Source organism: Myodes glareolus, chromosome 2 (genome assembly GCF_982192425.1).
Source record: "Myodes glareolus chromosome 2, mMyoGla1.1, whole genome shotgun sequence".
Lineage (NCBI taxonomy): Eukaryota > Metazoa > Chordata > Mammalia > Rodentia > Cricetidae > Myodes > Myodes glareolus.
The window spans coordinates 126,018,609-126,305,079 of NC_142027.1; the positions used below are offsets into that span (position 1 = coordinate 126,018,609).

A 286,471-nucleotide genomic window follows, 5' to 3' on the forward strand; every position below is an offset into this window, starting at 1 on the left:
AACCAGAGCTGCACAGAGAAACCCTGTCTCAAAAAAGAAAGAATGAAAAAGAAACCTGTCAATCACCTGCCTCTGCTTCCCCAGCATGGGGTTAAAGGTGCATTCCACCATCCATAGCCCTTCTGCTAAATTTTGACGATTTGTAGGGTATCCAGCATGCTAAGTAAGTGCTCTACTTCTGAGTTACATCCCTTATCCCAGAATGAGAGCCTTTCTGTTTTGTTTGGTTCCAGAGTTTGCCTTTTTGAAACAGAATCTCTCTATAGCCCAGTCTAGCCTTTAAACCACAGCCCTGCCTCTCCGTGCTGTGTTAAACAGTGGGAGTTAAAGGAGGGAGTTCTGCGCAGTGGTGGCACCTGTGTCCCATCAGTCACCAGCCTGCAGCTGTTTGTCCATGCCCACGAACTACATGCCTTCAAGGTTCCTGGCCAGGAGCCCTTTACCCGGATCAAAGACCATGTGGTCTCACTGGAGGACATTGCCCCAGAACATCGATTTTCTTCTGCCTGACATGCAGTGTACAGGGTAGAGGCCCTGACCATGCTGGAAGTAACTGATCACATTCTAAAAGTAAGTCCATGGTTCCCTGGCACAAGCTTGGAGAGGCAGAAGTGACTAAACAGGCAAAAGAGGCTCCAAGCCAATTGGGTGCAGTGTAACCAAGCTAAGGCAATGATGTGCCCTCCTTTGGCAAAGAGAAAGGCTAAATGCTTATTCCAAAGTCCTATATAATCCCGGATTTCTCTAATAAAGCCACTTTGTCCATGTAAAAAAAAAAAATAGGGTTGGGGGTGTGGCTCAGAGGATAGAGTGCTTCCCTAGCATCTATGAAAGTCCTGAGTTTTACCCTTAGTACATAAACCAGTGTGGTAGTCATAATTATAATTTCAGCTCTCCAGAGAAGGGGCAGGAGAACCCTATCTCAAAATAAATAAACAAGGAAGCAAACAAAAAGGTTAAACTACTGGCAATCAACAAAAATGTTACATTGGTACGTAAACAGATAAACAGGAGGTCTACTTAAGGACATTTGGCAGTAAGAAATGATAAGTGATAGAAAAGACACCCCTCTGATGGGCAGTGTTTACTGCCTTCACAAGTGTGTGTGAACACACACACACACACACACACACTCATGCATGGCTGCAAACAAAGACGATCAATCTCCTTAGAAATGCATATTAAACCAGGTGTGGTGGAGCAGGTCATTAATCCCAGCACTTGAAAGGCAGAAAAACCAAAAAACATGCATATTAAAGCGACAGAGGCTGGCTATCAGAACATATACTCACAGTGTCTGGTAATAAACAGTAGTGGAAGAGTGTAAGGGTGTGGTGGCACCTGGGCCACCAGAGATCCACCTGCCTTGCCTCTGCTCTTGGGTGTTGGGATCAAAGTCTGCCCAGGCTATAGACTTTTTGAACATGAATCTTTTCGCTGGCTAACTATAGGGTCCTCCTTCAAGATGCTCAGCAAACTGGGCTCCCAATCAACCCAAAGTCATGAGGGTTGAACATAGACACTACATAGCACAGTCTAATAGCTAAGCTGTGATGTGTTGCAGGCTAGGTGTTTTGTACTCATTTGTTTGTTTGTTTGAGATAGCATCTCTGTAGCCCAGGGTAATCTGGAACTCTTTGTGTAGCCCAGGTTGACCTTGACCTCCTGACCCCACTTCCTCAATACTGAGATTATGGGGTATCCACCACAAGAAAGTAAACTTTCAATGTATTTATGATACTTCCAACTTAAGAGAGGGTTATTTGCCACACCCCCATAAGACAAGGAGCTTATATAGAGAAATATTTGTATTTAATTCAAAAATATCCTGTGTTTAGTGGCTCTACCTCTGTGAATTTCTCAGTAAGTCAAAGATACAAAGTGTGGCATTGTTTGTAATCTCACAAGATTGGAAGTCACCTAAATGTTACAGAACATTCTTTAAATGGAAGTGTAGATGTAGTCAATGGAACACAGAGTAGCCCCCCCCCCCCAAGACAAGGTTTCTCTGTGCACCTCTGGCTGTCCTGAAGCTCAATCTGTAGGCCAGACTGGCCTGGAACTCACAGAGATCCACCTGCCTCTGCCTCCTGAGTAAAGGCCTGAGCCACCATCACGAGGCTAGAGTCATTTTGAAAACAGTGAATGGGGACACCTTCCTGTAGGAAATGGGGTCTGGATACTCAAGATCTCCCACACAATCCAAAACATTTTTTGCAAAGCAAAATTGTTTACTTCTGCAGAGCAGGTTGCCTAGCCCATGCTGAACAAGCGACCACATCCTGAGAGGCCCTGCTGGTTTTTTGAGGGTCTCACTCAGTAATCATGGCTGGCTGGAATTGTTATCTAGACCACCAGGCTGGTTCTCTCAGAGTTCTGCTTGCTTAGGCCTCCAAGGGCTGGAATTAAAGGCCAGGACCCAGTTTCCTGATGAGCATTTATTCCGAAAAACAAAGGGGTTCTGTGTCTCCCTCTGATTGGTCAGAACCGGCCTCACATTCTGACCTGATTGGCTAATACAGAACTGCGCAGTTTGCAGGGGGACATGAAATTTGAGCACTTCTTTGCTTTCTCTAAGTGCCCACCACCCTACGCCCGAGGAATCTCAATTTCTGCTAAGTAGCTCCTTTACAATTTCTCCTAACCGTGCTCTCAGTTTCCCAGATTCCTTTGCACCGAAGGTTGGTCATGTGACCGACCCAGCCTGTATGGTCCTTAAATATTTTTCGCTCCTGTTTTGCGCTAATCGTGCTGAGCCCCAGAAAAATATTGGCTGTCCTAAACATTAACAATGCTAAAATCAGAGGCACACAAAGAAACGCGCCCCGACCCCTTGTCTAGCTACTGGGATTTCTCTCTTACAGCGCCAGTGACAATATACTGCGAGTCATCAGAGTAGAGCGAAGCTCACGTGCTGCAGTCTCCTGCCTGGTGCTCCAGAAATGTTCGGGGCCTCAGCTTCCGAGGGCTCCGCCCATTTCTTGGGCTCCTGTTTCAAAACACTTCTCATTGCACAGCCCTCATCCTCTTCTTAGCCTACTGCTGCCTTCATCTGGCTGAAGATCACACGAGTGGCCAAGCGTCCGCGTCCCATTCTGGCCAGCGCCATCCTGCACCCCCAGTGCCCAGTCCCAAGTTGTCCACAGAATATCCGCATTCGTGAAATCCGGGGACGACTTTAGGAGCTGGCAGAGCTTTCTCAGGCCGCTCCCGAGTTCTGCACGACTCCATCTCTGACTTGGCTTGCAGAGCCTGGGTCGCACCCCGCAGGTCATTGGGGGTGCTGAGGCTCTCCCGCCCCGCCCTCGTGTTGCCACCGCCTATTGGCGGTTGCCGGGGGCGAGGCGAGGAAGTCGGTCTACAGGGCTGCACTCTCCCAGGCTCCTCTCCTAGGCTCCTCTCGGTTCGGCTCAGCACAGCTCAGTTCAACTCCACTCATTTCAGCTCTGCTTAGTACAGCATGTTGCGCGCCGTACTGACCACCGCCCGCCGCGGGCCGCGCCTGAGCCGCCTGTTGTCCGCCGCCGCCACCAGCGCCGTGCCGGCCCCCAACCAGCAGCCTGAGGTCTTCTGCAACCAGGTGAGACTCGCTGTCGCCTCTGCAAGCCCCTGGACGGGACCGAGCGGGCGACGCGGCCTCAGTTTACCCTCCCAGCGATCTTTGCACATGCTTTCCCCTGCCTATATGGCCGCACCGTGTACCTTCCCGGCCCGGGACAGTCGCAGGCCTCTATCCGCCAGCGGTGCAGCCGCGGTGGGTGTTGTGGAGTCGGCTCCCGGCCTGCCTGGTCCTGTGTTTACCCAGAAGGCCCAGGGGTCCCAGCTCCTCTCAAAGATACCTCCCATTCTCCCTTACCCGTCTCCCACAGACCTGGGCCAGGGTTTTAGAAGGAAAAGCTGTGTCAGGACTGCACTGTGGCCGTTCTTACCCAATCAGGACTTTGGAGTGTTGTCTTAGTTTTTTGGAATCACATAAAAAGAAACTGGTTGTGAAGTATCCTTTTGTTTTTGCAACAAGTGTTTTGCACTTGGCTGCCCTCTTCTGTAAAATGGGAAGGCATTCAGGGCAGTTCTGATGGGTTATTTTGAGACAGGATCTCATTTTGTAGCCCAGGCTGGTCTGGAATTCTTCATCTTCTTGCTTCAGCCACTCCCACCCCACTTTGTATTCGCACAAGCCATGCAAACCCTACTACCTAGCTACACACCTTCCACTCTTCAGTCCCCTCTACTTTTGAGATAGGGTCTTACCAAACGCCCCAGGCTGGCCTTAAACTTGAAGAATCGCAACATCAAAAAGAATTGAAATGACCACAAGAGGAGGCACCTGATCAATAGCTTCGTTCCTCATGTTCACCTGAAGCCACGGCAAAATCTCAGGTCCTCATAAGTGCTCAGACTGGATTCAGTTTGGAGTGTGGGTTGCAGGAGTGGAGTGGCTGGCTTTTCTTTACCACCATTTTGAAATCACAGGAATCACACGTTCACAGTAGGAATGCACGCCATTAGCCAGTTTACAACTGAGCGACTTACTTTGCACCCAGCAAGAGCACTGTTAAGGCTTGTGGCCTTGCTTAGTTCTTTGCTTTTATGAGCTTGTGTGGGAGACATTGTGCTGGCTACCTGCCACTTTGGTCCCTAAACTCTTGTCTCCTTGAACACTGTGCTTGGTTTATCTTTCTGGGCCAGTACACTCAGCTGTTTTTCAGTCTTTTTGAGAACACGAACTCTCTGCCCTGGGGAAGTACCTGGAGGGAACTCTAAAAACTGCTGAGCATTGGTGTGGCATTATTGCAAACTCTGTTGCCAGGGACACCAGGGCTCGGAAGCAGTAGCTCTGGGTTCTGTCTGTATTGTGCTCCTGGAAATCTCTATGGCAGTTACTAGGGCCACTTGCCCCAAGGAGCTGCCAGTGTGGCCTCGAGGTTGCTTCTGCAGACACTGGGCTTGCTTCCAAGGGCACCTGCAGGGCCTGGGCACCCCAGGGGGATGCTCCTCTTCAAGCTTCTTGGGTCCCATCTGGATGGGGTCATGGCCTCACCATCTTGCCTAAGCAACACTAGTTGAGTGATTGTGGTTGGGCCCATCTTCCTGGAGCTCTCTTGCCTCTTGTCCTAGGAAGGACCATAGGGTAAACTTGTTGGGTAAGTGATGAAGACTTTAGGTGACTTCAGCTTCCCCAGAACAGATCCATGGGCATGGCTTCCAAACAAGGCACATTTTTTTTTTTAAGCCGTGATTTTCAAACAAGGCACATTTTACCCACATGTTAATTTCAGATTTCGGGGACTGAAATTGACACCTTTGTCAGTGAAACTAGTTTTCACCTCTAATTGTTTCCTTGTGGACTTGGAGAACAGTTAAGGTCTAGAAACACAATTCCAACACCAAGGGTATGTGTATGGCTTCATGCTTCATCCTCACCAGTTCTATGTGCCAGTAACAGTAATGAATGTGAAAACCAGGTAGGATGTTGGCACCTTTAATCCCAACACTTGAGATGTAGAAGCAGGGGGACAGAAAAGTCTGCCTACACCCTGCCTCAGAAACAGGGAAAGAGTCTAAGACTTGGGTGGGCTCAGTTGTTAGAGGGTGAGACTGGGGGTGAGCTCAGTTGGAAGAGTGTGAGACTCGGGTGGGATCAGTTGGTAGAGTTTCTGCCAACCATGCAGGAAGCCCTGGGTCTGAACCCCAGCAATACATAACCCAGTGGTATGAGCTTTTGCAATCCCAGCATTCAGGAGGTGAAGGAGGAGCTATCAGCTGCATAGAGAAGTCAGCCTGGGTTAGAGAACCCGTCACAAAAGGAAAAACAATAACGAAGGAATATGCGAATCCACCTCAGATTTAACTGCTAGCCTTGCCTCTGTTAGTGGGATTCTTCACTCATCCAACAGATGCTCCCTGAACTCTCCAGGCCCAGCTAACAACATTCTAGATCCCCTGCCTTAGGATGCGCATGAGTAGGAAGTGGAGACAAAGACCTAAAGGAAATGAGCAACATGGAATAAAGCCGGGACGCATGTGCCGGGTCAAGTCTGGGCCTCAGTGGGTTACCGTCACACCCACATCATAGGTTGTTGTGAGGACAAAGTGGGGTGCTCCTCAGCCCTCACTGTAGCCTTGAACTTTATTACAGCTGTGTATGAGCTCGGACCCCAGCCCTGTTGATGAGCCTACAGTGCTGATAAATTCCCTTACACACTAGGGCTGTGGCTCAGTGGTAGAACACTGACATCAGCCTTTTGTTGTGTAAGTGCTGAAAACTTGGGGTTTGTGTTTAAGAGAGTGAAATAGCTCTGGTGGTGGCGGGCGTACCTTTAATCCCAGCACTTGGGAGGCAGAGACAGGCGGATCTCTGTGAGTTCAAGGCCAGCCTGGTCTACAGAGTGAGTTCCAGGAGGGCCAAGACTACACAGAGAAACCCTGTCTCAAAAAAACTCCCCCAAAAAGAGAGAGGGAAGGAGGGAGAGAGTGAATTAGTAGGGAGAGTGGGACCTTTCTGTGCATTAAATTGGGGTCTTTGTTTTTTAGCCTCTTAATCCAACACCTAGGGATCAAGGAGAACTGACAGCCAGGAAGGGAACTAGATAAGGCTTCTCTACATAAAATTTTTCTTTAGAGTCATTGTTTATTTTACGTGTATGAGTGCTTTGCCTGCATGTGTATCTTTGTACATGTGTACACCTAGTGCATGAGGTCAGAAGAGGGCATCAGGTCCGCTGGAACTGGAGTGAAGGACAGTTGTGAGCCACCACGTGGGTGCTGTGATTTGAACCTGGATCCTCTGGAAGGAGCAGCCAGTGCTCTTAACTGCTGAGCCATCTCTCCAGTTCCAGTGCTACACAGATGCACCCTCAGTATAGAATTGTAGCCAGTAGAAATTCCCTGGAAACATTCACAGGCCCTTTGTGGAAGTTGTGTGTAAGAGTTCACATAGGCAGCCAGGCGGTGGTGGCGCACACCTTTAATCCCAGCACTCGGGAGGCAGAGGCAGGCGAATCTTTGTAAGTTCGACGCCAACCTGGTCTACAAGAGCTAATTCCAGGACAGGCACCAAAGCTACAGAGAAATCCTGTCTCAAAATACCAAAAAAAAAAAAAAAAAAAGAGTTCACATAGGCAATACTTGTAAAGATGGACACCTTTGTCCCAGCTGTAGGAAAGACCAGCCCACGTGTGGTAGCTGGCAGAGTGGGCTGGGTCTCTCAATCCTGGACCATAAAGGACCATAAAGACTGCTTCAAGGGGGAAAGTGGCCTGCATTCTTCATAATACAAGATATTAAAATCCATTAAAACTGCACTAGCCAAGCCTTGCCTCTGAACAGCTCACCATGTACAATATGCACCAGTAGATGGGAGGGAACACCATCTAGGGCAGTGGTTCTCAACTTGTGGGTCGGGACCCCCTTGTCAAGCCTCTAGCTCTGAAAAGTATTCGCATTATGATTCATAACAGTAGCAAAAATTACAGTTATGAAGTAGCAATGAAATGATTTTATGGTGTGTGTGGGGCTGGGATGTCACCACAACATGAGGAACGGTTAAAGGGCAGTCAGTGCTAGGAAGGATGAGACTCGCTGTAGGGTGAGGCGAGCCTGGTGCTGTCCTGAGCGGTTAGGGAAGGTCAGGGAACACCGTGTGGATGACTGTGCAAGGCGACTTTGGCTGTATTTTATTTGTTTAAAAGTGCATTTGCTCTAAGCCGGTAGTAAAAGAGAAAGAAGTGGGAGCAGTCTCAGCACGCGGGCTGTAGAAGCAGGAGATTCGAGACTTCAAGACCAGCTGCTCTGCTGGACTCAGCCAGCCTGGACTGGTGAGAGTAGCTCAGAATGGGGTGGGGGCACTGGGGAGAGGAAGATGATGGTGCTAGTGATGATGATGGACCTCTGATAGGATAGACACTCTGCCCAAAAAGATCATCACTGTCCACAGAGTGAGAGCTGGGCTAACCTGGGATACAGAGTGAGACCCTGCCAAAACAAAACAGAACACCATAGACGATATGAACTGTCTTACCACTGATTACCTTGGTTTATTCCTGAGTCTCCAGAACCTCATAGAAAGGTCAGGGTGATTCACAGAGCCTGGAGATATCTTTGGCAACCCGTGTTTTTAAAAACTATGGACCAGAAATAGTTGCATGTAACCTGCCTGCTTGAATCCATTGAGCACGCTTGAGCTGCAAGGTGGCTGGGCTGCAGTCATGTTTGTGGTGGGCAAGCTGAGTCTAGACTGTGTGGGTGTGCGTCTGCCGCAGTGCCTGCTCTAGTAGCAATCCCGATTGCCAACCGTTACTACCTCTCTGGTCCCGGACTGAGAGCTCTTTCCCGAACCTTCCCATCTGCTGGCTTGTTTTTTTCTGAGACAGGGTTTCTTTGTGTAGCCCTGGCCGTCCTGGAACTAGCTCTGTAGACCAGACTGGCCTCAAACTCACAGAGATCCACCTGCCCCTGCCTCCTGGGTGCTGGAACTAAAGGCCGTGTGCCACCCCTGCCCGGCTGCATCTACTGTTCTTTAACAGTGTTCAGTCACTGTTGCTATCCCTACACCAAAGGTGAGAACGGGCTCGGGAGGGCCTTAGACTGTCTCCTAAGGTTGCCTCTGCCTATCTTGAACACATGTGTGCTACCTCATGATTAGACCCTCTGGGTCAGAAAAAAAGTAAACATTCAAGGAAACATTTGATCAAACCTTTGAAATCAGCAGGGAGGAGCCGCATTTGTACTTCTGGCACTGGCTCCGCACTTGGCAAGGAACTGCCCTTGAGTAAATATTGAACTTGCAAATGGTTGTTGTTTATGAAAGTAGCCATGGTTTTGTACCAAAGAAGCCTGAGATAGGATTACTTCCTGGGGACTTGATGTATCTGGGACTTGACTTGAGCAGAGTGTGAGAAGAGTCAGGTGGTGGTGGTGCACGCTTCTAATCCCAGCACTCGGGAGGCAGAGGCAGGCAGATCTCTGTGACTTCAAGGCCAGCCTGGGCTACAGAGCAATCTCCAGGACAGACCCCAAAACTACACAGAGAAACCCTGTCTCAAAACAAAACAAAACAAAAAGAGAGTGTGAGAACAGATGGGGAGGTGGTGGTGGAATGGGCCAGGGTCAGGGGTCATGGTGAGAGCATTGCCGGCTGTTAAGCACAGGGACAAATTAAAACGTTGATATCCTCATGAAAGCTCCAAAATAGAATTAACTCCCTCTCCCCCGAGTGGTCAGTATCAATATATCAAATACATCAGTATCAAAAGCACTGGTCCTGGGGCAGGCAGAATAGGGGAGGACTGGGGCCAACTGCCAGAGCAGCTCAGGGAAGTCTGCGGTGTGGGGGTGGAGTTGGCTCCTCTTAGCCTTGACCACAAGCTAACCCTAGGAAGTTCTGGATGTTAAGAGTGTGGATATGTGTGGCATTCTGTGTTTATCTGGAACTTGACCCCCTGGGATCTTGTAATATCAAAAGGTAACATGAGGTGCCCACTGGACTGGTTCCATAACTGCTATTTAAGAAGCAGATGAATGCTTGCCCAAGGCTCTGGGCCTTGGGTTTGATTATAGCTCAGAGAATGAGAGAGGGGGCAGAGTAAGGAAATGTGGGTGAGATTGGGTATGGCTGATATGTGCTGGGCATGGTGATACTCAAGAGGCTGAGACAAGAGGATTGTGAGTTTTGTGCCAGCCTAGGCTACATATAGACTATCTCAAAAAATAAAAATAAAAAGAAAGAAAGAAGAGAAAGAAAGAGCCAGGAAAATTCTCCAAACCAAACACTCTTTGGAATCACCCACATGGGAAGTGAGGCGCTCCAGGATCATGGGCTTCCTAGGAGGCCTCCTTTGAACATCAGAACCTGAAAGGGATTCCCAGGATGGCAGCTGTGTGCCGCGGGAAACCGGGCCACCATCCACCTACAGAACTATGTACCCAGGTTTCCTTGGATCTGCGTGTCTCACTGGAGTCTCCATGTGTGAGGCAGATGCGTTACTGTGGTAAGAAACACAAAGACTGCCATTGGAAGTCGACGGAAGAGCAGGCTAACACCCCTTCAACCCCTCTGTCCACCCTACAGGGACCGTGATCCACCTCCCGGGTCCTCCTTGCTGGGATACTCGTGTTTCCATTGGGAAGTCAGTCATGGGCCCTCTTCCTCTTGGGATGGTACTGATAGGGCCTACTTCTGGAATGAAACCACCCTTGGGTGACCCATATGCCAGTGAGGCCTCTTGCTTGTCCCAGCGTGGTGTTCACTGGCAGCTAAGGGTGTGGGGCTCTCGATATCCTGTTGTGTCAGCTGTTCCATCACCAAACACCATGGTGAGGAGGAAGATTCACTGTCCTTCCTATTAAAGACAATTCTAGAAGGGAGTGGGACTAGAAAGCACAAGTGTCATTTATATTGTGGAATGTGAAAATGAAATTGTTGGCTCTTTTAGTTTAAAAACAAAGCAGATTTGGAGCCAGCGAGATGGCACAGTGGGTAAATTGCAGCTGAGACTGATTCCTGAACTCAGTCCTCAGAACCGACTCCCAAGAGTTGATCCTCTGACCGTGACTCACACACTGTTAATAAAAACAACTGACAAAACCAAAGCAAGCAAACAAAACAACCCAAAAAGCTTGGTAAAACCCAGCACTCAGGAGGCAGAGGCAGGCAGATCTCTGAGTTCAAACCCAGCCTGATCTACAGGGTGAGTTCCAGGACAACCAGGACTACACAGAGAAATCCTGTCTCGAAAAACAAAACAAAACAAAACCCACCAACTTTGAATTCTTTCTAAAAGTTCCCTGCTTCCATAGGTCACAGCTACTGAGAAATATAATTAACTATTCTTTCATTGGCCCCAGGGCATATGATAGCTGCTTGTATATGTGGCTGGAATAATCTGTCCTCTGTCAGGCCTGCGATTCTAGAGTCCACTCATCTTGCTCACAGCCCTGGCAAACCTAGCCACAGCTCCTGTGTCTGCCACCCCAGGCCACTACCGTGGCTCCTTAGCCTCCATTTGCCAGGTGGAGAAGACCCATGCTGTCTCTGTCAGCTGACTTCTCAGGAACCAACCCTAACCACCCTGCCTTGGAGATGATGGGTAAAGGCTGTGACGACATTGCAGTTCGGGACCATGGCCCGGCCCTCTTATGTAAATAAACCATTTGTACCAGGAAATGCTTAAGGTGCCTCAGCTCCCTGCCTGTGGAATGAGGCCTAGGACAGAGCAGTTACCAAATAGAAAGGCTGCTGTCCCCAGGCCTATGGTGTGTGGTAATGACTCTGGCTTACTCCAGGTCCCTTGCTCCCCAGTAAGTAACTTCCAGCGATTGGAGCTTTGACCCCGCTGCCCCCACCCCGTCCTTTGCCCCCTTTAGCAGTTCTGCTGCCACACCCTCCCCGCCTTTTTCAGTCAACCTCAAGTCTCTCTCTCTTTCTCTCTCTCTCTCTCTCTCCCTCCCTATTTTTGAGATAGGGTATCACTATGTAGAACAGGCTGGTCTCAAACTCACAGAGATCCTCCTGCCTCTGCCTCCCAAGTGCTGGGATTAAAGGTGTGTACCACCACATCTAGCATAGTTTTCTTTAAGATTTACTCTTTGTGTTTGCGCTGGGATTAAAGGCATGTGCTACCAACACCTAACTCTTTGGGTCCCCCTTTAACGGTGTCCCTGATTCCCCCTTAGTTTCACCACAGCCTGTGCTTGCTCACTGGGCCCCTCCTCCTCAGGACTTCAGCTCTGAGGGGCCAAGGCTTTGCTGTTTTGCCCCATGTCTGGCACGGGTAGTGGCTCTGGCTATCACTAGAGCTTACAGGATGCCAGGGGAGTGTCTGTGAAACCCCATTGACACGGGTAGACACTGTTTTGATTTTGCTTCAAATTCAGACTGTCACCTCCCAATCTGTGTTCTAGAAGAGGAAGTGGGAGCTAGGAGAACCTCCTCTCTGCCATGATGACTGAATTCAGCATGTTATGTAAGGCAGGCCTTGGTTTGGGGCCAGGAGGGCTAGAAGCCTGGACTCTGCCCTTTTGTGGTTCTGAAGACATTCTTCTGGAAGCAGGGCTGAGTGAGAACACCCTCCCCTCTTGGCTCCCAGTGTTTGGGGTGGGATTGTAGGAGAGAGTTGGCAGGGAAGAAATGGGGACCCTGAGCTCAGGAATCTCTGATTTCATCAGCCAAGAAGAAAGGACAGGTTGTTGACAGTCATTCTAACAGACCGGAAGAATGACACAGCATATTTCAGAGTTAGCCTCAGCACAGGGACAATGCAGGGAGTGGCCTGGTGGGGCATGTATTTGGGTGTCCACTTAGTCTGACCAGCCCACCACCCTCTCCCTGTCTCCCCCTTCTCCACTCCCACCCCGCGATTTCTTGATGTTTATAAACTACTCATGAGAATCTTTTCAGGGTAAATTCATGGAGTATCTGTCATGCGGGGAGAGCTGAGAAGCTGGGTGATTCTTGGTCTGTGATCTTTAGTTGTAGATAGCTGCCCCATCTAGGGTGGCAGCAAGAGACAGCCTGTGGCCAGCTCCTGGCAAGGAACTGCACACCCATTGTCTCCGTGACTCCTCATAAAGCCCCCAGAGGTATTGGGTCAGACTTCTGAGACTCATTTGCCCATTTCCCAGTGTGAGGCGGGTAGACTCCAGTCCACAGGTGCTGGGGTTAAAACTAAACATGCTTAGTTTTTAAAGGCAATACTTTGGGAACAAGTGCTCTCGTCTTGCAGGCAGACCTGGACTAAGACTGGACACTGTAGTGGGAAGTGGGCCGGGAATGAGGCCTTGGCATCCTAAAGCTTGGGTTTAAGTCCCTGGCTCTGTGTGAATGTGAGCCCAGAGCCAAGCGTCCCCGTGCCCTGGTGGCCTCCTGTGTGTGGTGGAACAGATGGAATTCTCCTGGTGCTGATACTGTTCCTGGGAATGCAGGTTGTGGAGTGTAGACAAGGAGCAGGGGACAGTAGGAAATCAAGCAGCTTCTCCTTGCCCTGTAGCCTGGCCCTCTGGTGCCCTCCCTAACTCCTCCCTGTACCACTGTGCCATGTAGGGATCCCTGAGTCTGTGCCACCCACACCCATCCCTGAGTCCTCTTCTGCATTACCTCAGATCCTCACTTCCCCTCACATCATAGTGAACCGAGAGGAAGAGGAGAGGTCACACCATGCCCAGAGGCCCAACCTGAAACCCAGCTCTGAGGTTTTAAAGTTTTAAGTCTGAGTCTCACACCCAAGTCCCTTACTGGAAACTACACAGGTCTAGGATTAAAGTAACAAATTAATTAAGATGAGTATCAGTGGATACGAAATGACACACGCATAACTTGACAGTCTACGTCATGTTTACACATACCTGGCCAGATTCGAGCAGTGACCAACTCTGCCTTGCAGTGAGAACAAGTGGATGGCGCAGAAGGCTTGGCCTCCTGGGATTCCTCATCACCCACTGCAGTCAGCATGGGCGCCTGCCCCATGCCAGGCTGCTGCCAGGGCTTGCCACCTTAGGGAAGGGAATTGCAATGGGCTCCGCCCTGTAGGTGAGGAAGAAGGCTGGAATTACAGAAGTCCCTGACCCTGCGGACAAAGCCAGGAACAAATGTTCGAATCTTCAGTCCAAATTCTGCCTCCAGCCTATGTCTTTGATCACTGATATGGGTCACTATCCCTCTCCAGGACAGTGCCTGGCCTGGAAATTATTCATAGTGTGTGCTGCAGAGCTGAGTGGATACTCTAAGAGTTCCTCGTTTGTGCAGTCTAGAATGAAGCTGGCTAGCTGGGCCTGGTGGTGCACACCTTTAATCCCAGCTTTCAGGAGTAGAGTCAGGCGGATCTCTGTGAGTTCGAGGCCAACCTGGTCTACAGAGAGAGTTTTAGGACATCCAGGGATATACACAGAGAGACTGTCCCAAAACAACAACAGAAATAATAAAGAAGATTGCCACAAGTGTTTTCTTGTTCTTCTAAGGGAAAGTGGATGTCCCCCACCCTGTACTGGGTATGTGACACATTCTCACCTATAGACTTCAGCAACGACTGCAGTTTCTGAAGCTAGGCTCGGGGAACTCTCCCAGCCTTCTTCTGGGTTTGTGGTTTTGACCTGGAATCCGCAGCCCTTTGCTGCTGATCTTTGTCTCCTCCATGTTTGCGTAGAGTTGAGAGCTGGCCTGAGAACGTTTCTCACTCTCATTGCAGATCTTCATTAACAATGAGTGGCATGACGCCATCAGCAAGAAAACTTTCCCCACCGTCAACCCTTCCACGGGAGAGGTCATCTGCCAGGTCGCAGAAGGGAGCAAGGTGAGACCCAGTGACTTCTAGCGGCACTTCTTGGGTAGGATCTCATCCTGTAGCCCTGGCTGGCCTGGAACTGTGTCCGTCCTTCTGGCTGTGCCTCAAGTGTGGAGATTACAGGTTATGTGCTACCCACATGGCACACAGTTGTTGTTCTGTGTGTTTGTATGACTGAAATGTGACCACATACATGTTTCACATCCCTTACTTAAAAACCACCAAGCAGACATTTGAAATATGAATCTGTGGCGGTCTCCATTCCATTCGCATGCTGGATGGTGGCTGGGTGTTTTTTTTGTTTTGTTTTGTTTTTGTTTTGTTTTTCTCCCCCTTGAGATAGGGTTTCTCTGTGTAGCTTTGGAGCCTGTCCTGGAAATAGCTCTGTAGACCAGGCTGGCCTTGAGCTCACAGAGATCCTTCTGCCTTTGCCTCCCAAGTGCTGAGATTAAAAAAGGTGTGAGCCACCACCGCCCCCAGCTGAAGGTAGTGCTCTTAACCGCTGAGCCCACGGGGTCCCATCTAAGGATTGACTCATGAGGTCTCTCACTCCCAATGGCCAGAAATCTCCTTTCCAGCACACCCCCTGATGAGGCCTATGTTTGCTGCTGAGATTTGGGGCCCTGGAGGACTGTTTGGGGTGGTTTCCTGCAGCGACCCATAATGACCAGCCTGTGGTATGCTTGGGAGTGGGATGCACGGTACTGGGAAGCATTTACTGCTGAGGTCTGAGCTCCCAGGGTGGCTGTTTCACAGGAGGACGTGGACAAGGCGGTGAAGGCTGCGAGGGCAGCCTTCCAGCTGGGCTCGCCATGGCGCCGCATGGATGCATCCGACCGGGGACGGCTGCTGTACCGACTGGCTGATCTCATCGAGCGGGACCGAACCTACCTGGCGGTGAGTCCTGGGCCCTCTTTCCCTTGCTTCCCACGACCGAAGAGGCCCATAGCATCCCCTGATGGTTCAAAGGCCTTGCTGCCCCTAGGTCATAATGGCGTCTGATGGATGGACACTTTTGTAGTCTTCCTATTACCAACCAGAGGAATCTCAGTGTCTGTCCTGAATCGGTGGGTGTAGTCCAGATCTTAGATTTCCAAGGAGGGAGGGAAAGAAGAATGTTTCTCTCACACAGGCCTTCCCTAGTGATCTGCAGGGCTGGTCACCTCCCCTGGGCCCGTCTGCATGGTGGGCCCTCACCCTGGCCACCCTGTTAGGAGAACCCAAAGGGAGCCCCTTGCTCTGTGGTGGTAGCCAGAGTGAACTCTCCAGGTGCACCGTGGCATCAGCTCTTAGAACCTTGGAATAAAGTCCTCAACATGGCTGGGCTCCACTACCTAAGCCAAGCCAGGCTGTGCCCCTTCACTTTTTGACAGCCAAACTTCTTGGAGCCCTGGGACCTTTGCACACACTGTCCCCCTGCTGATATTTATCACTTCCTCCCCATGTGTCGCCTGCCCCCTCCCCAGCCTTCAGAGTTAATATTGGTTGGCATTTCCAAGATGGAGCAAGAAAGATGGGTTTTCTTCCTAGCATGAGTAGCGGATGTGATTGACAGATCCATGCCACCATGCTCTTTCTCCTGAGGCTCTCTCTGCTCTCTGCTGGATCTGGTAGAGGCCAGAACTTAGTAATGCCTGCGAAGTGAGTGAAGCTGGCTTTTCTCCTCTCCCTGCCTTGCGAGAAGCTGGGGCAGTGATCCGGAAATGTCCACGACATTCAGTGGTCCAGTGGAGACTCTCACCCTGAGCTTCCATCCGTGCTTGTCAGTTCAGGGCCCCTTGTCACTGGTCACCTTGTTTCTCTTCATTCCTGAGCTAACGTGTCTCTGCTGACCTTCCTTTCTCGTCAGGCCCTGGAGACCCTGGACAATGGCAAGCCTTATGTCATCTCCTACCTGGTGGATTTGGACATGGTCCTGAAATGCCTCCGGTATGGGTTTCCAGTTCTGGCCATTGAGAGAAGGGAGGGGTTGATGTTGGGAGGTAGACACAGAATTAGAAGGACGCAGAAGGCTCTCGGGGACCGGAACCTGTCAGCTGTGTCAACCGACCACCAGAACTGGTCCTCTTCGTGTTCTCGTCTGTCTTGAGTTGTGTTTGATAGTTTCTGTGCCCTTGGAACTGGTTGTTATCTGAGGGATCTGATATGTTGGTCTTTGGTTGTCTCTGGCTTCCAGTGGTCTTTTCTGTCCTCCACTTTACTTTCTGCTTTTCGTCTCTTGCACTGGCCAAAGGGACACCACTCATTCTCCTTTGTTCTCCTGTTTCTCTCCTGCTGCTACTTTGAGTTTAGTCTGATCATAGACATCTTACTGATCAATAAGTCAGGGATAATTTGTCTTGGGGTTTGCCCATTGTAGTCAATAGTGAGAGACAGGTCCCTTTTTTCCTTCTATCTTGTTCCATGTGGCTTCTTCAAGGCCAGCCTTCATGTTGCCATCCTTAGATGGAATGGCAGTGTCCTGGGGGAGGCTCTGCAGCCTGCACAGGCAGTGTGGACAGACTGTGGTGCCAACAGTGGCTGGCAGGTGGGAACAGTGCCCGAATGGCAGTTGTCCTCCACTGTTCCAGAGGTGGGTCTGGTCATGACTGCCAGGGAAGGCGCTGCCAGCATCTGGTGCAGAGTGGGACCCGCAGAGCAGGCCCCCACAACAAAGCGTCAGACATGCTGAGGCTGAGAAACCTGAGCTCCACCCTGGTCAGCTTTGGCAGACCCTATGCTCTTCCAGAATCTTCCTTCTACAAACCGCTCACCTCATCCTGACTCTTCCCTCTTCCTTCCCTCCCCAAGTCATGGCCATTACATGCTATGAACACACACTGGCTGTTCCCCAGCCATGATGCTTTTCTGTCACCCATGTTCCTGTGATTGTGATAATGAACTTCATGAGGTGAGGCCAGTCGGGGACGTGCTGGTCTTCGATGGGTCTGCTGTCCTCCACCAGGTCATACCCTTGATGCTCCAGTGCTGGACTGGCACAGCAGACACATGTAAATAAATCTACATGCTTGGTTAAAAGACTGCGTCCCCAGAGAGGTGGTTGAATGAGTGGGAAGTAGGCTCTGGCCATGGACCTGGTGGTGTTTGTCGGTAGCATTGCAAGTGATTCTGAGGCTCCAAAGTTTAATTAGGAGGAGAGGGGTCACCAGTCCTGGTGGTCATCCACTTCTCTCTGGGAAGAAGCCAAATGTCAGGGAGGTTATCCGTGCCATCTGGGGCAGCTCTCTTACTGCCAGGTATTGCAAGCTAGACACCAACTGACGCTTGGATTTTTTCTTTTTTTAGCTATTACGCTGGCTGGGCTGATAAGTACCATGGGAAAACCATTCCTATTGATGGCGACTTCTTCAGCTACACCCGCCACGAGCCTGTGGGCGTTTGTGGGCAGATCATTCCGGTGTGTACCAGCCCCTCTGGAAGTCAAAGTTGGAGGGGGGTGAGGCTGGGGGCCAGCCATGCTCATTGCGAAGTAGGGTTCTGCAGGTGGCTTTGGAAGGTGACTGGGTGTTGGCTGAGAAAAGGGGTTTTGGCAAGTCACCTGGGATGGGGTTAAGTCTGATCCAGCAAAATCATTAATCCCTTTTAAGGCTCCATTCTCCTTCTGAACAGTGGCAGGCTATTGATTGTGAGGAAATAATGATTAGGAACTCACAAGGTACCAATAAGTGAGAGCCACTGCTGTCAGCCACCTACCTCAACCATCATCCAAACCCTTCCTGCCGCCTGCTGTGTCTCTCTGAGGCGGACCTGTGGTTGGTGACTGTTGTTTCGTACAGTGGAACTTCCCACTCCTGATGCAAGCGTGGAAACTGGGCCCAGCCTTGGCAACTGGAAACGTGGTCGTGATGAAGGTCGCTGAGCAGACTCCCCTCACCGCGCTCTATGTGGCCAACTTGATCAAGGAGGTGTGTGGCTTGTTTCTGCTGTGACCTCTAAATATCCTAGCATGGCTTGCTCCTTAACCAGAGGGGAGCTCTGCCCTCAGTACCTTAACCAGAGGAGAACTCAGTCCTCAGTACCTTAACCAGAAGACTCGGTCCTCAGTACCTTAACCAGAGGACTCTGTCCTCAGTACCTTAACCAGAGGACTCGGTCCTCAGTACCCTAACCAGAGAGGTCCCTGCTCCTGTCCCCTCTGAAGGATGAAAGCCACTCTTCTAGAGCTGCCATCTCCACAGGCAACTCCACAGGCAACTTCCTTGTCCCTAGAGGGTGGCTCATGCCGTACAGGGTGGCTTTCTTTGTTCCAGGTCTCTGTTGGGGAATAGGGTGTTTCCTGGGAGCAGCAGGCTGACTTCAGGTCTCCTGACTTCCTCTACAGGCAGGCTTCCCTCCTGGTGTGGTCAATATTGTTCCTGGATTCGGCCCTACTGCAGGGGCTGCCATCGCTTCCCACGAGGATGTGGACAAAGTGGCATTCACTGGCTCCACTGAGGTGAGGTGTCTCAGGTCTGCAGCATGGGGGCTCAGGCTCCCCCTCCTCAGTGGCTGCTCCCTTCAGAAGAGTCAGGTTCTGTCCCAGAACATGCCTCCCAATAAAGGGCAGAACAGGATTGTGACCTCTGTGTCCTGCTGGCCTCCCTAAGTGCTTTTAGGAAGAATCAGCATCCTGTGGAATAAGGAGTCCAGAACTAGCTGGCTTCAGAAAGCCCAGGTGCTGGTCCAGGCCTTGCCAGTGTATCCCTGGGACCCACAAAGTGTCCAGAGGCTCTACTCATTTCCTTTGAGACCAGAATGGTGGCTTTAACCTCAGCACTCAGGAGGTGGGAGCAGGAAGATCCATAGCTGAAGAAACTTTAGCTACATAGTGAGTTTGAGGCTAGCCTTAGCTATGTGAGACCCTGCTTCAAAAAAATCAAAACAGAGCACACGCCTTTAGTCCCAACACTCAGGAAGCAGAAGCAGAAGGAGCTCTGTGAGTTCAAGGACTCAGACTGTCAGAGCTACACAGTGAGATCCTATAAGAAAAAGGAAAGAAAGAAAAGAAAGAAGGAAAGAAATCAAAACAGCAATAGTAACGGAAACCAGGATGGCAGCTTCTGTACGTACAGTGGAGACGCACAGGCAGGGCCTGGGCTCTGGAGCAGTGCCTCAGAGCAGTGCAGACTTGCTGGGCAGCCGTGGCGGATTAGGGCTCCCTCCTCATTTGTTTATTTATTTGTTTGTTTGCTTGCTTGCTTTGAGATAGGATCTCTACATAGCTGTGGCTATGTAGACCAGGCTGGCTTCAAACTCACAGAGATCCTTCTGCCTCTGCCTCCCAAATGTGGGGACTAAAGGCGCCACCATGGCTTGTGTTGGTTTTCTTTTTGTTGTGACCAAGAACTGACAAGAAGCAAGTTAAAGGAAGGACGGATTACAGCTCAGTTAGTGCCTGTTATGGGGAGGGTGCTTGCTCACATCTGTGCAGAGTGGGGAAACAAGACAGGAAATGTCACTCAGCTATAACCCCCTACAATGACACACACTTCCTCCATCTGGACCCAGGTTTCTAAAGGTCCCATAGCTTCCCAAAGCACTGCCACCAGCTGAGGGACATTTGACAGTCACTGACACTTGGTGAGCCCACCTCCTTGAGCCTGGTTGTGCGGCTTGGCCACTTCGAGACTCCAAGCGCCATACCTGGCACAGGCCCATGTGTGAGCCAGTTGGTTACTGTCACCGTTGTCTAGAGCCCAGTGGCAGCACTGGGAGGTGAACTCTTTGGGTCTCTTGGGATTTGGTGACTCCCTGTGTGGAGGAGCAGTTAGCTTTCGTCCCTGCTAACGGCAGACCATGTCCCCACAGGTTGGCCACCTAATCCAAGTTGCCGCAGGAAGCAGCAATCTCAAAAGAGTGACCCTGGAGCTTGGGGGAAAGAGCCCCAACATCATCATGTCAGATGCTGACAGTAGGTTATGGGGCTGCAGGGATGGGCCCAGACTCCAGCATGACTGATTTGGGGGTCCCTGTGGTCTGGCATTGACCTCTCCCTACATATTCCCTCAGCAGAGTGAGCCTGAGCCCTGTAATGACCACCCACAAGCCACTCAGCACATCCTCTCCCGCCCTCTCTGGAACACTTCCTTCCTTCTGTATCTTTCCCGGTTTTCAGTCCCCACAAAAGGAAGAAGGTTCCATTTTATTCTGGCCAGGCCCTGGCCCCCAGCAGGCACTAACCCTGACAGTGTGCTCGGGTTGTGTGGGTGAGCAGTGCTGGGGTTAGCGGCCTCTTCTCATGTCACCTTTCTCTCTACTGTCCCCTCTTCACAGTGGACTGGGCTGTAGAGCAGGCCCACTTCGCCCTATTCTTTAACCAAGGCCAGTGCTGCTGCGCTGGCTCCCGGACCTTTGTGCAGGAGGATGTGTATGAGGAATTCGTGGAGCGCAGTGTTGCGCGGGCCAAGTCTCGGGTGGTCGGAAACCCCTTTGACAGCCGGACCGAGCAGGGGCCGCAGGTAAGCCTGACAGCTCCAGCTTGGCCTGCAGCCCCAAGCTGGCAAGGTGAAGCCAAAGAGGCATGGCTCAGCATTGATGGGGCTGGGTTCATGTCTCCCCTGCTGGGTACCAGCTGTGTGTCCTGTTGGGGTAAGCATGAGAGTTCAACTGCTTTCTGAGCCCCACATTTATGCAGGGTTCATATACCTTGGAAGGAGTGCAGATGCGAAATCTGCACAGGGCACCTGCTACTGAGCCAGTCCCTAAGCCGTTATTCCCTAAGCCCCTGTGCTTTTGTGTTTCTATTTTGTTAATGTTAGAGTTTAAAGAGAGAAACATTGGCTGTGATGTGCCTTTCTCTAGCAGTAAAGGATGCAGGGTCTCTCTTGGGTATTATATTTGCTTCTTCAAGACCTTGGTCCCCTTCCCAGCTACCTCGGCTTCATGTTCTCCACCAGAGGGAGGCCTGGCTCCAGCTTCTCCACCACTTTGGTCTCTCACACAGGTGGACGAGACTCAGTTTAAGAAGATCCTTGGTTATATCAAGTCAGGACAACAAGAAGGGGCAAAGCTGCTGTGTGGTGGAGGTGCTGCCGCCGACCGTGGCTACTTCATCCAGCCCACCGTGTTCGGAGACGTGAAAGACGGCATGACCATTGCCAAGGAGGAGGTCAGTACCTCAGCTGTGTCCTGGAGGCTGCTCTTAGCAAGAAGTAGGTGATTTGGTCTAGTGTCGTGACTGTGCCCCAGACTTTGGTTTTGAGTTACCTCCTTTGCCTAGAGTAAGTTATTTGCAGTGTGATTCTGATACATCACTCTCCACTGCAGCTTGGGGCTTCCCACCATTGGAAGACCATTCTATCCCATAGCCTTCATAGCCTAGCCCACCGGCCTTTGTACTCTGGCCCCTGGGAATCATGAATCTAGGAATGGACTCATAGGGCCTTTCCATCGTCTTGACCCACGAAAGACATTGGGTGAGGTCCATGGGTGACTCCCCACTATAACTCTGATACCCTTCCTCCCACTTGTCCCAGCTGGGTTAAACCCCCAAGTCGCATGCAGGACAGCATAGTACCACCCTTTTACGTGCTAGTGAGAATGTTCTGGAGGGTCGAGAATGCCTGTGCTTGTTCTCCAGCGGCCTGTGACATGGTTTAGTCCCCATGACAACTCTGAGGCTCATGGGCATCCTCGTTACCTTCTGTCCCCTGTCCCCTCGGAATCAGCCATGTTTTTGTGGAAACCTAGTTCTTCTCAGCGGGGATTAGGACTCCATTTCCTTCCTCCCCACTCACTGTGAATGTCCTCCCTGGCTCTCAGGCTCCTCTGTTCCAGCTCCATGTATGTGCTGTTTACATGATAGTCAGATGGTCACAATGGTCAGTTCCAGCCGGTTCTCAGTGGTCTCTGGGGCAGAAAGCTTTTCACGGAGGTCTTGGTTTCTGAATTGCATTCTCTGTCAAATAGTTGGAGCTAGCTGAAGAAGTGGCCTGTTCTGGAAACTGTGGGAAGAGCAGGAGAAACCACAAGCCATTTCACAGTCGCTGCTCAGAGGCCAGTCTGTGCCTGTGCCTGGGTTAAATTCTCTATGCTGAGTTCATATGCCAACATAGCCCCTGCGCTGTGGGATTATTTAGAAATCAGATAACTGTGCACAAAGCATGGGCTGCCTAAAAGGTGGCCGGTCCGTAATCACTTCCCTCCCTTTGTGTTTCTTTTGTTTGTTTCTTAAAGACAGTATTCTGTCTGCATATATGCCTGCAGGCCAGAAGAGGGCACCAGATCTCATTACAGATGGTTGTGAGCCACCATGTGATTGCTGGGAATTAACTTAGGACCTCTGGAAGAGCAGCCATTGCTCTTAACCTCTGAGCCATCTCTCCAGCCCCTTTTGTCTTTCTTGAGCTTGGATGCAGTGTAGTTCTGGACTGGTCAGGTCTCAGGTTCAACAGCATCCACTGTTCGCCATCTGCAAACACCTGTCAGCTTCTCTGCCCCTGTCCCACACCCCAGATCTTTGGACCAGTGATGCAGATTCTCAAATTCAAGACCATAGAGGAGGTCGTGGGAAGAGCCAATGATTCCAAGTATGGGCTGGCAGCAGCTGTCTTCACGAGGGACCTGGATAATGCCAACTACCTGTCGCAAGCCCTCCAGGCTGGCACTGTGTGGTAAGAACCTCCCAGTAGCTACTCCTTAGCCTAATAAAATATCCCCCAAAGCAGCATCTTCTGGATTCCCTAGAACTGGGGCACTAGACCAGGAGCTGTCCTAGAGCAGGCACCCCCGAAGCCAGAGACTGGCCACCTTTCCTAGCTGTGGGCTGAGAGCACACACAGTTGCTCAGCAGCTTCTTCGCCATCGGCAGGATTAGGGAAAGAACAGATGCAGACTGGGCTGTGTAGAGAGCAGCACCCTCAACTTACCCGACAGAGTGTGGGTAACCTTGGTGACGTGATGGTAAGTGAAAGAAGCCAGGTGCTACAGGCCATAGACTGACTCTACAGTCCCAGAAGGGTGCTCCATTAGTGGATGCTGGGCCTGGAGGGAGGAGGTGGAAAGAGATCATTAAAGGGGTGCAGTGTTTATTTTCAGGTTATTACATATAATTGGGTGTTAGACAGTGGGAAAGGTTCACCAGGATTCTGAATGTCACACAAACCACCAAGCTGGGCCCGTCTTCAAAAAACATTTTTAAGCATGTGTATGTGCATGTGTGTGCATATGTGGATGTGTGTTTGTGTAGGGAAAGGCTTTCTGTCGTGTGGGTCCCAGGAACTGAACTTGGTTGCCAGGTTGAGTAGCAGACCCTGCACCCACATGACGGGCCATGTCACCACTCTGAGCCACATGGTTTTAAATGCTGAATTTTCATTTAAATTTTAATATTTTTTTTATATTTTTGGTTGTGAGCTTAGCCTTTAAAGGCTGAGCCATCTCTCCAGCCCTAAATTTTAATAATTTTTAACTTAGAAGAGGGGAAAAGGCCTAGGTCCTATTAGCCAAGATGACCCATTCAGATTGGAAGCTGGTACGTGGTGTGTTGATGCCCCTCTGTGACCACACCTGCACGGACGAGGCTGACATGAGTGTCTCACGTGGCCTGCCCTAGCCTCCTCCATGTCCCGTGCTCCATATGAGATTGTGGAGCCTGGAAGGGCCTGGAATGGCACGCAGCCCCTCACAGTGACCTGCGTTCTCATCTCCAATAACAGGATCAACTGCTATGACGTGTTTGGAGCCCAGTCCCCATTTGGTGGCTATAAGATGTCGGGGAGCGGCAGGGAGCTGGGCGAGTATGGCCTGCAGGCCTACACTGAAGTGAAGACGGTAAGCGTGTGTGGGCACCTGCGGCCTGGCCTCTCCTGTCATGCTTACGTTTCTCACTGAAGCCAGAGCCGTCACAGAAGAGGTTAGACAAAGTCTCTAGGGTCTTACACCACCAGGCCCACACAGTAATTTGCCATGAAGTTGATTAGCCTGAGAGAAGGCAGGACCCCAATTGGTGGAGTGAACAAGATGGCTTCCAGTAAGAGGCGTGAACAGGCACAGCTGCCAAGCCACCCTTGTCCAGTTCTCCTCAGGAACGTAACTCAGAGAGTGACAGTGCTGTGGACTCAGTGCCCCATGTGTTAGTGTCTCCAACCACAGAGTGCAGATTCTTTTTAAAGTGGCCTGTCACACACATATGGGAAAAGGAGGTGGACAAAAACTAAAATAAATGGAGGAAGAGCCAAATTTGAGAACATTGTAATACCTACAAACTGAGATACAGTTGTGCACTCTTCAGGCCTTTCTCTGCTGTGACTCCAATAGCTGTGGCCTTGGCCTCTTCCTCAGCGTTACTCTGTGGGAGGCCCCTTGTGTGGGAGTGGGGTGGGAGGGGGAGGCTGTACAGTGCTGTGCGAGTTACAGATTCCTGTCCTCGGCACACCAGAGTCTACTATACTGTGGTTGTTCCCAAAGTCCAAGAAAGGGCCTCCAGACACTGCCAGGTGGTGGGAATCTAGGAAGGGACAGGGTGTGATCTCCCACAGAGGACAGCCTGCTGCCAAGGAGATGTGAGAAAGAAGACGGGCTGTTGTCGCCAAGGGGACCTGCTGGCACTTGCAGAAGAATAACTGCTTCTCTGAACCCTTCGCAGGTCACAGTCAAAGTTCCGCAGAAGAACTCATAAGGAGCACACCAGCTTCCTCACCCAGCACCTGAAAGCCCAACGAGACCCTGAGAAAAACAACCAAACATACTCGCCTCCAAAGAGAAACCCTTTCACCAAAATGTCGGCCAAGAAAGTCGGAGCTTGATAAACAGGGCGGGCTGGTTTGTGTGGAAAATCCCTACAAACTGGGTCGGAGGATGGGGCTCACGCAGAACGCTCGCCCAGCACGTGCAAGACCCTAGGTTCCAACCCCACGCTGCAAATGAGCAATAAAAACCCACTGATCAAGGCTGCAGGGTCATGTGTCATGACTCCATTGCCGTCTAAGTTTCCCCTTTCAGAGGAGAAAAAGCCACTGTAAGAACTGCAATAGCTCTTATGGGACATTAGCACCTTGCCTCGTGTCCTGGACAAAAATTCAAAGCAGGACCACTCTCAATTCCCGGATGCCTCTTCTCCCATTACTAACCCAGGGACATGCCCAGCACCAGGCCGGAGTGTCTCCACTGTTTGCTGGGGCATCCTTACTCCCCTTAACATTCAGGAAGTTCACACTGGCCTGTTTCACGGGAGACAGAGTAGGTAGCCGACTCCTGCTTACTCCTTTCCAGGGTGGCCCAGGTCAGCCTTCTGCCAAGCACCTCATGGCTCAGCATTGCTTCTGGTGACTGCTGACCTGGGGTAGAGTCAGCAAAAAGGCAGCTTCCAGAAGTTGCTTTGATTTCTCAGGCTGCTCTGCAGCCTCCTCAGGGTAGAGTGAAGCACGACTGTGTGTGTAAGTGCAAGGGCTGCCCTCACACACGCGGAAGTGGGAGGATGTGGAGGTGTCAGTGGCTGTGACCAGATGGAGACAGCCGCTGATGGCCAAGGATGGCAGTTTTTCGGGCAGTGAGAAGAGGAATGGTGGTGAACATGGGCTAGGGCCACAATGCAGACACGGTAGCTTCTAGAAGCTCCAAATCTGTTTCTGGGAGGGGAGGATACAGTTACTGCTGATACCAGGGGGTGTGGTAGATACAGTGACATCACTGAAGGGTAGAGGGACCCATTTAGAGTGGAAGCCCAGGAAAGTTCACCCCTCCCCCAAGGCTCCATCCTCTTAGATGCCTGTGACCCCTGCCCTATGTGTAAATGGGGATGCTGTGACCATAGCTCAACTTCACCCCATCTTAAGGTATGAGTTGTAAGCCTTCAAGGGGCAATATCCTCAGCCCGTAGATTATTTCCTATATATAAATACTCATGATGATTAGCATAAAAAGTTAGCAAGCAATTAGCAATGGCAAGTGTGAGAAATGACACAACTCTTGGCATGGCTACGCTTGTGTTTCAGGGTGTCAAAGAAGTTGTACATAAGTACTGCGATACTCCAGCAAGTCTGGTAGCCAGGATGGTTACTAGCGGGCACACTGGCTGCAGGCGTGATGCTCGTCCGTGTGCAATGTGGCGGCTGGCATGGTTGCTAGTGGTATATATGCCAGTGGGCACACTGGCTGCAGGCGTGATGCTTATCCGTGTGGAATGCGGCGGGCCAGCATGGGGTTTATTCATGCAGTTAACACCAGTGTGTGTATTTCCATATGGTCCATTTTTTGACTCTTAGGCTGTGCGTGACTATTAGGTGCTTGTCACCTGCCCTGAGCAGTGAAAAGCATATCAAAGTCCAGCATCCACCTAGAAGCCTGACTGGAAGCTCTGGGGCAAAGATCAAAGATCTTGATCAGCTTCTGAATGAACAGGTATCAGGACATGGAAAACACGTAGAGGAGTCAAGTGAAGAGCGCTGTCATTAGGGTGTTAGGAAGGGAGAGAGAAGGGCTTCCTGTGTGAGCCTGATGACCGCTGGAGTTGTCCTTTGACCTCCATATGTGTGCACCCGCATGCTCACGCACACACAGAAATAAATAAGTAAATGAATAGAATTTTAAAAATTGGGTGCCTGGTGCATGCCTTTAATCCCAGCACTTGGGAGGCAGAGGCAGGTGGATCTCTGTGAGTTCGAGGCCATCATGGTCTACAGAGTGAGTTTCAAGACAGCTAGGCTACACAGAAACCCTATCTCAAAAAACAACAAAACAAAATGTTACAATTTAGGAAAAGTGGCCCAAGAGCAAAAGATGCCATGTGACAGAGCTCAGGTGGAGGATTTTTTTTTTAAAAAGATTTATTTATTTATTATGTACACAGTGTTCAGCCTCCATGTATGCCTGCAGGTCAGAAGAGGGTACCAGATCTTGTTACAGATGGTTGTGAGCCACCATGTGGTTGCTGGGAATTGAACTCAGGACCTCTGGAAGGGTAGTCAGTGCTCTTAACCTCTGAGCCATCTCTCCAGCCCGAGGATTTTTTTTTTTTTAAATTGGGGGAAAGTAAATGGGAAAAGGGGAGGGAAGAGAGGAGAGGGGCTCTGGGGACTGGAGTGGCAGAAGAGAACCTAGTGAATGTGTACAGGAGGTGCTCTGAGTGGCTACAGCTGAGGATGTAGCCTGTCAGAACCCCAAGGTCAGGCCAGTACAGATGCCAGAATGCTAACAGAGGTGGAAGAGAGGCCACCAGGCAGCCTCAGCCCTGTGTAAGCCTGCTTGGGGCTTACATCATGACCCTGAGGTAAAAACAAAAACCTTCCCCGGGGGCTGAGGATGTGGCTCCTCGGTGAAGCACTTGCCTACCACATGGAAGGCTCTGGGCTTAGTTCCAGGAAGGAAGATGGTAACAGACCCCCAACTCAGGCTGGAGGGATGATTCAGTTGGCAGTGTGCTTGGCTTGCAACTATGTGGATCCGAGTTCAGTCCCCAGAACCCACATGAAAATCCTGGTTGGTGCACATTTGTAACCCTAGCACTGGGGACCCTGGCAGAGATGGTGATCCCTGGAGCTTAGTGGCCACCAACCTAGCCTAAAGGGTGTGGTCCAGGCCAAGGAGAGACCCTGCTTCAAAGGAAGTGGGCCGTGCTCCCATGCCCATCACATGCTCCATCCTTCTCTTTGGATTCCTCCCTAAGAGGACTACACTTTTGAGTCTCTCTCATGAGGTTTCTAGGTTCTGACTTGTTTATTCTTAGTCTACAAGTATGATCCAAATAGGAATTAAGATAGAGTAAAAAATTTCTCTGGGATAAAAGAACTGGAAATGTAGGTAGTTGTTAAAATCCTTCAGGATTCAGACATCTACCATTAGGGCATTACATATCCACAGGGTTCAAGGTAAGTGCTCCAGCCGTCCTTCACAGCAACAGCACTGGAGACCGCTGGGAAGATAGGGACAGAGAGCCGGGCTCTGCTACACCAGCAGCAAACTTTATTCCAGGAAAAAATAAATAAAAAAAATAAACCTCCATGGGGCACAACAAGCTTATCAGCTAGCTGAGACCAAAGTCAGAGATGAACTTGTCAGACTGTGGCCAAGGACGGTTTCCAAACTCCTCCTTTTTATAGCAAAAAGCATGAGGCATGAACAAAAGAATTTTTACAATCTCAAGGTAAAACTTAGATACAAATTGCTTTTTCTTTTTCTTTTCCTTTCTTTCTTTTTCTTTTTTTACAATTTCCATTAACAGGGTTTTTCAGTTAAACTAGTGTTTATATTTAGCCCATGGTTTCTCTCTGGCATTCCTGATGGTGTTTACCAAAGTTCTACTCCCCTGATAGTGCCAGTTTCGCATAGCAGGGAAGGGTATAAGAAAATGCACAACCAAAAAGTCAGGTACATCCTATCATTTAAAAGTTAACTCACATCAACTGCTGGTCATGAGTGACTGGTGGGGGGAGGAGAGGGGAGAGGATATCTAAAAGCTGACCCTCAGTTTGCAGAGGGCTGATTCAGTCTTGCATTCAGAGCTATGGGTTGTAAAGCAAAGAAATAGTTAAGTTAATAGTAATAGTTAATAACTGTTAATAGTAATAGTTAAGTCTTGGGGGCTGGAGAGATGGCTCAGAGGTTAAGAGCACTGGCTGCTCTTCCAGAGGTCCTGAGTTCAATTCCCAGCAACCACATGGTGGCTCACAACCATCTGTAATGACATCTGGTGCCCCCTTCTGGCCTGCAGGCATACATGGAGGCAGAATTATATACATAATAAATAAATAAATCTAAAAAAAAAATAGTTAAGTCTTAAGCTGCTGAGAAAGCTGCTGACAGCCTGCTCTCATCCTCCTAGGCTTACAACTTTATTTTTTTATTTCTATATTCTTATTTCTGGAATCTACATTTCTATATTCTTATTCTTGGACTTTTCAGAAACCAAATGGTAAAAAGGATAACACGATGGGAACTTGCTGGGCAGTGGTGGCGCACGCCTTTAATCCCAGCACTGGAGAGGCAGAGGCAGGCCGATCTCTGTAAGTTCGAGGCCAGCCTGGTCTACAGAGTGAGTTCAGGACAGGCTCCAAAGCTACAGAGAAAGCCTGTCTAAAACAAAAGAAAAGAATAGAAAAAAAGATGGAAACTCTTAGAGCTGTCAGTATCCAGGCACACCCGCCCCTTCCCCTTGGGGACCTAGCTCACTTCTGCTTCACCCCTGTGTGCCATGGCAGGCAGCACCCTGTCCCTTTAAAAGGCAAAACTCCACCTACCTCTTCCTCTTCTTCTTCCTCTCTCTCGCTCTCTCCCTCTTTCTCTTTCTCTTCCCAGGAGGCCACACTGTATTCCCTTTCTCTCTCCCCTTTCCCATTCCTTTTCCCACTTCCTTCCCTTCCCCCAGCAAAACTCTCCACTGTAAGCTCTGTCTGCATGGGGCATCTGTCCCTCACCCACCAAGGTCCCTCTCGCGCGTCATCAGGCAGAGCTGCAGCACTTTAATTTACATAGCTACTTGAGCCTCACTGTGACCAAATACCCGACGGAAACAGTGGCGGTGGTAACTTGTACCCTCTGAGGTGGTAGTTTGTCAGTCTGCAGTAGACAGGAAGTAGAGGAAGCAGCGGGACCCAGACATGGTTCTTACTTTCAAAGGATCCACAGCTACCAAAATGGTGCCACAGGGTGGGGGCCAAGCCCTAAAAGTGTGAGACTATGGAGGGCTTTCAGACTCTGGCTACAGTGCCATTCTTTAGACACAGGGGAAAGTCAGCAGGAAGTGTTGCTGCTTGGAAGAAAAGGGATCCTGGCAGGTGGGAGCCAAGGAATACCACAAAGTCACCCTGAGTGTTCCAGCTCTGCTCAGGGGAAGGTTTCCCAGGGCAAGTGTAACAACTGGGGAGAGTTTCCCCAGCAGAGTTGTGGCAGCAGGACTCTGTTCCCTCCAGTGTCACAGCAGGCTCTCCACTCTGCACAGCAAACCTCACTCAAGAGATCTATTGGGGGGGGGGCACTGCCTCTAGGGTGAGAAGCAGCAGCCACTGAACAGAACACAGAACTTGTATAGGGCTTGGGGGTGGAAGGCTTTCCAGGGTGACTTGGGATTGATGGGGTTTTGTGACTTGATACTGGGGCAAGCTCAGGGATTGGGGGGATTTCAAGTCTTTGGCCCTGGCTTTGGGTCAAGTCAGGGTCAGGGTGTTTTTTCCTAGCCCTTTTACCCTTTACCAGGGTCACCCAGCTGTAAGGGAGATGCTAAGTGATGACACCAGTGTCCTGGCCAAAGCACGGAAAACATGCGCACTACCACTGCCCTAGTCTGCCCCTTCGAGCAGATTCTCACCCTTGTAACCCAGACAAGTCTGAGGTACAGTAAAGTGACCACAGTTGACAATGTAGCCATTGCTCCCCCTTTAGAGGCAAAGTTGCCATGGAAGAACTGCTTTCAAATGTAGATGCCTGTCAAAATGTCTTGCTACACATTCTGGATACATGATATTTGTCAGCCATGTCTTGAAAATGCTGCAGGGGGATTATAGTATGGTGTCGAAAACCAGGAACTAAGACCAAGATATTGTAAGGTAAAATTTCTTTACAGGTGGGCCAAACTTACAGTCCCTTTCTGGTGAATAGGAGAATGTAAGTGGCTCTCAGCTGCCACGGCGGGGGTGGTGGGGGGGGGGTGGGGGGTGTCCTTTATGACCTTTGCAAGCAAACAAAACTCAATACAAAAAGGCAGAACTTTGGTAAGCATTTAGCACAAGCACACTGTCAGAGCACGTTTCTCAAGTCACAACCCACCTAGTTCCCAGAAGGGTTTTGCGGTTTGTTGATTTGAAAAAGACTGAACTAGCCGGGCAGTGGTGGCACAGGCCCTTAATTCCAGCACTCGGGAGGCAGAGGCAGGTGGATCTCTGTGAGTCTGAGAGAGAGAGAGAGACAGAGACAGAGAGAGAGAGAGACAGAGACAGAGAGAGACAGAGAGAGAAAGTTTGAACAATAGACAAATAGGAATGAAATCTCATTTTACCTCAAATATATAAGTATAAATATCAAGATTCTGGGCAAAAAGAACAAGAAAAAGGAAGAATGGAGGCCCTGTTATCTTTAGCAGATGAAGTGAATTATTCAACCCATATTAAATCAGTTATGGAGGCAGAAATGAAGGAGTCAGCATCTATCAGATTACTGTACTGTCAAGCAACCAAATCCCACTCATGTGACAACAGGAGAGGGTGAAGGGGTCCCCTGCCATGAGAATCCTGGGCTGACTGACAGCGATGTCCTTTAGTTTCAAAGGGGCCTCCATCTCTTGGCTCCACCTCCATCTCAGCTTCCTTTCCAGCTGTGCACATTCTGGTTTCCTGTCTGTCTGGATCTTAGAAGAGCTGCCCAGTCTTGTGCCCACCTGAGGCCCACCCCTCTCCACTCTCCGCCCCCCCTTCATTCCCCCACCCACCCACCTGCAGAGAGAAAGCTCTGCAGCGCTGGCATCTATCCTATCAGAACAGAAGCTGTGAAATCCCCTCCACCAAGCTAGTGCTACAGAGACGGGCGAAGCTAAGTCAGGGTCATGTGACCCACCCCATGACCCTGAGAAAGGCTGGAACTTTCTCCGTGGGAACAGGTCCCCTGGCTGGAGGAGACCAATATCCATGCATTTGTCTACCACCAGCGCTGCAGACAGTGGACGGGGCAATCGGGGAAGGAGAGAAATGTAATTCTGGGCTCTGGGCGTGTGAATCTGGCTCAGTATGAGATAAGCAATTAATCCAAAGGCAGGCAGTTCTGACGAGCTGCCGGAAGCACAGGCCTCCACGCAAGGTTCTCGGATTTCGAGGATCCTGATCCCTCTGGGTACCTGGATGTGGGGTGGTCACAGGAGTATTGGTTGCAAAGTTGTTGTTTGTGGGTTTAGCCTTGTCTGACCCTCAAGAGGAAATGCTGGGGAAAGTGCGCAACAAAAGGACGTGGGTGCTAGAGTTGCGACCTAGAGGTCATCGCCACCTTCTGGCCACTGGCGGAACCACAGCGATGTCCTCGGCGGTGTGGAGGGTGATCACAGAGAGGAACTGAAAACAGGGCCTTTTACATGGCTCTGCTGTAAAGGGAGTTTGCGACCAGACGGGATGAACTGAGTTCGATTCCCAGAATCCACTTGCTGGAAGAAAGAGGTAATTGTAAGAAAAGAGGAACCCCCCCCAACAAAAACCTGTACATGGTTCCTCTCAGCAGCCAAAAGTGGAAATGTTGACTCTCAATCTCCATCAACCAACAGATGAACCAAAATGTGGTCCAGCTGCACAATGGAACTGTCCATCCCCAAGAGGAAAGGGGGCTGAGGTCGGAAAAACTGGGCAGAGCTCTGGAACCTTCTCACTAGTGTGCAGATTTGCTTTGGGTTTTAAAAAAATACGTTATATATTGTGTGTGTGTGTGTGTGTGTGTGTGTGTGTGTGTCTGCGTGTGAGTGACGCGTACATGCCATAGTACATGTGTAGAGGTCAGACCAGGGATTCTCTCATCACGTAGAACCTAGGGATTGAACTCAGGTCATCAGGCTTGAAAGCAAGCGGCTTTACCCACTAAGTTATCTGTTAGCCTTCTTCTTCTCCTTATTCTTTTGGTTTTTGAGACAGTATTGCTCTACGTAGCCTTGCTGTTCTGGAACTCACTCTAGACCAGACTGGCCTTGAACTCACAGAGATCCGCCTGCCTCTGCCTCCCGAGTACTGAGGTTAAAAATGTGTGCCACCAACTGCCTGACTTCATTCTTAACATTTTGCCCCATCTGGGCTGCCACTTCCTGCCCTCCCTGGTTTTCTTGCTGCCTTTCTCTATTTTTTCTCTTCCCTTTTAGTTTATCCTGGTGGGTTGAAAGCATCATACCCGTTCTCCCCAGCATTGTGTTTGAGTTTTGACCTAGTTTGGTCTCTTCCATGACCACAGTGCACACGCCAAATGTGGGCAGTCTGATTCCCAGGGTGTGGACAGCAACACTGGAGATGTCTGTTGGAGCAGTCTTATCCTGCTCCCCCTCTGCCTCCCCACAGCCTGGGAGTTTGAGGGACCCACCTAGCCACTCCCCACTTTGGAACTATCTTCCCCACTAGCCCTCTTGGGGCTCAGCTCCCTGCCCTGGCCTAGCCTACTGCACTAGGGCAGCATGGACACTTGGTCGGGCTGGACCCACAGAAGCTCCTGACACTGTGGACATTGACCAGGGTGAGGCAGAGGGTGTGGCCTGGAAGAACAAGGTCACCTGACAAACAGAAATCACAGAATAGCCTACAGCCATCATGCAGATGAGCTGGCAGGGAAGGAAGCTATGGGGTGTGTCCGTGGGACGACCCAGCAGTCTTTGGGGGCCACACTCCCCCTTTCCCAACTGTCCCTAGCACCCCACCTCTCCATTCCTTTCCTCAGCTCTTGTCAGAGCAGTGGTGACACCAGAGCAAGTGGGTTTGGAGAAGAGGGGCCTGCTATGTGCAGCATCAGTGCTGGAGTGGGAGGTGGGCTGGGGGCTAGGGCAAGCCAGCTGTGCTTGCCAAAGGGATGTTAGAGAGTTAGGACAACCCAACTCTCCAGACAGCAGGAGACAGTCCTGTCATAGCTATGAGCTATGCTAGAATCTGGTCTCAGGGTCTCTGTGTCTGTCTGTCTCACCCCTGCCTCTCTCTCAGAATATATTGGGGAAGGTAATGTGTTTTCTTTTTTTTTTTTTCATCCCAGAGATACTCTGAGGGACATCCTCCAAAAGATTAGCAATTATAAAGAAGAGGCAGGAGGGTGAATTGAAGGCCTCAAAAAGTAACTGAAACTCTTAAAGCAACAAGGCACGGAAGTAACAAGGAAGACAGCCCAAGATTTTGTACAAACAATAGCTCAAGTTAGCCCCTGGTTTATTATAGGAGAGGGTTTAAATGTTCCAGACTGGGAACAAGCCAAGTCAGATTAAAAGGATTATGTGTTTCTTCATCCCCAGAGACACTCTGGGGGGTGCCCTCTGGAAGACTGGCCAGCAGAGAAGTAATAAAGAGGAGGCAGGAGGGTGAATTGAAGGCCTCAGAACAATAGAATGTGTACGGATGTATGTTATTATGTTGATTGTGTTGTCTTTTGTGTTCTGGACCAAGGAAAGACCTTTGATTCTGGGAACTGCTAAGAAAGGTATTTTGACTTTAAAATATCAGCCTAAAGATTTGATGCTTTGGATAAGAGGTTCTGCTTTTGTCTCCACAGAACATGAGAACCTGTGGATTCATTGCAAATTTATGTGGTTTGATTCACCAAGATCCCCTGAAATGTTGATGTAAAATACCCCCAAGAATGCAGCACCCCCACTCAGCAGGAAGTAGCCAGACAGGTTGACGACACCCAAATTCCCTAAAAGATTGTTGAACCAACAAGTGGCTCTGGTTCTTTGGACTTTTCAATGGTTAAACATGCTATGTGAGTTACTCATGGGGCTGTACTGCATGCTTCTGCTACTGTTAGGGAACTCAACGGTCATATGAGAGGGGTTTGGAATACTGCTTTTGTTAATTTTACCACCCAGTTAGTGCATGAATGGGCTTGGATGGCTAAAGTACAGGGATGGTTGCAGCACTGGTCTGACTCGTTGGCACTGTCAGTCCTGGGGATACCTGGTTTAGGGCTATGTGTCTGAGTAGCCACAGATGGGCAATACTTTGGGGGAAGGATGCCACCTAAGACAGGGAATATTAGAGGGCTATTCCCCACAGCAGGCAAGGTATTCCACCCAAAGTAACAAGACAGGCATAAAATAAAAAAAGGGAGAGTTGTTGTGATCTAGCTGCCCTCACTCCCCCTGACGGGCAGCGGAACTTCCTTGTGGTCTGTAATTGACAAGAATGTTTGTGTTCTTTCTGGCTGGTGGTTTTCCACAAGCTTTCCAGTATAAAAGGCTTTAGCTGGGGCAAAATAAAGGTTGCTGTTCTTCCACCTGAAAAGAAGACTCCATGTCTCAATCCCCGAACCCCCCACCAGTCTTGGCATCCAGGCTGAGCTGACTCAGAAAGTGACAACTGAAGTCCCAGGACTGAAGTGGTCATGCAGAGAAGTTGAAGTTTGGTACCATGAAGAGAAGAGAATCTAAGAGAGGCTATTGGTGGAGGGAGGTGCCAATACTGTAGGATGACTGCCAAGAACAGCAGCGGTGGAGTGGAGCCATCCTGAGCCTAGGAGACAAGTTGTGTGTGCAGCAAAGGGCAAAGCTGGAGAGGTAACCCTAGCTCTCTGGAGGAGCCCAGAAGATGGTGAGTGGATCCCAGACCTGGTGGACTGAGGTATTTATTACACTACTGGAGTTCAGATTGTGACCATGCCCTGGCCCTCCCTGCATGAAATAAGAAAGAATTTAATTTACTTTGATTTTACAGAAGCTCGCAGCTGAAAGACTTTGAACTTTTAGAGAGATTTTTGAGTTTTAAAGATACTGGATTTTTGTTTTGTTTTTGTCTTTAATGAGACAAGGCTTACCATGCAGCTCTGGCTCTCCCAGAACTCATTATGTAGACCAGGCTGGCCTTGAACTCAGAGCTCCTTCTGCCCCTGCCTCATGAGTTATGGAATTAAGGATGTCTGCTTCCATGCCTAGCTGAGACTGAATTTTAAAGTGTTTGATTTTTTTTTTCAAGACAGGGTTTCTCTGTAGCTTTGGAGCCTGTCCTGGAACTAGCTCTTGTAGACCAGGCTGGCCTTGAACTCACAGAGATTCACCTGCCTCTGCCTCCTGAGTGCTGGGATTAAAGGTATGCATCACCACCGCCTGGCAAGTGTTTGATTTTGTAAAGACCGTGAGACTTTTTTTTTAATATTTATTCATTTATTATGCATACAATATCTGCCTACATGTGTGCCTGCAGGCCAGAGAGGGCACCAGATCTCATTACAGATGGTTGTGAGCCACCATATGGTTGCTGGGAATTGAACTCAAGACCTTTGGAAGAGCAGGCAATGCTCTTAACCACTGAGCCATCTCTCCAGCCCCCAAGACTTTTTTTTATACCTACCCCCTCAAAACAGGATTTCTTTGTGTAACACCCCTGGCTGTCCTGGAACTTGTTCTGTAGACCAGGATGGCTTCGAACTCACAGAGATCCACCTGCTTCTGCCTCCTGAGTGCTGTGATTAAAGGTGTGCTACTGCCTGGTACATTACATTTTTAAATGAACTACACAATCACAATACCTTAATAAAGATCAGAAATTTATATATACATATAACAAAATTGACCTTGAATTTGTATCAATAAATCAAGATTTATACCAATTCAAATTATTTATCTCTATATCATATCCCCTTTAAATGTAAAAGAACATTTATAAACATTATTTGAGAATATGGGCACAGTTTTTCCTCTCCAAACTGCTTTGTGCTATATGCGGGCGCTGTTAATCAGGTCTTTCATGGTGTATCCTGTATGCTAGGTTCATCTCAGTTGGCAGTTGAACAAAGTAAGTTTTTGAGGGTGTTCACAGCAACCTTTCAGGAGGGTGTAGTCTATTATACCATATTGGGATAGAAGCAATCCACTGGGTCTCATCTTCTGTGAAAACAAAAGAAGAACCTCTTTTCCAAAGAGGTTCATATTCTTAGACCTTCAAATTCTGAAGTCATGATACTTTTATAATATGCATCCTAGTTTAACTTAGTAGCCCATATAATTAAATATATTTCTGTACTTAGCTCCTTCACAGTCAAAAAAATTTAAAGAAAACACAATATACATAATCCAGACACTCTGTGAATTTTCCATTTTTACGTGGCTTATTTCTCTTTACTTCTTTTAATCTATGACTATCTGTACTCTGTCTCTTTAAAGACTTTACCCCCCCCTTTTTTTAAAGCATTAACTTTATTTTATGATTTTCTATAATCTTTTTCTTCTCTCTCCCAATCCAAGAATACATCAGAACCATCATCCACCATGATCAAGTCGGCTTCATCCCAGAACTGCAGGGATGGTTCAACATATGAAAATCTGCCAACGTAATCCACCATATAAACAAGCTGAAAAATAAAAACCACATGATCATCTCATTAGATGCCAAAAAACTTTTGACAAAATACAACAGCCCTTCATGATAAAGGTCTTGGAGAGGGCAGGGATACAAGAAACATACCTAAGCATAATTAAGGCAAATACAGCAAGTCAACAGCCAACATCAAACTAAATGGAGAGAAACTCCCAGCGATTCTACTGAAATCAGGAACAAGACAAGTTTGTCCACTCTCTCCATATCTATTCAATATAGTTCTTAAGGTTCTAGCTAGAGCAATAAGACAACAAAAGGAGATCAAGGGGATACAAATTGGAAAAGAAGAAATCAAACTCTCACTGATGCTGATGATATGATAGTTTACATAAGTGATCCCAAAAATTTCACCAAGGAACTTCTACAACTCATAAACACTTCCAGCAATGTAGAAAGACATAAGATTAGCTCAAAAAAATCAGTAGCCCTCCTATACACAGATGATAAAAGGGCTGGGGAAGAAATCAGAGAATCAACACCCTTCACAATAGCCACAAATAGCATAAAATATCTTGAAGTAACTCTAACCAAACAAGTGGAAGACTTGTATGGCAAGAACTTAAATCTTTGAAGAAAGACATTGAAGAAGACACCAGAAAGTGGAAAGATCTCCCATGCTCTTGGGTAGGCAGAATTAACATAGTAAAAATGGCAATCTTACCAAAAGCAATCTACAGATTCAACGCAATGCCCATCAAAATCCCCGCAAAATTCTTCAAAGACCTCAAAAGAACAGTACTCAATTTCATATGGAAAAGCAAAAAACCCAGAATAGCCAAAACAATCATGTACAATAAAAGAACTTCTGAAGGCATCACAATCCCTGACTTCAAACTCTACTACAGAGCTACAGTACTGAAAACAGCCTGGTATTAGCATAAGAACAGACAGGAGGACCAATGGAACCGAATAGACCCAGATATCAATCCACACATCTTCGAACACCTGATCTTTGATAAAGAAGCAAAAAATATCAAATGGAAAAAGAAAGCATATTTAACAAGTGGTGCTGGCATAACTGGATATCAACATGTAGAAAAATGAAAATAGACCCATATCTATCACTGTAAAACTTTAAGACAATTCTGAGTCCTCTCAGTCTCAGCAGTAGTGCTTTCGTCCCCCCCACCCCCCGGGAACCAAGGACCTAACAGCTACACATGCACATACTGAGATGTTAGGAACTTTCCAGCTCCCTGAATAGGGGCAAGACTCAGTTACTGATGTTTTGACTCAGGCCCTGGGAAAGGGGCAAAGTGACCCTCAGATGTTTTCTCTTACCTCATCTGATCTGGCAACCTCTCCCCAGCCAATTATTTGAATAAGCCAATCATAATAGTTAAAGAACAACCCCCAGACACCCCCTTCCTTTTGTGGCTTATTGCTTTAAAAGTAGCCTGTACCAGCTATTCGGGGGTCTTTCTGGCCTCTAATGCTGAAAGACCCTGTCATGACAGAATTAATAAAATCCCCATGCTTTTACATCAGCTGTGGTGTGAGAGATGGTCTCTTGGGGCGACTCCTCCTCGGTGATTGGACTCTAGGGTCCAACATCACCATGCACAAAACTCAAATCCAAATGGATCAAAGACCTCAACATAAAGCCAGCCATACTGAACCTCATAGAAGAGAAGATGGGAAGTACACTTGAATGCATTGGCACAGGGAACCATTTCCTAAATAGAACCCCAGCAGCACAGACACTGAGAGAAACAATTAATCAATGGGACCTCCCAAAACTGAAAAACTTCTGTAAAGCAAAGGACACAGTGAACAAGACAAAACGACTGCCTACAAGAATGGGAAAAGAACTTCACTAACCCACCAGACACAGGTCTGATCTCCAAAATATACAAAGAACTCAAGAAATTGAACACCAAAAGATCACATAATCAAAAAAAAAAAAAATAAAGCACAGACCTAAACAGAGAAATCTAATATGGCTGAAAGACTCTTAAGGAAATGTTCAACATCCTTAGTCATTAGAGAAATGCAAATCAAAACAACTCTGAGATTCCATCTTATACCTGTAAGAATGGCCAAGATCAAAAACACTGATGACAACTTATGCTGGAGAGGTTGTGGGGAAAAGGGAACACTTCTGCATTGCTGGTGGGAATGCAACCCCTTTGAATGTCAGTGTGGCGATTTCTCAGAAAATTATAAACAACCTTCCTTAAGATCCAGTAATACCACTTTTGGGTATATATCCAAAGGATGCTCAATCGTGCCACAAGGACATGTGCTCAACTATGTTCATAGCAGCTTTGTTTGTCATAGCCAGAACCTGGAAACAACCTAAATGTCCCTCGACTGAAGAATGGATAAGGAAAATGTGGTACATTTACACAATGAAGTACTACACAGCAGAAAAAAATGACAGCTTGAATTTTGCAGGAAAATGGATGGAGCTAGAAAACATCATTTTGAGTGAGGTAACCCAGACACAGAAAGACAATTATCATGTGTACTCACTCATAGGTGGTTTTTAAACATAAAGCAAAGAAATCCAGCCTACAAACACAATCCCAGAGAACTTAGACAACAAAGAAGACACAAAGACTTTCTTTTTTTTTAAATGATTTATTTATCTTTATTTTATATGCATTGGTATGAAGGTGTCAGATCCTCTGGAACTGGATCTTCAGACAGTTGTGAGCTGCCATGTGGGTGCTGAGAATTGAACCCAGGTCCTCTGGAAGAGCAGTCAGTGCTCTTAACCACTGAGCCATTTCTCCAGCCCCCACAAAGACTTTCTAAACTCCATTGGAGGTAGAAAGTAGAAAAAGACAAGATCTCCTGAATAAATTGGAAACATGGGGACCTTGGGAGAGGATTGAAATGGGGAGGGGAAAGGCAGGAAGAGGAGCAGAGAAAAATGTAGAGCTCAATAAATATCAATGAAATAAAAAATAAGAAAAAAAGATACTTTTTTACTTTGCTCATTACATGTGGTCAGTCTAAAGTCTGAGGGATGCCTCTGGGTGGTTCGATTTAATCTGTTTTTACCTTGGTTCCACACCTACCATGGGTTCCAAACTGTCCATTTCAAAGGACACACCCTTAACCTGCCTGCAGGTTAATACAAAAGAGCTTCATTTGGAAGACCTCAAGAGGCCAGACTTGTTGCACCTCTCTGTTCCTCAATACACAATACACACTGAACAATGGTCACTGTTGGCCCAAATTCAAAATTTCCTACTTTCTTTTCTTTTTTCTTCTTCTTTTCTTTTCTTTTTTTTTTTTTTTTCTGTTTGACAGAGGGTTTCTTTGTGTAGTCCTGGCTTGTAACACCTGTGTCTGCATTACTCTCGGTACAGTTTGCGCCACTGCACCCTACAGGAGCCTGGAGATTGAAAGAACACACAAGAGACCTGGGCCATTTGAAAGATCAGCCGAATGACTTTATTCAAACTTAGGGAAAACCTTAAATACTTAGCTGCTGTACAATGGAATACCCTCCAGGCAGGTGAGAAATTACCATGCCCAAGGTAGAGTAAACAATGCTTATATCTAACCACCAGGGGCACAGAGGGAGCACAGAACAAACAGGAAACACTGGCCAACCAGAGACTGTCCTCAGAATGAACCCCTGGAGCAGGGGTAGATCCATGGGCCCTACACTGGCTGTTCTGGAACTCACCTTGTAGACCAGGCTGGCCTCGAACTCACAGAGATCCACCTGCCTCTGCCTCCCAAGTGCTGGGATTAAAGGCATGAGTCACCACGCTCGATCTGGAGGAAACTTTTGATTTTAATATCTAAATTGATTTAGGTAACTTCATAAAATAAAACGGATGGTGGATTGAGGCTTCTTCCCCACAGTTCTGCATTCTTAAGACCCTCACTATAAAGGGTTGAAACCATCTTTTCCTCTGACAGACCATTTTCAACTTTATGGAGGAGTCTATCTGCCTGCAGCGTGAATTAATAAACACAGTCCTGACTGCTGAAGGTTAGGCTCCCATCTCTTTTCTGTCTCCTGGCTACCCTTTGAGCGGCCTCAGACATTTTTAGAACATGTACTAAACTCCTGGCATAACTCTCGTGGCTCCTGGTTTCATTTTATTAACTAATGATTTCATCCAAAGCATCTCCAGAGGCAGTTCATATGTCTTCTATCAAAAGAGGAGCGGGGTTGGCGGGGGAGACAAGCGTCTCCGTGTAACCTGGCCTGGAACTCGGAGATCCACCTGCCTCTGATGAGATTAAAGGCATTTGCCACCAGTCCCGGCTTCTAGCAACCTGAGCTCTATATCCAGAAAACCACCAAAATATTACAGTTAACAACCTTCCATGATTGCGTACTCCTTGCTTTCCCTAAGTTTACTCTTGGGAAGCTCATACTCCCATTTCTATGTCTTTTAACTCTCTCACATGTAAATAATCTTTAATAAAACTTTCCACTCCGCTTCATAAACTGTCTAGTCCTAACACTCGGTGCGTGGAAGCCACGAACTCGTTTGGCCAAAGAAATCTAGAGGAACTCCTCGGGATATTGAGGTGACAGCAGGCAGCTGCATCTCTGAGCCCTCACAGGTGACAGGACAAGCACAATCCAGTCGGTTCCCACATAGCGAGGTCTCGGTACGTTCCAAGTTCCCTAGCCAGCCTCCACGGCCGTCTCCACGAATTTTTTCCAGCGCACTCGAACAGCACGCGCCCCTGTCCTGACTGGCCACCGTACCGTCTTACGTCATTACCACAGCGCCACCGCAGCGGAAGGCCCGGGGTCCTCTGCTGCGTGCGGCGCGCCCCGGGGATGACCCGGCGGACGCCTGCACATTAGCCGCGCGTCCCCGGAGAGCCTCGGAAAGCCCAGAGGAAGCCGGCGAGGCGCACGTGGGGCTCTGGGGTCGCGGAGCTGGGCAGCAGCATGGGTGGCGTGGGACTGCAGAGGGTTCGGCGCGGCCGGGCGGCCGGCAAGGCAGCCCGGCGCGGGCGTCCTGGCGATGTGTGGCGCTGAAGCGGCAGTGGGATCGGCGGCGGCGGCGGCGGGCTTGACTTCGGCTTCGCGGCGGTGCGGGCGGCGGCGGTGGCGGCGCAGGCCCCTCCTCAGGAACTGGCGAGCCCGGGCCTAAGCGGCGGCCCTGTAAAACCCCCGCACGGCGCAACAGGCCGGGCTCCTCCTCGTTTCGCCCTGCCACGGGAGCCTGCCTCCCCGGCCGGGGATGAGGCCGGGAAGCGGCTGCGCGGGGCCCAGCACAAAGGCTTGTCCCCAGGGGCCACCGCCGCTGCCGCCGCCACCGCCCCCACCAGCCTAGAGCCGCCTGTGGAAGCCGAGCCGGCTCCCGGGCCCTCATCCCCTCCGGTCCCCAGTGGCGGGCACTACCCGTGTCCCCGAGGCCCGGTAACCCGCGCTCCAAGCCCTTTGCTTCCTCGGCTGCCAGGGGATCAGACAGCCGCGCAGCCTCCGCCGCTCCGTACTGTAGGAGCCCTGCGGAGCATGTCAGAGGATAGCGACATGGAGAAAGCCATCAAGGTAAGAGAGCGATGCCACCTACCTCTTCCCTGCTTTGTCCTGTGATTTCCCCGCAGCGCCAGCCTCGGAAAATCAAGAGAACTTGGACGAGAGTTAGAGGTTTAAGTCACTAGAATCTAGTGAATCCGGGTTTCGGCCTCCCCCATCCTTGGACTATGTTGAGTTGTGGAGAGTGGGGTGTCCGACTCTCTTCAACTTCCTTGGCTGAGATAGTTTCTGTTCAGCTAGAACGAAGGTGAGTAGAGTGGGGATACTTGATATGTGTGGAACTAAGAGGACTTCTTAGGACTCTGAGGTTTCCATCGCCCCCAAGTGCCTCCATTTGCTTCTCGGTGGTCCTCTGTGACACTTGGCAGTGGCTCTAACGGACCCTTCCTGATAGGTCCGAAACAAGCCTGTTTGAGAGCTTGAGCTTCAGGAGTTGGTTCGTCTTCATTCAAAACCTGTTCTTCGGATTTTCCCTCCTTATCTGTGTGTTCATTTCCTGCTGTTCTCTTGCCTGCTCTCTTAGAAATCAAGATTTTATTTCTGAGGAGCCAACAGAACCCTATGTGCTAAAATGACCCCAAATGGGACTGGAGTGTAGCCTAGTTGGTAGAGTACCTTACTCACCATGTATGAATTCCTGGGTTTGATCCCTAGCACCCCAGAAAACTAGCACAGTGGTGCAAGTCTTGTCATCCCAGCACACAGGAGGATCAGAACTCAGAACCAGTTCCATTTCAAAGTTTTGGTGGGTAAGGGCTCCTGAGCTCAGGCTTGATGTCCTGAGTAAGATCCGCGGACCCACATGCCTGGAGAGAATCAACTTTTCTTTCTTTCTCTTTCTTTCTTTTCTTTTTATTTTCTTTCTCTCTCCTTCTCCCTTCCTCCCTCCCTCCTTACCTCTGACTGTCCCTCCCTCCCTCCTTCCTTCCTTCCCTCCCTCTTTCCTTCCCTCTTTCCTTTCTTTCTTTTTTGAGACTGGGTTTCTCTGTGTAGCCCTGGTTGTCCTGGAACTTGCTCTGTAGACTAACAGAGATCATCTGCTTCTGCTTCCCAAGTGCTGGGATTAAAGGTGTGCACCACCTCTGCCTTTGGAGAACTGGCTCGTGTAGATTGTCTTCTGGTCTCTGAGGAAACACATGCACACACACAAAATGAAATAATAGTAAGTTTAGGGTCGTCTTTGGCCATGTAGGCTATGTAGCCTGGAGCTACAACCTCTGTGTATAAATAAATAAGTACATAAATTAGAATGACCCAAGTCAAAATGACTTTTTCTTTGGTTTTTCAAGATAGGGTTTATCTGTGTAGCTCTGGTTGTTCTAGAACTTGCTCTGTGTAGCTCTGGTTGTTCTAGAACTTGCTCTGTAGATCAGGTTGGCCTTGACTCACAGAGATTCTAACACCTCTGCCTTCTGAGTAGATATTAAAGTTCTGTGCCACCCAGGATTTATCCCTACTGCTTGTACCGGCTTTTTGGGAACCCATTCTCTTTGGATAGATACTTTGCTCAGCCTACATATAATAGGGAGGACCTTGGACCTTCCCCCAAGCAATGTTCCTTACCCCCTGAGAAACGGATGGGGTGGTGGTGGGGAGGTGGGGGGAATAGGAGGAGGGGAGGGAGTGAGAACTGAGGTTGGTATGTAAAATGAAAAAAGATAGTTTATTTTCTTTTAAAAAAATAAAATAAATTAAAAAAAAAAGGCCTGTGCCACCACTGCCCGGCCAGAATAGACTTTCATTTGTTTGTTTAGATATAATTTTTTTCTATTTAGAGCGACAGCTTTGTTATGGGTTGGTACTTTTCATGTTTTCATGTTTTTATTTGACGGTTTCATGCATTTATTCTTCATTGTTTTTGTTTCACCATTGACAGTATTTATATATGCTGGGTATGGTGGCATGACCATGGTTGGCCTAGGCAGCATAGTGAGATGTCATATTAAAAACAGAAACAAAACAAAAAAGAGATAAAAAAGTCCTTAGTTTGACTCAGTATCAATATTATTGTCTTTTAGTCTTTGATGTATCAAAAAATTTAAAAACATTTTAAATGTGTGCTTGTATATGTCAGTGTGTGTGTGTGTGTGTGTGTGTGTGTGTGTGTGTGCAAGTGTGCACATGAAATTTGGTTCTCCTATCATTTGGGTTCCAGGGATTCAGCTTTGGCTTGGTGGCAAGAGCTTTTCCTGCTGAGCCCTCTTTAGGCATATTTAAAATAAAAAATAAAACAACGTAACTTCTTCTGGGGAGGGCTGGAAAGATGGTTTAGTGATTAAGAACATGTACTACTTTTGTAGAAGACTCCAGTTTGGTTCCTAGCAGCCACACTGGGTGGCCCACAGCCACTCATAACAGTCTGTAACTCTAGTTCCAAGGGATTTGACAACCTCCTCTGGTTCCAGGGCACTTATATGCGTATGCAGGTACCCACACATTTAAAAAAAAAACAAAAACAAAAACAAAACAGGCAGGGTGTGGTGAAACATACCTTAATCTAAGTAAGCACTTGGGAGGCAGAGGCTAGTCAACTCTGAATTCGAGGTCAGCCTAGACTACACTTAGTGAGACTCTTGTCTTAAAACAGTCTCTGGAGAGATGGCTCAGCAGTTAAGAGCACTGAATGCTCTTCAGAAGGACCTGGGTACATTATTCCCAGCACCTACATGACAGCTCACAACTATCTGTAACTCCAGTTCCAGGGGATCTGACATCTATCCCCACACAGACCTGAATGCAGGCAAAATAATACATATAAAATAAAAATAATATTGATTCAAAATAAACTATTAAATCTATGCAGAGCCTATTTGTAGTAGTCAGAGATAGTTGCTATTAATTTTTTCCTCTTGCATTCAATAATAATTTCCTGGTTTTTATATATCTGGTGATTTTTGTTGAAAGTCTGACACTTGGTAACATTGTAACTCTGGACTCTGATCCCTTCCCCAGCTTGTTACATTTGAGCTGCCTAGAATTAAAGTAGAATTTCTTTTCTTTGTGCATGCTAATGTCTGCTCAGGGATGGTAGGTCTTTGTTTTTCTCAGCCTGTGTGTGGTGTCTGCTTAGCTATGTCAGCCTGATGTGGGCAGAAACTGCAGTGTTTTTGAACTCCTGAGGCCTGTGCCTCCTGCCGCTCAGCCCTGTGGTTCTGGAGTCCTTTCAGAGTGGAGCTGACTGCAAAGTCACTCAGGCTATACCGTCCCCTGGCCTCCCAGTCTCCCCGTCCATTAATCAGAGTGTTGTGGAGAGCTCACTTCAGCCTTATTCTATGGCTCTGTGTAGTGATTTGTCCTCTAAATCCACATATTCTGCATTCCTGGCCAGGACCATTGTCTTGGAGCTTAACACAGCTGTCCCTTGTCACCCACATTTTCCTGCTCTTGCCTGCACAGCCCATCATTTTCTTCCCTGTCCAGTAGAGCAGCAGCACTGCTTACTTTCCATAGCTCCATGCTGGGAGCAAGCAACACCACTGACTGCATTGGGCAGGGAGGCCAGAGACTAGGAACTGCAGGAGCCAGACTGCATGCTGCTTTGACCTCACTCTAGTGGGTTAGAAAAGACAGTTCTCTGTTTAGCTTACACTCTTCTGAAATAATTAGTTTTGACAACTGACAGGATCTGACTGTGTAGCTCTGGCTGATCTGGAACTCAATGTAGACCAGGCTGATCTGCCTCTGCCTCCGGGTGCTGGAGGTAAAAGTGAGAGCAGTTTTGTTGTTGTTTTTGCTTTGACAATTTTGTCTAGCTGTAAACATGTTTATGGAAAGCAGTTGCCTGTCTTTCATACTGTATGAGAATCTGAGCCACAGAGAGTGTTGATGGTCTACCCAAATAAAGATGAGCGGAGGATGAAACTAGAGTACGTCATCTACTCCATCCCAGACCAGTTGTACTAGAATCTCAAGTGAGGGGCCTGGGCATTAGGTTTAGAATTTAAATATACTCAGGTGGCTGTGGTGGGTGCTTACTGAGGACCAGCAGTCTGGAGTGGGTCTGTCTGCAAGTGCCTTTCTTCCTTCTGTAAAAGCAGGTGTCTGAACTCCAGGCTTTAATGTATAGTCCTTTCAGCTCTCTGTCAAGTAGACTGTCACCTTCACATGGTGGAAGATTAGACCTGAGAGTCCACTCTATTAACCGCACAAGTTGGGCAGTTTGTTCAAGTATATAAACCTCTCCAGATACCTGACACAGTTTTCTGGAATCTCAGAAGTACACTATTGTTGTAGTGAAGATGCACAAGTTACTGTGCTGTTTGTGTGATGTGCATGAGCATGGAGGTGCAGTGCTGGGAGGGATGTAGGCCACCATCGAAGGTCCTAACTTTGTAGTACTTTGACATCCTCCATAAAGCATCATTTGTCTACTTAAATAGACCATGTAGGCGGGTTGCACAGTTTCCTTTTATTCTGGAGCCTGTAAGATTAGGAGGTAGTGATTGGGAGGTACCGGCAATCACATAGGCAAGTGCGATTATAAAGCCCATGGATGGCTTAGAATGTGAGGTGCTGGACCATGACTGTCCAACATCTGCTTAATTATCTAGCTTAACAGTGGAATCATCTCTTTCCCTGCCCCCTTTTCTTCTTTTTTAATAGGAAACCTCCATTTTAGAAGAATATAGTATCAACTGGACTCAGAAGCTGGGAGCAGGAATTAGTGGTCCGGTTAGGTAAGACACCCACGTGGAAAACAGGGTGCATTGCTCTGGGAGGAGACACACAAATTGAGCCCTGAGCTACAGGCATCAGATGTACTTTGAGAATTAGCCTGAGTTTAAATAGAGTTTCTGTTTGATTTTGGATTTGTAGTGTCTTGCTTAGTGTTATAAAGAACATGGACCATTGAGCTATACCCCAGCTGCTAATAGAGGATATTTTTTTACATTTTTATGAGTGAACGTGTGTGCATGCGATGTGCACATGTGTGCCATAGCACATGTGGAGGTCGAAGGGTGACTTTCAGGAGTTGGTTCTCCTTTCTTCTATGTGGGTCCTGACCCCTTAGTAAAGGCTTCTTATTAGTTTTTTCTTGCATCTAGACACAGCTAGGTAGCAAGGTCACATGGTCTATAGTATTATAGGTTGGTTTCAAGATGTCAAGTTATTTGGGCCAGTAAGATGGGCTATTGGGTAGAGGAGCTTGCTTATAGTTCTGATGGCCTGGATTCAATCTCTATGACCAACAATAACACTGGAGGGAGAGAACTGATCCCTGCAGGTTCCCATGTTCTCCACATGTCCATACACACCCCAACACCCCCACACACTGAGAATTTAAAAATGGAATTAAAAATGTCAAAGGTGGGGCAGGAGAGACGGGTCAGAGCACTGGCAGCTCTTGCAGAGGATTTGGGTTTGATTCCTAGTATCCATGAAGTAGCTCACAGCCATCTGTAACTCCTGTTCCAGGGGATCTGAGGCCCTCTTCTGACCTTCACTGGGGCCTGGTGGTGAACAGACTTACATACAGGCAAAATATTCATACAAAACAAAAACAAAACAAAAAGCCAAAGATATGACATTTTTAACAAATGTAAAAGAAGCCTGGGCCTCTCAGAGAGGCTGTCATTTCTGTAGCTGGGCTGAGACCCAAGAGACCCTTGCCACCTGCTGCTCTAGGGCAAGTTGTCTTTTTTTGTATTTGTCTGAGATAGAGTCTATATAGGCCTTGCTATCCTGGTATTTGCTATGTAGATCCTAACTGCCACCATGATTCCCCTCTACACCTAGAGTCTGTGTGAAGAAATCTTCTCAAGAACGGTTTGCACTGAAAATCCTTCTCGATCGTCCAAAAGCTAGAAATGAGGTATGTTCCTTTATTACTTTGACTTGCTTACATACACACCACACACGCATGTGCACACACATGCACACACACACACACACACACACACACACACACGGGGAGGGAGCAAGGGAGGGGTGTGCAGATGTCTTGGAGCTATAGTTACAGGCAGTGTGAGCCACTCAGCTTGGGTACTGGGAACTAAATTTGGAAGGACAGGAAGCACTCTCAACTACTTGGCCATCTTTCCAGCCCGTTTCGATGTTTTAAGGGTCTAAGAATATGTACCTGTTTACAACTAAGGCAGGCAACTTCTTGGAAAATACAGAGATGCATAAAACATCTATATCCCTACTGAACTTCTGTTCTCTGTTCACATTGTCAAGTGTTCTTGGAATGCTAGCTAGCATACAGTCTTTTTCCCTTCCAGCCACCTCACATTCTTTTTAAAATGAGTAGCAGTAATTTTGAAATTAAGTGAGTAAAAAGATGGTGTAGACAGCAAATCATCAGTGCAGTTTTATTTGTGGAGAGAACACTGGGGAGTTCTGCGCAGGGCCGCACTGGGTGTTTTGTATTAGTCTAGGTGGTAAGGAGTTTGACAGAAGTAGACATCCTTTGGACTTAGTGTGGTTAGCTTTTGATGGACAGTTGGGGGAAATGATGGCATTTCCTTCGCACACAGACATGTCCTGTGTTCTCTTTAAGGTGCGTCTGCACATGATGTGTGCCACACACCCCAATATAGTGCAGATTATTGAAGTCTTTGCTAACAGTGTACAGTTTCCTCACGAGTCCAGTCCCAGGTAAGACTAAACAGGGCCGTCACCTCTGGCTATGTGGAGGCCATGTTGTAGCAGAATCGTCCTCGTCTGTGTCCTCTTCCCATTTCCCTCCCACTTCCTTTCTCTTTGTGTTTAAAAACTTGGAGATAGTTGTGAAAGTGGAATTATGTAATGAATGCCTAGGTTCTCATCACTGAGTTTGACCAGCTGCCGGTGGGAAATCTTGTTTCGTCTACTACCCCTCCTCCATCATTGTTTTGATTATTTTCTCTTTTAAAAAAAAACTTTTAAGGGTTGGGGATTATAGGTCAGTGGTAGAGTGTTTGCCAAACTTACCCAAGGTCCTGGGTTCAATCTCTAGCACTGGTGTGTGTGCTTATGCGTATGTGTGTGCATGTGTGTGTGGGTGTGCGCGTGTGTTAAAAGCAAAATAAAACAATATAGAGCCAGGTATAGTGGTGCATGCCTATAATCTAGCACTGAGAAGCAGGAGCATTATGGGAGGGAGGACTGTATTCTTAATTGCTTGTCACATGTGTCCCAGTCTAGCCTGGTCCACATAGTAAGGCTGCTTATAAATAAATAAATAAATAAATTGTAATTGAAATAGATTCTATTCCAAATCGGTGGGAGGGGCCCAAATGTTCTTTCAGGTTAAATCTTAGAGGCTCATACAAAGGCCCCATTGCTTGAAGGAAGAAAGCATCATTATTCTTTCAGCTGCACATTTGGGAAGTATCTTAGGTGGAGACCAGGGTGTGAACCCTGTCATTGCAGTGTGGTAGGTGTCAAGCAAGGAGCCTCTTCCTTGCATTCTAAACCTGACAAAGCAGCAGTAGTGTAAGTGCAGCCTGGGAGGCAAGCGTCTCACACAGGCTGTGGGAAGTGGGCGTTTTGGAGCTGGTGTAAGAGATGGGGTATTGAAAGCCAATGGGAAGTCGGTTGTATCTCACAAGTAGTGCTCTGTTGGTGAAAGCATTTGGATGAAAGCAGAAGCATTTATATGAAGGAATAGGAACCAAAATTCACATTTTGGTTTTTTTTTTTTTTTTGAGAGTGAGGATCATTGCACTTATTAGTGGCTAGATAACCCTGAATATAGAAAGTGATTACATATTTTGTTGATGAGTTCACTTCATGTCAATTTTTTGATGCTTCCAGGTTTTTCTTTTCCTTTCCGTTTTTTTTAATAATGTTTAAATTTTTTTTTTAACTTAACAAAATCAAATGCTTTCAAACAGGGCTCGACTCTTAATTGTAATGGAGATGATGGAAGGGGGCGAGCTATTTCACAGGATCAGCCAGCATCGGCACTTTACAGAGAAGCAAGCCAGCCAAGTAACAAAGCAGGCAAGTCAACGGGGGGGGGGGGTGGTCTGGGGCGCTGATACTCTGACTAAGCAGTCCAATTGCACCAGGGAAGAAAGCTGAAAGAAAAGCTCTGTTTGACCTCTCATTGCCTGCTTTGTTATAATCAGAAAGGACGCCTTCCCAGAGGACGCACAGCCGCTTTTCTACTTTGGGAGGGAGGACTGTATTCTTAATTGCTTGTCACATGTGTCCCAGGGCTGCTGTGAGAATTTCCTCCACTGACTGTCTGAGGACAGCTGTGCACAGGTAGACCCTTTAGTATAAACTTGTTCTCAGGATTCGTACCCGAGATGTTTCTTGCACAAATCATCGATCATTTCTGCAGATTACAATGTTATTCTTGGATTTTTATGATAGTGAATGATTCTTAGTCATAGCCTATCATTTTATTGTTTAAATTTATGGCCCATTTGATACCCTGACTCCAACTAGCACTGAATACTCATAGAGGTGACACGCTAAACCTCAGGCTTGTCTTCAGAACAAGCAAACAGACCATAGACCAGCATATGGCACAGCAGTTAGTTTTGCGAGAAAGCACTTACACATTTTCCACCCTTAGTTTTCAAGTTTTTCAATGCCTCCTTTCCTGTTGACTAGGTTGCAATCAGTATTTGAAATGCTGAGAAGAATCACTAAGTTGAGGAACCACAAAATCTCAGGTTTAACGTTCAGATTACACCATTCATTTCTCAGATACTGAGACAAAAGAATGTGATCTGATCATTCAATTGTTTTAAAAAAAACTTGCAGTCTACAGGGACAGATGCATTTTCATTAAGTAAGATGTACAAATTACAACATTAGGTAGAAAATCAAGCCAGCTGGCTGGAAGGCAGTGCCTGCCATTCAGCTCCCTAGAGTGCAGTTGTCTCCCAGGTGCAGCCCTGTCGCCCGCTGGGCAAGCTCCTGCCTACTGAAGATGCTGCCTGTGGGTTCCCCTACGGTATCTGTCACAGCACAGGTAAAGGGATGGTGGGCATCTTACAGGATGTATCCACTGCTTTATTCTGACAAAGGATCGTTTGCAGTCATGTTTGTTTAGTAAATATAGGTTATAGTTAAACTAAGGCTAATTCATTTCTGTTTCTTGGTGTCCTGAGTCTTAGCTTCTGTTTTGAAATCAACACTGGCCACAGTTGTAATTGACTTAACTCCTGAAGTTAAGAGATGTGAGAGATGGTGCTTTTCTAAGAAGTGGCTGGTCCACTGTGCCCTTTTTCAGATAGCCCTGGCTCTGCAGCACTGTCATTTGCTAAACATTGCGCACAGAGACCTCAAGCCTGAAAATCTGCTTTTCAAGGATAACTCTTTGGTGAGAAAACTTGCTTTTCCTTGTTCGATGCTGTCACTTTGGGTTTTTTGTTTGTTTGTTTTTTGTTGTTGTTGTTTATTTTGTTTTGTTTGTTTTTCTCTCTCTCTTTTTTTTTTTAAGATAGAGTCTGTGTATCCCAGGCTGGTCTTGAACTTTCTATGTAGCTGAAGATGACTTCTGATCCTCCTGCCTCTGCCTCCTGAGTGTTGGGATTCCAGGTATGCATCTCCACACTTGGTTTATGTAACTGGGGTTTGAACGCAGGACTCTGTGCATAGTAGGCAAGCACTGCCAACTGAGGTCCATCCTCTCATCTTGATACATAGATCAGGCTGCCCTGGAACTCATGGAGATTAGGTTGGCTGAAAACTCAAAGTTCTGCCTTTGCTGCACCGAGGCCACGTGCAGGAGGTTTGAGGCCACAGTGCTTCTAACACTTTAGTTTCCTCCACTTGTTTCCATGTTAGGGCTCAGAAAAGTTGCGATACCTATGGCATCGGTGATTTGATTGTGGGATTTGGGAATTTGGATGATATTTGGGGTGCCTTTGGGGAGAGGCAGGAAGGGACGTGCTTTTTTATATTACCTTGGAAGTTAAGATTGATTTGCTGTCAGCTCTGTTGTGTTTTTCCCCATGTTCCTATTCCCTGCCCTATAGTCTACGAGTCCCTTGCTCTAGTTGCTATGATGCTCATGGCTAATGTTCAGAATGAAGCAGTGCTCTGGGTTGATGAGGGAGGGCCAGTAGGGCTAAGACACTGCGAGCAAAGCTCACAGCTGTGAATCAAGGCTGACTTTCTTCTGTGTTACTTTTAGATTACTGATTGGCTGCTTTTTATATGTATGAGTGTTTTGCTGCAGGCTGATGCAGTGCCTGTGAAAGCCACACTGGCACTGGAGTTACAGGTGATTGTGAGCTACCACATGGGTGCTGGGACTCAAAGCCAGGCATTCAGCAAGAGCAGGAAGTGCTCATAAATTCTGGGCCCTCTGTAGCTCCTTTGTACTAAGATTCACATCCCCTTCATAGGCTCAAGTCTCAACTAGAAACTGACAAGAGCCTCATGTCTGAGTTGTCCTCCCTCCCTCCCTCCTTACTTCCTTCCATCCATCCATCCATCCATCCATCCATCCATCCATCCATCCATCTATCTATCTATCTATCTATCTATCTATCTATCTATCTATCTATGGTTTTATCCTGGAGACTGGCTGGCCTCAAACTCATTGTAATCCTCCTGCCTCAGTGTCCACAGTGTTGGAATTACAGGCACGAGCAACCCCACCTGGCTTCTGTAAGTGTTTACTGACAACTACGAAGAACTGACCCCAGTTTGTTTTTCTTTCAGGATGCCCCTGTGAAATTATGTGACTTTGGATTTGCTAAAGTTGACCAAGGGGATTTGATGACACCCCAGTTTACCCCTTATTATGTAGCACCTCAGGTAAGCATGTTTTCTTTCTTATGGTGTATTGCCAAATTGCCTGTAGACTCTTGTTCTACCTTTTCTTTTCTTTTTTAAGATTTAACTATATGTATGAGAGTATATTTTGTTGTTTCTTTGTTTTTTGGTTTTTTTTTTTTTTTTGTGGTTTTGAGACAGGGTTTCTTTTCTCTTCATCTTTGGCGCCTGTCCTGGAACTTGGTCTATAGATCAGGCTGGCCTTGAACTCATTGAGATCCACCTGCCTCTTCCTCCTAAGTGCAGAAATTAAAGGTGTGCGCCACTCTCACCCGGCATGAGTGTATTTTTGTATAAGAATGTTACCGTAGGTGCTCATGCAGGCCCTGAGAGGGTGTTGGACCTCCTGGAACTGGAGTTATAGGTAATTGTGGATATTGGAAATGGAATGGAATGGATCCTCTGCAAGAACGATACATACTTGTAGTTGCTGAGCCATCTCTGCAGTTCCGACTCTTGTTCCTTCTGTTCTAGGCTTGTATCAAGATGGAGAGCAGGAACTCAATTTCAGAAACCTATACATTGCTTCATTTGGCATAGAATTTTGCTTTTAAAATCAGTTTTTAGGCTCTAGGTAAAGTATTTCCCTCACAAGCCTGAGGAACTGAGTTTGAGTCTCTAGAGCCTATATAAGGCTGATGTATTTATAATCCCATGTTCTCTGTGAGGTGTGCATTTGTAGTCCCGTGCTCTGTGTGAGGCAAGAAGTGGAGACAGGAGAGTCCCTGGAAGCTCTTATGCCAGCTAACCTGGATGTATGCAGTGGAGAAGCAAGAAACTTTGCCTCAAACATGGCGAAAAGAAAGGACCTATTTCTGTGTGAGATCATCCTCTGACCTCCATGCATGTGTGTTGTAGCATGCACAAACCTATACTGACACAAAAACATGTAATTATATGTTCATACATACACACAATGGGCTGTGCCTTACTGATCCCATCATGCATCTGTAGTGCTGTTACCCGAAATCGCATTCAGTATATTCAGTCTGCTGTGCATCATAGTGCAGTGCAACATATTATGCTTAGACTAGCTTGCTTGGTTGTTTTTTTCTTTCTTTCTTTCCTTCTTTCTTTTTTTCTTTCTCTCTCTCTCTCTCTGTCTGCCTTCCTTCCTTCCTTCTTTCCTTCCTTCCTTCCTTTCTTTCTTTTTCTTATACAGCATAATCTTTATAAGGGACAGAAGACCACATTGTATTCAGTTTAATAGAGCCCAGGTTCTGGTGCTCTTGCTCACAGTCCTCAGTAGAGACACTTCAGGCTTTGCCACTTAGCACATTCTCCAGGGCCTGGCTACCTCATCAGCACTCAGAGACACATTCTTCTCTTGGCCAGAAGTGTACTGGGCTCAGAGCTTGGGCTGCACCTCTGAACATTCTTGGATTAGAAGGGGCAGGCTGAGGTGTGCCTTCTTCAGCTCCACATAATGGAGCTGGGTGAAATCCCTGACACCCTGACTGCCCAGTGAACACTGACTGGTTGAAGTGGATGTAAACCTCATGCAGCCTCAGCTTTGTGCTGATGAAGGGAAGAAGAACCACAGAGAGGAAAGGATTGTAATGCATTGTATAGCTGTTCTTCCTCTACCTTGTTCTCTCTCTCTCTCTCTCTCTCTCTCTCTCTCTCTCTCTCTGTGTGTGTGTGTGTGTGTGTGTGTTTTGTAGTTGTTGGTTGTTTTGGGATTTTGTTTGTTTGACACGGTCTCATTATGTAGCCCTGGCTGCTGGCCTAGAACTTGCTATGTAGACCAGGCTAGCCTCAATTTCAGAGAGATCTGCCCGCTTCTCTTTCCCAGGTGCTGGAATTAAAGACATACATCACCATGACTGTTGCTGCCTTCTTTCTTTCTGTCTCGCTCCTTCCTTCCTTTCTTTTTCTTTCCTTTTTTTTTTTTTTTTTTTTTTTTTTTTTTTTTGGTGTTTGGTTTTTGGTTTTTGGAGATAGGGTTTCTCTGTGTAACCTTGGCTGTCTTGGAACTCACTCTGTAGATCAGGCTGAACTCAAACTCACAGAGATCCACCTGCCTCTGCCTCCCCAGTGCTGGGATTAAAGGCATGTGCCACCACTACCCAGTTGCTGCTGCTTTTTTAAGACAAGGGTCTTGCTATCTGACACAGGGTGACCTCGAACTCTTGATCCTCCTGCCTCTCTTTCTAGTGTACTGGGATTGCAGGCATATGCACTATAATGCTCAGCTAAAAGCATTTAGGGGCTGAGGTGATGCTCAGTTTATGAAGTGTTTACTGGGCTAGAAGAAAGACCTGAGTGTGATCTCTAGTGCTCATGTAAAAGCTGGGTCCATACCAACCAGGCATTATAGCACACACTTGCAATTCCTGTACTGGGGGAGGCAGACAGGAGGGTTCTGAGTTTGCTTTTCACTGAGCTCCCCTTCTTTGAGAGAGAGCTTTGTTCATCAAATAAGGTGGAAAATAATGAAACATCCACAGTTGACTTCTCCACCTGTACACACACATGCACCTGTACACATGGACGGGGACACACACACACCCCTACGTATACACTGTTTGTGTTTTGCGACATGATTTGTGTATCCTGGACTGTCCTGAAACTGCATGTTGCTGACTGACCTTGAACTCATCCTCCTCCTGATTCTACTGCCTCTATTTCCTATGTGCCCATCTTTAAAAAAAAGTCATTACGCCAGGTGTTGGTGGTGTATGCTTTTAATCCCAGCACTTAGGAGGCAGAGGCAGCCAGATATCTGTGAGTTCAGGGCCAGCCTGGTCTACAGAGTGAGTTCTAGGACAGGCTCAAAAACTACAGAGAAACTCTGTCTCGAAAAACAAAACAAAATAAAACAAGTCATTGCAAGGATTTTATGTGGGTTTAGGTTTTATACCTATTTTATATAACCCATTTGAGTAAATTTTTACATATATATTAGCTATAGATGCCAGCTCAGCTCGTAGCATTTGAATTTATACTTGGTCCGGGACATTTGTTCTGAAGTCTTTTCTGTTTTGGAGTCAGAAGACAGCAGTTGAACATGTGTGTGTGAGTTATGGACAGGCTGGGTTCTGGTGCTTATTGTTCTGTCTTCACGCCAGTGCTCCATTGTGTTGTTCACTGTTCTTTAGAACAACTCTCAACATTGGCTGAGTGTGAGGTGCCTTAACGGGTTGAAGTTAAGCTCTCTGGCCTTGAATTGCCCTGTGGTCTCGGGACCTCTTGATTTTCTCCATCAAAGCCTGAGATCTGACTGTGATTGTTGGAGAGCTGTCATGTGGTCTGCCATCACTGACCTCTAAACAACACTGGTGATTACTATTTTTTTTTGCTTCTGAGAAAGCCTCATATATACACACACACAGCTACACACAAATATATATTTTGTATATAATTTATATAAATATATACATACATATTTGTATATTTGTATATCTCAAGGGTACCTCAACCTTGTAATCCTTCATTCTGGACTATATCCCTCTGAACATGCCTGATCTCAAATTCCATCTGCCTTCCCTAGCCACTGGGAATTATAGGCATTTTCTGTGATGCCTAGCTTCCATTTCTTTTGAATGATATTTTTGTTTGCTATTACTTGTATAGTTTTCATTGTTCATGTTTTTTTTAACATACTTTTGTAGACTTATTCTTAGCATTTAGTACTTTTATGCTGTTATAAATAGCATTTTATTTTTTAAGTTTAATTAATTTATTTACTTGCTAATTTATTTATTTGTTATTTTTGTTTTTTTTGGTTCTCTATGTATCCCTGACTGGCCTCGAACTTGCTCTGTAGCCCAGGCTGGCCTCGAACTCACAGAGATCCGCCTGCCTCTGCCTCCCGAGTGCTGAGATTGAAGGTGTGCACCACCACTGCCTGGCAACTGGACACACCTTTAATTTACATGTAAATTACTAGCTATGAGAAAGAAGCTTGGAAGTGTTTTGGTTTTGAGACAGGGTATCATTGTGTCCTGAAACTCACTATGTTGACGAGGATATTCTTGGGATTAAAGTATGCGCCAACATGCCTGGCTGAAATTTATAGTGATGTTTTTTGAAGTTTTTGTTTGTTGGTTGGTTTGGATTTTTGAGACAGGGTTTCTCTGTAGCTTTGGAGCCTGTCCTGGAACTTGCTCTTGTAGCCCAGGCTGGCCTCGATCTCACAGAGATCTGCCTGCCTCTGCCTCTTGAGTGCTGGGATTAAAGGCGTGCGCCACCACCGCCCAGCTGTTTGTCTTTTGAGACAGAGACAGGGTTTCTTTGTGTATCCCTGACTGTTCTCGAATTTACAGAGATTCACCTACTTCTGCCTCCCAAGTACTGGGAATAAAGGCGTGTGCCACCACCACCCAGCCTGATATTACTTTTGATTGTCAGTTCATTTTTAAGCCTTCTTATTGGTCCTGAGCTGTAGGACACTGGTGGTGTGATTCCAACAAGCTGTTTCATTGGTTTGCCTTTGACAGGTACTGGAAGCACAGAGGAGGCACCAGAAGGAGAAGTCTGGCATCATACCTACCTCGCCAACGCCCTACACTTATAACAAGGTAAGGGGGCAGGTGGTCTTCTTCCCACTGTGGACTTCGTGACTCTGTGGGAGGTGTTGTGATGCAGCAGCAGCTGGAACACCGGAACCCAAGTCTCTGATCTACTGAGATCATGAAGTAAGACTCTCACTTGTCTAGTGCATGCAGCAGGAGCCAGAAGCTGTAGCCCCTTACAGTCGCTGACGACAATGAGGTGGTATACTGTTAACTTTCATTTTAGGAGGATAGGCCATTTTTGAAAAACTGAAACTCAAGAGCTCTCTGGTCATTTTTGTATGGCACTATTCCTTGGTGCTTCTTAAAATAACAGCTTGATTAAAACAGTTGCCTAATTTGAACAGGGTCTTCTGTGCAGAGCAAGTGCTTGGTTCCTTGGAACTATCTTTAACTACAGCCACATACCAGACATGGCTCTGTGGAACTCACAAGGCCAGCGCTTCTTGAAATGGGTTGCTGAGTAGATTTTTAAAAGTGTGCTTTTTGGGCACTTGAAACTAGCTACGGATGACAGGGGAGTCTAGGATAACTACTGTGGATCCACACACTCCAGCTTTTTGGCTTTATATAGGCCACTAAGCTGCACTCTAAACAGGAGCTTTCAGGATTGGAGTTTGCAGTCCACTAGCCTAGCCAGAAAATGACAGGTTCAGTGAGATATCCTTCTCAAGGGAATAATGCCAAACATGATGGAAAGGACCCTGGGTATCCTCTGGTTTCACATGCATAAGGCATAGGCATGTGCATCCTCCTACAGTTGCACACAAGCATGCATTATACACAGAGTTCAGCAAAGCGCTGATGCTGAATGCTCGCTGGCAGATCCCTTGACCTCCTGTACATTTTGCCTGATGGAGCTTGCATGGTGTGTGACTGCAGGATAGGACAGGTGACTGCAGACCCAGATCCACCCGAGCCAGTGCAGAGCTGACAGTGACCCCATCCTGACTGCCTGTGCAACCTTCCACCAAGAGGCTTTCCAGAGTCATTTTAGAAATAAATTTGGCTCCTAGGATTGTTACAACTTCCATATCTCTGAAGAGTAAGTAGTGAGGAATTCAAGGAAATGTGAAACATGCCTTTAGATCTCATACCTGACTACTGAGTGTTAAGAGAGAAACTTCTCATTTGGGCTTTTTATTTGGCTGGAGAACTTTCTCTGCTCTCTCATTGCTTACCATAGTCTCTCATTTGCATAGTATTTTTTTTTCAATTCAAATAGAAATTTCTTATGAGAATAGAGTAGAACACAGTTGTCATGTGTGACTAACAGCAAATGCTTTTAGGCCTCCAAATTTTGTTACACTGCTTTGACTTTTCAAAATGGCTTATGCCTCATGTGCCTTAGCTGCTGTGGTCAGCACTCTCCTGCCCCATCTGGATTGAACACAGTACATGGTCCAGTGTGAGATGGCTTTTAACTTTCTGCTTCTCTGCTCTAGGCTGTCTCATGTGCATGTGATACATGCAATGTTGATGGCTCTCAGAGACAGCAAGAGACAGATGCTTAGTCTTCTAAAATGTCCTCAGCTGCCACTGTCCTTGGTTATATAGCTTGTATGTGTTGGGTCTGCATACAACTGGACTGTAGTTGGAGGCTCTTCTCTGATTGGAGTGATTCCTTTCTATTTTGCTTTCAGAGCTGTGACTTATGGTCCCTAGGGGTGATCATCTATGTGATGCTATGTGGATATCCTCCTTTTTATTCCAAACACCACAGTCGGACTATCCCAAAGGATATGCGGAGAAAGATCATGACAGGAAGTTTTGAGTTTCCAGAAGAAGAGTGGAGCCAGATCTCAGAGATGGCCAAAGATGTTGTGAGGAAGTGAGTCCCTGGGCTGCTAAAAGGGTGGTTAGGGAGCCCTGGGTGGGATGCAAGGCAAAGAGAAGTCCTTTGTCATTGTGTAGGCATCTTCTGTTAAGAGTTCTCCTTATAGTCGGAGGGTGGTGGCACACACCTTTAATTCCAGTACTTCAGAGGTAGAGGCAGAAGGATCTCTGTGAGTTTGAGGCCAGCCTGTTCTACAGAGTGAGGCCCAGGACAGCCAGAACTACATAGTGAGACTCTGACTTGAAAACTTCCCCCACCCCATTTTTTTTTTTTTGGGGTCCCAAGATTGTGAACCCAGGGTTGCTGTGTTAAATTCAGGACCCTAAGTGGTCAGCTCCTGCTGTGCCCTTCTACCTTCCCCCACCTTATCTTCTGTTTGTCATATTTTGTTTGCTTTTTGTTTTGTCTTGTTTTGTTTCGAAATAGGATCTTATTCTAGCTCTCGCTGGCCTAGAACTCGCTTTGTAGTTGAGGCAGGCCTGAGATCTGTGGCAATCCTCCTGCCTTAGTTTCTTGAGTGTTGGGATTACAAGTGTGCACCTCCATGCCCTGTTGTGTCTTTCTTGTATATAAGCCAGCCATCAGGGATGGATGTGATGATAGGACTTTAACTGGGATCCCAGGTGACACTGACCTTTGGCCTTTCATTTCTTTACACTGTTGAAGTGTGTGGTGTTAGGCTTAGGACCACTCCCAGCCTATTCTGCCAGGTGGTTGCTCTGAAAGTATTAAACTGAGGATTCATAAGAATTAGGGATATCAGGGACTGGAGTGATGGCTTGGTGGTTAAGAGCACTGACTGTTGTTGCAGAGATAGTTTCTTAGTACCAATATGGTGACTCCTAACTGCCTGAAACTTCAGTTCCATGGGGCTTAGTGCTCTCTCTGCCTACTCAACACTGCACACATGACATGTGTGTACAGATAACATCAGGCAGACATTCAAATATACCATAAAAATAAATATTGAAAAGAATTAGGTGGGCAGTGGTTGGTGGCTCAAGCCTTTTATTCCCAGCATTCAGGAGGCAGAGACAGGAGAATTTCTGTGAGTTAAAGGCCAGCCTAGTCTACCAATTGAGTTCCAGGACAGCCAGAGCAACATAAACGCTGTCTTGGAAAACCAAAAAGAAAAAAAGAATAGGGGTAGTGACAGTGCATGAGAAGGAGCCAGTGCAGACCGCGGGTAGCAGAGCTGAGCTGAACTTTGGAGTACTCTTCCGGCTACCCGTGTGGAAAATGCAGCTCTGCCCGTGTGATTGGTTTCTTATGGGTTAAGAGAAAGGGAAGCATGAAAGGGGACATGCTTGAGGATTGTCCTACTGACAACAGTCTCTTCCAAAAGTGACGTTGTGCCAGGCATGCTGATGCCTGCATGTAAAACCAACACTTGGACGACTGAGACAGGAGAATCATGAATTCAGTGCCAACCTCGCCTATGTAGACCATGTATCGAAAGAAAAAGTTTGAAAAGTGAGGTAGTGGTTTAGGGAGTCTGCTAAAGAGGGACTAGTTCCTAAAATGTATAAAGAAAGGACTTTTTATGATGTTGAAGGCAGGGTCTGACTCTCACCTGTCTTATACGCTGCTTTCCTGCCGTGTGCCCAGCTTTGTGGTAAACCACGGTATCTCGGCCTCTTGTGTGTATAGGTGTGCGTGCATGTAGAGGTCAGAGGTCAGTCTTTAGTGTCAGTTTTCAGGCCTTCATCCATATTTTTGACAAGGGATGTAAGCTTGTCCTGACTCAGACATGGGAATGAGGGCTGTGTAGTTAGAAGAGGCGATCACGCTGCAGAGAGCCCAGGGCTATGCTGGGATAAGCTAGGTGTTGTGTTGTATTAGCCTGGATGAGTGGGAGGTCATGAAGTATGACCAAACACAGGAGAAAGTGCTGAGTGAAGGTCTGTTGGAGTTGTTGACTATCTCTGAATAAAGAAAGGTCCAGGTCCAATGTCTACCATATGATGGGATCTCCTTTTATCTTAGATAACAGCCTGTTGTTTCAAAACTGCATGGCCCTCAGCTAATTTACAGCCACTGCCAGCCAAAAGTAGTTGAAGCATTGTCCTGGAGACCTCAGAGTGGGGATTAAATACAGCAAGATGTATAAGCATGTTGGTTTATCTACTGAGTCTTGTGATATGGACTGTCTGAAAGGTTTTTTTGTTTTGTTTTTTGGGGTTTTTTTTTCTCTTTGTTTGTTTTTTGGAGATAGGGTTTCTCTGTGTGGCTTTGGAGCCTGTCTTGGAACTCACTCTTTAGACTAGGCTGGCCTTGAACTCACAGAGATCCACCTGCCTCTGCCTCCCTAGTGCTGGGATTAAAGGCATGCACCACCACACCTGGTTTTGAAGTATTTTTGAATAAAACTTCTGGTGTTCCTTTCAGTCTGTTGCTCAGGAGAGTAAACCATAGCATACTCACAAGTCCATGGGACTAGAACCCTGTCCTGCCTTGCTGCTGGATGTCCCGGGCCTGAAGGAGTTTATAGAAAGTCAAAAGAAGACAAGGTTATTTGGAGCCCAGCCCAAGAACTTCCTTTGTTTCTTTTGAGGATATCTGTGCATGTTATGTGTTGATATGTTTTCTCTACAGGCTCCTAAAGGTCAAACCGGAGGAAAGACTCACCATTGAGGGAGTGTTGGACCATCCCTGGCTCAACTCCACAGAGGCCCTGGATAATGTCCTGCCCTCTGCTCAGCTGATGATGGATAAGGTTCTGAGTGATACTTACTTTGTTGCCTGAAAAGACAGTGTGAGAAAGGGCTGACTGAATATAGGACTTAAAGGGAAACGGGAAAGCTTGTTTTCCCCTATTTCCTGGAGATAGGAGAACAGGCCCCAAGGACTATCCTTTGCACTTGCTGTGTGGGTTTGATAGCACAGAACATAAAAGGTCCTTTCCCCCAAGGTGTTCATGTCAGGTCATTGGGAAGGCAAGCAAATGAAATGTGAGTATTTTAGAAACCAGATCTTGCATGCTGTGGGAATTCAGACATTGGCATCTCTGAGGGTGTGTGCTGCCTAGGATGAAGGCAAAGAGCCTCACATTTACTGGCTGCCTTCTAACTTGAGGAACATTAAAATTTATTGTATTTATCTGCGTGTGCCATCATGTGCATCCAGGTGCCTCTGGAGGCCAGAAGAGAGCATCAGACCTTGAGCTGGAGCCATAGGTTGTTGTGAGCCACCTGCTGTGAGTGCCGGGAACTGAAGTTGAGTCCTCTGTAAGAACAGTGTGTTTATCACTGCTGAGCCGTCTCTCTAGCACTGCTAGCACTTCTTACTGAAGAAGGCTAGCTGGTGGGCGGCCTGTGTGTGGTCTGCTGGTCCCTGCTGATCCAGGGGGAGGGAGAATCCTCTGCCTGATAAAAAAAATTGTATGGATCTCCTTTGTCTTGAATTGGCTTTTAAGTTGTCAAGTAACAAATGTGGAAACAAGTGGACAAAGCCAGGCACAGCAGCACAGCACTCCTGGCACACACTCAGGAGCTTAGGTTGGCAAATCACATGAATTCGAGAGAGTTCAAGATGAACTTGGGCAACACAGCCAAAAAAAAAAAATTTTTTTTTTTTAAATCCAGAAGGTCAGGATAACTGATGATAGCATTTACTTGCAGGCAGTGGTTGCGGGAATCCAGCAGGCTCATGCTGAGCAGCTGGCCAACATGAGGATCCAGGACCTCAAAGTTAGCCTCAAACCCCTACACTCCGTGAACAACCCCATCCTGAGAAAGAGGAAGTTACTTGGGTAAGTGAGCTTATTTCTCTGATCTTCTTTATGGTTGGCATGGTTGAGTGCTGGGAACTCAGCCAGGGGCCTGCTCTCTTTCTGCAGAGGGCAGGTAGTATAAGTGGCCTCAGAAGTTGGACATACTCTATTAGTTGCTTTTTTCTGAACGTTCTGGTATCTTGAGTTTGGAGCTGGGTTCTGAGGTCTTACCTTGCTATTATCTTTCCCCACACTTGTAAAGCACCAAGCCAAAGGATGGTATTTATATACACGACCATGAGAATGGAGCTGAGGATTCAAATGTTGCCTTGGAAAAGCTTCGAGATGTCATTGCCCAGTGTATCCTCCCCCAGGCTGGTAAAGGTCATGCCACTTACTAATGTTCTGCATGTGTGTGTTTGTGTGCCTGAGCACACATAGGTGTGCATGTGACAAGAGGAGCGAGTAATTTGTGATGGTCTGTGTCTTACATTAAGTACATTATATAAACGAGTCCACATCTACTAGGAGGTATAAACAGTGCCAGGTGCAGACACATGGTAAGTTTGTGTCTTTGGTCTTCAGTGAACTTCTTGTTTAGTCTAACTGCTAATGCCAGGTGTGGCATGTGATTTGTGTTGTCTGAGCTTCACAAGGAAGGTACAAAGTAGAGAATAAAGGATGGAAGTGTGGACTAGGTCTAGGTTAAAGGCCATCAACACCATTTCCAGAGCCTTTATACTGCAGCACTGTATCTGTGAGGATAAGGACACTGCATGGGCTCACAACCAGCCCTGCTGCAGCTTCCGTCCCCAGACTTCACTGGCCTTTTTACAGGAGAGAGCCTCCCTGTCCAGATGGCTATGATGTGAGTGGCTCTTCTCATAATGAGTGAGGCTTCATGTTCGTTGGAGTCAGAAAAAGGTGGATTAACCTGTCTTCCTAAATCTTTTGCCATTTAAGAGTCTGGGAACATGCCTGAGTATTTTGAAGTGAGGAATGAGTGTAGGAAGAAGGCGGAACACACAGACTTGTTACTTCTTCCCTCTTGGCTAGTTGTTTTTTGGGTTTTTTGGGGTTTTTTTTTCTTGTTTTTGTTTTTTTGTTTATTTGGTTTTTCAAGACAGGATTTCTCTGTAGCTTTGGAGCCTGTCCTAAAACTCACTCTGTAGACCAAACTAGCCTTGAACTCACAGAGATCCACCTGCCTCTGCCTCCAGAGGGCTGGGATTAAGGGTGTGTGCCACCCCCTCCTGACTTTTTGGAGGTGGAGGAGGGCTAGATGTTTTTGTTCAGAAACGTCTCTCACATTTCTCTGACTCCCAACACTCAGCCTTGGGAGTCAGAGCACGTGTGTGGAGATGCACACTGAGAAGAGCTCAGTGACAAGAGGTCAGCCTGGCACACCAGGACCCGCAGGAAGCCAGCAGATTATACATTTTGTGTCTTAGTTTTCTCACCTAGTTGGGCATCATGCCCTTCCATTTATGACACTAAAATCCCATGATGCTACATAAAATCGAAACTTCCTCTCCATTCTTGCCCATAGGAGAGAATGAAGATGAGAGACTGAATGAAGTAATGCAGGAAGCCTGGAAGTACAACCGGGAGTGCAAGCTCCTGAGGGACGCTCTGCAGAGCTTCAGCTGGAATGGTAAGCCAGAGCCAGGTGAGGATGATGTGTGAAGAGAAAGGGATTCTGGGGGGCAGGCTCTACTTTACCTGCCCAGGTATCTGGTGTCTGCTCTGTGCATTTGTTTTCCAAAGTGCAAGTGCATCGTGTGTTATAAAGTGAACACTGGAGAGCTGTCAAATATTGCTTGAGGAAGGGGAAAAAAAGACAGAACAAAAGCAGATTCTTACCCCACATTCCTGGGTTGTTCACTAGGTGATCATGGAACAGCAGCACACAGTTTGGGGAGTACCAGAAAGTTCTCCTAACCAGCTGTTAAGCTCAGAGTCATTTGACTGAGGAGAAAGGTTAGCAGGTCTGCCACTGGGCAGACTTCTTCCCAGTAAAACAAGGTGGAAAGGAGGGGTGCCTTTTTCCTACTAGACTCGGCTCTCAGCAACTTGGGGTGACATCACCACTCCAGTCGAGAAGACTGTCAAGAGCTGCCGCAGTGTCGTAGGAAAGGGAAGGCATGTGCTTTGACTCTGTTCCTCTGCCTGTGTCCTCATTGGGCCTGGCCGCTCCACACCTGAAGAGGGATTGGTTCTAAGACAGTGACCTGTACAGAGTGTATGCTGGGTGCCAGCAGCAGTCCAGGAGAACTGCAGTGCTCTCCATCCAGCCTCTATTCAAAGGCTGTTCCAACCCTGATGCTTAGTTCTATAGGCTGCCGGGGTAGGGTGTAGGCCTCCGCCTTTTCTGTGGATACCCACACCCGATCCAGGTGCGCGCTTTCCCGAACTCGGGCCCACGAGAATGAATGATTGTCCTGAGGGTTTAAATAGACATACACAAAAGAGACCTTGCTCACTTACCAAAGAGTAAATGGCCACTTTATTAAACTCAAGTCGGGTATTTATACCAGTGGGCACGAGGGTTTAAAAGAGCATGGCCTCCTCCCATCAGGGGCAGGAGAAGGAGATTACAGGTGCCTGGCGCCTCAGGCAGAATCAGCTGGGGGAGGCAGGTGTATGGGGCCCACTGCTAGAACCTTGATTACAGGTGGAATCACCATAACAAAAGAGAGCCAAATTCTTCCTAAGCTATCCCCTCAAGCCAGTGCTAGTGCAGAATCTCCAGGGAGCCAGAGGTCAAATGGCCCTGTGAATCGCCAAGGAAGAAAAGGGGAATAGACCTGGGTACCTACAAGTCTCCCTTTAAATATATATATTAAATATGATGACAAAACCTGCCTTAGGCGTCACCGGGAACCAGGTCAAATCCAGATCCGTCATTAGGATGACGCCTTAGGTCCAGACGTATCCCATGTCTTAGATTGGAAAAGCCTGCCCAGTGATCTAGACCCGTCTCTGGTTAAAGCCATCCTCCAACACGTTCAGCCGGTTTTATGCTGAAAGATACTCCAAGGCGAATGCCTACTAGGGCCAGGCCGTGGCGGACCTGAAGCCATTGGCCAGGTGAAGACGCTCCAGCGTACGTACACATAAGCATTCCTGGAAGAGACAGTGCTTGCACAATATCTGAAACGTTTGCTCACAATAGAGCCCCTTGAGTAGGGCTACAGCACCGGCAAATGGGACCCCTGGTATGACTAGTCAAACTAAATTAGAACCAATTAGTAATTTTGTATTTCGGGGTCCGAGAAAAAGCAGCAAAATCTTAACCTGCGACCAGCAGAGGTCAAAATCCACACCCAGTTGTAAAGATTAACTACAGCGTCCAATTGTGAATTTAAATTACTTTGAATAATTATGGTAATTCTGTCTATCTGGCAAGGTTTTAGCCTTGAGCACCCAACACTGCAAACAGGGCAGGGGAGGTAGCTGTTTTCCCCTCAGGGGGTCAAGCAGCCTTGGCTGAAACGGGCAGATCAAGGCAGAGCAAGACAGAAAGCTGGGAAAGGAGTAAAGTCAGGCGCTGGATCATCTCTCAGGAATCTGCCAACTCCGCCGCCGCCGTGTCCGTGGGATCTTTTGATCTCGCCTCGTCCTCAGGTCTCTGAGTAGAGGAATCCACGGTCCGCACCAGACGTTCAGGGACCCAGATCAGGAGCTCTGCATCCTGTGGAAATACACAAACCGCTCCTCTTCCCCAAATCAAAACCCGGTCCGGACCATGTACATTAGTACATGACCTGGACCATGGCAGACGCTAGCTGAGGCAAATCCTGCCTGCATGTGCCATTGAAACTGGCTCCCCTTGTCGGTCTCTGGGAGTAATGTGCTTAGCTGTTTAGGATCTAAACTACAACCAAGCAGGTCTTGGACACATAGAGATCTGTAGATCTCCATCTCCAAGGAGCAAATTCTATTGGCCTGTGCCACTGCAACCGGCCTAAATATTGGGCTGAATTAGCCAACCTCAAAACATTATTTTTTTATTGGCCTGCACCATCGCAGCAGGTTTTTGAACTGGGCTGAATGGTCAGCTCCAAAACATCTTTTAGGGCCAGCTCTGCCTGAAACTTTTTTAGGGGCAGAAAATAATTATCTGATCCAGTACGTGAGCACTTACACAATTGAGTAGAATTATTAAAATTGTTATCTTTATGGGGGCACATTGCCTCCCGCCAACATTTGAGAAATAATTAATAGGATCGACATATCTGGCTATAGATATGGAAATCTTTTGTCAGTCATCAATCCATATAAAAAACATAAGGACTCTATAAATAGTCCTCCAAACAGCAATTAATAAAATAAAAATATATGCAATAAACCTAAACTGAAAACTCTCAATAGACAAACTTAAAATGACTGAAAGACATTTAAAAAATCCTCAATTGTGACATCTTTAATCATAGGAGAAATGTGAATCAAAATAACTCTTGAGACTCCATCTAATTTTAATGACATGACCAAGATCAAACATTGCTCATAATTTATATTTAAGAGAAACTCCTCCACCACTGGTGGAAATGCAAACTGGCACAGTTTGGATTTTTAGAAAATTAGGCAACAAACCATGCCAAGATTTAGCTAACCTCTTTTGGGTCTGTAAAACTAAGGAATCTTTGAATCTATTACAGTTTCTAACTTAAAACTGCTGAGGCTGCGCTGCACAGCGGGGGGGCAAGACACAGACCCACTCTGCTCCGCCAAGGCCTGGCTATTGTTGCCGCCTCCCGTGTCCGCCTCTGTTGTCCAGGCAAGCCCTCCAAGCCAGCCCAGGTGCTGGAACAGCCCGCCAATAAGCCGCGGGCCCCGCGGAAAGGCCAGGCGCCGCGCCCTGTGTTGCCCTGCGCCTTCCTCCCGTAGCCCCCGCCCGGGAGGCGCCGGAATCCGCCAGGCACCTAGCGCGCCTGCCACGTCCGTGTTGCAGTTAGTCGCTGCCACGGTCACCCTTAGTAAGGCATCACCGCTTTTTTTTTCGGCCGCCTAGCACTCTCTTTATTATCTGTCTGCCCAGGCGCCGCCATAACCGGCATTGCGCCCTGCCCCAGGTTCCTGCGGCCCGCTGCTCACCGGCCGCCTTGGGCTAGGGAGCCAGCATACGTGCGACTGCCTTTTTGCGTCTGGTCAGCGCGGCCATGCCTCCCGGACGAGTTTGCACCCGCGGCTGAGTGTATCGGCACACCGCTGCCTTTTACCCTCCTTGGCCTGTCTGTAATGGCCCCGCCGGCCGCCTGTGCTCCTCCCCGCACCCACCGGCAGCCTGTTTCTCTGTTCCTAAGTGCACCTTGCAGAACCTCAGCCACAGTGAAGGGCCGAGTGTGGTCCTGTGATCCGCATTCAAACATGCATGGGAGCTTTCTAGTCTCCCTGAAAGACAAGCTCTGTGAAGCTGTTCTTTTGTTTCTCAAAAACTTTTAATGGAACTTACAAATATATCTTTTGAATCCTCTCTCAGCCCGAGGCCCGCACCTTATGGGCCCTCGGCTATTTACTTTGCTAGTCACCAGTTACATTGGCCCTGTTGCCTTGGGAACGGATTCCCGCCGGGAGCTAACTGTACCCAGCCTGTTCTCTTGGTAAAAATTAAAGTTCCCTGCATGTGAGAGCCAGGGACTGAGTTTTAAATTAGTCTAAGCAGTCTCTAATGCAGTGTCATTTAATCCTGGTGCCTAGTCTCTTTAAGAAATTTAGCAGCTGATTTGCCCACTGGCCTTCAGCTCCGGATCAGACCTATCGGCACCCATACTTCACATCAAGCTTATTCACCCCCTTATCAACGTGCACAATTGCACACTACAAAACTGGCCAGATTTCGGATTGTGGGGGGACCCTCACCTCTTTTGGGGTTGTTGTGGTGGATCCACTGACGGCAGGACACAGTTCTTCAGTTTTTCTTTAAGGCCCACCCAGGGACGCCATCTGTAGGCCCCCGCCTTTTCTGTGGATACCCACACCCAATCCAGGCACGCGCTTTCCCGAACTCAGGCCCACGAGAATGGACGACTGTCCTGAGGGTTTAAACAGACACACACAAAAGAGACCTTGCTCACTTACCAAAGAGTAAATGGCCACTTTATTAAACTCAAGTCCGGTATTTATACCAGTGGGCAAGGGGGTTCAAAAGGGCATGGCCTCCTCCCATCAGGGGCAGGAGAAGGAGATTGCAGGTGCTGGAGTTAGTGGGTGATGGTGAAGCCACATGTGGGTGCTGGAAACTGAACCTGTGTCCTCTGCCAGAACAGCAAGTGCTCTTAACCTCCTGCCCCAAGTTTTGTATTTTATGTAAACAAAATTAGACAGATCTACGTTCTTTTGTCTCTGATTTCTTTTTTGTCAGTATTGTTTTTGTGTGTTCCATTCACGTTCTCATGAATATACTGTCCACTCACCACTGAGTGGACATTTCGTTTGTTTTGAGGTTCTAATAAACAAGGAAAGAGTTGTTGGAAATACTTTTCTATGTCCTGATGAACAGCTTGGCTTTTTTGTTTGTTTTATTTTTCAAAACAGGGTTTCTCTGTGTAACAGCTCTGGCTGTCCTAGAACTTGCTCTGTAGAACTCACAGAAATCTGTCTGCCTCTGCCTTCCCAAGTGCTGGGATTAAAGGCGTGCACCACCCCACCCGGCTTGTAGGCGGATTTCTATGCTTGGATATGAGTGCCTTGTTGGATGTGTCAGTGATCTCTGGTTCTGTGGCATGTGAAACTGCTCGCTTGCTGCTTGAAAGGAGAGGCTCGGAGCTGCTTTTGAACAGTGTGGTGAACTCTGACTGGTGAGGTTGTTTGTGCATGCTGGCTCTGGCCATGTGTGGAGTTGGAAAACTGACCTCATTCTTTCTTGAGTTTCAGGTCGTGGATTCACAGATAAAGTAGACCGACTGAAGCTGGCGGAGGTTGTGAAGCAAGTGATTGAAGAGCAGACTATTCCCCATGAGCCCCAATAGTAAAACTTCAAACTGTTTTTAACAATTGGAAAAATTATTCCTTAATGTAAAAAGTAATTTTTATGTAAATTAATAAATCATAATTTCATTTCCTTGTTGCTTAATGTTGCTGTTTAGATTTAGTGTCAGAGTTTCCTAACAGCTGTTTTCCTTTAAAACAAAAAGCTCAGTTCCTATACTACTGACATAGGATAGTCGAGTCTTATAAGACAACACTGTCAAGAAAGAGGGTATAGTTTTTTTGTTTTGTTTTTGTTTTTTTTTTTTTTTGGCTGGACTTTAAAAGTGCTTTATTATGTAGTTACATTGTTAAGTCTTTAGTACTGACTTGTTACAAATTCACTAATTAAGGCTGACTTCCCCATACCAGATCCCCAACCCAGTACTAGCCTTGGAATCTCTTTTGTCACATACAGCACCATTTCTTTTTTTTTTCTTTTTCTTTTTTTTTATTCATTTATTTTAAATTTTCTACCTCCTCCCCGCTTCCCTTTTCCCTCCCACTCCCTAACTCCCCCTCCCTCTCTAGTCCTAAGAGCAGTCAGGTTTCCATGCCCCGTGGGAAGTCCAAGGTCTTCCCCCCTCCATCCAGGTCTATAAAGGAAGCATCTAAACAAACCAGGTTCCCACAAAGTCAGTCCATGCAGTAGAATCGAAACCCAGTGCCATTGTCCTTGGCTTCTCAGTCAGCCTTCATTGCCAGCCACATTCATAGTGTCCAGTTTGATCACATGCTCCTTCACTCCCAGTCCAGCTGGCCTAGGTGAGCTCCCATTACATCCGTCCCAGTGTCTCAGTGGGTGGACGCACCCCTCGTGGTCCTGACTTTCTTGCTCATGTTCTCCCTTCTTCTGCTCATCATTTGGACCTTGGGAGCTAAGTCCAGTGCTCCAATGTGGGTTTCTTTCTCTATCTCCATCCATCGCCAGATGAAGGGTCTATGGTGATATGCAAGATATTCATCAGTGTGGGTATGGGACAAGGCCAGTTCAGGCACCCTCTCCTCTGCTGCCCAGGGAACAATCTGGGGACCTCCCCTTGGACCTGGGAATCCCTCTAGAATCAAGTCTCTTGCAAACCCTTAATTGAGATATTTACTTTCCTGCTCCTATAGCCACCCTTCCTCCATCCTACCCATCCCATTCCCCCAAGCTTTCCCCAATCCTCCCCTTCTCCCCATTCTCTGCCCATCTCCCCTTACATCCCCCCCCCCCCCCCCGTGCACCCAAGTTTGGCCTGGAAATCTTGTCTACTTCCAATATCCACTAGGATAACTATATGATTTTCTTTAGGTTCACCTTCTTATTTAGCTTATCTAGGATCACAAATTATAGGCTTGAAGTTCTTTAATTATGGCTAGAATCCACTTATGAATGAGTACATACCATATTCCTTTTTGGGTCTGAGTTACCTCAGTAAAGTGTTTTCTGTTTCCATCCATTTACATGCAAAATTCAAGATGTCATTGTTTTGTACCGCTGAGTAAAACTCTAATGTGTATATGTTCCACACCTTCTTTAACCATTCTTCTATTGTTTCCAGGTTGTTTCCAGGTTCTGGCTATCACAAATAGTGCTGCTGTGAACATAGTTGAACAAATGCTTTTGTAGTATGATAGGACATCTCTTGGGTATATTCCCAAGAGTGGAATTGCTGGGTCCTGAGGTAGGTTGACTTCCAGTTTCCTGAGAAACCGCCACACCGATTTCCAAAGTGGTTGCACAAGTTTGCATTCCCACCAACAATGGATGAGTTCCCCTTACTCCACATCCTCTCCAACATAGGCTCTCATTGGTGTTTTTGATTTTAGCTATTCTGACAGGTGTAAGATGGTATCTCAAAGTTGTTTTGATTTGCATTTCCCTGATCGCTAAGGAGGTTGAGCATGACCTTAAGTGTCTTTTGGCCATTCAGAGTTCTTCTGTTGAGAATTCTCTGTTCAGTTCAGTACCCCATTTTTTAATTGGGTTAATTAGAGTTTTAGTGTCTAGTTTCTTGAGTTCTTTGTATATTTTGGAGATCAGACCTTTGTCTGATGAGGGGTCGGTGAAGATCTTCTCCCAGTCAGAAGGTAGCCTTTTTGTCTAAATGACAGTGTCCTTTGCTTTACAGAAGCTTCTTAGTTTCAGGAGGTCCCATTTATTCATTGTTTCTCTTATTGTCTGTGCTACTAGGGTTCTACCTAGGAAGTGGTCTCCTGTGCCCATGAAAGACGGGTATAGTTATAATAAAGTATTAGCAACCATTTGTCAGAGGCAGGTAGAGGAGCTGCGCCAGGCTCTGCTCAGTAACTGTTGCTTCAAGCACTGTGGAGCCTTGCTCCATTTGCTTTAACTGTTGCTCCCTGGTCTTAGGTAGATTAGTTCTAGTGCTGACCTGTTTTTATGAATCAAGTATTTCCATCGTCCTGCTATGGCTCCCAGGATGTAAACTCCTTGGCTTGGAGCAACTCACAGCAGGAAAGTGGAGTGTGGCCTTTGCTTCTCTTGTCTCAGACCCCAGAGAAAAACAGCTATTTCCTTTCTGTCACACTTGACCAGGGTGCTGGGTGCGTCTCTCCAGCTTACTGGGATTCCTCATGGTTTTAAGTAGAGTTTCCCTGCCCCTTCCCTGGCACTCATTCGTCCTCTGTCTCTGTCACAGCTTCACTGCCCTCCCCTGCTCCCCTGGCCTCTCTGGCGTGATTTTGCTGAAAAGCGTCAGAGGATCCAATTTTGTTTGGTTGTTTTTCTCTTGTGGCTTTCCATAAGTAGTTGTTCTGCCTAGGTTTACTTGCATCCTCCTGGCTGTGTTTATTTTCTTCAGAATCGTTCGGTCTCAGGCATATGTAGGCACAGCCAAACCCTCTCACAGTGGCTGGTTTTTAGAGCTGTTTCTGGTGACTGCCTTTACTGGCACCCATAGGAGCTCACAGGTAGGACAGGTCTTCTGTCTCAGTTGTTCAGTTTTGTTTCGTCCTCTTCAGTCAAAGTGGATTTCATGGAATTCGTTACTTTCTAGCTCCTGAGTGTTGTCACTGTTCTCAGGGACTATGTGATAAAATCACAGTGTCCTTGGAGCCTGCCATGGGAGGAAAGGCTCAGTGCTGTTGGGTGAGCAAAGGTGCTGTGGTGAGAAGTAGGGGCACTTGGGGCTAGGCAACAGAGAAAAGCCATTTTAAGCAAAATTTCTGGCCAGAAAGATGTAGCTGAGAATTGATGTAGGGGCCTGTTCTACAGTGAATCTGTTCTAGATCATCGGGGAGACTGCTTGCTCTCCAGCACACCTTTGCTGTGGTAGGAATCCAGTGTGCACGTGGGGGTAGAAGTTGTTGGCACACTGACTCTGCCATTCATCTTAGAAATTTATCAACTGGGTATCTTCTAAAAGCTTAGAATGTTTTTCCCCTTCAGTGTGGTGAACTGTAGACATGATTGGAAAGGACATAGATCTTGATGGTTGCTTTTGTCTGAGCATGGCTTACCAGCGTTAGCAGCTTCAGGTTGAATTCACCTCGTGCAATAATGAAATCCGTACCTATGTTTGTCCAAATGAGAACCACATTGGATGTCTATAAAAACCATGTCACTCAAAAGTAGGTCCAACCCTGGACAAAATTCTCCCAAACACTGCATCAGAGCTGAATTTTCTTTGTATATTCCTAGGCCAATAGTAAATTATGTTTTAACTTGAGTCAGTCTTGCTAATAATACAAAATCTACACCTAGCTGGAAGTTAAACTTTATCTTTCTGGTAATTTACTGCCTGCCTACTACTGATGTCTGTGGAAACAACAGCTCCTGCCAGGCGATGGGCTGTAGTCTCCACTAACCCTGCTCATTAAGGGCTTTGCTTGTCACTCAGATGGAGAGTGTCTTACCACAGTGGCTTCTGCGCACTGGACAGAAGTGTCTTTCTGGCTCACACAGTGTGGCCTTAGGAACATGCCTCTCCGAGATGTGTTCATTTACTTGTTTTGGAATTTTCAAGACAAGGTTTCTCTGTGTCCAAGCTATCCTAGAACTCGCTTTGTAGACCAGGCTGACCTAGAACTAATAGTGATCTGCCTGCCTCTGCCTCGTGAATGTTGGGTGCACGTACCACCAGTACCCAGCAGAAATTTTTTGAAACGGCTACTGGCTGAATGATGTCACCATAAAGATTCCTTTTATTTTAAAGAGTTACTTTTTTTTAAGATTTATTTATTATGTGTACAGTTTTCTGCTTGTATATATTGTATATTGTATATTCTGCCTGCAGGTCAGAAGAGGGCACCAGATCTCATTATAGATGGTTATAAGTGGTTGCTGGGAATTGAACTCAGGACCTCTGTAAGAACAGCCAGTGCCCTTAACCTCTGAGCTATCTCTCCAGCCGGAGAGTTATGTTCTTTATACATTTGAGAATGAACAAGTTGAAAGAATAGACTATCGTTGCTAAAGAAGTCAAAAGATTTTATTCAGATCTTGTGCGTCAGGATGTATGTGTATATTGAAGAAAATGTGTTACAATTTGAGAACTGGAAAATTGGATATTTGATTATAATTTCATATTTTTAAATTTAAAAAGAAGATTGTTATTCCATTATTCATCCTTGGTTTACCTTTGAGCTACCCCAACCTTTATAATGTTTGTTAGTTATGCACAGGGAAGCGGTGGAGGACTTTGGCATTTCCAAGACAGTACTCTGGAAGAGGCTTTGAGTCCCATAGTCAAGAAGACTGAGGCCACCTGACAGGAGCAGGAGCCAAGCATCCCTGGCCGATTACATGCTCAGCTGTTTGTTGTTGTTGTTGTTTTGTTCAGACAAGGTCTTGGTTTGTATTCTTGGTGCCAGCCTTTACTCCCAGCACTCAGGAGGCAGAAGCAGGCAGATCTCTGTGAGTTTGAGGCCAGCCTGGTCTACAGCCTGTTCTAGGACAGGCTCCAAAGCTACAGAGACCCCCTGCCTTGAACAACCAAAGGAAAAAAAAAAAAACTCATGCAGAGACCAGGCTGGCCTTAAACTTGCGATCTTCCTGTCTCTGCCTCCTAAGTGTTGAGATTATAGGAGTGTACCACCTTGCTGAAACAAACAGGGCATTTCTCCATTTCCAAGTGTTACATAGTTATTCCTTGTGTGTTTTATGTTGTAAATATTTGACTTATAATTTAAAATTATTTTTATGCCATGTAGAAGATGTAGTTTTATTTTAATCTTAGAATATGCAGGAGAATGAAGAAATGGGGGCAGGAATGGTAGCGTCTGTTTTCTTCTAAATGTATAGTGTTAAATATACCAAGAGCATTAACATGAAACTAAACTCTGGAACTGGCAGACAGAATAAGCCTCTGTAGTCAGAGACAAGTATGGGGATTTAAGGGTTCTTCCAGAGCCTGTTTCCATTTTCTTCTTGTTGGAACTAGTGTCAGCATTCTGTTTTACCATTGGGAGGATTAGCTCCAGGCTCTAATGTACCTCTGTGGTAAACATCTAACACTTAATACCTTAGAAGTACTCCATAGAGAAGAAGCGTGTTTGCCGTAGATATGAAATGTCAGAACTCACTGGGTACATTGATGAGGGAACAAAAGATGAGGGAAGTAGAATACCCAAATCCTGTTCCCTTGGATGAAAGGAGTAACGAGGCCCAGCCGTGAGGAAGAGAACAGACAGGACAGCAGAGAACTCTGCATTGTTCAGAGAACCCCAGAAGCTCTGTCCCCTCCCCCACAGCATTGCCAGAATGTTGGGCCCAAAAGAAGGAGCAGGTTAACAGATGTTGTATCCACAGCCTGGGAAGGAGAAAGATGATCTGACTTAGAGAACTGGCTGAGTCACTGCTCTACAGGGCTCCCCTCCATGAACGACAAAGGAACGTAAGCAACACGGAAGGAGTCCCTGTGCTGTCCAGAACCACGGAGGCCCAGGAGAGACGGCCTGAAGGCTGCAGGATTCAAGATGGACAGCACCCCATGAGGGACAAGCACAGATGTGGATTGCTAAGTCAGGGAGAAACTTGCCTGTTAGGAAGGGCTGCCGCTGATGGACATAGATCCTACACTATCAACGGTTTCTTTGGGCCATGTCAGTGGCAGCATCAGTGAGAGGGATTGCCTCCATTCTGTCTTCTCTACAGGTAACACAAGTGGTCTTAGAGACAGCTAAGATAACATCCCACATTTGGGCTGCCCACCAGCTGAACTTGGCTGTGAGACTAGTGCCAGGACACCCGTCTGTCAAAGCAGGGCTCCTGGTACTGTTAATTTTTCTTCCAAGTACGTTCTGTGACATAGGATCTGTAGATTACTCTTCCTATGAAACGGTCATCCCCAAGAGACTGACAGTCAAGGGGAGTGAAGATCCTGGAGGAAGGGTGTCCTACATGCTGTTGATGCAGGGCCGGCAGCAGCTGCTTCACCTGGAGGTAAAGGGAGACCACTCTGTGAGTAACTTCCCAGTCTACAGTTACCACAATGGCGTCCTGGGGCAAGAAATGCCTCTCCTCTCACAGGACTGCCACTATGAAGGTTACATGGAAGGGGTGCCAGGCTCCTTTGTCTCTCTCAACATCTGCTCAGGCCTCAGGGGCATCCTGATCAAGGAGAAAACATCCTACAGCATCGAGCCTATGCTCTCCTCCAAAGGGTTCGAACACATCCTGTACACTGTGGTACATCAGCCTCGAGTCTCCTGCAGTGTCACTCCCAAAGACAGCCCAGGGGACACTAGCCAGCAACAGAGGAGCAGGAAACCCGATGACCTGCGGGAGCTGTCTGACTTGTGGTCACACACCAAGTATGTGGAGATGTTTGTTGTGGTCAACCACCAGCGGTTCCAGATGTGGGGCAGCAACGTCACCGAGACAGTCCGGGCAGTAGTGGACATCATTGCTCTGGCCAACAGCTTCACTAGGGGACTAAACACAGAGGTGGTGCTGGTGGGCATGGAAGTCTGGACAGAGGGGGACCCGATAGAGGCCCCGGTGGACCTGCAGGCTACACTGAGGAATTTCAATCGCTGGAGACAGGAGGAGCTCCTGGGCCGTGTCAGGCATGATGTGGCACACTTGATCGTCGGGCATCACCCAGGAGAGAACGAGGGCCAGGCGTTTCTCGATGGCGCCTGTTCTGGTGGGTTTGCAGCGGCTGTGGAGGCCTTCCATCATGAAGATGTCCTGCTGTTTGCAGCGCTTGTGGCCCACGAGCTGGGGCACAACCTGGGAATCCAGCACGACCACCCAGCCTGCGCCTGTGACCCTAAGCACTTCTGCCTCATGCACGAGGATATCACCAAGGACAGTGGCTTCAGCAACTGCAGCTCTGACGACTTCTACCATTTCCTCCATGACCACAGAGGGGCCTGCCTGCTTGACACGCCTTGGCACCAAAGCCGCAAGCGCAGAGATGCCCGTTGTGGAAATGGTGTGGTGGAGGAGTCAGAGGAGTGTGACTGTGGTCCTGCTTGTGACAGTCACCCATGCTGTGAGCCAACGTGTACACTGAAGGATGGTGCAGAGTGCAGTGATGGGCTCTGCTGCTACAATTGTAACTTCAGAAAGAAAGGGGCCTTGTGTCGTCCTGTTGAGGATGTGTGTGACCTCCCCGAGTTCTGTGATGGCCGTTCCCAAGAATGCCCTGTAAACAGCTACAAGCAGGATGGCACGCTATGTGATAGGATTTATTACTGCTCTGGGGGTTGGTGTAGGAATCCTGATAAGCAATGCACAAAGATATATGGGTATCCTGCAAGATCCGCCCCCGACGACTGTTATATTTTAATGAACACCAAAGGGAACCGGTTTGGAAACTGTGGCTATCCCAGCACGGCTAACTCAGGATATGAAGCATGTTCTGATGAGGATATATTTTGTGGCAAACTGGTATGTACTGATGTTAGTTACTTGCCACAAGTCAGACCCCTGCACACACTCCTCCAGGTTCCTTATGGGGATGACTGGTGCTGGAGCATGGATGCCTATAACACTACCGATGTTCCGGATTTTGGAGATGTGCAGGGTGGTACTTACTGTGCCCCAAACAAAGTCTGCATGGAGTCCTTCTGCACTGATCACACGGTGCTCCAGTATGACTGTGAACCAGAGGAAATGTGTCACGGAAAAGGAGTGTGCAACAATCTCAGGCACTGTCATTGTGATGATGGTTTTGCTCCTCCCGACTGTAGCAGTCCAGGAAATGGGGGGAGTGTGGACAGTGGTCCTGTTGGTAAGCCGGATGATCGAAACTTGAGCTTATTTGTAATTGTCGGACAGGAGAGGCCTAAGATGGAAGATGAGGAAGACGTAAACATTGACGTGGTGCTGCTTGTGGTCCCTATATTTCTTGTCCTTCTACTGTGTTGTCTAATGCTGATCGCCTACCTCTGGTCTGAAGTACTAGAAGTAGTAGAGAGCTCCTCATTTACTTCAACAGAATCCTTAAGAGCACCCCAACCTCCGGGGGCTCCACCCCCTCCGAGGTATTGAAGATTTTCTCATGGATTGCTGCTACCAATGTGTTTTATCTACAGGGCAATTTTGACGGACTGGTTTTCAGGGCGTACTGCGTCTGCACTTTTAGTGTGATAATGTTATCTGTACTTGTGTTGTACATCAGTAACAACTGCGATTACATCATGAGTGCTTTCATGGGAACTGAATGGTATAACTTGCCCTGTCAGCTACTATTGATAAAGTAGAGGTGGTTTTAAATAAATATAAATAATAAGGTCTTTTCCCTCTTCAGATGATGCATCACTTCAGACTAGTCATCCTCATACTTCGGGATCTTCAGCTTTAAGGCTTTTTGGACAAGGCCAGACCTCAGGTGCCCAGTAGGTGCTTGGCATAGTAGTCGGCCTCAGCACAGTCTGAGCTCATAATAGCAACATTTAATCTTTCTATTTGATTTCTCAGTTTTTCTATTGAATTTGATTTTTAAAAGATTTATTAGCTGTGCAGTGGTGGAGCACACCTTTAATCCCAGCACTTGGGAGGAAGAGGCAGGTGGATCTCTGTGAGTTCGAGGCCAGCCTGGTCTACAGAGTGAGTTCCAGAACAGCTAGGGCTACACACAGAAACCCTGTCTCAAAAAATGAAACAAAACAAAACAATGCCTGCATATGTGTGCAAGTTGTGTGCCTAGTACCCAAGGAGGCCAGAAGAAGAAAGTGTTGTTTCCTGTGGAACTAGAGTCAGTCAGTGTGAGCTGTCATGTAAATATTAGGGTCCTCTGCAAGGGCAGCAGATTCTTTAACTACTGAGCATCTCTCCAGCTGCAGCCTGGCATCTAACGTCATGTGACATCTGATGACACTCTGCCTGGTCTTCAGTATGGAGTGGTTTCCTGTTAGACAGAGCCAGCAGAAAAGCTCAGTTCATTCCTTATGACAGTCACTACTGTTATCTCCCTAGCTCCCAGGAAACAGGCAGGAAGAGCAAGAAGTGAGTACTGCACCCCCAAGTTTAACCCAGCAGCCACATTCTATGTCCCCCGAGCCTTTCACACCAGTGAAAAGGAAAAACAATGGGTGTGTCTGTAAGTGTCCACGCCATCCCTTCTTTCTCACGCAGATGCTGAACTCTCTCAAGAACCTCGTGCACAGTGCAGTCAGTATGCGGCTTTCTAAACTCTATCTGCTATAAATCAATAGTATTCTTGCCTAGCACATGCAGTGCCCTAGGTTTAGTCCTCAATCAACTATGGTATCTCTTGCCTGTAATCTCAACTCTAGAAGGCTGAGGCAGAAGAATTGCCATAAGTGCAAGCCCAGCCTGGAATATAAAGTAAAACCCTTATAATAAAAATTTGTAATTCAGTGTTCTGTAATTTTAACTATTTGTAATAGTTCTAGAACTATATCAAGTCTTGCTTTGTTTTGTAAGTGGAAGATGCTGGCCCTCAGGATGACAGCAATTAGATGCTAGAATCTAGGTCCTCGCAGCCATTTTCAACCTGGGGGTCAAGTGACCCTATCACATGTCACATATCCTAGATATCAGATATTTACATTATTCATAACAGTAGCAAAGTTACAGTTACGAGTAGTAAAAAAAATAATTTTAAGGTGACCTTGTTCTTCCAGGTCACACCCGCTGCCTAAAGCCATCATGCAGATGAGCTGGCACGGAAGAAAGCTATGGGGTGTGTCCGTGGGACAACCCAGCAATCTTTGGGGGCCACACTCCCCCTTTCCCAACTGTCCCTAGCACCCCACCTCTCCATTCCTTTCCTCAGCTCTTGTCAGAGCAGTGGTGACACCAGAGCAAGTGGGTTTGAAGAAGAGGGGCCTGCTATGTGCAGTATCAATGCTGGAGTGGGAGGTGGACTGGGGGCTAGGGCAAGCCAGCTGTGCTTGCCAAAGGGATATTAGAGAGTTATGACAGCCCAACTCCCCAGACAGCAGGAGACAGTCCTGTCATAGCTATGAGCTATGCTAGAATCTGGTCTCAGGGTCTCTGTCTCTCCCTCTGTCTGTCTCACCCCTGCCTCTCTCTCAGAATATAAAATAATGTCTTTGCTATGATACTTTCTTGCAAACACCATTGCACAGCCCCTCACTGCCTTGCCAAGTCTCTCTGTGTGAATCCCCAAGTGCCTCCTCCGAGGTTCAGATCGGTGGCCTCTGACTAATAAATTATTTACTGCTGAGATCCAGTCCACCTGCACATGCTATCAGCTACACATCCAGAATGTGGAGTCTTTTCAGCACCCCAAACTTTCCAGTGCTGGACAGCTCAGCATCAGCACCCATGGGCAATTGCAGAAGATATGAATTGATCTCGGCTTCTGCCTTGTAGTCTGCACCCAGCAGTCAGTTTGGCTCTTAAATGGAAATGAGATCACCAATGAACTTTTAGATGTCACTGATGGATCCATAAAGAGGCCTAGATTGCTTGTGTGACCTGCCACGTGCTTGTATGCTCCAGTGGAATGATCTGACTTAGGGGGAAACCTTATAAGCCCATCAGTGAGCTTTTTTCATGACTTAAAAAAAAAATGTTAATGGGTGTTTTGCCTGCATCTGTGCATCACGTCTGCCTTATGCCTGGTGTCTGCAAAGGCCAGAAGAGGGGGTTAAATTCCTTGGAATTGGGGTTAGAAACAGTTGTGAGCCACCCTGTTGGTGCTGAGAATTGAACCTAGATCCTCTGTGAGAGCAGTCAGTGCTCTTAACCTCCCAGCCATCTTTCTAGCCCTAAATGACAACTTTTTAAATTTTTTTGTTTGTTTCTTAAAACAAGGTCTCTTATACAGCCCCAGCTGTTCTGAAACTCACCACTATATAGACCAGGCTGGCCTTGAACTCTTAGAAATCCACCTGCCTCTGGTCTCCTAAGTGCCAGGACTAAAGGTGTGCACCACCATGCTAGGCTTGCTTTTTGAGACAGTGTTTCATGTAACCTAGGATCACCTTGGACTTGGAATAGAGATGAGACTGTCCTAGAACTTCTGACCTATCTCTTGAGTGCTGAGAATACAGATGTGCACCACTGCCCAGTTAAATAAGTGTTCTTAAAGATGTCTATCTTCTGGCGCACGCCTTTAATCCCATTGCACTCAGGAGGCAAAGGCAGGCAGATCTCTGTGAGTTTGAGGCCACCTTGGTCTTTGGAGGGAGTTCCAGGACAGCCAAAAACCAACAACAAAGGGTGCCTATATTCATTAGTCTTCAGGGAGATGTAGACAAAAATCATATCTCAAAAAGTAAGGCTGATAACCAATACTGAGAATTAGAAATACCCATAATGTTTGCAGAGTATGGGGTATCATGTTGAAATAGTTTATCACATTCTAGTAAGATTTACACTTTGCCTATCTCACAAGCTAGGATTTCCCTCCCAGATATATGTATCTTCCAGAGACAATGTACATTTGTTGTGCACATCATTAGTAATATCCATAACGTTGCTTATAGTATCGCCCAGACTAGAAGGGATCGCCAGGGAGTGAGTTGTAAGGGACTACTATAGAGCGATATTAGCACGGAGAGAGGACAGAAATGAGCCAGGATTTCATGTGGTAACATGATGACAACTTAGAATGTGAATAAAAGAAGCTAAATGTAGAGTTTAATTACATGTGCTTGTATAAAATCTAGACATGCAAATGAAATGATGCTCTATTATATATCTAGAAAGCAAAATTACCAATGTGGAAAAAACACCATACAAAGAGCATGTTTTGCATAGTGGGGAAGGTTCAGACATTCAGAAGTGTGTGGGTGTGGTTCTAAAGACCTTACAATGGTAATTATTGGGTGAAGCTGGTGGCTATATAGTTCTATCTTACTCCTTCCCTCAAATCTGCACATCTTCAAAATGTGCTTACCATTTGGAAACACTAAGGCAGAAGACTGCCCAACCCAGCACCCTGCAGATTGAGGACCACTGCTGTCATTGGGTCCCACCTGCTTTCTTACTTGAACTTCTCTAACCCACAGTTGAGACCTCAGCTACTAGAGAGTGAAGCCAGGCTTCACACACTTCCATCCTTTCTCATTGGTCCCTGAGGAATTCCCAGGTACATCCTGCAGCTCTAGGGCTGTGGCTACTTGTGGTGCCAGCCTCTGGAGAACCTGTTTCACCAAGAGAACTAAGGGAATCTCTCCAACTTGACATTAGGACTGTGGCTGCTGATGCCACTTGTCATACAACATGCCCAGTGTTACCTGTGCTTGTCCTCAAGGTGGTACCAAGTACATCCTGCTACTCCAGTACCATTTGCATATAGCTTGTGTACACTAGGGAAGGGCTTCCTGAGACTAACTGCTCATGCAAAAACTTCCAGTCCCAGCCTAGCTTGTCTCTCAGGATAAGAAGGTTCCAATCTGCATTCTGTAGCCCCAGGATCAGGAATACCAATGACACAAGCCTTAGTCACATCAGTATTGTTCTGTGTAACTTAGGCACATTGCAGTCTATGTCTTATAGCTCCAAGACTTCAATTACTAAAGTTATATGTTTCAATACTACATGCACTCACAGGACAGGAGAGATTTTCACAGATTTGAGATCCAGACTTTGGTACCAAAACTCTGAGTATGTAAGATTTTTCCCTTGGGAATAGCCAGCAGCTTTAGCACTACAACCCCTCGACTGTCTGTAGTCATCCTTCAAAGGATCCAGTGGAGGTTCTCTTTGTCACACACAACCTCGAGCTTGCAATTCCTGGCACTACACCCTGTATTAATTGTGCCCATCCCAGGGGAACTTGAGAAGAGTCTCCCCTTTCTCTGGAGTAGCAGAACAGGTTTACTTCATGTGTTTTGACTTGTAGATCATGCCTACATGTGTCACAGACATTAGCCTTACCTCTGTCCTGAACAAACTGTCTCCCTCTGGTACCACTGAGGTAGCAATCACCATGAAACCAAGTGCCATCCATACTCAACTGCAGAGAGGGAAGACACCAAGCTGCATAATTCATAATTGCTAATCTCCCCAGGTCCTCACTCACTCCTGACTGTAGTGGTATTTTATTTGTGTTTTAATAAATAAAGCTTGCCAGAAGATCAGAGTGCACAGCTAAGTCACTAGAGGCTGGGAGTGGTGGCACACACCTTTAATCCCAGGATTTAAAGTCACCCTGGGCTACACGAGATTGAGTCTCTCTAAAAGAAAAATAGAATTCACACAAAGGTGCTCCCAGCACTTGGTAGTCACATGCCTTTAATACCAACAGCCCTAGGGAGGTGGAGATAGGAGGGATATGGTTGGGCAGGGAGAGGTATATAAAGCAGGAGAAGACAAGAGCTCTTTGAGTTTGAGGTTTGGTGAGGAGCATTGCAGTCTGCAGTCCAGCTGAAGACAGGACTGCCCCTTTGTTTGTCTGAACCTAGATAGAGGTAAGAACTCTCCAGGGGCTTGGCTGCTTTTTTGATCTTCAACTTGAACCCCACTATCTGTCTCTGGCTTTTTATTAGTTGTGCCATATCTGGTGCCCAACTTTTGGGATACAAACCAGCATAGGCCGAGCTACATGCAGCCGGAGTCCCCGCCCTACCAGCTAGGTCTTTCTTTATTCTCTCCTGGTGGGCTTTCCCTGAACCCGGTTCTTGGGCTTCTGCCAAATTAGGTAGCTGCCTTAAAATTCAGTCAGGCTTTTACTGTTCTGTGCAGCAGCAATAAGCTTCACATCTTCATCATCATTGGCAGCAGATTTGGGGAGAAAACGGAATTCTTTAAAGGAGGAATTTAGTTAAAATGGAGTTTTTCCCCCACATAAAATTAGGAACACAATTTGACAGAGAAAGTTATGTCTTTGAAGCTGGGCGGTGGTGGTGCACACCTTTAATCCCAGCACTTGGGAGGCAGAGGTAGGCAGATCCCTGTGAGTTCCAGGCCAGCCTGGTCTACAAGAGCCTGTTCCAGGACAGGCTCCAAAGCCACAGAGAAACCATGTCTCAAAAAAAAAAAAAGAAAGAAAGAAAAAGAAAGTAAGGTCTTTGTATGATTATATAATGTATAATTTAAAAATGGAACATCTACATGAAGAGTTAATCAAATTAACCAGGAGTGAGGTAGTGTTGATTATCATTTTGATAATCCTTGTTGTCATTTTGGTAATTCTTTGTTTATCTCTTAAAAAGTTGTTTGGTTCGACTGCCAAGATACAAGCCTTAGAAAAACTTTATAAAACAGATCATAGAGATATTCAGATCCAGACAGAGGAATTTAATGGAGAACCAGTTTCAGCATTGCATTATAAGGTTAGGGAGGAAGAGCCTAAGGTTTTCAAACAACCAACTTTAACATATCCAGTAACCTTACAGGACTTGCCAAATGAAAAAGGTTCTGTAAGAGCTGACTGGACTCTTATGGCAATGTTAGATTTAAGGAGATTCAAGGAAGCAATAGTCTCATATGATATTCATTAACCTTTTGTGAAACAAATATTAAACTCATGGTCACTTTGTAATAAAATTATCCCTAAAGACTGGATAGATTTGATTAAAGCTATTTTAGAACCTAGCCCACAATTACAAAGGAGTACCTGGTTCAGAGAAGAGGCAAAGATTATTGAACAACAGATTAAAGCTAGAGGTAGGAAAACCTCCCAAGATCAAATTCTTGGAGAAGGAAACTTTGTTACTGTAGAAAAACAATCCCTATATGATGACCACACCCTGGGTCTATGCCATTCAGCAACTTTGAATGCTTGCGACAGAATTGGAGAAAAAGGAAAGAAAATTGAGTCATTTACTAAAGTTATACAAGGCCCAAAGGAAGCCTTCATATATTTCTTAAAAAGATTGACTTCAGCAGTAAATAGAATGATATCAGATTCAAAGCAAGATAAATAATTGAAATCTCTGGCTTTTGAAAATACTAATTCTCAATGCAAAAGTATAATTTGGCCTTTAAAGACAAGGACAATATCCTTGGAGGAAAAAATCTGAGATACAATCAGTATTGAATTTCATGACCATGATTGTAACACGAGGGGCCAGCTTGTTGGGGTTTCTGTCCCGCCCAGTACCCCACAACTAGCAACTCCCAACGAAAATTAATCACAGGACTCCATAAGATTATAAACTGATTGGCCCATTAGGTCAGGCTTCTTGTTAACTCTTATAGCATATATTACCCCATTATCCTTATCTATGTTAGCCACATGGGCTCAGTACCTTTCTCAGTGTGACTGCTTACATGTTGCCTCTTTAGTGGTCTGCACGTTGGGCGCCATATGTAACAGGGAACTGCGGGCAGGCCTGCTTTTCATCCTGTCCGGTTCCTGCACAGCTAGCTTAGCCCCAGAAATAACAACACACAAATAGTATTCATTTAAACACTGCCTGGCCCATTATCTCTAGAGAGTTAGTTACTGGCTAACTCTCACATCTTGATTAACCCATTTCTAATAATCTGTGTAGCACCACGAGGTGGTGGCTTACCGGAAAAGATTCAGCATGTCTGACCTGGTGGCTGGCTCCATGGCGTCTGCCTCATAGCCCTCTTCCCAGCATTCTGTTCTGTTTACTCTGCCTACCTAATTTTCTGTCCTATCAAGGGGCCAAGGCAGTCTCTTTATTGACCAATGAAAATAACACAATAGACAGATAAACCTCCTCCATCACCATGATGATGCTTGGACAGGAGAGGGGATTTCCAGGTTTGGGGAAAAACTGAAATGTCAAGAGTCATAATTGAGACAAGAAAAGTGACCTTAAAAGGGTTTGTAGACAGGGTGTTCCTAGAAACAATATTTTTTTTTCTAAGCATAATTCAAACAGAATGCCTCTTCCCTCTAGATTATGTAGAAGGTGTGGCAAAGGCAGGCATTGGACTTATGAATGTAGGTCAACAAGGGACAGGCAAGATAGCCTTTTGCCACTGGGAAACTCTTTGAGGGGCCTCTTTTGGGCCCCATGCCAAATTTGGTTCAGTCATTTCCTGTAACCGTGGAGAAAATTCCTTCCCAGAACAATTAAGGAACCTAATGCTTATAATAAGAAACCATACTGCTCTGGATTATAGAACAGATATAGACGAGGGAACAAAAAATTCAGAAGAAACCATAAAGCAAATATTTTGGCAAACTTTTATAAATGAACAAAGACCAAAATTAAAACTATGAATAAACGACATTGTCATTGAAGATCTTGTAGACACATGTGTAGATGTAACAATAATTTCACCAGAATCTTGGCATCCAAATTGACTTCTTCAGGATGTAAATGTTCAGTTTTTAGAGACTGGAACTTAATCTCAGGTAAAACAGAGCATGAGATGGGTCTAATGTATAGGGCTGGAAGGACAGAGAGAAAAGTTAAAGCCATATGTGGCTAACATAGCAATGAGTCTGTGGGGAAGTGAGTTGTTACAGCAATGGAACACTCAGATTAATATTCCCCCAATGTTAGAAACAAAGCATACATTAATGTATGTTTCTGGGGGAAATATTAGGTATTATAAAGAACAGTCACCAACCAATCAGGCTGTACAAGAACAGGGCACAACAACTATTGATCTTCCAAAGGCACCAACAGCCCTACCTTTAAAATGGTTGAGAGACAAACCTGTATGGGTTAAGCAATGGCCTTAGAACAGCTGACACAGAAGCAACTAAATGCTCAGCATATTTAAAAATCAACCAGCCCTTGGAATTCTCCTGTATTTGTTATTAAAAAGAAATTTGGAAAATGGAGACTGGTAACAGATCTAAGAACTGTCAATAAGGTGATTCAGCCAATAGGCTCTCTACAGTCTGCCATTCCTTTGCCTTCTGTTCCTTAAAGAATGGCCTCTTCTAGTTATTTAAAAGATTATTCCTTCACTATATATTGATGGAGGCTGCACATTTGTTTCCTGGTTGCCTAGACACAAAAAAATCACACAAAGATTGTATTATTACAACAACTGCTTGACCTATTAGTTCACACTCCTTATTGGCTAGCTCCTGTATCTTAAATTAACCCATTTCTACTAATCTGTGTACCGTCATATGGTTGTGACCTACCGGTAATGTGGCATCCAGCATCTGTCTCCTGTGGCGGCTACATAGCTTCTCTTTTACTCCGCCAATTTTCTCCAAGCATTCAGCTTAGTTTTCCCCACCTAGCTCTATTCTGCCCTGCTGCAGGACAAAGCAGCTTCTTTATTAACCAATGGTAATAAAATATATTCACAGCATACTGAAGGGAATCCCACATAAACTATACCTTTACAAGAAAAAGAAAAATTTGCCTTCACAGTGCCTACTTATAATTCTCAACCTGCTAAGAGATATCAACAGAATATTCTCCCACAGGGAAGGTTAAATAGCCCCACCTTGTGCTAATATTTTGTAGCGCAGTCATTGGAAATGATACATAACAATTTCCTCAATCTATAGTTTACCATAACATGGATGACATTTTATTATCTGATTCAAACACAGATACTTTAGAAAGAATGTTTGAAGAAGTAAAGAAAATTTTGCTTTGTTGGGGATTATAAATTGCTCCTGAGAAAATACAAAGATTTTATTAATTAAGTTATAAAATAGGCTTACAAAAAGTTAGACTCCAAAAGGTAGAGTCTAGAAGAGATTGATTGAAGACTCTTAATTGTCCCGCGCTACCGTCTTGCCAGCAAGAACGACGCGGGGCACTTAGGATCCTTCTGCAGAAAAGCTTTAATGCGTCTTGAGAGAGAGAGCATAAGCTTCCAAAGCGGAGACCCAGAATGAGGGGAACCCGTCCCTTATATAGGAAACAGTCCTCACTTCGGATGTGTCACTCTTGGATTAGTCTGCTGCCCATCAACCCAGATGACGCCTCAGGAGTAGGCAGGGACGCAGCAGTGGAAAGTTACCAAGCACATGCGCATTATAGTCCCACTGTCTCTGCTTCCCCAATGCTGGGATTAAAGGCGTGTGCTACAACACCTTGAACTCACAGAGATCTGCCTGTCTCTGCCTCCCAGGCATTGGGACCAAAGGCATGTACCACCACACCTTGAGGTCACAGAGGTCAATCTCTACCTCTGTCCCTTGAAGTAATGGAGAATGTGGTTGCGGCCCTCCACACTTAATGGCTTTCAAAGATTGCTAGAAGACATTTCCCAGCTACGGTGCACTTATATGAGGCCACCAAAGAAGGACAGGACTTTTTTTTTTTTTTTGGTTTTTCAAGACAGGGTTTCTCTGTAGCTTTGGAGCCTGTCCTGGAACTAGCTCTTGTAGACCAGGCTGGCCTTGAACTCACAGAGATATGCCTGCCTCTGCCTCCCAAGTGCTGGGATTAAAGGTACACTGGTACAAATCTGTATATATAACTTCCACCCTTGTGGGACAACAAAAGGGAGGCAACTGGATCACAGGGAAAATGTGGGGAATCAGGCATTACAACAGAGGTTATTTTTCTGGATGGGCATCTGACCTAGGAGCTTTATTCACCATAATTCTGCTTGTTGGAGCCCCTAAAGCCAGCACAGCAGTGGGCCCTAATCATGCTATCAAAGTTATTAAAAAGTCACCCCAGCCAAAAGAAACTAAGAAATCCAAGCCCACCCCATCCAAAAGAACAACCCCAAGTACCACTCCCACAAGTTCAATGACAGACTTGATCCCAACAACTCCTGAGACAAGCGAGGGATATCCATTAATAGATCTCGTACAGAGATCCTTCCTAGTCCTAAACTCAACCAAGCCAGACATAACTGCCTCCTGTTGGCTATGCTATTACACTGCATTCCCTTATTATGAGGGCATTGCTGTTGTGGGGAATTAAACCTTAGTGACAGGGCACAGTCAGTACTGTTGGCAATCTAAGGCCAGCCTGGCCCTCCAGGAAGTATTGGGTCAAGGGTTTTGCACAGGTATAGTACCCAAACAGCAACAGGCACTATGTATTCAGACCCTAGTCTCTCCAACCTCTCAAGGATTCTTATACCCTCACAATGATTCTTGGTGGGCATGCTCCTCTGGATTAACACCATGTGTGCGCACTGAAGTCCTCAAATACAAATACAAAGTCCTCAAATACAAAGAATTCTGTATCATGGCACAATTAGTCTCCAGGCTGATCTATCACACTGAGGAGGAGCTATTTAACAAATTAGAAACCCCATTCTTAGAGTGAGTTAAAAGAGAGCCGATGACTTCTCTCACCTTAAATGTTTTATTGGGGGCCAGCTTGGCTGGACTGGGAATGGAGACAGCTACTCTAGTTACCCAGAATCAACATTATTCTAGCCTATGTGCCACCACAGATATAGACATAGAGCAGTTAGAAAACTCTGCTTCCCACCTGCAGCAGTCCCTGGCATCATTAGCAGAGATTATTCTGCAAAACAGAAGGGGTTCAGACCTGATTTTTCTTCAGCAAGGAGAGCTCTGCACCAACTCAGGGGAAGAATGTTGCTTTTATATAGATCATTCAGGAATGGTAAAGGAATTGACGTTCAGAGTCAAGGGAGTAGCTAGTAAAGCATAAAAGGGGACAGAAGCAAACCAAGGATGGCTCAAATCTTGGTTTAACAGCCCCCTCTGACTGACTACCCTAATCTCCACCTTACTGGGTCCTAACCTCACACTAACTCCACTCCTCTTGAACAGACTAGTACAATTTATAAAAGACAGACTTGGAGCTTTTTAGCTAATAGTTTCCAGGTCTAACTACCAACCAATGGCAACAAATGCTATGGGAAAGGCCGATTACCAGCCCTTGTCTGAGAAGACCCAGAGAGCTTGGACAGAACTAGAACAAAATCGAGACCCATGATTGGACTCTCATAGGCACAAGAAAAGAGGAGGGAATGAAGGAGCAGAACTGACTCCATATTGAGGAACAGCTCCATTTTGAGTAGCACACAAGGGGGGGCTGAATCTGGTTCCAGAAAAAAACCACAAACAGTTCCAAGAAAGACTACAAACTATCAGGGCCCTGGTCAGCCAATGAGAAACTTTGGTAAACAGCATCTGTGAGCAACTGTTGCCATTATGATTTTTCTTTTAGCCTTGATAAAACAATTCCCTAGATCCCAGCCAAAGAATTCAAATTTGCTTATCCTTACCTAATCCAGAAACACCAAGGCATGTAACTCCCTGCTTATGGTTTTTCCCTTTAAAAATCCTTTTCCCTGAAGGCTCAGGGCCATTCTCCACCTGCTGTATTGGTGGCTTGAGCTCAACCTTGTAATTAATAAATACCCCTGTATGTTTGTGTCGGATACTGGCTCTGTGTTGGTCTTGTTTGGGGGTTTCGTGACATGGGCACTACAATGGCAAAAGTAAACCACTGGGCAGAAAATGCCCTTGCCTCAACTGTCGACAGTGTGCAGTTCTAATTAGACAAGCAGGACACAAAAAAGAGTGACTATAAAACCTTGCCAAGACAAGGTAAGGCAGTCCTTCAAAAATCCTGTTTCACAGAAAAGTCTGTCAAATATTCGAGGCCTTTAGGCTGAAGATGGATGCCCCAAAGTCGCAGAGGAACGTTGGGTGATCCAGGCAACAAGCTGTTTCTGTCATTTCTCACATTTTTTTATAATCATTTCCTTGTACTTCCTGCTAATTCAGTTAATATTATTTCTTTTTTGGGTCTCTGAGGGAGTTGAAGACTAGGCAGTTATAGTTTTCCTTGTTTACAAGACTCAGAAAAAAATTCACGCACACACATACACAAACACACACACAGGAAGAGAGAGAGAATAAAAAAGATGGAGGGTGGTGGTGCAAGCCTTTAATCCCAGCAATCAGCAGGTATCTTGTGAGTTCAAGGCCAGCCTGGTCTACAGAGTGAGTTCAAGGATAGCCAGGGCTTCACAGAGAAACCCTGTCTTGAAAAACCAATTAAAAAAAGAAAAAAAGAAAAAAGAAATTCACTAAAGAAATATAAAGCATATAAAGTTGAGAGATATCAAAGCATAGGTTTGGATGGTAATGCTAGTTATGATAGAAAGTAAATTAGCTACAAGACTTTGGATTCACCAAGATAGGATAGATATGGAGTATTTTCAACTGAATTTGTCAAATGCAAATGGACTAGACTTTGTTGATTTACCTATTGCCTGAATATATTATATTGTATATAGTTATTGTACTTATTGTATATAGTTTTTCTTATATTATAGCCTTCATTTTTATTTTAGACAAAAAGGGGAAATATAGTGGTATTTTATTTATGTTTTTATAAAGCTTGCCTAAATTTCAAAATGTAGAGCTAAGACACTGGAGTCCAGGAAGTGGTGGCACACACCTTTAATCCCAGGACTCAAGGCCACCCTGGACTACACGAGATTGAGTCTCTCTAAAAGAAAAATAGAATTCACACAAAGATGCTGCCAGTACTTGGTAGTCACATGCCTTTAATACCAACAGCACTAGGGAGGTGGAGACAGGAGGGATATGGTTGGGCAGGGAGAGGTATATAAAGCAGGAGAAGACAAGAGCTCTTTGCAGTTTGAGGTTTGGTGAGGAGCATTGCAGTCTGCAGTCACACTGAAGACAGGACTGCCCCTTTGTTTGTCTGAACCTAGATAGAGGTAAGAACTCTCCAGGGGCTTGGCTGCTTTGCTTTTATGATCTTCAACTTGAACCCCAATATCTGTCTCTGGGTTTTTGTTAGTTGTGCTATACCTGACAATGACCAAATCTGAAGAAACCTCAGTCAACATTTTTGAAGTATGACAGTCAAAGCCCCTGACACCCTCTATCTCATCCACACATCAGAAGACGTCACATCACATACATGCACATCAGTGTAGGGGCATGACTACAAGAAAAAAACTACAGTACCTCTAATAGTGAGTAACACTGCTCCAGAAAAATGCCAGTTTGAAAGAGATTTAGAAAATTCATGGAGGATAATTCAAAAATAACAATACTAAGGAAACTTAGATACAGAAGAATACAGGTAGATGATACAAAGAAACAAGAAAAGCAACTGAGGATATAAACATTATTAATGATGTAACAGTCCAATGTCAAAATCATAATATAGCATCCTAAACAGTAGGGTGAAACCACACATAAGAGAGCTGCCTGCCCTGCAGTCAACTGTTCAGCAAAAACCATAGTCTAGCAAGATCTTCCAACAAAATTACCACGCTCTTAGATGGAAAGACAACTTATCCAATAAAGAGGCTTCTCCTATAGAGGACCAGGTTCAAATCCCAGTAACTACATATACATAAACACACATGTATATAAAATGAAAATGAGTCTTAAAAATTCACCACACCCTGCAAAAATACCCTTCAGAACTGTGAAAGAGGAAGGTTTTCACAGGTGAGCAGAAGCTGAGGGAACTCATTACTGCTTGGCCACTCCTATTAAAATCTGTAAAGGAATAGCCATGAAGCTCGACAAAAGATCATCAGCCACCATCAGGAAAACACACAAGCACAGAAAACTCACAAGCACTAGAGACATGACTCAGTTCGAACAGTGCTTGTCTAGGGTTCAATCCCAGCCCCATACAATTTAGACATGGTAGTGCATGCAGTCTATAATCCCAGTTTTTGCCAGGCAGTATTGGTGCTCGCCTTTAATCCCAGCAGTCGAGAAGGAGAGGCAGGCGGATCTCTGTGAGTTCGAGGCCAGCCTGGTCTACAAAAGCTAGTTCCAGGACAGACTCCAAAGCTACAGAGAAACCCTGTCCTCCCTCCCCCCCCAAAAAGAATCCCAGCTTTTTGGCTATAAAAGGGGGAGTATCAGAAATTCGAGGTTGTCCTTGGCTACATAGTTTGAGGCCAGCCTAAATTCATATAGGAAATACAGGAATTATAAATACATATATGCCTATTATGGAACCACTCAACAACAAAGAAACATCTGTTTAACTACACTGTAGGAAAAATGTCCTGGAAGACACTACAGAATAATTCCTCCAGCATCAAATGAGCACACATGACTTCTATCGGCATATGGGACATACTCTAAGATAAACGTTAGATTAAAAATCAAGTCTCAGGAGCTGCTGAGTTGGTTTAGTGGTTAAGTATGCACAACACACTCATAAAGGACCCAAGTTCACTACGCAGCACCCAAGTAAAGGCAGCCCACAACTGCTTGTAATTGCTCCTCCAGGGACGCAGACACTCTCTGGCCTCTGTGGACATGTGCACTCACAGACACATACACACACAGACATAATTAAACATTTTAAAATCAAATCTCAAGAAATCATTTTGTTTGTTTGTTTTTGGAGACAGGGTTTCTCTGTGTAGCCCTGGCTGTCCTGGTACTCACTCTGAAGACCTTGAACTCAGAGAGATGTTTCCCTCAGCTTCCCAAGTGCTAGGATTAAAGTCATGTGCAACCACCACATTCAAGTCTCAAGAAATCTTAAAAAGCCAATGAGATGGCCCAGTGAGCCTTGCCACACAAGCCTGAAGACCTGAGTCTGATCCAGAACTCACATTAGAAAGCTAGATGTATTGGCTACGTCTGTAAGACACCACTCCTCCAGCAAGATGGGCAGTGGCAACAAGAGGATCACTCAGAAGCAAAGTCAGCTGTCTTGGAGCAGTCAGCAAAATAAGAAAAATGGGGACCATGCCTTAACCAGTTGAAAGGAAAGAACCTCAAATAAAAGAAAAATACCTTTAAAAGTTTTAAAAATCTGAAATCATTGCCAGGTGATGGTGGCACACGCCTTTAATCCCTGTACTCATGAGGTAGAGGCAGGCAGATCTCTGTGAGTTCGAGGCCAGTCTGCTCTACAAAGTGAGTTCCTAGGACAGGCTCCAAAGCTACAGAGAAACCGTCTTGAAAAACAAAACAAAAAACAAAACAAAAAAGTCAAACTATACTCACCATACTCCTCTCCTCAGATGCTGAAAAGGACAAATTGCAAATCAACAAAAATGAACAGTATACGAGCACCTGGAAACAGTAAGATGCACCTAAGGGACCAGCTAAGCAAAGAAATCAAGAGAATTTATTTAAAAAAAAACCCACAAACCCACAAATGCAAGACAGCACTGTTGGACCCTGGAGTCCAACTACCAGGAGGAGTCGCCCCGGAGACCATCTCTCACACCACAGTTAATATAAAAGCATGAGGATTTTATTAATTCTGTCATGACAGGGTCTTTCAGCATTCAAGAAGCCTGAAAGACCCCAAATAGCTGGTACAGGCTACTTTTAAAGCAAAAAGCCACAGAAACAAGGAGGGGGGTGTCTGGGAGTTGTTCTTTAACTATTATGATTGGCTTATTCAAAAGGTCTATTACCAATAATTGACTGGAGAGTGGTTGCCAGATTAGATGAGGTAAGAGGAAACATCTGAGGGTCACTTTGCCCCTTTCCCAGGGGTTGAGACAAAATACCAGGAACTGAGTCAACACCTAAGGGTTATCTTGCCCCTAGTCAATAACTGAGTTCTATTTGGAGAACATTTACAAGGACTCAGGGAGATGGAAAGTTTCCAACATTTCAGTACGTGCATGTATAGTTGTTAGATTCCCGAGGTGGGGGGCACTAAGGCACTGAGACTGAGAGGGCCCAGAATTGTCCTCAGAATTGTCTTAAAGTTTTATAGCACCACATCTACAGCTAATACAAGGCAATGCTTACACCAATCGATTCCCACATAAAGAGGGTTCTAACATTAACAGCCCAGTACACTTGGATTTGGAAAAGCAAAAAGAAGCCAAACCCAAAACTGGTAGAAGGAATAATAAAGATCAGAACATAACAAGTTAAGATCAGAAGAAAACAATGTAGAAGAGAAATGGGAGGAAAGGCTGGGTTTCTGAACATGTAAAGGGCCTGACAAAACATTAGTTATTTTATAACGGACAGCACAGAACTGCCGGAGTGCATCCTGGCCTTGTGCACTGGTGTGGCCCGGCAGCAAGTGGCACTTGAACCTCTCTACTTCTGTGATTGGAAAAAAGGTGAGGGCTTCTAAAGACCTGCATGTCCGGAGAGGTAAGGGGCAAGAGCTCACAGTTATTCCTTCTGTGGAGGGTACTTGCTAAAATTTTTTGGAGCAGCCTTAAGGTAAGGCCTGATGATCACCACTGACATGGATGGAGGAAAGAGGCCCTTGAGTTTCCCACAGCCTAGCTTTGCTTGCATCTCAGCACCTAGGAACCATACTTCATTTCCATGAGCAAGTTCTCCACTGACTCCCAGGACTCTGGTGTCAGATGCTATCTAGAAGGCATAATCCATCTTCTGAGAGCAGCATTCTGTAAGGGCTCCAATACCCAGCATCAACTCTGCTTTCCACAACACACTGGTCACAGGACTCCTAGGTGTGTGCACCCACGTCCTAGACCCAGTTTAGGCCTCTTCCTTTCCACCACCACCTCCTTCTCCTCATCCTGGCTGTCCAGGTAGATCATTTGCACCCCTGGCACCACCCACCACTTCCATGTCCTTTCTGACCTTCTGATCCCATCCTTGTTCACTTCCCAAGGCAGTCACAGATCCATGTTTCATCCCCTTAACCCAAATTATCTTAAATGTTTTTCATTGCTGTGCCAGAGCCCCACATGGTGCACTGTTTCCCTGTTCTCTGGACCCCTGTGGGTCTCCTATGTACTCACACTCCTCTATGATTCATAACTTACCCTAGGTGGGAGGAAAGGACCAAAGGCAATGAGGGTCACTGTTGCTGCCCGTGAGCCTGCCACTGGGCCCATCCTGAGGCCTCCCAAGCACTGCAGCAGCCTGTGAGAAGCCAGGCGAAAGCTGGGACTTGCAGCCCTCTCTCTCTCTGCACATCTGAATCCTTCTGGTGTCAACCGCATGGCCACTTCACCCTCTTTGTTTCACAAACACTGAAGAGAAGGCTTGCTCTGCACCTGTGCCACCAGCAGTCCGGAGTGCTAAAGGAGGCATCACTCTCAGAACGGCCTGAGGACGGAGGGTCCTAATGTGGTGTACATATACATGCAGGCAAAATGCTCATCCAGATAAAACTTTAAAATCTAAAAAAAATGATCTATAAATGTAATGCAATTTCTAAAAAAAAGTCATTACCTTTCCTTTGAAAATACAAAAAATTATAAAATTCATATAGATTGGCACACACTAAGAAAAATGTGTCCCACACAAATAAACAAGCAAAAACATAGGATATCCAAAACCAATACTGAACCAAAACGACAACAGAAAAGTACATTATTCAATTGCCATAGTAATCAAAGTAGCAGACTAGGAACGTAGCTCAGTTGACAGAATGAGTTACCTAGCATGCAGGAAGCTCTGGGTTGTAGAATTGTTGAATTCTACAATAGAAAACAACTTCCCTTTAGGAATGCTGGCTACGAAGTTCCCAGAGACCCCAAACCATACAGGTCATGCCATTGCTATGGGTTACCACCAGGATCCGAGAGTAAGACCCTATAACAGAAGACACCACACGTCTTGCTTTCATGATAGAGAGAAACCATGCTCCAATTTAGCTAGAGACTTCCCTTCTAACTACAGTTCTAAGCTGCTCTGCAGGCAGCTGCAGGACTGTTGTGTCTTGGATGAAATGTCCCTGTGGTCTGGGTGTTTGAACACTTGTATTCTAGTTGATGGCTGGACTTGCTGGAGAAAGTATGCCACTGGAGGCAGGGTTTGATGTTTTATTATTATTATTATTATTATTATTATTATTATTATTATTATTATTTTGTTGTTGAGATAGACAGGGTCTCTATGTGTAACAGTCCTGGCTGTCCTGGAACTTGCTCTGTAGACCAGGCTGGTCTCAAACTCACAGAGATCCTTGTGCCTCTGACTCCTGAGAGCTAGGATTAAAGGTGTGTGCCACCACCTAGCTTGGCTTTGATGTTTTAAAAGACTCCTGCCATTTCTAATTTGCTCCCTCTCTTTTTTTCCTGCTTGCAGTTTGAGATGTGAGTCCTCAGTTTTTTATGCTGCCGTGCTGGGTGCCTGCCGCAGCATTTCCCTGCTGTCATGTGATGGCCTGTATTCCGCTAGTACTACAAACTACAAATAAACCCTTTCTTCTGTAAGTTGCCTCAATCATGGAGTTTTATCATAGTAACTAAAACAAAGAGAAAAATCAGCAGTCTGCTCTCCAGCTTCAGACCTTTCACGGTGTAGTAACAGCTCAACAAGCTCACTGGTACAATAGCGGCAGCACTCTTTGGGGGTAACCAGCTCATGTCAGATTAGATCTGATGCATGCCCTGAATGAGTAAGATCATGCCAGTTATGTGGACCTGGTCAAAAGCCACTGGATGGGGAGGTCACAGGACCTAAGGACACCTCCTACACTTCCTTTTGTTAAATGGACATGTTTAAACTGTCTGGCAAATTTGTTTACACTCATAGGTTCGTGCAGTCCTCAACCTTGATCAAAGCAGCTTCTCTCTGCAGCATGGTGTCTAGTGAGAGACACTGTCAAGGCACTGAGGATTAATGGGATACTGGTATCCCTCCCTCCAAGGGTCCTAGCATATCACAGAAGAAGGGCCTGAAAGAATGTAAAAGCCCAAATGGATGGCCATAACATGGCTGAAGTGCTCAGAACTCAAACTAGCTGCAGTTACCCAAAGAGAGTTTGACCAAGTGTGAGCTAGTTAACATTCAAGTATAGATGGCGGAGGTACTTATGTGGTCCACCCCACTCAGAGAAGCTCATGGCTCTAGGAGGAGAGGAAGCCGTTGTCTTCAGTGATGCAGCCACTGGTGAGTTACCTATGTTCCAGTGGACAGCATTTCACACGTGCTCACATGATAGGCCCTGGTTAAACCTAGTGGATCTGAGTCACAAAGCAAATACAAAACAGAAAGACATGAGCTGAGGATGAGGGCCTGATGGAGGAAGGGTGGGGACTGGTGGGGTAGGAAGAAGGAAAGAGGGTGGAGGGTGAGTGTGACCAGAACATTATATTCATACATAAAACTGTCAAAGAATTAGTTGAAAAGCTAACAAAGAAAACTTGGTGTGGTGATGTGTGTCTGATTCCAGCTCTTAGGTTGTGAAGAAAAAATAATCCTGAGCTACAAGAGACCTGGTTTCAAAAACAAGGGGGGGGGGGAAAGGCTGGAGAGATGGTTCAGAGGTTACTGACTGTTCTTCCAGAGGTTCTGAGCTCAATTCCCAGCAACCACATGGTGGCTCACACCATGTAATGAGATCTGGTGCCCTCTTCTGGCCTGAAGGTATACATGCATACAGAACACTGTATAGACAATAAACAAATCAGTTTTTTTTTTTTTTAGAAAAAAAGGCAAGGAACCAGTATAAAAATAGACTCAGAGACAAATTAAATGGAGAGAGAAGCACACACAAAGTTAACACACACGGTTATGACATCCACAAGATTCCATCTTTGAGGCTTTGTTATGGTAAGCACATTACAAAGAACAGCAGGCTGACCAGTCGTAAAAATACTGCTTTCAGGCCACCAGCATGACATCTGACAAAGGTGCCAAGAACAACCAGCAGAAAAGACAGTCCCATCAATAAACACTGCTGGCAAAATTGGATAAACTTATGTGAGAAAATTATGCTGAATTATACTTTCTAAATATATGCAGAAATCAACTCAAAATGAGCCAAAAAGACAAGACAGAACCTGATGTGCGACTCAATTGGCACAGTGCTCACCTAGCATGCATGCACGAAGCTCAAGGATTTGATCTCTGGCACCGAATAAACTGGTTGTGGTGGTGCACACCCATGACCCTAACACTTGAAAGACAGAGGTACAAAGACTACAAGCTCATAGTGGATTCCAGGCCGGTCTGGGATACAGGAGTTTCTGTGAAGAAAGAAAAGGAAAGAGAGGGAGAATGGAAGAAAAAGAGGGGCAAGCTGAAATGTAAAACCTGAAACCTGCCAGGCTACTGGTGATGCACACTTTTAATCCTACTCGGGAGGCAGAGGCAGGCAGATCTCTGTGAGTTCGAGGCCAGCCTGGTCTACAGAGTGAGTTCCAGGACAGATTCCAATGCTACAGAGAAACCCTGTCTCTAAAAACAAAAACAAAACAACAATAAAACCCCTGAAACACTGAGCAGCGGGACGGGGGAAACACTTCAAGGCATTGGTGTGGAGCCAGGTCAAATGGTCCTTTCACAGGGGTTGCGTATTAGATATCCTCAGTATCAGGTATATTTAAATTACAACTCATAACAGTAGCAAAATTACAGTTATGAAGTACCAATGAAATAATTTTATGGTTCCACAACATGAGGAACTGTATTAGGGAGGGTCACAGCATTAGGAAGGTTGAGAACCACTGTTCTAGACAATGATTTTTTTCCTAAAAATTCTTCCCAAAGACTTGGGCAAGTAAAAATAGAATAAGTGTCTATCAAACTACAGAGGCAAGACAAAGACTGTGGAACCTGAAAAAAATAGCCTGTAAACCATTCATCCGATAAGGGCTTAAATTTTGAAAACATATGATGATCATACAACACTGAACCAAATTAATCCAAATTTTACAATGGGCTAAGGAATCCAAGAAACACTTCTCCAGAGAACACACAGTTGTGTGTGTAGCTCTGAGGCAGTGTTTGCAGAGCACATACAAAACATATATTTGATTTCCATTATGAAGGATCTGGAGGAGTAAAAAAAAGGAGCTAGGGCTTATGGTAATGGGCCAGAGACTGTAGTGCCTGAAACCCATCACTTGAGGCACAAGCAGGAGGCCAGGGGGATTTTTTCCTTTTCTTTCTTTCTTTCTTTCTTTCTTTCTTTCTTTCTTCCTTCCTTCCTTCCTTCCTTCCTTCCTTCCTTCCTTCCTTCCTTCCTTCCTTTTTTTCTTCCCTCCCTCCCTCCCTTCCTTCCTTCTGCCTTTTTTTTTCTTTTTCTTTTTGCTGCTTTTCAAGACAGGGTTTCTCTGTGTAGCCCTGGCTGTCTTGGAACTCACATACTCTGTAGACCAGACTGGCTCCAACTTACAGGGATGCACCAGACTGTGCCTCCTGAGTGCTGGGATTAAAGGCATGTGCCACCACCCCTGGCTGAAGCAGGGGGATTTCTAATTGGAAGACACCCTGGGCTACAATGGTTATTTCCAGGCTAACCTGTGATTCATCCTGAGATATCTCAAAAGACAAACATTCTATCCATCAAAACCTTCAATCACCAACAAATGTATGAAACAGTGCCCAACCACAGTGGTTATAGAGGCATTAGAAATCAAATCGGGAGACCAAAACCAAATACTCACGCAATGTGAAGGGGATGTGACTAGCTCCGCCATTACAGAAAACTCTATGTAGAGTCCTCACAAAACACAAGGATAGGATCTATAAGATCTAGCAACTCCACAATTGGCTGTATTTCTGAAGATGAACCTGAGGCTAGGTGGTCACCTGAGGCTGGGTGGTGGTCACCTGAGGCTGGGTGGTCACCTGAGGCTGGGTGGAGGAAAGGGAGTAGAAAACAGTTCAGTAAGATTCACAAACACAGAGAATTGCTTCTAGGTTTAGTTTGTTTTTGGCAGCACTGTGGGTAAACTGTTAAAACAATGTAATACTCTTCAAAGTTAGTTGAGAAGCATGATATCCCCAACATATAATGGCAATTAATACTTGAAATACTAGGAATACTCCCCCACTTTAATTATTGTACATTGTTTACACATACAGAATTAATGCAATGCATCCCCTAGGGATACACAAATAAATCTTGTGAAAACTTAATTTGTATGTCTGCATTCACACCTGCATGAGTTCATGGAACCCTTGTGCATAGAGGCTTCTGAAAGGCTCATACAGGTAATCCCATTAAATGTCAGGACCAGGAGGAAGATTAAGAGTTTCAGGATAGCTGGGGCTACACAGCAAAACCCTGCCACATAAACAAAGGAACACATACAATCCACACATAACCCTAGAGGATCAATGTGTCAGGTGACTATCAGGAGGGTGACGCTTTAGAGATGCCAGTCACTGTGGACAGGAACACACATACGGTGAGGGTACCATGTCATCGTCCACAGCCTCTGACAAGCCAAATCTAGAGACAGGAAGGGTGACTACTGTCTTCTCACACAGTTAAGGGAGTCAGCTCACTGGCCTGATCTAACAGCCTGGTCTCCCCTCTCGGAGTGTGTTAGGATGCTCCTGTCTATTGAACAAGGGCTTTAGAGGTCAGGACACAAATAACAGAGTGTGTGCACCTAAGGTATCTGCAGGATACCTGATCTGGAACATCTGGGGTTAGCTGAGCAACTGACAACAGGAAGGGTGGGAGAGCCGTGGGGGAGGGGAGTTCCGTATGGCCCTGCTGAGTGAGCCGTGGAGATGTTATATCCTCTTTCAAGGTAGTCTCACACTATAGAGTTCACAGTCTGTACGGTACATCTCTCTATCTTGTCAAAGGAACTGATCGATGGAGCACTAGAGCTGATTTTGAAAGAAGCCACCAATAATGGAAGCGATCTGAAAGGACACAGAGGTCAGAGACACCAGGACAAGACCCAGTTAGCAAGCTAAGTTCACAGAGGTGGGAAGTAACCACTACTTAACTACCCAGTATAGCTGGGGGGATAATACCAGGGGCACAGTGTCGGGGAGAGTGGCTGCCACCACTGCTGCTTAATACACAGGCCCATAGCATCAACCGATTCAGGACAGCCATGGTAGACAGGGTCACAGTGATACACTCAGCCTCCTCTTTCACTTCCAAGTAAACCCTATGTGGCTTTGTATAAAGGTTGCAGGAGCACTTTAGACTTGGGCTCCCCAGATGGAGAGACTAAGGCTGGGGCAAATGTCAGAACATTTGTGTGTCAGGCTGGTGGCCACGTTGCTCCTGGTGCTGTTAATTTTTCTTCCAAGTACGTTCTGTGACATAGGATCTGTAGATTACTCTTCCTATGAAACGGTCATCCCCAAGAGACTGACAGTCAAGGGGAGTGAAGATCCCGGAGGAAGGGTGTCCTACATGCTGTTGATGCAGGGCCGGCAGCAGCTGCTTCACCTGGAGGTAAAGGGAGACCACTCTGTGAGTAACTTCCCAGTCTACAGTTACCACAATGGCGTCCTGGGGCAAGAAATGCCTCTCCTCTCACAGGACTGCCACTATGAAGGTTACATGGAAGGGGTGCCAGGCTCCTTTGTCTCTCTCAACATCTGCTCAGGCCTCAGGGGCATCCTGATCAAGGAGAAAACATCCTACAGCATCGAGCCTATGCTCTCCTCCAAAGGGTTCGAACACATCCTGTACACTGTGGTACATCAGCCTCGAGTCTCCTGCAGTGTCACTCCCAAAGACAGCCCAGGGGACACTAGCCAGCAACAGAGGAGCAGGAAACCCGATGACCTGCGGGAGCTGTCTGACTTGTGGTCACACACCAAGTATGTGGAGATGTTTGTTGTGGTCAACCACCAGCGGTTCCAGATGTGGGGCAGCAACGTCACCGAGACAGTCCGGGCAGTAGTGGACATCATTGCTCTGGCCAACAGCTTCACTAGGGGACTAAACACAGAGGTGGTGCTGGTGGGCATGGAAGTCTGGACAGAGGGGGACCCGATAGAGGCCCCGGTGGACCTGCAGGCTACACTGAGGAATTTCAATCGCTGGAGACAGGAGGAGCTCCTGGGCCGTGTCAGGCATGATGTGGCACACTTGATCGTCGGGCATCACCCAGGAGAGAACGAGGGCCAGGCGTTTCTCGATGGTGCCTGTTCTGGTGGGTTTGCAGCGGCTGTGGAGGCCTTCCATCATGAAGATGTCCTGCTGTTTGCGGCGCTTGTGGCCCACGAGCTGGGGCACAACCTGGGAATCCAGCACGACCACCCAGCCTGCGCCTGTGACCCTAAGCACTTCTGCCTCATGCACAAGGATATCACCAAGGACAGTGGCTTCAGCAACTGCAGCTCTGACGACTTCTACCATTTCCTCCATGACCACAGAGGGGCCTGCCTGCTTGACACGCCTTGGCACCAAAGCCGCAAGCGCAGAGAAGTCAGTTGTGGAAACGGTGTGGTGGAGGAGTCAGAGGAGTGTGACTGTGGTAATAGCTGTGCCGGTAACCAATGCTGTGATGAAAACTGTAAATTTAAGGAGGGTGCAGAGTGTAATAATGGGCTTTGCTGTTTTCAATGTAAATTTAAAAAGAAGGGACAGGTTTGTCGTCCTGCTGATGGAATTTGTGACCTGGAAGAATACTGTAATGGGACCTCTGCAATATGTCCTGAGAACAGGATAGTGAAAGATGGCTCTGTATGTCATGAAGATTACTTCTGCTTTGAGGGTCAGTGCTTGAACCCTAGCTCTCAGTGCTCACGTGTCTTTGGGCTCGGTGCAAAATCTGCCTCTGATGAATGCTACAGTGCCCTGAACAGCAGAGGGAACCGGTTTGGAAATTGTGGGCCTTCTTCTAAGTCTCCAGGAACGTATGTCACTTGTACAGATCAAAACAGTCTGTGTGGGAAACTTATATGTACAGAATTACGCTTCTTACCACCAATCAAACACAATCATACACTGATCCAAGTCCCTCACAAAGTGAACTGGTGTTGGAGCATGGACGCTTCTGGTGATGAAGGCTATGTGAAGAACCTGACCAGCTGTGGCTCATATAAGGTGTGTCAGAATTTCATCTGTGAAGACAACACCACATTCTCCACCGATCCTTCCTGCAGTAGGGAACTGTGTAGTGAACATGGAGTTTGCAATGATTTAGGGCACTGCCATTGTTCATATGGCTTTGCACCCCCTGACTGCACACATAAAGGAACTGGAGGCAGTGTGGACAGTGGTCCCACTCCTGAACTATCAGATGAAAACCCTTCAGAAGATGAGAATAAAAACCCTGAAGATGAAGGTAAAGAATTGATACTTAACTTAAAACTGATAGTTCTTTCTTCTATTTTGATACTCACAATACTCTTTATAATTGTATGCATCATGATTGCGTACAGTAAGTCAGAGACTCCTCTTGAAATACAGCCTTCAGAGTTAGAGAAGGTTCCAGAAAGGGCTGTGGAGGAAGCCAGACCAGAAGAGAAGGAAGAGGAAGAAAAGGAAGAGGAAGAGAAGGAAGAGGAAGAAAAGGAAGAGGAAGAGAAGGAAGAGGAAGAAAAGGAAGAGGAAGAGAAGGAAGAGGAAGAAAAGGAAGAGGAAGAGAAGGAAGAGGAAGAAAAGGAAGAGGAAGAGAAGGAAGAGGAAGAAAAGGAAGAGGAAGAAAAGGAAGAGGAAGAGAAGGAAGAGGAGGAAGAAGAAGAGGAAGAGGAGGAGGAAGAAACAGAAGAGGAAGAAACAGAAGAGGAAGAAGAGGATGAGGGAGAGGAATAAGTAGGGGGGATATAAAGCCAACAGCCAAGCCTCTTGCAGCCCTGAGAATGAGAGGCTCAGTGAAGCAAAGGCTGTGCAAACTGTCAGCTGTGATCCTCCCGGGCCTCCAGGGCCTATGGATACACTTGCGAGGGAGGCAGGAGGCTCTGTTCTTACCATTTAGTTGATGGGTTTTCCATAGTCAGTATTTCAGTACTCTAGTTTTCATGTTTCATCTGAACTTGTCACATGTATCTTTGGACATTCAGGTTCTTGTATCTTTGGGCTAATTCTTTCGGTCACCAGAAACTGCATTTTAGGACATGCTTTCTTCCACATCAATTGTCTGGTGCTCCTGAATTTATCACTATCTCAAGGATTTTTATTCCAAGTAACAACTACCTATTATATAAGGGAAATTTCCATAAGATTCAGTGTTCTGACTTGCCCAAAAATATATTCAAGGGATGAGTCTTTAAATAAAACTCTTAACATTAGATATGCCTTTGGGTTCCATGTAATGTATTTATTGAGTACGTTCAGTTCTGTAGCTGTGTGGTAAAGGCTGTACCTCATAAGGAAGAAGGCCTAACTTTGAATCTTGAGTTAAGAAGTCAGCATTACAGACATCAGCCACATCTCCAGGACAAGGAGTGCTTGCTGTACAGTCATGAAGCCTGGCGTTCAGATTCTCGCACTCACCTGACAAGAGACAAAACAGGTATCTTGTACATGCCTATAATCCAAACTGGCAAGATCAGGAGGTTCACTGGGGTTTGCTGGTTTCTAGCCCAGAGAATGTAAGCTCTAGGTTTCCTGATTCAAAGGAAAGACCAAGAATCATAGAGGAGGACACTAAACACCTCTTCTACCCTGTATGCAGATGCACAGGCACCTCCATCTGCACATACATGAGCGAGCACTACACAATAAACAAACAACCACATATTGAAGAGGAAGCAGCAGCAGCCAGCACTAAGTATTGATGGTGGTGTTTGCCATATTGCCAGCTTTCTTCAGAAGGCTTAGCAAGGAGACTGAAAGTGTAAGGCCAGCCTGGGTTACTTAGCAAGACTTATTCTAAAAACAAAATGAAGCTGACCAGAATTACTTTGTGCTCTGACTGTAGAAAGGACAGCCTTTCTCATAAGTCATCCTGCCGTGTGCTTGCAGCATCACGAGAAAGAAGTGCAGTAATTGACGTGTTGATGCCCTACAGAGTCTGGCCATGTCCTTCTCCCTGCCTTCTCTGGGCGCCTCAGGCCAGCCAAGACCCCAGCACTTTCCTTAGTTTCCTAAAGCCAATTCCAGATTCTAGATTTGTCTTCAGACTTGAGAGAAAAAAAAGGGAAGTTACAGTGTGGAACAGATGCTGCAGATATTGATGCTCTCAAGCCCAGGGGTCATGTTGTCCTTGGGGGGCCAGGAGCAGACCCCTCTCTCCTTGGGCCTGACCTCACATCTTTTCTCATCCCATTAGTCAAACTGAACTCCCTTGTTCGGAGTTCAGTTGAAAAAATAAATAAAAGGTAACCCCAAATGGATACAATTCTGTACTTGATGAAAACAAAGTGTTACTTTTGTTTGTTTTTGATATAGTGTTTCACACATGTAGCCAAGGGACTGACTTCCAACTACATAGCCCAGGTCAGCCTCAACCTCAAGGTAATCTTTCTGACTCAGCCTCTGGAGTCCTGAGACTACAGGTGTAAGATATCACGGGGAGATAAAAGAGTGACTTTTATTTGAAAAGGAAAACGGCTTTCTGTTTCTCCAGATTTCTTCTCAAATAGAATTTTGTCATTATGATTGAGTGGGGAACAGCTCAGTTAAGTGTTTTTTCAAAGGGGAAAAACCGTTTTTTTTTTTTCTATCAATAGAAAAGAAGTAAAAAAAGCTTTCACCCTGCTTTGAGATCCAGTTTCAAAATTCCCCATATCATATCAATCATGCCTTCCCTGTGTGTGGGGAGAGGAGTCACATGCCCTGCACCATCTAGTGTGTTATTCTAGAAGATGTCACCACTTCTGCAGTGTTGGAAGCACTCCAACACCAGCCTTGAATCTGGGTCTTTGAAGGTTATGGGCATATTGAAAGGATGGACTGTAATACAGGCATTTAAAAGGCTTATTTGTTTAATCAGAGCTACAGGCAAAAATTGTCTTTAAATATGAGAAAATCTTTTTGTGATTTCACTTCATATGAAGGCAAATCTCAAACACTTCACTTTCCTAGAATGGTGAAGACAGGATTTATAGACTTGACTCAGATTACAGCTGAACTGTTTTTTAATCTGGGTGAGGTAAAATCCACACTTAAGGTTGTTATGATGTTTACCATCATAAAAAAAAAAAGGATTTTAAACTGGGTGGTGGTAGTGCACACCTTTAATCCCAGCATTTGGAAGGCAGACACAGGCAGATCTCAGTGAGTTCAAGGCCATCCTGGTTTCCAAAGTGAGTTCTAGGACAACCAAGGCTACACAAAGAAACCCTGTCTTGAAAAAAAAAAAAAAAGAAAGGAAGGAAGGAAAGAAAAGAAAGGATTTTAATGTCACAAAAGTTGGGAAGACGATGAGGGAAAAAGAATGTGGTTTAAGAATGCTGAAGGCAACCTCACTGGGTCTCACCTCTGTGTTCCTTGGATTCTGGATGCTCCTCCCTTTAACTAAAGATGTCTTCATTTCTCTTGCTCACCATGCCCTGTCTTCCCTTCTGTATTGGCTATAGGTCTCTGAACCCTTGTTCTGCAAATCTCTGTGAACCTATTTCCACATTTTACAAATCCTTTCCATATTCATATAAATATATATCTGAGGACCATCTTTTATAAATAAGCCTATTATTTTTTCTAAAGTGGGCAGCTCACTAAGCCTTACATATCAATGATTTTTTTCTTGTTTTATTTTTTTGAGATAGGGTTTCTCTGTAGCTTTGGAGCCTGTTCTGAAACTAGCTCTTGTAGATCAGGCTGGCCTCAAACTCAGAGAGACCTGCCTGCCTCTGCCTCCCGAGTGCTGGATTAAAGGCATGAGCCACCACTGCCCAGATGATTTTTTTCTTAAATTATTCTTTATTACTAGAGTTCCAAGGCATATTAGTATATCCATAGTTATTTACACCATGTTCTTATAAATAGAAATGCATTTTGTTTTGACTTTAGCTATTATAGACTGAATGCAGACAAAACCCACAAGTCAAGGCAAAGGGCTTTCTTTTGGGTTCTGTTCCATGCTGTCGGCTGGTACATTTCCCACCACTTCCTGTGGCAGAATTCTTGACCTGCAAGGCAATGACTGATGGGTGTGCTCAGGAAACTCACTTTAGGTTACTTCTGTTCACTATATAAGGCTGTTTCTTCTGACCTAATCCTGGAGACCTGCTGGTCTCACTGTTACCCAGTGCTGGATTGACAGTCAGTGTTGTAGAGAAAGTAGAAAGCTGCCTTGAGCTTGGTAGGGCTCAAGGAATAATGACATTGAGAACACTAAGAATCCTAGGGCTTCCTGAGCTGTGGTGACTACAGCCACTGTCCTGGGAGCCATGGCTCTAATTATGAGGCCTCTGTGGTTTCTATAGCAACTGTGACCAATTCCTCTCACCATGTACAGGACATACGATTCTGCCACCATAGCTCTAATGGTCACTAAGGAAGTGCTGCTCAGTCATAAATATTTCAGATGGATACAGCCACCAAATCTACTTATATTTTTAGATAAAGTTTTAAAAAAATCGAGCCGGGTGGTGGTGGTGCATGCCTTTAATCCCAGCACTCGGGAGGCAGAGGCGAGGCCAGCCTGGTCTACAAAAGCTAGTTCTAGGTCAGGCTCCAAAGCCACAGGTCTCAAAAACCAAAAAAGTATTAAAAATTCTATATAAAATAAATAATAAAATAATAAACAACTTGAAAAACACTAAAACACTACAAATGAGGTATACGGTAGAGCATTTTGGCTGTGTGAGCATTCTCAGGTCTCCATGCAACCTCACTGCAATAGCCCCAACTGCACACCTGCAAGTTGTTGCATGGCTTCCTACTTCCCTTGTTTTCATGGAGTTTGAAAAAGACACACATATATGTAAACCTGAAATTTATTTTTTCTTGAAGAGATGTAAATAAATCTAGTATTTGAAAAAGTAATGAATCTCTTAGATGGAAAGTAGCTATATCTCCCTGAATGAGCAACTGGAGAGATCCTTCCTAATTCACCCAGAATTGTTACTGACCACAGCCCTACATTCCCTTTTAGTTCTTCAATCTGGGGTATGCCAGAAAAGATGAGGGTGTCCCCTGTAGACCTGCAGAATCCACTCACATGAAACATTCACTTCCAGGATGTTCCAGTTCCATAGTTTCAAAGAATGGTGGAAGAGCTGGAAGCAAAAGCAAGAGAAAACTCTGGTGGATCTAGGCTCCTGCTATAGATTCTTTTCTGTGAGCATAGCAATGGGGTCTGAGTATCTGCATCATGGCGAGGCTCACGCTTTAGCTGCCGGAACTTGCACTGTGTCCAGCCATATATGGCACAGTTGATGAGACCCCGGGATGCTGCTGTGAGAGCCTGGAAGAGATGAAGAACGCAGTGTCGTCACTGGAGCTGCTGAGCTGTACATGCTCATCTAAACTCTTCACATTACAGCTTGTTGCGGACAGCTGGAGGCTCTTACACTTGTTAGTGTATATATCTATATATATATAAGGACAAGAGAATGGCTTCAACTGCCAACTGTTCTAAAAAGTTTTCTTCTGATAATGGAGGAAAGAGGAAAAGCAAAATATTACCTTCCTGTTTATCACTCACTACAAACAGTAATTTGTGCCATTTGATTCACTCTGGATGGGAGAGCATCACCATCAGTGCCTCACAAGAATATATACCCTGGGAGATCTTATTCTACCAACCATATCTTCAATATGTCAAAACAAAGTTGCCCAGAGATAAATGTGCTCCAAACTAGACCCAGAAACACTTAGGCTAGCCTTTCAGGAAAGGGTTATATTCTTCATTAGTAACCACAAACATTAGATGTTCTCTTTTGCAATGCACAAATGAATATACTAAAGGGAAAAAACTGTGTGCCCTCTATATGGCAGTGTGAGAGGACCAGGCACAAAGGTGCAAAGAAAAGATTCTGGCTTTGGAAGGGGTTACCTGGAGCACAGAGAAAGCCATGTGCAGGGAGGTGTCCTGTGGCTTGGTCAGCTCTATGATCAACAGCGTGGCAGCTGCAAATACAAAATGTGTGAACTGCTGTCAGCTCTCAGTGCACATGCCTGCACATCCCGTCAACAGAAGCTACAGGGAACTGAAGATCAGCACTGAGATTAACCAATTATGTAAACCATTGAGCCTTTGGCCTTGATTTCTGGTCTGTACTGATTAAAACTTGCAGATTAATGCCAGGTGGACTCATACATGTCTTTAATCCCAGCACTTGAGGCAGAGGCTGTAGGTGTACCTCTGGTGAGTTTGAGGCCATTGCCATTGGGGTCTACATAATGAGACCTTGTCTTAAAAAATAAAGCAATAAGTAAATAAATAAAATTTACAAGCTAGATAGGAATATGCAGTCATGATTTTAGTGAGATCATTTTGTTTGATGAAACCCAAAGCCACCTTCTTCACCTCCCAATTCCTTTTACTAAGATACCAACCTGGGCCCCAGCAGCATACAAAGGCCACCGGGAAGAAGCGCACTCGCTGGCCCACAATGTAAATCACTGCCCACTGCTCACTCTCCAGAAAGCCTGTCGATTTCACAAACTTCTTATACAACAATTGGGCATGGATGAGCAAGACCTAAACATGAGTGTAGCTGTGAGTAGTAGGCCTGTGAGTTAGTCCAATTTCCCAGCACCTTAGAAGGAATTCTTCAAGGAGTTCCCGCCAGGAAAAGCCACTCTTCTTCTTTACCATGAGAGCAGACTGGAGAATTACCCAGTGGGAATTCTCCTGTAGACAAACAGATATTAACCAAACTTTTAGTTATTATTTTCAGTGTGTGAACATCATCAACCCCTGGCTTTCCCAACCTTAAACAAATCACAATATATATGGGAAGGTGTGTTGTTTTCTTGTGGAGGTGGGAATCAAATTACAGACTTGTATATAATAGGCAAGCATTGTACTAACTTGCACTCCCATCCAGGAAGTTAAAGTCTATCTCTTAAAATATCTTATTAGTGATTCTTTGAGACCATGTTTTATACTTCATGCCCTGAAGTTTAACAGTACAAAGGCTAATACTAAATTCTCAACTCTGAGTAAAAAGGAGTTTTTAAAAATCTCTTCTCACTGGGCAGTAGCAGGGCACGCCTTTAATCCCAGCACTCGGGAGGCAGAGGCAGGCGGATCTCTGTGAGTTCGAGGCCAACCTGGTCTACAAGAGCTAGTTCCAGGTCAGGCTCCAAAGCTACAGAGAAACCCTGTCTTGAAAAACCAAGAGAGAGAGAGAGAGAGAGAGAGAGAGAGAGAGAGAGAATCTCTTTTCAGTCAACCAATGGTGGAGCTCACCTTTAACCCCAGCACTTGGAGATGGAGGCAGGAGGATCTCTGAGCTTAAGGCCAGCCTGGTCTACAGAGTGAGTTCCAGGACAGCCAGGACTAAATAAATTGTCTCCTAGGTTAAAAAAGAAAGAAAGAAAGAATGAAAGAAAAGAAAGAAAAAAGAAAAACCCGTGCTTTCATTATCTGAGAAATTAAATCAAAGTACAGGTTCTATGTCACAGAATATCACTTACATAAAGGATTCATCCATGTTGTGTGATCTTTCTACTCTGGGTCCTCATGGGAATCAAAGAAACACATTAATTCTAAAGTGAACATGATTGTCACCTAACTAATATAAGCTATTTTTTCCTGCTTATCATGTGATTTTGTGAAGTCTAAAAAAACAAAGACAGTAATTACACTGTGAACAAATCCTCGTTACTTCCTTTCTTCCTTTTTTTTTTTTTTGAGAAAGAATTTTATATATAGCCCAGACTGGCTATATGTAGCTAAGGATGACTTTGAACTTCTGATTCCCATGCTCTCATGCACTCTAGGGTAGTGTTCTACCAACAGAACTACATCCTCACAGACACGGTCACTTCCCTGGTGCTGGACCATGGGAAACACCTCTTGTAGTGTTCCAGTCTTGGAACACTGCCTATCTCTCTGTGTCCATCCTTTCAGCAGTAACAAACAGGTGGTACCATACCGTGATGATGAGGAGGCTGAAGAAAAAGCTGGCCAGGAAAACAGTGACACCATAAAAATAGAGCATAGTGCAGACAGATGTGTTGGTGGAAGGCAGGGGTTCTATCATGGCTGACGGCGGCGAGTGCATTAGGATACACCTGGGAAGAGAACCAATGAGCAGCATGATACAACAATGACAGCACAAGAGAAACAAAACCAAACCTGAATGTCTCAGTGAGGTCACTACTGCTGTGATAAACACATGACCATAAGTAAGCAGGGGATGAAAGGCTTTATTTGGTCTACTCTTCCACATCTTTGTCCATCACTGAAGTAAATCAGGGCAGCAACCCGGAGACAGGAGCTGATGCAGAGGCCATGGAAAGGTGCTGCTTACTGGCTTGTTCCCCATGGCTTGCTCAGCCTGTTTTCTTATAGAACTCAGGGCCACCAGCCCAGGGGTGGCACCACTCACAACTGACTAGTCCCCCCCAACATCAATCACTAATGAAGAAAATGTTCTATAGGCTTGCCTGCAGCCCAATCTTATGGAGGCCCTTTCTCAATTGAGGCTCCCTCCAATCTGAGGCCATTAGCTGTGTCAGGTTGACAGGAAACTACCCAGCACAGTGAATAACGGGCTCTTACCTATAACTATAATACCCTGTTCCTTCCCACAGATGAAATACCTTGAGTCACTCTAGACTGTCTATTTCCTTGTGTTTCTTCAGCCTGACTACATCATATTATATCTAGAACCCATTTCCAAAACAAGTAATTTTTTTGAGACAGGGTCTGATGTAGTCCAGGCTAGCCTCAAACTAGTAAGTAGTTCAGGTTGGCCTCGAAACTCTGACCTCTAGTCTCCATCTCCTATGTGCTGAGGTCACAGGTGTGCACCAACACACACACTATATGCAGCTCTGGGGATCCAACCCAAGACTTTGTGTAAGTCCAGCAAACATTCCACTGCCTGAGCTAGCTACATTCACAAGTAAAACAAATGGTTATGGCTAAAGAAACTCCATTTTATGCTAGGTATCCATTTTGGTACCCACCAGTTGTCTGCTGTTGACTCCAGTCCCTGGAAGATAAGTTCCCAGTATAAGAAGAAACAAAACTGAAGCCATTTTGAATAAAAATTTCATCTTGAAAAGCAAAGTAAAATAAAGTTTAAGTTCCCAAGACCTCCCTGGGTAACTGACATCACTACCATCCTGGTTGACAAGGTGAGATGCTGCCCCGCCACACTAGAGTAGAACAACCAATGTAAGTGTACCACAGAACAATGCCCTAGGAAAGTCCCTAATCTTTTCATCCAGGTTGGTGGGAAATATAAGTGTAACTTGGTACAGATGTTTGTGGTTTTTCTGTTTAAATACTTGCTGATCACATAGCAGAGACAGTGCAAAAAGAAAGAAAGAAAGAAAGAAAGGAAAAAAAATCAATTGTGCCACAAGGACATGTGGTCAACTATGTTCATAGCAGCTTTGTTTGTCATAGCCAGAACCTGAAAACAACCTAAATGCCCCTCAATCAAAGAATGGATAAGAAAAATGTGGTACAGTTACACAATGGAGTACTGCACAGCAGAAAAAAATAACAACAGCTTGAATTTTGCAGGAAAATGGATGAAACTAGAAAACATCATTTTGAGTGAGGTAACCCAGACACAGAAAGACAATTATCACATGTACTCACTCATAGGTGGTTTTTCAAACATAAAGCAAAGAAAGCCAGCCTACAAACCACAATCCCAGAGAACTTAGACAACAAAGTGGACACTAAGAGAGACTTACATAGATATAATCTACAAGGGAAGTAGAAAGTAGAAAACGACAAGATCTCCTGAGTTAATTGGGAGCATGGGGACCTTGGGGGAGGATTAGAAGGGGAAGGGGAGAGCAGGGAGGGGAACAGAGAAAAATGTAGAGCTCAATAAATATCAATAAAAAAATTAAAAACAATACTTGCTGAGATGAATGCTCAGTGGACAGTCAGCTCCCAGGTCTGTACTGCTGAATCTTGCTTTGCATGAGTTCTTGTGTATTTGGGTTGTTTGGGTCTTCTTGGACCCTTCAACACCAGTACCCCTGACTCAGTGATACCTACCCAAAAATGTACAGCCATTGCTTTTTTTGTTGTTGCTTCTGTAACTTACTTATGCAGACACCCAAAGATTGTTCTGAGGTGCTTTAACCACTTAACTAGGCAGAACAGAACATTTTTATTTGATTACATGGATACTGAAGGTCTTCATGTGGTTTCCACTTTAATAATCTTCCCCATAACTCTCCTTCATAGCAATCTAAAATTTGCCTCAGAGATTGTTCACATTGCTAGCAATTAAACAATACATATTTTAATTGTAATGGGATTGAATTATGATCTTTTTCCAGGGGTCACAAACACCAAAACAAAACATCTTGGCTAGAAAGTATGTAGAACAAATAAAAGCCTGAGTTAGTCCTTCCTTACCTGTGGTTCTGGCTAAAGTTGTGGAAACATTCATTGACATTGCCCAGACAAAATACAGGTGTCATCAACAGCAGAGCTATCAGGCTAAGAGAAGAAAATGTATTATGCAATTATACAGAAATGTTCATGCCCTTCTCCCTTTTGTAAAATAGTCTTCTTCTCTGACTAGATTACCCCACCAATTCCCCACACCTGACCTACATGAAGAAAAACATCTCAAATACCATAGCTATCCTTATTTTCTATTTCCCAAAGAACTACATTGTAAAGTGGACTTTATATCTAACTTGACCTCTTAATAGTTTCTTGAGAATCTTTGGAATTATAGCCAGATAAAAATCTGCTATGTGGCAGTGGTGGCACACACTACTTGGTGGGCAGAGGCAGGTAGATCTCAGTGAGTTCAAGGCCAGTCTGAGTTAGTTCCAGGACAGCGAGGACTGTTTCACAGAGAAACCCTGTCTCCAAAACGAAAAAGAAACAAGAAAGAAAGGGAGTTGGCTCACTAAGTGTTTTCTATGCAAGCATGAGAATCTGAGTTTGGTCTCCACCACTCATGAAAAATCAGGGCATGGTAGAGCATCTGTACTCCTGGGCTAGTGATGGGGCAGGGATAGATGGATCCCCAGCGCTCACTGGCTAGCTAATTTAGTCAACTGGTGAACTACACGTTCAGTGAGAGATACTATCTCAAAAAACAAGGAGCAAAGTGAAGAATTAGATACCCAACACCTGCTTCCATGTGTGCATACTCCCCACATGCACGTGTGATAGGAACATGCAAATACACATAAAATCTAAGTGTGAGTAAAGAAAACAAATCAAAATCTAAGCGATGTTGGGTGTAGTGGTGCAGGTTTATAATCTTAGCATGCAGGAAACTGAGGCAGGAGGATCTTGATTTTGAGGCCAGTCTGAGCTACATAGCAAAACTTTGTCTCAAAAAAGCAAAACAAAACAAAATTTACATGAAAAAAATCTACATGAAAGAAAACAATGGAGCTGCCACGAGGTGGTGGTGCACACCTTCAATCCCAGCACTCAGGAGGCAAGAGGCAGGATCTCTGTGAGTTTGAGAGGTCAGCCTGGTCTACAGATTGCGTTCCAGGAGAGCCAGGGCTACACAGAAAAACCATCTTGAAAAACAAAAAACACAAAAACAAATAAACAAACAAAACTATGGAGCAGCTCTGCATGGTCTCTGTCACTCTGCAGTAGCCAGATTAATTCCTGTGCTTACTTTTCCTGTGTGCCTATTCTTAAAACAGACAATTGTTTATCCACTTAAAATAAAAATACAGCCACTGACCTAGAAGGCATTTGGGAGCAAAGTTATAACGTCTAAAACCAATGTGGCCATGTCTTTGTGTGGACTCTATATTCTCTCTGGACTAGGATTCTCAAACAATGTTATAAGGTGGACTGATCTTGAGAGTTGGGCTCAGAAGGTAAAGCTTGAGGTCTGGACTGGGGCACAGTGAGATGCCCAGGACCCACATAAAAAACTGACAGCTCTTGAGGTCAGCCTGTTGTCTGAAGAGCAGGTAGGCTGATAAGCTCTGGGTTCCGTGAGAAACTCTCTTGATGTATAAGAGAGAGTGATAAATGAAAGGAACTGACATCAAGCTTCCTTCATATCCACGCATAGAAGTATTCACCCGAAACATAAACATATATATACTCACATATATACAAATTCAAGAAAGAGGTTTGTTCAAAGCCACAAAGAATTGGTGTTATAGAGTTGGAGCTAAAACCCAGCTCTCTAATATCAAACTAGGGAAAGGAAGAAAGTACTCAATAATTATGCTTGTTGCTTCCTATCATTTAATGCTCTATAAAGACACAGGAGTGACAGTGGAAATAAAGAGTAACCTTACCAGGAAGGAAAAAATCTTACCTTGACAAAATGAACACTATGTGACTACTTTGGCAAGTATGATTTATCACCTATGAAAAGATGAGAAGTGTAAAAAATGTTAGGACCAGTGCCAAAGTCACCAGTAAACACGCACACACACTTCCAGTAGTGCCATTGCTTTGTCAGTTGTGTTGTTTAGAGAATACATCAAAGTCAGTTCCCTTAATATAGATAAAACATGACAGTGTGTTATCTATATTACTATGCTAAAAAGAAACAACAACAATAATAAACCTAGAAGACTACAGAAAATAATGTAATCCAAAGCTTGAGGGCTGAAAACAAATTCTTTTAGGAATAAAGGCACATTTGAAATCATAGGATGTTTTATTCTTTTAGCCCCAGAAAGGCAAGGATGAATGAAGCCATGCACTAGTTGGCCAGCACAAAGTATTAATAGACCACTATCGACACGAGAGAGTCAGAGGAGCCCTTGGATATAAGACTATGCTAGAGTACGGAATATTTAAAATTTGGAGACTTAGGAGACAGTTCAGTAGATAAAGTGGTTTTTGAGCAAGCATAGGAACCTAAGTTCAGATCCCTAGCACCCACACAAGAAACCAGGCATAAGCAGCACTTGTCAGCAACCCTAACACTGTAGAGGAGGCAAGGGAAGACAGACAGATCCTAGCGGCTTCACAGGCCAATCAGACTAGCACAAATGGCAAATACCAGGTTCAGTAAGAAATATCTCAAAACAAGAAAAGGTGGAGAACGCTAAGTGGTGATGGCACGCACCTTTAATCCCAGCACTAGGAGGCAGAGTCGGGCTGGATCTCTGTGAATTCAAGGCCAGCCTTGTCTACAGAGCAAGTTCCAGGACTGTTATATAGAGAAACCTTGTCTTGAAAAACAAAACAAAACAAAACAAAACAAAAATGGTGAAGATCAACAGAGGAAAGCAGCTGGTGTTGACTACTGATCACACACACACACACACATACACCACACACAGAGTATGTTGCATTACATAGGGTGGTGGAATATGCATTTATCATAGATAAGTCTTGGGTTCAAATCCGTAACACTCCCAGACAGATGAATACTCTCACTTGCATCAGAGACTAAACAATTTGCAGCAGCATAACTTGGTATCAGAATGCAAAGTTCATGGCCTATGTGGTTTGCTTTTCACACTTGGCCAGTGGAGCCCCAACTCAAGCCAGGCTTTGAGTGAAGTCATGGGCAAAGCTCTGGGAGCTGCTGTGCTTTGAGGCACTCATCGTCCAAAGAGAAGAAAACAAACTCCCAGCTCTTTGCTTCCCTACAAACAAGCATAGAAAGGGATAAGTAGCCACAGGCCCTTCCTAACTGGAGAGATCATGCAAGGTTAAGGTGCAGAAGACGCCCATGCCTGAGGAATGCCCAGAGTGGGCAAGATAAAATGGCAGCAGAGTGTTTTTGTTTACGCAGCAGCTACTATCTGCACATAGCAACTTACACTAAAACTAAATAAAATGAAAATGTCAACTCCTGCCAGGCATGATAGCATATGCCTCCAAGACCAGAATTTGAAAGGCAGAGGCAGTAGGATGGCTGCAAGTTAGAAGCCAGCCTAAAGTACATGGCAAGTTCTAATACTGCCCCAGCCAGGGCTACAGAGTAAGAGACTCTGGTTCAAAGCCTGAGTTCCCCCACTTCAGTTCCTTCATTTTGCAGTTACATTACAAGCGCTCAGTGGCCACTGTGGCTAGTAGCTATGGATACAAACACACTTGCTACCAGGTGTGGTGGCTACTGCTTTAGTCCCAGCACTTGGAGGGCAGAAGCAAGCAGTTCCCTGTGAGTTCAAGGCCAGTCTGGTCTATATAGTAAAATCCTGCCTCCAAGAAGTTTCATTGAATGCTTTTGTAAAGACTGTAGTATCTTGTTTATGATGCTGCTTATGGGTACTTTTCATGTTTCATTTATTTTTTTTTACCCTGTTTTCTGGGAAGTGGGGACCAGAGAAAAAAGAGAGAAACATTCGTTCCTACCCTTTCTTACCAGTGACTGTCTTGAACAAAGCTAAAAAAAAAAAAAAAAAAAGGAAAAGCCGGGTGGTAGTGGTGCATACCTTCAATCCCAACTGAGGCAGGTAGATCACTGTGAATTCAAGGCCACCCTAGTCTACAAAAGCAAGTTCTAGGACTGTCTCCAAAGCCACAAAAAAAAGAGAAAGAAAAGAAAAAGAAAACAAAAAGAAAGAAAAAGAGAGAGAGAGAGAGAAAGAAAGAAAGAAAGAAAGAAAGAAAGAAAGAAAGAAAAAAAGATGACATTTTCGCAATCACAGCATCTTGGTGTTGAAGAGGCAGCATGGATTATAGAGATTAATACTGAACTTTACAATGAAAACTTTATGCCTAACTGTCTCTACATACTGAGATGTGGGCCAGCATGGGCTACATAGCAAGAGCCTTTTCAACAAACAAAACATGAGAGATGATGTGCCCACGGTTATAAATCAGACAAGTGACCCAGTCAGGCGGTAGTGGCACACTTCTTTAATCCCAGCACTCGGGAGACAGAGGCGGGTGGATCTCTGTGAGTTCAAGGCCAGCCTGGTCTACAAGAGTGAGTTCCAGGACAGGCTCCAAAGTTACACAGAGAAACCTTGTCAAAACAAAACAAAAAAACCCGACAAGTTGTAGCTAACAAAGTTTCTTCCCTCCTCTCCTGGCGATTCGCAGGGCCGTGTGACCTCCGGCTTCCTGGAGTCTCTGCTCCAGCTCTGGCTTGAGGGGATAACTTAGCAAGAACCTGGTTCTCTTTGTTATGGTGATTCCACTTGTATTCAGGTCTTAGCAGTGGGCCCATGCCTGCCTCCCCCTAGCTGACCCTGCCCGAGGGGCCGGGAAGCTTTAATCTTCTCCTCCTGCTTCTGGTTGGGAGGAGGCCTTGCCTTTTTGATCCTGGTTGCCCACTGGTATAAATATCTGACTTGAATTTAATAAAGTGGCCATTTACTCTTGTAGATGAGCAGGGTTTCTTTGTGTCTGTGTCTCTTTTTCAACCCTCAGGAAATTGTCCCTTCTCGTGGGCCTGAGTTCAGGAAGCGCGCAGCCTGGGTCGGGCGTGGATATCCACTGGGAAACGCAGACTCCCACAACAAGTGACCCAGAACAATGCATATACATCATTTTGTGAAAACAAAATATATAGAAATTGGAAGTAACCTTCTAAAATTAATATCCACCATAAATATTGAACTCAATATTTGAATATCAGTTGATAATGAATAATGTTTGTGGAGCTAGGGAGATTGCTCAGTGAATAAAAACATTGACTACTCTTCTGGAGGATTCTGGTTCAATTTCCAGCACCCACATGGCAGCTCCCAACTGTAACTTCAGTTCCAGGGGCTCAACACCCTTGTACAGTTAGACATGCAGGCAAAACATCAATGTACATGAAATACAAAAAAGTAAAGAATGATGTTTGTTATCTGGGTAAGTTGGAGACAGTGACTTCATCCCTTGTAAAGTTCTATTAAAGATCCTGTAACGTTCCTACCCTGCCTCCTTAGGTGATACTTCTGTGCTGTTTGATAAGAACATAGCACAGAAGACATAGCAAAGCCCTAATGGAGGGACAGACAGACACAGGGACAGAGTTACAAGACAGCCTCAGGCAGACACAAATTCAGACTCAAACAACAGACAGGACAGAAGACACAGAAATCATGAAGTCGAGAATTCAAATCCGGATTCACTCTTGTTTAAATGACTCCACAGGGAAGTGCTTTTGTTTCTACCCTTAATGCAACACTGATGCGTTGCTGACGACTCTGAGTCAATCACTAACACATTTAATCCGCACGCTCTTCCACTTAAACAACAAATAGTTCCTGGGCTACTGTATTCACTGAGAAGCAATCTGCAGGTCCTAGGAAAGGATGGAGCAGCTTTCCAGATTGTTTAGCATACTCTTAGCAGAATTTTACTTAAAAAAAAATAAAGTGATAAATATTACAGAAGTTAAGGTTAGAATATTTAGTAAGATATGTAAGATGAAAATGGGCCTGTGTTTTGTAATACAGTTGGTGGAGTGTTTTCTAGCATTCTAGAGGTCCTGGGTGTAATCCCAGCACCACATAAACTGGGTTTAGTGGTCCACACCTGGAATCCCAGCAGTTAGGAAGTAGAAGAAAGAAGATCAGAAGTTCAAGATCATCGTCGATTATGTAATCTGAGGACATCCTGGGCTATATGGGACCCTTTTTCAAAAACAAATCAACAACAATAACAAAAATAAATCTAATGTGGTGGTGTACGCTTTTAACCCCAGTACTCGGGAGGCAGAGGCAGGTGGCTCTTTTGAGTTGAAAGCCAACCCGGTCTACAGAGTGAATTCCAGGCCAGTCAGGGCTACACAGAGAAACCCTGTCTCAGAAAACAAAACAAAACAAAACAAAGCAAACAAAAAATGTAAAGACATTTAGAAATAAAGACTGAGAAATCACTAATATATTACCCATCAGAATCAGTGATGTTCTCAAAGCATCAGAAACAAGAAACTCACTAGTCTATGAGCACATATACATAATCCCAGCACTGGGGAGGTACAGGCACAAGGGCCAGAAGTTGAAAGCCAGCTGCAGCTGGCCTAAGTTACATAGGACACAGTCTCAAAAAAAAAAAAAAAAAAAGTAAGACACTTGTGGACTAGAGAGATGGCTCAGAGGGTAAGAGCACTGGCTGCTCTTCCAGAGGTCCTGAGTTCAATTCTGAGCAACCACATGGTGCCTCACAACCATCTGTAATGAGATCTAGTGCCCTCTTCTGCCTGCAGGGATACATACAGACAGTACACTGTATACATAATAAATATAACAAATCTTTAAAAAAAAAAGTAAGACACTCAATTTACTACACAATGAAGTGCTACTTATTTAGCAGTAAAAGGAATGAGTGGTTTACACATGTGAAAACACTGCACTGCTCTTTGCTGTCTTCATCCTTTGGTCTCCTTCCCACTCCTAGTCATGTTCAGTCCACTGCTTTCCCTGCTCGGGACTCTTCCAGATGCCTCTGGCTGTTCTCTCCCTCATATCTATAATAAAAACTTTCCCTTCAACCATAGTAAAAATAATATAAAAATAAAAATAAAAGCACTGTTATAAATGAAAGCAAACATACATATACATGCACACACACAGACAGTATTACTGTTACATGAAGTATCCTGAAAAATAGCCAGGCAGTGGTGGCATGCACCTTTAATCACAGCACTCAGGAGGCAGAAACAGGAGGATCTCTGTGAGTTCGAGGCCTGCCTGGTCTACAGAGCTAGTTCCAAGAAAAAAAATAAGAAAGGCACATATATTTGAATGGGTAGAGCAGAGAGTGTAAAGGACTTAATGGTAAATAGCAGGAGCGATACCACTGGGGAAAGAAAACATCCTGAAATGGATATTCTGATTGCACAACTTGACAGATTACTAAAATGTGGATCCAAATACTCAGAACAGATGGACTGTGTGCTATGTGGAATACATACACACACACACACACACACACACACACACACACACACTAAAGAACCCAGAAACACCGTGGGTTTGGCATTCTCTCTTTTACTGTAATGCTGTGCAGTGAAAAGTGTTCTCTGGATGTTTCCTGGCTTCTGATTGTCACATAAGCATCCTTTTGCGCTTCTGCAAAACAATAGCTCCCACTCACACATACTGAAACACAGCAGAGAACATTCTCCCTTGACACCTGTCACTCTAAAAACTCATGTCAGCGGACATAGCACCTTCCCTAACTCTTCTTCATGACCTGTATTTTACTAACAGTGATGGGTGACAGGGAGCCAAAGTTTTCCCTTTGGCTGAATCAAGCTAAGCAAGAATGGCATCATCAACAATGTTCCTATATTAAAAACATTTTGTGTGATAGGGGCAGTGGAGGCACATGCCTTTAATTCCAGCACTCAGGAGACAGACACAGGCGGATCTCTGTGAGTTCAAGACCAGCTTGGCCTACAGAGCAAGTTCCACAACAGCCAGAGCTACACAGAGAAACTCTGAATTGAAAAACAAAACAGCAACCAACCAAACAAACCTTTTATGTGTCAAGGGAGGAGACTAAGTGATAAAAACAGATGGAAATCATGAGAACATTATTCCCATCAGCTTCCACACACTCACTCGTCAGTGTTGAGAGCTTGCATGGCTCACTGAGAACCTCCAGGAGTCCATCTCTGCTCACCTGTGCGGCTGTGCTCCATCCACTCTGGCTGTCTTTCATCCTCAGCTCTGTGTACAGATACCAGATGTAACTGACGGTGCAGAGGAGTGAGGCAATGAGTAGTATCTAGGTGAAAGTCAAGAGAGCCCATCATAAATGTCCCATTCCCATTTCCTTAAATTTACTCCATTATTCTCAAGATGAGATCTAGCTTACCTAAACCATCCATCTACATTTTACCCTTTGGACTGTTCAGAACCACAGATATCTACCTCCTCTACCTAACTGATCCACTTTTCTGGATATTTTTCTATTATATTTTCAATTTATCATCATCATCATCATTGCATGTGTGTGTGCATCACAGCTCATCTGTGGTCAGAGGACAGCTGTGGGTTATGTTCTCTCCCTTCTCCTTGACTTGAGTTCAAGGGATGGAACTACTCAGGTCATCAGGTTTATGTGGAAAATGCTTTCACCTTCTGAACCATTTCATGGGATCTGTGCTATTTTTGAAATTGAAAAGGTAGTTAGAATTTCAACTTTCAATAATAGTTAATATATTATTCCTTTTTTCATTACTGTAACAAAAGATTAGAGGCAGGTTACTTTTGAGAAAAAGGGTATTGGCTCAAAGTTCTGGAGGTACAGGGTTTAGCATCTTGTGATGCTGTCTTGATGTTAGAATCCTGGGGTGGTGTTGATTACCTCAGCAGAGGATGAAGAACATGTATGCTTATCTTTCATGATAAAGCTCCTCAGGACCAACTCATGTGCTTTTAATAGTCTTACAGTTCTCATCATCACCTGAAGATCCCCCCTACTAAACAGAAGAGTAAGTCTCCAACCTTCCAATGCCATACTTATGAATGTATGTACGTAACAAGGAAAAGTCAGTGTCTATGCGTGTGTTCACACAAACATATCTGCAAAATTTGAGTAATTAAAACTCTACACAAATTTGATGTGGACAAAATGTAGTCAAGACACAGAAATGGCCTATGTTATTTTAACAAATCTTTCATTCAAAACTTGGACTACACAGGTAAGATCATTTTAAAAAGAAAAAAGGGACCTCAGGTATCCCATGCTGGACTTGAACTTACTATGTAATCAAAAATGGTCCTTTATTTGGTTTTCTTGAGGAAGGGTATCTCTATGTAGTTCTAGACCTCACTATATAGACCAGGTAGGCCTCTTGATTTCACACAGATCCTCCTGCCTTTTCCTCTTAAGAGCTGGGATTAAAGATGTGTGCCACCACATCTTTAAAGATCTTCAAAAATGATCTTAAAACTCTTGATTCTCTTGCCTCCACCTCTCAGGTTTATGGAGTGTTGTGATTGAATCCAGGGCATCAGACATACAACTGATGCATTCCCAGCACTGATGTTTAAAAGAGCTTTCAGAGAAGCAAGTGCTAGACGTGCTCAGCAGGGAAAGTATTTACTGACAACTCTGGTACTGGAGGTGAATTTAATCCACAGGACCCGTAAAGCAGAGAGAATAGATTCTTGAAATTGTTCTATGACCTCCACACACACACACACCATGGCACATAAACCCATATAGGTAATATAAACAAATAAATACAATGCTATTTAGGAAAAAAAGAAAAGTGCTTATGGGAACTGGAGAGATGGCTTAGTAGTTAAAAGCAGTTGCTGCTTTTGTAGAGGGCTTTGTGTTTCAGGGAGCCTCTTGTTTGTCTTGGTTGCCCAGAACCGAAATAATCACACAGAAACTGTATTAATTAAATCACTGCTTGGCCCATTAGCTCTAGCTTATTTGCTAACTCTTACATATTAATTTAACCCATTTCTATTAATCTGTGTATTGCCACATGGCTGTGCTTACTGACTAAAGTTCTGACCAGCATCTGTCTCCAATGGCTCCATGTTGTCTCTGACTCCGTCATTCTTTCTCCCAGCATTCAGTCCAGTCCTCCCCACCTACCTAAGTTCTACCCTATCAACAGGCCAAGGAAGTTTCTTTATTCATTAATGGTAATCACAGCACACAGAAGGGATTACCACATCACTTCCCCTTTTCTGTTTAAATAAAAAGAAAGGCTTTAACTTTAACATAGTAAAATTACATGTAACAAAAACAGTTATCAAGCAAGAATTACAGTTACAATATTTATATCTACTTTATCTGTTGTCATTACTAAGGAAAACTATAACTATAAATTCTTCAACTCCATCAAAGACTCCAGAAGGATATAATATTACCTAAGTAAACAGGGAGTGCATTGTAAGCAACTTCCAAAACTCTAGAATTGACAGAGACATCTTGCTGCCTGGACAGTCACTCAAAGTTCTTCTGTACCATTGGGGCATCCATCTTCAGCCTACAGGCCCACAGTATCCAGCAGACTTTTTCACGAAGCAGGAAATTTCAAAGACAGTTCCATCTATACTGGCAGTTTGTTTGTCACATTTTTCTGTATCCTGCAGAATATCTAGCAGACTCTTTCATGAAGCAGGAACCCCAAAGGACCATCTCACCTTTAGGCAAGTTCAGCAGTCATTCCTCTGTGGGTCTTGCATGTACAGTTAAGCAGTCTAGGCAAGAGCAGTTTCTTGCCCAAATGGCTAAGGAGCCTCTTTGATGCCCATCTTCCTCTCGAAGTAATTCTCGAAGTAATTCTGCTCCTGGTGCTGCCAGGAGCAGATGTGTCTCATTGTCATGAAAAGTCCTAAGTTATTAAAACATTTAAAATGCCATATTCTGAAGGTCTCTGAATTATTTGAAGAATACCTATCTAACTGAAATGTATCTCTGTACATCTAGAAAATCTAACTAACATGAATATAAGCTTGACTATTATAGATGATTATCTATTAACTTATATTACTTAATTATACCTTACATTTTTAAATGAGCTACACAAACACAATACCTTATTCAAGAACAGAAATAAATATACATATAACAAAATTCACCTTAAATTCATATCAATAAACCAAGATCCATACCAATGCAAATTATTCATATCTATATCATATCCCCCTTTAAATGTAAACAAACATTTATAGAAAATATTTGGGAATATAGGCATAGTTTTTTTCTCTCCAAACTGCTTCCTGCTGTTTTTTGGGTGAAATAACTTTTTGAGGGCATTTTTGAGGTGTTCACGGCAACCTTTTAGGGCATCTTGGTCCATGAAACCATATTAATCTGGAATGAATCCACAGGTTCTTGTCCTCTGTGGAAACAAAAGAAAAACCTCTTTTCCAAAGCAACATATCCTTAGACCCAAACTCTAAAGTCAAGATACCTTTATAATATGCATGCTGGTTTAGCTTAGCAGCCCATACAATGAAATGTCTCTCTGTACTTGGCTCCTTCACAGTCAAAAAATTCAAAGAAAACACAATAATATACATAATTCAGACACTCTGTGTATAGTCCATCTTTACGTGGTATATTTTTCTTTATTCCCTTGAATCTATGACTGTCTGTACTCTGTCTCTGTCTCTCTCTCTTTTTGGTTTTTCAAGACAGGGTTTCTCTATAGCTTTGGAGCCCATCCTGGAACTAGCTCTTGTAGACCAGGCTGGTCTCAAACCCACAGAGATCTGCCTGCCTCTGCCTCCTGAGTTCTGGGATTAAAGGCATGCGTGACCACTACCTGGCTTGTTCTCTGTCTCTTTAAAGAATTTTCTTTCCTTTATGATACCTGGAGGGACAGTTGTGGGTGCTGGGAACCAAACTCTTATATTTTTGGTTGTGAATCTAGCCTTTAATGGCTGAGTCATCCCTCCAGGCCTAAAGACTTTTTTTTTTTTAAAAAAAAAAAAATTACTTCTTTTCCAACTCTATACTCTTTTTCTTCTCTCTCCCAATCCTATGTACATTTATCTAACACTGTGACCCATTTATATAGTATTTTTATCTGGATTTGTCTTTATTGCATATATATATAATTATTTACTGTCCAGGAGTGCTTTTTAAAATGCTAAGCACTTCTTAAAAACGTAAGCTGCGTCATTATTATCTTATGTATGATACTTCCTGCTTGCTCAGCACAGTCGCTCAATACAGTCTAGCATGGCGGAGCTGCTCACCATCTCTGAGAGACATGCACAGTGCCCCATATCTAGGCACACAGCCTGTCCATGTCTCTATAAGCAAGCTGTAGCAGTCTGCTCACAAGTCCCACTCAAATGCTCCATCTCCCAAAAGAGCCAGAGGTGGCACTGGCAGCATAGCCCAGAAAGCCGGCATTTTAAAATGGCTGTGGCTTTTTTCCTGCTATGGCTGAATAAGGAAAATCTCTCTTAAAGGAGCTGCAGCATGCCACCAGAAAACAACAAGAAGCTGTGTTAAACTCTGTATTTTTGTGTCTAGAATTCCTTTTCAAACTCTCTCAGGATTTAAGTGGATTTAGCTGGCCAAGTGAGCTTTGTTTCAGTTCCGAGCACCCACAGCAGACTACTCAAAACTGTCTGTAGCTCCAGCTCCAAGGAGATCTGATACCCTCTTCTGGACTGTATAAGCACCTTCATGCATGTGTACATACACACATATACATAAATAAAATAAAATGAATAGCTATCCTTTAAAGGAATCAAAGAGCTAACTCATATAATAAAAAAGAAACCACATAATATCATGTAAGGGATGAATTCCTGCTCTTACACAGCTAAGGTAACAGGATTTACTCTTTATCCTCATGTAAGCAAAAGCTGGAACTGGGCAGACAGTTCAATGGATGAAACACTTACCACACCAATGAGAGAAATTCAAATCCCCAGCACCCACAGATAAAAGCCAGGCATAGGCCAGCAAGATGGTTCAGCAGACAGAGGCACTGGTTGCCAAGCTTGAAAATCTGAGTTCAATCCTTAGATCCTTGGGATTCTCCTTCCTGCCTCCACCTCTCCTTATATAAATATATATGCATATATATGCATATATAATTATATGACAATATTTATAATTGTATAAATATAAGTATTTTATACACACGGTTATACATTACATATGAATATATATTATGTATATTCTTATAATTATATATGCATTTTATATATATATATATATATACACACACACACACACACACACAATTAAAAAAAGAAGTCAGGCTCTGCTGCATGTGTTTGTGCTTCCAACACTAAAGGGCAAGGACAGGTGAATCCTAGAACCGTATTGGCCAGTCTGCCTAGTCAAAGTGATGAGCTTCAGAGAAAATGAGAAACCCTATCTCAAGAAATATGGTATAAAGCTATAAAAAAGACAGCCATCATCTTCCTCTGGCCACTACATACATGTGCATGAATGCATGCACATACCATATGTGCATATGCACAGACACACACACACAGATGTAATTAACCTAAGTAATTTTGGGAAACAGTATTTTGTCCATATATTAAAAGGTAAAAAGGGACTGGAGAGATGGCTCAGTGGTTAAGAGCACTGACTGTTCTTCCAGAAGACCTGGATTCAATTCCCAGCACCCAGACGACAGCTCATACTTGTCTGTAATTCCAGTTCCAGGGAATCTGACACCTTCACACCAATGCACATAAAATAATTTTTTAAAAAAAAAAAAGAAGCAAAAAGAACTATAACAACACAAAAAGACAATTAGTACATATAGAGTTTAGAGAGCCAGACCTGAGTGTAGTCTAGAGCAGTGGTTGATAGGGGCAAGGGGGAAGGGAGTATCTGTCCACCAATTCACTTTGGAGAGTGATGGGACAGGCTGCACAGGATTTGGGTAAGATTGTAATGTCTAAAATTAATTGGGGTAGTGTGTACCTGGGGTCTATACCTTATAAAAAGGTTAGTTGATGACAACCAAAAGAAGGGATGAAAATAGAGCTCTAGGATGGTGCTATTTGGTGAGTCAAACTCATAGAAATAAAGGTTAAAATGTATCCCCCACCACCAAAAAAAGATAAACTTAACATAACTATAAACACGCTGTATTTCATTCTTTTCTTAGCTTCTTTAAAAACACATTATAAGTGCCACAACTTCTTTATCCATTCTTCTATTGAGGGGCACCTAGGTTGTTTCCAGGTTCTGGCTATTACAAATAGTGCTGCTATGAACATAGTTGAACAAATGCTTTTGTAGTATGATTGGGCATCTCTTGGGTATATTCCCAAGAGTGGAATTGCTGGGTCCTGAGGGAGGTTGACTCCCAGTTTCCTGAGAAACCGCCACACTGATTTCCACAGTGGCTGCACGAGTTTGCATTCCCACCAACAATGGATGAGTGTTCCCCTCACCCCACATCCTCTCCAACATAGGCTATCATTGGTGTTTTTGATTTTAGCCATTCTGACAGGTGTAAGATGGTATCTCAAAGTTGTTTTGATTTGCATTTCTCTGATCGCTAAGGAGGTTGAGCATGACCTTAAGTGTCTTTTGGCCATTTGAACTTCTGTTGAGAATTCTCTGTTCAGTTCAGTACCTCATTTTTTACTTGGGTTAATTAGAATCTAGTTTCTTGAGTTCTTTGTATATTTTGGAGATCAGACCTTTGTCTGATGTGGGGTTGGTGAAGATCTTCTCCCATTCAGTAGGTTGCCTTTTTGTCTTAATGACAGTGTCCTTTGCATTACAGAAGCTTCTCAGTTTCAGGAGGTCCCATTTATTCATTGTTGCTCTTATTGTCTGTGCTACTGGGGTTATATGTAGGAAGTGGTCTCCTGGGCCCATGTGTTGCAGACTACTTCCCACTTTCTCTTCTATCAGGTTCAGTGTGGTCACATTAATGTTGAAGTCTTTAATCCATTTGTACTTGAGTTTTGTTAATGGCGATAGATATGGATCTATTTTCATTCTTCTACAGGTTGACATCCAGTTATGCCAGCACCATTTGTTATGGATGCTTTTTTTCTTTCATTGTATAATTTTAGCTCCTTTGGTGAAAATCAGGTGTTCATAGGTTTGTGGATTAATATCCGAGCCTTCAATTCGATTTCATTGTTCAACATACGAAGGTGTGGCACATATACACTTAGAGTTCTACTCAGTGGTAAAAAAACAATGACATCTTGAATTTTGCATGCAAATGGATAGAAATAGAAAACACTTTACTGAGTGAGATAACCCAGACCCAAAAAGATGAATATGGTATGTACTCACTCATAAGTGGATTCTAGCCATTAAAAAAAAGGACATTGAGCCTATAATTCGTGATCCTAGAGAAGCTAAATAAGAAGGTGAACCCAAAGAAAAACATATATTTATCCTCCTGGATATTGGAAGTAGACAAGATCATCAGGCAAAAGTTGGGAGCACAGGGGTGGGAGTGGAGTGGGGGGGGAAGGGGAGATTGGGAGAGAGAAGGGAGAAGGGGAGGATTGGGGAGAGCTTGGGGGAATGGGATGGTTGAGATGGAAGGGTGGATATGGGATGAGAGAAGAAGATATCTTAATTAAGGGGGCCAGTTTAGGGTTGGCAAGAGACTAGAGGGGTTCCCAGGTGTCCAAGGAGATGTCCCTAGCTAGGTCCCTGGGCAGCAGAGGAGAGGGTGCCTGAACTGGCCTTATCCCATAGCCACATTGATGAATATCTTGCATATCGCCATAGAACCTTCATCCGGCGATGGATGGAGATAGAGACAGAGACCCACATTGGAGCATCGAACTGAGCTCCCAAGGTCCAAATGAAGAGCAGAAGGAGGGAGTGAATAAGCAAGGAAGTCAGGACCGTGAGGGGTGCATCCACCCACGGAGACAGTGTGACTGATCTAATGGGAGTTCACCAAGGCCAGCTGGACTGGGACTGAACAAGCATGTGATCAAACCGGACTCTCTGAATGTGGCTGACAATGAGGGCTGACTGAGAAGCCAATGATAATGGCACTGGGTTTTGATTCTAGTGAATATACTGGCTTTTTGGGAGCCTAGTCTGTTTGAATGCTCACCTTCCTAGATCTGGATGGAGTGAGGAGGGCCTTGGTCTTCCCACAAGGCAGGGCACCCTGACTTCTCTTAGGACTGGAGAGCGAGGTGGGAGAGGAAGTAGGGTGAGTGGGAGGGAAATGGGAGGAGGGGAGGAGGTAGAAATTTTTAATAAATAAATAAATTAAAAAAAACATTATAAGCCGGGTTGTGGTGGCACAAACCTTTAATTCCAGCACTTGGGAGCCAGAACTCACTCTGTAGACCAGGCTGACTTCAAACTCACAGAGATCTACCTACCTCTGCCCAGTTACCACTTTTTTTTAAATGTCTGTGGTTATATTTTGTTTGTGTTATAACAAATAAAGCTTGCCTGAAGATCAAAGTGAAGAACTAAGCCACTAGTTAGTCATAGGGGCCAGGCAGTGATGGCACACACCTTTAATCCCAGCACTCGGGAGTCAGAGGCAGAGGATCTCTGTGAGTTCGAGGCTACCCTGGGCTACATGAGATTGATCCAGTCTAAAAGAGAAACAGAGCCAGGTGGTGTTGGCTCACACCTTTAATCCCAGCACTACAGCGGTTATGGCTGGGAGGAGAGAGGAGCACATACAGCATTCAGTCTGAGGATTCGTGGAGACAAGATCTTGTTCACTTTGGTCTGAGGATTCAGTAGAGATAAAGGTCTCTCCTTTACTTCTCTGATCTTTTAGCATCTACCCCAATATCTGACTCAGGGTTTTTATTATTTATAACAATTGGAATTCATGCTACACATGTCTATAGTAAAATGTGCAATATGATCTAGTCAACTGTTTTTCCCTTTTGCTGACCTAGAGAATGATCTTCTGTGATAACAATAAATAAATAAACAAACAAACAAACAACAAAGCAGACTGCCAAAGGTTACCAGGTGTCATGCCTGTCACCCCAGCACTTGGAAAGACAGGACAATCATGAGTTTAAGGTCATCTTAGGCTGTACCGTGAGGAAACACTGCACATACTTAGAGATTAACAAAGGAAACAGCCTTTCACAATAGCACATGACCACTGTTCTGCTGGAACCTCCAGCTCATTCCTGTTAGATCCTTCCCTTCTCTTTTTCTCTCCCTCTCTCTCTCTCTCTCTCTCTCTCTTCAAATCCCACCCTCTCAGAGAAACTGCAAGAAAAAAAGGTGCCAAAAACACAGTTCCACATTCTTGATGGTTAGGGCAGCTCCTCCCCTAAAGTTGCCAGCAGTCCAAGTTCCCGCCCAAGCTGGAGCTTTTGACCAGACTTGGGCACAAACCTAACTTGTGACAAACACTTTATCACCTCTCACCTACAGGCTATATAAGCTCCCTGCTTTAGTTCTGGCATGTAACTTCTGCCTTGATTTCCGGAGTTGTTTTGCTCAAATAAACCTGTTCTTTTACTTTTTCAGTTCGGCTTGGTCTGGTTTACTGCGTGAGTGGAGAAACCTTTATCAGGGTATGGAAAACCTATTAACTACTAGTTTTGGCTAACACACAAGGAGAAACAGTCTCAGACAGAGAACTGTGCCATCCTACACAGGCCCAAGTCTCATAGTTCCACACACACCTTACCCTTAAATCTCTTTCACACTTTGAACAATTTAAACAAAGACAGTAGACTCCAAGTCAGGTCACTTAAGCAGATGTGAGACTTACACAGCAAAGATATTGTCAGGGTTACTTAAGTACACCAAGAAGTGTTGTTCTTTTCAAATAGTTATTACCCAGGGTCATCCTGCCTGCAGGAATTATGCTTCTCCTGTTAAAGACTTAATGACAATAATAACCTTACACTGACTCTCTGAGCTGCCTATTGGAAGCCTGTTCTTTGATATGTGGAAGGGCCTAAATCAGGGTTGTAAATCAGGGCTATCTCCTTTTGTTATAGAAATGGTACCTACTCAGAGGTCAATCTTGGTAAATAAGCATTAGCAGAAACTTTCTCAAGTTCAGTGAGAGAACTAGTCTCAAAAGCATGGAGTGGAGAAGACGTGAAGACACTGGATGTCCTTTTCTATACATACACACTCTCCCAATAGTACAAACACACACATGCAAACATGAGCATGCATGCATACACCACACACACACTCACACACGCCATAAGTGTTTGTGCACACACATAAACTTACACGCATGCATGCACACTTGTGCAAACACACACAATGCACACATAGGCAAACACACATCCAAAAGTAGGAAGAGGATGAGGAGGAAAATAAACAGAATGAAGAGGAAGAGAAACAGGTAAGCCACTGTGGTGGTGCCTGTAATCCCAGCACTTGAGGTTGAGGCAGGAGAATTGCTGTGAGTGCAAAAAACTACCTGGGATAAATGTTGAGTTTCATTCTAACCTGTGTTAGAGTGAGAAAATATAAAGAGTAGGTAATTTAACTTAAGGCCAGTAGAGGAAGCCAGGATATCACGAAATAGATTCCTGAATGGACTCAGGCACAATAAACCATCTTCTTTCATGTTCTTATAAGTAAAAAGAGAGGAATCTGATCAGGCTTAGGGGAAAAAATAACTGATTAATTTTAAAAAATTAAAAACTTGGCTGGGTGGCGGTGATGCATACCTTTAATCCCAGCACTTGGGAGGCAGTGGCAAGCAGATCCCTGAGTTCGAGGCCAGTCTGGTCTACATAGGGACAGCCAGGAGAAACCCTACTTTGAAAAAAATAAAAATAAAAAAGTTAAAAACCTAAAAAAAAAATCTTCTAAAAGTCTGAAAGGCAGTGTCATAATCACTGATTATTGTAGTTAATCTTTTTCTTGTTTTTGTTGTTGCTGTTGTTGTTGTTTGTTTATTTGAAACAGGGCTTCTTGGTCTCAAGAGAGATTCTCCTGACTCTACCTCAGAGTGCTGAGATTAAAGGCATGTGACACCCCTCCCACCCCCAGCAATGTTTACATTTTCGACATCAAAGAGAAGTAATACAAGTCTATTATTCTACTTTGTCTTTTCTTAAGAGACTCAGAAATCATCAAAACCATCATCTCTATTCTTCTGAATCAGGCAAGTGCCCATTTAATTACTATCACTTGGGGAAGGAACGCAGGAGAGTCTCCTGCTTAAATCTGCATTTGGACTTTCGGTCCTTCATGTTAAACAGAGTGTAGGCTAACATTTCTCTGGATCTTATACAAAGAGTAAAGCTTTTTTATTTATTTATTTTTATTTTATGTGCATTGGTGTTTTGCCCGCATTCATGTCTATATCACTTTGAGCTGGATCAACAGACAATTGTGAGCTGACATTTAGGTGCTGGGAACAGAACCTGGGTCCCCTGAAAGAACAGGTCCCAACCGCTGAGCCATTTCTACAGGCCCAGTACAGCTTTTTAAATGGCTTTTAAAAAGGCTCATTAAGCGGCAAACACTTCTTTTCACTTAGTATTAAATAAAATGCTAGACTAAGGTGATGAGGGATGAGCTATTACCCAAATCTTCTCCCACACCCAATACAGTATTCCAAACAGCAAATTCCAGAGTCTTGGTGTTCTTTATTTTTTGTTGCTTTTGTTTCTGAGGCAGGGTCTCCTGTCACCTAGGCTGGCCTTAAGATATGGGTGAGCAGGACCCCGAACTACTCCTCCTCATGCCTCTACCTCCACAATGCTGGCTACAGATAGGAACCATAAAACCCAGTTCATAACCCTGATATTCAGTCAGAACTAAAAGATCTGAAACGACATGTTGGTGACACAGACCTGAAATCCTCACCCCTGAAAGTTGAGACAGGAGGACTGCCGCAGCTTTGAGGCTAGCCTGGGTCTCACAGTAAGTTTCATGTCAGCAAGATAATGAGATCCTGTCAAACAAATCTTGATATTCTTACTAGCTTATTTACAAGATGAATGCATCTAAAATTGATTCTTAGTAAAAATAAATAAATAAATAAATAAATAGGTCAAGGTTATTACAGGGAATCGTTTCCAATTAAGAATACATTCTTAATTTTTTGTTAGTTATTTCAATAATCTGACTATCATGTTTTCAATATTGAAAAGATTATTTGTAATCCTTGATATTTAAACAATTGGAGGATCAAACAATCACCCAATAATCATGTTACCTAACCCCTCACAGGTAGAGGGCACAAGGTCCTTATATTCACAATCACTGGAGAAATTAGGAATGTTAAACACACAGGGTTATCTTCTCAATAGAGGCAATGGATACCTGATTTCCACCCTGAAGGCTGGATCTGGATGTAGTTCATAGCTTGGTGACCCCTGCTGACTGTATGGCCAGGTCACATCTGAATCCCCCCAGACTATTACTTTTATCCCAGACTCTTCTTAGACCTTTATCTTGAGCATTGTTTCAAGTCAATAAAACCAATCTATATGGGAGATGTCACTTATACTTTATAACAACTTAGGTAACATCTATGTTATCTGTAGGACCAGGCCCTCCCAACTCCCAGTCTTTCTCCTAAACCCTTATCTTGAGCATTGTTGTGGTAGTTTGAACGTATCTGGCCTCCATAATCTCATAAAAAATGGCACTCTAAGGAGGTGTGGATTTGTTGGAATGGGTATGCCCTTGTTAGAGGAAGTGTGTCACTCTGAGGGTGGGCTTTGGGTTTCCTATGCTCAGGATACTGCCCAGTGTCTCAGTTGACTTCCTGTTGCCCGCAAGATGTAGGGCTCTCAGCTACTAACACCATGTCTGCCTGCACACTGTCACACCCCACCATGGTGATAACGGACTGAACCTCTGAAACTGAGTAAATCACCCAAATTAAATGCATCCCTTTATAAAAATTGCCATGGTCAAAAGGAAAGATGGCTCAGCAGCTGAAAGCATTGGCTGCTCTTCCAGAGGACTGAGGTTCAATTGCCTGTACATACATGGCAGCTCAGAAGTATCTCTAACACCAGGATACAACACCCTGACATAGACATACATGCAGGCAAAACATTAACAAAATAAAATAAAAACATATAAATAAAAAAAAAAGAGTTGCCATAGTCATGGTGTTTCTTCACAACAATAAAAACCCTAAATTTCTGAGTCAAAGAACCTGTCTTTTAAGGAACAGGTCATATGGACTTTGTAAAAAAATTTCAATGTAAATATGTTTTAACCTTAGTTGAACACATAGGATTGAGCTAATTATCATTATAAAACTCTTTTTCAAGATGGTGCCATGCTTAAACATGGCTAAAATAAACTGCCTGAGATCAGGCTGTAGAAGTTTGAAGCAGCACCTGTTACCGAGGCATGTTGAACAGGATCACCTTATTTGCCTGTCAAGGATCAGCACTCTGCTGGCCCTGCTATTTGCAGAGACCTGCACTCAAACTATTCTAAATTGTAGGGCTTAGAGTTAGGAGAGGTGAGCCCAAGGGGTCAGACAGGTGCTAGAACAGCAAAGATCATTAACTCTTCAGCTTTTGTCTAACGTTAACCTAAGCTACCCTAAGAATCTATCATTTCTCATCATGGAAGAAAATTATGACTCAGAAATGGTGCTGGAGAATTATCTGTATTCTGTCAATCATATTTTAATAAAACGCTGATTGGCCAGGCAGGCAGTATAGGCAGGAAAGCCAGACAGGAAGTAGGGGTGGAGCAAAGAGACTGGGAGTATTCTGGAAGCAGAAGCTCTCTCTCAGCCATTCCTGTACAGACCACCGAAGAGGCAACATGTAAGCTGTCACACCGAGAAAGGTACTGAGCCCATGTGGCTAACATAGATGAGAATAATGGGTTAATATAAGTTATAAGAGTTAACAAGAAGCCTGACCTAATGGACCAATCAGTTTATAACCTTATGGAGTCTTGTGTGTGATTTTTCTCTTTGGGACTTGCCGGCTTGTTGGGGTACTGGGCGGGACAGAAACCCCAACAAGCCAGCCCTCATACTACACAGAAATTTTAGGATGACTAGAAAGTGCATGGCTTCTTGTCATCATGAAGGCTTTTTTTTAAAAAAAAAAAAAAAACAACTTAATTTCTGCTGTTTTGAGATGGGGCTTCTCCATGTAGCCATAGCTGTCCTGGGACTCACTCTGTAGACTAGGGTGGCCTCGACCTCAGAGATCTGCCTGCCTCTGCCTCTCCAGGATATGTAGCTGAAGACTCTAAACCTTAACTCTAACCAACAAACATCACGTCATTTGCAACCCAAACTGACATCTCTACAGTATGTGACAGGCATGCTCTTTCAGGAAATAGAAACTGGACATTTCAGTCCAGTATACCCAAGAATAAAGACACACTGGAAAGCATTTCTGACGTTATCACTGTTCCCTGCTCTTGTTTCTAAAGGCAGCTGTTTCTGCTAAACAGAAGTCTGAGCAGAGCGGTACTCTGAGGCCCTTTGGGGAAAGGCACAGAATTTGTTCCTGACTCCAGCTTGAACAAGCAAGCAGCTATCTAGTGAGAAGTCTTCAATCACAGACCATGCAACAGAGGAGATGCTGCAGGTAAGGACAAGGACTCACTCATATATGACTTTGGCACGATAAACCTGTTTACTGATTGGCTAGGCTGTCAAAAGAAATGACCCTTTAAAAACCCCAAATATTCTATTAAGCAAAAACAAAGATTATTCCTAATGGCTTGGTTATCTGAGCCACTTTGCTTCCTAGTAAGATCTGGAACGGAAGCCCAGGTCTGAGTAAATGTCAACTTCTTCTATTCCAGCTCGGGTGAAGTGGCCTCAGGTACTCCAGCTTGGCCAAGCATGTTTCCTCACAGCTCTGAGCTCCATTAAAGCCTTCCACTACGGGAATCAAGTTTAGGAACAGCAATCACATGATTGAACTATGCAAACACAAGATGAATAAGTCTATTTATTTTTCTTTTTTCATTCCTTTTATTTATTTTTTTTAAAAAAGAAAACAAACTATCTTTTTTCATTATACATACCAATCCAAGTTCCCACCCCCTCTCCTCTTCCCATTTCCTCCACATACCCTCCCACCCTAACCCCATCCAATCACAAAGAGGGTAAGGCACATTGCTTTGTGGAAGGCCCAAGGCCCTCCCTACTATATCTAGGCTGAGCAAGGTATCCATCCAAAGAGAATAGGTTCTCGAAAAGCCAGTACATGCAGTAGGGATAAATCCTGCTGCTGCTGCCAGTGGCCCCTCAGTCTGCCCCAGCCAAGCAACTGACAACCACATTCAGAGGGACTAGTTTGTTCCTATGCTTGTTCCTTCCCTGTTTGGCTGGTATTGATGAGCTCCCATTAGCTCAGGCAAACTGTTTCAGTGCGTGTACACATCGTGGTCTTGACCTCTTTGCTCATATTTTCACTCCTCCCACTCTTCAGTTGGACTTTGGGAGCTTAGCCCAGTGCTCCGATGCAGGTCTCAACCCCTGTTAATCCAGGCAGAGAAGGAAAATCAAGGAAGAAACTTCTTGTAGCTTCAGCAGCCTAGCCACAGAACAACATTCATTGGCTGATAATGAAGCCAGTCTAAGAACACACAAAAAGGCATCCACAATAATAATGGGTTTCTGATGGGGCTAAGTTTACTATTTATTTTTTAGAGATTTATTTTTATTTTATGTGTATGTGTGTTTTTTGCCTTCACTCTGTATGCACCACATTTGTGCTTGATCCCTGAGACGCCAAAACAGAGTGCCAAACCCCCTGGAGCAGAAGTTACAGGCTGAGAGCCACTGTGTGTTGAGAATAGAACCTGGTCCTCTGCAAGAATAAGTGCTCTCCCCACTGAGCTGTCTCTCTAGCACTAAGAACCACTATCTTTTTTTAAGGGTTTATTTATTCATTATGCATACAATGTATTGCCCAGAAGAGGGCCCCAGATCTTATTATTATTATTTTTTTTTACCAAGTTTCTCTCTATCTTTTCTTTTTTTTTTTCCCTTCCTTTTTTTCGAGACAGGGTTTCCTGTAGTTTTGGAGCCTGTCCTGGAACTAGCTCTTGTAGACCAGACTGGCCTCGAACTCCCAAGTGCTGGGATTAAAGGCATGCGCCACCACTGCCTGGCAAGTTTCTCTTTTTCTTTTCTTTTTTTTTTTTTTAAGATTTATTTATTAATTATGTATACAGCATTCTGCTTGCATGTGTCCCTGCAGGCCAGAAGAGGGCACCAGATCTCATTACAGATGGTTGTGAGCCACCATGTGGTTGCTGGGAATTGAACTCAGAACCTCTGGGAGAACAGTCAGTGCTCTTAACCTCTGAGCCATCTCTCCAGCCCAGGTTTCTCTTTTTCAAATGACATTTATCTTATAAATAATAATTTTTTCCCTTTTTGGCATAGGTTTCTCTATGCAATGGCCCTGGCTGTCCTGAAACTCACTTTGTAGACTAGGCTGGCCTTAAATTCACAGAAATCCACCTGCCTCTGCCTTTCTAGTGCTGGGATTAAAGATATGCATCACTGCCCAGCTTTTAAAAATATTCTTAATTCACCAAAACAAGAAGTAGGGGCCATCACTTCCAAGGGATTTTATTTTTATTTGTGTGGGTTGTTTTTTTTTTTTTTTTTGGTTTTTCGAGACATGGTTTCTCTGTAGCTTTAAGCCTGTTCTGAAATCCTCCTGCCTCTGCCTCCCTAGTGCTGGGATTAAAGGTGTATGCCACCATTGCCTGGAGGGATTTTATTGTTATTCATTTGCAAAATTATAAGTTTAGGAACCACTGAGCTCTTTGGCATGTCACATGGCTTTCCTAGAAAAGCAACACTTTCACACAGTGGAAATAAAGTGTACATTTGGTATGCAGATCTCTGTGAGTGGGAGGTCAGCCTGGCCTACAAAGCAAGTTCTAGGACAGCCAGAGCAGCTACACAGAGAAAACCTGAAAAAGAAAATAACAAGCAAACAAACAAATGGCTCCCATAGGCCCGTAAGTAGTGGTACTATTAGGAGGTGTGGCCTTGTTGCAGCAGGTGTGGCCTTGTTGGTGGAAGTGTGACACTGGGGATGGGCTTTGAGGTTTCAAATGTTCAAGTCTTTAATCCCAGCATTTGGTAAGCAGAGGCAGGTGGATCTGAGTTCCAGGGAGGTTTGATCTACAGAGGAAATTCAAGGATGGCCAGAGCAACATAGAGAAACCATTTTGAAACAAAACAAAACAAAACAAAACAAAACAAACAAAAAATGCTCAAGCCAGGTCCAGTATCTCTCTCTTCCTGCTGCCTATGAATCTGGATGTAGAACTCTCAGCTACTTCTCCAGCACCATGTCTGCCTGCACACCACTATGTCCTGCCATGTTGATAATGGACTGAACCTCTAAACTGTAAGCCACTCCAATTGAACACTTTGTTTTAGAGGTGTTCTTGTCTCTTCACAGCAACAGAACACTAAGACAATGGGCAAGGATGGAAGGAGGAAGGAAAGGAAGAAATTCAGGTAAATGTCAACATTCTATCTTCCTGGCATTATGAGAACAAGCTGTCTTCAAGCTCACACTGCTGCTACAACCATGTTCTTTTAAGAAACCCATCAAGGTAGAAAAGACTCAACTCCTGAATATTGTTCTCTGACTTGTACATATGCACCACTGCATATGCACATGAGAGCACGTGCACACATGTGCACACATGCACACACACATAGAACATGATCTAGAAATATTATAAAACAATGAAGACCAGAAGGTGGATTGTGGATGGAAGTCAGAGATGGAGAAGTGAACTGTCCAGAAGTTAGTCTCTCAACCTACACTGTCTTATCAAGTGTGTGCCTTGATGTAATAGGTAATGTTGTTAACTTGTTGGATGTAGAATCATATAGGAGCTGGTGAGGTGTACTTATCTGAGTGGGGAAAAGTCATCCTGCATGTGTGTCACTATCTCATGGGCAGGGATGGAAGAAGTAGGGGGAGGGAGAAATCCAGGTGAGTAGCAGCATTGTCCCACCCTGACATGGTGTCATCTAGATCATGTTCCGGCTGCCATTACATTCTGCGTAAATGTATGGAGCCAATGTTGCACATCAGGACTGTTTATCATGAGTTACTGTGGGCCACGACACAATTATAACTTATAGCAATGAATAATTCAGATGTCAATCCACCTGAGAAATTACTCTCACATGGAGGAACCCTCCATAGCAAAGTCAGCAGGGCCACTGACTCAGAAAACTGTTGCTTTAATCTGTAATTTTGCTTTTGCAATAATAGCTGTGATATCTCCCCATTACCATGTATTTTCATATAATATGTACATGTAGACCTAGGACAGAGAGGGCCTGAGGAAACAAGCTCCACCAGGAGCAGAAGAAATAAGCAAATCCAGTCCTAAGAACCAACCTAGTTCCAGAACACTGGCATATCAGGACTGAACCAGCGACCAGACCCAGAGTCAGTGATCTCCATCAGAACAGGTCCAACTCCAAGCCAGGGACTTCCGCGGGAGGGGATCCAGACCAGGATTTACAGAAACAGATCAAAGTCAGAGGCCTAGGCCAAAGTAGGCCAGAGATAGCAAACTCCAAGGGAGCAGAGCAAGTACAGGAGCACTGAGCTATCTCCAGGAACAGAAGTAACCAATGTGGTAACTAGAACTGTGACACTGACTGTACCACGAGTAACAATCATCTGAGCTTTGGATTCACTGGCACCTAGAAGATTATCCAACAGAATCTCAGATTGCCCCAACCACACCTATTAGAGGAAAAGATGAGTAGAAAAGGTAAGACCACATGCTACACCACAAAAAGCAACACAACCCCAGTAAAACCTAAAGACCCTACAACAGCAAGACCTGAACAACCAAATATGGATGAACCAGAAGAAAATGACCTAAAAAATAACTTCAAAAAATGTTTAAAATTCTTAAAGATGAAATGAGAAATTCCCTTAAAGAAATTGAGGAAAAGACATACAAAAAATTGGAAGATATCAGCAAATCACTTAAAGAAAACCAAGAAAAAGAAATCAAACATATAAAAGAAACTATTCAGGACTTGAAAGCTGAGATAGAAACAATAAAGAAAACACAAGTCAAAGGAATTACAGAAACAGAAAACATGAAAAAAATGATCAGGAACCACAAACGGAAGCATGAGCAGCAGAATACAGGAAATAGAAGAGAGAATCTGTGCTGAAGATACAATAGAGGAAATAGACTTATCAGTTAAAGAAAACATTAAATCTAACAAAAGCTTAACCCAAAACATCCATGAAATATGGGACATCATGAAAAGGCCAAATCTTAGAATAATAGGTATAGAAGAAGGAGAAGTTCAACTCAAAGGCACAGAAAATTTATTTAACAAAATCATAGGAGAAAACTTTCCCTACCTAAAGATATGTCTATGAAGATACAAGAAGCTTACAGAACACCAAATAGATTAGATCCAAAAAAAAGTACTCTCACCACATAATAATGAAAACACTAAACATACAGAGTAAGGAAAGACTATTAAGAGCTCCAAAGGAAAAAGGCCAAGTAACATATAAAGGTAGACCTATCAAAATTATACCTGATTCTCATTGGAGACAATGAAAGCTAAAAGATCGTGGTCAAGCATTATGCAGGCATTAAGAGACCACTGATGCCAGTCCAGACTACTATACCAGCAAAACTGTCAATCACCATAGATGGACAAAACAAGATATTCTATGACCAATCTAGATTTCACTAATACCTAGCAACAAACCCAGTCCTATATAAAATACTAGAAGGAAAACTCCAACCCAAGGAAGATGGCTACACCAACAAAAGCACAGACAATTGATGATCTCATAACAGCAAATCCAGAAGAAGAAAAAATGCACAAATTAACATCACCAACGATGAAAGCTAAATTAACAGGAGAGAGCAATCAATGGTCATTAATATCCCTTAATGTAAATGGACTCAACTCACCTATAAAAAGGTACAGGCTAACAGAATGGATATGAAAACAGAATCCATCCTTCTTCTACAAACAAAAAATGCATCTTAACCTCAAAGACAGACATCGTTTCAGAGTAAAAAGTTGGGGAAAAATTTACCAATCAAATGAACTCAAGAAACAAGCTGGTGTAACTATCCTAATATCTAACAAAATAGACTTCAAGCTGAAATCAGTCAAAAGAGACAAAGAAGGTAATTTCATATTAGTTACAGGAAAAATACATCAAGAGGAAATTTCAATACTAAACATCTATGCCCCAAATACAAGGGCACCCTCATATGTCAAAGAAACACTTCTAAAGCTTGAATCATACATTAAACCCCACACACTAATAGTGGGAGACTTCAATATTCCACTCTCACCACTGGACAGGTCAATCAGACAAAAAGATAAACAGAGAAATAAGAGAACTAACAGATGTTGTAACTCAAATGGATTTAACAGACATCTATAGAATATTCCATCCAAACAGCAAAGAATATACCTTCTTCTCAGCACGTCATGGAACCTTCTCAAAAATTGACCACATACTCAGTAACAAAACAAACCTCAACAAATACAAAAAAGTTGGAATAACTCAATGTACCTTATCAGATCACCATGCTTTAAAACTAGACGTCAACAGCAATACTAATTCCAGAAAACCCACAAACACATGGAAATTAAACAATGATCACCTGAATCATCAGTGGGTGAAGGAAGAAATAAAGGGGGAAATTAAAGACTTCCTAAAATTCAATGAAAATGACCACACAACATACCCAAATTTATGGGACACAATGAAAGCAGTGTTAAGAGGAAAGTTCATAGCACTAAGTGCCTACATAAAGAAGCTGGAAAAATCCCACACAAGTGAATTAAGAGAACATTTGAAAACTTTAGAACAAAAAGAATCAAACTCAGGAATCAAACTCAAAAAAAAGAATCAAACTCAAGAAATAAATTGAAAGCTGAAATCAATAAAATAGAAACAAAGAAAACAATATATAGAATCAATGAGACAAAGATTGGTTCTTCAAGAAAATCAACAAAATAGACAAATGGTTATACAAATTAATCAAAAGACAGAGAGAGAATATCCAAATTAACAAAATCAGAAATGAAAAGGACACAGACACGGAGGAAATACAGAGGATCATCAGCTCATGTTTTGAAAACCTGTCCTCCACAAAATTGGAAAACTTAAAGGAAATGAACAACTTTCTGGATAAATATCACTTACCAAAATCAAATCAAGACCAGATAAGCAAATTAAACAGACCTATAACTGCTGAAGAAATAGAAACAGTCATCAAAAGTCTCCCAACCAAAAAAAAAAGCCAAGGACCAGATGGCTTCAGATCAGAATTCTACAAGACTTCCAAAAAAGAACTAATACCAATACTCCTCAAATTATTCCACACAATAGAAACAGAAGGAACATTGCCAAACTCTTTTTATGAGGCTTCAATTACACTGATACCCAAACCACAGAAAGACATTACTAAGAAAGAGAATTACAGATCAATCTCACTCATGAACATTTGTAGGGCCCTGTCTTCCCTGTTCCTTGAGGCCTAAGCACAGGATGCAAGAATTGTTTACGCTAACCAGCTTAGCTTCCCCTGCTCATTCTGGCAGGGATTTAGTTCAAAGCCTTGTTTCTGTCATTGCTATGATAATTTCACCTGCTAAGAAGGTCCTCACAGGCACTCTAAATCTCCTCCCGTCTGTCTGTCAGGGTTCCCAGCTCGATACCCCCTGCATGGAGGCTCAGGCCACTGGCACCAAGCGGTCAACACCCTCTTCGCACTCCCAGGTGGGAGGGGGCTCTCGTCCTCTTGCCTCCAAGTATATAAGCCTGCGTGTGCTGAATAAAGATTGACATTTACCCTTTGGGCAAATGATCCGATCTCTCTGTGTGTGTGTGTCTGTTCAACTCCTAGGATATTGATCCAGACTCATGGCCTGGTACAGGAAACGCGCCCTGTGCCAGGAGAGTGAGGTTTCACAGAAAAGCGCAGGATAAACATTGATGCAAAAATACTAAATAAAATACTGGCAAATCCAAGAATACATCAAAACCATCATCCACTATTATCAAGTCAACTTCATCCCAGAACTGCAGAGATGGTTCAATATATGAAAATCTGTCAACATAATCCACCATACAAACAAGCTGAAAAATAAAACCACATGATCATTTCATTAAATCCCAAAAAAGCATTTGACAAAATACAACATCCCTTCATGATAAAGGTCTTGGAGAGAGCAGGGATACAAGGAACATACCTAAACATAATTAAGGCAATATACAGCAAGCCAACATCAAACTAAATGGAGAGAAATTCCCAGTGATTCCACTGAAATCAGGATCAAGACAAGTTTGTCCACTCTCTCTATATCTATTCAATATAGTTCTTGAGGTCCTAGCTAGAGCAATAAGACACCAAAGAGAGATCAAGGGAATACAAATTGGAAAAGAAGAAATCAAACTCTCACTGTTTGCTGATGATATGATAGTTTACATAAGTGATCCCAAAAATTCTATCAAGAAAATTCTACAACTCATAAACACTTTCAGAAATGTAGCAGGATATAAGTTTAACTCAAAAAAAATCAGTAGCCCTCCTGTACACAGATGATAAAAGGGCTGGGAAAGCTGGGCAGTGGTGGTGCACGCCTTTAATCCTAGCAATAGGAAGGCAGAGGCAGGCAGGTCTTTGTGAGTTCAAGGCCAGCCTGGTCTACAAGAGCTAGTTCCAGGACAGGCTCCTAAACTACACAAAAACCCTGTCTCAAAAAGGGGGGGGGGGGGGCTGGGGAAGAAATCAGAGAATCAACACCCTTCACAATAGCCACAAATAGCATAAAATTCTTGGAGTAACTCTAACCAAACACGTAGAAGACTTGAATGACAAGAACTTTAAGTCTTTGAAGAAAGAAATTGAAGAAGACATCAGAAATTAGAAAGGTATCCCATGCCTTTGGGTAGACAAAATTAACATAGTAAAAATGGCAATCTTACCAAAAGCAATCTACAGATTCAACACAATGCCCATGAAAATCCCAGCAAAATTCTTCAAACTCTCGAACTCATACTCAACTTCATATGAAAAAGCAAAAAAAGCCAGGATAGCCAAAAAAAATCCTGTACAATAAAAGAACTTCTGGAGGCATCACAATCCCCGACTTCAAACTCTACAACAGAGTTACAATTCATAAATTAATACAATTAATAAATGGGACTCCTGAAACTGAAAATCTTCTATAAAGCAAAGGATATGATCAACAAGACAAAATGACAGCCTACAGAATGGAAAAATATCTTCACTAACCCCACATCAGACAGAGATCTGATCTCCAAAATATACAAAGAACTCAAGAAATTGATCCCAGAGAACTCTCAACAGAGGAATCTAAAATGTCTAAAAGACACTTAAGGAAATGTTCAACATCCTTAGTTATCAGAGAAATGCAAATAAAAACAACTCTGAGATTCCATCTTACACCTGTAAAAATGGCCAAGATCAAAAACACTGATGACAACTTATGCTGGAGAGGTTGTGGGGAAAAGGGAACACTTCTGCAATGCTGATGGGAATATAAGCTCGTACAACCCCTTTGGATGTCAGTGTGGAGATTTCTCAGAAATTAGAAAACAAACTTCCTCAAGACCCAGTAATACCACTTTTGGATATATATCCAAAGGATGTTCAATCGTGCCACAAGGACATGTGCTCAACTATGTTCATCACAGCAGCTTTGTCTGTCATAGCCAGAACCTGGAAACAACCTAAATGCCCCTCGATCGAAGAATGGATAAGGAAAATGTGGAACATTTACATAATGGAGTACTACACAGCAGAAAAAAATTACGATAGCTTGAATTTTGCAGGAAAACGGATGGAGCTAGAAAACATCATTTTGAGTGAGGGAACCCAGATACAGAAAGACAATTATCATATGTACTCACTCATAGGTGGTTTTTAAACATAAAGCAAAGAAATCCAGCCTACAAACCACAATCCCAGAGAATTTAGACAACAATGAGGACACTAAGAGAGACTCACATAGACCTAATCTACATGGGAAGTAGAAAGTAGAAAAAGACAAGATCTCCTGAGTAAATTGGGAGCATGGGAACCTTGGGGGAAGATTGAAGAGGGAAGGAGGTAGGGAGGGGAGCAGAGAAAAATGTAGAGCTCAATAAATATCAACAAAAATGTATTAAAAAGAATTTAAAAAAATGGTTGACAGACAAACCTCTATGGGTTAAGCAATGACCTTTAACAATAGAGAAAATGTAGGCTTTAAAATAGCTGGTGGAGGAGCAACTAGATGCTCAGCATGTTGAAGAATCAACTAGCCCTTGGAATTATCCTGTATTTGGTATTAAAAAGAAATCTAGAAAATGGAGAATGATGACAGATATAAGAGCTGTTAATAAGGTGATTCAGCCAATGGGCTCTCTGCAGTCTGGCATTCCTTTGCCTTCTCTATTGCCTACAGGATGGCCCTTATATTAACTGATTTAAAAGACTGCTTCTCCACTATACCTTTACAAGAAAAAGACAAAAATTTGCCTTCACAGTGCCTACTTGTAATAATTTTCAGCCTGCTAAATGATATCAATGGGACATTCTCCCACAGGGAATGTTAAATAGCCCCACCCTGTACCAATATTTTGTAAGTCAGTCATTTGAAATGATACGTAAGCAATTTCCTGAATCTATAGTTTACATGAATGCCATTTTGATATCTGATTTAAATGTAAATACTACAGAAAGAATATTTGAAGAAGTAAAGAAAATTTTGCATTGCTGGGGATTACAAATTGCTCTTGAAAAATACAAAGAAGAGATTCTATTCAATATGTAGACTAAAAAACAGGTTTACAAAAAGTTAGACCCTGAAAAGGTGAAAATTAGGAGAGATCGACTGCAGACTCTTAATGACTTCCAAACATTGCTAAGAGACATTTCCCATCTACAGTGGGATAGATCCTGATGACCTGATTAATTTAAACAAAACTTTAGATGGTGACAATGACTTAAAGAGACCCAGAAAATTATCACCTGAAGTTCAGAGAGAGAACTGATTTTGATTGAAGAGAAATTACAGAAGGCACATGTGGATCATGTGAAACTGAATCTTAACTGCATTCTGGTCATATTAGCCTCCAAATGTTCTCGTATATGAATTTTAATGCAGAGGAAAGATATTATCTTAGAAGGATCCTTTTACCACATATACCAAGTGAAACTTATAAACATATGTGGGAAATGTCTCTGAGTTAAATATAAAAGGAAAATTGAGACTTTGTCAATTAGCAGGAATAGACCTAGCAGAAATTATAGTACCTTTTACTAGTGATGAAATTGACAAATTATGGGAAGAAAGTGAACACTGTCAGAGAGTTTGTAGTAACTTTTTGGGAGACACTGACAACAACTATATCAAAAGCGAGAGAAATTGACTTATTAAGAGAACTAATTGGACCCTTTCTCACATTTTACAGGACACACCAATAACCGGAGACCCTACATTCTATACTAATGCAAATAAATCAGGAAAGGCAGATTATAAATCAGAAAATATAAGTAAAGTAGGAAAAGGCCCTTATGATTCTATCCAAAAGTCAGAATTATATGCTATTCTCATGGTACTAAGGGATTTTAAAGAATCTCTCAACATAGTTATGAAGAAAGAGTTGTTTATCATATTGAGACTGCTGATTTTATACCAGAATTGTACTTCATTATTCATTCAGGTACAAGATATAATCAGGAATAGGCATCAACCCATATATGAAACACACATCCAATCCCATATAGGTCTGCTAGGTCCTCTAGCACAAGGTAATGCAGAAATTAATCAATTATTGATTGGAAATGTGCTGAAGGCTTCAGAATTTCATAAAAACATCATGTCAATAGCAAAGGTTTTTTTTTTTTTTTTTAAAAAAAAGACTTCTCCATCACATGGCAACAAGACAAGGAAATTATAATGAAATGTCCTACTTGTTCTTTATACAACAAAACGCCACAACCTGCAGGAAGTAACCCAATGGGTATTCAGAGAAATAAAATCTGACAGATGGATGCATTCCATTTTGTAGAATTTGGAAAACTAAAATATGTACACTACACCATTGATACCAATTTAGGTTTTCAATGGGCAACTGCTTTGAGTTTGGAAAAGACTGATTCGGTAATCACATATTTGCTAGAAGTTATGGTCATCATGAGTATACCTGCACAAATAAAGACAGACAATGCTCCAGCATATGTCTTTAAGAAAATGAAACCGTTTTTTCTCATTATAATATAAAGCATATTACAGCTATAGCACACAATGCTACAGGGTAGGCAGTTTTAGAAAGACCAAATCAAACTCTAAAGGATATGTCAAACAGAAAGGGATGATAAAGACCCCAGAAATGGATTGCATAATGCTTTTTTACCTTTGAATTTTCTAACTGCTAATGAGAAAGGAACAATAGCTGTGGAGAGACATTGGATAGTAGTTAAAACTACGGAATTAAGTCATCCAATAAACTAGAAAGATGTATTGACTTCAGAATGGAAACCAGGACATGTGTATGTTGGCGAAGGGGTTTTATTTTAGTTTCTATAGGAGAAAAAAAGTTATGGATACCACCAAACATAAGCATTTGATTTGAACAATAGTTCATCAAACATCTTGGCCTTTTAATCTGTACTATCCTATAAAACTAACAAATGGTTTTCATTTTATTAGATATAACTTGCTGAAAGAGAATCTCCCCAAAGTTAGGGTTGGGGAAGGGTTTTGTTTCTGTCTTTTCAGGAGAATAAAGGTATCCAGCTAAGGAATCTGAAGACTACTGGACAAATCAGACATCTGAAGAAAAGGGACAAATCATAGAGAAAAAAAAATGTTTCAAGAAAAAGAGTAAATTGGCCTATTGGTATATCACATTATCAACAGGAGAAAACTTTGTAAATCTTCCCAAATGTTTGTTTCTGCTGTTCTCTACAGACATATAATACAAATGGTCTTTTTGTAGTCCCAGTCTAGTTAAAGATTAAAGCTGGCTTTGGAGTTGGAGTGTGGCTCTCTCCTTCTCTAAAACCAAGTATGCTTATTAAAGTGAAATCCAAAATCTCTATCTCATATCAGAAGAGCCACCTGATATGGGACAGAAGAAAACCAAATTATTTTTAAAGATTTATTTATTTATTTATTATGTATACAACAATCCTTCCATGTATGCTTGCATGCCAGAAGAGGGCACCAGATCTCATTATAGATGGCTGTGAGCCACCATGTGGTTGCTGGGAATTGAACTCAGGACCTCTGGAAGAGCAGTCAGAGCTCTTAACCTCTTAAGCCATCTCTCCAGCCCCCAAAACCAAAATTTTAAGAACTATTTTATTGCTACTAATCTCATAATCCTTTGGTTTTATATTGACTCTTTAACAGCTTTTCTTAAGGTATAAGATTATATATACATATATATATTATATAAGATTATATGTACATATATATATATTTCTTATGACATTAATGGTCATAAAGAATACTACCTAATTCTAGAAAAAGATTTCATCTACCTTCCTGTACATGATTATTTTGGGTTTCAGTCTCTATCAGTTTTCTACAGTGAACCATGAGCATGCCTAACCATGACCTTTGACTCCTCTAGGAGTATGTTAACACCACTAACATGAAAAACACCACCTAAAGATCAGCTTTTGGAATACAAACTGGTAAGAACAATTTCAAGGTGGGTAGCTAAGATGATCCAGATTAACTACTCTAGCCAGGACTAGGCAAACCCTGAACTTTCCCATTATGCAGAGACTGGAAAACAAACAATAAAGTTACCACTCTTAGAATTTTACAATTAACCAAAAATTTTCAGGATCCCCTAAAGATGCTGTCATTCCTAGACAGCAGGAAGTAAATTTAAGAATATGGCACCCATATTCTCAAGAGGTGGGGTGGGTGGTTTTTGGTCATTCATTGGGTTATGAATATTTGTCATTGTTTAGGAGGGTTGGTTACCAGTTGTTATTGTTATTATTGTTTATTATCAGGAGGAAATTTGAACAAAGAAGATTAGATGCAGAGTTCTTGTTTTGAAAAGAAAAACAGGATACAGATATGATAGAATAAAAGGGTAGAATCTACTTTGAAAAGAAAAAATGGGTAATATAGATAAGATAAAAAGATGGATTATTGAATCTACTTTTAGAAAGCAACTACTAGTTTTAAATATTTTATATTGGATTGAACTTGATATACTGTATACTAATTTTGTATATTGATAGAAATTTGAAATTAATTTTGTTAAAACAGACTGCACATATGTTTCTAATTCAAGGTATTGTACCTATACAGCTCATTTAACAATGTAATGCAATTTTCTAGTCCTTGGAAGTTATTATTACCAACTATTTAGGATAATAAGAAATGTAGGTTAGTAATTAGTCACCTGTTACAATCAAACTTGTAGTCATATTAAGTATGCTTTCAAGGTCAAACGAAGATATATATTGAATAGACAGGTCATCTTCAAGCACTTCACAGATCTACAGAATATGGCATTTAAGATATTTTAATAACATTGATTATTTTTTCTTTTTTTAAGACAATGAGACATGTCTGCTCCTGGCAGCACCAATCTACTTCAGAGAAGATGATGGACATCGAAGAAACTCCACATGGAATCTACTTTCTTTGTGGCAAAAGTAAGCCACTGGGCAAGAAAATGTCCTTTCCTGAATTGTTGACAGTATGCTGTCCTAATGGGACAAGCAGAACACAAAAGAGAGTGACTGCCAAACCTTGCCCAGACAAGCTGGTCCTTCAAAAACCCTGCTTCATAGAAAAGTCTGTCAGATATTTTAGATCTGTAAGCCGAAGATGGATGCCCCAACATTGCAGAGGAACACTGGGTGACTATCCAGGCAGCCAGATGTTTCTATCATATCTCACATTTTTTGGAAGTCACTTCCTTACACTTCCTGCTTACTCAGTTAATATTATTTCCTTCTTGGGTCTCTGAGGGAGTTTTTAGTTTTAATTGTTAGTATAGTTTAATTGTTAGTATAGTTATAGTTTTAATTGTTTACGAGTCTCAGAAAAGAAATTCACTAAAGAAATATAAAGTATATAAAATTGAGAGATATCAATAGATAATTTTGGATGGTAGTTCAAGTTATGATACAAAGTAAATTAGGTACAAGATTTTGTACTCACCAAGATAGAATAGATATGGAGTATTTTCTCTAAATTTGTCAAATGCCATTGTTAATGTATTCATTGCCTGTATATATTGTATACAATTATTGTACTTACTGTATATAGTTTTTCTTATATTAGTTATAGCCTTTTTATTTTAGAGAAAAAGTGGAAATATGGTGATATTTTATTTATGTTTTATAAATAAAGCTTGCCTGAAGACCAGACATAAAACTAAGGCACTAGAGGCCAGGCAGTGGTGGCACACACATTTAATCACAGGATTTGAGAGACAGAGGCAGATGGATCTCTGTGATTTCAAAGCTAATCTGAGCTATACAAGATCAATGCAGAAACAGATCCAGGTGGTGGTGACTCACACCTTTAATCCCAGTACTAGGGAGTCACATGCCTTTAATTCCAGCACTAGAGAGGAATATAAGGCAGAATGAGGCAGAAACTCGCTCTCTTTTCAGTTAGAGCACTTCTTAGAGGTAGGAGCTATCTACCTCTCCTTGACTTGGCTGCTTTGCCTTTTCTGATCTTTGGGTTGAACCCCAATCATCTTTCTCTGTGTTTTTATTATTTGTGCTACATATCAAAGTGTAACAGTGGATGCTGTGTCTGTATTTCCATAATAGATCATCTCTGATTGGAATGGTACTTATCTGAATCCACCATCCTTGCACAGCGTTGGTGGAGTCTAAGAATGCTCACCTCCTCGACTGTTTGTAGGTTATAGCAGATGCTGTCTTTGTGGGGTGCTGAAGTTCCATAGAGAAGTGCTTTTATAAGCCAGCAAATTCCCAGGAGCAGGTCAGAAAAGCTCAGATAAAAGAGTGGTTTTATCTGTCAAAAATCACAAAATCTTAATTCAGTAAGTGATGTAGCTAGAAAAAAAAACATATAAGTTACCTTTACATTTTATGCTTTGAGTTGAAAATTGGTGTCATTCTGCCAGGGCCTCTGCAACTGTTTGATTATTGATAATGTAAAGGAAGATTCCCAACAGGAAGGGATCTCTAACCAGATCTTCTTCAAAGTCCTGGAGTAAGAGAGCTTGTGAATAGCTCAGCACTCTCACTCAGAGGGACACTCACTCCTTCCTCAGCCATCGGGGCCAAAGTTAGAATGGAGAGATGAAAAGTTTACAGTAGAGCTGTAACAAAAGCACTATCGATGCACAGCTGACATATTCTAAAGTTAGATAATGATGTCATGAGCTACATGTTTACACATGTAGTTGAGGACTTAAAGGTGAGAGAAATCCAGTATGATAGATGTGCTTTCTTCCGCCTTCTGACTGTACTGATGAAGTCTCCATATTTTCTTGGTTTTGTACATATCTGTGTGAGTGTGGCATGTATTACATGTGCTCCTGCACATAGACATGAAGACAGAAGAGGAGGGCTGCTCTACCACTCTCCATGTTGTTCCTCTGAGACAAGGTCTTCCACTGAATCCATGAGAGACTGGTAGTCAGCAACTCCAGTGGTCCTCTTGTCTCCACCTACACAGCATTGTGCACATGGCTAAGCACACCCTTTACCTGAGTGCTAGGATCTGAACTCAGGGCTTCATTCTTGCATTTGCTCTTATTCACTGAGTCCCTGATTGCTTATGTTTTGGTATCTTTGTGCCCCCATGTTCCCAATTAGTTTTTTTTTTAACCACTCTATTTTATTATTTAGTTAATTCTTAAGACAGGGTCTCACTCTGTAGACCAGGCTGGCTTCCACCTGCCTCTGCCTCCTGAGTGTGGGGATTAAAGGCGTGCACCACCACACCCAGTTCTTTTCTGATTATTCTACAGAAGAAATATGTTTATTGAGATTAACCAAGAAAATCTAAGAAATGTGTAGTAATCATGAATGTAAGATACTATAAAATGGCAGTTCTCTCTAAATGGATGTATAAATTAAATGCATCTTATTCTCTACAGATTTCCCCGTGGAACTTAACAAGCTGACTTAAAATCTGAAAAATATATTAACCAGGTATGGCAGAACAGGCTGGTGACCATGGTGCTCAGCAGATAGAGGCAGAGAACCAAGAATTTGAAGCTACCTGGACTACAGCAGGACTACCTGGGATTCATAACAAGATTGTCAAAGAAATATTTAGGGTTTAAAGCACTGAGAGAATATACCTAGACTATAATAAATATTGTATTTGCTTACTTCAGAGAGACTTGGTCTTCTGAAAAGCCTGGCTCTGCTACTTGGTGTGTAACTTAATCTTGGGCCTCTGCAGTTTCCTCAAATGTGAAATGTGCCAAACCACAATCTTCATACTTCTCCAGATCCAACAGCTCTCCAGCATACACATTAAACCACACTGTGGCTAATTCTGAGCCATTCTGTCTGATTATAGCAATAATTTCTCCCTGTCTTTTAAAGTCTTTACTGAGATGGTAAGTAGACCACTCTTGCTAGCACTTCATGAGTGCAGGTGAGGGGGGGGGGCACCAGCGCACATGTGGGCATGTATGTGTCTTATTCTAAGATGGAGTCTCACTGTGCCCAACAGGAAGGTCTTAAACTTGAACATTTTGGTGTGATTATTTTTATAATGGATGTATTTTTTTTCAAGATGAAACTATAATTGCTGAGGAGGATGGGACCAGCAAACAGGTATGTTTCAAGCAGACAAAACTTGGAACTGCCTCTTGGCCACCCCAGGGATCTCACAAGTCATGATCAGAAAGCTCACCTAACCTGGCTGTGGTGGTACACACTGGGGAGGCAGAGGCAGGTGGTTCTCTGAGTTTGAGGACAGCCTGGTTTATAGAGTGAGTTCCAGGACATGTAGGACTATATAGTGAGACCCTATCTTGAAAAAAAATAAGAAAAGAAAAAAAAAAGAACCATAAAAAAGGAAAAGAGAAATAAAGCTGCTCGCCTGGAGGGAGGGCCTTACCACACTTAGCATCAAGACAGGCCCCAGGCTTCAGACAGCAGCTTCCTTAACCTTAACAATTCACAGTACAAGAGGGTCACACTTAATAGCTAACCTCTAGAAACTGAAGATTACAGCTTGCAGTCCTGCCCAGAGGACTGCCCATCTATTACAATTAGGAACGTATTAGTAAATCATAGAATTCTCCTGTGTGCACAGTTGGTGCTTTCCTGGCACTTACTTTAGAGGTTAAATCACCAGCAGTTCAAACTTAATGGAATGACACTCTCACCTCTGCAGACATCTGTGGGTTCTGGGACACAGCATACGTGATAAGCGAACTTGAACCTATAACACTGAGAGACACAGACAATTGGCTATTACAATACAGTGATAAGACAATGGTTTTATTATTTATTTGCATAACTGATATAAAATATATCACACATATTTTTAAATTTAGAGTATTTCATGAATTTTCATGCCCTTCTTGTCTAGAGGCATGCCAATCTTTTCATTATCATTCCAATTTCTCTCACTATGTATGTAGCCTCTGATGGCCTGGAACCCACTCTGTACACCAGGCTGGCCTCAAACTCACAGTGAGCCTACTGCCTCAGTTCCCTAAGTGCTGGGATTAGATGCGAGCAGCCATGTTCACTTTCCTCCCAGCATTTAACACATGCAGTGCTGAGGTGTGTGCTGATGCTGGTCTGCACCAGTCCTGCTGACAGGCTGCCCACTCATTTCAGATGAGTGCCTCCCTCTTTCTTGTTACTCGAATTCTTGCTTCCACTGGGAAGAGGGGTAGGTGTGGTGACCCACCAGAGGAGGGAGGCCAGAGGTCAATGTCAGTGTCTTCCTCTATCACTCTCCACCTTATTTTCTGAGACATGCTTTCTCACTGAGCCTGGAGCTCCCAGATTCTGCTGGACTAGCTAGCCAGCAGCTCCCCAAGATCTTCTGCCTCTGTCTCTCAAGTCTGAGACAACAGGAAGGTTACAACAGCTGGCTTTTCATGAGAGTGCTGGGGATTCCAACTCAGCTTCTCATGCTTAGGAAACAAGAACTTTATCTACTAAGCCATCTTCCCAGCCCCTGGACCAGTGAGAAAATATCAACATAGGAAAGAATTTCTAACTAAAAAGTCAAATGGAACCCTCAGGAGCTAGACATAGAAAGCTGCACTGCTCTCTAGTCTGCCAATGGAATTTCAAGTCATGTGATATGAGACTCAAAAAACATACCTCAGAGTAGCTGTGACAAACTGTATCCACTGTATTGCAGGAAAAATCTAAACGAGAGAGAGAGAGAGAGAGAGAGGTCAATATCCTACATTTAATGTTCAACCTGACTTCCGTTCCAGTGTTTATTAACCATCTCTCTTCAGCACAGACCCTCAAATCCACTTCAGGTCTGGGAACGAGTGAAATCTGAGCAGACCTGTGGGGAAGGCAGGACCTTGTTGCTCCTTATAAAACAGTAAAATTTTAAAGGAAACAGAGCAATGAACGAGAAGTGACTGACTGTGAAAGCAAAGTTGAGAAAACTACAAGAACAAGATGACAGAGAGAGAGGAAAGGCTAACGTCTAAGGGAAGACAAACAGATGGCCGGAAGAGAATGCTAACTGAAGCTGACTGACAAAGTTAAAGAGAGACAAGGAGGAAATAATGACGAGGGAAAAGGTTGTTAGTATGGAGAGAGCCACTATGAAAAAGACATGGAACAGACTGGAAGAAATGAGCGGAAAGAGGGGGAGGACGACCAGGTTTGACCTTACAGGGCCCCATCCGCCTTCCAGACGGCCAGTCTCCAGTGGGAGGTCCATAAGGACTTCAGTACCAGCAACTCTCCAGTCCAGGCCCTTCTCAGCCAGGCTCCGAACAAGTAGCTCCACCCCTGTCTAGGCTGGGCTCCACCCCACCTGATCCTGCCCTGAACCTTAAGGGCAGGAGGTGGAAGAGCCAAGGAGAAGGACAAAGACAGAAAAAGCAGGTAACAGAAGAAACCAGGTTGTAAGAAACATTAGAAATTTTAAGAAGGAGCAAGAAGCAGGAGCAATAAAAAGCAGAGAGAGTATATTTCATAGTAAAAAGATAAAATTTCAAAAAAGAAAAAGAATAGGAAAAAAGGAAAAGGAAAAAATGGAGTAAAAGAGAGGCCTGTTAAAACTTACCCATTTGGAGACAGAATAATGAAAAGGTGGCACACTTGATTAACAAAGTTTTAGTAATAGTAAAAATCAAGAAGAGAATAGGTTTTTTTTCCCTTGGAAGCAGGGTTTCTCTATATAGACCTGGATGTCACTGACTCACTCTGAAGAGTAGGCTAGCTTCGGACTCACAGAGATCCTCCTGCCTGTGCCTCTTGAGTGCTGGGGTTAAAGGCATGCGCCACCGCCACCACCACTGTCCAGTGAGAGAAGAGATTATATTTGTTATATTCAATATTAACATATTAAATACTATTTTATTTACTTAGCACATTTAAGTGTAATTAATTTTGTATAAATCGATGTGTTACAGAAGACACAAAGATAAAAAAAAAATCTAGATAGAGCTTTCCAGGAGCTCATAACACAGTGGGGAAATGTTTGCGCACCAAGAAACAATCTGAAAAGGGCAACGGTGTATAGAACAGCATGTGGACAGTATTTGGGAGAATTCTGACAGAGCCTGGGGAAGAGAAATCGCAAGAACTCTCACTGCTTTAACTATACTTTCATGTGCTCGGCAAACATCTCTTGTGTCTAAGGGCTGGGGACTGAGCCTAAAGCCTGCCAAATATCACACAAGCATGCTGACCACTGAGCTACATTTTAGCTCTTGCATATTGTAACAAACACTTGCATGGCTGAAACTATTTAAATATATGGTGTTCATATTAGAGTGAGAGTATAGTCTAGCATGCAAAAACAGACATTTTAAGTGGAAGAGTTCACAGAATAACTTGTCTTAAACAAGTAAAGATCGGTAGTGAAGAGTCTTGGGAACATTTGGAGGTCTTTGATCATGTCTCCCTACTGAAGGTGAAGAGACTAATGACAGTGTCACTGAGTGATAAGAAAATGCTCTTGGACAAAAGACTGTTCTGTTCCTAAAGACAAATCTCAGATTGTTCAGAGAACTTTTCCCTTTGGCATACTGCTAAAGTATCTATGCCACCTTCCTGCACACAAGCCTATGTGCCTGTGTGTGCTTCTATGTGTGCATGTACACTTTCTCCTTGGAGTTCCTTTGTAAATAGAACTATGCCTTCTTTTGCTACAAGGCTAACCCAAACTCAATGATATCAGTCATATTCAGTTTTTGCCTCTGTATTTAAGTTCTGCTGTTGATTTGTGTTTATCTTCGTGTGTGGTTCTGAGATTGAACCCAGGAGTTTGTACATGACAGACAACTGCCCCACCCAAGCCCCATTCCTTTTTCTAAAAAGCTCTATCACAAGTTCAGGTGAATGTATATTCAATGACCATGATGGGTACAGCATGTTACATATCGATCTACATAACAGGAAGTCTCTAAACTAACAAGTGTCCATGATGTTTGGTGTTTTTGTCCTTGCTTTGAAATAGGATCTCATTGTGACTGCAGTCCTGCCTTGCCTGAATTTGCTATGTAGCCTATGATGACCTTGAATTTGTAACAATCCTGTCTCCAGAGTGCTGAAATTACAGATCTGAGCCACAATACCTAGCCTGAAAGCTTTACAGTGGTAATGATGGCCAACTTTTAAGTGATTTCTATGTATAAACATCTACGCTATGGTAATTTGAATGTAACTGGTTCCCATGTGGATGCAGAATGTGGTGGTTTGAAAGAAAATGGTCCCCAAAGGTAGTAGTACTATTAGGAGGCGTGGCCTTGCTGAAGTAGCTGTGGCCTTGTTTGAGAAAGTGTATCACTGTGGGGGTGGGCTTTGAGTTCTCCTATGCTCAAGCTACTCCTAGTGTCACAGACTACTTCCTGATGCCCTCTGATCAAGATGTAGCTAGCACCATGTCTGCCTGCATGCTCCCATGTCCTGCCACAATCATAACAGACGAAACCTCTGAACTGTAAGTCGCCATCTCAATTAAATGTTTCCTTTATAGGAGTTGCTGTGGTCATGTTGTCTCTTCACAGCAACAGAAACCCTAACAAAGACATATGTTAACATTCTAGTCCTTTCCACACTTTCTTGTTTTTGTTTTTCAAGACAGTGTTTCTCTGTATAGTTCTGGCTATCCTGAAACTCACTCTGTAAACTAGGCTGGCCTTGAACTTACAGAGATCCACCTGCTTCTTTCTTCTGAGTACTGGTATTAAAGGTGTGTGTTACCACTGCCCAGGGAGGTATTTTTTTTTTTTAAAAAAAAAAGTCATACCAGGCTAACTTGTTCTCTTTGGACAGAATAACTATACTGAGTGTATCTTGGGCAGAGTAGCCTGTGAGAAATTTCATGATATAAAAATAACAGCCTTTGCCAGGCATGGTGACATACACCTTAAACCCAGCACTCTGGAGGCAGAGGCAGGCAAGTATCTGTGAGTTCAAAGCTAGCCTGGTCTACACAGTGAGTTCCAGGACAGCCAAGGCTACCTATAAAGACCCTGGCTCAAAAAACAACACTTTAGACTAAATTATATTACAATTAAAGTCATTTCTTGCACAAATAAACTCTGGCCAGCATCTACATTCATGTTCATCAGTAACAGTGGTGAAAAGTCGGATTCTTCAGCCACCTCCTTTCTACAGGCTAAAGCAGGCTTGTTTCCAAGAGCTTCTGCCACAAGTGAAAATGGTGTGATCTGTTTGTGTCCTTGACACAGTGCACAGACAAGTCTGTCTCCAGGCCTGGCTATAGCTCAGTGCTCTCCTAGGAGCCATCAGCCTAACCAGGACCCATACAATTTGGTCAGCACATGATTTGTGATTCTTATATAATTCACTGGGGTCACATGAATCTTTACAGTTTGGGGATTCTGGGTACACCTGACCTGTGGGCAAAACTAAAGTATCTATCTGTGTGCATTTTCACTTTGTGGTTCTGAATCAGCATAAATGAGGCCCAGGCAGTGAACATGACTCTCATCCTCGCCAGTGGATATGTTATTCTGCATCAGGACCCTTCCCAAAGTCACTGTCAGCACTTCAATAGAATCCTTCAAAAGACAAAACAAACCACCACTGTCTGAGTTAGGCTTCTAGTGTCTTTTTTTTCCGAGACAGGATTTCTCTGTGGCTTTGGAGCTTGTCCTGGAACTAGCTCTTGTAGACCAGGCTAGCCTTGAACTCACAGAGATCTGCCTGCCTCTGCCTCCTGAGTTGTGGAATTAAAGGCATGTGCCACCACCGCCTGGCTAGGTTTCTATTGTCATAATGGTGGGAAGCATGGCGGCACTCAGGCATATACGGTGGTTGAGAGGGAGCTTAGAGTTCTGCATCTGGATCCCAAGGCATCAGAAAAAAACTAAGACACACACCCTCCAACAGTGCCACAACAGCTAATAGTGCTATTCCCTATGAGCCTATGGGGTCTATTTTTTTCAATCCACCACCAATAAAAACCCAAACATTAGCAATAACTGCAATTATTCCCATTTCAAACTCACCTGTTTCCATAGTCACATAGCTACTAAGAAAATCCAAGAAAAAAAAATACTGCAAAACGCAAACTTCAGTAGAACCACAAAACTACATCCACAACCTCCCCAGAAGATAAAACCTTATACGATTATGGCACTCCACCATCTGCATTTGGACTTAGTATTACAGCATCCATTAGCATGCCCCCTCTTTTTAACCTCCACAGAATAGCCAGGGTGAGCCTTTAGGTTTTCCATATCACGGCAACACTCAAAGCAGTTACAGCAATTACTTTTGCAATGCAATTCATAGTAAAGGTGTCAATATACCACCTCCAACCAATCTACCTCCTTCCCTTCTTCCAAAATCTAATTCTATCAGAGTATAGAGGTGCATGTCATTAATTTCAGAACTTGGGAGATAGAGGCAGGCAGATCTCTGGGTTCTCTGTGAGTCTGAGTCAGCCTGGTCTACATAATGAATTCTAAGGATATCCAGAGCTACACAATGAGACTCTGTCCTACGGGCGGCGGGGGGGGGATCTGCTTCTATAGCTGAGGAGGCTCAGAAAGTGAAGAACTCACTGCACAAGTCTTAATAACCAATATTCAGACTCCTAGAACCCACCTAAATGCCAGGTGTGCATGTCAGCCTACCTATAGTTCCAGCAGATGGACACAGGGAATCCTCAGAGCAAACTGGTTAACAAAATTGGCCTTATCAGCGAGCTCTAGGTTAGAGTGAGAGACCCTGCTTCAGTGAATAGGAAAGAGATGGAAAATAACTGCTGACATCAACATCAGGCCTCTGCATGCACACCCACATGTGCCCACATAAATATGAATACACTTCTCTCTCTCTCTCTCTCTCTCTCTCTCTCTCTCTCTCTCTCTCACACACACACACACACACACACACACTTATGAAAACGGAAAAAATGTTAAACCTTCCATACTAACCACAACCAGAAAAGCACTTTTGGATAGCCATTCTAATGGGGCATATCCAGAGTATTCATATACTCAGAAATGAGCAATGAATGTCAAAAATGTCAATGTTTTGCTGGGCAGTGGTAGTGCACATCATTAATCCCAGCACTTGGGAGGCAGAGGCAGGTGGATCTCTGTAGTAGGAGACTGTTCATTTCCCAGCCACCCTGATTCCAAATAATCACACCGAAATTATATTAATTATAACACCATTTGGCAAACAGCTTAGACATATTTCTAGCTAGTCCTTACATTTTAAATTAACCCATTTGTGGGGGCTGGAGAGATGGCTCAGTGGTTAAGAGCATTGCCTGCTCTTCCAAAGGTCCTGAGTTCAATTCCCAGCAACCACATGGTGGCTCACAACCATCTGTAATGAGGTCTGGTGCCCTCTTCTGGCCTGTAGGCACACACGCAGACAGAACATATAATAAATAAATAAATATTTTTAAAAAATTAACCCATTTGTATTATTTTATATTTTACCAAGAGGCTTGTGGTTTGTTACCTCTTGCTTCTTGGGAAGCTACATGGCATCTGTCTCCTTAGGCAGCTACATGGCATCTCTTTGATTCCACCTACTCTCTCTATATATATCTCTGTTCAAATTTCCTGCCTGGCTTTACTCTGCTAACCCATTGACTAAAACAGTTTCTTTATTAACCACTGGTAATAAAACTTATTCATAGCATAGCATCCCACATCATCTCACTTTTTCTGTCTAAATGTTTTAACTTTAACATAGTAAAATTACATATAACAAAATAGGTATCAAGCAAGAATTAAAGTTACAATATTTGTTTGTGAATTCAAAGTTTTATATCCAATTTATCTTTTATCATAACTAAAGAAAATTATAACTGTCTTCACTCTTCAAAGACTCCAGAAGGATATAATATTACCTAAGTAAATAGGAAGTGCATTGTAAGCAACTTCCAAAACTCAAGAATTGACAGAGATGTAACATGAGGGGCCGGCTTGTTGGGGTTTCCGTCCTGCCCGGTACCCCACAACCGGCAAATCCCAAAGAGAAATCACACACAGGACTCCATAAGGTTATAAACTGATTGGCCCATTAGGTAAGGCTTCTTGTTAACTCTGATAACTTATGTTACCCCATTATCCTTATCTACATTAGCCACATGTCTCAGTACCTTTCTTAGCTGGGCAAGTTACATGCTGCCTCTTTGGTGGTCTGCGCAGGAATGGCGGAGGGAGCTTCTACTTCCAGAATATTCCCAATCTCTTTTCTCCACCCCTACTTCCTGTCTGGCTTTCCCGCCTACACTGCCTACCTAGCCAATCAACGTTTTATTAAAATATGATTGACAGAATACAGACAATTCTCCCACACCACAGAGACATCTTGCTGCCTGGACAGTCACTCAAAGTTCTTCTGTAACACTGGGGCATCCATCTTCAACCTGCAGGCCTATAATACCTGGTAGATTTTCCAGTGAAGAAGAAAATTTGAAGGATCATCACGTCTTTGGAAAATTCAGTAGTCACTTTTCTGTAGGTCCTGCATGTCTAATTCATACAGCATACCATCAAGTAGTTCAGGCAAGAGCAATTTCTTGCCCAATTATCTAGCCTTGTCATATTGAAGGCAAATTCCAAAACAAGTGTTTTCAATATCCATCAACCTCTCTGAATTGGTTGTGCCAGAAGCAGATATGTCTCACTACTGAGAAAAGTCTAAGTTCTTAAAACATTTTAAATGCCATATTTGTAGGTATTTGAAGTGCTGAAGATTATCTAACTTAAATATATCTCCATGTATCTAGAAAAATCTAACTATCATGACTAAAAGTTTGGTTATTATAGGATGACCACCTATTAATCTGTATTTCTTAACTATACATTCCATTTTTTAAATGAGCTGCAAAAACACAATACCTTAAACAAAAGCAGAAATGTATATATACAGAGCATAACAAAATCAACCTTAAATTTCTATCAATAGATCAAGATCTATACCAATGCAAAGTATTCATATCTATATCATATCCTCCTTTAAATGAAAACATTTATAAACAATAATTTTTGGAATTTGGGGATAGTCTTCTACAAACATAGCTTTCTCCTGTTGTTTGTTGAACAAAGTATTTTTAGGGCTCACGGGGACCTTTTGGGGAGATTGCTTCATTAAACCACATTAGTCTGGAAGGAATCTATAGGTTCTAATTCGTAGAAACAAAAGCAGAACCTCTTTTCCAAAGCAACATATCCTTAGACCCAAATTCTGAAGTCAAGATACCTTTATGTTGGTTTCACGTAGCAGCCCCAAGAATCAAATGTCTCTCTGCAGTCAAAAAATCCAAAGTAAACACAATAATATACATAACCCAGACTATCTGTGTATATTCCATCTTTATGTGGCTTATTTCTTTACTCCTTTAATCTATGACTGCCTGTACTCTTTTTATATTACTTTTACTGTCTCTTTAAAGACTTTCTTTTTTTAAAAACTGTTTCTTTTTATAACAGTTTATACTCTTTTTCTTCTCTCTTCCAAGCCTATGTACATTTTTAAAACACACTATGACCCATTAAGAGGTTTATTTCTGTCTGAATCTGTCTTTATTGTGTGTAATCATTTTCTGACCAAGAGCACCTTTTTTTTTCTAAACGCTAAGTGGGCATGACTAGGACCAACTCCATGCCTCTGCCTGTTGCCTCTGCCCTGTCCAACATGGCAGAGGTATATTCACCTCCTCTGTGGGCCATGCTTACCGTACCAGCTCCAGGGACATAGCAGGTCTATATTGCCATTAAGCAACTAGTAGCATGCTCCTTACAACCCCACTTAAGTGCAGGACCTCCTGAAAGAGCCAGAGTTCATGTTGTCAGCATGAGCAAGGAATCCGGCTCTTAAAGAAGCCGCACAAGTTTTGCTGCTAATGTTGAATCAGGAAGCCTTTTCTTAAAGGAATTGTGCCTCTGCTTGCTTCTAGCAAACAGAGCCCACCCAAGAAAATGCCACACTTAGCTCCTGTTTTTTATGGGTCTAAAAGTCCTCTTTTTTTTTTTCTCTTAAGTTTCTTTTAGGTCTTATGTGGATCCATGCCCGAGATGGCGGGTGACATTTTGTAATAAAACTTATTCATAGCATACAGAAGGGAATCCCATATCAGATCTCTGAGTTCGAGCTCAGCCTGGTCTACAGAGTGAGTTCCAGGACAGTCAGCACTGTTACATGGAGAAACCCTATCTCGAACCATCCCGCCCCCACAGCCCAAAAGAAAGAAAACCGAAAAAGGTAAATGTTTCATAAAGAGTTTTCATTTTTTTTTCTTTCTTCCTCACAGAGATAGGGTTTCTCTGTGTAGCTGTAGCTGACTTAGAGAGCCATGGCGTCGAACTTACAGAGATCTACTTCCCTCTGCCTTCCGAGTGCTGGGACTAAAGGCATGGGCCGCCACACTCAGACCAAGAGTTTTCAGTTTTCTTAACAGGTCCTTATTGATTGTAAGACAGAACAGAAATTTTCAAGTTGGTTTCAAGATACTCCTAACTTCAAACTTTCTCACCATTTTGAGAACTCCCTTACACCAAGGCACTCAACCCCTAAAATTTAGGGCCTAAAGCAACCATTACTCTGCCCTTTCAGTAACTTCCCAGCTGTGCTGAGTTTTCCGCTGAGGACCCACAGGAAGCCTGCAATTCACTGCAGTCCTCCACACCCTGCTCCACACCCAGGTATCACTCATCTACTCAGAGCATACTTGAACCAATGTATTCAACTGTTCCCTCTTAAATTAAAAACAAAATTAAGTTTTTCGAAACAGGGTTTCTCTGTATAGCCCCAGCTATTCTAGAACTCATTCTATAGACTAGGCTGGCCTTGTTTAAAATTATTTTTAAGGCAGGGTTTCATGTGTCATATCCAAGGCTGATCTTAAAACTAGCTATGCAGTCAAGAATAACTTCTGACCCTCTGCCTCTACTTCCCCAGTGCTCTGATTACAGGTACATGCCACATCATGCTTATGCAGTGCCATAGATGGAGCCCAGGGCTCTGTGCAACCTGGGAAAGCCCTATACCAACTGAACTATGTCCCCAGACCCACATTTACACTCTATCAATTTGTGTAGTTCATTTTCTTTTATAAAGGTAAACTCAAATTTTTTTTTTCTGAGCGCGTGCACTCTCTCTCTCTCTCTCTCTCTCTCTCTCTCTCTCTCTCTTCCCCTCTCTCCCTCCCTCCCTCCCTCCCTTCCTCCCTCCAGAATTCTCATCCTGGGTGTTAGGGGAGTCTAAATAATGTCCTACACCTTCCCTATAAGGTCCAAATGACAAAGCTTGATTCCATCAAAGTCTACCCTGGCTAACTAAGGAGTTTATTGGGGTTACTTACAAAGCATGAATGAAGAGTTAAAAGCAGGAGCCTTGGTGACCCTAAAACATCCACATTGGGAGGTCTGTACCCAGCATGGATGAAAACGAGCCCACAGCTGCATGGATAGTGCTTCCTTCCTAGTCCTTCACAGCCTGAATACTCTACCTCCTCCCTAAATCATGCACAATTAGGGCAGAATTGCATATAGTCAGTTGGGAGGAGTGACTGGATTCTCAGGTGAGGGTCCTTTAGCCCTCTCATCCCTCCTAGCAGGGAATGTTAACAGTCAACAAGCTTAGTTGTGATGATCTTTTGGAACTGAGAACATCTGATCTGAAGATGGTGGCAGTTAGGCTTGGAAGATAACCCTATATAATATACACATTGAGTTCTTTTTCTCAAATTTACCAAAGATTAGATCCTGCTATCTTTGATGACATACACTTACTGGATATATATAATAACTAATAACTAATTGTAGTGCTAAATTCTTTTATTTTGTTTTTTGAGACAGGCTTTCTCTGTGTAGCTTTAGAGCCTGTCCTGGCTCTGTAGACCAGGCTGGTGTCAAACTCACAGAGATCCACCTGTCTCTGCCTCCTGAGTACTGGGATTTAATGGTGTGAGCCACCACCTCCGGGCTCCAAATTCTCTTAATGATAGGTATATGTCTTTTTTTTTTCACTATCACGAGCTTATTATGCCAGAAACAAACATATCCGTGTCTTTTCACGTCAGAATTTATTGACTAACAATCCATTCACAAAATTATTTGCTAGATGTGTTTCAATTTACCAAGTAATCTTGAATTTAAGTGTGTGGATCCTAGCAGTCATATGTCCTTTTATTCCAGAATTAGTTACTGGCATTAGCTCTTAGCTCATACATTACCCTGTCATATATTTACACAGATTACGGAATGGCCATAAGAGAGTAACAGATGCTGCAGAGTTCTAAGAGGCTGTCCTGAAGTTTAACTGATACAATCTTAATTGAAATCCTGCAGGGGCCATAAAAAGAGTCATACTAGGCACAGGTTCAGAGTTGTCAGCACAGGCCCAGGCGTCTGGCCATTTCAAATGCTGAAGTGGGGAGAGTATCATAAGATGAAGAAGCTGGAGGCTTGGAATGGAGGAAAAAGTCTTTCACTTTAGCCAGTGTCTTACATGAGGCTCACGACAAGTGATGGTCAAAATGGAGGAACTCTATACAGTTCCTGGTGTGGGTGTATCTGGTACAACATATGTAGAGTTCATACGTAGAGTCTCTGCTTTGATTTGGTATAGCATAGGCAGTGTTGTTTATTCGTACAAATCAAATGATTTGTCAGATGGTACAAGCTGGTACCCTGACAGACAACAGTTATTGACTTGTGTGAACACGACATAGAGTCATTTCTCCTTGGCACTTAGCTTCAAAATATGGTCTATGTGTTGCATGGCCTGAAATCAGCAATGGTACACAGCAGAGTAAGCCAGGGCAGGCTCAGATGGTTCTTATTTACACTTGAGTCTATTGGTTTAATCAAAGTCTTACAAATTCTTTTTCCTGCCTGAAACAGGGTTTCTCTGTGTAGCCCTAGCTGTCCTGAAATTCACTCTGTAGACCAGGCTGGCCTCGAACTCACAGAGATCTGCCTGCCACAGCCTCCTGAGTGCTGGGATTAAAGTTGCATGCCACCACAGCAGCCACCACTCAGAATTCGATCCTACAAAAGAATCTTTTTGTTTGGGACAGGATCTCTCACAGTGTGGCCCTGGCTGGCCTAGAACTTGCTTTAGAGACCAGGTTGATCTTGAACTCACAGAGATTTGTCTGCTTCTGCCTTCTAAATACTAGGAGATTAAAGGGGTGTGCCACCATGCCCAGGCTTTCCACAAAAGCTTCTTGATTTCACTTTTCTTCAAGCACACACTTGGGAGAGGGTGGAACATTAAAGTATGCACATGCCCTACTACTCAGCTACCATCCAGACCCAACTTATTCTGTTTTTCTAAAAAAAGTATTATTAGTTGTTTGAGAATTTCATATAACATGTTTTGATGATATTTACCCTCCTCCTCCAACTCTTCCTAGATTCATACCCCAACTTTGTAAAACTAAGTAAACCAGGCTAGTTTCCCATTCAAAGAGATCCACCTGTCCCAGGCAGAGCACTGTAGCTATTAAGCTTGTCCTGGAACTAGCTCTTGTAGACCAGGCCTGCCTCTGCCTCCCATGTGCCTCCACTGCCCGGTTTGCAATCTCTTTTTTCTTAAAGGAACATCAAGCCCCATGGATTGGGGCCCACCTGTATGATTTCATTTAGCTTTAAATACTTCTGTAATTATTATAATAACTATTCTCCAAATGCAATCAGAGTGCACATGAGGCACACAACTTAATCCATGACTAAGACATTGTTTAGTCCAAACTCTTCCTGAGGTTTTCTCCAGTCTCCATTGCTCTCCTTCCCAGGAAGATTAAGCCAGAAGATTAGGATTAAAGGTGTGCCCTTCCATGCCCAGTTTTCCCTCCACGATTGGGTGATATTTTCACACACAAATCTGACAACATTCCAGTTAAAATCTCTGGTGGCTCTAAACCCTTTAGGTTTTGCTCCCTAGTTTGCCGTTTCATAGATTCCTGGCCACTGACTAGTCACTGCTTACCCAATGCTTCCTCCCTTTCAAGGTCATGGTCTAAATCATCTCCTAGAGACAATTCTGACACTTCTGAGCAGGACTGATTTTTAATACAAGATCTTTTAAGGTGTAGAAATACCCTTGCAGTGATTAGGAAAGAGATGAAATAGGAGTAAAGATTTTAATATGGACTGGGGAGATGGCAGCCCTGGAGACCTCACATAGAATTCAAGACGTGTAAGCGAGGAAACATAGGTCTTTCTTAGGACATAGTAATGTCCAAATATGTTTTCTGGGGAGAGTTTTCATTGGTAGGTTTAGAGTAAGTAGGCATGAATCCCAGCAAGTCACACTGTGACTGAGCGTTTAGTATGTATTACCTGCACTGCCTGTGCTAGATGTGAAGGTTAGCATGGCCAGTCAAATGGAGGGCAGCTAGCTATTAGAAGGGTGGGTATTGTGCAGCAAGTGTAGAACCACCATACTGAAAACCAGAACTATAACGTACAAAGTGTTAAGAGACTACTGAGTGGCTGGAGATATGGTTTAGGGGGATAAGAGCACTGGTTGCTCTTCCAGAGGACCTGGGTTCAATTACCAGCACCCACATAACAGCTCACAATTGTCTGTAACTCCAGTCCCAGGGGATATGATGGCCTCTTCTGGCGTCCTCGGTATATACATGGTACATACATACATATATACACAAACAAAACATCCATACACATAAAAATAAATAACAGGAGATTGAGAGTGGGAGAGGAAGATGGACTACTGAAGGAGGGCTGCAGAACTGGCTCAGTGGTTAAGAGCACTTGGCTGGTGTGGGACCATGGTCTGTATTCTGTCAATTATATTTTAAATAAACACTAATTGGCCAGTAGCCAGGCAGGAAGTTTAGACGAGACAACCAGACAGGAAGTAGAGGCAGGTCAAGGAGAACAGGAGAATGCTGGGAAGAAGGAAGCCTATTCCTCTGCAGTCCTGACCGGATCACAGAAGAAGCAAGATGTGACTGCCTCGCTGAATAAGGTACTGAGCCACATGGCTAAGACAGATAAGAATAATGGGCTAATAATGGGCTATATAAGTTAAGAGTTAATAAGAAGCCTGAGCTAATGGGCCAGTTTATAACTAATGTAAACCTCTGTGTGATTTCTTTAGGACTTAACGATAGTGGGAACTGGGCACGAATGAAACCCCTACAACACTTGTCTGCTCTTCTAGAGGACCAGGGCTTAATTCCCAGCATCCACATGGAGGCTTAAAACCATACCTAACTGTGGTTTCACAGCCAACACACCCTTTTGGCCTTATCTGGCACCAGGCACATACAAGGTACATATATATACAGTCAGATATAACATTCATGTACACAAAATAAATAAAACTTTTTAGTAGTGACTACTGAACCTTATTTCTAGCATGAGAAAGTACAATTTATGGTCAACATAGATGCCAAGCAACACACAATTGTAAAGACTTACTACATTAGCTAGGTGTGGTGATGCACACAGTACATGGGAGGCCACGGTAGGAGGGTTCTCAACTGATATGCAGCCCAGGCTACACAGAGACCTTGCCTCAAAAAGGGGGTGTGGCTGGTAATATGGTTCATTCCCCATACCCAAGCACTTGCTGAGCTGAATTTCCAGGAATATATGGGGTGTGTGTGTGAATGTCCATGTATGTATGTATGTAGAGGTCAGTGGCCAACCTCACTATCTTCCTCAATGATACAACCATCTTTATTGAAAAGCTCTCTTAATCTGGAACTCACTGATTCAGATTTGGCTTGATTTGAGAACCTTCCTGTCTCCGCCTACCCAGTACTGCTAAGTGTGCTACAGCTTTTTTGTTTTGTTTTGTTTTGTTTTTTAAAACAGGATCTCACTAGGTTTACTCTGGATGGCCTAGAACTCATCACGTGGACCAGGCTGGCCTTGAATTCAGGTTCACCAGCCTTGGTCTCTGAAGTGGTGTGATTGAAGATGCAGGCCAACACACCAGGCACAGATCCGGCTTTTTCCTTGAGTGCTGAGGATGGAACTTTGGGAATGGGGCATAAGATAGTCACTCAAAATGGATGCTTGTTTTCTTACTATACATCCAAGCCCGCTCTTGCCACCCTCCTGCCTTGTTGTTTGAGATTACAGCCATGTGCCACCTACCACACCTGACCACAAGCAGGATACCAAACAGGCCTTTCCCCGAGCTTCCGGGGTAGGGAAGGCCACAGAACCTAAGTACCCCATGGGCCTGACCAGGGCTGCAGCCTAAGGGGCCTGAGGCCTACACGGGAAGGAAGACGACTACCAGTGACAGACAGCTGACTAACCAAGGGAGACGGTGGGTCCCAACAGACAGCATGACGCCCCAGCGCAGGCAAGGTGGGGACAGCCGCCTCATCTTCTTCCAAGGCGAGAGAAGACAGCACGGGAATTGTTGAAGCTTCGCTTCGCGCCTCTCCTCACCCGAGTAGAGCCAGGCCAGACAGTCTCACGCAAGCTTCTCGCCGTCACGTGACCGCGTCCCTGTGCTTCGCGGACCACGCATGCGCAGCCGTCTCTCGTTGCCCCGCCCCTCAAGCGGCCCATCCCTTCCACCCTAGGAGAGCCCTAGCTGCCTGGAGTGGCCACGTGTGCGCCTGCGCGCTCAGAGACCGCCCTCCAAGTGACGTTGGAGCCCACTCGGTGCGCTCCGGCCGCGTCTCTCGTCTCCGGCTCCGTAATCTGCTGTGATGGCTGCCGCGGTCCCTGGCGCCGTTTCCCTCTCCCGACTGCTGTCTATTCTCCTGGGCCTGTTGCTCCTCTCTCCTCCTCATGGCGGCAGCGGCCTGCACACAAAGGGCGCCCTTCCCTTGGACACAGTCACTTTCTACAAGGTAATGAGGACTGGGGGAGTCGTGCGCAGGTGCAGCTAGACTACCGTGGGCGCGTGCGCTCATGAGGACGTTGGGCCCCGAGGGGTGGCAAGCAGGCACACTATAGGGACCATCCCTAGATATCCCACCATCCTATAAGCCCAATATTGGCAGAATAGGGGCGCACGCTAATCATCTGGCACCCTTGTCTTTGCTTTGCAAGCCGGCTACTCGCTACCTCTTTTTACAAAAGAGCTATGCAGTCAAGGGAACTAAATGTTCCTTCCCTTTATCTATAGGGAAAAGACAATGCCGGGAAAGATCCAATCCACGAGTCCCAAGTGGAAGATCGAAGGGCGGGGCGAGGTCGACGCTCTTCAGCTCCTTGATGGGTGGGGGTGGCGAAGAAAATTAAGCAAGTGTGCTCCCCCTCTTCTCTGACTGAGGATGGATGCCTGCTTGACCATGTGCAAACCACATGATAGAACGCGGACCCCTACAAAGTGCAAGGGTTAAAAAGGTGCCGTTTCTGACACCTGTAGAAAGCATGTTCGGGCAGAGATAGAAATGAACAAAAACTAGGTCAAAGCACGGAAAAAGCGCCACTAGCCCTAGGTTTTTTTGTTTTTGTTTTTTTTTCAAAATGTGGTATCCAGGTCTGGATAAATGGATGGTGGCAATGTTGGAGGCTGAATGCAGTGAACTGTGTGGACCCAACCTTTTCCTCACGCATCTGTCCCAGCCCCCAGCAGTTCTCACTTCCTCTATTGGACAGTCATAGTGAGGAACTGATATTAAAAGGGAACTAAATGAGCCTGTCTCGAGTGGTTGGATACCGTCCGATTTGGACAGGGTTGCTGTTTGAAAAGGATCCTGCACATGTAGCCCATTCAATGTTGTCCTTAGGAATTAAAAGAAAAAATGTCTGCCATATTATTAATCACCTATTCAACCCTATATAGCAATCTACTCTCGATACAGCAGTCCAAGTGTGAACAAGGCATTTAGCACCCTAAGTTTAACTGGTCAGTGTTTACCATCTTTACCAACTGCCTCCCTGCTCTCATCACTGGAACCCCAATGGCCCCTGAATGCACCTTGAGATTCCACAATAGAATGGAATTCCACTTCCTAGCCATTTGCCCCCTTGTCCAATCTCTCCAGCCAGTACAAGCCTGACTTCCTAGCTCACAGCTGTTAGGACTTCGGCACTGTTCCTTGTGACTAGAACACTTCTTGCCCAGTCTTTAAAATAAGTTACTTCACATTATTCTGTCTTAGGTTAAATATTACCCCCTTGGGGCCTTGTCTTGCTTTCTCAGGCCCCCAGGCTTACATTCAGTCCTGTTACTCTGTCACTATTTTTTTTTAAACTTGTCAGTTTCAAATCTCCCATAGAATATTAAAATCATATGAAGTAACTGATCTGTTTCTCTGACTCTCTACCCGGCACACCAGATTATTCATTGAGCATCTGATATGACAGTGGATCTGGTATGCTGTGTTCATGTCAATGAACAGGTGCCTCCTCTACTTGCTTCCATATTTTTGCCAGGAATCTTGTTACATGTTTTGTCTTTCAGTGATTTCCAACTAGAATGGGTTTTCTTCAGTGTTATTTTTGACCATCACTAAAAGGCTTCATTAGATGAGAGCCCCTATGCTATTCATTACTGTGTTCATTTAGAATGATCTCTGGGACATGATGGGCTTTTAACAGCTTCTTACATAGTGAACAAATAAAGTCAGCCAGACAAAGGTGTCAACACACAGAATTGGTGAGGCAGAGGCAGAAAGGTCATGAGTTCAAGGCCAGTATAGGTAACTTGATGAGATCTTGTTTTAAAAATTTCATAAGATAGCTGGGCGGTGGTGGCGCACGCCTTTAATCCCAGCACTCGGGGAGGCAGAGGCAGGCGAATCCCTGTGAGTTCAAGGCCAGCCTGGTCTACAAGAGCTAGTTCCAGGACAGGCACCAAAAACTACAGAGAAACCCTGTCTCAAAAAATCAAAAAAAAAAAAAAAATTTCGTAAGATGACTCAGCTGGAAGGCACTTCCACCAAGCCTGACCACTAGAGTTCAGTACTCTGGCACCACATGGTAAAGAAGAGAACTGACTCCCGCACACATAACAGCAACAGCACTACTGCATCCTGTTAGCTAAATCTCCTTTTTACTCCAGTGTTCAGCCACCCTATGATTACTGGTATTCCATATTATAAATGAGGTCCCCTATCCCGCTTCTACTCACCTTGACTCACAGCCACGCAGCATCAGCTCCCCAGGACTGTTAGAGCTCTCTTCAGAACATTTTTCAGAGTGTCTGCCATAAGGTCCAAGTGGGAAGGACAGAAAATGAGCAAATAATAAGGTTTCAGAGTGAGATGGGAGAGGGTTAAAGAAATGAATAGGTGATTGGATCTCCCTTTTCACTAGAAGGGGACATTTAAACTGAACCTGAATGACAGAGGCAGCAGAGTGGGACTAGTGTTGAGCAGAAACAAGGGCAGCTGGGTCATGGGGATATGAGCTGATTTATATTTTCAGTCTTCCCTGCTGCTGGGCCCTTGGACCTCTGACTTTTTAGTGTCAGTGACCTGCTCCTGATGGCTTCTGTCTTTGATGTCCCTAGGAAGTTTTAATATCCTTAAATAGGTAAAACAAAATGAATGTTAAAAATAATAAAGCCTTTTCACCACTGTGATGAAAATATGACAGTTTGGGACTGCATGAAAGGTTGGTGGAGGAGGCTGGAGAGAGGGCTTAGTGTTGAGAACAAAACTGCTCTTGCGCCCATGTCAGGCAGCCCATAGCCGTCATTCTCTAGCTCAAGGTTGCTCAGGCATCCTCTTCTGGCCTCCTTGGGGACCTGTCCTCACATGCACATAGCCACACATGCATAACTAGCAATAATAAAAATAAGGTGTTTTTTAAATTTGAAGATGGGTAGGCAGTATTATTGACCAATGGTAATTAGATAAAATGTATATATTGAAAGAAGCCACCAAAAGGAAGTCTTGGGCTCATCAGTAAGTTAAATGTAGACTGGCCATTATGATTCCTTGAAGCTCCATTCCCAGTAAACCAAAGGAATTGAATTTGTGTGCTCAAACATAACATATTTGAACATTTAGGGCAGTACTGTTTACGGTGACCAAAAGTGAGCAACAACTTGTCTATCAGCTGATGTGTGGTTTACTTGGGGGAAAAATGTCCAAAGCTAGGTATGGTGATGTATGTATGCATGTACCCTCAGCATTTGGGAAGCTAAGACAGGAGGATCAGTGTGAGCCAGCCTAGGCTACATAGACCCTGTCTCCAAAATAAGGGGAAAAATAAAAGGCATGACATACTGGCATGTGCTAGAACAAATTTTAAAAACATGGTAGGCAGCCAGGCTTTTATTCCCAGCACTCAGGAGACAGAGACAGACAGGTTTTTGAGTTTGAGGTCCAGGACAGCCAGGTGTAAACAAACAAAACAAACAAAAAAAAAGAGACCCCCTGAGATGTCAGAGAACAGCAGTGGATGCTAAGGTTTCCTTGGCATTGTTCAGACACTGGAAGGGAAGGCCTCCGCTGTTTATGCACTATCCTATCTTCTGTGGGTGCGAACACATGCACACCTAGTGTAATACCCACAAAGGAATCATATTCTAAGCTTTAGGGGAATCAGTGAATTCACACAGCTTGTCTCCTGTGTAGGCTCGTTTCCACTCTGTTTCTTAACAGAGGTCCCTTAGGAAGGGGAATTAGCCCTAAAAGTCCCTGAACACCCGACTTGCTCAGCTCTATGCGCCCTCAGGTCATCCCCAAAAGCAAGTTTGTCTTGGTGAAGTTCGACACCCAGTACCCCTACGGTGAGAAGCAGGACGAATTCAAACGGCTGGCTGAGAATTCGGCCTCCAGCGATGATCTTTTGGTGGCAGAGGTGGGGATCTCAGGTATGGACAAGTCCAGGATGACTGGGGAGGGGCCTGGGATGAAGGAAGGTGGGGCTCATTTCCCTGGTGGGTGGGGGAGTACTGCCCCTGAGCCATTCACTTGGAGAAATTGGTTGTGCAGTCTGTCAGGACCTAGTGCCTGCTACAAGCTTAAGCGGAGCAGGTGCTGTCCATGGAACCAGAGATGATCCTATAGCTGCCTGAAGGAATAACCCCTCTTCCCAAACCTTCACCTCTCTGATTTCCCTTAAGAACTGAGCACCTCCTGAAATGAGCCAGTGCCAGCACTAATCAATGGGCAGTTTCTACGGCCATGGTCACAGGCATCTAGTGGTTATAGTCCAGAGGTCTGCAGGCACTGAATCTCAGCCCTATCTTAAATGTAGCATCATCACCTTAGTTGGGAAGATCCGCACTTCCACCTGGGAGACCCCTGGGAATTTCCTGCAGTCTGGTAGCAGGAGAGCTGGCTAGAACACTTCTCCAGGGCAATTAGTGATGAGTTTACTCAATTTCCAGTTCCCTTAGAGCTTGTTGAATAATAACTTCTGCATAGCCAGCTTTCATCCTGTATCTACTATGTGCCAGGCCACTGTGCTGCTTTCCACGAGTTCTGTCCCGATACCTCTCTGAAAGAAGTACTATGGAACTATCACCTGTGTCTCAGACCAGTGAACTGATGCGCAAGACTTAATAGAGCAGTTAAATGCCAGACCTAGGGGGCTGGAGAGGTGGCTCAGCAGTTAAGAGCACTGACTGCTCATCCAGAGGACCTGAATTCAAGTTCAGGCATCCACATGGCAGCTCCCAACTGTCTGTAATTCAACTCCAAGTGATTTGACACCAATGCACATAAAGTCAAAATAAATCATTTTTTAAAAAGAATAGGAGGAGCCCCTGGCAGCCATCACCACCTTTTAGCCTTGGAGACCACTATGCTCATTGGGGGCAGTGTCAGAGCTACCACATTGTGAGCACTTGATTCCTCTACATGAAGTGCTTCCTCACTAGTCTTCCTCCAGTCTTGGTGAGGCAGGGTCTGCATTCACTAAATGCTCTCCTTTTCTTTAATGCTGAGTCTGGGTGGCTGTATGTAGCTCATGAACTCCCAAGTTCAATCCCTGCCCAGATCTTTGTCCACTACCCCCAGATCTTCATGTGGCTGATCCCAGTTGTGTTCATAGCATGGATCATGGGCTTCCTCACCTCCAAACTGTGTTATCATCACCCTATTTGTTAAGATACAAGTTATTTTATTAAGATACTTGTTAAGATACTGTGCCCTGCGTAGTATCTCTTCTGTTCTGTAGAATGCAGCGTCAGAGCTTGACATCCGACTAGGCCCTCACACACATAACAGGTTCTAGCACATAGTGGATACAATATTCAGAAAATCAATGTTTCCCCAAAAACAAAAATAAAGCCCCCCAAAATAAGAGTCAGTGAATGACACAGTAAAGCTACAAAGCTTAGGCATGTTGGGAAAAAAATTTAGACACAGGACTCTGGTGAAACTTCACATTAGACTACGTACAGCTAATCTTTCAATTTCTTCATCTGCTCAGCAGGCCCAGTAGCAATGTTCTGCTAGTTCCTCATGTTTGGTTTCTATTCACAGACTATGGTGATAAGCTGAACATGGAGCTAAGTGAGAAATACAAGCTGGACAAAGAGAATTTCCCAGTCTTCTACCTCTTTCGGGATGGGGACTTTGAGAACCCTGTCCCATACAGTGGGGCAATTAAGGTTGGCGCTATCCAGCGCTGGCTAAAGGGTCAGGGGATCTACCTGGGCATGCCTGGTTGTCTGCCTTCCTATGATGCCCTGGCGGGCGAGTTCATCAAGGCTTCCAGCATAGAGGCCCGCCAGGCCATCTTGAAAAAGGGGCAGGATGGCCTCTCAGGTGTGAAGGAGACAGAGAAGAAGTGGGCTAGCCAGTATCTGAAGATCATGGGGAAAATCTTGGACCAAGGTGAAGACTTCCCAGCCTCAGAAATGACACGGATCACCAAGCTGATTGAGAACAAGATGAGCGACAGCAAAAAAGAAGAGCTGCACAAGAGCTTAAACATCCTGACTGCCTTCCGGAAGAAGGGGGCTGACAAGGAGGAGCTGTGACAGGGCACAAGGGTTTCCAGGGCTCACTGGGGTTGGGAAAGAGAGAGCCACCTGCTGGCTGCGAGGCCCTTGTGGAGTACAAGGTTGTAGAACAAAGCAGTCCTGAGCCAGAAACCTGAACCCTGAGTATGCCTGGACATTCATGTTGCTGAGATGATACTTAGGACATCCTTAGAAGCCAGTGTGTGGAGAGCCTGTCAAGGCTGGTGAGCTGCCCCTGCAGAGGAATTGGTGCTACAGAGGAGTTAATGTTGAACAAATAAAAGTCTTGTTTTGGTTAGATGGTTTTCTTTTCAGATTGTACTTTTTTGGCCTATAATTTGAGTCTCAGCCATTGTGGATTTCTTTCTATTGGGAACTCTTCCCTGCACAAGGCACCACCCTCTAGAGAATCATGTATGGTGAGGTAGAGGATGCTGTCTGCCCTCTGACTTTATGCCCTCTATAATCTATCATGCTTTCTTTCTATAGAGCAAGTCCTTAGTTGTACTAATGCATTCTTTTTAGAATTTATACAATCAAAACCCCATGTGGTGACACACATCTGTAATCTGAGCACTGGACAAATAGACGTACAAGGATCAGGTGTCCAAGGCCACCTTCAGCTACATAATGAATTTAAGGACCAGCCTGGGGTACATGAGACTAAAAAAAGTATGCAACCAGATGAACAATCACTCCAATTCAAAGAATTACTTTCCAACAATATCACTTGCTGTAAGTTACTCAGTCAACACTAAATTTTTATGGTTTTGGCTTTTGAGTCAGGGTTTTTTTGTCTTACAGCTCTGGCTGTCCTGGAACTCAGATCTGCCTGCCCCTGCCTCCTGAGTGCTGGGATTACAGGTGTGCACCACCATTGCCTGGCAAAACCAACTTTTAATAAACTAAGTGGCAACAAACTGACTCCACTCCACCCAGTGTTCAGCTGCTTTAGACTTGGGTGTGACCCAGCCCCACACCCTAACTGCCCTTGCTCACAGCGCATGGCTGACATTCTCAGCAATGAACTTGAGGTCTAAAGGATCTAGTATTTTTTATTTTCAATGATCTTTCTAATTTTATATTTCTGAGTGCTTGCCTGCATGTATATATGAACACAATGTGCATGTAATGACCATAAAGGCCAGAAGAGGGTGTTGGGTTTTCTGGAACTAAAGTGGTAGATGGTTGTGAGCCACTTTATAGATTCTGGGAACCAAGCACAGGTCTCTGAGGGCTCTTAACTAACAAGCAAGACATCTCTCTAACTGCTAATATTATCATTTTTATCAAAATTCTTTCTAATCTCCTTGGGTGCTTCTGAAATACACACTTGCCTGAGGTGTTCTAGTTTATGCCCCTATCTAGGCCAGGCCAACTCCAAAGGACAAAATATTGGCTGTTTTATAGAAAGCAGAGCACCCAGTCTCTTCAGTCTTTGTGAAAGAAGTGGGACAGTGGCAGTCTACCCTGGGTCCTCCCAGGATGGACTCAGGTTGGTTGCTATGGTTTCTAACATTAGGAGCTCTGGAGGGGGACTAAATTACCATGTCTATTTCAAGTTGAATCTGCTTAAGAGGTAATGCCACAGAAATGCAGTTTCCCCTCATACTGCCAGATGATTCCTTCCAGCAACACTGGCCCAGGTTAGTAAGCATGCTCTCTAATGATGGTTACCTAGAGTCTGGCGTCTTAGGGTTCGTCACATAGCTGCATTCTGTTTCTGGTTTGTTTTTTTTTATATTTATTTATTATGTATACAATATTCTGTCTGTGTGTCTGCCTGCAGGCCAGAAGAGGGCATCAGATCTCATTACAGATGGTTGTGAGCCACCATGTGGTTGCTGGGAATTGAACTCAGGACCTTTGGAAGAGCAGGCAATGCTCTTAGCCGCTGAGCCATCTCTCCAGCCCCTGTTTCTGTTTAAGGGAAATAATTCTTCAATAATCTGATGCAGTAAACAATAGATCCAACATAACAAACTTTATTCTAAAGAACCTGCACATTTTCTCAAATAGTGTCAAGAGGAACTTTTTAATTAAGGAGCATTTCTTAGTAATGAATGCTATTAAAAAGGGTAGAGTGAGACAAGACAGGGAAGTCCATGGGTGTATAGAGAAGCACTGTCTCACAAAGAATCTTAGCTTTTAACTCTTTTTTAAAAAATTTTTTATTTATTTATTATGTATACAATATTCTGTCTGTGTGTATGTCTGCAGGCCAGAAGAGGGCACCAGACCTCATTACAGATGGTTGTGAGCCACCGTGTGGTTGCTGGGATTTGAACTCAGGACCTTTGGAAGAGCAGGCAATGCTCTTAACCACTGAGCCATCTCTCCAGCCCCCTAGCTTTTAATTCTTATGTGGGGCTCATGCATGTCCCTGGCATCTACAGAATCTACATGTTGCATAAAGTTGTGCCCCTAAAGCATGAACTGCAATGGCAAGTCCAAAATAACGTTGTTGATTACAGGACTCGCTCCATACTCAGCACTGCAAGGTTGACATCAAGCAGTAATAGCATCTGCAAAGTTGAATCATGTTGGAAAAGAGGTTCAGGCAAGCATTCTTTTTGTTAAAGAAAAAAATATTCAGATAAAGTTAATTCCTCCCTGAAGAAACAGGCAAGACCTGCTAAGGGCATGCGCTATCAGGATAAAAAGGAATCAGGAAAACAGCTCCTGCTTACACTGCCTTTGAGCAAGCAGCATCTCCAGAGAGCCTGAAGCACCCTGACGTCTTCCAGTGACTGTCCTAGGTGGGTGGGGCCTTTGTATTCTGACTCATAACAACTTCCATCACACACAATGGATCTTCTACACCACATATAGCCTCCAACTAGGACTCGGGGTCTCAGTGACTAGCAGATGTAGCACAACAGCTCAAGACGCACCTGTTAGCTAATAAATGGAATTGTGTAAGGCACTATTGTTAAGCCACAAAGATTAGTTTTGACTTTTAGTCTTTTGGTTTTTGTTTATTTTCATTTGTTTGTTTTTAAGACAGTGTCTTGTAGCTGCACAAAGTTTTAACCTGGTCCTCCTGCCTTCAGCCCGGGCTAGCCCATAGTCGGGATAACATTCAGTACTAAATCGAGATGAGGTACACTGCTTAGGAATCTCTAACCTTTTTAAGACTGAACAAAAATGAACCAGGCAAAAGTGCCAACTAAAAATAAAAACATTTATGTAAATTAACCTGTACAGTTAAAGCCAATTTGCTGCCTTCACTTAATTCTCAAGAGCAGATTTCCCACACCAATAAATCACATCAAAAAGTAGGAAGAGTATCAACAAGCCTGCAGATAAGTTGAACCCCTTTTTATATTGAAAAAGTCGAAATGAAAGACAAATACAGATTGAACTTGGTGATTGCAAAATATAATGCAATTTTGAACAATTAAAATTATGAAAATATACAAAATCGATGGCAGCACACCTAGGTTTGTGTACACTCTCCATTATGTGGAGACACTGTAGGACTCTAAGTCCACATCAGAGAAGTAACTCGAACCCAACGCCTGCTTTGGAAAGTCTTGAGTTAGGATCTCAGTAGTATAAAAAGCAGTGATTTTTCAGTCTGTAAACAGTAGTCGTGGTTATTTTTTGTTGTTGTTTTGTTTTTTAAATATCAATTTACCACACAAAAACAAAACAGAACAAAACCCATATAAACCAGAAAGCAGCAGCAACGGGTCACTGAGCATTCTCCTCAGATATTAAGACATACAACTGTGGGGAGAGGGTGCTTTTTACTCAGTAAGAATATATATACTTCAACTGTACACAATTTATAGGCATGACAGCTTCGAAAAGAACAAACTGATAAAGATATTGGCCATTTCTTCATAATTTCATTCTTTTTACAATTATCTCCAAATGTAAGAATTTGATCTAATTGAAATGCTACATTTAGTAGGAAAATCAGCAAGTAACAAAGGAAGCACAGCTCCAACTTGACATTATTGTCAGTAAAACCAGTGGAGATCCCAGGTGTCCAGGGCAGGAGACTGCATAGACCACTAGAGGGAAGAGCTATGTCCTGAGAACCAGAGCCAGTGTGCAGTCCATACCTAACTGATCATGGTCAGCTGACAGAGCTGTTTTAAAGGGCATCCATATCTACAGACATACAACAATTTGAATATCCCAAGAAACATTATTCCAGGAGCAACACTACAGGCAAAAGCCCACAAGACACAGGCCATAGCTACAGAAAATGACCACATGTTGATGTTCAAGGAGTTGGAATCAGAGTCTTCATCTTACTCAGCAGGCCCTTTCTTTTGGGATGGAGCATGTGATATTACAGCAAGTTATAAAAATGTTCTGGTGTAATTATGTGGTCTAGGCTTTCCAGCACATCTTACAAGTAAGAAAGTGGTTTCTACAGATTCCCTTAGACGTTTAAACTATTATTACCCACTATGCTGATTTGTGAACCTAAGAATGTCAAGATAAATGATAAAATACAAACCTCACACCCAAGATTTTGCCAGCTCTCCTTAGCTGGTGTCACCTTTTGCTGGAGCAGTGGGGGGTAAAGACCAATACTCAGCAGATCCATTTTTTCACCTTAGAGTTAACTGACAAGTCAAGTGATAGGCAATGAGAACAGAGAAGGTGATTCAAACACCAACAGTTACTAAAGAATCTTTAAGAGCTCAGCACGACATACAAGAGCAGTCTTCATACTCTCAGAGCAGCCTCTCAAGCTGCAGGCTTGGGGACCAGATCTCCAACCTCTAGGTGAACAAAGGAAATAAATCCTGGTACATTTATGTGTCAAAAAAGTAGACTGGCATCAGGCCCATGGAAACACGTATCTTTTGTCAAACTAAAACTTAAAACCTAGACTAAATCCATAGCATACAACTCCTTCTGTCCCAAACTCCCCACTTGCAAACACTAAAGTAGTAAATCTTTGTTTCGTAGCACCTTTATGCCTATGTATGTGTGTAACTCATGAATCGGCTGCAGAATGGGACTCCAAACAATGGAAACAAGTATCAGACAGCTTGACCCGCACAAGTCCTGAACACCACTCTTTAAAAACAGCTCTTCCCACTTTTCCCAGAGATCCAGTGGACAAGACTCAGCAGCTGAGGAAGTGCGAGGTGGACTGTACTCAGAGTCTTCCTTGCTGACCCGAGGCTAAGCTCTCCCAGGAGCGGGACTAGGGACATTTTGGCTCTCGGGACTATGAAGCCAAAACTGAGCACCTGTGGTCATGTGTGGTGCCCTGCAGCAGCATGTTCTCCCATGGCATCTCACTTGACCCTCTGTGAACCCACCCTGGTTCTGTGGGAGCCTCATAAGGAACCTGCTGCCATGGAAAGAGTCCTGCTCCTATGTCTGCTCCTGCATCTGCTTTTTGCCTTCTGTGACTCAGGACCAAATCCAAACTCCCACTGCATAACAGAGAGAAATCACCTGCTTTGAGGTCAATGCTTTGTACTTACTTCTATTGCTGCTTGTATAGAAACCCCACCAAAAACATTTCTGGTGATGGGAAGGAAGTGGGGTTCTCTTGTAGATGTCCTGTATACATGAACAGGTATAAAGAGTGATAAACCCAGATGTGGGTCCTGCTTCTGGTTTATATACAATAATTTATAATCAGTTGTATATATTTAATACCTCAAAAATTAATTCACGATCAAAGTCCTTCATGCATGTGAGGAAGATCTGGATGAAAACAATGGCCAGCAGATGTTGCTGTTGCCAGGGAAGGTGGTGTGTCATCTTCTACTGTAGCGTCTTCAGTGCCCGTGGTTCATTTTTTAGTTTCTTAAATTTTTAGTTTCTTTGTGGTCTCAAGTCTTTTTCTCAGCAGCTCCCCAATTTCCAGAAGTGAGTGAAGGTAACTGCTCTGCACTTTCCCTTGCACAGTCTTTGAAAATTTTCTTTCTTCCTACAACAGAAACAATAACTCATGTTACTCGAAAATCATTCACTTGGTTTCTAGTGACCTCACCCAGAACACCAGGTCATTTTCAGTTCACAAAATGTAAGGAAGGGGAAAGCCATTTCAGGCATTGGGTGACTCATATGGACATGTGACCCAGGTTGGTATGACAAGTGTATGTCCCATGCCAACAAACAGTAGAACTGTATCACTAATTTGACATCACAGTCACTTTGAACAGCACCTACTTTATACCAACTCTATCTTTCCCTATTAGAATACTGGCAAGGCCATCCCTGTCCCATCCATTGTGCTCCATCTCATCTCCCCAACTCCCCTAATGAATCTCATCCTGGATGGCAGTCCACAGTTCGTGACAGTCCACAGGTTCGAGAGACAAAAACGTACTGCAGTAGGGAGCACCAAAAAGTGGGTTTGCTCCAACACAAAAAGGGCCAGGAAGTTGGGAGGGCTATATGAGGGTGAAGCTAAGAGTCTCAACAAAAATCAGATACAAACCTCCTGATGAACAATGCTATATATAATGTTTTTTATACAAGACAATGCATGCAAATGTTTTATTTTGTTTTTTGAGATAGGTTCTCCCTATATAGCCCTGGCCATCCTGGAACTCCTAATATTCATCCACCCGACTCTCCCTCCCAAGTGCTGGAAGTAAAAATGTGTGTCAACAACTACATCTACAAATACATTTTATTCAGTCATATACGTAAAAAGTAAGTACAGCTGTACCTAGCCATAGGTTACACATCAAAACTAATCTCAAGAACAAACTGTGTTGAACATAAGACTTTTTTGTTTGTTTTAGTTTTTCAAGACAGGGTTTTGAGGGCTGGAGAGATGGTTCTGCAGTTAAGAGCACTGGCTGCTTTTATAGAGGACCTATGTTCAGTTCCCAGCACCATCGATAGTGGCTCACAACCACCTCTAACTCCAGTTCCAGAGCATACAGAATGACTCAGGCACCAGGTCCACAAATGTACATACAGGCAAAATACCCAAACATTAAATGGAGATATATTTTTAAAAGGTAAACAAACAAACAAATAAAACACTAAAAGACCATCCCAGGCATGGCATTTCATGCCTATGACCCTCACACTAGGAATGCTGGAGCAGGACAGTACACAGTAAGGCTGTGCTCTGCAAAGGGAAAACTAGACACATGCTGGTGTCCATGTAGACTAGCCCAGTAAACTGTTAAAACAGGCCATAACTGGCCAACTACTGCTGTGCTCCATCCCATCAGGCAGGTGTTCCTCTCTATTTAGGTAAAGAGTAAACAGTAAGGGCAGTATCTAGCCTGTGACTCTCTGTGACCAGGCTAAGCTACAAGAGGAAAAGGAAAAAGGGGATTCCACAACACTGATCCAGACACTGTTCCTTATTTGGAGGCAAGCGAATTAGCAGCCAATTGTGCCACACCACCCCTTCCCACAGCTTGTTTCCTATCTCTCTCCCTGCTTAGTAAAAAATTGCTAATCTTCAAATGTCTCCATAAGACTTTCCAAATTTCATTTCAATGTGAAGGATTCTAGGATTTTGTGAGACACCCTTACTCCCCTTGACAGAGTCTTAAAACCCTTCCTGGCCTGGAATGTACTGTAGGTAATAGTGGACTGTAGTAATCCTCCTGCTCCAGAGTCCTGAGTGCCAGGAGAACATATGTGCGTCACTATGCCCAGCCTCCCTGAATGCTACGTAAGTGCTCTCTACCAACTAAGCCACATCCTCAGCCATCAGCATTAGTCCTCTTAGGAAAGGAACAGCCACAGAAAATTGGGTTGAGGGACGGAAGAGGAGAAAATATCTATCACCTTAATGTAATTTCTCAACAATGTAATTTTAAAAACCACCACCACCACCACCACAAAGTGACATCCAAAGTATCTTGTTGTTCTGTCTTACAAAGAGATGAGGAACTGAACATTAATTAGTCCTCCTGCTAACGTTTCAAAATGTACAGAAACCATGTTGCTTTCCTATTATCTCTTACCGGAGAGATAAAAGTATCTTCTAATGTGAGTTCCTCAAGTTTAAGTGCAATTAGATTTGTTTCAAGTCCTTTAATATGATCCACAACATTGGAAATTAAAGTCTGAAGTCCAGTAACATAGTCTTGGAAACTGGTGAAGACCGGAGGCTAGGGTGAAAAAGATTAAAAAGTGTTACAATCTCTCTGAGCAATTGTGTTTCCAGCACAAGTTACGCTACCTTCCCACCCGCCCAGTGTTTGATGCTGTGACCACAGGTATGGAACAATGGAATAGTAAGACAGTCTGAAGTAACCAATTAGCTGCTAAAACACAGCCTTTGAACAGGAAAGAAAATACTAGTGATTAACTTAGGAGCACTATTTATCCATGGTTTAGGCTTTTTTCTTTTTAAAATGAATTTTTATTTCCTATTCTCCCGTATAGCTGAAGAAGAAGTAGTAGAAAGTATGTTAGTTGTTTATGACTTCTGAGGGTGGGAAATGTGAAAGAACAGTATAAGATGGAGAGGGAAACAAGGATTTATTTTCAGGACTCAGTGGGTAAAAAACTTACAAAGGTAGGATCCAGCAACCACATAAATGCTGGCTGTAATCCTAGCACTGTAGAGGCAGAGACAGGCACAAACTGGCTATCTAGACTAACCAAACTGTTGTGCTCTGGGTTCAAGTGAAAGACCCTGCCTAAATATGTAATGTGGAGGAGAGCAACCAAGGATGACATCTGACTCAACGCCTACCTCTTGCTTATATACTGGCATACTCACATGTACATATGCCACATATACATATGAATGGAAAACCAAAGCAAAACATTTTATTTTCCTTTCCCTCTTTATATATGAGATTTCCAATATTAATGGAAGATAGAAGAATAATATTCTGGATTTCTATTTTGTTTCTCTCTATCCCTCCCTTTTTTTTTTTCTTTTTTAAATAAGATCTCACTATGTAGCCCTGGCAGCTCTAGAGTGAGTAAAAGAAAGGAGAAAAAGAAAGCCAGGCATGGTGGCTCATACCTGTAATCTTAGCACCCCTGAGGTGGCGACAGAAAAATCAGGAGTTCAAATTGTCTAAATTACATATACAATTCAAAGCCAGATCCTGATGCAACAAAAATAAGTACCAGAAGAAAGCTTAAGTAGCAATTTGTTTAAGCATGAAAAGGCCTTTCTAAACATGACACATAACTAGAAACCATTAAAAAGACTATCCTCTCCACTCTCCCAAAACAGAAACCATTCAGTGAATAAAAGAGACTGAGGGCTGGGGAGATGACTCATAAACTAAGAGCATAAGGTGCTCTTGCAGAGGACCCAGGTTAGAGATTTCTAGTGGCTCACAACTCTAGTTAAAGGAGATCTGATGTCCTCTTCTAGATTCTGTGGGAACCAGGTATCAAGTGGTGTACAGATAATACATGCAGATAAAACAACCACACATTGAAAAAATAACAAACTAGAAAACTTGTGTCCCTATAATAAAGTTGACACTAACAGTGTTATGAAGAAAGAACTGTTCTCTAAAGGCTCAGCACCATACAGACTTGAGAACACACAAACCATATGACCAGTGCTGGGGGCAGGGTTATAAGGACATACTCAGTTCACTTCAGATCTAAGTCTTAGATTCTAATAATAGCTCTACTTATAGTCAAGATATTATAAACCAACTACATATTCATCAAAAAAATAAACTTTAGTTTATTAAATTTGATGGAGATATGACCAAAAAAGAGATAAATCTATTTATTGACATAAAGATAACCTAATATCCTAATCAAATACAAAAACAAAACAGTGAAGTTACAGATTTTTATTTTTAAAAAAGTCTCATATAGCACAGCCTCTAACTCTCTATGTAGCCAAGGATGGCCTTGAATTCTTTCTTGTCCTCTCTGCCTCTACCTGCTGAGTGCTATGCTCAATCCCGAACCTTCTGCAGATCACGATCCTGACATGCATTATCACTAACTTGTCAGTCGTGTTGTCACACAACTGAGAATATGGGTGAACTCTAATCACATCTTCATGGGTTACTGTAATAACCAGAAAAACAACAATCCAAGTTTAGTGGCTCACACCTTTAATCCCAATACTTGGGAGGTGGAGACAGACAAATCTCTTTGAGTTTGAGGCCAGCCTGACCCATATAGTGAATTCAAGAAAAGCCAGGGCTATGGAGAAACCCTGCCACAAACAAACAAACGAGTATGTGAACAAATACACAAATAAAAACAACACACCTCAAAAGTCATAAGGCTACTGGGTGTATTCTAGGATGTACACGATTATGGGGCTTACTTTATGTGGGGTTTGTTTGGGGTCTGCTATGTAGCTTTGGCTGCTAGTAACTCTATGTAAACTAAAAAGACCTCAGATTTGCTGGGGGATTTCAAGCATGTGTTGGTACAACAGTTCTGTAGGATGACTGTGTGTGTACGCACATGCGTATGTGAGCTACATGTCTGGGTGTGCATGGACACCAGAAGATGCTGTCTGATGCCCTAGAGCTAGACATAAAGAGGTTGTAAGTCATTTGGCATAGGTGCTGAGAATCAAATTCAGGTTCTGTGGAAGCGCAGCAAGCTCTCTCCTAACCACTGAGCCGGCTCCCAAGCCACATGTCTATTTTTTAATCACAGAAAGAACCACCTCTGCAATGAACCCGGGAGACATTTCCTTCATCCAATACTAAAATCTCAAGAATAGGACATAAACATTTAATTATTTAATGAACTAAAAAGGCAGTGCTCATGTCTAACATAAATTTCTGCATGTATCTAAGGAAATAGTGTCAATAGTGTGAATGTTGCCACACACATGCCTCGACTCTTCAGAACACGCATAGGTTTGCTTTGAGCACCCTGGGTACACAGCTCAGTGTCCTGAGCATGTAGTATTCTTTCAGATGGATCAAATGACAAGACAGCAAATGTGGTCAAGGATCAGGAAGTGGTGACCTAGGGAAGGACCTCCATGGAGCCATTAGCCTGTCCCTGTTACTGTGAGGATGTAAGCCTCTCAGGAGGCTGAGGCAGAAGAGACTGTCCCAAGTACTGGGAAGACTGATAATCCAAAGTCAAGACAAGGCTAGGCAACAGAGTGAGGTCCTTTCAGAAAAGGCTATGGGAAAAAAGGTGCCTCCAGAGCTCTGAACTCACACAGCATGCAGACAAAGGGGAAGGAAAGGCAGCTGAGTTATTACCATGATGATGCTGGTCTCTTTTTTCTTCTTTTTCTTTTTCTGTATATTTAATTTGTATGGTCGCAGGACACTCTCACAGTAACTTGATACCCAAAGGATGATAGAGATTGTCTGAAAGAGGAAATGTGCAAATTAGTCAGTATGGATTACATTAATGTATGGAAACAGCAGCTAGAGACAGACATGGCAACTGACAATTCTACAGAAGATCACCAGACACCATGGAGATGAGAAAAGCCAACCAGGACTGAAAACTGTGCCTGTGAGCCAGAGTGAAGACGTGCCCTCATGCTGCCTAACCTCCTTATCCTTCCTGCCAGTTCTCATCTGCTAGACTCCATTGCACTTCACCTCTACATGTTCCTTTGCTAAGTATACATACTCCCCAGAGGATGGGACCCAAGGATTGTTGGTACCCGGGTTTTTCCCCCTTTGTTCGAGGTGCTATGCAGGGCCATTTTTCCTCTGACTTCCTGGCTTCTCTGCTTGCTGCACAGGCCTGGGGATTAGCTTAGAGAGAGCTTGGCCCTCTTTTGTTATGGTAATTCCACCTGCAAGCAAGGTTCCCACCGTGGTGCCTAATATGGAGCTGCTCTCTGGCCTGTGGCGCAAGGCGCCTGGCACCCTCTTTCCCTGTTCTGGGTGGAAGGGGGCTCTCGTCCTTCTGCCCCCTAATATATATACCCGACTTGTGTGTAATAAAGCTGCCATTTACTCCTTTGGTAAATGAGCCTGGTCTCTGTGTGTGTGTGTCTGTTCAACCCCTAGGATATTTATCCATTCTCGTGGGCTTGATTCGGGAGGCGCACAACTGAATCGGAACATGGGCTTCGCAGATTGGGCGGTACATCTGGAGGCACCGCTGGGATATTAAAGAAAAACAGCTGCATTCTGCCATCTGTGAACTCACCACGAAAACCCCGGGAGGTAAGAGCCACTAGTAGGGATCACCCCACGAGAAAACTGGCCAGTTTCGTAATAAGCAATTGTACAAATACGATAAAGGGGGTGAATAAGCTTGATTTTTAGGAAAATGGGTGCCAAAATGTCCGCTCCAGAGTTAGAAGGGCAGTTAGCTAGACACCAGGATCAATGGTGACACAGCACAAGGGACCATTAAGATAATTTCAGAGGGGGCTGGAGAGATGGCTCAGTGGTTAAGAGCATTGCCTGCTCTTCCAAGGTCCTAAGTTTAATTCCCAGCAACCACATGGTGGCTCACAACCATCTGTAATGAGGTCTGGTGCCCTCTTCCGGCCTGCAGGCATACACACAGACAGAATATTGTATACATAATAAAGATATATAAAAGTGCTGGCTGTTCTTCCAGAAGACCAGGGATCAATGCCCAGCACACCACAAGGCAGCTCATCACTGCCTGTGACTCCAGCTCCAAGGTATTCAATGCCCTCTAGCCTTCTGCAGGTAAATGTGTGCAAGGTACATATAAACTCATGCAGGCACACACATATACACATAAATAAAACAACAACAACAACAAAAAAAGAATCTGGTTAAAAGTAAGAGTTTTGCTTCCAGGTATGTTGGCATGTGACTATGACTCCAGCATTTGGGAAGCGACGTAGGAGGACTCAGAGTTTGAGATCAAGGTCAGTCTTGAACTAATACCCGGTTTCAAAAAAACAAAATGGGAAGAAAGTTATATTTTATCATCCTCCAGACTCCAGAATGTTAGGTAATTAGTAAAACAGCTGGAGGAATGAACTAAAGTAAAGAGCCAGAGGAAATGGGACAAAACTGACTTTGGGGGAGTCTCAGAGAAGAAGACTGCCATTCAGAAGCTGTCCCTAAGCACAAGGAATGAACCAGTTTAGAAAATAATGTGAAACTGCTTTTAGTGTCCCAAACAATCAGGTGAGAAAGGGTAAACGGCAGGTCTAAGGCCCTGCTTATGCTGCTCAGGAAGATGGAGACACACCTCGACAAAGAAGACCAGATTCTCTAGGACAGCAGGCTGTGTCTTCACATTGCCATCTTTAACTTCTAAGAGTTCGCCTTTACACGTGCTGAAGACACCTGAGGGAGGAAAAGGTTTTCTGCTTTTATTCTCCTTCACTTGCCATACATTTAGACACATAATGCAGAATCTGAAAATAAGTGGTATAACAACCAAAGCTAGACATGATGCCACACCTTTAATCTCAGCATGGGAGGAAGAGGCAGCAAGGCAGATCTCTGAGTTCAAAGCCATACTTGTACATACTAAGTTCCAAGCTGCCCTATCCCAACTGCCCAGAGCTAGAAAGTGAGACCCTCTCTCAAAAAAACAAAAACAAAAAAAAAACAAAACAAACAAAAACATAAATAAAAAATAAAAGCTACAGTGGAATGGGAGTGTAGCCAGCTTACCTGTTCAGCTCAAGGTCCCAGAATCCATCCCTAGTACCACCACCACCATAAAAACTCCCCCACCCCAAAAAACAAAAACAAGTAAAGCACCCAAACAAAAAGTCCCAATACATATGAAAAAATGTCTTAACAATGACTTGTTCTGGGCTGGAGAGATGGCTCAGTGGTTGAGAGCACGGGCTGCAGAAACCACACGGTGGCTCACAACCATCTGTAATGGGATCTGGCACCCTCCTCTGGCGTGTGGGCATACATGGAGGCAGAATGTTGCATACATAATAAATAAATAAATAAATCTTTAAAAAGAAAAAAAAAAGACTTGTTCTGTAGTCTCCAAAATATAAAAAGTAGTCTTAAAAATGATACACGCTAGGGATCTAGCCATCAGCTAAAAGATGTGGAATATAGGTTACCATAAGTGAGTGGTTTGGAAGAACACCCTGACTTGAAAGGGTAAGGCCACTGTAGGAGAGCATCTACATGGAGCTGGAGAGATGTCCTGATTAATAAAGTGCTTGGATCACCCAGCAACCATATGAAAGTGAGGCACAGTAGTGCACACACATAGAAGAGTCTCTGGGGCTCACTGGCAGCTACTCTAGCCAAATTCGTAAGCTCAAGTAAGTGGCCTTGCCTCAGAGAGCAAGGTAGAGCATGGTAAGATGGATACTCAACTTTAACCCCCACACACCCAGACACCATTAACATGCATAAGTCACCCATGGCAACTGAGTATTAAATCTATACCATTAATAGTCTGGTCAACTGGGCCTAGGAAAGACCATATCCACTTGCATCCCAACTTCTAACAGTTTTCAAGTACTTCTGCTGTAAACTTAACTTTAAGGCATGGTACTGTTGCATGCCTGTAATCCCAGCACTCACAAGGAGGATCACAAAGCCAAAACCACCCTGGACTGCACAGTGAGTGAGTCAAGCCTGGAATATATATGATGACCATCTCAAACACTTAAAAACAAACAAGTCTTAGTTTTAAATAGTGAAAATTTAGTTTTTAAGGTTTGAAAAATATGAGCCAGGCACACCTTTAATCCCAGCACTTGGGAGGCAGAGGCAGGCGGATCTCCGTGAGTACGGGGCCAGCCTGATCTACAAGAGCTAGTTCCAGAACAGCTAGGACTGTTACACAGAAAAACCCTGTCTCTAAAACAAAAAAAACAAAAAAAACACAACTAAATAAACAAACAAACAAAAAAAGATTCCAAAAATATGCCAGGCAGTGGTGGTGCATGCCTTTAATCCCAGCAGAGGCAGGTGAATCTCTGTGAGTTCAGTCTGGTCTCAGAGTGAGTTCCAGGACAGCCAGGGCTACACGGAGAAACCTCAACTCAAAAAAAAATTTTTAAAAAAAAGCTTATTATTTCCAAATCCTTCCATATGTTTATATTATTTATAAACACTGAGCTACTTTCAGACATTCAGGCCCAATTCAGGAATCTGCAGTCAGAACTTACCTTTCAATAGTTCTAGTAAAGCTGCAAGACTATTTTCTATTCGTTCCTGTATATCCAGTGTACCCTCTAAAATTGAAAAACAAACAATCAACATTCGTTTTTGTAGAAAGATAAAGAAGCAGATTGGGCATGACTGCACATAGCTGTGATCTCAGCACCCAAGACACTGAGGCAGCAGAACTGAGTTCAAGGCCAACCCACAAGCCATGCTGAAAACACCAGTGGGCTAGAAAAGGTATCTGTTATCAAGATCCATATATACACACTCCCACACAATAAACACAGAAAACTGCAATAGCAGGTCTGGCTGAGAGTAGTGCAATCTCTCTCTTAGAGAGAACCTGAGTTCAATTCCTGGCACTCATTTCAGGATGCTCATAACAGCTGTAACTCCAACTCCAGGGAAACTGTTAACTCTGGTTTCTACAGGCACCTGCCATAATGTATATACTCCAACACACATAATTAAAAGCTGCGGCTGGAAATATAATTCAGTAGTCAAGAGTACCAGCTGCTCTTGTAGAACCAGATTCAATCCCCAGCACGTACTTCTGGTGTCTGAGGGCACCAGGCACACACATGATGCATAGAAGTGTACACAAGCAAAACACCCATATGCATAAAATAATAAAATAAAAAAATTTAAAGTAATAAGAATTCTAAAAAAGCAACAGTAAACTCAGTATCAACAACCAAGTCATGGTAAGGGCCTTTTCCTCCTGAAAACAACATGCATGTAAATCCCACTATTCAAAGACAGACATGGCTGAGAGGTTGGCAGAACAGTGAAGGGAAGAGGGACAATGATTGCCACTCTAAGAACTATCTCAGGCTGTCTAGCAGGACTGGTCAGTTGTGTCCCAAACGCTGCAGATCTATCAGCTCTGAAGGAAGCCTAAGGGTGGGGCTCAGGCTATGGTTATTTTTGATTCCCCCATAAATTTAGAATCTCAATAACATTTCGATATTTATTCACTTATTGTAATTTTTAATGATAAAAGTCTAATAAACACATGTCTGTGCACACTTACCTAAACCACTGGTATCAAGCTCATAGACATCATTGACAAGATGAAAGGAGCGGACCAGGCACTGACAGCAGCCAGAACTGAAGAACCTGCTCATCCTGGTGGGGACAGGCCCAAGGAAAGGATACTGGAAAAAGAGGGAAAATCATACCCTTAATTCGCAAAAAGTGTGAAAACGGGACTTGTTTGGATAAAACATAATAAAAATTCACTAATAAGAAAACTAGTAACCAACTCCCACAATTAACAGCAAAAGGGCCATGTATATTAGTGGAGCATGGTGGTGTGTGCCTGTGTTCCCAACACTGAGGCAGGAAGACTTGAAATTCAAGGCCACCCAGAACTATACACCAAAACCCCATCTCAAAAAAAGAAAAACAAAAAAACCCTCAAAATGCTATTTTGCTTTTCCTGACTGAGTCTAGACAGAGCAAAACCCTGAAATGGTTCAAGACCATCAAATCCTTCTTTCTCACAGTACCACAAATTGGAACAAAATGTGCTCTTCATTACACATTAAAAGACAGTTGCCAAAATAATTATTGAGCCTCTGACAGCAAATACTTGTTGATACCTGAATTTCCTTCTTAATAAACTGCTTCCCCGTCTCCACGGCCACTTCTAGCTGTTGGAGGAGCAAACGAAGAATGTCAATCCGGGAGGATACACCGTTCTCCGAGGTCTTCTCTGAGTTCTTTGGCTCCACAGGGTGGGTAAGATTTGGAAGTCCACTGATCAGTCTCAACGTTAAGGTGCGAATTCTTAACCACATGGTCTCCTCCTCCAAGGAGAGTTTCTTATGCTCTTCAGAAACATTCCTTAAACAAAAACATCCCCAGACCATCCATTTTACTCAGCCTGTTGCCTTCAAAGTTTTGAGCATTTGCTTTCACCCATCAAGAAACCTCAGTATAGTTTCTGCTTCAGGCCAAACATCTGATTGCTGCCTGCTTCACCAGGAAAGCTGGCCATGGCAACCTTACCAACAGGCCATCTCCCCACTCAGAGTATCTGCTCTGATGACTAAAACACGAGTGACACAAAAAAGTTGAAATGTCAGAAAAACAAGTTGGTAATGAGCCCAGCTACCCAAACACTCAGGAGTCCACAAACTCACACAAACCCCTTCAGACTTCTCTATACAAAAGTTATATAAGTATATAAACTATACTGGGGCTCAATTTGTTGGCACAGAATATCCTTACCACTGCAAGCTGCATTCCAAATAGCACCAAAAAATTACATATATGCAAACATATATACTATACATGTATTGGGTACATATTTTAAATATATATATGAGGCAGGGTCTCACTATATAAATCCACCTGTTTGTCTTCCTAAGTGTTGGGATTAAAGGCATAGACGGCCAACCCAACTGATCTGTACTACTTTTGTGCTCTATTTATTTAATGACAGAGGACCTATTTGCAAGGATAACCTTCAGCTGATGCCTGACGGCTTGTACTCCAATCTTCACTTAACGAGCAGCTCCTGTGGCCAGACTATAAGAATACACCACTTGTGTACGGTGAACATCTTTTCTGCTGAAAGCCTGGAACCTTGGAGCATGCCTAACAGAGTATGATGTAGCCAGCTGCTAAAAACCTTGGACACTGAGCATCCAGCTGCCCTAAGCAGAAACAGCACAAACTGTGTGATGGCACCGTTTTTTCTCCTAGATGATGACCCCCCAGTAGAGGGAGGAGAAATCAGTGTCCCAGACTGGGCCTATCCTACCATGTAGCTTTTGCTGGGATGAACCCTAGTGCTGTAGTACAGCAACTGTACAGTCTTTCTGCCAGTTTTACTCGATGAGTCGTGGCTACCTACACATCAGTATTCAAAGCCCTCTCACACAGGGCTTACATGCCTATGCACTAGCTTCCTAGTGTAGACCCTAAAGTAAATATGCTACATTTTAGGTACTGAAATAGATTACCAATTCCGTATAAATTTTACATGTCAATTAAAAACAAGACAAATAACCATGTTCCCATACAGTCATGCTGACCACAGATGTTCATCCCTAGAAAACACGTCCTAGCTGTAGTAAGGCTCACCGAAGTAGTTCCTAATTACTGATTTTGCTCACCATGAACCCATAAAGGAGGTAACTACAAATGAAGAAATTTGCATTTAATATTTAATTTTTTTTTGAGTGAGGGTCTCTTACAGCCAAAGAAGTCCCAAACTTGCTATATATTCAAAGATAAACTTGCACTTCTGATCCTTCTATATCCCTGCCTCTCAAGCGCTGGGATTCAGCAGTATGCTACCACATCAGGATCTATGCCTTGCTATCGTCTAGTGAATCCCATTCCAACCCCTTCAGAACTTTTGTGGGCACAACTCCTTACACTTCTTTAAAGAAACAAACAAACAACAACAACAACAAAAAACCTTAATTTCCATGCCTATACTGGAGAGGGCAGTGTGTTCCCTATACTACTACCACCCTTTATACCATGTCTCCTTGGATGTCACCCTTTGGGCTGCCTTGCTTATCTTTATGCCCCAGCTCCAATTCTAGGGCATAATGTGAATGTGGTAGGCACATTGTGTTTGTGGAATTGAGAGCATTGCCTGTGGTTTCTGTCACTATTTACCCTTCCTCTTTATGTACATGCATGCACATAGAGGCCAGAAAATGGTTTTCTTCTTCCACCAGGAAGGTCCCAAGAATTGAACTCAGGTTGATGGTAAGTCCCTTTAACCACCAAGCTATCTTGCTGGCTCCCCTGGCTCCTCTGAAGACAGGACATAAAAGGCTAACAATCTGAAGTATGCTCAAGAGTATGGCAAATGCAGCTCTTCTGGTGGCTGAGAAGTTGCTTTTCAAAGAATCACAGGATGGTCTTGTGATTATCTCACTGATATAGGGCTTCGTGTAGCACAGGTCTTGAACATGCTGTGTAGCTGGGGATGACCTTGAACTCCTGATTTGCCTGCCTCTTAAGAGCTGGAATCACAGGTGTACACCAGCAAGCCAGGCTCTCAGAGAGATTTTAAACCAAACTGTTGGTTATTCAAGCAGATAAACTGGATCCAGTTTATTGTCCAGGTCACAATTAGTCACAAAGGGAGCACAGTTCTCACCTCACTGCTCTGGACTACCAACAATTTTTTCAGCACCCAAAAACACAGGACGTTCATTTGACCTCTTCACAGGGGTATGACCAGAGAGATACTGAGAAGCCATCTGAGAGAGGTAATAGGACATAAAGCTTGGCAGAATTAAGTTAGGGACAGCAAAGGTGACAGTAAATAGACACTGGTACATTCACTAATCCTTCTCTGTCTGGGGTTCTCACCAGTGAGAAACTCGAGTGCCCAAGTACACACCAGAAGTCTGCATCTTCACCTTCACCTCCGTAGCCACAAGTACAGAGTAAGCTGTCAGCTCTAAAACGCACATGGGAAATAGGCAGAGCAGAGCGGCTGACTCAACTACATGTTGCTAAGTGGGCAGAGGGCAGCACATGACTTGTCCTTCAGTTTTTTGCCAGGGCTATTCATGTTTGCATGTGGTTTAGAAAAGAACACCAATTAAGTATTTTTAACTTATTTTTTCCCCTGAAACAAAATCATACTGTGCAGCCCTGGCTGGCCTCAGAGTTCTGTCTACCTCTGCCTCCAGGTGTGAACAACCTCACCTGGCTAATAAACACTGATATCATTACAACCTTTTGTACTGTTAAAAAGAAATAAGTAATTCTGTATACAAACACCACATACATGCACAAACACATGCACATGTGCATGCGCGCGCGCACACCCCCTACAAGTATCTATAAAGTGCTAGGAAAAGCCAGTATCACATAAAAATGTTTTCTACCTTCCTCTCAGATGACTAGGGAACTGCATCCTGTACCTTGAATCGCCTGGAAGTCATACATGCCATGGACAGACTTAAACTTAGCAGGCCCAGCACTGGGGTAGGATGTGCTGTGCACTTGTGCTCTATGGTTCCAACAATGAACATGTATATTTGTGTAAAAGAGAAATTTTTAAAAATTTTAGATGCACGCTGACTCTTCAGAGCTGAGCTCCTCATACCTGTCCTTTGGATCCCAGCTAAAGAAAACATCCAAGTCTCTGTTGTCTCGCAAATCTTCCCATGGAACGTCATCTTCCTCTGGCCTCAGGTTCATTGATTTGATACTTTCTGCCAAGCTAGTTGATCTGTAATACAGAAGGTTTGCTTTGACTGTACCTGTGGCGTATGCGCACACATATGTTACATGTTGCACATGCAAGAAGACTGCGTGACTGTATATGCTTGGGGAGGCCAGAGGTTTACATCAGATGTCCTGCTCTGTTTGTCTCTATTTTGTTTTTGAAGATAGATATCTCACCAAACCTGGACCTCACCGATTACCTGGCTGGCCAGTGAATATCAAGGATCCTTCTGCCAGCACTGGGCCTCCTGGCTGGGATTACAGGCATGCACGGCCATGCTAGACTTTTTACTTGGGTGTTGGGGATTGGAACTCCAGAGCTATCTATCTCCCCAGCCCTAAGGTCTTATTTCTATAACAATATAATTATGACAACATTAGCTAGGACTTTCTTTTACTGGAAAGAGAGAAAGGTTTTACATTAGAAAACAAGGTCTCATATAAGGTCAAATAGAACTGAGACAAGTTATGACAGCAAGCAAAAGCTTTTTGGAGTTCAGCAGAATACAGTGGACAAGCACCTGTCCTGTTCCTGAAGCCTATCTAGAGAAGGGGCCTCGAAAGCATGATAGAGAGGAAGAGGGGACAGCTCTACTGGATCTGAGATAGTCTCAGCCCTCCAGCATTCTCCATAACAGGGTCAAGGTTCTGTGTCTCCATTTGCAGCTTCTTCTCTTCTCATCCTCCATTTACCCTTTACTCAGCTACTGACAACTAAGACCATCTGATCTGGCCCCTTGGTCCCACTTGGCCTCTCATCACATACTTACATGTTTGCTTCAAGAAGAAGGTCTAAGAGCATCCGTTCAGTGCGCACTTGTGCAAAGTGGAGAGAATTATTCAGCCTGTTCCTAAAAGCGATAAACTCTGGAATCTTCTCAAACGCACCATATTTGTAAGCTTGAATAATGTATTCTGAGGTCTGAGAAGGAAAGACACCACCTTGGTATAAATACTCCACAGGTCAGGCAATGTAAGCAAAGCTTGCCAGCCAACTAAATATTCAAACTACAACCAAAGTTCTGGTCCAGTCTCAGGTCTGGCCACACTGCACAGTCCCAGCCATGAATGAATAACACTACTTTTATTTCATTCTGCAGAAGAGTCAAATGTCTCCTCCACTACATTGCTAGCCTGAGGCGGCTACAGCCATCTCCAGCCATGTCTTAGCACTCATGTCATTCATGACAGCAGGACTTAGAGGATGTTCTATCACAACAAACAAAAATTTGGCAAATGCCATTCTAGAATGGAGCTTATATATCCTACAATCCTAACACAAACTATGCTCTGTAGAAAACATTCAAAGGTGCCATAACTACACAGGCAAACCCCATGGGCCCCAAATGAAACCCTCTCCTTCAGAAAGAGACTGCTCCTTGGGTGGTTCTTCCTCAATACGGTACCAGACACAAGGCGGATAAGCTTCTCAGAAGGACAGAAGACACCAAACAACGAGACTCATCAACAGGAATGCCATCTACTCTGAGGAAGATGTCAAGAACCAAGTTTCCTGAGCACACAAAACTGCTAGAAATCACCCTAGACAACTAAGGGAAGGCAGCGCTCACGCATGTATTTTAGTTATAGATTAAAATCATCCGATGAAATGCTGCAGAACAGAGGCAAGTCAAAGAATTCTTCATGAAGTACTGGTGCAACAGAAGCAAATCTCAGGGAAGAACATTTCACAAAGTGGGCCGAAGCCACCAGGATCAGAAAAGAGATCAGCCCTGTGGGCCAAGGAAGTGCTTAGCTCAATGCTGATGTCTGCCTCAAGACACTTTCTGGAAAGCCAGTCCTTTGCCTAGCCTTAGTTTGCTTGCTCTGCCCCCATTTCCACTATGCCTGAGTAATTTGCCCAGTAGGAAAATAGGCCAATAGTCAACAACATACCCTCTGATACACAGCCTCGCAGGGTTCATTTCAGGCCGTGGGGTTGCACCACGGGCGCTAAGTCAACTGCTTTCGATGCGGCTTTTAAACCCCCAGGGGACACCTCGGCCAGCTGTTTGCCTGCAGTATCTGGAGAGATTAAAGACGGACGGACACAAGAAAATTAAAAAGATTACGTGTGATCCTGTGGGTTTAGGACTACCTGCCAGCTTGACTGAGGACAACGGCATGCCCCATCAAGAGGCCCACACTTATCACATCCTTCTCTCCTACAGTTCCCAACTTAGAAGACACAGCAGAGTTGGCTGCTGATCCTTGAAATGGGAACCTACAGCTTGACAACACTTCCAACTATTCAGGATAGAAATAGGACTTGGGGTGGTTCTAGACTGAATGTAGTTCCAACATGAGACCCAGCCTTCCCTCAGTGGGAGCCTCAGTGTCTAAGTGGCCCATGGAACTTCACTTGTGAAAACAAGACAACAGCTTTTCAAAGAGAGAAACAAGGGGCAACCAGGAGATAAATATAGTATATAACAAGCCAGGAACAGCTGCAGTCTGTCCATCTGCCTGAGATAGTCCTTAAATGCCACAGTAAAGTGACTCTGCAGAGCTAGCCAAGGGCCCAGGGAGTAGTACCAGGAGGTTGAGAACATCACTGATGAGGCCTTGTGCCTTGTGGAAGGTACCCAAACCAGACGCCAAAGGCACACTAAAGACTACTGACCAAAGTGTGCACCCACACTTACTCCCATTCATTTGTGCACCAATGAGGATAATTAGATGCCAAAAGGACCCCTGAAATGAACCCAGGTCGCTGTGAAAATTAGTAAAATACATAGGTATCAGACCTTAAAAAAATGACCTTTATTAATACCTAAATCAGAGATTTCAAAAAGAACTTTTTAAAGATTTTTATTATTTTTATTTCTGTGATGTGTGTCTGGGCTGATCCCCTGAATCTAGAGTCACAAATGGTCGCGATCTGCCTGATGTAGACTCAGGCCCTCTGCAAGTCCAGCAAGTTCTTCTCCACTGTGCCATGTCTCTGTCACCAAAAAGCAAGCTTTTAAAACCACGAACATTTAAGTGACTTCTGACAATGAGGAAACCTAATACTGATTCCCAAGTAAGATGACAACAGACAGATATCCAAAGATAATTTTCATCCCACAGCACAAAGCCCCTGTACAACAGTGGGTTTGCTATTGAAGAAGTGCTAAGTTGAAGAACGAATTAGAAATGAAATACCTTAGCTGCCCAAGAGAAAAAGCACTTGGGACATCTCCAAAACCAAAGAATGAAAGTTGCAAAACATGGCGTTTGGATTTTGCAGAGAGATAACAGGTGCAGGGTTCCATTTCCTTACTGGGGACACAGGCACTGCTGCCGCAAGTCTTTAGAATGATTAAAAGTGGCACTGGTATAAACTCAAAGAGGGAACAGTTACTACCTGATTAATAAGATGCTAACAATTTATCAGGCTCAATATCATGCACATTTAGCTGCATAAATCAGCTATTCAATGATTCATAATCAACTATTAGCAAAACACTGACCCCTCTGAGGACAGGCAAGAAAATAGAGAGGGAGTTTAAAGCCAGCCTCACCTACACTGCAAGAACCTGTCTCAAATTTTAAGTCTTCAGTAAATGAAATGTCTTTAACCTCTTCCTTATAAATATAGAAAGAAGAGACAAAATAATGAGACTTGAGGAAACAGTTTTCACAAACTGTAAATTCCTCAAAAAAAAAGAGGAGGGCAATCACAGATTCACTCAACTGATAATTACCGCGGAAGTTTAACCCGGTGTCTGAGACAAGATTTTTGCTTCTATGCCAAGCTGGCACCTTGCAAGCAACAGGCTTAGATGCAAATACCCTCTTCTCTCTCATCAGGAAAAAAGTCTCCACAGATACCAATCCCTTCCATTGATGGTGAGGGCTGAGACAAAGGGGTTAGCCTTCTCCGTGATTAGAGTTGTCCTCTGCTACAGCACACCCACAACTCAAAGCACACACTACTCAGAAGCGCCACTACTCTGCTTCTCTAGTCTCCATACACCTCTCAAGAAACAAGTGGAAGACAGGAGTGACTGTAAAGCAAAAGACTCAAGAGTATTTGCCAAGATAAATCTCAGATGGTGACTTCCTCAAAAAACTCAGTATCAAGAGACCAGCAAAATGGAAAGTTACAGGATGAGGCTGGCATGGCCAAACTTAAGGAAGTAAGGCTTAGCCACCACACAGGAAAGATAGCAGCAGAGGCCATTCTAACAACACACCTTCTCTGAACACAAGCTCCCGGACAGTTTTGCAAACCATCAACTGAGAGCACCTGGATGCCCTGAGACCTTCTTTAACCCAATGAGCACAAGTGAGCAGCAGAGTGAGTGCTCGCAGTCCACCCTCACCTCCAGGGCAGCTTTAACTCAATGCTCCTTAAATGTAGTAGGGGTGGCTGTTGGTACCAACTTGGCAGCCTCTTGCTTCTAATCTTGAAAAGTCTCTGAATAGCATTTAAAACAAAGCTGGCAGACAAAAGACTTCTTAGTCTGTTAATACCCAGTTAGAAATGTAAATTTCCAAGGATTCAATTATATACATGCACACTGAACAAATGCAAATAGCTCTACATACGGTCTAGGATGATTAAATTCAGCCTAAGGGCACCTGCCAGCAACAGAGCAAAGTGTCATGTGATATGCATACTGTGACCCTAGGGAGTGCACTCTGAACCATGTCGGTCAGCAGTAAATCACAATGGGTTTCACTTACATCTTTTTGGTTGGAGTGGAAAAACCTGAGTGCGAAGTTACAGGACTGGGAGGCAGCAGCGTACTGACCCAAGGATGCAGCGTATCGGGTCAGAAGATAGCTAGGTAGGAAGGAAAGAAAAAACATGTCAGTTACCTCATTCTACTGTCAAATATCAAGTGCCAAGAAAGAGCAGGGCATAAAAGAAATCAAACAAAAAACACTGCCAGTAGAATGATCTAGTTCACAGGATCAAATTAAAAGAAAATGAACAGAGTTCTTTCTTTACACCTGACAATAAGAGAAACATAAAGCTGGTAAGAGAACATGATGTTCTCTTCCTAAATGTGAACAGAAAATGCCCATTAGTAATTGCACAGCATAGCCAAAACTCAAACTCAAAGGGATACTTTGGGTCAGTGGCAACAGCAGGGAGAAGGAACAACTTCAAAATACAGTGTGCATGATTGAAGCTGTAAACTCTGTAATGCTTGGAGATATAAGTCCCTCGTGCTTTGCAGAAGGTCACAGTAGTGACTGGTGTCTAGAGTGCTGTTTTGTTATCACCTACAAGTGAGCTTCCTAGGCTGTCTGCACAGTATTCAGAGTATATACTACCAACCCAATGGTGTCGTGCTGGATATGCTTAGCATCAAGGCTGGAGTAAAGATCCACCACTGGCTCAAATGCACCCAGCATGCAGTAGATTCGAACAAGCAGCAATTTGAACTGAGCATTGGATGGGCTATGGGTTAAGCCTTCTTCTAGCAGAGTCAGGGCCTGCCACACAGCAGTCTCCTCACCTAGAATCAAAACACATCATTATCCACTCATCTTTAGGGAACCTGCTGAAATCAATCACCTGCCTTGACTAGTCTTTGAATGATTTTGGATGTACACAAATTTTAAATGCAGACCTGCAATCAAAACAGAGAATTCCCTTGATTACAAAGCCCTTCAATAGTTATATCAGTAATTAAATACAGCTGTGCAAGAAGCACGACGTGTAGATCTAGGGAGGGAAATCATGGAACCTCACAGAATCTTAGATTCTAAGAGAAGGACTTTGAAGAACTAGAATCTGCTAGTTGCCCCCACCCCTGCAGCGTTGTCCCCACAAAACCCTACAAGATGTCATTTTTATTTCATACACAATCCTACTAAAAATATTACATTTGAGGGTGCTGGAGAAAGATGGCTCAGTGGTTAAGAGCATTGCCTGCTCTTTCCAAAGGACCTGAGTTCAATTCCCAGCAACCATATGATGGCTCACAACCATCTGTAATGAGGTCTGGTGCCCTCTTCTGGCCTGCAGGCATACATGCAGACAGAACACGGTATACATAATAAACAAACAAACAAAACAAAACAAAACAAAACAAAAAACTGCTATTAGGACCAGAGAGATGGCTCAGCAAATAAAAGTGCTTGCTGCCAAAGCCTGTATCTGAGATCATTCCTTGGGCCCCGCAGGGTAGAAAGAGAGAAAGGACTCTGGAAAGTTGTCTTCTGACACATGACCCATGGAACATTTGTGTCCATATGTCACACATAAACACATAGAATTTTATTTAAAAAAATAAAGAAGCTTATGTGGTGGTGCACACCTTTAATCCTAGCACATGAGAGGCAGAAGCAGGCGGGTTGCAATTCTAGGTACAGTCTGGTCTATATATTGAGTTCCAGACCAAGCAGGACTACAAAGTGAGACCCTGTCTCCCACCCCCTTCTGAGAGAGAGAGAGAGAGAGAGAGAGAGAGAGAGAGAGAGAATATCTTTTTTGTGTGTGGTTTTTGAAGACAGGCTTTCTCTGGTGTAGCCCTGGCTGTCCTAGAACTGTCCTCGAACTCACTTGCCTCTGCCTCACAAATGCTGGGATTAAAAGCATACACTGCTGTCACTATCACCATCTGGCATAAAAATCATTTTTTAATCATTAGTAAATAAAAAGGGTTTTGTGTTCTGTGCGTTTGCTCATCTGCCTTTAAATCAGTGTGGTTATATCTTAACTCTAGTTTTAAATCAGAGTGATCGTTCATTATGCAGACAAATTTAGAAAACAATGAGATAGCTGCTAAGTTGGGCCCAAGGTTCAGTGGTAAGAGTTTCCAGTGTGGCCTCCATCCCCAGCAAACCCCTGTGGAGGTGATCCCAGTGTCCTCACCTGCTTCTCTCCATATGTCAGTGAGCACATGGACAGCGAGGAGGCAGTAATAATCAGAGAACTGCAACTCTGTCTTCAAACAAGAGCGCCCTAGGGAAGGATTGAAAAACACACGCCTATTTTTAATAATTACTCATCAAGTGCTGCGACAGGAGACTTTTGTTTACTTTTTAAGGAAGAAAAATGATAGGCAGAAAAAGAGGAAACTAAAAAAGAAAGTAAGAATAGGATGAGTAAGCTGGGCGGTGGTGCACGTCTTTAATTCCACTCAGGAGGCAGAGGCAGACGATCTCTGGAGTTTGAGGCTGACCTGGTCTGGTCTACAGACTAAGTTACAGGACAGCTAGGGCTAGACAGAGAAACCCTGTCTCAAAAAACAAAACAAAAACAAATAAATAAAAAAGAATAGGGCCTGTACCGAAGATAAATACAAGTCATAAAAACGGGATGTAGCTTATAGCACTTGCTTAGCATGCACGAGCAACTGGCTTCAATCCCTGGCACCACAAAAGAAAGGGGCAAGAAAAAAATGGATGTATAGAAGGAAGGAAGGTGAGAACACAAACCAAATGGCTTACAAGCCACACTCAGCTGGAACAGAACATTCCAGGGGAGAAGGTGCATACACCAGTCTTTACAAAGGGAAAGATCTAAGAAGTCTGAGGTGAAGAAAAAAACCTGGGCCTCGGCTTAACTAATGCTATATCAACCCTCCTACCAAATGGTTCTTCAAGCACAGTGGTGCTAAGCGACACCTCTACTGAGTAGCTTACAGCCAGCCAGTTAAGAGTCCCTGCTTCTGCACTGAACATTACCTTACAATGCACACTACACTACTCTGCTTCCTGCAGTGTTGTGAAGGCATAAGGGCACAGCTCCCAAGCGCAAAAATCCTTACAAGCCAAACAACTTGTTTAAGAACCATGAAATAGTCCGGCTGCTCAGGAGGAGCAGACAATACCTGTTAGCCTAACTAGGTTTCTGAGAATTACTCAGATTGGGGGAGCACTTGATAAAATGCCCAATATGTGCACTAGAGGAGTGTGCTCTAGGTACTTTATATACTGACTTCTCGGTCTTAGCAGAACTGGCAGGGTGAATGGCTACTCACCAAACTCCAGTCCGTGTTGGTACCTTAACATCAACTCTCTGACCACACCCAGCTTCTGGTTCTTATCCATGATGTGGTACAAGCCAAGGAGCCTTGTCAGCTGCACGACACACAGATGCTGCTGCAGGGCACGGATGTCACCTGGCAGGGCAAGTTTGTCCTCTGTTGGTGTTGACAACGGAACAACTCCAAGAAGCTGATTAATAAACTGCAGAGAGGAAGAACAAAGGCCAAGCAATGCAGATGTGTTTGGGACACCTGAGATGCTCTATAGGATCCCTGTACCAGCCATCTCTAAAGACTCACAGCTATTGTCCAACCTCTAGCTCACACAGACCAGGTATGGTGATGCACGCCTAGATCATGCATGGCTATGCAAATTGAGCCACAGGAGAGCCTCCCGCCCCCTTTACTTTTATTTTATGTGTACGGGTGTTTTGCCTGTACATGTGTGTGTACTACATTGCGTGTATTCATGGAAGCCAGAAATGTCACCAGATCAATGTACAGATAATTGTGAACTACCAAGTGGGTGGTAGGAATTGAACCTGGATTTGTGCGAGAGCAGGCAGCACTCTTAATCACTGAGCCAATCTCTCCAGTCCCCAAAGACCTTATCTTTAATACTTATGGACTTCCCTTCTGCATGTTACAATTTACCCACGAAGTTATACCCCTGATCCCTGTACACAAACACCGCAAGAATAGCTCCACTTAGACAACAAGAATGAAGAGTCTTTCAGAATTCAATTGAGACTAATTGATACTTATTAGTTAGGGAGCTGGGATTAAAGGCATATACCACATGTGTGTCCTAGATGAGTCACCTTAGTCTGTCAAAGTACTAAGTCCTGGTGGAGTGAAGACACAGTCATTCCACTGTGCTCAGTCCACATGGTAGCAGCCCTAGCATAGTAAGACTTCCAGTCATCAAGCTTTGCCACAGGGTTACTAGTAAACCAGTGGATGGCAGGGCAGATACGGGTTTATTCATGCCTTTATCTCTGCACATAGTGTCCTATCCTACCTCAGTCACACTGCTCCCCAGTAGATAAAGGACTCCAACTGCCTATGACCAAGGTCAGCTCTGGAATATGTACCAAATACTTCTGAGTATGAAACAGTCTAGGGAAGTGGTTCTCAAACTGACGATTCATAACAGTAGCAAATTTGCAGTGATGAAGTAGCAATGAAATAATTTTATGTCTGGGAGTTACCACAACATGAGGAACTGTATTAAAAGGTCATTGTGTTAGAAGATTGAGAACCACTGGTCTAGGGAAATCCTATGTATGGCTCTCCAATGTGTAAAGATACAGCAAGATGTACATGCCACACAAGTGCCAGAGTAGTTTGACTTGAGACTGCCCAGCCTCTAGATGAGATCAGTCAGGTGTAATGGCTCACACCTGATCCCAATGTTTGAAGGTAGAGGAAGGAAGACCTGGGCCACGTGATCCTTCACAGAAAAATTAAGGTCCTATTGACAGGTGAGAAACCTGAGCCAGGTGAGATGCCCAAGTGGTTTTCCACTGGCTCTAGACCTCACCAAGCACTGTGGCTGCAAGGCAGTTACTATATCACCTTTCCAGTACTAGTGTACATGCACAGATACTTTGGACACTAGCAGAACTCTGAGAGACACGTACTTGTGTGCATTGGGCAGCAGGCAAGAGGTCAACAAACACCTTCAGGTCTGTGAAGCAACATGGCTTATCCCCAAACTTCTTGAAATACTGGAACATTAACTCTTCTGGGTCACCTTCAAGAGAGGACACTACATTACTCATTACTCACAGACTGGTCTGTTTCCTTGAAATTAACTCTGCCTGAAGCCAGTCACGGTGGCACACACCTTTAAGACCAGCACTCCCTGTCACAAAATATAAAAGACAAAACACAATAATAAATAAGTAAGTAAGTAAATAAATAAATAAATAAATAGGAGTTAAGTATGGTGTTGCTAGGTGGTGGTGGCGCACACCTTTAATCCCAGCATTCAGGAGGCAAAGGCGGAAGGTTTTGAGGACAGCCTGGTCTATACAGTGAATTCCAGGATAGCCAGGTATACACAGAGAAACCCGGTCCCAAAAATCAAGAATTATGTATGGTGGGCACACCTGTAATCCCAGCCTTTGGGAGGCTGAGGCAGGAGGGTCACTTTAAGGTTATTCTCAATTATACAGCAAGCTCCAGGCCACCCTTCCCACCTTCAAAACCATAAATGAAAGGTAGGCTCACACTGGGAGGCTGAGTTCCAGTTAAGTTTGGGCTACTGAATGAGATCCATTCACAAAAAAACTCAAATCAGAAAGAATACTCATATACTATGAGAAATATTGAGAAGGGCAAGACTGAAAAATTCTCTTTAAGCTGGGTCAGCAAAGACCAGATGGACTAAACAGATACACTAATATAAAAAGCTAAGTCGATGGGGGGGAGGGAATGGGAAGAGAGGAAGGAAGGGAAACAGTGGTTGATATGTAAAATAAATAAAACAAAGCCAAATGGAATATGTGTGGAAGATGGATTTTGTAAATAAGCCTTCTTTAGTAATTATTTTCAGATAATGAGCACATTGATAATGAGGACTGAACTCAAGATCTGAAGCGTATCCCTCATCTTCTCTAGTGTTCCCCAATGTCCAATGATTCTTACCCAGCTTGTACTCGTCATTACAACCTTGGCTCCGCAGGCGCCTGATGAGCTCCAACTTAGCAAGGTGTGGGCCTCGGACATGCCGGGCATTTTGTGATGCCTCCATTATTCGATCCTCTATAAACTTCACGGCGTCTTCTGCAGAGCAGTGTACTTCTCCTTCTAGGGAGCTGAAGGAAACACAAGGCACCATTACTGCCTCCAACGGGCTCCACAAAGTTGAAGCGAAGAAAGACTGATCTTAAGAAACCTCAGTTTGCTATCTATATACAACAAAAACAGCAATAAAGAACAGTAACAGAGTGTGGTAGGTGCCACAGCTACAACCCACGCCTCTAGCAGATAGCAGGAGACTAAGCAAAGGTCAGCAATGGCTGCACATGAAGACCTTGCCTCAAAAAGTCAAGGGCTCCCAGTACCTGGGAGGAAGAGGCAGACAGATCTCTATGTGTTCTAAACCAGCCAGGTTTACATAGTTCCAGGACAGCTATGGCTAGAGACCCTGTCACAAACCCCACCCCCCAAAAAAGCAAATGGCTAGCAGTGTGGATTAGTGAGAAATCACTTGCTTCACATGATTAGAGGGCTAGGCAGTCCCTAGCAAGGCAGTGAAGGGGTGCAACCCACACAAGGTCAAGCAGGTATGAGAAAGCCTTGAGCCTAATCTAACAGGCAACAAGCTATAAAATTCTTCTTCAATTTGACTTCGGAATACTGCAGAGTAACAAATCACCCTCACCTCTTTAAAGGTGGCAAGACGGCTCAGCAGTCAAACTGCCTCTATGAATGAGAACCCATATAGTAGGAGTACTCACTCCCACAAGGTGTCCTCTGACCTTTGGGGTGGCACACAAGCACACACACAAATAAATAAAGCTTTTTTTGTTGTTGTTTTGGTTTTCTATTTCCTGTTTGTTGTTTCGAGACAGGGTTTCTCTATGTCACCCTGGCTGTCCTAGAACTCATTCTGCAGACTAAGCCAGCCTTGGACTCAGAGATCCACCCACTTCTGCCTTCTCAGTGTCCCAAGTACTGGGACTAGGGGTGTCGACCAATATGCCTGGCTAAATGAAGCTTTTACAAAAATTGTTTTTTAGCCAGGAGATAGAGGCCCCTTTTTTTAATCTCAGCACGGAGGAAGCAGGTGGTTCTCTGAGTTCAAGGTCAACCTGGTCTATTGAGTGAGTTCCAGGACAGCCAGGGATACTCAAGAGAAACCCAGTCTCAAAAATGCAAAGCAAAGCAAAGCAAAGCAAAACAAAACAAAACAAACAACAACAACAAAAAACCCTGCTTTTTAAAAATTTTCTTCATATCAGCTATAAAAAGGGGAAGAAAAATTTCTGCTAATAAACTAACTGCAATCAACAGCAGAGACATTAATGGATTAAGAAACATCTCTCAAAGATAACTCTTGAACCACTCAAAAAAAAATGAAACAGACTTACATATACCACGAATGAAAGTGCCTATGGACACCACAACACCACCATGTCTGATCTAATCCCACTCTCAGTACACAGCACTGTGGTAACAAAGGATAGAAGCCAGTGGGGAGGCAAGGAGCTGTGAGGATTTATTTTTACATTGACAGGTTAAGTGGGACTAAATACCACATGGGGACTAAAATGAGTCTCATAGGGCACATGTGTTTATTACAGTAAAACAAAAGGACTGTCTAAAAAGAATGTATTTATGGAAAGAATAAGCATAACTGATGCACAATAAAGTCCTTTTGCTCCATCACACTCAAAAGTACCACTATAAACCAGACATGCTGACAGATGCCTGTAATCCTAGCACTCAGGCTAAGGCAAAACAGAAGTCACTATCATGGGAATAAAGTTCAATGCTAAGAAGCCTTGCATACCAATGTAAGCCCTAGGGTCAACTACCAGTTCACAGAAAGTGAACCTGTACCACAAAGATGATAACCATTTGGGCTCACAAACTAAAAATCCTCAGGGTGTCACTTATTGCAAGCTGCCCAAATAAAACCGCTTAAAGTATAACCTAAAGGCTAGAGAGATGGTACATCAGTTATGAACACTATTGCTCTTCCAGTCGTTCAATTCCCAGTACCCACATGGCAGTTCACACCAGTCAATAACTCCTGTTCCAAGAGATTCAATGCCCTCTTCTGCCCCCCTGCGCATTAAGTAGAAACACAGTAAATATATATATATATATACATATATACACACATACATATATATACATATATATACACATACACATATTTCATATATACACATACAAATATACATATACACATGGACACACACATATATACACATATACATACATGCACGCAAATTAATATATGTTAAATAAAATGAAATTTTTAAAAAATATTTATTTATTATGTATACAGTATTCTGCCTGCATGTATGTCTACAAGCCAGAAGAGGGCACCAGACCTCATTACAGATGGTTGTGAGCCATCATGTGGTTGCTGGGAATTGAACTCAGGACCTTTGGAAGAGCCGGCAATGCTCTTAACCACTGAGCCATCTCTCCAGCCCAGAATGAAATTTTTGGAAACATCTTACAATTACGTCACATATCACTCCTTACTTTAAAAAAAAAAAAAAAAGTTAAGAAAGTGAAAAAAAGATGACAACTTACTGTTCCCCTTCAGCAGGGGGCGTCCAGGCCTCTTCAATCAGTCGAAAAACAGAATCGAAATAAGTCAGATAGAACTGCCAGTCATCTGAGCTAAAATCAGATTGAATGATGCACACAGGATTAAACTCAAGTTGTGATAAGGTTCCTTAGGTACTATGACATCAACCAATTTTCTAAGTCACCCCCCTCCCAAGATGGCACTGTGGAGACTATCAGAGCCTGGGGCTTTCTAGATGCTTAAAGACTAACTTCCTAACATACAATTGCCCAATGAGCTCTCCCTAACTAGGAACTGGCATGGAGAGGGAAGCCTCTTCAAGGCCAGTGTCAAATATGACACAGAAACTTGCTAGGTGGTGGTGGCACGTGCCTATTATCACAGCATTCAGGAGGCAGAGGCAGGGGGATCTATTCACAGAGATCCAGGCCAGCCTGGTCTACAAAGCTAGTTCCAGAACAGCCAGAGCTACACAGAGAAACCTTGTTTCAAAAAACAAAAACAAACAAAAAGTGATACAGTAACTCCACGCTAAACCTTAAGACATAATTCATCCACCACTTCCCAGGCCCCATTAGGACTTACTTTCAAAATATAAAGCTCATTGAAAACTTCTAATATAACCAGAACCCTCACAACACACACCAGCATTAGTCTTGGGGGCCCGGAAACCTTCCAAGGCTCTCAGCTCACAAGCAGTGGCCATCTACTCACTTTTTCAACAGGAGGCGTCGAGAAAGGGCGTTGCACTCTGGCCACCTGCTCAGTTTCTTGTACATGGCCATGCATTTGTTTTCCCGACTCTGAATTTCACTTGTCAACTTATCTACAACAAAAAGTATAAAAGTTTGGCTAGTTTCATGTCTACCAGAATAAAATCCAATCACTGCGGGGGAAATGGTCATATTTGTTGGCGCCCTCAAGAAAATAAACTTCTAGCACTCGGAAGGCAGAGGCAGATGGATCTCTGTGAGTTCGAGGTCAGCCTAGTCTACACAGTTAGTTTCCAGGACAGTTAGAGCTACAGAGAGAAACCTTGTCTCAAAAAACAAAAACAAAAAACACAAAAGAAAAGAAACTCACTCTAAAAATAATACACTCTACTATCTTACAAAGACCCTTTTCTAAATAGAAACATTTCCTACAATAAATTTAGAGAATCGTTGAAGATCCACAATGAGCTGTGATAGATACATGTAAAATACAACATATCCGGACTTAGAAAGCTCAACTGACACACTTCTGAAAAATGAGTACTGCAGACATGCAGTCAGGTAAAACACCCATACCTATATAATAAAAATAAGTAAAATGACCAGGCAGAGGCAGACGTGGTGGATCTCTGAGTTTGAGACCAGCCTGGTCTACAGAGTGAGTTACAGGACAGCCAGGGCTACACAGAAAAACCCTGTCTTGAAAATCCATAGATAGATAGATAGACAGACAGACAGACAGATAAAATAAAAGCGCGGGGGGGGGGGTCGTTTAACCTGAGCTGGGCATGATGGTGCCCAACTTTAGTCCTAGCATTTGGGAGGCAGAAGTTGGAGGACCTCTGAGAGTTTGGGTCTACAGAGGACATCATTCCCAGGATAACCAGGGCTACACAGAAAATTCCTGTCTTGAAAAACAAAACAAAACAAAAAAAGTTAAACCCAGGAGTTTATGGGAAGCACAAACTGGGCTCAATGGAAGAACCTGGGGGCAGGAAGGTGGTGGTAGGGAGATAATGAGGTGGGGAAGACCTAGGGAAAGTTGGGAGAGGGTGGAAAATGAATACAATCAAAATTACCTTGTATGAAATTCTCAAAGAATTAATAAAAAAAAAGTGTTATTGTTTGAGACAGGGTTGGTCTCTCTACACAGCCCTGGCTGTCCTAGAACTCACTATGTAGACCAAGTCTGCCTCTGGTTCCTAAGTGCTTAGGATGAAAATACTGTTAATAGTTTAAACACAAGTTTAGAAACCAGCCTATAGGGCTGGAGAGATGGCTCAGAGGTTAAGAGCACTGGCTCCTCTTCCAGAGGTCCTGAGTTCAATTCCCAGCAACCACATGGTAGCTCACCACCACCCATAAAGGATATGCCTTCTGGCCTGTAAGCATACATGCAGACAGAACACTGTAAAAGTACTAAATAAATAAATCTTTAAAACAAAAACAAAACCATTTACAGTCCACACAGTTCACAACCCCAGAGAACCTAGACAACAAAGAGAACCTTAAGAGGGATATACATAGATCTACAAAGAAAAGAGAAAAAGACAAGATCCCCTGAGTAAATTGGGAGCATGGGGGTCACAGGAGAGGGTAGAAGGGGAGAAAGGAGGAGAGAAGGAAGGGAGGGGAGCAGACAAAAATGTACAGCTCAGTAAAAACAATACAAAACCCCCCCAGTATATAGCAAAGTCATAGGATTTTTATGATTGTATGGGAATGTTTCAACCACAAGTAATTTTCATCTTCAAATTAAAAACAAAACAGGAAACTTTTTAAATTACCTCCTAATTTCCCTCTAATGACATCCAGGGCTTCTTGGTACTTCCCCAAGCGTTCCAGGATCATATAATAAAGTTCAACCTTGTAGAAGACACAAACAGTTACAGCATTGAGAAGTGAGCAGGAACGCAAGCATCTGTGTACTCATTACAATTATTTAACAGAACTGTGTCGATGACTTTTCCTTTCCACACACATCTTAATTAACAGAGAGCACTTTCCAGAGATAGCTCGGTTTCATGATGCCTGAGCTGAGTCAGGAAAGTCTTTTTTACCCAAGGCCCAGATAGGGTCACCAGCTATAAAGTGGACATTGTTGTCGCAATTGGAAAAATGGAGGAAGGGCGTATACTCACTTCAGCTTCAGCTTCTATCTTGTCCTCTTTCACCATTTTTTCTACCATCCTCTCTGCCAGGGGCAGAAACATGGTTTTTGAGAGATTTTCATCTCGTGCGGATATAGACTGTAAGAGGAATGATAAATATTTAACTGTGATCTCTCTCCTGCTTGTTCTCTTCGCATCACCATGCAGAACACTACTATGACCTGTGACTCTGGCCCCCAGTCCACTGTGTACATAACAGGCCTAATCTGAGTCTACCATGTGAATACACGGAATCATAGCCGCTTTACCATCCCATTCATTCCTACAACCCCTGGCTTCTACGTGACCTAGTGCTTTGACAGGTTGGTCTGATAGTTACCTAGAAGTACTCAAAAAGGGGTGTGCCCCTGTTTGGTATTACATTACCAGGGTGCCAAGAAGGAAGCTGTGTACACTGTGCCTGGATTTGCTAACACAGCTACAAAAAGAGACATGCCCATTCTAGTTACACAGCTCTAGTTATTAGCTAATTACCATACAGCCACCATTTTTAAACCAGGACTACTGTTAACTGAACAGTGCAGAGATTCTGCTCAAGGCTCGCTTATCCAGAGGACACAACCTTTCAAAGTAGATATAAACTCACCTTACAGATATAGAAACTAGAGAAAGAATTCCCCCAGCAGTTTGACAAATTTCTGGTAAAGCCCCACACACTTGAAGATAGAGAGCTTGATTTATTGTGATAATTTATCTTCTCAAACAGGGTCTCACTTGCACCCTGATTCAGCCTCAAACTCCAGATCATCTTGCTGTGCTTGGGGTTCCAGGTGTGTATCACCATGCCTAGTCTATAGTGTGTCTTCTCAGCACGACCTCCCAGCCCCTTCTACCCACAGTGTCTCAATGTGATTTTTACAGGAGTTCTGGGAGATAAGCATCTCCATTCCGCAAAACAGGAAGTTGAAGCTTGATAAGAACAAACACCAGCCAGGTGTGGTGATGCACATCTGTAATCCCAATACTCAAGTCCTCTGTAGCCACATACTGAGTTGGGAGCCGGCCTCAGATAAACTAATAAGACAACTGAGAAAATACCAAGCAGCCAGGCACGATAACCACCTCACCTGTAACCCCCAAATTCAAGAGGTGGAGGCAGCAGGATCTTGAGTTTGAAGTCAACCTAGGTTACATAGTAAGTTCAAGGTGATACCCTATCTCAAAACAAAACAAAAAACACTAAATAAGAAAGCTGGAAAACTATCTCAGAGGTTAAGAACACTGGCTATTCTTTCAGAAGAATCGAGTTTGATTTCCAGCACCCACATGGTGGCTCAAAACTGTAACTCCTGTTCCAAGGCACCAGACACCCTCTTCTGGCCTCAGCAGCCACCAGTACATGGTTCACAGACATACATACAGGCAAAACAGTCATACCCATAAAATACAATTTAATTAAACAAAGACTACCAAGTATTCCCAACTTGAAAACCAAGGGGTGATCCGTCAAGACCCTCCTGACACAGTTCAAAGCTCATTAGAGACAAAGATGGTAAAGACAGACTTCAATCCAATCCTGAGCAGCATACTTACTTGCATGATTAAGCTCATCACAGACCAAAAGTAGTAAGGGTTTTTGGGGACAATCTTATACAGAGCCATGCCAGCCTGAAAGAGAGCATAATTTTGAGAACATCAGATAGACAACAATAAACTGAAAATGAAAACAAATATGTCTGAGTGTGTGGCATGTTCCTGAGGAGACCAGTAACACAGTTACATACTGTAGGTGATGGCAGTGCCTGATAACCTCATCACTATGACAACAACAAATAATCAAAAATGCCAAGTTTTACATCCTGAATGACAGTTCAACTTTTGAACCATTTAAGTCCAAACTCAGAAAATGGATGTGACGCAGTACAGTTCTAAGAAGACTACCAAAACTCACAAAATTTGACTATGAATGTTTATCAGTGTGATCTTCAGACTTGGATAAACTTCAGTTGGTGGAGTGCATGCCTACCATGCCCAAAGCCATAGGAATGCCCACAACTGCACACACCAGGCCTAGGCACGGGATGCATGCTCATAGTCTCAGGCACTTGGAAGACAAAGGAGGTTCAATCATTCTCAGCTGCACAGGGAGCTTGAAGTCAACTTGGGCTGAGATCCTGTCCAAACAAACAAGCCACAGCAACAGTCCTCACTGAAGACCCTGAAACAACTATAGCAAAGCAGGGCCACCAGACAGGAGGTAGACCTGGTGGGAAACATTTAGTCCTTCCAAGCTATCAATAATTACAACTAACCCCACCAGCCAGGCACAATTGGAACATGCCTGTAATGAACATGGGCTCCCAGAACTTGAGGTAGAGATAGAAGATCAAGAGTTCATTCTTAGCTATATAGTGAGCAACATGAGACACTGTTTCAAAAAAACTAACAGAAAAAATGACTAACCCTTTTACATAATATGCCCACACTTAGAGCAGATGTAGACAAACAGAGCTAACAAGAATTATTTGAGCATAATGAATTGCTGTCCCCAAAACCCCAAACCCTTCGACTCAAAAAAGGAAACTGTTCTAGGCATGAGCAAAATCTAGCACAAGCAAGAAAGAGATAAGGCAAAATGTAAACCACACAAATAATTCATTAGAAATGGTATGTGTTTATGAATAGGGGTTCACATGTGTGCACATGCCTATGGAGGCCAGAAGACAACCTCAGGAGTTATTCCTCAAGAGCTGTTCACTTTGCTTTCTGAGATGGGGTCTCTACTGGGATCTGAGGCTTGTCAATTAAGCTAAGCTGGCTGGCTAGAAAACGGCCTCCTTACCACTAGAATTACAAGAAAGCCATCATATTTAATATATGGGTACTGGGTACTGGGAATTAAATTCTAGCCTCATGTTTACATGGTAAGCATTTTACCAACTGAGTTTTCTCTCAATATCTTGATTATTGTTTTGTTTTTTTTCTGTGTAGTTTCGGAGCTTGTTCTGGAACACATTCTGTAGACCAGGCTGGCCTCAAACTCACAGAGATTCACCTGCCTTTGCCTCCACTTCCCCAGTGCTGGGATCAAAGGTGTGCACCACCACCACCCAGCCCAAGTCCTTGATTCTTTCTGGGCACAGAAAAACATACAGCTGAAGCCGCCTCAGGCTTACTATGTAGCTGGAAATGGCTCTAAATTCTCGATCTTCCTATACCCATGTCCCAGATGCATAACACAGATCTAACTAATTAAAATTTACCTAACAATAGAAATGTGTATAAAAACACCATACTAGCCAGGTGGTGGTGGTGCATGTCTTTAATCCCAGCACGCGGGAAGATCACTGAGATCAAAGTCAGCATGGTCTACAGAGCGAGTTCCAGGACAGGCTCCAAAGCTACACAGAGAAACCCTGTCTTGAATGCCCCTCCCCCCACCAAAAAAAAAACCGCCATACTACAGGCTGGCAAGTTAGGAGCACTGGCTGCTCTTCCAGAGATCCAGATTCAGTTTCTAGCACCCACAAAGCTGTTCAAAACTGTCTTTAATTATAGACCCAGGAGATCTAGTTACCCACTTCTATCCTCAGATACTGTACACAAACATACAAGTAGTAAAACACACCCATATGTATGTGCGTGTGTGTATGTATATATATATATATACACACACAATAAAAGGGACAATAAATAAATAAACAGAATCACATGCTAGGTGATTACAAGAGAGGTGAAATCACACATGTTCTTTCCTCCTTAAGAGAAAATGGGGAAGTATCATGAAATCCTCTAAAAAATAGTATTTCAGATGGATCTCAAAGGACAAGTGAGGCTCTAGGCTAGACTGAAGATATTAGGATGCACAAACATTTGAGGTCAACAGGTGAGTAATTCATCAATTCTCAGGAGGGAAATGAGTCTGAACAAAATCAAAGAGAGTGAGTCATGGGGTGGAAAAATGGCTCAGGGGTTAAGAGAGCCTGCTGTCCTTCCAAAGGACCTGAGTTCCATACACACACAAGAAAAACCAAGAGGGCTGGGCTAATTTAGTGGGAGAGCGCTGGCCTAGCACCAGAAAGCCCTGGGTCCAATCTCTAACACTAACAAAAAACTCAAGAAGTCAAAGGCTGGGCTTTACATGAAGGGTAGATATCCAATACGTGTAGGACCCTAGGTCAATCTCTAGCACCAAAAACCACAGAGGAAGGAAAACAAGTTCATGAGAGACATAAGAAGTACGTCTACTTTGAAAACTTATATAAGAGGATATACACATTGATGCTGAGGAAGGATTTGTATTAATACAGTATCATTACCCTGTCTGACTTCCTATTGCTACAGTGTGATACTGCAGGCAAAGAACAAGTTTATTAAAACTCAAATTTATTTTTAAGATTTACTTTTTTTATTATGTATAGTGTTTGCTTGCATGTATGTCTGCAAGCCAGAAGAGGGCACCAAATCTCATTATGGATGACTGTGAGTCACCAGGTGGTTGCTGGGAATTGAATTCAGGACCTCTGGAAGAGCAACCAGTGCTCTTAACCACTGAACCATCTCTCCAACCCCCAAAAACTCAAATTATAAAAAAGGTGTATTATACACACCAGCAATCTCAGCACTCAAGAGGCAGAAACTGAAACTCAAGCCTTGCTAGATACTGCTTATTAAGTTTAAAGTCAAGCAGGGGTCCAGGAGAGGCTTTGCCAACACAAAACTCAGCTACAAGCAGGTTTTGTTGTTGTTGTTTTCTTTTTGAAACAAGATCTTGAATTCATTCCAGGGCCTTGTACTTGAACTTATTATGCAGCTAAAGATGACTTTCAATTCTTGACCCTCCCACCATATACCCAGGTACTTCGATGATAGGCACATGCCACTATAACAGGTTTATCCTACAATGCGGTTAAAGACACATAACACTACACTGAGCTGGATGTGGTGACACACCTCTACAGTCCCAGCTACTCAGGAAGCTGAAGACAGAATGACATCAAGTTGAAGGTCATTCTGGGTAAAAGTCTTTTATGGTGCCCAGGCTGACCACAAATCATCATATAGCTAAGGATGGCCTCCAACCTCTGATTTTTTTTTTGCCTTGACTTCCAGAGTGTTGGGATTAAAGGCATGTGCCACTATGTCCAGCTCACATTAATGTTGGGGGTAAACCCAGAAATTGTGCACTCCTGGCAAACATTCCAACTGAGCTACAGCACCAGCCCTAATGCAATTTCTAAAGGGCTAAGAATACAGCCAGCAGTAGCATCTGCCTACCCTGGGTTTCACCCACCATGCCACACACACACACACACACACACACACACACACAAAAAACAACCCAGTAAATATTTGTGTAACATTCTTCGATGTACACAAAGAACCCCTAAAATCCGATCAAAGAAGCCACCTCTGGAGAGCAAAAACTAAGAATTTCAGCCATAGGGACTTCTCCCCTGGTGAATTTATCTAACTCTCTGAAGGCTAAAGCAGCTCAATTAACTGGATATAAACTTAAGAGCAGCTCTGTTTTGTGCTCTGTGATTTCTGCCTATCCACTTTCTGAAACCTCAACAGGCACGTCACTCTAGAGCAATCTGAGGCTGACAGCAAACCAAAGCAAACACATGAGCAGCCAGCCAACTTCCTCAGGTAAAGCATTTCAAAACCCTGAGTACTACATAACTGGCTGATCACCACACACACAGCAGCTCAATCATATCGGAGACTTTGTGCCCTACCCAGAAGGCTCTGAATTTGGTTACCTGCTGCATCTTCTTGTACTCGCCCACTCTGGCGTAGGCCATGAAGAGGTGAGAGTGATACTCCTCGCTGTTGGGAACTTTCTTCACAGCCGCCTCATAAAGCTTTGTGACTAACTCCGCTAAGAGGAAGAGAAGCAAGATTGGGTTTTGCTTCCATAAGATAAAATCCTAATGCTCTTTTCTGTTTGGTTAAAGCAGGTGTTCTCAGTCTTTCTAATGCTGAGTTGAGACCCTTTAATACAGTTTCTCGTGCTGTGGTGAGCCCCTCAACCATATTGTTTTTGCTGCTACTTCTTATCTGTAGTTTTGTCACTGTTATGAAATGCAATACAAATATCTGATATGCAGGATATCTGGCTTGACCTCTGTGAAAGGGTCCTTTGATCCCCAAAAAAGTCTAGACCCACAGGTTGAAAGAGTTAAATGGTTGCTCCTGGTGCTAAAGGACATGGAGGTATTGTTCCCATCTTCTGCTTAAGTATTGTTGGGGGTATTTTTTGTTGTTTTTTTTCAAGACGGGGTTTCTCTGATTAACAGACCTGGCTGCCCTGAAACTTACTCTGTAGACCAGGCTGGCCAGATCCTGCCTCTGCCTCCCAAGTGCTGGGAATAAAGGTGTGTGCCATCACATCTAGCTTTAAGTGTTGTTTTGATGAAGCATGGATTAGGTCATATCTCTTCATGGTATCTGTGCCATGAACTCAATCTGTCTCCTTTCAACTCTTTTAGCCCTCCACTGTGTAGTGACGAACTATAGTTCTTCAGAGTCCCCTATGTCATATCATGGGCTAACATGCTGTTCCCACTGCATAGCTTCTTCTGTTCCCTTTTCCACTCAGTAAACCCCATGCATGTACCAGTTCCAGCAAGAACACAATCCCAATCCTCTCTGCAGGCCCCACCTTGAAGAATCTGCCTCTCCTCCCCAATTTGATGGCTGTCTCTGTTCTGTGTTAAACTCTGACTAAAAGAGAAGATCTCTAGAATAGCATTAACTGATACCCAATGCAGCTAGGTATGGCAGCGCATGCCTGTGATCCCAGTCTTTGGAAGGCTGAAGTTGGAAGATTAAGTTCAAGGTCACTCTGGCATAGTTAGGAAAAGTCAGCTCAAAATAAAAAACACATTAAGGAGTGCAGCTTAGGGGCTGAGCAGTTGCCTAGCATGTGTAAGGTCCTGTATTCGATCTCCAGTATCACAGAAATAGTCAATATTATCTTTCTTCATCATCAAGCAAAACAAACTGATACAACAATTCTATTCCTAGCTGTGGTGGCATCATGGAATGAATAATCTCTGGCAATGAACATGGATTCACCAGAGCCACATGGGTATCAGACCAGAAGTGCATTACACAGAAGCACATAGCACAGACCCAGCAACATGAAACCCAAGATAAACTAAAGGGGCACTGTCACACTGAAACAACAAGACAGAGAACTAAAGCCAGCAGAGGGCCTCAGATGTGATTCATTGGCAGAAGGATTGTCCAGCTCAGGCAAAGAAGGAAAGAGACAGAGGGGATGGGGCAGCAAACAAGTCAATCAAAGTAATTCAGGAGAGGAACTCTACTCCCCAAGGAAACTGAGACTCGGTTGGAACGTGGGAGGCTTTCCCAGCATCAACACTGTTCTAATCCATTCTGCCTTTCCCTTACTGCTTAGTGTGAGAGCATGGGCACAGCAGACATGTGGGCAAGGAGAGCATGGCACAACAGACGTGTGGGCGAGGAGAGCATGGCACAACAGACGTGTGAGCGAGAAGAGCATGGCACAACAGATGTGGGCGAGGAGAACATGGGCACAGCAAACGTGGGCGAGGAGAGCATGCACAGAGCAGACATGGTGGCTCGAGGACAACTCTTAGAAGTTTCTTCCTCTTTCCATTGTGGGCTCAGTGGACTAAAGTCAGGTGTCAGTCTGCATGGTAGTCTTTTACCTCTGAGCCATCTTATCAGCCCAACAAGGTTCTACTTCTTAATTATAGGGCAGCTTCATGACTCACCAAATTTACTAGCACATTGCATAAAACAATATATTTCATAATAAAATATTTAAGAAATTCAAATGAGGGCTGGAGAGATGACTCAGAGGTTAAGAGCATTGGCTAATCTTCCAGAGGGACTGAGTTCAATTCCCAGGAACCACATGGTGGCTCACAACCATCTACAATAAGATCAGGTGCCCTTTTCTGGCCTACAGTCATTAAATGAAGGCAGAACACTATATACATAATAAATAAGTTTAAAAAAGAAAAAGAAAAAAAAAGAAATTCAAATAAGGCTGGGGTTTGGAAGTATGCAACATTAATCTCAGCTAGAGGGAGCCAGATATAGGTAGATCTCTGAGTTCCAGGCCAGAGCTACACAGTAAGATCCTGCCTCAAAAAAAAAAAAAAAAAAAAAAAAAAAAAAAAAGAAAAGAAAAACAGAAAGAAAGGAACTCATTTTGACTCTCATATCAAGTTAAGTTATTGCATTTAACTATCCTGGTGAAGCTCTTCAAAGGCCACGACCAATACATTTATCTCTCTACTGTCATCCACACAGGTGGGGGAACAAGGAAAGTCACATACGACGGTGCATCTCCCGGTAGAGGATCGTCAGGGCCTGCAGAGAGTTGTCATCTGTGGGTTCAAGGGCAGCCACCTCCTGTGCCAAGGTGAAGGCTTCTTCCTGTTTTCCAGTTCTCTGTAAACCAATTGCCTTGAGAACCTGACAGAAAGAAAAGAAAAATCAGCTTCCATGGGAAAAGAAAAGCTAAGGCAGAATGGAGAGAGTTAGTTCCAAGTCTGTACCTGGACTACATAGTAAGATCCCACCTCCAGAAAAGCAAGGAGAGAGGTGAGGGCGGGACTGGTAAAGTTCTCCTTGGAAGCACTATAGCTGAGCCTGATGCCCAAGGTTTACCACTTGCTCCTAATCCCAGTGCTAGGAATGCAGAGGCAAGTGATCTAAAGGCACAGTGGCCAGCTAGACTAGCTTACTTGGCAAACCCCACACCAGTGCAACTGTCTCAAAATAAATAAATTAATAGGTGGGGGATGGAGAGTTGGATCAGTGGTTAAGAGCACTTGCTGGTCAATAATGAAGACTAAACTAATGATCCCAGCATTTATGTCAGGCAGCTTAAACACCTGTAACTCCAGTTTTAGGTTACCTAGTCTCCACAGGCATGGAGAAGGGGATGTATGCACAGACAATTAAATAATAAAACCTTTTTTTTTTTGAGGGGGGGGGTTTCTCTGTGTAGCCCTGACTGCCCTGAAACTTGCTCTGTAGACCAGGCTGTTCTTGAACTCACAAATATCCTCCTGCCTCTGCCTCACAAGTGCTGGAATTAAAGGAATGGGCCACCATCATCGGTTATAAAATCTTGAAAATGTCACCTTTATCTCCACATGTACGTGCACCAAAATCCATGAGTGGTCATATGCATACCCCAAGATAAGAAAATGAGAACCAAGAGCAAAGGCAAAAGCAGAAGCTGCAATCAATGCTAAGCTGTGATCAACTACAACTCTTCTCACAAAAAAAATAAATGAACAGCAACTCAAAATTCCTTCTTAGCCTAGTCACAATACAAGTACTTAATACTGTTTTTTTGTTTGTTTGTTCTTTGTTTTGTGGTTTTTCTCTGTAGCTTTGGGACCTGTTCTGGAACCAGCTCACGGAGACCAGGCTGAACTTGAACTCACAGAGATCCGCCTGCCTCTGCTTCTCTAGTGCATACACCAACACCACTCGACTCTAATACTGTTTTTAAAGATTGTGAAAATAACCCGGGTGTGGTAACACATGCCTATAATCCCAGAAGGCTAAGGTAGGCAGATCTCTTTCAGTTTGAGGCCAACCTGTCTACAAAGCTAGTTCCAGGACAGTCAGAGATACACAGAGAAGCCCTGTCTCAGATAAAAATGACTGTGAAAATAAAGTTACGTAGAATCCCAGAATATACAGTTAAGCTTCAATTAAGTACTATCAATGCAATATAAAGTGCTCAGGACAGGAATACACAGGGGAGGAAAGAGAGCTGACAAGCAAAAAAGCTGGGGAGCCGGCTTGGTGGTAGAGGCTCCTGCAAACAAGTCTGGTGACCTGACTTCAGGTCCTGGAACTGACATGATAGAAGGAGAGAATCAACACCCAAAAGTGGTTTCTCCTCTGACTTCTACGTGCTCTGCACTGTAGAATCTGTACAGCCACAGGGAAGAAAGGGAGGAAGGGAGAGAGGGAGGGGAAGGGGAAGAAAAAAGAAATGGGCCTGGGAGGGCAAAACAAGAGAATCAGAACTTCAAAGTCATCCTCAGTTACATTAAGACCATGTCTCAAAAATACAATATAATATAGAAAAGTACCAAATGAAAATGAGAAAAAATTATAAATAAACTCACAACCCAGCATAATGGTGCAGGCCTTTCATTCTAACATTTGGGAAGCAGAAGCAGGTGGATCTCTTTGAGTCTGAAGTCAGTTTGGTCTACATACCAAGTTTCAGGCCAGCCTAGGCTACAGAGAGATGCTGCCTCAAAAAATATACGTATATATTATCCACAAATATAAGTAAAGGATAAATGCAATTACCTTCGCACAGTGAAGATCTTTGTGTTTCTTCAACAGTTTATCAGCTTGCTGAATTGCCATTTTATTATTCCCATTATCAAGGTAATCTATTGAAAAAAAAAGAGGCATCATAATAGTTCACCAGCAAACATGAGAAATACAATTGCCTTTGAGACTTTAGAAATACCCTGATTTTTTATTTAAAACATCATGGGCCAGGTGGTGGTTGTTTGCACAGGAGGCTTTAAACTAGCTCAGATTAGCTTCAAACTCACTAAGAAATCTAGGCTGGCCTTCAACTCATTGGAATCTTCTTGCCTCAGACTCCTAAGTACTGAGATTACAGTGCAAGGCCCCCACCCCCACCCTTTTACACCAGTCCCTAGTTTAGGATTGTGAATTGAGTAGTTGAAGCCAGCCTGGGCCACATGTATAGCAAGGCCATCGTTTTGTTGTTGTTGTTTAGTTTTTCTTTTAAAATAGACTTTCTCTTAGACTAATCATCTTTCTTAATCATTTATTTTATGTGCATTGGTGTTTGGCTTGTATGTGTGTCTGTATGAGGGTGTTAGATCTCCTGAAACTTGAGTTACAGGCAGTTGTGAGCTGCCATTATGGGTGCTGGAAATTGAACCCGGGTCCTCTGGAAGAACAGCCAGTGCTCTTAACTGCTGAGTCATCTCCCCAGCCCCTATTTTTGTTTTTTAGATTAGCCATCTTTGATGAGCTCAAACTGTTAGGGTGATTATTTGATAAATAATCAAAGCTGAGTGGGATCAGGACATTTCTCTATTCGCTCTGGAGGTGACAAGACTCTGAAACACTGTACTAATCTGCCCTTGGCATCACCTCTGAGAAGTGGCTCCACCAGGGCTGGGAACATGGTAAGACCATATCTAAATCACAAAACTGCAGCCCACCCCAATGTGGACATTTTTTTTAAAGATTTATTTATTTACTTTGTATAAATGCTTTGCTAGAATGCAGGTACGTGCACTATGTGTGTGTGCTTGTTGGATCTCCTGGAATTGGGGTTCCAGATGGTTGTGAGCCATTATGTGGGTTCTGAGAGTTGAACTCAGGTCCTCTGTAAGAAAAACAAGTGCTCTTAACCACTGAACCATCTCTCCAGTTCCTTGATGGTTTCTTTCTGGTAACCATTAGCTACAACACTAGAAGTCTGAATCAGAAAGAAATGGGCAACCCCATGGAAAAGCCTGAATATATGGCGTCTACAGTTATCAGTGACCACTCTAGAACTTCCACTCAGAAGTTTCACAGAACATAAGCAGGACGAGGACAAAGAAAACGTCACCTTTCAGGTTCTGTTCATGTAAGAAAGAAAATCCAAAACAATAAAAAAGGGGGGAAAAACTCCCTTTATCCAAGATCCCTTGCAAGTGGGGCTGGAATGATGCCTGCTCTTGCACAGGACCAGCATTGTTCACGCACCAATATGGCAACTCAAAATTAACTTTAAGTAGCATTCAATAGCCCCTTCTGGCCCTTTGGGCACTACACACATAGGGTATAAACCCACACAAAAGCATACATACACATAAATATACTTTTTAAAAGAAAATACAAAACTTGGAAGGAAGGAGCCACCTTGATGAAGTCTGTCTGTGGAATGAGGTTAAGGGACTCTCCCGCCTCTAGCCACAACTTAGTAGGGCTACAAAGCCAACAAGGTCTGCCCTGAAGAACATAATGAGCAAAAGAAAATCAAGTCTGATGCTGACAGTGGTGGTGCACATCTTTAATCCCAGCACTCGGGAGGCAGGGGCAGAAGGACCTGAGAGTTTGAAGCCAGCCTGGTCTACAGAGGAGTCCTAAGACAGCCAGGGCTACACAGTGAAACCTTAGAGGGGTGGGGGTGAAGCTGGCTTTCAACTTACATTACTGAGTCTCTAATATAAATCACATAGCTCTTGAACAAACAGGTCAGTAAATGATATCCAAAGTTAGTAAAACTTTTAAAAACTAATTCAAAGGCAATTGTAGTTTGGCTGGGGACTGCTGCTACCCCTAAAAGAAGTCTGACAAATGAGCTCACAGGAAGCCAGACAGTAGCAGAAACGGCACTGGCTACAGTGCAGTTTCACAGGGTATGTATGGTAAGCACCAGCCCAAAGGATTGGCATTCTTTTGGGTGTATAGTCCTCACAGACAGAACTAGAGAATCCCACAGCAAGATCCCAGAGGACTAGAACCCACGAGTTGGCTTTTCTGCAGCCAGCTTGACTGCACCTTGCTTTCTCTCACCTTCTTGTTATCTTTACTAATGTCTTTTTGTTTCTTCCTTTTAATTTCTTTTCCTTTTTTTTAAAGATTTTTAAAAATTTATTAAGTATACAGCATTCTGCCTGTACTATATGCCTGCACGCCAAAAGAGGGCACCAGATCTCATTATAGATGGTTACTGGGAATTGAACTCAAGACCTCTGGAAGAGCCATCTCTCCAGCCCCTTTTTGTTTCTTTTAAAGAAGAAGGGTGCATTTTATTTTCATTGTTTTCTCCCAGCAAGAGATACAAGTTTCTATTACTAATAAGAATATATATAATAAATATTATAATTATTGGAGTAGGGTGACATATTCTTTTTATTTTAAGATTTATTTATTATGTATACAACATTCTGCCTCCATGCATGCCTGCAGGCCAGAAGAGGGCACCAGATCTCATTACAGATGGCTGTGAGCCACCATGTGGTTGCTGGGAATTGAACTCAGGACCTCTGGAAGAACAGCCAGTGCTCTTAACCTCTGAGCCATCTCTCCAGCCCAACATATTCTTTTTTAGGATCTCATGTATCCTGGCCAGAACTATATAGCCAAGAATGACCTCCAAGTTTTTGTTCCTGGTTTATCTTTTGCTTTTCTCTTTCTTTTCTTTTAGAGACATGGTCTCTATGTAGCCTTGGCTAGGTGAAATTTGCTATGTACACCAAGCTGGCCTTGAACTCACAGAGGCCCACCTACCTCTTCCCACCTAACACTGAGATTAAAGGAAGGAAAAAAATGTTACATTTGTGTATTTCTCTATGTATGTGTGGAGTACACATGTGCCACAGTGAGTTCAAAGCCAGTCTGGTCTACATAGTAAGTTCCAGGCCAGCCAGGACCACACAGTGAGACCTTGTCTACAAGAGAGAAAGAAATTGGCTGCCTGAGCTGGAGAGATGGCTCAGCGGTTAAGAGCATTGCCTGCTCTTCCAAAGGTCCTGAGTTCAATTCCCAGCAACCACATGGTGGCTCACAACCATCTGTTATGAGATCTGGTGCCCTCTCCTTGACTGTAGGCATACAAGCACACAGAATACTGTATACATAATAAATCTTTAAAAAAATAATAAATGAAAAAGGCAAACCTCTCAAAGAAAAACCAAAACAAGCTTCCTAGCGTCCTTACAAGGCCAAGTCCTTATCCTCTGCCGTCTGGGCCTGCTTCCACTCTAGCCACTCTAACTCCACTCCCTCAGCAGACCATACTCTAGAAGTGTTCACCTCTATTTCCCTCATTCCACATTCAAAGTAGAACATTACATCTACAAGGCTGTTTCGAGATCTGCTCTTAACAGCCCTGATGCCCACACTTTAACACTTCATAATCAGCTCTCAGCACAAACACAGCTATTAAATGTCTGGGCTGTCAATGGAGCTCAGTGGACCCCAACACCTCATAAGACTGCATGTGGTGGGCCGGGCAATGGTGGCACATGCCTTTAATCCCAGCACTCGGGAGGCAGAGGCAGGTGAATCCCTGTGAGTTTGACACTTCGTCTACAAAAGCACAAAAGCTAGCTCCAGGACAGCTAGGACTCTTACACAGGGAGACCCTGTCTTGGAAAAAAAAAAAAAAAAGACTGCATGTGGTGACAGAGCCTGTGATCCCAGCACACAGTTGAGGCAAAAGGATCTGAAGTTCAAGGTTATCCTTAGCTACATAGTCAAGTTCTAATGTTGCCCTGGGCTTTGTGAGACACTCCATCAAAAAAAAAAAATCATATGTGTGCGTTATGTACTCACACATTATAGTAGTAATACACATTACACATTATGATAAAAAACACTTACAAGGGTTAACAGGTAGGTCTCTCATGACCATGATATTCCATTATACTCTATCCACACAGAAATTTTTGAAGAAGTGTTTTTTTTCCCCCTGCCCCAGTACTGGGGTCTGAACCTGTGGCCTATACACACTAGTCAGACACTATCACTGAGCTACATCCCCATCTAGACACAGCTTTTAAGTAATTGTGTTTTCACTAAAGAAAGGACCTTGTACCAAGTGAAATTTCTACAGAAAATCAAAACGGGCTGGAAAGATAGCTCAGGAGGTAGGTAAAGTGCTCATCATGCAAAATGAGGACTAGGTTTGATCCCTTGATCAAGTAAAAGGACAGCTACAGTAGCTACATTTGTAATCCCACTGGAGAGGCAGAGACAGGACAGACCCTGGGGGTCTCAGTCAGCCTCATTCCTAGCAAGTGCCAGGCCATAAAAAGACCCAGAGTCAAAAAGCAAGGTAGATGGTGCCTGAGGAATGACAGCCAAGGTTGACTTCTGGCTAAACATATATACACACTCACATGCACACCCACACACAAAATGACACCTTGTCACTTCTAAGACTCACGCAGTTAATACTTCCCAACAAAAGACTCGGAATAAATATTACCCTTGACTGAACACTTCCCGTTTTAATGACCTGCCCTAAGATTTGACCAGACACCCAAGAGAAAAAGCCCAACTCATAAAAGAAGTGACTGTCACTGGAGAGCCTGCTGGAATCATGCCACACCTGACTGTATAAGACTGGAGGTACAACAGATTTGAACAGCGGATCATGTGTGTGCATATGTGAGTTCATGGGTTGGTGTTGTGCCTGTGGCTCTCTCCTAACACCATGAGGGTCCCCAGGATGAACCTCACTCGGTGCCTTTACCCGCTGAGCCATCCCACAGCCACAGCATCAGAATAATGGCAGTAGTAAAAGCACTGTCCTGCCCACCCACACCAAAGTGCCCACTGGTGAGAACTACCCAGCAAGAGGTCATTTTAAAAAGGCAGGAGGATGGGGTGGCACTAGCCTTTAATCGAACACTCATGTGACTGAGACAGGAGGGTCTCAAGTTTGAGGTCAGCATGAGCAACTCAGGAGCTCTAGTCTGGACTACAGAAGCCTGTGTTTAAACCCAGCCCTACAACTCACTTCTTACAACCCTGAGCCTGCTAATCTGTCCAGCCTTCAGTTCCCTGCAGTGACCAGCTCTCAGTTAATGCAGTTACTGAACATCAAGCCATGGTTGAGTTCCATGATGATGAACTTGGTCACGGGTTAGCTAGTACAGCCTGGATTTGAGGATTAGCAGTTGTTTAGGAGCATTAATGTGTCTGACAACAAAGTTCAGGAGCTCTACAGTCTGAAAGCTGCAGCAAGGCCTAGTCCTGCCACTTTATATTAGCCCCTCAGAAGCTCTTCTCTACTCTCCTCACTAGCTGGAACCAAAAGCTACATAATTCAGACTTTAGCTCTCAGAATATGACCTATCACTTCTGGTTAATACATCCTGATGTTTGGCAATGTGAAATGGTGGTTTCTTATTGAACAATTCAAAACACTATTCCTCGTAACTGAAATGTAAGACCAACAGTATTCTCCTTAGTCTTCAAGAACAAAGTTATGAATCTAATTATTATTAAGTTGAGTCTTTTGTAAAAGTTCAGAAAGATGAGAAGTCTGCAGGTGGTGTCTGTGTAAGGATGTGATTCACAAACCATGAACCCTAAATTTAGGTTTTACTTTCTATTACCCAGAAGTAGAAGGGCGGCTACAAGCCAGAGGTTAGTCTGGTCTACATAGGGACTTCTCTGTCTTATGCAAAGGCGGGAGGATGTGCAGCAATGGGAAATCTGAGTAGGCAAATCAAAGTGATGCAATTTCTAGCACAGTGGTTAAGACAGTGTGCCTGAGACGAGCCATGGTGGCCCATGCCTTTAATCCCAGCACTCAGAAGGCTGAAGTAGGTGATCTCTGAGAGTTTGAAGCCAACTTAGTCTACAGAATGAGTTCCAGGACAGCCAGGGCTACCCAATGAAACCCAGTCTGGAAAACAAACAAACAAACAAGCCAGTGTGCTTGGAGTTCAAACCCAAGTTCAAGAAGCATTAGCTTTAGATAAATTACATAAGAGCAATAAAACTTGTTTATCCAGCTGTTTGGGGGGGATTCTGAAGAAATGCGTAAGGTTAACTGAGACACTCCAGGTAAAAGCTCAAGGGCATTGACTGACTTAAGATCCTTCTTATAACGGACTGACTGTTCTGAACTGTTCATTATGCACCACACAGGACCAGTAATGCTAGAAACAGGTAATGTGACCATCACACAGCACAGCACCTAAGAGCCAATGAGATAGCTCAGCAGTTGAGGGCACCTGACAGCTGGAATTTAATTCCCAGAATCCACATGATAGGAGAGGACCAATTCCCTCTTGCAAGGTGTCCTCTGAACTCCAGAGGCGCACAGTACCATTAGTGTGACCATACCAAACCACACACACCCAAAAATACTTCAACAAGTATAATTTTAAAAATGTACCAAATATATATACATATATAAAATTATGACCACTAGATATAAGGCCACATGCTTGTAATCCCAACAGACGGAAGGCGGAGGTACAGCTGAAAGTTTGAGTCCAGCCAGGAAACTAAGTGAAACCTCCTTGTCTTAAAAAAGAGCAGTCAAGGGGAGGAAGGTGGATCTCTGTGAGTTCGGAGCCAGCATGGTCTACAAGAGCTAGTTCCAGGGCAGGCTTCAGAGCTACAGAGAAACCTGGTCTTGGAAAAGCAAGCAAGCAAGCAAGCAAGCAAGCAAGCAAGAAAGAAAGATCACGTAAAGATATAATATGCAGGGGCTGGAGAGATGGCTCAAAGGTTAAGAGCACTCACCACTCTTCCAGAGGTCCTGAGTTCAATTCCCAGCAACCACATGGTGGCTGACAACCATCTGTAATGAGATCTAGTGCCCTCTTCTGGCTGCAGACATACATGCAGGCAGAACATTGTATACATAATAAATAAATAATCTTTAAAAAAAAAGGCAGTCAAGCTGGGCAGTGGTGGCACACGCCTTTAATCCCAGCATTCAGGAAAAAAGCAGGTGAGGTGATCGCTGTGAATTCCAGGCCAGCCAAGGGCTACACAGTGTGATCCCCTCACGGGATGGGGACGGGGGACGGGGGACACCACCAACACCAATAGGGGCCGGGAAAACGGCTCGGTTTTTAAGAGCACTGGCTACCTGGCTACTCTTCCATAGAATCCCAGTTCAGGTCCCAGCACCCACAAAGTGGCTTACAATAGACTGTAACTCCAGTTCCTCCAGTTCTAGAGGATCCTAATGCCCTCTTTGGCCACCAGGAACGCACGTGGTGCACAGACATCATGAAAACAAAATACCCATAGGCGTACAACAGTGGGGAAAAAAGGAAAAAGAAAAGTAAAGAAAGGACAAAGAAAAAGCCAGGACCATTTGTACCAACTTGCGAGAAACACGAGCACCCTCTCTGCCAAGAAAAAAAAAAACTAAACACAAATTTAAAAAGCCAAAACGCAGTCATACTGAAAATGTGAGGTCTACTTTAGCAAGAAACTACTGACCTTGAATCTTCCTCATCAGTACCTGAGACAAGACCACACAACCATCAATGAGGAAAAGGCAACGCAAAAAGGAAGCACTTCCAATAACAGACCAGCTCATTTATTGCAAAGTGTTCCTCTCCGACTCAATTCTGGGATTCTTTTATTCCACCAGGGAAGGAAGATGACATCAAGGTTCATCTAAAAAAGCCTGTGGGTTTGGGGCGAGCGCGGTGGAGAGGGATCTACTAAGCACGCGGAAGGCAAGCTACAGAGAAAAACCAGACACGGTGCAGAAAGGGAAACCTTTCCAGCAGTCCGGCCCGCACCTCCAACACCAGTTACTGCCATCTCTTCCCCGCTATTCTGGGGGCCCCCTCCCCCCGCCTCCCACGTGTGCCCAGAGCAGCTGTTCCTGCACCGAGTAGCATCAGGATGGGGATCGATCTGGATGACCTTGCATCAGTCCCTTCCTTTCTCTGAGCCTCAGTTTCTCCACGTGCACCAGACCTCATCAGTCAGGCAAATCCTGGACACTCATCCTCGTTAACAAAATCACTACCACTGAACATCCTCCCCTCAGGAAGGAGCTCCCACCTCATACCGGAGCCGGTTGTCACCTGCAAGAAAGACCACGGCCTCCCGGGGAGAGGCTGGAATAAAGCGACCTAGTGGTCTCGCCGGAAGGGCGCGTCCCGCGCGTCCTGACAGCTGCGTGCACCTGCCGGTGCCACCTCAGGGACGAGCTTTGCCGGCCGGCGCCTACGCGAGGCCGAGGCTGCGGCCTAGCGTCCCGCGCGGCCCGCCCCCTTCCCTCCCCACGCCGCGCGCGCCCCCGGCGGCCCTCTTGGGCCTTTGCTCCCGGCAGGGCAGGCCTCGGCTTGCCGCACTGGCCAGCAGGCCGGCTTTGGGTACTCACCGTAAATGGGCCGGAGGCGCCGGTCGTTAGGGTCCTGCACATGGCCCCGCGTCGCCATGATGACAAGCGCAGAACCGCAGTGCGCACGCGCTGGGCAAGCCCCCGGGAAGGGACCGTTAAAGGGCCAGCGTCGATCTCGTTGGTGTATCGCGATAGTGAAGGGTCGTGCGACGGAGTGCGCCTGCGCGGAAAGGGAAGTTTGCCTCCCCTTTAATTAGAGCTGTGGTTAGATTTTTGCCGGTATAATAATCTGGACCCCAGGGGCGGTTGTCGCTGTTGGTGGCTTTTGCCCTTGAGAGGGAGAGGCGTGGAAAGCGAAAAAGCGATTTAGTCCCATTGATTTTACATCAAGAAGAACCAATTGGTCTTGACTTTGGTCACGGAGTCGCCAGGAACTCCTGGGTGAGCCTTGGGAAAGAGAGCTTGCCCTACAGAGAAACTACAAAAAGTTTACGAGCCCCTTCCCTGGCCTCAATTCCGTGTGTGTTCCAGACGCTAGTGCAAGCTGTTTTGATTAGTTTAATTTTCATGATTCGCTAGACGTTAACATGATCTTTCCTCTCTACAGATTTGTCACACCACGCAAGGTTATGAATGCTAACTATTTCCAAAGTCATTTTAGGCGTCAAGATCTACAAGGAGCTTAAAGTGCATACCTTTAATCCCAGTATTTGGGATGCCGAGGCAGGCTGATCTCAGTAAATTCGAGGCTAGCCTGGTCTACAGAGTGAGTTCCAAGACAGCCAAAGCTATATAGATATCCTGTCTCAAAGAAAGAAGGGAGGGAGGGACGGAGGGAGAGAGGGAAGGAAGGAAGAAAGAAAGAAAGTGAAAGAGCACCCAGAGGGTGCCTCACACGCGTGGAGACCTGTGCCCAAGAACCAGGTCCGAGAGCCACTGGATGCAAGAACAAGAGGCAAACTTTATTGTTCACAGGCCTGTGGGTGCTGCAGTCACATGGAGGACTGAGCACCCCAGCAACATCTTGGGGTATCTTTTTATAGGCAGAAGCAATGTTACAGAAGCAAAAGCGCGGTTACAGGGGTCCCATTGGCCAGTTTGAATGAGGCGAGGGGTGAATTTGAGGGCAGGCCTCGTGGTCCTTGGCCTGGACCAAAGAAACCAGATAACTGACCTGACCCTACCTCAAGCATATATGGTCAGTCTTTTGAAGTCTTTGTTTCCACCTAGGCCAGATGTCTTGACCATAAATCCCCTGTCCTGCAGCCTGATAAGGCTGCCTTGGATATCTCGCCAGATGTCTGACCATAAATCCCCTGTCCTGCAGCCTAATAAGGCTGTCCTCGTTCTGACCTCAGGTATCCTGCTTTGCTCAGCATTCCGGGGACCCTTCCCTGAACTGAGCTTGCAAAATGACATAACTGTGGCTAAAACGAGTTGGGGTCCTTCATAAGAGAGAGAGAGAGAGAGAGAGAGAGAGAGAGAGAGAGAGAGAGAGAGAGAGAGGAAGAAAGAAAGAAAGAAAGAAAGAAAGAAAGAAAGAAAGAAATACATTTTCCAAATAAATCTTCCTTTTTGCACCAACAATTTTCCCTCAATTCATGGAGCCTCTTCCCCAGCAGCATGTTGCGACTTGGCTGTCCTAACACTTGCACAGAAAGGTGAATCTAGTCGCTTTTTTCAAAGACACTAAGTAGTGGTATGTAGGATGTATATAATCCTAGCCCTGGAAGAACTAAGGAAAGAGGATAGAGTCAAAGTGAGTCTGGACTAGATACATAGTAAGACCATGTCTCAAGAGAGGGAGAGAGAAGAAATGACTCATGTTGAAGTTGCTTTGGTTTAGGGATTTAAAACATCACACAATGCATACTTGTGTCACAACAATGTGTAGTACCCTATACATAAGTACAACTGTGTTTTAATGAGTTTATTTTAAGTTTTGAAGGCTTAACATTGGTTATTTCATGCATGTGTCCATGTTTGGGACAGGTTGAGAGAACAATTTAAGAGTCAGTTCTTGGAGCTGAAGAGGTGGCTCAGCATTGCCTGCTCTTCCAAAGGTCCTGGGTTCAATTCCCAGCAACCATCTGTAATGAGGTCTGGTGCCCTCTTCTGGCCTGCAGGCATACACACAGACAGAATATTGTGTACATTTAAAAAAAAAAAAAAGAGTCAGTTCTTGCTGGGTAGTGGTGGTGGCAGTGGCTCAGGCCTTTAATCCCAGCACTCAGGAGGCAGAGGCAGATGATCTCAGTGAGTTAAAGGTCAGCCTGGTCTACAGAGTGAGTTCTAGAACTGGCTCCATAGCTAAAAAAAGTTAGTTCTCTTCCTTTACCATGTGGATGTTGGTTAGATCTTCAGGCTTGGTGAAAAGCGCCTTTACCTTCTAAGCCATCTTGCTGCCTGTCATTTAGAAACAGTAGAAAAAACAGGTTCTGGAGAATCTTTAATCCAGCACTTAAGAGGTAGAGGCAGGAGGATCTCTGTGTTTGAGGCTAGCCTTCTTTACCAAGTGAGTTCCAGGACAGCCAGGGCTACATAGAGAAATTAAAAAAAAAAAAAAAAAAGATGACAACCCAGGTTCAGTTCCCAGCACCACAATTGTCTGTCACTCTAGTTCCAGGGGGTCAGAGCCCTCGTCTGAACTCTGGGCACTGCATGCAGGTGGTGCACAGACATACATGCAGACAAAATACTCATACACATAAATAAATAAATAGATAAATAAATAAATGCTTTAATTTTTAAAAAATGTTTGCATCCAAATGAAAAGCACACACCGGAATCAGCACCCACACAAAGGACTTGGCCTAGGCTTGGAGTCTTTAACTCCACATCTAGGGTAGTACACAGAATTTTTTAAAGATCTGCGTGTGCACAACACGTGTGTACCTGATGAGCCAAGAGGAAGATTTTTTTTTCTTTCATATGTATGGGTGCTTGCTTACATGTATGCCCATGTACTACATGCGTGTGCCTGGTGTTATCAAAGGTTAGAAGAGTGTGTTGGATCCTCTGGAACTAGAGTTACAGCAAGTTTTTGAGCCACAGTGTGGGTGCTGGGAACCAACTCTGGTCCTCCAAAAGAGTAAAAACAGTGCTCTTGCCTGCTGGGCTATCTCTCCAGCTTCTAATTTTGGATTTTTGAGACAAGGTCTCATGTAGCCTAGGCTAGCTTAAAGTCCTGACCTCCTGCCTCGACTTCCTCAATTCTTTTTTTTTTTTTTTTTTTTTTTTTGGTTTTGGTTTTGGTTTTTTGAGACAGGGTTTCTCTGTGTTGCTTTGGAACCAGTCCTGGAACTATCTCTTGTAGACCAGGCTGGGTTCGAACTCACAGAAATTCACCTGCCTCTGCCTTCCAAGGACTGGGATTAAAGGTGTTGTACCACCACCACCTGGCAACTTCCTCAATTCTTGAACTGCAGTTGTTTGCCACCACACTCGCTTGAGGTTCTGTTATTGTTGGTTTGGTTTGGTGGTTCGGGAAATTGACCCTGGATCGTCATGCATGCTGGATGAATGCTCTACCACTAAACCACATCCCTAGCACTCTTTACTTTTTGTTTTTAGACAGAGGGCTCCATCGAGTTGTCCAGGCTGGCCTTACTTGAACTTACTCTGCAGTCTGAGCTATCCTCTTCCTTGGCTTTCCAGAAAGCTGGGACTACAGGTCTGCCACACCATGCCAGCCTGATTCACACAGAAGTTTGTGACCCAAATACTCTGCTCTAGATCAAGGGTGGGCAAACTGTTGGTCAAATTGAACTAAGAATGGTGTTTTTATTTGTAAATTGGTAAAAAACAAAAGTCATTTTTGCTGGGTATGTCGGTGTACATCTTTAATCCCAGCACTCTGGAGGCAGAGGCAGGCAGATGTCTTGGAGTTGAAGGCCAGCTTAGTCTATGTAGCAAGTTCCTGGACAGTCAGAACTATATAGAAAGACCTTGTCTCAAAACATTTTTTTTTTTCGGGCTGGAGAGATGGCTCAGTGGTTAAGAGCACTGTCTGCTCTTCCAAAGGTCCTGAGTTCAATTCCCAGCAACCACATGGTGGCTCACAACCATCTGTAATTAGGTCTGGTGCCCTCTTCTGGCCTGCAGACATACACACAGACAGAATATTGTATACATAATAAATAAATAAATATTTTTTTTAAAAAAACTATTATTTAGTCGGGCAGTGGTGGTGCACGCCTTTAATTCCAGCACTTGTGGGGGTGGGGGGTGGGCAGAGGCAAGTGGATCCCTGTGAGTTAGAGGCCAGCCTGATATACAATAGAGTTCCAAAGCTACAGAGAAACTCTGTCTTGAAAAACCAAAATCTTTTATTATTGATGTGTGTGTGCAAGAGTGTATGCACAGGAGTGTGCCTAAGCATGCAAGACACCAAGAAAAGGCGTCGGGTCTGTTGTCTTCAGGCACACATCTGATAACAGACACATACATATGTGCAAGCATTTATATACATAAAGATAACAACAAATAAATGGATAATGACAGTTGCAGTTGACTTCTAACCTCCACACACAGGAGCAGATGTGTGTACGCACGCACACACACACACACACACACACACAAAATTAAAATAAGTTTTGCTGAGCCCTGCTCTAAATTGTTGAAAGATATTTAAACAAATAAATAACCCAAAGACAGAGTTCCCTGAGCCAAGCACCATGACGCTTGGCTGTAATCTCATCCTTTGAAGATGGACAGTTCAAGGGGAGCCTGGGCTTCAAGAGACCTTGTCTAAAACAAACAAAAACAAAACTCTACTATCCCTAACAGATGGTGGTCCACACTTTTAATCCAAACTAACTCAGGTGGCAGGGGCAGGTGGATGGATCTTTGTGAGTTCTAGGCTAGCCAGGGCTTCATAGAGAGATTCTGACTCAATAATAATAATAACAATAATAATAATAATAATAAAATCACTACTAAGATAAGATTTTTCAGGCAAAATGTAATTAGAGCATGTGTAGCCAATTCACTGTGTCTGAAATTCTACTGGGTGCCCTATGCTACACTTGCTAAACCGGAGCAGAACAACCTTAAGGGGAAATGCCATGATTCTGTGCTTCCAATATCCTGCTGGCAGAGCCAGGCTTGGAGGCACAAGTCTGTAACCCATTACAGGCAGAGGCAGGTGGATCTCTGAGTTTGAGGCCAGTCTGGTCTACAGAGTGAGTTCTAGGACAGCCAGGCAGGTTTGAGAAACCCTGTCTCAAAAACGTTAAAAAAAAATTGTAGAGTGTGAAAAACAAACCACTTTTGGGTGTAGGGAGAGAAAGGATGGAGCTGAGATGTTTCTTGGCCAGGTCTGTGGCCACTCGGCTCTGTCCTTACTGTTGCCTCTGTTGTTAGTGCAGCATGGGAACTTGACTGGCCTAGCAACTGTCTCTCTGGTCTTGGCGAGGCTCGGGGTGCCAAGGACCTCCTAGGAGGAGCTTCCAGCCCTTACTGGCTATATTTCCTTGTACGTTGAAAGTCTGCTTGGTTCTAAGCATGATGAATCATACCTTCTGCCTTTCCCATTCCCATCCTTTGTCCTCAGACCCTGAGAGGGAACACAGGTGCCAAACTGTGGGCCTGTCCTTACCTGCTCTGCAGAAGGCAGCTTCCACACCCTTTCAAAGAAAGGCCTAAGTCATCTCAGGGCCTAAAGGAACTCTCTAGGAGGGTAAATACCCTGTTGTTCTACTGTTGAGAATCTAGAACATCCATAGACGACACTACGAACATTAAAAGAGTTTGGCATGCAGCAGGTGCGCATTAAATGGTGCCTTCAACTTCTTTCCCCACCTAGACCAGAGGAGTTGCCGCATTTGGGGCAGCATTGTGCATTGCTCTTGGGAGAGGCCTTCTTTGTAATGGATAGAGAAGTCGATGGGTACACTGCTCTGTACATCACAAGCTGGGGATACAGGAAGTGACATCGATGCAGGACTTGGAGGTGGTGGCTCTGGGTATCTTGTCCGATGGACTCTGATAGTTTTTCTCTTTGGTCTTGACCTCCTGGTACCTACCTCCGGCAAACCTTTCAACCCTCACAGAATAAATAGGAAAGTGTTGTATATGCCTGTACAGGCCAGAGGATGGTTGTGTCAGATCCCCTGAAGCTGGAGTTTCAGACCATTGTAAGCCAAGATCTAGGTGCTGGGAATTGAACCTTGGTCCTCTGCAAGGGCAACCAGTACGCACTGCTCAGCTAACTCTCCAGTCCCCAAAATTAAAAAAAAAAAAAACAAAACACTTAAGGAAGAAGAGTTGAGATAAGCTGGTTATGGTCTTGCTCTGCAAATATTCGAGGAGTGAATTTTCCGCACCAAAATGGAGAAAGAAGGTAGTTTTCTAGTTTAATCCGGAGCAGAAGTTGTTTGTTGCAATTCTAATTGTATCCACCAGGTGGCACACGAGCACGAAATTGCCTCGGCCATTTTCAAGATTAGAAAGGAGTTTTTATTGTTCTTTTTTAAAATAATAAGATGATGGGATTTCCCAGGCAGCTCGCGGAGCAGCTGCTAGTGGCTGTGGGCTGGATGCGGTGGACGGCAGAGTAAATGGACATAAGGCTATACATAAAGCTAGACATTTATTACTTAAAGAAAGGGAGATATAGACAAACATAGAGAGAACAAAGACACACATACACACACACACACGCACGCATACACACACATACACACACGCACGCATACACACACGCACGCATACACACACACACACACATGCATACACACACACATGCATACACACACACACGCACGCATATACACACACACGCACGCATACACACACACACACACACACACACACACACACACGAGAGAGAGAGAGAGAGAGAGAGAGAGAGAGAGAAAGAGAAAGAGAGAAAGAGAGAGAGAGAGAGAGAGAGAGAGAAGATGGCTGCGGGGGAGGTCCAAAGTGGCTGGGGTGGGCGTGGTTAGTTCTTAAAGTGACAGCAGAAGACTAACAGTTTTAATTTTTCTTGTTTAAAAAAACAGCAAATGTGGTGGGGGCGTTCAGATGTATATCGCTTTTGTATTTGTGTTTGGAATTTAGGTGTGTTAAGGAGCATGTTTGCGTGGTTACACGTATGTGCGTATTCCTGATTTTATCCTCCAGACACCATCTTTACTGTGTTTTGAGACAGGATCTCTCACTGGGACATGGTGCTGGCCAACAAGACCATGGGCTTACTGGGCAGAGATCCCCAAGGGTCTGCTTGTGGCTTCCTCCCCAGCATCAGGGATATCAAGCCTGTGTCTTCCTTCATGCAGGGCTTTCTACACATGTTCTAGGGTTCCAAGTCGGGTTCTTACATTTGCTCTGCAAGCACTCGAGACCCACTTAGCCATTTTTCTAGCCTTATTTCTGGAATTTTGGAGACTTTCTCACTATGTAGCCAAGGCGGGCCTCAAATTTGTTGTTGTTGTTAAGATTTCACTGTGTTAAAAAAAAAAAAAGGAAAAATAAAAAAGAAAAATTATTTCACTGAGTAACCCTGGCTGTCCGGGCCCTCGCTATGTAGACCAGGCTGACCTCAAATTCACCGAGATCCTTCTGCCTCTGCCTTCCAGTGCTGGGATAAAAGATGTGTGGTGTGTGCCATCACTAGCCTCATATGTATATTTCACATGTTATTTAGACGTAGTTCAAACTTGAGGAGGAAAAGATTCATTTCTTCTCATACTTTCAGGTCACACTCCATCACTGAAGGAAGTCAGGGCAGGCAGGAACTGACACAGAGGCCATGAATGAAGAATTACTTGCTTACTTCCCATGGATAGGACTGTTTTCTTTTATACTCTAGGCCCACCTGCCCAGTGAGCCACACAAGAAAATGCCCCTCAGCTGAAGGCTCCTCTTTCCAAATGGCTCTAGCTTGTGTTAAGTTGACCAAAAAAAGCCCAGGACAGTGGGCATTTCGATTTTCCTCCAGTAAACTGATTGCTTTCTTGCTGTTGGATTTTTTTTTATTTCTTTGTTTTTGAGAAAGGGTATCTTTCACTATGTAGTCGAAGCTGGCCTGGAACTCAAAAAGATTCCTCTGCCGATGCCTTCTGGGTGATGGATTAAGTTAAGGCCACCAGGTTCTTTTGAATTTTTGGTTGTTTGTTTTTGTAGGATAAACATCAGAGCTGTAACACAGTTTTGAGACAGGGTCTCTCTACACAGCCCTGGCTGTCCTGGAACTTGCTTGAACAGGCTGGCCTCGAACTCCCAGAGATCTGCCTGCCTCTGCCTCCCGAGTGCTAGGATTAAAGGCGTGAGCCACCATGTTCGGGTTCTTTTTAAAAGTAAGGTCTTGTGTAGCCCAGGGTGATCTTGAATTCCCTATGTATCTGAGAATTATCTTAAACTTCTATCCTCCTGCCTCTACCTCCTAAATACTGAGCTTACACATGTGTACCACCATGTTGGGCAGTGGAATGTACTTGCTTAGATAGGGCTAGGAGAGAAAACAGAGTTTTCTAGAAAAAAAAGAAAGAAACAGAATCTTAATACATGTGATTCTAAGCTGTCTCCTGCTGCAGACACCAGAAGGTTCTGTGCAGGCACTGATGTATGAAGCTGTCAGGGTCAGGGATGGAACCACAGCTTCTAGGAACTCTGCCTAGCAACCAGGCAGCCTAGAAAGAGTCCCAGCATGCTCTGAGGACTATGGTCCAATCTCTGTCGTCCTCATGAATATGTATGAGTCCCCAGATGTCAGCTGAACCCCCTCCTTCCTGCTCAAATACCACAAAATGCCTTCTCTCTCTCTCTCTCTCTCTCTCTCTCTCTCTGCCTCGTTCTTACCCCCAGTAGCTGGCATTATCTTCAGCTCTCTTCTTTAGAACTGGAAAAATTATGTGCACTTTGCATTTCAGGGCCCGAGGTTACATCCACAGAATGTTCCAGAGCCTGGCACTTCCAATAGGAAACTGGCTTGTAGCAGAGGTTTTGCAACTATGTCCCCAGCAATGATGGGTATTCCCATGACTACGAAGAAAAAAAAAAAAAACAAAGGCTGAGGCAGGCACTGTAGCACTGCACAGCGTAGCTTGTGACCTCTAGCAGAGGAAAGGGAGGAGGGAAAAGAGGCTGCACATGCAGCGTGGTGGACAGAGGGTTTGCCTAGAAGAACCCGGTTCAAGCCCCAGGACCATGTAAGGTGTGGTGGCACACACCTGTTCCTCCAGCATTTGTGAGGCAGATGCAGAGGGCTCTCTACAAGCTTAGCCTCAATCTACATCGTGATTGCCAGGTCAGCTAAGGCTATATAGTGAAGCATCGCAGGAGAGATGAGAGAGAGGGAGAGAGAGATATTTAACTTATCCAAATGTTGCCACCACCTGACAGATGAGTGCAAAAAATTGATATGATGAAGTACTCAGTCTGAGCATGGCACCTCACTCTTGGAATCTCAGGGTTTGGAAGGCTGAGGCAGGAAGACTGTCCTGAGTTTGAGACCAGCCTGGGGTACAGATTGAGACCCACAAAAAAAAAAAAAAAAGCCAGGTGGTGGTGGTGCACAACTTTAATTCCAGCACTCGGGAGGCAGTGGCAGGCGGATCTCTGTGAGTCTGGTCTACAGAGCTAGTTCCAGGACAGGCTCCAAAAGCTACAGAGAAACCATGTCTCAAAAAAAAAAATCAAACAAAACCACAAAGAGCCAGTAAAGAGGTCTCTAGTTTTTCTTTTTCTTTTTGAAATGAAGAGTAAAGGCATGTATGCATCACACATACATTCACACACACACACCACACACATTCATACACATGCTCACACACACAAACATTTATACACACAAACACTCACAAGTAATAAATCAAATACATACAATCACACAGACACACAAACATATTTATGCAATACTCACACACACTTACACACAAGAAATAATAAATCAAATAAATCCAGCCACAGAGCTGGGCTGATTTTATGCTTCTTTTAGCAAGAAATGCCCAGGCAAGGCCAGGGGAACAAGTTAAAGGCGATAAAGGGTGAAGGAGGCAGTGCTGTTTCTTTGGGGGCCAGGAATGGTTTGACCACGTTTCTCTTTGTAGCCCTGGCTGTCCTGGAACTTGCTCTGTAGACCAGGCTGAACTTGAACTTACAGAGATCTGCCTGTCTCTGCCTCCCAAGCACTGGGAATAAAGGTGTGCACCACCACACCCTGCCCCAGCTAATACATTTCTTAAAAAACGTTTTCAAGTATGGCACACTAGAAATGGGTGAAATTATATGGCATGAATATGGCTCAATGGAGCAGTTAGGTAATTTTAGCATTGGGCAATACACTAAAGATTTATGTACTGTAGGGTCTAGCAAGATGGCTCACTGGATAAATGGGCTTGCCAGAGGACCCAATGACCTGGGTCTGACCCCTGGATCCCACTTGGTGGAGGGAGAAAAGAAGCTCCTGCAGCTGTCTTCTGGCCTCCAGACATACCAGGGCTTGTGCCTGCCAAGTAAATAAATACATGTAATAAAATGTTTATGAACTTTATTGTGTGCAATTATACTCCAATAAAATGGGAAATAACTCAAAGCTACTCCTACCTTTGTCCCAGGAGTGTTGGAGAAGGTGGGTGGAAGAAGAGAAGGTGTTGCCAGGGATCTATAGAGTCACTCCCTGCTCCAGAATACAAAGTGAGATGGCTCTGAGGGTACAGGTGCTTGCTGCCAAGCCTGGTGACCAGGGTTCAATCCTGGGGTCCCCAAGGGTGGAAGGAGAGAACTGATTAATGAAAGATGTCCTCTGACCTCCACATTCATGCCCAAGCATCATCCTCCTGACAACACCAGCACTAATGAGTAAAACACATTTTATTTTTTAAATTTTTTAAATCATGTGCATATTTGTCTGTGTGAGGGTGTTGGATTCCCTGGACGTGGAGTTACAAGCAGTTGTGAGCTGCTATGTAGATGTGGGAAATTGAACTCAGATCCTCTGGAAGGCAGTCAGTGCTCTTAACCACTGAACCATCTCTCCACTCCCTAAAATACATTTGAAAAAGGAATTCAGTAACAAATTTGGAACCTGGCGTGGTGGTACATGTCTTTAACCCCAGCATTTAGGCAGAACATTGTGGGATTGGGACCAGCCTGGTCTATACAGGGAGTTTCAGGATAGCTAGGGTTACACAGTAAGATCCAGGCTCAAAAGATAACAAATTTGTAGCCAGGTGGTGGTGGTGCACACCTTTTACCTAGCACTTAGGAGGCAAAGGAAGGTGGATTTCTGAGTTCGAGGCCAGCCTGGTCTACATAATGAGTTCCAGGACAGCCAGGACTGTTTCACAGACAAGTTCTGTCCCGAAAAACTAAAACCCAACCCAACCCAAACCAAACAATAAATAAATAAATTTGGTGCTTGTCAGCGACAAATAGGGTAACTTTTAATATCTATCACTAAGCAGCAAAAACAAAACTACCAATTTGAAGAAACTAGAGTTAAATAAATCCCGTGAGCACCTGGCTATAACTTAGCAAGTATAGAGACTCTTCCGAAGTGAGTCCCAGTCCAAGCTGGGCATCTGGCCAGGGGTCTGAGAATTTCAGCAGCTGCTGGGAAGTCAGAGGGAGAAAGTGAAGGGGCAGGCAGCAAGGACCAGGTGCCTAAGCTTCCTGTCAAGGAAAGCTGTAGACTGGAGCTGAGGTGGGGGTTGGGGGTTGGGGGTAAAAGTAGTGACAGCCTTGGCTAGGGTGGGGCTCCCTCTCTCAACCTGTCAGAGCCTTGAGCCCAACTGGGCTGAGAATGGCAGCGCACCACCTCCCCTGGGGCTTTATCCTCTTTCCACACAGTCAGTACTGAAGCTGGCAGAGCCCAGACAGACTATGGCATTCAGATTCAGATAATTTGCCACACATATGGAGACAGAGGGTTATCCACGCCCAAACATTATTAATTTGAAATGCTTTTAGTAGCAGACGTTTCCTTATGACATTTTCACACAAGCTACCCTCACTTACCCTCTGTGGTAACCCCCCTTCTACTGATCTTTTTTCTTTTCTCCATTAGCCCCCTTCTCCATTCATGTCTTTGTTTTAGGCAGAGTCTCTCTATGTAGCCCTGGCTGTCCTGGAATTCCCTGAGATCTATCTGCCTCTGCCTCCTGAGTTCTAGGAACAAGGTGGGTGTCTCCGTGCTGGACTGTTTACTTTTTTGGACAGAGGGTCTCACCATGTAGATCAGGCTAGCCTAGAACTACAGAGATCTTCCTGCCTCAGTCTCCGAAGTGCTGGAATTAAATGTGTTCACTGTCACAGTGAGCCCCATACTTTCATTTTTAACAAAGGCAAACGTTTAAGCTGACCCTGAGGTGGTCAGTCAGCCTTCCCACATCACTTCTGACCTTCCCTTGGAAACTCTGAATCCGAGGGAGCCTGACTCACCTTCCCAGTGAGGACAGTGATTGTTTCCAGGAGACAGGACTGCAATTCTCTTGTTTATTTCTTCTGAATGTATTTATATCTCGTTGGGAACATGTGGGGCATCTGGAACTTTCCTCCACTCCCAATGGGAATGTTAAATGGTGCCGTCACTTTCAGAAACAGTTTGTCAGTTAAAAACAAAAAACAGAAACATGGGTAACCACAGCAGCAGAGCCAACAGCAAAGCCACAGTTCTAATTTCAAATATTTGAGAGAAATAAAAACATATGGCAATCAGCAGGCTGAGGTAGCACAAGCCTGCAAACCCAGCACTTGGGAGATGGAGGCAGGAGGATACTGAGTGAGGTCATCCTTGGAGCATAGGCAGTTGAGGCCAGAGTGCTGGGATTAAAGGTGTCTCTGTGTTTTGCTTTTTCTCTTTAACATTTTAAAAATATTTTGCTTTTCTCTGTGTGTGTCGGTCTGTCTTTCTGTCTGCCTGCAGAGGACCAAATCATTGGATATGCTGGAGCTGGACATAAAGGAGGCTGTGAACCACCTGTTGTGGTTGCTGAGCTGAGCTCCGTACTTGGGTCCTCTGTCAGAGCAGCAAGCGCTCTTAACCACGGAGCCATTCTCCCTCCACACAGCTCAAGTATGCTCTTTGCAGTTTACACGCCAGGTCAGACTTCGAATTTTCACCTCTGTATCCATGACGTATGAGATGCTCAGGTAAAGTTTTCCACCAAGGCCTGAAGAGCTTTGGCTGTCGCATCCGAGTCTCCAGCGCCTCCAAGAGGTCGGGCACGAGGAAGCGTTAATGACGAGCGGGTGGCAAATGGGTATTAACGGCCCATGAGAAGGCACAAACGCCACCCACAGTCTTACGGGGCACATCGGGAATGTTGGCCCAGTATTACTCAATCAGTGCCTGAGTCCACAGAGGCCTCCGCTTTCTGAAGTGAGAAGGTCGGGGAACGTACAGACCACGCCTCCTGGTCTCCGTGAGCCAATGGGGGTGAGGAGGTGGGCCAGAGGGAGCGGCAGCGCTGCCGCCCAATGGGCGTCCGGCATTGCCCAGCGGCCGTCCAATAGGCGTGCCCCTCGGTGACGGTGGGAAGCAGCCCGGTGGCTGGGCCGTTGTTGGCGCGGGGAGGCCGAGGCGTCTGTGGCGGCGGCGTTCCGCTGGGATCCGAGGTGAACGTGGGCGGCGGGGTGGGGCGGGGCGGGTGGCAGCGGCGGAGGCCGAGGCTCGCGGCGGGAGGCGGAGGTCGGGCCGGCTCCAACCGCTCCGACCTGCGGAGAGCAGAACGGCTGTTCCCCGAGGCGCGGTCGTGGTGTGTGGCCGGGCCTTGCCTCCGCCTCCCCGGGCCTCCCGCCCGCAGAGCCTTCCCTGCCGTCTCTAGAGGTCTGTCCGCCCCGCAGCCCGCTTTGTCTGCGAGTTTTCCCTTCGACACTCACCTTAAGTTATCTAGTTTCATTTGCTTGTTTTCTGGACTCTGCGACATTGGACTCTTTAATTCGTTAATAGTCTCAGTTGCCAGGCCACCGAGAACGGCAGGTGGCTTGAAAATGCCCAGATCAGCCTGGCGCCCTGTTAGCAGTCAGTATCTAAATCTATTTCTGTGTCATGGGAAGGAGTGATGTAAACATTGACACTGCAGTTGACAGCGCTTCGCCCTCTGTACGGAAAGCGAGAGAAAGGACTTTGCCTGGCGTGCCCGGGTGGGAGGGCCTCAAACTTGACAGAAAAACCATGGTAGGCCCCATCTCAGTTAAGTAGACAGCTTCACTAGTCATCCTGTTCCTTTTGATGTGATGTACCAACATGAATGTGTTCTCTGCTGCCTTTTTTTTCCCGGTTGTGTTTTCTATGAAATAGGGTCTAACGCATCCCAGGTTGACTTTGAACTTACTAACTTACTATGTTGCCAAGAAGGTTTTGAACTTCTGATTCTTCTGCCTCCATATCCTTAGTGGTAATATTACAGGCATGTACCATCATGCCCAGTTTTATGGCTGGTCAGGGAACACAGGGCCCTTCCTGTACCACCTGAGCCCCAGCTGAAGCTCATCACATCAATGATACTCCTGCCAAAAGTGTATAGCATGAATTTAGTCCCAAGAAAACATCAGACAAACCCAGATTGAAGGATTTTCTACAAAATAACTAGCCAGTAGCTAGAAACCACTCTTAACTGCTAGTGACTAGCAAGCTGTGATTCAGGTACTAATTAGCTGAATAAGCAATGAGAGAAAAAAAACTAGAGGGCTTTCAAATCAGAGTGAGGAACAACATCTAAGTGCTTTATGTGTTTCAGGGCTGAACCAGAAAAGGAGATTGGTGGTCTCACTGATATTTGAATAAAGTCTATAGATTAGTTACAGTTATTTTTAAAATTAAAATTAGGACTTCAGAATGTTAACTTTTACTGCAATTGGGTGAAGGCCATAAGAGAGTTCTTTGTATTATAAACTTTTTTTTTTGCAACATTTGTAAGTCTCATTTTTTTTTAAATTGGAAATTTAAAAACCAGTGGAAAGGAATGCCCCGAGTGTTTATTCTTTTGCATGTCATCCCTGAAGCAGAAATGAAACAGAAAGTGACATCTCTTCCTTTGCATTTTTCAGGAAGAGCTAAGATGGCTGAGTTTCCAGATGACCAGACTGCTCGGCTGTGTGACAACTGGTAAGACATGGAGTTGGACATTAGGCCATGCTAGTTCTGTAAAAACTTGGGTGTTTTATTTGTAGGTTGTGACTAGGGGTGTGTGACCGTAAACTGTCAAGTCATTGGAATTAGAGCCTTTTAATCATTTGGGAAAATTGCCTGTTTAGAAGTTGGTAGGAAGGTTTCCTGGGTAGAATAAAGATTAGAATGGATCAAGCTGGGGCTTGGGACTTTGTCCTGCCTTTAATGGATGATTTAGCAAGAAAAGACTAGGGCTGGAGAGATGGCTAAGTGGTTAGAGCACTGTTTGCTCTTCCAGAGGACTTGGGTTTGGTTTCCAGAGCCCAGTGGTGGCTCACAACCATCTGAAACTCCACTCACAGAAGATCCAATGGCTCTGACCTCTCTGGACACCAGGCACACATGTGTACAGACATGCAGGCAGGCAAAATACCCATACATAGAATAAAATAAATAAAACTTTAAAAAAAGATACTGGAGATGGGTGGGGTGGCACATGCCTCCAGTACTCTGGAGGCAGGGGCAGGAAAATCTTTGTGAGTTCGAGGCCTGTAGTAAAGAGGAGCAGCGGGCTGTGTTCCCTGCGCCCGGCTGCTCAGCTAGTTTACTTCTGAAATAATTACACAGAAACTGTATTCATTTAAACACTGCCTGGACCATTAGTTCTAACCTCTTATTGGCTAACTCTCACATATTAGTTTAACCCATCTCCATTAATGTGTATTGTCACTTAACTGTGGCTTACCAGCATGAGTCTAACCAGCATCCATCTCGGAGAGGATGGCGTCTGCCATACTGCCTTCTTCCTCCCAGAATTCTGTTCTGTCTACCACGCCCATCTAAGGGCTGCCCTATTAAAAGGCCAAGGCAATCTCTTTATTTAACCAATGAAAGTAACACATAGACAGAAGATCCTCCTACACCAGAGGCCAGCCTGGTCTACCATGTGCTATATAGGGAGACCCTTCTCCAAAAAACAAAACAAAACAAAAAACAACAATAAAAATCCTTACCCACTCTTCACCTTTTTTGGAGGTGGTGGTAGGAATTGTAGGCAGTCTTGAGTGTGGTAGGCAGGCTCTGTTACTGAGCTACCTTCCGTCCCTGCAGTCTTTATTCACATATAAGAAGTAAACTTAATTTTTTTTTTTATGTTTACAAAAGTAGATATTTTGTTTCTATTTATTTTGAGATAGTCTCACTGGCTGGCCTGGAACTCTTTGCAGAACAGATGACACTGAACTCAGAGATCCACCTGCCTCTCCCAGTGTGAAAGGAACGAGTTCCCCGAGTGGTCCCAGGGTTGTCTTCAGGTGCTTGGGACAGTCTTTGTGAACTGGCTCTATGTGTAGTGATAGAAAAGTTAGCTAAGCAGCTCAGATAAACTTTTCCTTTTCTTTCAGTTGTGGGATGTTTGGAGGCAGGGTCTTGGTATTTACCAGGCTGGCCTGGTATTGGATATGTAACCTCCAGAGCTCTGGGATGACAAGTATGAGTTACACGCTGGGCTTTTCTTTTTGAGATGGTTCATGTAGCTCAGGGTAGTTTCAAAGACAGTGAATAGTCAAAAATGACCTAAATCACAGACCTTCAATCTTTACTTTCCAAGCACTGGCTCTGGAGGTGTGAACTCCCTACTGTTTGTAGCTACAGCATGAACTCATCCAGTACTGGGAGCAGACTCAGGGCTTCTCAGGAAGCAGCACACCCGAGGACTGGGATTAAAGGATAAGCCACCATGCCTCTTCACCACCACCTCCTTTTTTGCCCCCTTTGAGTGCAGGGGATTAAACCTGGGGCATGTGCTAGCATGGTGACAGGAAACCAATTCCTAAGGCAGCCATGTTTAATTGTTACCGTGTCATGGTTGGAAGACTGCTAGTGAGGTCTGCGCAATACAGTCTTGAATGCTAATTTAGGATTTTCATGTTTTAATCCAAGTGTTGAAAGAGAAACCTAAAAAAAAAAAAAAAACCCTAGATTTGCTGGGTGGTGGTGATGCATGGCTTTAATTCCAGCACTTGGGAGACAGAGGCAGGTGGATCTCTGAGTTCAAAGTCAGCCTGGTCTACAGAGTGAGTTCCAGGACAGTCAAGACTGTTACACAGTAAAACCTTGTCTCACCTTCTACCCCCCAAAAGACAATTTGCAGTGTCAAGCCAAATGGTGGCAGCGCACATCTTTATCCCAGCACTTGAGAGGCAAAGGCAGGTGGATCTCTGAGTTTGAGGCCAGCCTAGTCTACAGAGTGAGTTCTAGGACAGTCAAGGTTACACAGAGAAACACTGTCTTGAAAAATCAATCAACAACAACAACAACAAAACAAAAACCCCAATCAACCAAACAAAGCCCCCAAACCATATATTTTGTATGTGGGTATGAGTGTATATGAGTGCTACTGCTTACTGTGGTTCAGAGGACATCTTGCCGGACTCGGTTCTTGATTTCCATCATGCGGTGCCTTTGCCTGTTGGAATGAGAACTACGCAGAGAGGTGAGAGTAGCTGCTTTCTTGTGTGGCTTTCTCAAGAAATTTCCTTCTTCCTTTGAGATAAGGTTTGTTTTGTTGTGTGGCCCCAGACTAGCTTTGTTTGACTTTGGTTTGTAGCCTACTCTAGTCCCAACTCCTGATCTTCTCGCCTTAACTCCTGAGTGCTGGGTTATGGGCATGCATCACTGCTCCTGATTCCATTAATATACACACTTAAGATTTGTTTACGTGTGTGAGTGGTTTGTCTGCATATATGTATGTACACCATGTGTGTGCCGCATGCCTATGGTGAACAGAAGAGGGCGCTGGGTCCCCTGCGGCTAGAGTTATGGGTGGTAGTGAGCCACCCTGTAGTTCTGGGAACTGACTCCAGATTGTCTGTAAGAGCAGTGAGTGTCCTTATCCTCCAAGCCATCTTCCCACACTTTGCACCAATAGTTGTACTGAAAACTAATGAAGAAAGAACTTTTTATTCTTTTTGTGTACTTGTGTAGTGGGCGTCTTGCCCCAAATCTGACTGCCTCTGCCATGACACCTGGCTTTTACATGTGTCTGGGAATCTAAACTCAGGTGTGCTGGCACAGCAAGCATTTTATCCACTGAGTGGAACTGCAGTGTGGTGTGCCTGTTCACTTATCACATGGCGGTGGAGAGAGGTGCTGGTAGAGAAAAGACTGCTCTGCTCTGCTGCTGGCCCTGCCCTCATGGGTGAAGGGTGCATTTTAGAGAGTGGCTTTCTACTGGTGTTCCCTGTTTGCCACTTTAGACTCTCCAAGCATCATTTGCATGTCTGTGTAAGTCAGTGGCTTTGTCATCTTTGACATGAATAAAATAAGAAAATGTGACTTGAGAAGGAAAATGACATTTGGCTGAGACATCTTGATTTTCAGTCTGTTCTAATTTGAAGGAGTCCTAAGGCCTGGGACAGTGTATAAATAACTGTGCTAAGGGAGTTCAAACAGCACAAGGGAGAAGCTAGTGAAAACAAGGTTACCCAGAGCAGAGCAACTTAAAGATGAAAAGCGGCTTAGCACGACAGACTGACCTAGTCCACACCTGCTGACCAGCCTGAGGAACTGTTTACATTGCAGCTTTTGAAAGCTGTAGAGATGGCTCAGTGGTTAGAGCATGTACCACTCCAGCAGAGGACCTGAGTTCAGTTCCTGACATTGACATCTTGTGGTTTACAATCACCTATAACTCCAGGGACTCAGATGCCTCTGTCCACATGGACACCTGCCCTCATGTGCACATACCATACATACACACATATCAAAAATAATGAAGCTAAATCTCTTTTTAAAAGTTGCTTTTCAAATGCAAAGCTGGGTGTGGTGGCGAATGCCTTTAATTCCAGCACTCCAGGGGCAGAGGTCAGAGGATCTCTGAGTTTGAGCCCAGCATGATCTACAGAGCTAGTTCCAGGACAGCCAGGACTGTTAGACAGAGAAACCCTATTTTGAAAAACAAACCAAAAAACCAAACAAACAAACAAACAAAAAAAGGTTGATTTTGGTTTTAGGCTGGGTAGGTGGTTCAAAGTGCTCTTTTTTTTGTTTGTTTGTTTGTTTGTTTGTTTTTGAGACAGGGTTTCTCTGTAGCTTTGGGACCTGTCTTGGCACTAGCTTTTGTAGACCAGGCTGGCCTTGAAGTCATGGAGATCCGCCTGCCTCTGCCTCTCTGAGTGCTGGGATTAAAGGCATGCATGCACAACCACAACCCAGTGATTAATAGTGCTCTTACAGAGGATCTAGATTCAGTTCCCATATTGTAGCTCCCAAACTGTCTGTTCCAAGGGATCTGATGCCATCTTCTAGCTTCTATGGGCACCAGACATGTACATGGAACACATATATACATGCAGGCATAACACCCATATACACAAACTAAATATACCGAATATAAAACCATGTTGGTCTTTAGCCAGGTATGGTGGCATATACTTTTGATTCCAGCACCTGGAAGGCAGAGGCAGGTGGATCTCTTGTATGTTAGAGGCTAACCTGGTCTGCATAGAGAGACCCTGTTTTCAAAACAAAACCAACCTTCCAATCAAACAAGAAAACAGTTGGTCTTTGGGGTTTTCTGTCATCTCTCTCTGACACCCATTCCCCACCTTTTCATTTTCAACATAGGGTTTCTTTGTGTGGCCCTGGCTATCCTGAATCAAAGTCACTCTCTAGACAATGCTGGCCTCAAACTCAAATCTACCTGTCTGGTTCCCATATTGTGTGCCACCATGCCTGTCTTTCTGTCATCCCAGCACATGTTCTGAGCAAGCAGATATCTGAGTTTGAGGTCAGCCCTGTCTACAAAGCAAGTTTCAGGACTTCCAGGGCCACATAGAGAAACCTATCTGGAAATACCAAAAATAAATGAGTAACTAACTAAAGGAAGGGATAAGGTGTTCCTCAGCATCAACATTGCATTGGACACAGCTAGGCAGTTAGTAGAAAAGTTTGTTGTCATTGGAAATACTTTCTTCCTAAATGCTGTCTAGTATATTTTGTTTTTATTTTGTATGTGTGTGCACATGCAATGAAGGCCAAAGGACAGCCTTTTGGAATCAGTTCTCTCTCTACCTTCCATCCCTTTAGGACTACATTTAGGTTGCTAGGCTTGGTAACAAGTACTTTGGTTCACTGAAGCATCTCCCCAGACCCTGAAATTGTTTGTGGTTACCTCTTTTCTTATAGTATCTGATATTCCAGGACATGGGAGTATCAGGGTTCGAAGGCTCTCTGAACCTGAGAGGCTAAGGAAGGAGGTCCAGGCCAGCCAGAGCTACAATAGCAAGACCCTGTCTTAAAAGTAAAACAGCAAATAAGCAAACAAGACAGAAATAAAAAATTGTTAGTTAGGCAAGGTAGTTAACACCTTCATTTCAGCACTCAGTAAGCTAGGGCAGGAAGATTGCTACGAATTTGAGGACGTCTGTGTTCCAGTGTGAGAATCTGTCTCAAAAACAAGTGGGGCATGGTGATCTACACCTATAGTCTCACCTGGGAGGTAGAGAAAGGAAGATCAAAGTTTTTCCTGCATAGTGACTTGAGGCCAGCCTGGGCTTCATGAGATCCTGTGTGAAAAGACAAGCATAAAACCAAAATGTTAATAGAGACGAAGACCTGTAGGATGGGTGTCCATGTGATAATCACTCTTTGAGAAAAGTCATTGATCAGTTAGTAATGTTTGCCTTTTTTTTTTTTTTGCTTATTTCTGTAGCAAAAAGGAAATTCCTGTGTTTAATTTTACCATCCATGAAATCCACTGTCAAAGGAACATTGGTGTGTGCCCTGTCTGCAAGGAACCATTCCCCAAATCTGATATGGACATTCACATGACCACAGAGCACTGTCAGGTGAACTGCCCATTCCCTGTTATGTAATAGGAAAGTATGTTGTTACAGAGACACTTGATTGACTCTTTTTATCCTAGGTGACATGCAAATGTAACAAGAAGTTGGAGAAGAGGCACTTAAAGCAGCATACGGTTAGTTTCACCCTGGGAAGAGGGACTTCTGGGGCTAAGCCCGGTGAAACCAGAGCCACGAGCAGTAAGAAAGCCTATACACAGCCTGTTTTCCACCCACTCTAGGGCAGACCCAGGCTCAAGGCCCATTTGAAGCTTTGGCTGACTCCCGCCAGATGGGACTACCTAGCTCTTGTACTCCCTTCCTTTGGAATTTTGTTCTTTCTCCTTTGGGGAACCAAGTCTGTCTGTCCAATGAGGTTTACCTGTTGATGCCTTCCTGGGATATATGAAACCAAGTCTGTGACTTATTCTATATGTTGAAAGCTGGCTTTTCCTTTTATTTTAAATTACTTTTAGTTAGTGTGTGTATGTGCTGTCTGTGTGCCACAGTGCAAATGTGGAGGTCAGGACAACTTGTAGGAGTCAGTTCTTCTTCCACCATGTAGATCCTGGACTTCAAACTGAGGCTGTCAGCTTTGGAGGCAAGCACTTTCACTTGCAAAACCATCGAACAGGCCCCACAGGTCATAATTCTTAGAAAGCATAGCATTCTAGCCAGAGTCAGAGTTTTCTTGCCCTGTGCTGTACTCCAGCCTCTCTATGTATAAGCACCTTTCCACCTTGCCTTGTAGGAGACTGAGTGTCCTCTGCGACTTGCTGTCTGCCAGCACTGTGATCTGGAGCTTTCTGTTCTCAAGCTAAAGGAGCATGAAGATTACTGTGGCGCCCGGACAGAGCTGTGTGGCAGCTGTGGGCGCAATGTGCTTGTGAAAGAGCTGAAGACTCACCCTGAAGTGTGTGGGAGAGTGGAGGAAGAAAAGAGAGATGAGGCTGTCATCCCTCCTGATTCCTATGATGAGTCTTGGAGTCAGGATGGAATCTGGATTGCATCCCAGCTCCTCAGACAAATTGAGGCCCTGGACCCTCCCATGAGACTCCCTGGAAGGCCCCTGAGAGCCTTTGAGTCGGACCCTTTCCACAGTAGGACTGTCAGCCAGAGGAACACGACAGCCCATTTTCCAGTTCAGAATAATCTGGGTGAGTTGTGTTTTGCCTTAGGAAATGGGAGTGAGGCCCCAACCTTAGGACAAAAGGGCAACAGGACTTTGAAGCCAATAGATCTTGTTACTAGAAACAGAGGACACTCACTGGGAAGGATACTAGACTTGCCTATAGAGCAGGAATGATGGAACCTTGTGGTATGCTGTAGCTGTTAGGATTGATGGTGCTAGGCCTGACAGTGTCCATAGTCCCTGAGGCACCTGCAGCATGCTCTCAGATTGTTAATGGCTCACAGGCACAGGGAAAGGTCAGACTCAGGTTGTCCACACAGCCTGAGTCTGCTTACTCATAGCACAGATAAGACGTGAGCAGTGTTCAGCATGGTGTCTGTCTCATAGTGATAGCTCAGTAATGCTGTTGACTAGTCATTTGTTTATGATCCCAGTGGACTGTTGTCTTCTGGCAGGTTCAAAGTCCCTGACAGCAGAGGGTTCAGGTTACTAGTGAAGTTGGCAAGTTTCTGTTAATCTTGACAGCTTGTCAGACATGGATGGTGGCAATCTCTAATGTGCTAATGAGTTGTTTTCTTCCCAGTTGAAGAACAAGAAAGGCAGGAAAGGAATAGAAGCCAGCAGTCGCCAAGAGAGAGTGCTGAAAATAATGCACACTTGGACTTCATGTTGGCCCTGAGTCTGCAGAATGAGGGACAGGCCTCCAGCATGGCAGAACAGGGCTTCTGGGGGTCTGTGCCTGAGGCAGATCCAGCACATGGTGGGTCCACTTCTCTGGGTGATATAAAGGGTAAGTTTGTTTATTTTGCATAGACTCTACAATATTTTACTTTTTAAAAATTTTTACGAGTGTTTTGCCTGTTTGTATGTATATGTACCACCTGCACTTAGTGCCTCAGGAAGCAGAAGCATCTAGAACTGGAGCTGCATTGGTGGTGAACCACCACTCAGGTGCCAGGAAGAGAACCGGGTCCTCTGCAAGAATAGCAAGGGCTCTCAACCACTGAGCAGTCTCTCCAGCCCCTCCTGTCACCACAATTTTTGTTAGTCTTACATTATATAACTCATGAATAATTGAAATACTGGGCTGTGAGATGGCTTACTGGTTAGAGGTACTTGTTACCAAGACCAGCGATTCTGGGTTTGGAACCAACTCCCATAGTTGCTCTTTGACACTACATGAGCCCCATGGCATAATTATGCCATCTCCCACTACAAACAAAAATTTTTAAATAAATAAAGGTGCATTAGCATACACTTTTAATCCCAGTACTTGGGAGGTAGAGTAGAAAGATCTCTGTGAATTCCAAGCCTGGGCTGTATTGCAAGAATCTGTCTCAAAAATATAGATTGTATTTGTTGTTTTTGTTTTTTAGTTTTTCAAGACAGGGTTTCTCTGTGTAGTCTGGCTGTCCTCGAACTCACAGAGATCTGCCTGCCTCTGTTTCCTGGGTGCTGGGATTAAAGGTGTGCACCACCACCGTCTGGCTGAAAATACAAGTGTTTAATGAGATAGACTTTGCATTATTTTTGCCTCCCCACCCCTCTTCTTTTTTTTGGTTTTGGTTTGGTTTTGTTTTGTTGGGGGGGGGGTTCAAGACAGGGTTTCTCTGTAGCTTTGGAGCCTGTCCTGGAACTAGCTCTTTAGACCAGGCTGGCCTTGAACTCACGGAGATCTTCCTGCCTCTGCCTCCCAAGAGCCACCCCTATTCTGAACCATTCTCAAAACATTACAGTGAACCCCAAAGGCTCATCATCTGTGCTCTGTTCTCTTCTTTACACTTACCTCAATACATTCCCCTTGAGCTCTTCTATCCAAACATGTACTTCTTAACAAGAGCACCCTCCTGTGTAAACAAGACAATGTCACAAAAGTTTCTCACATTTTTGGTGTGTATGTGGTTTGTTTTTTGAGACAGTTTTCCTATGTAGTGCTGGGATCAAAGATGTGCGCTACCACTACCTGGCCACGGCTCTTACATACTGTTCCTTAATACTGTTCCTTAGCACTTGTTTTTGTTCCAAATGTTTATGCATTGACACTTTTGGTTTGGTTTATTATTATTATTTTGAGACTGGGTCTCATGCAATCTTGGCTGACCTGGAAATCATAGAGAGCCACCTGACTCTGCCTCTGAGTGCTGGGATTAAAGGCATGCACCACCACCGCCTGGCCACATTGGTACTTTTGAAAAGTCCATGGTAGCTATCTGTGCAAAGCATTCTTCCTCTGTGTCTGGCTGTTTTCCATGTCTAGTGTCTCAATACAGTTCTGTCAGGACTGTCTATAGCTTTTTCACTGTTTTTGTTTTGTTTTGTTTTTTGGAGGCTATCTTTGTAGCCCCACCTCATCCTCCCAAGTGCTAAGGCTATATAGAGTGTGACATCATACCAGGATTTTTTTTTAAAGATTTATTTTATTCATTATGTATACAGTGTTCTGCATGCCAGAATAGGGTACCAGATCTTGCTACAGATGGTTGTGAGCCACTATGTAGTTGCTGCAAATTGAATTTAGGACTTCTGGAACAGCAGGAGTGGTCTTAACAGCTGAGTCATCTCTCCAGCCCATACCAGGATTCTTGCTTGGTAGTAAGATTGTACAGCAAGCAATGGGGGGTGGGGGAGAGCCAAGTGTGATGGTACCTTTAATCCTAGCACTGGGGAGGCAGAAGCAGGTGGATCTACAGAGTGAATTCCAGGACAGCCAGGACTGTCTTGAAAACAAAACAAAATGTACAGCAAGATGTCTGTGCTTGATGACCCTTTATGATGGGGTTCTTCCTTCATTATGTTTAGCTCATTCCATCTTTACCTAATTGTTTCTTTTCAAGGGTCCTGTTTCCAAACAGTCTTTCTCAAATTTTCTTTTCCTGTGAAACCTCTCCTTGAACCAGATTGTTTGTGTCCTTTCATGGTAGTCCAGCACCTGTCCTGCCCCAAGTCAGACTTGTGTGTCAGATCTTATACCGGTGAAAAGGCTGACTGCGGGTCTTGTTCCTGTGGCCCCAGGTGCGGCTGATGAGACTCTGCTGCCCTGTGAGTTCTGTGAGGAGCTGTACCCGGAGGAACTGCTCATTGACCATCAGGTGTGTGTTACTTGACAGCTTCTGACAGGAACATGAGCAGGCGATGGTCAGTATGAGAAGCCACAAGAGCCTTAATGAGTGCAGTGCCTGTGGTGAGGTGAAACTGTTTTACCGTACGACTGCAGCGCTCAGCCTCATCCCCTCTTAGACTCAAATGACCTTTCTGCTTCAGTGTCCCAAGCAACCGGGACCGTGAGCATGTAGCCCTGTGCCTGGTTATAAGGGAGCCATGTTTCCCTTTGTACCTGGTCTGTACAGGTACATTGGTACCAGCATTTACAAGGTACCAAGTACTCTCAGCTTTGGGTAACCATTTCTGCTCTCAGAAATGTTGCTGAAAATTTTGACTACATCTAGTGTTTGGTCCTTTAACAAGGATAAAAAGACTGCTTGGCCTCTGTTTTATTGTATCGTTGTGGGCAGTATGTGATGGTGCAGGTGCTGTGGTACTCTCTGGCCTCCAACTCTGCACTCGGGGTTGAAGCAGTTTCTTGGAGAAAATGTTTTAGCAGTATAATTTTTCCTTAACCTCTTTATTTTTTAACATGTTTTTCGAATGACAGACAAGCTGCAACCCTTCACATGCCTTACGTTCACTCAATACTGGCAGCTCTTCCATCAGGGGGACAGAGGATCCTGGTGTCATCTTCCAGAACTTTCTACAGCAGGCAACAAGTAACCAGTTAGACACTTTAATGGGCCTAAGCAACACAGCTGCTGTGGAAGACAGCATTATCATCCCCTGTGAGTTCTGTGGGGTACAACTGGAAGAGGAGGTGCTGTTCCATCATCAGGTGAGAATCCCTAGAGGCTGCCCTCTGATCCCCATGTGGGTCATCTGGGAGTGCAGTTGATGCCCTCCGGCCTTCAGCTGCATCCTGTCCTTAGAGCCCTGCTTTCTAGTAGCTGAGTCCATGGTGTCTGCATTTGAGACTGCAGAGGGCTGAGGATCACCTCTCTGAGAGCAGAGGGCTGAGGGATCATCTCCCTGAGAGCAGAGGCATCTTGCATTTGACAGGCAGGCTCTCCTGTCTGCTATTTGAGAGTTATGTCCATGAGACTTGGGCTCCAGCTCTGGCTTTTCCATGTAGTGGCCTGGTTCTGTACTCCTCATGGTATCATCTAGAAGGAAGGGTGGTACACTACATGCTCCAAAGTTCTTTTCCAATTTTCTAGTCTGGAATCACAGGTTGTTCACAGAATATACTTTTTTTTTTTTTTTTTGAAGAGCCAGGAGTACAGGCCTCATTTCTTTTTTTGCTCTTTATACATCTCAAATTTCAAGGACAAGCCTGCTGTTTGTCACCTAGGAGAGACTGGACTAAGCCATCACTCCAATACTCCAGCCAGATTACCTTTCTGACTTTTTCACACCAGCCCTGGCTGCATCCCTGCCCAGAGCCTCAGGAACCCATGATGACTGTCCATTCTCAGGATCTGACTTCCTCTTAGCTTCCAGATTTTCTTAATGGTTCTCAGTGTGCCCTGTGGGGGTGGATGATCACCCAGTCTACTCTTGCTCTTCTCCCCAACACCCTAAGTACTAACTACTCACTTTTTTTTTCTTTTTCTTTTCTTTTTTTTTTTTTTTTTTTTTGGTTTGTTTAGGAGCAGTGTGACCAACGCCCAGCCACAGCAAACTACCATGCAATGGAGGGCATCCCTACACAGGATTCCCAGCCTGAAGACACTTCACCAGAGCTGCCCAGGAGGAGGATCAAATACCAGGGTATCGGCTGGGGCTGAGCTAGGCCACAGCACTGCTGGCTCAGACCTGCTTTCTACTTCTCTTTTCTCCAGGAGGCTTAACTCACCACTCATTGGCATGCATGAGGGTCTCCTGGGGAACTGCTCAAGTTAAGTGGTCCCCACATGACCCTTAGCTGTCATCAGTGCAGATTTTGTAGGGTACTACTTTCAGAAACAGCTGTGAATCACAGGCTGTGGGGAGCCATGTCTCCTGACTGCCTTAGTATCCTTTGGGCATGTGAACTGTTGCTGAAACTTCCCACCACAAAGCCAATCGCAAACTACTTCTTCGAGTTTGCCAGCATCCGTTCACTGCTAAGTTAGGAGACCGTCTCTGAAGGTCAGAAAGTCAGCATGCAGAGTAGGGAAGAGAGCATCTGGCTCCTCTGGAGCTCAGTGGGAAGCAGCTGTCCGTTGTCTGCCTGCATCCAGCACTAACAACGAAGTAGCCTTTTCCCTAAAGCTATCACCGCCTTCTCTTCTCAGGAGAACTGTCTTCAGGCTACATGGATGATGTCAAGCAGGAAGCAGCAAAAGGCTCCACCTACTCACTGTCTCCTAGCAGAACCATGAACAACGTGACTACCTGTAACCCACTGTTGAACTCAGCATCAGGCTCCAGATCTGAGTGCCAGCCTAGCCCTCCTCATGTGCTGAAGCTCAACAACTCAGACAGCCAGGACATTCGAGGGCGGAATCGAGGCAGCCAGAATGGGCCTGTAGCATCTGGGCATGCTCCAGTGATCCACTCTATTCGAAATCTCTATCCAGAAAACCTTGCACCCTCTTTTCCTCAGGGGCCCCCTGGGAGATATGGAGCCAGGTAAGCAGCAGCCCCAGAGTGGATGGAGCTGATAGTGGCTGAAGAGAGCATGGGCAGGCAGTCTGGGGCTGGCAAGATGGCTCAGTGGGTAAAAGCACTGATTACTTGAGTTCTATCCCACTTAGAAGCAGAACAGGAAAACCAGGTCACAGAGTTATCCTCTGACCACCACATACATTGCACACATGCAGAATAATTAAAATGCAGTGAGTTTAAAAAAAAAAGAGTGGGGGTGCACGCCTTTAATCCCAGCACTCGGGAGGCAGAGGCAGGAAGATCTCTGTGAATTCAAGGCGAGCCAAGTCTACTAGAGCTAGTTCCAGGACAGCTAGGACTGTTACACAGAGAAACCCAGTCTTGACAAACAAAAGAAAAAAGGTCTGTTCACACTGGTCCATCATGGTCCATGGTGCTGGGGTGGAGCACAGGACCGCATCCGTGCTCAGCTCATGCTTTAACTAGTTGCCCCCCGTTTTCATTGAGTCTGGATTTTGCCTGTGTTGCCACAATACCTGCTGTGCACAGGGTTTTGCTATGTTGGTGTCCCCTCCTCCAGCCCTCAGCACTTGGTTCCTGTTCTTTTTTTTGCAGTGGGAGGAGTGAAGGTGGTCGGAGCTCTCGGGTCACCCCTGCAGCTGCCAGCTACCACAGCAGATCCCCAAAGGTAACTGAGGTCCCAGAGTTATGCTCAGGGCAGATGTAGACATGGCTGGGCTGGTGGGTTGTGAGATGAGATGTCTTGCTGGGCAGACTCCCAGTGGCTTTTTGTGAGGAGAGGTGTCTGAGAATTGTTTCCCTGCTTTGTCTTCCTTGTGTTATTTAACAGGCAAAGCCTCCTAAGCAGCAGGAAGCAGGGGATGCAGAGGAGAAGAGGAGTAATGGTGACTATGGGGGGCTTTTTACTGCCTACCCCCTATGCATAGCAGCACGTGCTGGTGCAGTGTCCAGCTGGCCTCTCTGGCTCATCAAGCAGGAGAGACTCCCTGATTTTAATTTTTTTCCAGATTACGGCCATTTTGTGTCTTTGAGATTGTGCTGTGGGTGCTTGGGTTGGAGGGAGGGCTAGCTGGGAGGCCCTTGCTGCATACTGTTGGGCAGCAGTGAGATGAGGACATCTGTGCCCTCTTGGCCCATAAGGGTTCCATCCATAGTATACCATTACCATTACCACTGCTTCTTGGTGCTTTGTGGTCCTGGTGGACAGAGAGGAGGGGTTCTGGGAATCTCAGAGCTACCAGTGAAGCAATTCTCTCTTTGTGAGGGCCTAAGCTTGGGTTTACAGCATGTTAGGAACAAGTTGAGCTGCAGGTACATGGACTAGAGGCCACTTTGGTGCTTCTAGGTCATTCACCACCCTCTGTTCCTGATGGGGCATATATTGCTTTGTTCTCAATGTCCCTACCAGGGCCACGCCTGCCCTCATGAGGACTGAGGTTCCAGCCCCTTCCCTTTTTATTTTACTGTTCTAATTATCTATTTCCTTGTAATAGAAATAAAGTTTGTATTCAGAGTTCAGCTGAGGCTTGTGGTTCTTTCTATAGAGATGGTGGAGAATGCACAGTCATTGTATAGCCTAGGACTGACTGTGAATTTGTAGTCTTCCTGCTTCAGCCTCTAGACTGCAGGTACAGTTGAGGGGGACTGGGTGGGCTCTTTGTTGGATCTCCATCACAGGTTCCTTCTTAAAGTGCCCCAGAATCAAGGGGTTTCTTAAGATGGTCCCATGTAGACCAGGCTGGCCTCACCTTAAGTTTTGGCAGTTTCCTCCAGAATTTGTTCTTTGGAGGACACTCAGAGATTCACTGTAGGTGTGGAGGTATGTGGGGCCTAGAAGAAAAAAAGGAGGCTTCTTAGGAGCCTCAGTCCTGGGCCAGCCACACTGCTGCACACTTGGAGCCATTGGAAGGCTGAGGAAGATAGATTGCTCAGGATTTGTCTCAAAGCAAAATATACAAAAGTTGTCTGTCCCAGTGTTTGATGTAGCGGGTGACTTTTGGCTCGGCTAGGGTTAGAAGGTATTTGTCATTTTCTAGGTTACAAAGTCTCCACGTCCCGACACAGGCTGATTTGTCCTTTGAAGCTCTGCACTCTCCTAGAATTGGAAGTCTACTTTTTAATGTGTGTCCTGTGCCACTTCCATATACAGAGCGCCCTCTGCTGGAGGCATGTGTTCCTTACCTCTTTAGAGCTTTTTTGGACTCAATGTAGGCAGGGTTGGCATTTCTTCACAGAACCCCAATGGACCACTGCACTCCTGGACTGATCCTAACAATTTTTAAACATCTCTTTGTCTTTTGGTTCTCCACAGACTAACTTCTTTTCATCCTTAAACTGCTTTAATGCTAACCTTCAAAGCCCGTCTTCTGTCCCCTCAGGTTGTGTCTGTCTACTTCCTGCTTAGACTCACTCACCACATCAGGATGGGCACTAAGCCCTTAGGCAGCTCCCAGCAGCCTTCACTATGACAATCAGCTGACACTTTCCCAGGTCTTTCTTTTAGGACAGCTGAAAGCCCCTACCCCCCCCCTCCCCATCTGCTTGAGATTCTGTTGTTTTCTCCTCGTACACAGCCCCCACCCTTTTCTTTCTTCGTGGTTTTTTTTTCCCCCCTTTCTTTTTTGAAGACAGGGTCTCTACATAGCCCTAGCTGTCTGGGAACTCAAGAGGGATCCGGGATCCACTTGCCTCTGCCTTCTAAGGCTGGAATTAAAGGTGTGTGCCACTTTGCCCAGCCACATTCCTTTTTAAAATTGAAACAGGAAACAGCCTGAGTTCTAAGAATGTTTCCTTCAACTCAGTCATTTTACATGGGCTGGCTTTGTTCAGAAATCATGAACTAAGATCAACCACCTCACAGATTTTTCACTGTTCTGTACAGCAGATGTGTGCCCCTGGTTCTATTGTCTTCCAGTCCTCATTAGAGACCTTCACAGTGGAGCCTCCCAGCAGAAAGGCCTGTGCACACTTAGGGGAGTTGCTCTCCCAGTCACTGCTGTGCTGGCTTCTTTCTGGGACCAAAGCCTCAGACGCTTGAGGTGTTGTAGGTGGATGCTTCATTCTGCTCTTGCAGACCTCACCTTGCTGGCTGGGTTGGGGCTGTCTTTGGAGTCTCTCATGTGGGTCCTGATGAACAAGCATCCCTTTCTGCTGGTTTTCCACCTAGTAGAGCTGCCATGGATACATGGTGCAGAAAACCAAAAACCTTCAGGGTCACTCTGCATGACCCAGACTACACGAGTGTCTCTGCCCTAGGGTGCTGTAGAACACCTTCCTCCCTGTGTCCCCAGCAGTATTCTCCAGCTGAGGGCATCCAGCACTGGGTGAGAAGCCTTCTGAATGTGCTTTGTAGGGAGATGATACTGCAGTGTGTGAGCAGAGCAGTGAGTGAGTGCTGGCTCGTGCTGTTTCCAGTGACAGGATTAGGAAAGAGAAAGCTGCTTGGTTGGCACCCACATGGGTCCTTTCTGTCCCTGTGATGAAGATGTATTTAGGAGTCTGAATGAGGATGACCATGGAGTGGTAGAAGGGGACAAGCAGGTTACAACGGAATTGGGGTCCCTGGGATGAGTGGTCACTGTTCAAGCAGCTCTAGATGCGCTGCCACTCCAAGAAGGACTATCTAGAAACAGCCAAACGCTTCCAGAGTAATAGCTGGCTCTGGAAAAGCCCCATGCCAGGCTCCAGAGCAGATGAGCTGTCAAGAGAGAGTAGGCAGCATATGCAGGGCTAGGCTGAGCTCCCAACCTTGACTCTACCCTTCCACGTGGACCAAGAAGAGGGTGTTCATAAGCTAATGGAATGAGGATCACATCAAGTGCAGAGATGCTAACTACAAATGTTAATTCCTAGTCAGTTGTGACATTAGGGATCAGAGCCATCTAGCAGTGCCAGCCTGTGAGCTTACTCAGCAAGAAGACATGATCACACACTCTTAGGATCAATCAGTTAGATGAAGGTTATTTATTGGTGTGACTTTTTCCTGTAGTGAGCTTCCTTTACACAGCATAGTGTAAATGGCATCAGACTGAATGGGAGTCTGTTAACGCAATCATAAATAATTATAATAAATATACATCAAGTAACTTTACAGCACACATTGTTCAGGGCCAAGGTTGGGATCTGTCTGGACCTCAGTGTGCTCTCTAGGAGAAGCAGCTGAGTTAGCAGCAGATATCTCACTCACAGCTGTCATCTAATCAAGGAATGGGCCAACATAAGCTTCCAGAACCCTCCTGAGGAGGTAGCTGACAGAATCCCAAGTCCATTCGTGGGAAGAGGATTGAAGGGAACCAAGAATTTGAGGGTACAGGGATGAAAACCCACTTTAGTAAATTCAGAGGCTCCTTCCTTCTGTAGAATGCAGTCAGGATCCTTAAGGTCGCTGGGGTGGTCCCGAGCAGCAGCCACTATCTTCTTTATGAGCAGGACTTACTTGGGCACTCCTCTTCAAGTGAGTGCTGCAGCCCAGTGATTGGCGTGGCAGTCACACTGAGCAGGGTGTATCTCTTTCTCGGAGGGAGTTGGGTGGGGGTCTTTTCTGTAATGGTCCTCAACACATTTCCTAAGCGTAACAGGAAGGAGATGGATGCTGGCATGCCAACCCTAAAGCCTGCACACTTTCCAGCAGGTCAGATGCTGTGGAGAGGAGTGTACCCTCCTTACCCTCCTCAGGACTTCTGTGTGCACAGTATCATACAATAGCTACAGCACTGCCATTCTGTGATAACTGGCAAGGCCCAAATGACTGTCCAACAGGTGGCATGTATTGTTCTTGAACAAAGTACCATTGGACAAAGACTTATTTAGGGCACAGATGCACTGGGGTAGTAGGTGAACCTGCAGGCAGCTCTGCCCTGGCACACACACACACTTGGGGTGTGAAGAGTGCTGGGCAGATCAGTCAGGGCACAGAGGAATCCCCTGCAGTCTCCGTCTGGGTCACTGATGCAGCCCTTACTGGGCAGAGGCACCTCAGTATTTAAAGACAGGTTGTAACCCTTCCCTGGGTTCCTTCCAGCACTGTGCTGAGGAAGGGCCATCTTTGAGCACAGAGTGGGGCAGGCTTGAATCATGTGCTTTCCTGTGCAGTCCGTGTAGAAAAGTCCCAATCAGCACTATTCTTCCAGCTTGCTGTCTTTTCAGCTCCAACCACCAGGAAGTACCCAACCTGTCTCTATGAACTAAGGCCTGGAGTAGCCCCTGGATGTCTGCTCCTGAGGAGTCATCAGAGAAAACTCAGCCCAGAGGCCCAGAAGAGACAGGTGGTAGATAGGGCTGTCTGAATTGGGAGGAAACAAGGGGCTTCTGTGGATTTTTACAAAAAAAAAAAAAAAAAAAGGAAAAAAGAAAAAGAAAAACAAACAAACAAAAAACTACGGCCAGGAACACACAGTAAAGCAGGAAGGTGAACACATGAGCTCCCTGTATGTCTCTTGCATGTTTGAGCACTAACTCAACCATTTCAAGATGGAAGAAGGGAGGCCTGCAGAAGGTGCTTCTGGGAGAGATGCCAGCTCAGAGCAGGAGGGCAGGACTGGCCACATACATTTGTGGAGATACTCTGTAGAGAGAACAGAACACTTCGTGTGGCTGAGGTCATCTCACCCCCAGCTTTCCACTGGTGACTCTGTGATGAGGAACCAACTGGAACCTTGTGGCATCAGAATCTGATAGCCACCGAGGACAGTGTCCAGGAAGATCAAATTAGACACAAACTGTCTGCGAACTAAACTATCCTACAAATGTACCACAAATAGGCAGCAAAGGAACAGACCCTCACAAAATGGGCACATACAAAAGGTGTCTTCCAGGTGGCTCTGGGACACTGACGAAAGTTCAGAAAAGCAAAATGTCGCCAGCTTCTCACTCAGGACCCTGGAGGGATGTGCCTGCACTGGCAAGCTTCCCAAGTCGGCAAAATGGTGCCTTGGTGAAAGCCTAACCTTCCGGTTCACTCCCATCAGCCACTTAGGGGGTCTTCTCGGTAGTGAATGGCACAGCGCAGCTTCTCCAGCATGATATCCAGGGAGGAGTACTGGGGAAGCTTGATCATGAACATGCAGGTCTCCACTCGGATGTAGCGGGAGTCGGGGGGACCTACAGAAGATACAACACCCACTTTAGAGGGCTGAAGACAGGCTGGCCTTTTTGGCACCCATTTGTTTATCTGGCAAATGTGTGTGTGTATGTGTGTGCGCGCGCATGTGTGTGCAGGTACACTGTGTGTGTGTCTGTGTCCCTGTACATGTGTGCTTGCATGTCTGGAGGACAGAGGATAACTCTGGGTTGTTCCCAAAGAGCAGGCTGGATTGGCTACAGTGAGCCTGTCTCTGTTTCTCCAGAGCTGGGACCACAAGTATGCCACTATGCCTGGCTTTAAAAAAAAAAAAAAAAAAAAAGATTTTGTGTGTGTGTTTGTGTAGTGTTCCACATGTCATCAGAAGGCAGCTTATAGAGTCAGCTTTCTCCACCACATGAGTCCTAGGGGTAGAATTCAAGTCAGGCTTGAACTATCTTGCTGGTCCCTGATCAGCCTGTCTTCCTTCCTTTCAAAATGTGAGTTCCATAGGTTAAACTCCTACTGTCTTTACAAGTACAGTGGTAAAAATCCCCACCTGTCACATTAGGGTTTGATTCCCCAACAGGAGGCAAAGTTATCCTTTTGACTGGGCATGGTGGTATACTAGTTTACACCTATAATCCCAGCACTTGGGAGGTAGAGGCAGGAGGATCAGAAGCTCAAGGACATTTTCAACTACATAAGTGAATCTGAAGTCAGACTCACACAAAAGATGCTGTCAAAAAAATCAAAACAAATTATCAGTTTCTGCATTTGAAAGTTTAGAAACTAGGCATGTGCCTCAGAGGTATCTAGTCTCCCTAGCTCATGGGGGTCCCTGGATTTAATCTCTAGTAGAACTAAAAATAAAATAATGGTAAGAAATTTAGCCTGGTGGTGGTGGCGCATGTCTTTAATCCTAGCACTCAGGAAGCAGAGGGAGGTGGATCTCAGTGAGTTCAAGGCCAGCCTGGTCTACAAAGTGAGTTCCAGAACAGCCAAGGCTATTACATAGAGAAACCATGTCTTGGAAAACAAAAACAAAACAAAAACCAAAAAAAAAAAAAAAAATTAAAAGAAAGAAAGGAAAGGAAGGAGGGAGGGAGGAAGGAAGGAAGGAAGAAATTTAAAGCTATGGCTCCTTGGCTTTCTTTAAAATGCTGGATGCTGTGCATCAGGGCTGGGTGGCAACAGAGCTCACCAAGTCTCCCCCTTCACATATAAGTCATGGTGTGTGGGGTCACTGTTTTCCACAAGGACCTAAAGGTCCCACCTAGAAGAGGAGCTGGGAAGGGCAATACCTGCTGTGCCATCTGGAGGAGCAATCTTCATGGGGTATGGTGGCACATGGGCTGTGTCAGGGCCCCCATCCTTGCAAGGGCAGGTGAAGGGGATGCGTTCCTGGTTGCAGGCAAACTTGATGAACTTGCACAGCTCCTCCTGAGTGAACGTCTCCAGAGCCCCCCAGAAGAGCTCTATGTGCTGGTCTGTCTCCATCAGCCCCACCTGGTACATGGTGTGAGCCTGGAGAAGAAAGGCCAAGGTGTGAGCAGGCCTGGCCCAATCCCAGGCGGGGGATAGGAGTTGTGTGGGGGCCATAACACAGAGCAACTGTGGCAAAGGCAGAGTGCTGAGACAGGCCTGAAGGGCTGCTTACCTTTAGGAACTCTAAGTTGATGTATGGGAGGCCACAGGTACGCAATTCCATCTCCAGTGGACTGAGGGTGGTGAGCAACTGCAGGGGGATGATAGAGCCTAGGCCAGCACGCACAGCTGTCACACATTCCACGTTCTGTAGCTCACGCAACCGCAGACTCCGGATGGCTGCCGCATAGATATCTTTGTTCTCCCAACTGCTGGGTTGAGGACCAAGAATGAGGGTTGGGGAGAGTGATGGCACAGCTCTTGGGCCTGAGGGCCATACCTACATAGGCGGTTGAGCCCTGGCTTCAGTGGCTCACCTCTCTCCTTCAGAGCTGTGTGATTTCTCTACCATCCTAACATTGTGACCCTTTAACACAGTTCCTCATATTGTGGTGACCTCCAACTATAAAATTATTTTTGTTGCTATCCAGCAACTCTAATTTCGCTGTTATGCATTGTAATGTAAATATTTGATATGCAGGATATCTCATATATGACCCCAGTGAAAGAGAGTCATTTGACTCTCAAAGGGGTCATGACACACAGGTTGAGAACTACTGCCTTAAGGAAAGTCTTTAAACTGAAGATCATCTTTCCTTTGTGCCTAGTGTCCTACCTCCTGTCTTATGCCCTCCCCTACGAACATCCCCCTCTTACTGGTGTGGTTCACCCCCACCATGTCACACACTCACGCCACAGGGATGTGCCGGCCACGGCTGCACAGCTCCACCTCCTCCCCAGTCATGGTCAGGTAGGTAAACCGGCAGCAGGGCTTGGGACCTTCAGGGCTCTCAGTGGCCAAATGCTGAGAGGCAATCTCGGCACACAAGGCCTCCAGCTCACTCTCGTCGTTGATCTGCAAGGCACAGGCAGGGTGAGGCTGACTGATGCACTACTGCCAAGCCCCTTAGCAGTGGAACTGTTCTCCAGCTGGCGAACATTGGCATAGTCAAAGGCCCATGAGAGGTCTTCGCCAGAGTTGCCACTAGTTCAGGGCTGTACCTGTATTGCAGGGCAGGCTCAGGGAACCCAAAGTGAGGCTGGCTGGAGGGCAGCCCTCTTCCCCGAGTGCATCTCTTGATCCTTTTGTTCACTTCCAGGGACTGCTGGCACTTTTCAGCAGTCTGAGGCAAGAGCTTGCTAAGTTGCCTTATTTGATGTATAGCCCAGATAGACCGTGAACTCATAATAATCCCAACAGTCTCCCAAGTAACTAGGATTAAACACCTGCTCTAGACACCTGGCATAAGACTGACTTTTTTTGGTCTGGTTTATTTTGTTTGGGACCAGGTCTCATTATGGCCTTGAACTCCCTCTGAAGCTGGAGATGATCTCTTGAGTCTCATGCTTCCTCCTCCAAAGTACCAGGGTTCTGGTGTGTGCTTCTGAGACTGATTTTTTATTGTTTATGGGTGTTTTGCATGCATCTATGTCTGTACAGAACATGCATGCACTGCCCAGAGGGAAGGGCATGCACGCGGGAAGATGGCATCGGATCCCTGAGACTGGAGTTACTGATGGTTGTGAGCTGGCAAATGAACCCAGCTCCTCTGGAGGAGCAGCCAGTGCTCTTATCCACTGGGCCATCTCCCCAGCCTTTAAAAAGCTGGTCTTGAACTCAGAGATCCAAGTGCCTCTGAGTACTGGGAATAAAGGTGTTTGATGTGAGACTGAGACTTGATGACATCAGTTGAACTCCTTGATTCAGTCCTGCCTAAAGTCAAGCCATTATGTTTTTTCCCCCATGATTAAAATGTTTTGATGTGTATGAGTGTTTTGCCTGCATGTGTCTGTACCATGTGCTTGCAGGAGCCTGCAGAAATCGGAAGAGGGCACTGAATCTCCTAAAACTGAAGTTACAGCTGACACGTGGTGCCAGGAATCAAATCCATGTCCTCTGGAAGAACAGTCAATGTTCTTAACCCCAGAGCCATCTCCCTAGCCCCTTTCCGAGAATTTCAAAATCAGATTTATTTATGGAGGGGGAGGGCACCTGGTGGCAAGCACCTTTACCTTTTAAGCCATTTTGCCAGCCAGTAAGTGTATACATGACTCCACACGTCCACACCCTGTCCCTTGGCCACAAGACAAGTTTTCTCTGTGTAGCTCTGGCTGTCCTGGAATTTACTCTGTAGACCAGGCTGGCCTCAAATCGATGTTCCTGCTTCTTGTCTCCTGAGTGCTGGGATTAAAGGCATACCACCATTGTCTGACATCTATGACTTTTGAGAGTGGACATTTTTGCTTTTGTAATGTTCTTTTTTTAAAATATTTATTTACTTATTATGTATACAATATTCTGCCTGCAAACCAGAAGACGGCACCAGACCTCATTACAGATGGTTGTGAGCCGTTATGTGGTTGCCGGGAATTGAACTCAGGACCTTTGGAAGAGCAGGCAATGCTCTTAACCGCTGAGCCATCTCTCCAGCCCCATGTAATGTTCTTTAGTTGGTTGGAGCTGGGCTTTCTGTCACTTGCTACCAAAGAGTTCTGACTTAATTCTCTCCCAAGAAGATGTACAAACTGGGCTACAAGGGTCATGACAAGATTTGACCCAGGGGAACTAGCCTACAGCTGAAGGCAGTGACAGTGGGGTCAGGGTCAGAGTCTATCATCCATCCCCAACAGTGAGCACCCACCCAAAGAGTCATTAACAACCTGTGAGCATGGTTCTCTCTCTCTACCACCTGGCTTCTGGAGATCAAACACAGATGATGAAGCTTGGTGAAAAGTGCCTTTACCCACTATGCCATCTCACAAGCCCAAGAGACAGTACTTGTTCATTAGAGGCACCAATATTTCTATAGGTCCTGCCTAGCTTTGTATACCACTGCTTGTTCCAGCCCCTTGCTCCCACTTAGAACTTTAGGATGCCTTCAGTAAGCACTGCCTAGTAGTCACATTGTGTGGTTTGAATAAGAATGAGACCCTTATACAGCCTGGGAGTAGCAGTGTACATCTTTAATCCCAGGACTCAGGCAGAGGCAGGTAGATCTTCGAGTTTTGAGGCCAGCCTGGTCCACAGATTTAGTTCCAGGACAGCCACAGCTACACAGAGAAACCCTGTTTCAATAAACAAAACAAAACAAAAAAGAGAGAAGAATGGTCTCCACAGGTTCATGTATTTGAATGTATTTGAACTCACTCTGTAGACCAGGCTGGCCTTGAACTCAGTGATCCATCTCTCTCTGCCTCTGTGTTGGGATTAAATCTTGCACCACCATCCCCACTGTTCAGCCAGTGATTCTGTTTTTATGCAGACTAACAGCCAGTGCTTTGCTGCTCCCTGTGGTGGCTAAGGGGAACAATAAACCACTTGTTCTTGAGGTCCCTCACAGGCTGACAAGGTGACAGAGGCAAAACCAGAATCTGCCCAAACTCCCTCAGTCAAGGTCCTGTAGAGAACAGCCTTGCCAGGGCTTAGACACACATCTCATCCTATGTCAGCAAGGCAGGGGCCCTGGGTGGAGAAGTAGCTGGATGCACCTTTCTCAACTCTCTCTCAAATCTTGAAGGTGAGGAAAGCATGCGTTCCCTGACAGCTTTGTGCCTTGCCCTGTCACCTCTTCCAGACACTCTTCCCTTGGTGCTGGAAGAGTGGAAGAAAGTCCTCAGTGTGGTGTGTATACAGGAAAGGATAATCTGGAGCTCCCAAGGACACAGCATGGCCTATACAGGGACACGGTAGCTCTGCAAAACCAATGAGACTCTCTAGTGGCCCAGCTACAAGGCAAGCACTAGGCACCTCCTCCTGGTGTTCCGAGAGGGCAAAAGGGAGGTAGGAATGCCATCTTCATAAGTCTCTGCTGTTTGCATGGGTCCCACGCTCACTTCTTGCTCCTTTTTGGAAACCCTAACTTGCTGTGTATGCATGCACATACACACACCTGGTCTTTCAGTTGCTGAAATACTCCATTGTATCCTTGGTTACAGACACGGTAAATGCACCCCATAGAGTGTCAGCAACATCCATCTGCTTCTGTCAGTTGCATGGGATGCCTGAGGCTCTGGTCCCAAAACAAGCCTTCTGTGGAGGATCCCAATTCCCTTTCCCTGGAAGCTTAGGTCCTTATGGAATGCTAGCCCAGGTTACCCTGAGGCCCTGTTGCCCCAAAACAGTGTGCCTTCACTCACACTCTCAAACTTCTTGACGTAATTATAAGTGAGGATGTCTGCTTCTTGCAGGTCCTGGTCGGGGTCGAGGGGTTCGCCAACCAGCGTCTTCCAGAAGGAGGGCAGCAGGTCTAGGGGGAGAGGCACATCTGCACGAATGGCAATCCCCAGCAGCTGGCCTAAGAAGTGCAGCAGCTGCTCCTCTCCGTAGGTGATGGGGCTTGGCGTCAGGATGTACTTGCCCTGCAAGAGTAAGGTCAGGTCATTTCTGAGCATGTGTCCCATGCTCAGTCAGCTGGGCATCAAAGCTACCCCACCTGGGCCAGGACATTCTGTGGAGAGGGTCTGAACCACAAGGATACTTGCCCCAGCCTCACCTTGTTCTTGTTGACAGCAGAGCTGGGGCACAGCAGGAGCAGTGACAGTGAGGAACTCTGCAACTCCTTACACACCTGCCACAAGAAGTGACGGAAGGAGCCACCTGCAGAGCAGACAGACCATTATGTCTCAGCATTGGCTGAGAGTTCCCTGGATAGCACTTCCTCCATACAACCATCTGCCAGGCCAGCAAGGCCAACTTATTGCCAACTCCTATAGTGTGTGGAAAGAAGCCTTGCCTGTTTGAGCATGGAGGCCTGAGGTTGAGTCTGCTGAGCTGTTGGCCCCAGCTCTCCACAAAGGTACCTGTGCCCAGGCTTAGTTGTCTCCTGTCATATAGGGGGAAGAAATGGAACCTGAAGCTTGAGGAGTAAATGAAGCCAGTGCCAGTTCCAGGCTTGGCTTAACTGTGTCAGCATCCCCAGTGGAAGGGCTTGCTTTTGTTCAGTACTGCCTCCCACCATCTTTCAGAGCTGCCCTGGCTCAGTGAATACAGATGAGAATGGCCAGAAGTGGCAGCCTTGCAGACAGCTGGGGCCCCTCTGTCCCCTCTCACTCAGAATGCTCCTGCTGGCACTCACGGGTCAGGAGGCTGAAGGTAGTTCAGGACACTGTAGGCTGGGTGTGGGCCTTGGGGAAGCCCAATCTGGGGCAAGTTGTCAAGGCCTGAGAGGCAGAAGCCTGGTTCAGGCTGGAGTCCATGGTCAACAGTGCCTCAGCTTGGGGTTGCAGCTGCCTAGTGGGCTATGGGGATGCTGCAAGATATGGAGCCTGCACCTGGCACTCATGGATGCAGCTGCTCACTGAATCATGGAACTGTTCAAAAGTTTCCCTGACTGAGGCTGCTTGTGTTATCCATGGGGCAGAACATAGGGAAATAGGGGCAGAGTGGGTTCTTCACCCACTTACAACAGGTAAAAGTTCCAAACATGACTGGCAAGGCTAAGGAGCATCTCAGCTGTTCTTCCTAATTGCCAATGAGTGTTATGATGCCGAGTGTCACTTTAATGGAGGGACCCCAATATCTATAAATCATGGGCAACTCAAGCTTTGGGCTCAAGCAGCTGCTTAGCTGTGCCTCTCACTAGGAAAGGTAGGACTGGTGTGCTAAGAAGGGTGTGGTCCCCTCATCTGGAGAGACTGACCAAGGTCTCAAACAAGTGCAGGCACTAGTGTGGATGGTGACAGGACAGGTCAATGGACGCTAGCCTGATTTTGGTAGCCCAGTATGAGGACATGACATTTACTTTTGCCACTTTGCATTGATAACTGAGCCTAAGAGCTCATAAAAGTGCCCGACAATCATCTCCACTCCACCCCTCTGCTACTCCGGTCCCCTCCACTCCACCCCTCTGCTCTCCCGGCCCCTTCCACTCCACCCCTCTGCTCCCCCGGCCCCTTCCACTCCACTCCTCTGCTCCCCCGGCCCCCTCCACTCCACCCCTCTGCTCCCCCGGCCCCCTCCACTCCACCCCCTACTCCCCTGGCCCCCTCCACTCCACCCCTCTGCTCCCCCGGCCCCCTCCACTCCACCCTCTACTCCCCCGGTCCCCTCCACTCCACCCCCTGCTCCCCCGGTCCCCTCCACTCCACCCCTCTGTTCCCCCGGTCCCCTTCACTCCACCCCTCTGTTCCCCCAGTCCCCTCCACTCCATCCCTCTGCTCCCCCAGCCCTCCCCCATCCCTTTGAGCTTCTAGCCCTGTACACCTCCAGTCCTGCTATATCCCTAGTCATCTATGCTGCTAGTTCCCTACACACCCGGCTCTTTCCACTTAAGTCCTCTCCACCCCAGCTCTCCTTTCCCCCTACTTTTTATATTTGGAGAAAGGTGTCACAAAATTGCCCCGGTTACCTTGAACTCACTCTATAACCCCAAAATGATCTTCAACTTGTGATGCTCCTTCCTGTTTTAGTCCCCCAAATGATTGGTATGACAGGATTGTGCCACCAGACCTGTTTGTCTGTGACATTTCTTCTCACCAGCAGGGCACTCCTTGGATTTCAGTCCTCCCCCCGCCCCACCCCAGTCTGTACATTTGCACCCAGCCCAAGAGCCACTTACTGGTGCCATGAACCTCCTCCCCAGTGAAGCGGATGTTGAAGGCATATGTGGGGTCACCACCACTGGCCAGCTTGACGCAGAGCTGAGAGGATGGCACGGAGGACAGTTGTCGGGCAGCCTGACAGAAGTAGGAGTTTTCTGAGGTTCTGATTTCCCCTGGAAGTGGAAAGTAGATCATAATCTCAGCAGCCACACTCTGCCTGTTCACCAGGAGCCTCAAGCCTGATCAGCACAGGCCAGCTTTTCTTCCCACTGTGCGTAGACTTCTTGTCTGTGCATATGTGGTGCTTTGGTAGCTAACCTAGTGGCTCTCGGAGGCTTTTCCTCAAAATTCACACCTGGCTCCTCCCTTGAGTCCTTCATGTCTGCTTCAGGCCTACAACAAGTCTGTCTGTAACTACAGGACCAGGGCATGTTCCCAGATAGAATGGCTTCTACACCCTCCTACAGCCAGAGGGGAAAGGCGCTGAAGCAGGGAAGGCTAAGCGCCTCTTCTTCCCCTCCTCGGAGCTGGAAGGTCCCATCAGGAGCCTAACACACAGACAAAGGCAGCCCGATGAGTAAAGGGGTAGGACTGCCCCACCACTCTCCAGGCCTCCCTGGTGGTTTCACAGCCAGTTTGTCTAAGGACTGCAGCCTGCCCTACCTCCCACAATTTCCAGTGGGTCCAAGGTGATCTCTGGAGCTGCATGGTCAGCTGTCCTCTGCACAGTGGCATTGAGCACTCGATTCATCACAGTCACCTTGGTGTCGTAGAAGATCAGTCCTGAAGAGAAATGTGGGAGAGAGGTGGGCTATAGTTGCTTCTCCTCATTCCTAGTCACCCCTGCAACCCAGGGAAGACCATGTTCACCCCTCAACCCTTTGGAAGGTCTTCTAGTCAGGCTCCTGGGTATTCCAGAAACACAGACAAGCTGGGAGATAAAAAAAAAACACACCATGTAAAATGCCATCTATTTTATGTGTGTGGTACAGGAACACACGTGTGCCTATGCAGAGGACAGAGGTAAACATAAGGTACTCTATCTCTGTCCATCTTATTCTTTGGTGTGTGTGTTTGCTTCCCTGTGTAGGTGTGTATAATGCAGAAAGGCCTGGAGGATGCTGGTGTTCTTCTGTCACTGTCTAACTTATTCCTTTGAGACAGTCCTTCACTGAACCTGGAGTTCACTGATCCAGCTAAGCTGCCTGGTCAACAAGCTCCCTGAACCCACCTGTCTCTGCCCCAGCTCGCTGTGTGTAAACAGAGAACTGGACAGACAACCTTGCACTAACTAGTTCCTGAGGGCACCAATCTTATTTCTGAATGCTTTGAACTTTTACAGTTTTCTTTTTTTCAGAGATCTACTTTTAATTAGCTTCTCTTAGGGAAGCTGCTGCTTGAAAGAAGAGGGGTAAGCCTTCCTACTCACCAGCTCTGAGGGCGGCCCAGCACTGACCTTTTGCTTCCTTCAGCAGGGCAGCAATGCTGTGTGTGTACATGGGTGTCTGACGCAGCTCCACAAGGGGCAAGAAGAAGGTCTCCAGTGTGGTGTTGAGAGACTGGAGAAGTGCGAAGCGTAGGCGCAAGCTCTCGATAGGCACATCTGCAGGGAGAAGGTGGTCAGGCTGAGTGTTGGCCAAACCAGACTGTCTGTTCCCAGAAGAACACCTGGATCAGGGGCTCTCCTCTGTGGCTTTATTCCTGGGAACCCAGAAGAGCTGAGTGAGGGGCTCCCCAGGAACACAAGTCAGTACGTAGCAGATCAATGGGGGAGGCCTTGGGAATTCAAGTCGTATCCCTATCCTTCCCTTGGGCCATGACAGGGCCACATATGATCTTATTGTTTTTGTGGAGACAGAACCCAGGGCCTTATGCATACCAGGCAAGCACTCTGCTCCTGGGTTACACTTTCTACCCTACTATATGTTTGTGTGTGTGTGTGTTGTAAAATTAATTTATTTATTTTACATCCTGAACACAGTTTTCACTCCCTCCTCTCCTCCCATTCATTCTTCTTACTTCTGCCCCCTACTCCCCCAAACCCACTCCTCTGTTTCTGTTCAGAAAGGGACAGGCCTCCCATGGGTATCAACAAAGCATGGCATATCAAGTTGTAGTAGAACTAAATACCTTCCCTTATATTAAGGCTAGGCAAGGCGACCCAGTACAAGACTAGGGTTCCAAGAGTCAGCCCCTAAATGGGTTTTGAACATTGAAATAATGGCAGATTATAAGAAGTGGCAAATGCAGTATGGAGTCTGGCATGCTCTTTGCCCAGCTGCCTTTGGCAGTGACAAAACAAGGCCACTGGCACACTACCTTTTTAGCTCATTCCCTTTCATAGCTGTGTCCTTTCCCCTGTGAGAGACTAGCATCATGGACAACTTGCCCATCTTTGTCTCTCGCATCCAGAAGAAAAAGGGTCCTGCCCTTGCTGCCAGGCAAGGCAGTGGCCCTGTGGCACCTGTGTGCAGCCTTGCACGAGCTCTGCCAGGGTGGCGCCTGGTGGAATGGTAACTAACTAGTGCTTTCTTGCTGTTCATTTTTTGTTTTTAAGGAAAATGTGCTGCCCGCCCCATGGACAATGCCTCTACAGCAGGTCAGCAGTGATCTGACCCTCTTACCTCACAGCAGCCTGACCTCCGTGGGTGTGGTGGCAGGAATCTCTGTCCACTCTGAGCTCATTACCCAGCCTTGGCTTTGTTTAATGATCATTAAACAAAGGCCAGCGTAAAAGCTCCCTCTGCCCTTTTGGTTGATGCACATGGAGAGCCCTAAGTATTCCTGCAGCATAGGCGAATACCCCTAGAGGCAACATACTCGAGAGACAGGCCATCCTGGGGTCGGTGGCATCAGCTGGGTCAAGATACACCTCGTGAGGGTGAAGCCGTGCTGGCGTGATAGCAAGATGGCGGCACAGTCTGTTGATGTATTGTACAAGAGCCACATCCATCTCTAAAGTCCACTTCCTGGAGGCTTTTTGTGCATGTCGGACATCGATGCAGGCACACCTGGGGCAGGACAGTTTCCTGGTAAGACACTGTTAGAGCCACACCTAACTCCTGTCTTTCAGGGATTTGGGGGGAGGATCATGAAGGAAAGCTTTCAGAGTACAAATAATAGGGTGTTGGCACAGAGGAGCCTTGTGGAAAGTCTGGAAACCCACATGCATAAGTGCTTCCCTCTTTTTAGGTTGAGGGATGGGGTCCTCAGGCACACCCACTTCTTAGCCTGGTTTACTTTTCCATAACATGAGCTCAGAATGGCATTGGTGTACTTGTCACAAGAATTCAATGAGAGGTTGCCTGTGAAGTACATGGCATGGTGCCCAAGTGCCCACCACATCCATGTTTACAGGGTAGCTGCTGCCGGTACTCATATGGTTCCCTCAGCTAGGTGACCCCATTCCAGCATTTATCTACACAGTTGTCAGGACAGACAGACCAAGGTGTACTTGAAGGGCTTTACTGCAAGGCTATATTGTTGCAGTAACACTGGGTGCAACCTGCATGTCCATCCAGGGATGTACGAAAAAGTCACTTGAAAATCATGTAAACTCAGGGAGTAGCTTCAAAGGCTAGAGCATCACAGACAGAGCAGACCCTCAGCAGGATGGCAGCTGAGATATCCACCTGCCAAAACTAGTTCTACCCCAGACTCAACCTAGAGGAAGGCCCATTTCTCACCTCTCAAAATGAAGGTCATAACCACAGGATAAGATTGCCCTCCAGACACTGCGGATATCTTGCTTGGCTCGGTCAATGACGAATTTGTGAAAGCCTTCTAGGGTCAGGTACTTTTCCTCAGGAACTGATGGTACAGCATGTGCATGCCGTCAGAGGTAGGAACAAAAGCGTGCACAATCAGGGGTGGGAAGCCTACACACTGTGGCCCTTCACTGTCTGTCATTGCTCCTCTTGTCCATGGCCTCCTCTGCCTGGCTCCCCTCCTCTATTGTCCCCAGCCCTGTCGCAGTGTAATGCAGCATTCACATACTCCACCTCTCACCCAGGCTTTGCCATGGCTTACCGTCTCCCTTATTTCTCCAAGTCTCAGAAGTACAAGGCTAACAAAGCAGTTTGTACACAGTGAACAGCTTTCTCTGTGGCTGATGTCTTAAGCCCTTCCCTCATTAGTTCACTGGTTCAGGCAAGTGCCTTCTAGAAACCCCAAGGAAATTTCTACACCTTTACTCTTCAGTTAAAACTATCTATTCTTCACCTTATATTTATTCCTTATATTTTGTAGCTGATGGCCACAAAGCTGGCAGTCAGGAATACATCCCACTATCTGCTACAACTTAAAAGAGCTTGGAGCATAAAGAGCTGGGCTATCCTAGTGGGTGAAGCCATCCAGGCAGGCCTTGGCCAACAGGCCTGTCCTGGAGAGGGCTGCTGTCCCCAGGATGAAAGCAGGTTCTCCAGCCACTAATGTACCTTCTTGCTTTTTGGTGGGTGACTTTTCTGGATCTTTTTCATCTGGTTTGCTTTTCTCAGGTGACTTTGCTTTCACAGTTGGCTTCTTCTCACTTAATGCAGTCCTGCTACAAACCAAAGCACTGCAGTTAGGGTGTGCATGTCTGCACCACCTCCCAATATGAAACACAGAACTTCACACATCCCAACTATGGCACAGGGGTACTTTTGTTCTCAGTAGATTACAAAGACAATCCAATGCTTTAAGACTTGAGAACTCCTGAAACTCTTTTCAGACATTTTCTATATATTTAGGGTGGCACTGCTCAATAAAGTAGCCAGTAGCAAGATTAGCTAAGGTTAAATTAGGCAAAACTGAGTAATTCCCAAGCTCAGGTTCCCAGCTGTGTTCACATTTTTAATGCTACCAAGAGACCATAAGGCAGCAGTACCGAGCAGCACATGGACATCACCGAGTACTGTCAGCACTGGGGATTCTGCAGGACAGGGCCATTTCCACACAGCGGGTTAATGGAAGGGAATAGGGTATCTCTGGTCACTCACACAATTCTTCTAAATACACTTGCAGTGCGAGGGCTATCAGAACAGTGAGGATTTGAGTCATAAACTAAAGCTAGGCATGACAAGGAGTGTCAGCGATTCCTGAGCTGATATAGGAGGATCACTAGTTTGAGCCTAGCTGGGGTTGCAAAGTAAGACACTGTTTTCTGTTTTTTGAGACAGGGTCTCACATAGTCTAAGCTGGAACACACTATGTAGCCAAGGCTGACCTTGAATCCTTGATCCTGTTTCCACTCCCAAGCATTCAACCCCTGCCCTCACTGGTCTTGAGAGGGAGGCAGAGGCAGATAGATCTCTGAGTTTGAGGCCAGCCTGGTATACAGAGTGAGTTCCAGGACAGTAAGAGATACACAGAAAAGTCCTGCCTCAAAATAAAAAAGAAAAAAAGAAAAAAAATTACACTAAACATATATAAAGACTCAAATATGGAATATTATATAACTACCAATAAGAAAGGAAGTAGAATGGTTTAACAGTTAGATATGCTTATTGTTCTTGCAGGACTCAGATTTGGTTCCCAGCACTAACAAGGTAACTCATAATCATCTGTAACTCCAATTCCCGGGCCCCCCTCAGGCACCTGCAAGCATGTGGTATACATCAGTTAATCCAGGCACACACACCTACACATTAGTAACAAATAAATTTTTGTAGAACATTTTTTAAAAGATGGGAAGGTTGCTAGGTGGTCATGGTGCACACCTTTAAACCCAGCACTTGGGAGGCAGAAGCTGGTGGATCTCTGAGTTTGAGGCCAGCCTGGTCTACAGAGCAAGTTCCAGGACAGCAAAGGCTATGCAGAGAGATCCTGTCTCAAAAAACCAACATCAAACTAAACCAACCCAAACAAAAAGATGGGGAGGTTATTTTTGTGCTGAGCTAAGACTAGTATTAAAACAGAAATATCAGGGTGCTCACACTGTGCAGAGTACCCACATTTCCATATGAAAATATTCACTAGTATGCCACAGACAGCTCTAGAAGGCTTCTAACATAATATAGCAGTCTTAGGGAAGGGGACCCTTAAGTAAGTTATTGTTCATTTATTTATGTAGTGCTGGCAACTGAACCCAGAGCCTAAGGCATACTAAGCAACTGCCCTACCACAAAGCTATATCCCTAACCCTGTTTTTTTTTTAAAATTTATTTATTTATTTATTTATTTATTATGTATACAATATTTTTTTCCTGTGTGTATGCCCACAGGCCAGAAGAGGGCACCAGATCCATTACAGATGTTTGTGAGCCACCATGTGGTTGCTGGAAATTGAACTCAGGACCTTTGGAAGAGCAGGCAATGCTCTTAACCTCTGAGCCATCTCTCCAGCCGCCCTGTTTATTTACTTACTCATTTATTTGAGATGACAGGGTTTCAATATAGTCCTGGGGCTTGCTATGTGTAACAGGCTAGCCTCAAACTCAGAGGTACCACTGCTTCAGCCTATCAAGTGCTGGGATTAAAGGTGTGTGCCACCATGCCTGGCTATCCTCAGTCTTTTGGCTTTTTGTTTTGAGACAGGCAATTTAGGAACTCACTCTCTGGTCAAATAGGCCTTGAGTCTGTGATCTTTTAGCCACAACCTCTTCTGAATTTTTTAACAGTTAAGAAAATGATACATACTGCCGAGCAGTGGTGGTACATGCCTTTAATTCCAGCAGGAAAACAGAGGCAAGTGGATCTTTGTGAGTTTGAGGTCAGCCTGGTCTACAGAGCAAGTTCCAGGATAGCTAGGTCTGTTACACAGAGAAACCTTGTCTCGAAAAACAAAAAACAAAAAAAGAAAAGGAAAATGATACATGCATATAAATAAAAGGTCCTGGGTCCTGCACATGCTGAATGGACACTCTGCTGCTGAGGTATGCACCCGGCCCCAGTCAGTCTTTCCCTACAAGGTTTTAGGAGCTCTCTAAAACGACTGCTTTATGCGTATGGATAAAGTCTGACTTATTTCAAAGTATACTTGTGTGATGTTTTCTTAAAGCACACTGTCTGCCTGACAGTTCACATGGCCCAGGAGGTGAGGTAAAATGTTAACTTGCGGTAGATGAGGCCGAGGACTGAATGGACCTCAGCAGCAGAGCAGAAGATAGATGGCATGCCTGACTGCCCCAGGGGTGCCATAGTCTCTCAGATGCCTGCTGGAAGGCCACACCATAGCCACCCTCTTCCCAAGCTCCTTGGGTGTACACCTGAGATTGCTGAGCACAGCTTTGTCCTTGGCAGGTGGCTTGGTGACAGGCCGCTTGGTGCTCACCACCTTCACAGGGTGCTGCTCCTTCCCGGCTTTGCTGTACTTGCTCTTATCCAGCTTGGGCTTGGGCACACCATATTTCCTCAGGATCTGCAGAGCACACAAGTAGAGAGGGGGATTCTCAGGCCAGCCCAGAAGAGCCACCCAGGCTCAGCACAGAGACTATGTGGAAAGAGTGGCTACCTGTGTGAGCTGGTCCTCCAGCACCTTCTTCGGAGGTCGGACGTTGGTGAAGAAGAGGTGTAGGAGGTTGCCTGGACTCTGGGAGTTGATCTGCTCTTTGCTAAGATAGATGTCAGAGACCCTAATTGGTTTCGCTGGTGTTAGGCTCAGTGTCTGCTCTGAGTGTGCACAGCTTTTAAATATTTCTGTCAGGACCTCTCTGGCCCCAGGCACCAATTTCTCACCTGTTACAAAATAAAAGGTCAAATAATTTTCATAAACATACTATGCCAGGATACACCCTAGAAAAGCATCTTTTCTAGCAACTGTGAGTTTTGTTTTCAGAGACAAGGTCTCATGTAGGAGAGGCTGGTTTTCAATTTCTGATTTTATTTTATTTTTTTGGTTTTTCGAGACAGGGTTTCTCTGTAGCTTTGGAGCCTGTCCTGGAACTAGCTCTTGTAGACCAGGCTGGTCTCAAACTCACAGAGATCCACCTGCCTCTGCCTCCCGAGTGCTGGGATTAAAGGTCACCACCTGGCAATTTCTGATTCTTTTGCCTGGCTAGCAACCACACATTTAAAATTATTAGGTATGTGTGTGTGTGTGCATCACGAGGGTGTGTTTACCATATCATATCATATGTGTTGAGAACAACTCTGTAGAGTAAGTCTCCTCTCTTCAACATTATAATGGGCTTCAGGTTGGACTTGGGTAGCAAGGTTTTTACAGCAAATTCCTTCACTCACTGAGTCATCTCTGCCCACAATCACACATTTTTTGTTGATAGATAATAGACTAAATTAGGGGAAGTAGTTACTTGGGTCCTCATCCTCAGGCATTCACCTTAATTACATACCCAGACTTCCTCGCAGTGAGGTGTAAGCCTCTGAGCATGTCCTCTGGGTCAGGCTGCTGTCCTCTCTACAGTTGCTAGGAAGTGATAAACTTCCTTGCTCGCTCTGGACTCTTAAATCAGTTGCTGTGCTCTGTGCTCTCAGGCCTACTTGTCCCACTGCTTAACTAATCTTTATTATTATTTTTCTTCTTTTTTTAAAGGTGTGCACCACCATTTGGCCTGATTCGATTTTTAGATTTATTTTTATTTTATGTGCATGACTGTTTTGCCCACATTTAAGTATGTGCACCACATGAATGCCTGGTGTCAGAGGAGGTAAGAAAAGAGCACGAGATCCCCTGGAACTGGAGTTATGAATGGTTGTGAATTTCCAGGTAAGCACTGGGAACCAAACCCAGATCCAAGAGTAACAAGTGCTCTTAATCACTGAGCCATCTCTCTAGCCGCAGCTCATCTTAATTTAAACAGCACAAATGTACTAGACAATCCAAATTAGTAAAATAGCACATAGGCAGTTAGGACTTACAGTATGACAGACCAAAGAAATTAATCTTTGTGCTGTGAGAGAGCATGTGAAACTGGCAGGGTGTATAGGGAGAAAAGCAGGGTCTCTGAAGCTGTGCATGGTGCCACACACCTGTAATCTCACCACTTGTGAGGGTGAAGCAGGAGGACCAGGAATTCAAAATCAATGTTGGCAACATGGTGAGTCTGAAGCCAGCCTGGACTACATGAGATCATTGTGTATGTTGGGGTGAGGCTGGGACATATGGCAAAATGAGGCCCTAGTCTGTATTAACAAAGCCTTGAACACTGTCAACAGAAGAGTTGACTGCAATAAAATCAGAAGCTAAGAGTGCATCTGGATTCAAAGTGGGGGAGACTAAGAAGCAATAACAGCAAGAAGCCCTTGAACATCCTGTAAAATCCTCCACTGTTCATCTTCTAAGAGGACAGCCGAGGTGAGGGGTGAAATACAGCCTCATCTAGGACAGGCTCCAAAGCTACAGAGAAACCCTGTCTCGAAAAACCAAAAAGAAAAAAAAAAAGAAAGAAATACAGGCTCAAAGGAACAGTGCAGGACCTTGGGGGCACCAGGCAGCTGCTCAGGCACAAAATTTAAGGTACCTCCCTCCAAACCCTATGACTAACAAAATACTACCAGAATCAACAGTGCTGCTTTAAATTTGCTGGGGCTTGGATGAAGAATCACTAGCATTTTATTCATTTATTTTTTTATTTCTGAGTGTGTACTTGTATCAACACAAGTGTGTAAGCCAGAAGACAACTATTTGTGTATGTTGGTTCTCTCTTTATACTGTGTGGGTATTGGGGGATCAAATAGATCATCAGTTCTGATGGCAGGCACACTTATCTGCTGAGCCACCTTGGTAGCCGTTCTCTCTGCCTGTTTCTGAGATGGGGTAATGTAGGCTGAAACTGAACTCTTGAGATCAGGCAATCCTTTTGCCCTAGCCTCCCAAACGCTGGGACTTCAAGATGCTGGACTATTTCTTCCTGGTCAGATTTTTTTTTCATTTTTAAAAGATTTTACTATTTTATGTGCATGAATGTTTTGCCTGTATGTATGTATGTATGTATGGATGGATGCCACAAGTGTGCCTGGTGCCCACAGAGGTCAAAAGAGGCCATCAGGCCCTCTGAAACTGGAGTTACAGACTGCTGTGAGCCTCCATGTGGGTGCTGGGACCTTAACTCAGGTCCTTTAGAAGAACAGCAATACTCTTAAGCACTGACTGAGCCAATGCTCCAACCCCTGGCTAATTGGGTTTTAATTTTTTTTATCTTTCGAGATCTGGTTTCTCCATATAAGTCCTAGCTGTCCTGGGAACTAGTTCTGTAAACCAGGCTGGCCTTGAACTCACAGAGATCCACCTACCTCTGCCTCCTGGAGTGCTAGGATTAAAAGCATGCACCACCACTACCCGGCCATAGCCCCTGGCTGTTGTAAAAGTGAGACATGAATCCTGTAAATACAAGTAGTCCTGTCTGTGGCTACATAGGACAGTGCACCACAATACACTGTGACAAGGAAGGCCACAGTGGGGCTTAGAGCAGGAGGGCCCTTCTCAGGGTCTCTAGCTGGAACATGGGTTGTGGCTCCCCACCAACCATCATCACAAAGCCCATTGCACAAGGCTGAATTCTACTGCCTATTACAGAGATGTACAAACTTGGCCACAATCAGCCAGCAGACAATTCAAAACTGTTCACCAAAGGAGTAAATAAAATTGAAATTAAATAAGAATATAGCTCAAACCTATAATTTTAGTACTTAAAGGGTAGAGGCACATTGGGAATTCAAGGCCAACCTGGGTTATATGAGACTATGTTTCAAAACCCATAATCTGGGCCTGTGAGACAGCTCAGTGGTTAAGGGTGCTTGCCTCTAAGGTTGATGACCCGAGTTTGATCCCTGGGTGGAAGGAGAAGGACCACCACAGTTTTCCTCTGACCTCTACATGGGTACTATAATGGGTATGCACTCACACACAAATAAATACACACGATTAAAAAATAAAAACTACAAACACGAAGCACACACATCCTGTAGCCCACCTTTAATGGACTTGTCATTGAAGTAGTCTTCTAGTCCCGGGCTCCCCTGAGTGTCAAACAGACTCTGGTTCACCACAGACACTGTCAGAATTTCTTCTGTGGACATCTCCATCAATTCATCCTCACCGTCGAGACTTGACAAGCCAATCAAATCATTATTGTTAAATAAACTTGCTCGGATTTTCTCAATTTTGGCTCGGGACCTTATCTGTATGAACAAAGAGAAAGGTTGGGCTCTGAATGGATCTGCCCTGACAGAGCATGGGCACTGTTGGCCTGCCCTTCTTGAGAGGCTCCCTCCCAATGCCAACATGGCCATTACAGAACAGCTCACCTGGGAAGTTCTGGAGCCTAAAGACTGGCCAGTCCCCAGGAAGGCAGCCCAGTTGGGAGGGCAACTGATAGAAGTTCTTGCCCTTGGGCTTTATGGAGCCAAAGGAGAGGGCACTTACTCTTATGTGGTTCTGGGTCATGTGCCTGGTTCAGGGCTTTGTGCACACTAAACAAATGCTGCACCCCACTGCTGGATTTTACCTTTGAGTCTAACTCTTGCAAAAGTGCAGGAAGTCACAGTGTACGTGATTCTCACACTGCCAACACAGTGCCTCTCAAAACACTGCCATGGTTCTCCAGTGTACCTGCCAGAGACTCTCACATCAATGACCTGCCTGTGCCTTATAACACCAGTCTGGATGTCCCTCTTAATAGTTGACCTCAAGAAAAGCAGTTGCTGAGAGGTGCCCAGGAGCTCCCCAGAACCCCATGTTGCCTACTAGCTAACTCCTTGGAAGTAGCTTGGAGAAGCCATGTTGGCCAGGTCAAGGTTGAATGACTTTCAAGGCTGAGAGCTATTACCTCCACCACTGCAAAGCCTTTGATAGGACGCGCTGTGAGAGGCTGAGTATCCAGGGAAGTGACCGTGTACATGGAGCCCACGTCTGACACAGATGCTGCCTCTGCATTGTCCATAGGTTCCCCTAGGCTACCCAGGCTACCCAGGCTGCCAGTGCTGCACAAGGAAATGTCCAGACTCTCCTGGCTGGACACCACGTGGGGTTCCAACAGGACAGGAGGAACAGGCAGCTCCAGGCCTGAGGGAAGTTGGTCCACTGAGAGGTCACTAGCAGTCTGTGAAACACCCTGAGAGCTACAGACTGAGGCCTGGCTGGTAGAAGCTGAGGCGCTGATGCTCATGGCAGGGGCTAAACTGCTGGATGTGCTTCCCTCCAAGCTGTCCACACTGGGGAATCCCAGCAACTTCTCAGACTCAACCTTGCTGTCACCACCCTCGGCCTTGTCTTTTGGCTTCTTGGGGTCTTCCTCCTGCAGTGGGATGTAGATCTCATCTTTGAAGACACCGCCATGGGCATTGCAGGCCTTGCGGATAGCACCTCTGACAACAGCTTCATCCAGGTGTGTAGGAATGCCTGAGATTACTAGCAGGCGACTGTGGGCAGTGGGGCCCACCAGGGCCTGGCAGGCATCGGCAATGGCATCACTCGTCACACCCAGGCCTTGTGGATCCTTTCTGGTAAGGTGC

General features: G+C 44.7%; 9 protein-coding genes and 1 long non-coding RNA gene across 35 annotated transcripts in view; 6 read left to right on the top strand and 4 right to left on the bottom strand.

The window, feature by feature from the left end:
* Positions 1 to 3,075: 3,075 nt before the first annotated feature.
* Aldh2 (aldehyde dehydrogenase 2 family member) lies at positions 3,076 to 25,144 on the top strand. Its single transcript, XM_048447413.3, has 13 exons — positions 3,076 to 3,580; positions 14,181 to 14,285; positions 15,033 to 15,173; positions 16,126 to 16,205; positions 17,562 to 17,673; positions 18,053 to 18,181; positions 18,598 to 18,711; positions 20,064 to 20,166; positions 20,529 to 20,713; positions 21,199 to 21,363; positions 22,710 to 22,867; positions 23,912 to 24,026; positions 24,841 to 25,144. Exons 1-13 carry the CDS (start codon positions 3,461 to 3,463, stop codon positions 24,871 to 24,873), a joined length of 1,560 nt encoding a protein of 519 aa, XP_048303370.1. The 5' UTR covers positions 3,076 to 3,460; the 3' UTR covers positions 24,874 to 25,144.
* Positions 25,145 to 42,069: 16,925 nt separating this feature from the next.
* On the top strand, positions 42,070 to 70,537 carry Mapkapk5 (MAPK activated protein kinase 5). 7 transcript variants are annotated; one of them, XM_085679878.2, is made up of 14 exons: positions 42,072 to 42,695; positions 47,286 to 47,359; positions 48,420 to 48,495; positions 49,183 to 49,280; positions 50,501 to 50,613; positions 51,860 to 51,945; positions 53,295 to 53,390; positions 57,851 to 57,931; positions 59,569 to 59,756; positions 62,358 to 62,478; positions 63,383 to 63,513; positions 63,737 to 63,852; positions 65,024 to 65,143; positions 70,351 to 70,537. In XM_085679878.2, the coding sequence occupies exons 1-14, from the start codon at positions 42,660 to 42,662 to the stop codon at positions 70,443 to 70,445; spliced, it is 1,431 nt and encodes a 476-aa protein (XP_085536004.1). In that variant the 5' UTR covers positions 42,072 to 42,659; the 3' UTR covers positions 70,446 to 70,537. The 7 variants fall into 7 exon arrangements, with proteins under 7 accessions (XP_048303377.1, XP_085536004.1, XP_085536027.1 ...); XM_085679901.2 differs by having other exon boundaries at positions 42,075 to 42,695; positions 65,024 to 65,128; positions 70,345 to 70,537; XM_085679871.2 differs by having other exon boundaries at positions 42,077 to 42,695; positions 63,737 to 63,858.
* A 5,952-nt stretch (positions 70,538 to 76,489) lies between these two features.
* Positions 76,490 to 80,145, top strand: LOC125408813 (disintegrin and metalloproteinase domain-containing protein 1-like). Its single transcript, XM_087903677.1, has one exon. The coding sequence runs from the start codon at positions 76,490 to 76,492 to the stop codon at positions 78,887 to 78,889; it is 2,400 nt and encodes a 799-aa protein (XP_087759803.1). The 3' UTR covers positions 78,890 to 80,145.
* Tmem116 (transmembrane protein 116) lies at positions 78,561 to 170,708 on the bottom strand. 7 transcript variants are annotated; one of them, XM_048447426.3, is made up of 14 exons: positions 170,505 to 170,708; positions 156,958 to 157,050; positions 155,888 to 155,934; positions 154,933 to 154,996; positions 152,460 to 152,591; positions 122,822 to 122,926; positions 116,607 to 116,656; positions 114,707 to 114,790; positions 112,248 to 112,386; positions 110,701 to 110,845; positions 110,198 to 110,271; positions 109,528 to 109,606; positions 109,361 to 109,418; positions 105,551 to 105,747 (listed from the first exon to the last, which is right to left on the bottom strand). In XM_048447426.3, the coding sequence occupies exons 2-14, from the start codon at positions 157,030 to 157,032 to the stop codon at positions 105,744 to 105,746; spliced, it is 1,056 nt and encodes a 351-aa protein (XP_048303383.1). In that variant the 5' UTR covers positions 157,033 to 157,050; positions 170,505 to 170,708; the 3' UTR covers positions 105,551 to 105,743. The 7 variants fall into 7 exon arrangements, with proteins under 7 accessions (XP_085536064.1, XP_048303383.1, XP_048303380.1 ...); XM_085679938.2 differs by lacking the exon at positions 105,551 to 105,747 and adding an exon at positions 78,561 to 78,683 and having other exon boundaries at positions 109,361 to 109,606; XM_048447423.3 differs by having other exon boundaries at positions 109,361 to 109,606.
* On the top strand, positions 102,029 to 105,542 carry LOC125408812 (disintegrin and metalloproteinase domain-containing protein 1b-like). The gene has a single exon (XM_087903676.1). The coding sequence runs from the start codon at positions 102,514 to 102,516 to the stop codon at positions 105,064 to 105,066; it is 2,553 nt and encodes an 850-aa protein (XP_087759802.1). The 5' UTR covers positions 102,029 to 102,513; the 3' UTR covers positions 105,067 to 105,542.
* A 119-nt stretch (positions 170,709 to 170,827) lies between the features above and the next one.
* Erp29 (endoplasmic reticulum protein 29) lies at positions 170,828 to 177,371 on the top strand. The gene is made up of 3 exons (XM_048447433.3): positions 170,828 to 171,050; positions 174,835 to 174,973; positions 176,592 to 177,371. Exons 1-3 carry the CDS (start codon positions 170,907 to 170,909, stop codon positions 177,089 to 177,091), a joined length of 783 nt encoding a protein of 260 aa, XP_048303390.2. The 5' UTR covers positions 170,828 to 170,906; the 3' UTR covers positions 177,092 to 177,371.
* Positions 177,372 to 180,379: 3,008 nt separating this feature from the next.
* Naa25 (N-alpha-acetyltransferase 25, NatB auxiliary subunit) lies at positions 180,380 to 232,275 on the bottom strand. Of its 2 annotated transcripts, XM_048447432.3 has the most exons (24): positions 232,188 to 232,275; positions 223,640 to 223,725; positions 221,632 to 221,770; positions 219,058 to 219,176; positions 214,886 to 214,960; positions 213,323 to 213,430; positions 212,969 to 213,047; positions 211,183 to 211,294; positions 210,471 to 210,560; positions 207,843 to 208,012; positions 206,834 to 206,946; positions 205,185 to 205,392; positions 204,074 to 204,163; positions 202,532 to 202,712; positions 201,931 to 202,030; positions 198,027 to 198,178; positions 197,135 to 197,260; positions 193,650 to 193,893; positions 193,079 to 193,202; positions 192,048 to 192,113; positions 190,142 to 190,239; positions 188,203 to 188,313; positions 184,999 to 185,145; positions 180,380 to 182,987 (listed from the first exon to the last, which is right to left on the bottom strand). In XM_048447432.3, exons 1-24 carry the CDS (start codon positions 232,243 to 232,245, stop codon positions 182,865 to 182,867), a joined length of 2,919 nt encoding a protein of 972 aa, XP_048303389.1. In that variant the 5' UTR covers positions 232,246 to 232,275; the 3' UTR covers positions 180,380 to 182,864. The 2 variants fall into 2 exon arrangements, with proteins under 2 accessions (XP_048303389.1, XP_085536056.1); XM_085679930.2 differs by lacking the exons at positions 219,058 to 219,176; positions 223,640 to 223,725; positions 232,188 to 232,275 and having other exon boundaries at positions 221,632 to 221,771.
* A 3,968-nt stretch (positions 232,276 to 236,243) lies between these two features.
* On the bottom strand, positions 236,244 to 245,493 carry LOC125408820 (uncharacterized). Its single transcript, XR_007234591.3, has 3 exons — positions 244,533 to 245,493; positions 242,697 to 242,845; positions 236,244 to 242,598 (listed from the first exon to the last, which is right to left on the bottom strand). It is a non-coding gene; the product is annotated as an uncharacterized LOC125408820 (long non-coding RNA).
* A 109-nt stretch (positions 245,494 to 245,602) lies between these two features.
* On the top strand, positions 245,603 to 261,354 carry Trafd1 (TRAF-type zinc finger domain containing 1). Of its 3 annotated transcripts, none has more exons than XM_048447447.3 (12): positions 245,603 to 245,708; positions 247,143 to 247,200; positions 252,917 to 253,052; positions 253,130 to 253,183; positions 253,798 to 254,203; positions 254,762 to 254,968; positions 257,191 to 257,267; positions 257,831 to 258,061; positions 258,876 to 258,996; positions 259,503 to 259,839; positions 260,431 to 260,503; positions 260,666 to 261,354. In XM_048447447.3, exons 2-12 carry the CDS (start codon positions 247,154 to 247,156, stop codon positions 260,903 to 260,905), a joined length of 1,929 nt encoding a protein of 642 aa, XP_048303404.2. In that variant the 5' UTR covers positions 245,603 to 245,708; positions 247,143 to 247,153; the 3' UTR covers positions 260,906 to 261,354. The 3 variants fall into 3 exon arrangements, with proteins under 3 accessions (XP_048303404.2, XP_048303405.2, XP_048303406.2); XM_048447448.3 differs by lacking the exon at positions 245,603 to 245,708 and adding an exon at positions 245,846 to 245,919; XM_048447449.3 differs by lacking the exon at positions 245,603 to 245,708 and adding an exon at positions 246,130 to 246,270.
* A 2,416-nt stretch (positions 261,355 to 263,770) lies between these two features.
* Positions 263,771 to 286,471, bottom strand: part of Hectd4 (HECT domain E3 ubiquitin protein ligase 4) — a 175,434-nt gene continuing 152,733 nt past the window's right edge. For 5 of the 11 annotated variants that reach the window (XM_048447438.3, XM_048447441.3, XM_048447445.3 and 2 more), the window contains 16 exons: positions 285,787 to 286,471; positions 284,932 to 285,139; positions 281,514 to 281,737; positions 281,269 to 281,420; positions 278,518 to 278,624; positions 277,768 to 277,891; positions 276,902 to 277,092; positions 275,538 to 275,684; positions 274,745 to 274,864; positions 274,099 to 274,254; positions 272,035 to 272,138; positions 271,679 to 271,900; positions 268,234 to 268,397; positions 267,555 to 267,753; positions 267,199 to 267,421; positions 263,771 to 265,935 (listed from right to left, as the gene is read on the bottom strand). The exon at positions 285,787 to 286,471 is cut by the window's right edge and continues 622 nt beyond it. In XM_048447438.3, coding sequence (XP_048303395.1) covers positions 265,799 to 265,935; positions 267,199 to 267,421; positions 267,555 to 267,753; positions 268,234 to 268,397; positions 271,679 to 271,900; positions 272,035 to 272,138; positions 274,099 to 274,254; positions 274,745 to 274,864; positions 275,538 to 275,684; positions 276,902 to 277,092; positions 277,768 to 277,891; positions 278,518 to 278,624; positions 281,269 to 281,420; positions 281,514 to 281,737; positions 284,932 to 285,139; positions 285,787 to 286,471 — 3,163 coding nt within the window. In that variant the 3' untranslated portion in view covers positions 263,771 to 265,798. Of the gene's footprint in view, positions 265,936 to 267,198; positions 267,422 to 267,554; positions 267,754 to 268,233; positions 268,398 to 271,678; positions 271,901 to 272,034; positions 272,139 to 274,098; positions 274,255 to 274,744; positions 274,865 to 275,537; positions 275,685 to 276,901; positions 277,093 to 277,767; positions 277,892 to 278,517; positions 278,625 to 281,268; positions 281,421 to 281,513; positions 281,738 to 284,931; positions 285,140 to 285,786 lie in introns of those variants that run through there. The other 6 variants (XM_048447444.3, XM_048447443.3, XM_048447440.3 and 3 more) reach the window with 3 other exon arrangements.

Bases quoted from the DNA above. Each gene is read 5' to 3' on its own strand.
- Aldh2 (XM_048447413.3), top strand. From the start codon at position 3,461: ATGTTGCGCGCCGTACTGACCACCGCCCGCCGCGGGCCGCGCCTGAGC. The intron at 16,206-17,561 runs GTATGGGTTTCC...TTCTTTTTTTAG, and splicing joins ATGGTCCTGAAATGCCTCCG to CTATTACGCTGGCTGGGCTG. The intron at 21,364-22,709 runs GTCAGTACCTCA...CCCACACCCCAG, and splicing joins TGACCATTGCCAAGGAGGAG to ATCTTTGGACCAGTGATGCA.
- Mapkapk5 (XM_085679871.2), top strand. From the start codon at position 42,660: ATGTCAGAGGATAGCGACATGGAGAAAGCCATCAAG. The intron at 50,614-51,859 runs GTCAACGGGGGG...TTTTTCAGATAG, and splicing joins CCAAGTAACAAAGCAGGCAA to CCCTGGCTCTGCAGCACTGT. The intron at 57,932-59,568 runs GTAAGGGGGCAG...TTTTGCTTTCAG, and splicing joins CGCCCTACACTTATAACAAG to AGCTGTGACTTATGGTCCCT.
- LOC125408813 (XM_087903677.1), top strand. From the start codon at position 76,490: ATGTCAGTGGCAGCATCAGTGAGAGGGATTGCCTCCATTCTGTCTTCT.
- LOC125408812 (XM_087903676.1), top strand. From the start codon at position 102,514: ATGGAGAGACTAAGGCTGGGGCAAATGTCAGAACATTTGTGTGTCAGG.
- Tmem116 (XM_085679938.2), bottom strand. From the start codon at position 157,032: ATGCCTTTAACCCCAGCACTCAAGAGGCACAGGCAGGAGGATCTCTGT. The intron at 152,592-154,932 runs GTGAGAGTGTCA...GATTTTTGACAG, and splicing joins ACCCACAGATGTCTGCAGAG to ATAAAACCACTCTTTTATCT. The intron at 109,607-110,197 runs GTAACCCCTTCC...CATCTCTTCCAG, and splicing joins TGGCTTTCTCTGTGCTCCAG to GCTCTCACAGCAGCATCCCG.
- Erp29 (XM_048447433.3), top strand. From the start codon at position 170,907: ATGGCTGCCGCGGTCCCTGGCGCCGTTTCCCTCTCCCGACTGCTGTCT. The intron at 171,051-174,834 runs GTAATGAGGACT...ATGCGCCCTCAG, and splicing joins ACACAGTCACTTTCTACAAG to GTCATCCCCAAAAGCAAGTT. The intron at 174,974-176,591 runs GTATGGACAAGT...TTCTATTCACAG, and splicing joins GGCAGAGGTGGGGATCTCAG to ACTATGGTGATAAGCTGAAC.
- Naa25 (XM_048447432.3), bottom strand. From the start codon at position 232,245: ATGGCGACGCGGGGCCATGTGCAGGACCCTAACGACCGGCGCCTCCGG. The intron at 205,393-206,833 runs GTACGTGTCTCT...TCCTCTCTGCAG, and splicing joins CTGCTGCCCAATGCACACAA to TTTATTAATCAGCTTCTTGG. The intron at 193,203-193,649 runs GTATCAACAAGT...CTCTTTTTCCAG, and splicing joins TTATTAAGAAGGAAATTCAG to TATCCTTTCCTTGGGCCTGT.
- Trafd1 (XM_048447447.3), top strand. From the start codon at position 247,154: ATGGCTGAGTTTCCAGATGACCAGACTGCTCGGCTGTGTGACAACTG. The intron at 253,184-253,797 runs GTTAGTTTCACC...CTTGCCTTGTAG, and splicing joins GGCACTTAAAGCAGCATACG to GAGACTGAGTGTCCTCTGCG. The intron at 260,504-260,665 runs GTAACTGAGGTC...GTTATTTAACAG, and splicing joins ACCACAGCAGATCCCCAAAG to GCAAAGCCTCCTAAGCAGCA.